Source organism: Phyllobates terribilis, unplaced genomic scaffold, assembly GCF_046119375.1.
Source record: "Phyllobates terribilis strain yellow unplaced genomic scaffold, ASM4611937v1 Scaffold_2__4_contigs__length_985480577, whole genome shotgun sequence".
Classification (NCBI taxonomy): domain Eukaryota; kingdom Metazoa; phylum Chordata; class Amphibia; order Anura; family Dendrobatidae; genus Phyllobates; species Phyllobates terribilis.
In genome coordinates, this window is record NW_027362762.1 from 744,679,623 (window position 1) to 744,967,980 (window position 288,358).

The following is a 288,358-nucleotide window of genomic DNA, read 5'->3' on the forward strand; positions in this document are numbered from 1 at the left end:
TTTTAATGGAAAAAAAATCTTGCTGTTTACCATAAAAAACATCAGGCAGTCCTACCTTGGGTTCCACAAAATGGGCTTCAGAACAGCTACTCACGTGTTGCTGGAACTTGGCTACCTCCAGAGACAATCCCTGCAGGTGTTGAGCCAAATCCTGGACGGAAACCATACTGATCCCCGAATTTCTTTCCTTTTAGTTTTTTTGGGCTGGACTAACTGTTATGATCTGCAACATGAACTAAGGAAAGATAAGGGAAAACTGTCTCTACAGTAAAACTAAGCTGAATCCCTACGATGTAGCGGGCTGCCTGTTCCTAGCGAACAGACCCGCCTTAGTCCTCGGCTAGTCTGAACAAAGACTTATAGCATAAGGGGAGGGGTCCCTAAAAGAACTAAGGACTGGGACAAAAATGGGACACCTCCTAAACAGAGAAGTTGTTGCAGAACACAAAAAGACAAAAAAGTACTAGAGGTCCCAGAAGGACAAATTGAACTGAGAAAGGCACAGAAGCACCTGGCTAGAGAAACAGTCAAACACTGATGTCCAGCACAGCCAAAAGGGCGGAGCAGGAATATAAAGGCAGATGGTCACTTGACCGCAAAACACAAGATGGAAAAAACAAACAGGAGGGTTCTAACATATATAATGCAATGCACAGCTTTTTTGTTCAATTTGTGCATCCTGTGTGTAAGCTTTAAAGGGAACCTGTCATATCCCCAAACACTATAATCCTGCAGAAACCATGGAAACCTTCAAAAGGATCCTGAAGACCCACCTCTTCCGACAAGCATACAACCTTAAGTAACCTCCACTCCACCATACCGTTGCACGACCAGCTCTACCCTCACCTACTGTATCCTCACTCACCCGTTGTAGATTGTAAGCCCTCGTGGGCAGGGTCCTCTCTCCTCCTGTACCAGTCACTGACTCGTTTTGTTCAAGATAATTATAAGTGTTTCTGCTATATTTCTTTTTTTTCACATGTAAATGGCACTATAATAATAAATAATAATAATATCAGGTCAGTCAGCAGGTTTATAGCATTCTGAAGTTTGAGGCCATTGAACTGAAAATCTAGCTACCAGGAGGAAATTAAATGAATTCCTACCGACAGCCTCGGGCTTTCAGTCATACAGGCATGGCCGGTCCTGCTTCAGTCACCGTTCAGTACATAGTGATCAGCAGCTCTAACCTCACCCCAGCACTGACTGACAGCTGGCTCTGCAGTGCATCAGTGCAGAGCAGACAATCAGTCAGCACCAGAAGCGTGGATACAGTCACCGCTCACTATGTACTTAACAGTGACAGAAATCCAAAGACTGCCGGAAGGAATAAAGGTAATTTTCTAATAGAGAGAAGATGATGAAAAGCTGTACTCACCGTTTATGTAAAAATAAGAGTCCTTTATTTCATATTCAGATAAAATTAATGGAAATAAAGGACTCTTATTTTTACATAAACGGTGAGTGCAGCTTTTCATCATCTTCTCTCTATTGGACTATTGTTTCTGCATTTTAAAGCTGGCACCGCAAGTTTATGTGATGTGTATTTGCCGTTAAGATTCAGGTGCGGTCATTATGCATTTAGAAGTTGGTGCAGGCTCATTCCCCATAAAGGTAATTTTCTGCCAGCATCCGGTCTGTCGTGCAGCAGCCACATGGCTATAGAACACTATTACCTGCAGATGAACTAAATATCTGCAAGTTAGTAGCGTTTTCTGACACGACAGGTTTACTTTAACCCCTTCATGACCTTTGACGTATGGGTACATCAATGGTCTTGTACTTGCCTTTGATGCGGGCTCCGATGCGGAGCCTTCATCTTTCCCCGTACATGACAGCTGATCTGATCAGCTGTTATGTGCCTCTAACAGCCGCAGGTGGATTTGAGATCCACCCACGGCTGTTAACCAATTAAATACTCTTGGTGACTGTGGTCCCAACTGCCCTGAAATCATTAACAAGTTCCCCCCTGTGTAGTTTTAGGCTGATCGCTCACCTTCCTCATGATCAAGGATACCCCACGAGGTGAGATTTTGCCTGGTGCCCCAGATCGATGTCGATTGACAGTCATTTTGTATTTCTTACATTTTCTTACTATTGCACCAACAATTGTCTCCTTCTCATCCAGCGTCTTACTTATGGTTTTGTAGCCCATTCCAGCTTTGTGCAGGTCTATGATCTTGTACCTGACATCCTTAGAAAGCTCTTTGGTTTTGCCCATGTTGTAGAGGTTAGAGTCTGACTGATTGAGTCTATGGACAGGAGTCTTTTATACAGGTGACTATGTAAGACAGCGGTCGTTAATGCAGGTAACGAGTTGATTAGGAGCGTCTAACTAGTCTGTAGGAGCCAGAACTCATAATGGTTTGTAGGGGATCAAATACATTTTTTTGGCATTTTGCAGTGAGAAATAAGTATCTAATTTATACAATGTGATTTTCTTGTTTTTTTTTTTTGGATATTCTAGCTCTCAATGTTAAAATTAACCTACCCTTAAAATTATAGACTGTTCATGTCTTTGTCAGTGGGCAAACTTACAAAAACAGCAAGGGATCAAATAATTATTTCCTTCACTGTATCTATGGATTCTCTGTATGCTGACCAGCAAACAACATATTAGGTCTCTGTTATTCAATACTACTGAGAAATATCTAGGTAAATTTTCGATTTCCATTTTTGTGTATTGCTACAGTGCTGGCCAAAAGTATTGGCACCTCTGCAATTCTGTCAGATAATACTCAGTTTCTTCCTGAAATGATTGCAATCACAATTTTTTTCGTATTATTATCTTCATTTAATTTGCTTGCAAGGAAAAAACACAAAAGAGAATGAAGCAAAAATCAAATCATTGATCATTTCACACAAAACTCAAAAAAAGGGCCGGACAAAAGTATTGGCACCCTCAGCTTAATACTTGGTTGCACAACCTTTAGCCAAAATAACTGCGAACAACCGCTTCCGGCAACCATCAATGAGTTTCTTACAATGCTCTGCTGGAATTGTAGACCATTCTTCTTTGGCAAACTGCTCCAGGTCCCTGATATTTGAAGGGTGCCTTCTCCAAACTGCCATTTTGAGATCTCTCCACAGGTGTTCTATGGGATTCAGGTCTGGACTCATTGATGGCCACCTTAGAAGTCTCCAGTGCTTTCACTCAAACCATTTTATAGTGCTTTTGGAAGTGTGTTTTGGGTCATTGTCCTGCTGGAAGACCCATGACCTCTGAGGGAGACCCAGCTTTCTCACACTGGGCCTTACATTATGCTGCAAAATTTGTTGGTAGTCTTCAGACTTCATAATGCCATGCACACGGTCAAGCAGTCCAGTGCCAGAGGCAGCAAAGCAACCCCAAAACATCAGGGAACCTCCGCCATGTTTGACTGTAGGGACCGTGTTCTTTTCTTTGAATGCCCCTTTTTTTTTCCTGTACACTCTATGTTGATGCTTTTTCCCAAAAAGCTCTACTTTTGTCTCATCTGACCAGAGAACATTCTTCCAAAACGTTTTAGGCTTTCTCAGGTAAGTTTTGGCAAACTCCAGCCTGGCTTTTTTATGTCTCGGGGTAAGAAGTGGGGTCTTCCTGGGTATCCTACCATACAGTCCCTTTTCATTCAGACGCCGACGGATAGTACGGGTTGACACTGTTGTACCCTCGGACTGCAGGGCTGCTTGAACTTGTTTGGATGTTAGTCGAGGTTCTTTATCCACCATCCGCACAATCTTACGTTGAAATCTCTCGTCAATATTTCTTTTCCATCCACATCTAGGGAGGTTAGCCACAGTGCCATGGGCTTTAAACTTCTTGATGACACTGCGCATGGAAGACACAGGAACATTCAGGTCTTTGGAGATGGACTTGTCGCCTTGAGATTGCTCATGGTTCCTCACAATTTGGTTTCTCAAGTCCTCAGACAGTTCTTTGGTCTTCTTTCTTTTCTCCATGCTCAATGTGGTACACACAAGGACACAGGACAGAGGTTGAGTCAACTTTAATCTATGTTAACTGGCTGCAAGTGTGATTTAGTTATTGCCAACACCTGTTAGGTGCCACAGGTAAGTTACATGTGCTGTTAATTACACGAATTAGAAAAGCATCACATGATTTTTCAAAGGGTGCCAATAATTTTGTCCACCCCCTTTTTTAGGTTTGGTGTGGAATTGTATCCAATTTGGCTTTAGGACAATTCATTTTGTGTTTTTTTCATTGAAGACAAATTAAATGAAGAGAATAATACCAAAGAATTTGTGATTGCAATCATTTTCAGGAAGAAACTGAGTATTATCTGACAGAATTGCAGGGGTGCCAATACTTTTGGCCAGCACTGTACATTGTAGTCAATAGATTGGTGCCATCCACCTGAACAGTTAGCATAGCTCCCAACCGTCCCGGATTCAGCAGGACTGTCCCGATTTGAGGGCTCAGTCCTGCATCCCGTCATGTCAGACCTTTTGTCCCGGCTTTTGTACTCACCTCTCTTTTCTCCCACGTATTCATCACTTCGTAGCTCCTCTTCCTCCTCAGGGGGTGGGGCTGCTCTCTGTTCAGTGCATAAATTAAATTATATTTTCACTGCTTCTTCTGTAATTGGGTCTCCCCAGGACTCGCATCTCCATGTTCGCAAGCTGCAGCTCTATCAATGACCCACAGCTTATACTGATACACAAAGGAGAATTTGGTAATCTTGACCTCTGTTACGGATCCGGGTGGTGGAACCTCTGTGCTGCGGTGCAAGGAGGGACCCAGAGGGGCGTAACTAGTTATCAACTCGGACCGACCAAGGTCGTACGGCGGCTCAATCGACTCCGTGACCAGGGAGGGACCGAGCAGATGGACCAGGTGCTACTCTGGGGACGACCTTGTAAGAGAGCAAGTGACTGCCACGGGTCAGATGGCAAGAACTGACCGGTACAGCAGATGAGCACGGCAAGCAGGCTGATGGGTGGTCCGAACAGACGGACAGGCAGACACGGCAGGAACAAGCAGGAGCCTCCAGGTAGGCTGACAGGTAGGCACGGCAAGTAACAGGCGGGAGCCTCTAGGTAGGCTGTCAGGCAGGCAAGGCAAATAACGAGCAGGAGCCTCTAGGTAGGCTGTCAGGCAGGCAAGACAAGTAACGAGCAGGAGCCTCTAGGTAGGCAGTCAGGTGGTCACGGCAAGTGACAGGCAGGAGCCTCTAGGTAGGCTGTCAGGTGGTCACGGCCAGTGACTTGCAGGAGCCTCTAGGTAGGCTGTCAGGCAGGCAAGACAAGTGACGGGCAGGGGCTTCCAGGTAAGCAGGCGGACAGAGCCCATAGACAGACTGGCGGACTGGACTGTAGACAGACTGGCGGGCTGGAGAGTAGACAAGCAGACGGACTGGACTTGTAGTCAGGCTGGCGGGCTGGACTAGTAGTCAGGGTAACAGCGGGACCTGAGGGCTGAAGCAGAGTATCAAACACAAAGCTACAACCTTACATGGGCACCTCCATATTGGAGGAGGTGCCATTTATAGGAGAAGTCCTCCGGCCATTGGCTGGGGACTTTTTATGACGGCGCGCAGCCCCTTTAAGAGGACGGGAGCGCGCGCGTGCCCTAAGCACAGGGCCAGAGAAGCTGCGTGCAACAGCAGCTGCAGGGAGTGAGCTATTTCAAGTGTTTATTTCTATTAATGTTAATGATTATGGCTTACAGCCAATGAAAACACAAAAGTCATTATCTCAGTAAATTAGAATAATCAACAAAAACACCTGCAAAGTGTTACGGATCCAGGGGGTAGAACCTCTGTGCTGTGATACAAAGAGGGACCAGAGGGGCGTAACTAAGTGCCTACCCGGACCGACCCTGGCCACACAGCGGCTTAGTCGACTCCGTGAACCAAGGAGGGACGGGGAAGGTGAACCAGGTGCCACTCTGGGACCGACCTTGTGTGAGAGCAGGCGACTCCCACTGGACTGATGGCCGAGGCCGACGGGCACAGCAGATGAGCACGGCTGGTAGACAGGCAGATGATGCGGGTAGACAAGCAGGCGGGCACGGCTGAAGACAGGCAGGGGGGCACGACTGATAGACAGGCAGGCAGGCACTGGAACCTGAGGACTGAGGAGAGTGTTAGCACAAACAACAATCTTGCACAGGTACCTCCATTTTGGAGGAGGTGCCTTATATAAGAGAAGTCCTCCAGAACGACGCGTGCGGCCCCTTTAAGAGGGAGGGAGCGCGCGCCCTAAGTACAGTGCCCGGGAAACTGCGCGCGGCGCGCGCACCCTGGGCAGACGCAGGAGGGTAGCCGGAGGACGCCGGACCGGGACCGCGGCGGTGAGGGGATCGACATCTCTGCCCGGCAGGAGGCAGAGATGCCAACGCTACACTACCCTTCCTCTAAGCCCCCTCTTAAGAAATCTTTCTAGAAGACGAGGAGCATGAATGTTCTCCCTGGGCTCCCAAGACCTCTCCTCAGGACCAAACCCCTTACAATCAACAAGAAAGCAAGAAAGAAAGTCTTTCCTCTTACCCTCTTGATGGCCAAAATATTCTCTACCTCAAAGAAGTCCTCAGCGGTGACTGGAGCTGGAGTGGTACCTGGATCATTAGGGAAAGGATTAAGGACAACAGGCTTGAGGAGAGACACATGAAAGTAATTTGGAATCCGTAAGGAGGCAGGGAGTTTCAGCTTGTACGCCACTGGATTTATTTGGTTCAAAATCTCGAAAGGACCGATGAACCGTGGGCCCAACTTGTATGATGGTATCTTGAGACGGACATATTTAGAGGAAAGCCAGACCTTGTCTCCTGGACTAAATAGAGACATCTCTTATCAGCATGATTCTTCATCTGCTCAGAGGACTGAAGAAGCGCAGATCTAGTGTCTTCCCAAATCACCAAAAAGTCACTGACGAGAGACTCCGCAGCAGGATTGTCCACTGAAGAAGAGACGGGAAATGGAATTCGGGGGTGTCGACCGTAAACAACAAAGAACAGGGACTTAGCAGAGGACTCACTCACATGGTTGTTATAAGAAAACTCGGCCCAAGGCAGAAGTTCTACCCAATCGCTATGGTGAGCGTTGACAAAGTGCCGAAGAAAACTGGTAAGGATCTGATTAATACGTTCCACCTGACCATGGGACTGAGAATGATACGCCAAAGAAAAGTCCAAAGTGACATCCAGCAACTTGAACGTGGCTCTCCAGAAGCGAGAAGTGAACTGAACTCCTCTGTCCGAGACAATGTGGAGGGGTAAGCCGTGGAGATGAAAGATGTGACGGATGAAGTCCTTAGCCAGCACAGGTGCGGACGGAAGACCAGGCAAAGGAATGAAGTGAGCCATCTTGGAGAAGCGGTCAGCGACCACACATATGATGGTAGAACCGGCAGATACCGGAAGATCAGTGATGAAGTCCATAGCAATGTGTTGCCAAGGAGCAGAAGGCACGGGGAGAGGAAGAAGACAACCAGCTGGAAGGTGCCTTGGTATCATGTTACGGGCACAGGAGGAACAAGCCACGCAAAATTCGCAACATCCTTGCGCAGGGTGGGCCACCAAAAATGTCGGGCAATGAGCAGAAGTGTCTTCCTCTGGCCAGCATGACCAGCCAGTTTTGACCTCAGAGTAAGACCCTCTTCCGATCCTGAGCTGCTACAAAGGTCTTACCAGGAGGTAGATGAGACAGGTCAAACGGAGCAACAGTCATTATTCTGGAGGGGTCAATGATGTGTAGAGGCTCCTCCTCTTGGTCGGTAGACAGGAAAGAGCGGGATAGAGCATCAGCTTTAATATTCTTGTCTGCCGGGTGGTAATGGAGAGTGAAACTGAAACGAGCAAAGAACAAAGACCACCTGGCCTGATGCAGATTTAGTCTTTGGGTGGTCTGCAAGTAAGCTAGGTTTTTATTGTCAGTGTAGATGACCACAGAGTGCAGAGCCCCCTCAAGCAAGTAGTGCCACTCCTCCAGCACTAATTTGATGGCCAGCAATTCTCGATCTCCTATGGAGTAATTGCGCTCGGACGGAGAAAAGAGTTTGGAAAAGAAGCCACAGGTCACCATTCGCCCTGACGAGGATTTCTGGGTGAGCACTGCTCCGGCCCCGGAGGAAGAGGCATCAACCTCCAGGAAGAACTGTTTATTGCAATCTGGACGATGTAGCACTGGAGCGGAAGAGAAGGCTTGTTTAAGAGAAACAAAGGCACTTTCCGCCTCGGAAGTCCATTCCCTGGGATTTTCTCCTTTACGGGTGAGAGCAGAGATGGGAGCAGTCCGGGAGGAGAAATGAGGAATGAAGAGGCGGTAATAGTTAGCGAATCCCAGAAACCGCTGAATAGCCTTCAACCCCTCAGGTCGGGGCCATTTTAAGACGGCAGACACCTTCTCGGGATCCATCCGCAGTCTGGTCTCAGAGATGATATACCCCAAAAATGGTAGGGAGGTCTGGTCAAAGAGGCATTTCTCGTACTTTGCATACAGGCGATTCTTCCGGAGCCTCAGCCGTACCTGACGAACATCCCTCCGGTGAGAGAACAGATCAGAGGAGAACACCAAGATATCGTCCAAGTACACCATCACGCAGGAATACAGGAGATCTCGGAAGATGTCGTTCACTAACTCCTGGAAGACGGTTGGAGCATTACAGAGACCGAAGGGCATCACGCGGTACTCGTAGTGACCATCCCGAGTGTTGAATGCTGTCTTCCACTCGTCTCCCTGGCGAATCCGGACCAGATTGTGCACCCCACGAAGATTGAGCATATTGAAAATTTTCGCGCCTTTTAGGTGGTCAAACAGCTCCGAGATGAGAGGCAGGGGGTATTTATTTTTGATGGTGATCTGGTTTAGGCCCCTATAGTCGATACATGGACGAAGTGAACCATCTTTCTTTTTGACAAAGAAGAATCCTGCTCTAGCCAGAGAGGTGGATTTCTGGATAAATCCCCTAGCAAGATTCTCTTCTATGTACTCAGACATAGCACGGGTCTCGGCCAGCGACAAGGGGTAGATTCGCCCTCGAGGAGGTGAAGCACCAGGTATTAGGTCGATGGGGCAATCATACAGCCTATGAGGTGGTAGTGTCTCAGCCTCCTTTTTATCGAAGATGTCCGCAAACGAACAGTAGGGTGCCGGCAGGCCAGGTAGGTTAGCTGGATTAGACAGAGGTCGAGCAGGACGAATCAGACAGAACTTATGACATTCCTGACCCCAACGGAGCACCTCACCCGAGCTCCAATTCAGGACGGGCTCATGTCTCCGTAACCAAGGCAGGCCAAGCAGAAGGGGGTGAGAGAGACCGGACAGCACGTAAAAGGAGATCCTCTCTGAATGTTGCATTCCCACCTGAAGAGTCACAGGCTCAGTGACAAACAAGATGGTCTCAGAGAGAAGCTTTCCATCCACAGAGGAAACCACTAAAGGATCAGCCAGACGTATGGTAGGAATCTGATATCGCACCACAACGGCCTGTTGAATGAGGTTCCCAGTGGCTCAAGAATCCAGATAGGCAGTCACGAAGAAGCGGGTCTCACCACTGGTAACCAAAATGGACAGAGTCAAGGGCGGAGAGGAAGAACTTTTGCCTAGGACGACCTCTCCGAGCGGTCCTAGACACTGGAGTTTCCCGGACTCACTGGACAGGAGCGGATAAGATGCTCTGTACTGCCACAGTAGAAGCAACTCCCCTCGGCGCGGCAGACCTCCTTGCGAGACTTGACCATCTTAACTTGGTCTATTTGCATTGACTCTGGAGAAGACACCGGAGGGGATGCTGGTTGTGAAAGGTTGGGGCGAAGCGCAGGGGTCTTCTCTCACAGGTTGCCTCCTTAGAACGCTCCTGAAAAAGGATGTCGATCCGTGTAGCTAATGACACCAGGTCGTCCAGAGAGGGAGTTATGTCATGACCGGCTAGCTCATCCTTGATCCACCCGGAATGGCCCTCCCAAAAGGTGGACACCAGAGCCTCATTGTTCCAGGCAAGTTCAGATGCGAGGGTGCGGAAGCGCATGGCTTACTGCCCCACAGAATATTTTCGTCCGGGCTCATCGAACACCTTCCGGAAAGCCGCGAGGGAGGTCCGGAGGTCGGACACCAGAGGATCCCCTCTCTTCCACAGAGGGTTAAGCCACGCCAACGCCTCTCCGGTGAGGTGAGCCATGATGAATGCCACCTTGCCCCGGTCGGAGGTGAACTGGTGTGCCAGGAGCTCAAAGTGCAGCGTGCACTGATTTATGAAGCCCCGACATAGGGCAGGGTTACCACCAAAACCAGGGCCAGCGAGGCGCAGAAAGCCGGGGTCCTAAGCCGGATGCCACAGCGCCACTGGGTTGAGGTGCGGCTGGAGCGCGTGCCGCTTGGTTAGAGGCGGACACAGTTGGGGTGGACAGCGCGTCCAGGCGGGAGTTGACTGTCCGCAGATAGGACAGGATAGTATCCTGTTGGGATCTCTGGTGAGAGACCTCTTGGTACAGGTCTGAGAGCGAAGGAGCCTGGGAGCCACCGGATTCCATGGCCTGTGCAAACTGTTACGGATCCAGGGGTGGAACCTCTGTGCTGTGATACAAAGAGGGACCAGAGGGGCATAACTAAGTGCCTACCCAGACCAACTCTGGCCACACGGCAGCTTAGTCGACTCTGTGAACCAAGGTGGGACCGGGAAGGTAAAGCAGGTGCAACTCTGGGACTGACCTTGTGTGAGAGCAGGCGACTCCCACGGGACTGATGGCCGAGGTGGCCGGGCACAGCAGATGAGCACGGCTGATAGACATGCAGGCAGGCATGGTTGATAGACAGGCTGGCGGGCACTGGAACCTGAGGACTGAGGAGAGTGTTAGCACACAAACAACAATCTTACACAGGCACCTCCATTTTGGAGGAGGTGCCTTATACAAGAGCAGTCCATCGGCCATTGGCCAGGGACTCTTTAGGACGGCGTGCGCGGCCCCTTTAAGAGGGAGGGAGCGCGCACGCGCGTGCACCCTACGTACAGTGCCCGGGGAACTGTGCGCGGTGCGCTCACCCCGGGCAGACGCTGGGGGGGGGAGCTGGAGGACACGGGACCGGGACCGCGGTGGGAGGCAGAGACGCCGACGCTACACAAAGGCTTCCTAAGCATCTAAAAAGGTCCCTTAGTCTGTTTCAGTAGGCTGCACAATCATGGGCAAGACTGATTTGACAGATGTCCAGAAAGCAGTCATTAACACGCTCCACAAGGTCCCACAGTTCCAATTTTCATTTGGAAATCAAGGTCCCAGAGTCTGGAGGAAGAGTGGAGAGGCACACAATCCAAGCTGCTTGAGGTCTAGTATGAAGTTTCCACAATCAGTGATGGTTTGGGGAGCCATGTTATCTGCTGGTGTAGGTCCACTGTGTTTTATCAAGTCCAAAGTCAGCGCAGCTGTCTATCAGGAAATTTTAGAGCACTTCATGCTTCCCTCTGCCGACAAACTTTTTGGAGATGGAAATGTCATTCTCCAGCAGGACTTGGCATCTGTCCACACTGCCAAAAGTACCAATACCTGGTTTAAAAACAACAGTATCACTGTGCTTGATTGGCCAGCAAACTCGCCTGACCTTAACCCCATAGAGAATCTATGGGGTATTGTCAAGAGGAAGATGAGAGACACCAGACCCAACAATGCAGACGAGCTGAAGGCTGCTATCAAAGCAACCTGGGCTTCCATAACACCTCAGCAATGTCACAGGTTGATCGCCTCCATGCCACGCCGCATTGATGCAGTAATTGATGCAAAAGGAGCCCCGACCAAGTATTGAGTGCATTTACTGAACATATGTTTCAGTAGGCCAACATTTCGGATTTTAAAAACATTTTTCAAGCTGTTGTTATAAACTATTCTAATTTACTGAGATAATGACTTTTGTGTTTTCATTGGCTGTAAGCCATAATCATCAACATTAACAGAAATAAACACTTGAAATAGATCACTCTGTTTCTAATGACTCTATATAATATATGAGTTTCATTTTTTGTATTGAAGAAATTAAATAAATTAACTTTTTGATTATATTCTAATTTAGTGAGATGCACCTGTATCTCTCTGATTTAAGGGCATGAAAATTCAAAGTTTGAAAATTGCGAAATTTTCGACAAATTTCCGATTTTTTCACAAATAAAAACAAGTCATATCAAATAAATTTCACTACTATCATGAAGTACAATATATCACGAAAAAACAATCTCAGAATCAGGGGAATCCGTTGAAGCATTCCAGAGTTATTACCTCATAAAGTGACACTGGTCAGAATTGTAAAAATTGGCCTGGTCATTAACGCGCAAACCACCTTCGCGGGTAAAGGAGTTAAAAACATATTAAAAACGCAGCTTCACATCTGCATTAGAAACGCATCAAATAAGGGGAAAAATATTGTAATTGTGGAATTTGGTGCGGACATCTGCAGAAAACAAAAAACACAGTATTTCTGCAACATGTGAACACGGCCTTACAGACATAAAAAAGCCAGATGTCGTATAGTGAAGCTGTATAAGGATGAGAAAGTTCTGGTGGTGAATAAACAAAAATTAAATCCATAAGTTCCAACTAAAGATGAGCAGGACGCACAGATGACGTTCCACCGGCCCTGACTAATCAAAAGCCGCGCTGGGGATGCCTGAAGGTAAAATATTCACAGCCACCTGTCCAGCCGCCGGAAGGTAAGAGATTCGTAGCCTCCTGTCCAGCCATCAAGTAACACTGACCTGGACGCTGGACCAGAGACCCGTGAATCGATCAACTCATCTCTAGTCCCAACTGCCCTATATACAACGGACAGTCCCGGATTTAGGTCTACGCCCTGCAGTCTCAGGCGTCTGCTGAATTTCCCTTACTACCACCACCCCTCTGACATCTCCTACTGACAGGGTAGAAAGAAATGGTAAATGGGCGAGGATTGGGGCGTGGCCACAAATTTGAGTGCACCGCATGATCTGTCCCTATTTCTGTTCTTCAAAATTTGGGAGGTGTGATGAACCCGTAGCCGCCATCTTGGTAATGATAAATCATATCCAGGGATGGCCACACTTCAGCAGCCCCCACCCTTGGGACCTTCTGTTAAAACGTCAACTAGATAGTTTCCCCCATCAGGCTCCTGTGAGATAAGAAGCCCCAGGGCCTACTTAACACTTGAATGCTAGGAGCTTCAAAGACTTCGAGAGGAAACACAGCCAGCAGGGGGGGGGTGCTTCGTCCATCTGTAACTGACCATTTGTCCCATAGGACTAGTTTCTTTGTCTGTCACAAGCATGGAGGCATAAGATATAGAAACATGAATAGTACAAGCATGTTGCGTGGGATGGGCCAATAAAAAAATATCACGGCGTCCCGGAGCCATTGCGCACACAAGCCTCCGCGGTAGACGTTGGTACGTGCTCTGGAAGCCAAGATATAGCGCTGAGCCATTCCTGAGGACCGTATGGTATCATAATTGATATCAAAAGGTCGGTTACGGCGGCCCGAATCCATGGGAACCCCTGGGGTATCCTGAGACCATCCCAGAAGAAGTTATTGGGTTCCTTAGAATTTGGGCTTCTGATCGAAGTTAGACCTGAGGGTGGAGACTGAGCCAGCTGACCTCACCAGCAGTGGGCGGGACGGGGCAGGTAAGATAGCAGGACAGACAAGAGATAAGTCAGTCTTGACCCAAGAGTGGTGTGCTGAACATCTGAGCACCAGCTGAGGCCACCAAGGGGAGGAGCAGTCTGACCATGCGGTGGTAGGCCTCAGCCTGTAACAAAGAACCGTGCCTGCGACCGCAGAATCCTCTCCCTGCGTCACAAGAAAATCAAGAAACCGGTAACTGATATGCTGTGGTGATTCTGTGTGTTGTATTCCATTGTTGTATAGTTTAGCCTGACCTTATACCTGTGTATATTTAGTTGTATATCGTGTATCTAGTGTATTATTATAATCAATTACCTCAAGTAATTGTGGGCCTGCCTTTTATTCTGCATAACGAACGCACGTCCATGTGAGCTCGGCTCAAGCCAAAAACGCTACCCAGGGTTGGTTCCTGACCCGATATAGGCCCATTCACGGACTGGGCGTATATCTAAAATAGGGACTGGTGGCAGCATACCAACTGGGGATTGGGGAAGGCTGGTAGTGACGGTCAGAGGTTCAGATATATATATTCCTGGCGCGGCCAAGGAAGATATATATACCGCCCTCACTACAGAGGGCCCCGATACCCAGTAGGTTACAGGACAGTCTCTCTGGCGACCGCTTATCCTAGGTGCAGTTCCTTGACTGACCTGAGGCTAAGAGGGCGCTAGCGAGTTGTGCTGTGTAGTGACGTTACGGTTTAGTGACGTTGAAGGGATAACACTCTACCGTGTTCCCTGCGCTGGTTGCAGCTACCTGGCACTACTTTCTCTAGGTGCAGTACCTTGACTGACCTGAGAGGTAAGGGGGCGCCAGAGAGCTGCACCCACCGGCCGGCTTTCATCACAGGAGGTATGAGTTGGGGTTAGACCCAAGTACTATAATAGACTAGTTCTGTGTTTTGTGCTTTGTATTATGGCCATTTATGGTCTTTTTAAATGTTTTTAATCATTGTTTGTGGCTTGTTGTATTGTATTGTATGAAGTTTTAATAAAATATGCTTAGGTAATCACCTTTGTATACATACTTCTTTTCCTCTCCCAAATTTATTATGGTTTTTGTATGTTTGGGTTGATCCCTACTTACGGGAGTTGTGCCCTCCAAAAACCTTGTTCTTTAACACAGCAGATGCTGTGGCCTTCAGTAGACCCCCAGCTGCTATGACAACTTAAAGAAGTTGTACACTACTTTATATTACCCCCCCCCCCCCAATGTATCCCCCCGGGGCCCCTAAGACTTTCTGTAAATACCTTATGTTGCTGATAATGCCTGTGAGCGGCGCTATCAGTGGCCGCTCACAGGCATCACGTGACCCCGCGCTGACGTCACGACAAGTGAGGTGTGACTCAGCGCTGGACTCCCCGCGGTGGCTGCTGGGTTGTGGGCGGGGTTACCCCTGCATCACACCCAGCATCCAACACGTGCTTTCCCAATGAATGGGGAGAAGCAGAGCGAGCGATGGATGCCGGGTGTGACGCGGGGGGTAACCACGCCCACAGCCTGGCATCCAACTGGAACACGGAAGACAAAGACCCCCGGCTGCTGCTAGTACTTGTCGTGACATCAGAGGATGTCAGAGCCGGTTGCAGCCGGGGGTCAAGTGATGCCTGTGAGCGGCCAGTGAGAGCGCAGCTCACAAGCATTATCTGCACCGTAAGGTATTTACAAAAAGTTTTAGGGGCCCTGGGGGGATACACTGGGGGGGGGGGGTAATCTAAAGTAGTGTACAACCCCTTTAATGTGATTGTCAGGGGGACTGGGTTGTCAATGGGTACTGAAAACAACTCCTCCCCCGTTCTTTAAGGGAATCTGTCACCAGATTTTTGCCCTCTAATCTGAGAGCAGCATAATGTAGACAGAGAATCTGATTCCAGTGATGTGTCACTTAGTGGCCTGTTTGCCGTAGTTTTAATATAATCACTGTTTTGTCAGCAGGAGACTATCACTATGGGTCTAGTAAACCTGCTGCCATGTAATCCAACCATGCCCCACTGATTGGCAACTTTGCCAGACATCTGTGTACACTGTGCATAGGCCAATCAGTGGTGTGGGTGGGGTTATACAGGGCTCAGCATTCAGAGAACTGGTAGATCTGCAGCAGATAAAACAGTGATTTTGTCAAAACTGCAGCAGTTGCTCAGTAAGTGATACTTAGCTGGAATCGGGCTCTGTGAAAAAAATGTGGCAAAACAGTCAAAAATAAAGTGAATTTTTGATTGCCACAAAATTTAAGAACCACACACTCCATTTTGATGAATTTGGTGCAAAAGACGCCAGCAAATACCACAAAACAAAAGAAGAAATGTGAATTTAAAAAAATCACAAATGATGAACAAGGCCCTAAATTACCTCCTCTCCCACAAGGGTCGTATTTTTTTTCTATTTTTCGGCAACTGGGAGAGGTTCTTGTCCTGAGATATGCCAGGCTTCAGATTTGTCAAATAAATGATAAATATGATGACTTCTCATTTCCTACCCTAATATATAATGATTTTGAATACAATCTGTATATCTCCTTGGAAATGTTTGTTCCTTTCTCACAGTTTATTGCTAAACCTTAATTTTGGAAAACATTCAATAAGAATCTACTTAGAAAACAAGAATTTCATTAGTAAAATTTAGGAATAATTTCTCCAAAAAATGTTTTCTTAACCATAAAGCTTAAAGAGGTTGTCAACTACTTTATCATTGCTGACCTATCCTCAGGATAAGTCATCAATGTCTGATCGGTCAGGGTCCGACACCCAGCACCCCTGTTGATCAGCTGTTACTGATGTTGGCGACGGCTGCCGCCAGCCGGGCATGCTCAATATCTTCTGATAGTGGCCGCAGCCAGGTACTGCATATCCGCCTCCTATTGATTTGAATACCCAAAAGTGACACCATTCTAAAAACTGCACCCCTCAAGGTGCTCAAAACCACATTCAAGAAGTTTATTAACCCTTTTGGTGCTTCACAGGAATTGATGGAATTTGGAAAAAAAATGAACATATAGCATTTCACAAAAATTTTAATTTAGATCCACATTTTTTTTTATTTTCACAAGAGTAACAGGAGAAAATGAACCTCAAAATTTCATGAGCAAATTCTCCTGAGTACACCGATACCCCATACGTGGGTGAAAACTGCTGTTTGGGCCGCATGGCAGGGCTCGGAAGGGTAGGAGCATCGTTTGACTTTTTGAACGCAAAAATGGCTGGAATAGAGAGTGGACGCCATGTCGCATTCGGAGAGCCTCTGATGTGCCTAAACACTGGTAGCCCCCACAAGTGACCCCATTTTGGAAACTAGACCCCTCAAGGAATGTATCTAAATGTGTGGTGAGCACCTTTAACCCCCAGATACTTCACAGAAGTTTATAACGTTGAGCCATGAAAACAAAAAAATCGAATTTTTCCCACAAAAATTTTCTTTTAACCCCAATTTTTTTATTTTCACAAGGGTAACAGGAGAAAATGGACCTCAATATTTGTTGTGCAATTTCTCCTGAGTATGCCGATACCCCATATGTGGTCGAAAACTACTTTTGAAGCACAATGCAAAGCTCAAAAGTGCCATATTGGAGTTCAGAGTTTGCTGGAATGGTTTGAGGGTGCCATTTCACATTGGCAGAGCCTTTGAGGTGCCAGAACAGCAGAAACTACCAGTAAGTGACCCCATTTTACAAACTACACCTCTCAATGAATTCCTCTAGGGGTGCAGTGAGCATGTTGACACCACATGTGCTTCACAAAAATATATATCATTGGGCGGTGAAGAAAAAATTACGTTTTACTAAAATATTGTTTTAGCCTAAAGTTTTTAATTTTTCTAAGAGCTAATAGTAAAAAAGGACCTCATAGTTTGTTGTGCAATTTCACCTGATTGCGCCAATGCCCTGCGTGTAATCGGGAACTACTTTTGAGGCACAGTGCAAAACTCAGAAGGGAAGGAGCACCATATTATAGTGCAAATTTTACTGTTATGGTTTGAGGGTGCCATGACCCCCATAAGTGACCTCATTTTACAAACTACACCTCTCAATGAATTCATCTAAGGGTGCAGTGATCATATTGACACCACAGGTGTGTCACAGAATTTTAAACCATTGGGTGGTGAAGAAAAAATAATTACATATTAACCACAAAAAATTTGTTTTACATTTTCACATGAGGAAATGAGTAGAAATGGCCCCAAAATGTGTCACACAGTTTCTGCGGAACGTGGAAATACCTCATATGTGGCTGTACAGTACGGCTTAGCCACACTGCGAGACTCGGGAGGGAATTAGCGCTATTTACCTCCTGGAGAGCAGATTTTCCTAGAATAGTTTGCGGACTCCATATACAGAACCCCTACGTGCTAGAAGAGCAGAATACCCCCTCAAGTGACCCCATTTTGAAAATTATACCCCTGCAAGACATGTGAACGCTAAATGTGGTTTAGGCACACTATGGAGCTCAGAAGGGAGGAGGGCATTTGGATTTGAGAGTTCAGAATTCGCTGGATTTCTTTTCAGGGTTGGGGGGGGGGTCATAGCGTTTTTCCAGAGCCTTTGTACTACAAGTAGCCTGGATGCCCCCTATATTTCCGTTAACAGATGACTGACCTGATTGGGAATTTGCTTTTTTGTGGATTGAGTTTGAGCTTTTATGGGGAACATTTTAGATAATGTTTGGGATCACATTTTTCCTGCGCTCTACTTTGAGCACTGACTTTGGGGTTTTCATCTAAATCTCCAAGTGATGTGATTCAGATGAAACCGAGGGATCCATTCACTATAATGAGGCAGCAGATTTACTCTGGACTTCATCTGGCCTCTGGTCAGCAGGGTCCTTCTTTTCAGAAGTGCACAAAACTATGGCTGACGGCACTTTTATGCACTCCTAAAAAGATGGACACCGCCGGATCATAGGCCAGGCAGCATCCACAGTGCCTCCATCTACTTCATTGTAGGCAATCTTCCACCGAGTGTTCGGTCTGAATCACGTATTTCTGAGATTTACATGGAAACCCAAATTTATGCGCTCAGCACAGAGCGCAGGATAAATTTGAGCGGGGCCTTACTGCGATCTTTTGGAGGCAGAATAAACAAATCAACAGCAGGTGAAGAATTGGTTTTATTTATTTTTTACGCTGCTCCTTGTGCGGTATAAGTGACTTTATTCTTTGGTCGGTGCAATTACAGGGATACCAGATTTATATTGTTTTTTTCTTGTTGGCTGCTATCACACACTAAGAGACCCTTTTTTTGCATTCCCATATTTTGATAGCAATAATTTTTCCTTATTTCTTCCGACAGTCATGTGACAGCTTGTTTTTAGCGGAACGAGTTGATGTTTTTATTGGTACCATTTTCAGGCACATGACATTTTTTGATCGCTTTCTATTCTAATTTTTGGGAGGCAGAATGAACAAAAAACAGCAAGTCAGAAATTATTTTTTTTTGTTTTTTTTTTATGCCGTTCCGTATGTGGTAAAATTGATAAGGCAGCTTTATTCTTCTGGTCAGTACGATTACAAAGATGTCACATTTATGTATTTTTTTTATGTTTTGGCGCTTTTACACAATAAAAACTTTTATAGAAAGAAAATTATTTTTGCATCGCTTTATCCTGAGAGCTATAACTTTTTTCATTTTTGCGCAGACGGAGCTGTGTGGTGGCTTGTTTTTTTGCAGGACAAAATAACGTTTTCAGTGACACCATTTTTTTACATTTGTCTTTTTTTCGAGTTTTCTTCCACTTTTTTCAGTGGCATGATGAAACTTTTTTTTTTTATGGCGATCACTAGTGTGACACTTTTACAGATTGGGTCGTTCCAGACGTGGTCATACGAAATGTGCACTTTTTTTATTTAATTTTTTTTACATAAAAATGTGCATTTATTAGTGTAATTTTTTTATTATTATTTTGTAAAAACATTTTTAATATTGTTACAATTTTTTTTTTACTTAGTGCCTTTATGGAACTTTCACTTTTTTTTTTTTCATGATGACCCCAGGTCACAATGACAACAATCGGGCCCCTGTGATGATGTCACAGAGTTACCGATCTGAGCTCCCTCCCTCTGCCTGCCTCCTAAATGTTGCGACCCCTCTCGATCATAGCATTTAGGGGCTTAACTCCTTTACGACCTTAGACTTATGCATACGTCCGGGTCGCCTGTTACTTACCGACCTTGGACGTATGGATATGTCTAGGCGATTTTGTGTGCACAGAGGCTGTGCGCGTGCGATTGCCACCGGGTGTCAGCTGATTCTGACAGCTGACACCCGGCTCTCAGTGCCAGGAGCGGTGCCCGCACTGCGCCCGGCACTTTAAACCCCTAAATGCTGTGATTGCAGCTTTTAGCGAACAGGCAGAGGGACAGAAGCTCCTCTGCTCTTGGATTGAAGACCCCGCGACATCATCACGGGGTCCTCATCATTGCTATGGCGACATCCGAGTCATCAGGCACTAGCAAGGTACTAAAATCATGCGCAGTGCATGATCTAACTAACTTGAGTCTGCAGGGCTGACAGCTATAAGGCATAGCAGTGATCCTGCATTGCTATGCCTTATAACAGTGATCAGACTGCAGAAAGTGAAAGTCCCATAGTGGGACAAAGTAAAAAAGTTTAAAAAAAAAAAAAAAAAAGTTGTCAAAATATTTTTTAATAAAATCACAAAATAATAAAAATATATATAGATATTGCACCCATAAATAAATATTATTCTGGAAAACAAACAAACAATAAAAGTACACATATTTGGTATCGCTGCATCCGGAACGACCTGACCTATAAAACTTTTCCAATAGTTAATCCCTTTAGTGAACATGGTAAGAAAGAAAAAAAAACAAGGCAAAATACAATGCTTTATCATTATACCGCCGAATAAAATAGTGGAATAAAACGCAAACAAAAAAACGAATGTAAATAAAAATGGTATCTCTGAAAACGTTATCTTGTCCAGCAAAAAAACAAGCCGCCATACAGCTCCCTCAGCTGAAAAATAAAAAAGTTATAGCTCTCAGAATAAACCGATGCAAAAATAATAATAATATTTTTTATTGTGTAAAAGCACCAAAACATAAAAAATACATAAACCCACAGTGTCCGTCTTTTTATTAGGTGTGCATAAAAGTGCCGTTGGCCACAGTTTTGTGCACCTCTGAAAAAAAAGGACACCTCTGAACAGAGGCCAGATGGAGTCCAGAGTAACTCTGCTGCTTTATTATAGTGAATGGATCCCTCGGGGGTTTCAACTTAATTACGTCACTCTGAGATTTAAATGGAAACCCCGATATCAGTGCTCAGCGTAGCGCACTGGATAAATGGGAACATTTTACATAACATTTTGGATCACAATAAAAGTTTTGACTCAATCCACACAAAAAAGCAAGTCCCCACTCAGGTCTGTCATCTGTTAATGGAAATATAGGGGGCTTCCACATTACTAGTAGCACAAAGGCTGTGGAAAAGCAAAATAGCCCTTGCCCCCCAAAAGGAATTCAGCCAATTCTGTGCTCCTAAATCCAAATGCCCTCCCCCCCTTCTGAGCCCCACAGTGTGCCTAAACCACAGTTATCGTTCACATGTTTGGCATTTCTGTAGCGATGAGAGTCCGCCTAATTTATGGGTGCATGTCTCCAAAAGCAAGAGCTAGGCAGAATGTACTGGTCACTACAACATACTGGTCACTACGGCAGTTTGCAATTTTCACTCAGAAACATCCACTGCAGCTTGATTCTGGACTACACCCATGTATTTAAAATCCTCACCACACCTGTAGATAAATTCACAAAGGCGTATGATTTCCAAAGTGGGGTCCTACTATTCTAGGAAAATCTGCGCTCCAGGAAGTCAAATAGCGCTCTGTCCCTCCTGAGTCTCACTATGTAGCTGGGGTATTTCTACATTCAGCAGAAATTGTGTGACAAATTTTGGTGCCATTTTTACCCATTTCCCAGTGTAAAAATGTAAAATCTGGGGCTAAAACAAAACTTTGGTGGTAAAAATGTAATTATTCTTTCTTCACCGCCCAATGGTGTAAAATTCTGTGAGGCACATGTGCCATCAACATGCTCACTGCACCCCTAGATGAATTCATGGAGAGGTGTAGTTTGTAAAATGGGAGTTCTGCTGTTCTGGCACCTCAGGGGCTCTACCAATGTGACATGGCACTGTCAAACCAGTCCAGCAAAATATGAACTCCAATATTGCGCTTCTTCCCTTCTGAGCTTTGCACTGTGCCTCTAAAGTAGTTTTCGACAAAATATGAGGTATCGGTGTACTCCGGAGAAATTGCACAACATTTTTGGGGTCCATTTTCTCCTGTTATCCTTGTGAAAATGAAAAAATTGGGGGCTAAAACAACATTTTTGTGGGAAAAATATTTTCTTTCATTTTCACAGATCAATGTTGTAAAATTCTGTGAAGCACCTGTGGGGTCAAGGTGCTCACCACACATCTAGAATTCCTTGAGGGGTGTAGTTTCCAAAATGGGGTCACTTGTGGGGGTTTCCACTGTTTAGGCACATTAGGTGCCCTCCAAATGCAACATGGCGTCCGCTAATTATTCCAGCAAATTTTGCATTCAAAAAGTCAAATGGCGCTCCTTCCCTTCCAAGCCCTGCTGTGCGCCCAAACAGTAGTTTTCCTCCACATATTGGGTATCAGCGTACTCAGGAGAAATTGCACAACAAATTGTACGGTGCAATTTTACCTTTATGAAAATGCAAAATTTGGGGCTAAAAAACATTTTTGTGGGAAATATGTGAAATTTTTATTTTCACGGCTCAATGTTATAAACTTCTGTGAAGCACTTGGGGGTTCAAGGTGCTCACCACACATCTAGATAAGTTACCTGAGGGGTCTAGATTCCAAAATGGTGTCAGTTGTGGGGGGGGTTCCACTGTTTAGGCACATCAGGGGTTCTCCAAACGCAGCATGGCAAACGCTAATTATTCCAGCAAATTTTGAGTTCAAAATTTCAAATGGCGCTCCTTCCCTTCTGAACCCCGCCTCCTGGTACCCTTGCGAAAATAAAAAAAATTGGGTCTAAAGTAACATTTTTGAGAAACAAAGTTAAATGTTCATTTTTTTTCTTCCACATTCCAAAAATTCCTGTGAAGCACCTGAAGGGTTAATAAACTTCTTGAACGTGGTTTTGAGCACCTTGAGGGGTTCAATTTTTAGAATGGTGTCACTTTGGGGTATTTTCTGTCGTATAGACCCCTCAAAGTGACTTCAAATGTGATGTGGTCCCTAAAAAAATGATTTTGTAAATTTTGTTGGAAAAATTAGAAATCGCTGGTCAACTTTTAACCCTTCTAACAAAAAAAATGTAGTTTCAAAAATGGTGCAGATGTAAAGTAGACATGTGGGAAATGTTATTTATTAATTATTTTGTGCAACATATCTCTCTGATTTAAGGGCAGAAGGATTCAAAGCTTGAAAATTGCAAAATTTTCTCCAAATTTCTGTTTTTTTTCCACAAATAAATGCAAGTCATATAGAAGAAATTGTATCACTATCATGAAGTACAATATGTCACGAAAAAAACAATCTCAAAATCAGTGGGATCCGTTGAAGCGTTCCAGAGTTATTTCCTCATAAAGTGACAGTGGCAAGAATTGTAAAATTTGGCCTGGTCATTAAAGGGAATCTGTCACCCCCTGGGAGATATGAGACCTCTAATATGGTCATACAGGTGATAGAAATGTAAATCTATTCCTACCTGTATACCTCATATTAGAGGTCTGGTTGCAGTGAAATGTCTTTTTATTCTTTCAAGTTTCTGACGCTTGCAGGCTGGGGAAAGGGAAGAAATCCCCGCCTCCTGTTTGAATTATCATTTCCCCCCCTCCCCTGCACGTTACAGTGCCCTGTGATGTGCAGTTCCATAGCCAAATGCCGCGCCTGCGCAATTTACCTTGTAAGCAAGGCGCACTTTATCCTCCCGTCTATGTTCAGGTATGTTGTGCGCAGGCGTCAGTGAGTCACTGTGACTTCCGCTCCAGTGACCTCTGACGTGCGCAACACTAAGGTGCTCTCCCCACTACCTCCCGGCATCGTCATTGCTAAGGAACCATATTGTATATATGTATACATATATATATGTATGGTCCTAACGATGACGATGTCGGGAGGAAGTGGGGTGCAAACCTTTGGTCACGGAACGGAAGTTTCTTCCGGTTCCTGTTCCCCTTCCTGCAAGCATCAAAAAGTTGAAAGAATAAAAAGACATTTCACTGCAACAAAACCTCTAATATGAGGCATACAGGTAAGTATAGATTCACATTTCTATCACCTGTATGCCCATATTAGAGGTCAGATAAGTGCCTGGGGGTGCCAGATTTCCTTTAACATACAAACAAAGTCCAAATAGTGTGCACTCCTTTCAAGGTGTGGTGCACTTAGGGAATCACTATGAATCGGAAAAAGAAAAGCATTTGAAAGAAGGGTTAATCAACACGTGAGTGCTGGGGCTTTTCTTTTTCTGATTAACGTGCAAACAGCCTTGCGGGGTAAAGGGGTTAAACAGCCAGGGGTGGTGCTGGCACCTTCTTTGGCTGTTAGTGCAGAAGCTTGGCCACTTTAAAGGGGTTGTCCAGTCTTACACTACAAGTCCGCAGTCATTCTCTGTGACTGCACAGAGCACATAGAGTGCTCGCTGTGAAGATTCTCTGGTGCAGGGAATGGCGGTTATGTGACCACAAGTATGTGCTCTACATACTCCGGGCACATTCAGACTAGATGGACGCAGCCTCGCTCAATACAAGTGTACTAAGCAAGACCGGAAAAAGTCTAGTGGGACTGTGGCCGGGAGTGCACATAGCGCCTACTTGTGGTCACATGAGCGCCACTCCCAGCACCAGTGAATCCTCACAGTGCTGGGCTCGCTGCCAGGTACTTCTGCTCTCATAGCTCTGTCACGTGGCACACAGTGGCCTCACTGAGATTCCTGGCCTTTTCATAACAATTCCATGCAGCATTGAAGGTAAAGGAAACCTGCACTGCCCCCATTAAAATTCACTAGGGTGCCACAGTGACGTGAGCTACGGTATTAGTGTGAACAACGCTTCACCAGACGCACTACATATCTGGCACTCGCTTTTCTATGTAACATGACGACAGTTCCTGAGTAACTCAGCGCCGGCCCCTTTATGGGCAAAACAGGAACCATGTGCACGTGACGGGGACTCCGCCCCGGACACCAGGAACCGAAACAAAGGCCCAGCGTCCTCCACGTCCCTACCACAAGCTGAATCCGAACTGCGTCACACAGGTCTCCAGGGCGCACGTCAACTCTGAAAGACAATGGGCGGAGTTTATTGCGGAAGTGTGACGTCCGGAACCCGGAAGCGTGCGTGACGTGATTACGTGAGCTACCAAAATATCAAGAGCAATCATGGCGGACAGGAGAGGTGGGAGACGAGCGGGTTATTCGGGTTGTGGTGTGAGATCGTTTACTGGTGACCGCATTCACGTCATGTTCAGTAGATGTCAGGTTATAACGCAGCTGTGTGAGCGGAGGCTCCAGTGCATAGGATGTGTACGGGGGGGGCAGTGGGCAGAGCTGCTGCTAATAGCTGTGTGCAGCACACATAGAGGTGGGGGTGAGGTGGTAGTAGGGGAACAGTCAGGGGGTGAGGAGCAGTTGGGAGGGGGTTGGTGTCAGGGGACCCCAGAAGACTTATCTCTTATTATAAATTGCTTTAGGAGGAGTACACATACAACAGGAAGATGCAAAATCTTAACTAAAAATGCAGGGATGATCTATAGAATATGATGCCACAGGGGGTCAAAAAACAGGGAGGGTGATTGTGACTGATTCGCCCTACCTCGATTCCCTTCCTGGCCGCGGAGGTCTGGTATAATGGGCAGCTGTCCCTATATGCCCCTTCCAGCCTAAGACACACATTCAACATATCAAATACTGTTGAAAAATTGTATAGGGGTGAAAAATTCCACTATCCACTCAAATAGGTGCAATATCAAGTTCTATCTAATATACCTAATTTGGACATCAGCAGCAGTATACAAGACAGACCCCCTATAGAGTATGACTAGAAAGATATTCTGTCATTATAACCTGCACCAATTATCCTTCATAGTGACTCTATGTATAGCCGACAATGTAGCTGTTTCAGTCATAAAGAGACCTATCAATAAGATGTTACTTGGCATTAGTAAATCTTCATCTTCCCTTTGTTTGCCCATCATCTTGACACGTGTGTGTCCCCCCCCCCCCCCCAGCTTATGGTCATACAGGGATTCATCAGAGGTCTCACTCAATGGGAATCACAGTATCCAGGCCAAGCCAGGATGATAGGCAAAGAAAGCCAAGATGAAGATGCTTTTTCCTAACTTATTTCTAATGGGGGAAAATATCACTGAGGTGTAGAGATAATGAGTAGTGTTCATTGAGCGTGTATTGTTAACCCTTTCGGTGAGCACGCTCTTGTGCACTGCAAAAATACTCGGCGAGCACCTGAGTGTACTCGCCGAAAGGGTTAACAATACACACTCTTTCAACCCTAATAATGGGATCTCACTTGTAAAACAAGCACCACGTCTCTTCCAACTCGGCTGTATAATAGGTGCATGTTTGGCCTGTCGCTGGCTGACCACACATCGCTGAAAATAAGCGCTGAGATAACTGGCATGTTGCTTTACTGTGCAGCTGCCACCTTGTTCTAGTCATCAGTTATTCATATAAGGCAGTGACCACTCATGTTTTGAGTTTTCCTCAGAGACATCTTTATTTTCCCACATAAGTAGCAACGCACATCAACATGACCGCTGCACCCAATTGCTGGTTAGCATGTATGGCATGTCGTTACTAATGGAAAAATCAAGAGGTTGTCAGAAATCAGTAGAGGATTAATTGGGTGTGTGTTGTGTGGGTTTTTATTTTCTCCTGGTACCCCTCTCACCTTCCAATGATCCCATTAAAATGAACACAATGTATGTTTTTGTTTGTTTGTTCCAAAGATCCCAGCAGTGATGATGATTCCTATGAAGTGTTGGACATTACAGAATACGCTAGACGTCACCATTGGTGGAGTCGAGTTTTTGGCCGAAATTCTGGACCCTTGACAGAAAAGTATTCTGTAGCAACACAGATTGTCATGGGTGGAGTGACCGGCTGGTAAGAAGTGTTCTGTGTGTAAATTGGTAATGAGTCAATGTTTTTACAGCCATAAAGGCTGGATCTAAAGATCGTTTGTGAGTGTGCACACAACACTAAGTATACTTCAGTATTAGTGATGAGTGCCAGTGCTCGTTACTCGGGTATGCACTGAGTAGCGCGGGTGCTCGAGTGACATGTTCAAGTCCCCGCGGCCGCATGTTTCACGGCTTTTGGCAACAAAGCATGCGGGGCATTGCCTGACAAACATGCGCCTACACTACTCAGTGCATACCCGAGCATCCTCAGGAAACTCGAGTAACAAGCACTTGCCCTCATCACTACTCGGCATATATTGATTTTTACAGTATTCAGATATTTTTATAGTTATGTACAGGATCCTCTGTGAATGTGCTCACCAATGGGGTTCATAGATAGAAAGGAAAAGCTTAAAGAGGTTGTGCAGTTCTTGGGGTGGGGGGCTGGTAGAAAATAACAGAAAAAAAAAACAAGTCACCTCTTCAGTCTCCCACCTAATCAAGTCCATTAGCTGAGCCACATCATAGCGAGGGCCATTGAACATAGTACAGCATGTCATAACGGGCAACTTGTTTCCAATGACTGGAGCATCTGTGGGGGATTGTCAGAAGGTGAAAGGTGGGGTGTAGTGTTTTCTTATCAAGAATATATTTTCTGCTGGGGCATATTTATACACAGCAGAATTGTTAGAGATTTGACTACTTAAAATAAGCTTCATTCACCTATACGAGATTTGGTGTTTGTTTCTGGTGCGAGCACATGACTTCTGCGATCAGATGAAAAGGACAATAACAGAACTTTAGCCAGTCTTTTCCATGTGAAGCTACTGTTACAGATTCTCCAGGTTTTTTATATTAGGATGATTTCTAGTTTCGCTGCTGCTTTTGTCCCCCTGATGCATGTAATTCACAATGTCTTTATGTTCATACTTCCAGATTCACCATGAGTGTTACTTTCTACCAGTAGCTTTTTATTGGTCCTTGTTTTTTTTTTACACTTGATAAAATGTACACTGATTTAAAGGGGTATTCCCATCTCCAAGATCCTATCCCATTATGTAGTAGGTGTAATAATAATAGTAATAGCAAATATCTCCAATTAGAAATGTAGTATAGTATTTTTGATTCGCTATGCCACTTACCTCATGTGTGCCTGCACATGACCTTGGGTATCCACGGTTACGACCACTAGCTGCTAGCTTTCACTTTATCAGTGGACGTAACCGTGGATACCTAATGTTCCTAAGGTCCTGTGATGCCTGCACATGAGGAAAGAGACATGGCGAATCAAAAATACTATACTGCATTTCTAATTGGAGGTATTTGCTAATATTATTATTTTTACACCTACCACACATTGGGAGAGGATTTTGGTGATGTCAATACTTCTTTAAGTTTTCTGTTGCTTTCTATGTTTATTAATATATATATTTTTTTTCTTTCTTGTATTCAGGTGTGCAGGGTTTTTGTTTCAGAAGGTTGGAAAGCTCGCAGCTACTGCAGTTGGTGGTGGCTTTCTTCTGCTTCAGGTAATACAGTAATTCTTTGGGTTTGGATGTCTAGAAAATCCTTCTAGTCCCTTCCGTCTACTCAAGTCTTTATTTACTATATATTAACTCGTATCAGAAGAAAATAACTTTATTTTTTGGAGAGGCGAGTCTACAGACAGCATATGCTTAGGAAACCTTTCTTCCTTTGGCACAACAAAGCTCATGATAATTGCATAAAATCATTTATAGGTCAATGAGAATATCATTGTATATAAGGTGGACAAGAAGGGGTTAATTAAACTTCCTTTTCACCAAGACGGTCTACATTAGCTGAGATCATTTAGATAAATTTGTCATGGAGTACTAAAGCATCAAAGAGTAGACAAGGTGGTAAAACACATGATCCTCTGTTGGAAGGAATGGTCATCTCCCAGCGCTTCAGGCCTTGAGGGGCCCTTATTTTATACCAATACAGTACAGACCAAAAGTTTGGACACACCTTCTTATTTAAAGATTTTTCTGTATTTTCATGACTATGAAAATTGTACATTCACACTGAAGGCATCAAAACTATGAATTAACACATGTGGAATTGTATACTTAACAAAAAAGTGTGAAACAACTGAAAATATGTCTCATATTCTAGGTTCTTCAAAGTAGTCACCTTTTGCTTTGATGACTGCTTTGCACACTTTTGGCATACTCTTGATGAGCTTCAAGAGGTAGTCACCGAAAATGGTCTTCCAACAATCTTGAAGGAGTTCCCAGAGATGCTTAGCACTTTTTGGCCCTTTTGCCTTCACTCTGCGGTCCATCTCACCCCAAACCATCTCTATTGGGTTCAGGTCTAGTAAGGTCTGTGGAGGCTAGGTCATCTGGCGTAGCACCCCATCACGCTCCTTCTTGGTCAAATAGCCCTTACACAGCCTGGAGGTGTGTTTGGGGTCATTGTCCTGTTGAAAAATAAATGATGGTCCAACTAAACGCAAACCGGATGGAATAGCATGCCGCTGCAAGATGCTGTGGTAGCTATGCTGGTTCAGTATGCCTGCAATTTTGAATAAATCCCCAACAGTGTCACCAGCAAAGCACCCCCACACCATCACACCTCCTCCTCCATGCTTCACGGTGGGAACCAGGCATGTAGAGTCCATCCGTTGACCTTTTCTGCGTCGCACACAGACACAGTGGTTGGAACGAAAGATCTCAAATTTGGACTCATCAGACCAAAGCACAGATTTCCACTGGTCTAATGTCCATTCCTTGTGTTCTTTAGCCCAAACAGGTCTCTTCTGCTTGTTGCCTGTCCTTAGCAGTCGTTTCCTAGCAGCTATTTTAAAATTAAGGCCTGCTGCACAAAGTCTCCTCTTAACAGTTGTTGTAGAGATGTGTCTGCTGCTAGAACTCTGTGTGGCATTGACCTGGTCTCTAATCTGAGCTGCTGTTAACCTGCGATTTTTGAGGCTGGTGACGCGGATAAACTTATCCTCAGAAGCAGAGGTGACTCTTGGTCTTCCTTTTCTAGGGCGGTCCTCATGTGAGACAGTTTCTTTGTAGCGCTTGATGGTTTTTGCAACTGCACTTGGGGACACTTTCAAAGTTTTCCCAGTTTTTCGGACTGACTGACCTTCATTTCTTAAAGTAATGATGGCCACTCTTTTTTCTTTACTTAGCTGCTTTTTTCTTGCCATAATACAAATTCTAACAGTCTATTCAGTAGGACTATCAGCTGTGTATCCACCTGACTTCTGCACAACACAACTGATGGTCCCAACCCCATTTATAAGGCAAGAAATCCCACTTATTAAACCTGACAGGGCACACATGTGAAGTGAAGACCATTTCCGGTGACTACCTCTTGAAGCTCATCAAGAGAATGCCAAGAGTGTGCAAAGCAGTCTTCAAAGCAAAAGGTGGCTACTTTGAAGAACCTAGAATATAAGACATATTTTCAGTTGTTTCACACTTATTTGTTAAGTATATAATTCCACATGTGTTAATTCATAGTTTTGATGCCTTCAGTGCGAATGTACAATTTTCATAGTTATGAAAATACAGAAAAAATCCTTTAAATGAGGTGTGTCCAAACTTTTGGTCTGTACTGTATGTGCTTGCTGTAGAATCACCTTAGAGGAACCTTTAGCACAAAACGTCTGTTCATACCAAGCACAGACAATTTGTGCTCTGCCATTACAGTAGATGGAGAAGGGTGGAAAAAGATCACTGCAATTGGTTTCAACAGGTTTTGAATTGTTTTTTTTTTGCTGGCAGATTCACAGAAAACAAACAACCAGCAGTAAAGATTTCTACATTGATATTCATTGGCCATATTTTGTGTTTTCTGCTTCTAGATTGCAAGTCATGGCGGGTACATACAAATAGATTGGAAAAGAGTTGAAAAGGATGTAAACAAGGCAAAGAGAAAGATAAAGAAGCAGGCTAATAAGTCTGTACCAGAAATTAACAATTTAATTGAGGAGGTAAGGAAATTTCTTTTAATCACTTGTTTTATGTATTTAATAACTAGTTGTGCATTTTTCCATCCACTGCTGCTGGTTTTGTCAAAAATAAAATTTTAATTGCCTTTTCGCATTTTCCCCTTTTTTTGGGGGGGCTGGGGAGTATAAGGCTACATGAATAGCAAAATGCTCTTTTTCATGCAGTTATTCTGTTTACAAATTTTTCAGTGATGGGCAGCTCAGAATGACCTCTTATTACCTCGCAGAATGTCTCAGCAGTGATTGCCGATTATGGTTATTTTCTATAAGGCTGGTTACAAAGCCTTAACAAGCTGCAGATTGCCACATGTGACAGCTAATCATTGAATGCATTTTTTTTTTCTCTTGCAGTCACAAGATTTTATCAAGCAGAACATTGTAGTGTCCGGGGGATTTGTTGGAGGGTTCTTGCTAGGCCTTGCCTCTTAGGAAGCTGCAAAGAAGAGTGCAATGAGAAGTGTGTTATAAAACTGAAAACTATGGAGGATGCCTGTCTGCTAACAGAGATGCCTAGTTCTGTTTGTTTTCTGTAGAGTGGTCTTCTTGTACATGCGCACCTATGGACTGCTTGCAAAAAAAGGCTCTGGCCTAGTCTGCACAAACATCTCCAGGCTGAACTTTGTATACGTTACACACGAACATTATTTCTGACATTACTACTCACTGACATTAGTTTGTTTCATGAGCAGTTTTTTTCTTTTGTGAATTTATAATGGATATCATTATGATAGGTTTTGAAAAGTTCATGTTAGCGTCTATAAATCTTTTTTTTTTATATATATATATTTATTTAACTGTATTTTTTTCTTTTCTTGACTAGTGCCAAAACTATGTACTGTAATGGCATTTGGAGCCCTATAGGTGAGTTAGTCTTGAAGGAAGAGGAAAAAAAAACTATACTGTGCAATAGATTACCAAGAATTAGACTAGAAGTCACCGAAATAAAGCTGAGTCTATCATTTAGTATTGTGTAGATTTTTCTCTAAAAAATTGATACTGTATACGGTTTATACAAGTAATAGAAAAAATAGATACCAGCTTCTTTAAAAGTCCAAGGTTTATTTATACAAAATTAAAAGCATGAATCCATGGTGTGATCACAGAGGAACGCATTTCAAACGCTCTCCGGCGTTCTGGCTCAGAGTTCCAGAAAGGACCTGTCATGCGTTTACCACAACATAGAGGGGCCAGAAGACCGCGGTGTCTGATTTCACATACTCCTGCACCGATTAGAAACACTTGACCATCACATTAAACAGTGCAGATTTCTGCTAGTAGTGCAGGGGTTCATCTGTTCAGTTGAGAGCTCCTGGAGCTTTTCTGCTTTGATGGTCTCAGCTGTTCAGTGTTGGCCACTCCCCTCTGCGCTATATATATATATATATATAATATCACATACACACACACACACACGCGCCTCTGGCAATCAGGAATTGCTAGTGTTAGGCCACGGCCCCACTATCAGTATTTTTTTTTTTACTCAGGAGTGGGAGCCAAAACCCGGTGAGGAACAATCAGAGAAATGGTATAATAGAAACAAGTCACCAATTCTGCATTTATCACCCAGTCCTGGTTTTGGCTCCCACTCCTGAGAAAAAATCCTGACCAAATACTGATAGTGGGGTTGTGGCCTCAGTTTCATACTACTAGGTTCTGGAGTTGGAGGTGTTGGTTGTTTGAAGGGGCTTTTGGAGTGTTGTTCTAAAGACTTATGCTTGGTGATTTGACTGTGTGCTTATCTTCATCTCTTATTTGGTTTTTCCTTTCCGGTGTTCCACTCTGTTGTTTATGAGTGCATATTTGTATGATTGGTATTTCCATTTATCCCTGTATGTCTTCCTTGTTTGTGTATTCTTATACACTACTACTGCCCACTTCCCTGGGTGGGGGAAGGGACAGATAAAGGCTGATTTAGGAGCTCAGCAAGGCAAAAAGCCACAGCGTCTTCACCATTAGAAGTAATCCATAGATAGCTAGGGTGCTCCTAACTTTAGGGATAGGGAAGGAGCCCCTAGGCCTGGGATATCTAACAGTGTCATGACACGACCCATGCCAATAATTTTAATTTGCTTGGAAGATGCTTAGGACAGAATGTGAAGGCTGCAGCCGATCAGTAGCTGCTGATTGGATGCAGCATTCATTTAATGCACCCACCAGCTGTTGATATCAGGATAAGGTGATTGTGGCAGACACTGCAACTGTGCCCATGAAATACTGGTGTGAAACTATAGTTATAATTAGTTTCACAGCTTTTGGCAATGAAGGGGTGGTCCTATAAACAACATAAATTACCGACCCACAGGATTGATGACACGTGTGAATGAGACTTTAGCCATCATGTAAACCCTTCTTCCCTGCTCCAATAGCTGTTAATAAAGCAGCAGTTGTACATGCTCACTCACACCGGAAGGACTTTGGTTCCCTCTTTCTCATTTTCAATGGAGGTCTCAGCAGTCCTTACCCTTAGCAATCAGACATTTCTAATGGATCCTGTGCAAAGGTGATTTGTGTTGTTTGAGAGAACTCCTTTCATGTAAAATGTTATTCATAAGTGTATACTGGCAACTTTACTAAGGCTACACACAATATGTACACTATGCTTACATTGTGCTTGCATCCTTCAGCAAAAAAGGTGTTTGCTCCATTAAACGGGTTTTATGGTGCTGCTCACTTCTGTATTGGGACGTGCAGAGACCGTGGTATCATGTCGTCAGGAACCTGCTGGAACGTGTGTTTGATTATTAGGGCTCATACTCGTCTGCGAGAAAAATGGACGAGTGCAATCCAATAAAAAAAATCGTATTGCACTCTGACTAATATTCTATGATTGCCTTCTGATCTGCGTTTTTTTTTTTTTTTCTCAGCTCAGATCAGACTAAGAAAAAAATTGCAGCATGCTGTGTTTTGCCGCTTATATCGGACGAGATGTGCCAATGCAAGTCAATGGGTGCAAGAAAAAAATCGCACGGCACACAGTCCATGCGTGTGCTCTCTGATTTTTATGCACCCATCTCCTACAAAACCCAACAATTCATCAGCCCATTGCATTAAAAAAATCTGTGTGACCCGTCAGAATAGAAAGAATAGATATGATATATACATACATAGAATAGATAGAAAGATGTCAATCACATAAAATGTGCAGTGCGTCTGTATACTTAACCAGTAAAAGCTATTAAAATGGGGGACCCCCCCAAAAAATGATGTGAGGTCCTCCTTATAATTAATAACCACAAAGGCTAGGCAGACAGCTGTGGGCTGATATTAATATGCTAGGAAGGTGCTATGGATATTGGCCCCTTCCCAGACCAAAAACATCAGCTTTCAGCCCCCCCCCAGAAATGACGCATCCATAAGATGCACCAAATATGGCGCTTAGCCTCTGCTCTTCCCACTTGCCTGTGGCGGTGGCAAGTGGGATAATAGTAATGGGGTTCATGTCAGTTTTGTATTGGCAGCTGTCATCAAGCCCAGGGGTTAGTAATGGAGAGGCGTCTATAAGATTCCCCCATTACTAACCCCATAGTCATATTGTAAAAAGAAAAACACATCCCGAATAAAGTCTGTTATTTAAAAGAAAGACAAATCCTCCACCCCATTTACTCATTTATTATGGAAAAAGGAAAAATAATAAACCTCCATATTCCTCACCTGTCCAACGAGAAGATAATCCATTTGTCACTTGACTAGTCTAGGTCTGCTACATCTAGATGTATTTCTGAATGGTGGCATGATGCAACCCGTTCACCCTGACATCCAGCAGAGACACTGAGTTACACGTGATAGCACAGCTTCAGTGACTCGCGGTGACATGAATAAGGTGAGCGGAGTTCATAGCCGATGAATGCCGTTCAGTTCACGGACATCAGCGCTAGTGTGGTTGAGTTGCTCACAATGCACAGTGTACACAGGAAACTGCAAGTCAGGGGAGTTGGCTGGGGTATACACAGTTTAACTCCTAGCTCTCCTACATCAGACAAAACAGGTATTCTATGGAAACTGCATCAGCAGCCCAGTAAGTGATACATCCCTGGAATCAGACTTTCTTGCTCTGTTACTCTGCTCTCAGATTATATAGAAAAAAACCTGCTGACAGATTCCCTTTGTTACATAGGTTGAAAAAAGACCTACGTCCATTAATTTCAACCTTTTTCACCAATTCTATATTTTTTTTGTTACTAATTTATCTGTCACGCTCGTGGACCCACTGTGCCATGGGGCTGGGCTTACCTAGGAGAGGCGTAGCTAAGTGGCTACCTGGTTTTCACTGGAGATTCTGATGGTGGAATCAGGTTTGAGCTGCAGGTAGCCGCCAGGTACCACTCCTAGGCAGTCCCCCGGTACTGCAGCTGCTGACCCCAAGGGTGAAGTTCACTGACACGAACTGGACTTGGAGTCACAGGCAGGACTGGCATCTGCCTGGCCTTTGCTGCACTCCTATTTCCCTCGTTCCTACAGTGGTCGGTCGTTTTCCTGGTTGTTAGGAGCAATGTCCTGCTGTAGTAATCCCAGTCCAGGGCTTGCAATCCTAATATCAGCCAAACTGGTATGTTTACTAGGTTGTGCCAGATCAGTACTGTGCTCCCTGAAACTTTTCCCCCTACCCCTTCTTCTGTTACCCAGCTACGTCCTTTTGCGTCCTGATCTTCCCCACCTCCACCCTCCTCCATATCACTGACCCCAGGCAGAGACCCTCAGTGAGCTCTAAACTCCTCTCCAGGTTTGTAGTGCTCCTGAATGTTACAATCTGCATATTTAGATCCGTGACCTGGGCTTCCAAACGTAACTCACTGACATCAAGTGCAGATATATTCACTCTCAAACGGCTGTTCAAAGCATGCATACATCTTTTCAGGTTACAAAGCTTTAGTTGATCAGTGTGTCTGTTGTCGCCATTTTTGCCAGCACTGATACGTATCAGTATGGGAATGTGCTGTTTTTTTAACCCCTTAACGACATGCGCCGTACACGTACGGCGCATGGCTTGTCTCCCGCTTTGATGTGGGCTCCAGTGCCATTTCTGGGGCCATGACAGCTGTTCTGATCATCTATCATGTGCCACTAACAGCTGCGGGTAGAATCGCCTGTTAACATGTTAAATGCCGCTGTCAATCTCTGACCGGCATTTAACATGGCCGCGGTGGAAGGACGCCACATGTCTCGCCCATCGGCGCAGGACCGCGGGTCGCCGATGGGTTGGCATGACAACCCGGTGTCTGCATGAGACCCCTGCGGTTGTCATTACCGGGAGGCTATGAGCAAGTGAGCAATTCTGCTACACACGGGCGATCAGAGCATCGCAGCTTCTAGTCTCCCATGGAGACTATTGAAGTATGTGAAAAGTAAAAATGTTTTTAAAAATATAAAAAAAATATAAAAGTTTAAATCACCTCCCTTTCGCCCCATTCAAAATAAAACAAAAAAAATCAAATGTATACATATTTGGTATCGCCAAGTTCAGAATCGCCTGATCAATATATTAAAAGACTTAATCCGATCGGTAAATGGCGTAATGTGAAAAAAAATCAAAACGTCAGAATTGCATTTTTTTGGTCGCCGCAACATTGCAATAAAATGCAATAACGGGCGATCAAAACATCGGCTCTACCCCAAATTGATATCAATAAAAACGTCAGCTTGGCGCGCAGAAAATAAGCCCTCACCCGGTCCCAGATCACGAAATATGGAGACGCTAGAGGTCTCGGAAAATGGTGACTTTTTTTTTTTTTTTACACCACTCACATAAAAAAAGAACCTATAAATGTTTGGTGTCTACGAACTTGTAATGACCTGGAGAATAATAATGGCAGGTAGTGGCAGTTTTACCATATAGTGAACGTGGTAAAAAAAAAAACCAAACAACTGGAATTGCACTTTTTTTGCAATTTTACCGCACTTGGATTTTTTTTCCTGTTTTCAAGTACACGATATGGTAAAACCAATGGTGTCGTTTAAAAGTACAACACATCCGGCAAAAAAAAAAGCCCTCACATGGCCATATTAACTAAAAAATAAAAAAGTTATAGCTCTGGGAAGAAGTGGAGCAAAAAACGTAAGTGCAAAAAACGGAAAATGGCCCGGGGTGAAGGGGTTAATAGGCAGTGTGACAATATGGAGGGAACTTATCAGGAAGGGAATTTTTGAAGTCCTTTTTGCTTGTTGCGGTGTTGCCTTTTGTAACGGTCTGGGAGGCGGAACGTCTGAGCAACTATACAAGGGGGCGGTCCTTGTAAGGAAGCGGGTGACTCCCAGGGAAGACGGGCAGGTAGTCACGGCAAGTGACAGGGACAGTCTCTGGGTAGAAGGGCAGGTAGTCACGGCAAGTGACGGGGACAGTCTCTGAGAAGAAGGACGGGTACTCACGGCAAGTGACAGGGACAGTCTCTGGGTAGAAGGACAGCAGGCAGGTGGCTGGTGAGCGCTCCCAGGTGAGCGGGCGAGAGTCTTTGGACCGGCAGGTGGTCACGGCAAGTGACGGCAGAGCCTCCAGGTAAGCTAGCAGGCAGGTAGCAGATGAGCGCTCCCAGGTGAGCGGGCAGGCTGGTCCATAGACCGACTGACAGGTGTCGGAAGGCAGACCGTCGGACCGCAGGCTTGCAAGCAGGTAAACGGATATCAGGCGGGTATCAAGCAGGAATCTGGCAGGAACAGGCAGGAATCTGGCAGGTAACTGGTAACGGGACCTGAGGGCTGAAGCAGAGTGAAGGCTTTGCAACAACATTGCTCGGGCACCTCCATTTTGGAGGAGGTGCCTTAAATATGGGAGGTCCTCCGGCAATTGGCCGGGGACTCCTTAGGACGGCGCGCGCGGTCCCCTTAAGAGAGGGGGAGCGCGCGCGCCCTAAGCACACTGCCGGGGAAGGAGCGCATGCCGGAAGCAGCGGGGAGAGAAGCGCTGGAGGACGCCGCGCCAGGAGCAGGGAGGTGAGAGGGACGGCGTCTCTGCCTAGTACCGGGCAGAGACGCCGATGCTACAGTACCCCCCCCTTTAGGCCCCCTCTTTTTTTTGGCCAGAAAGAAATATTTCAAGGAGAAGCGGGGCGTTGATGTTCTCCCTGGGTTCCCAAGTTCTCTCCTCAGGACCAAACCCCTTCCAATCTACCAGAAAAAAGGTCTTTCCTCTTACTCTCTGGGAGGCCAGAATACTCTCTACCTCAAAGACGTCGTCAGCGGAAACCGGAGCAGGAGGGGCACCTGGATTATTGAAAAAAGAGTTAAAGACAACGGGTCTGAGGAGAGATACGTGGAAGGAGTTGGGAATCCGTAGGGTGGCCGGGAGTTTTAATTTGTAGGCCACAGGGTTAATTTGCCTGAGGACTTCGAAGGGACTGATGAATCGAGGGCCCAACTTGAAGGAGGGTACTTTGAGCCGCACATGTTTGGACGAGAGCGAAACCTTGTCTCCCGGACGGAATTGAGGCGGATCCAGACGTCTCTTATCAGCCTATCTCTTCATCCGCTCAGAGGACAGAAGAAGAGCGGACCTGGTACTCTCCCAAATAGTAGAAAATTCGCTGACAAGAGACTCCGCAGCAGGGTTGTCCACAGAAACGGAGACAGGGAGCGGAATCCGGAGGTGCTGGCCATAGACAATAAAGAACGGGGACTTGGAAGAGGATTCGCTCTCGTGGTTATTATAAGAGAACTCGGCCCAAGGAAGGAGGCCCACCCAATCAGAATGGTGGGCATTAACAAAGTGCCGGAGATAGCTGGTAAGGATCTGATTGATCCGCTCCACTTGACCATTGGACTGAGGGTGGTAAGCGGAGGAGAAGTCCAGGGTGACGTCCAGCAGTTTACATGTGGCTCTCCAGAAGCGTGAGGTAAACTGAACCCCTCGATCCGACACGATGTGGAGGGGTAGGCCATGGAGACGGAAGATATGGCGAATAAAGTCCTTAGCCAGCTCAGGTGCAGACGGAAGACCAGGCAGGGGAATGAAGTGGGCCATTTTAGAGAAGCGGTCCGCGACCACCCAAATGACAGTACACCCGGCAGAGACAGGAAGATCGGTAATGAAGTCCATAGCGATGTGTTGCCACGGGGCAACAGGTATGGGAAGCGGCAGGAGATGACCAGCTGGTAAGTGTCTGGGAATTTTGTTGCGGCCACAAGATGAACAGGCAGAGACGAAGTCTACCACATCCTTACGCAGGGTAGACCACCAGTAATGCCGGGAAATGAGTAGGAAGGTCTTCTTTTGGCCGGCATGGCCAGCTAGTTTAGAAGAATGACCCCAGCGAAGAACCCTCTCACGGTCTGGAGGCGCCACGAACGTCTTGCCGAGTGGAAGACGAGTCAAATCCAAGGGGGCCACATTCATCACCTTGGAGGGGTCGATAATGTGCATAGGCTCCTCCTCTTGGTCGGAGGACAGGAAGGATCGGGACAAGGCATCAGCTTTGACATTTTTGTCCGCCGGGCGGAAATGAAGGATGAAATCGAAGCGGGCAAAGAACAAAGACCACAGGGCTTGACGTGGATTATGTCTCTGGGCATTTTGGAGATATGCCAGGTTCTTGTGATCCGTATAGATGATCACCGGGTATAGAGCCCCTTCAAGCAGGTAACGCCACTCCTCCAGCGCCAATTTAACGGCAAGCAGTTCTCGGTCTCCTATGGAGTAATTGCTCTCAGAGGAGGAGAAGATTTTAGAGAAAAAGCCGCAGGTTACCATTCTCCCGGAGGAAGACTTCTGGGTGAGCACCGCTCCGGCTCCAGAGGAGGAGGCATCAACCTCCAGGTAGAACTGTTTGTTGCAGTCCGGACGGTGCAGCACAGGGGCAGAGGAGAAGGCTTGTTTCAGGGAAAGGAAGGCCTCCTCAGCTTCGGATGATCATACCTTGGGATTTGCTCCCTTACTGGTGAGCGCAGATATGGGCGCAGTCCGTGACGAGAAGTGAGGAATGAAGAGACTATAGTAATTAGCGAAGCCCAGGAATCGCTGTATCGCCTTCAAGCCCTCCGGACGGGGCCACTTTAGGACAGCAGAGAGCTTCTCGGGATCCATTCGCAAGCCTGTCTGGTAGATAACATAGCCCAGGAAAGGAAGAGAGGTCTGCTCAAAAAGGCACTTCTCGTATTTAGCATAGAGGTGGTTCTGCCTGAGCCTAAGCAGGACCTGACGAACATCCCTCCTGTGTGTGGGAAGATCCGGAGAGAAGACCAAGATGTCGTCCAGGTATACCACCACGCAGGAGTAAAGAAGGTCACGGAAGATGTCGTTGACCAGTTCTTGGAAGACGGCGGGAGCATTGCAGAGACCGAAGGGCATCACACGGTACTCATAGTGTCCGTCCCAGGTATTAAATGCTGTTTTCCACTCGTCTCCCTGACGGATACGGACCAGGTTATACGCTCCACGTAGATCCAGCTTGGAGAAGATCCTGGCGCCTTTAAGATGATCAAATAACTCAGAGATGAGCGGAAGGGGGTATTTATTTTTAACCGTGATCTGATTGAGTCCTCTATAGTCAATACAGGGGCGTAGCGAGCCGTCTTTCTTTTTGACAAAGAAGAATCCGGCTCCAGCCGGGGAGGTAGATTTCCGGATAAATCCCCTAGCCAGATTCTCTTCAATGTACTCAGACATGGCCCTGGTCTCGGCTGCAGAAAACGGGTAGATACGCCCACGGGGAGGAGTGGTGCCAGGTACCAGGTCGATCGGGCAGTCATATGGCCTATGGGGTGGCAACATCTCTGCTTCCTTCTTACCGAAGACGTCCGCATAGGGCCAGTAAGGAGCCGGGAGACCTGGTAAATTAGCTGGAGTAGGCGGAGGGCGAGCTGGGCGGACCGGAACCAGGCAGGTCCTATGGCAGTCTGGACCCCATCGGAATACTTCACCGGATCGCCAGTTCAATACGGGTTCGTGTGTCTGGAGCCAAGGTAGACCTAGCAACAGGGAGTGAGAAAGTCCAGACAACACATGGAATGAGATTTCCTCAGAGTGCAGCATTCCCACCTGCAGGGTTATGGGTTCAGTGACGAGCAGGATGGTCTCCGAGAGAAGTCTTCCATCCACGGAGGCGACTGATAATGGTTCAGCCAGGGACTTGGTGGGAATACGGTATCTCTCTACCAGAGACTGGGAGATGAGGTTTCCAGCAGCTCCAGAATCCAGGTGGGCAAGTTCAAAGTGACGGTTTTCTCCCCAAGCAATAGAGACCGGTAAAGTCAGAGACGGAGAGGGCTTACTTTTGTCTAGGACGACCTCTCCGAGCGGTCCTAGACACTGGCGTTTCCCGGCTTCTCCGGGCAGGAACGGATGAAGTGCTCCATACTGCCACAATAGAAACAGCTTCCCTCGGCTCGGCAAGATTCTTGGCGAGATCTGACCATCTTGGTCTGGTCGATCTGCATAGGTTCAGGCGAGAGCGCCCGCGGAGTGACTGATAGGCAGGTCTCAGGGAAGTAGGAGCAGAGCAAGAAAAGTCTTTCTCCCAGGTAGTCTCTTTGGCACGTTCTTGGAACCGGATGCCAATCCGGGTAGCTAGTGACACCAGGTCATCCAGAGTGGTAGGAATGTCCCGACCAGCTAACTCGTCCTTAATCCGACCGGAAAGACCCTCCCAGAAGACGGACACCAGAGCCTCATTTTCCCAGGCAAGCTCAGAAGCGAGGGTGCGGAACCGTATGGCATATTGGCCCACGGTGAGACTCCCTTGGCGGAGACGTAGCAGAGAGGAGGCAGAAGAGGTTTTCCGTCCAGGTTCATCGAAGACTTTCCGGAAGGCAGCGAGGAAAGACGGCAGGTCGGACACCAGGGGATCCCCTCTCTCCCACTGGGGATTTAGCCATGCCAGTGCCTCCCCAGTAAGATGGGACATGATGAAGGCCACTTTGGCCCGGTCGGAGATGAACTGGTATGCCAATAGCTCAAAGTGCAGGGTGCACTGGTTTATGAAACCCCGAGCTAAAGTAGGTTCGCCGGCAAAGCGTGGAGGTGCCAGAAGCCGAGGTCCATAGTCGGGTACCATGAAGGGACTGGATTGCGGTACCGCAGGAATGGGCACGGCTGGACCAAAGGTAGACATAGACAAGTCACACAATGCGCCTAGACGAGAGTTAACGGACCGTAGATAGGACAGTACCACCTCCTGCTGAGTTTTCTGACGTAAGACTTCCTGGTGCAGATCGGAGATCTGGGGGCCACCGGGTTCCATGGCCCGAGCAAACTGTAACGGGTCTGGGAGGCGGAACCTCTGAGCAACTATACAAGGGGGCGGTCCTTGTAAGGAAGCGGGTGACTCCCAGGGAAGACGGGCAGGTAGTCACGGCAAGTCACAGGGACAGTCTCTGGGTAGAAGGGCAGGTAGTCACGGCAAGTGACAGGGACAGTCTCTGGGTAGAAGGGCAGGTAGTCACGGCAAGTGACAGGGACAGTCTCTGAGAAGAAGGACGGGTACTCACGGCAAGTGACAGGGACAGTCTCTGGGTAGAAGGACAGCAGGCAGGTGGCTGGTGAGCGCTCCCAGGTGAGCGGGCGAGAGTCTTTGGACAGGCAGGTGGTCACGGCAAGTGACGGCAGAGCCTCCAGGTAGGCTAGCAGGCAGGTAGCAGATGAGCGGGCAAGAGTCTCTGGACAGGCAGGTGGTCACAGCAAGTGACGGCAGGGCCTCCAGGTAGGCTAGCAGACAGGTAGCAGGTGAGCGCTCCCAGGTGAGCAGGCAAGAGTCTCTGGAAAGGCAGGTGGTCACGGCAAGTGACGGCGGAGCCTCCAGGTAGGCTAGCAGGCAGGTAGCAGATGAGCGCTCCCAGGTGAGCGGGCAGGCTGGTCCATAGACAGACTGACAGGTGTCGGAAGGCAGACCGTCGGACCGCAGGCTTGCAAGCAGGTAAATGGATATCAGGCGGGTATCAAGCAGGAATCTGGCAGGTGACTGGCAGGAAACAGGCAGGAATCTGGCAGGTAACTGGTAACGGGACCTGAGGGCTGAAGCAGAGTGAAGGCTTTGCAACAACATTGCTCGGGCACCTCCATTTTGGAGGAGGTGCCTTAAATATGGGAGGTCCTCCGGCAATTGGCCGGGGACTCCTTAGGACAGCGCGCGCGGTCCCTTTAAGAGAGGGGGAGCGCGCGCGCGCCCTAAGCACACTGCCGGGGAAGGAGCGCGTGCCGGAAGCAGCAGGGAGAGAAGCGCTGGAGGACGCCGCGCCAGGAGCGGGGAGGTGAGAGGGACGGCGTCTCTGCCTAGTACGGGGCAGAGACACCGATGCTACACCTTTTCTGTTCCATACTTGTCACCGTTACATAATGCTTAATAAATTTAGCACCCTTTACATATAAAGAAGCTAGAAAACAATCTCAAAATTCTTGATAAATTATCCTTTATGTATTTTTATTGACAAAGTTTTTAAAAAATGTTATAGATTGAACTAACAAAATCTGCTAACGTTACCCCTGATATTGGTATTTCTGTGCAGCTGAGCAGGACATTGTACACTGATCTTTCACAGGTGAATAAAGTTGCATAGCAAAAAAAAAAAAAACTAGAAAAAACTGAATAGATGGTCACTAGGTAACGAGCTAGGAAACAATGCCGTCTCCATGGTGGCAGCAGATCAGTGCCTTACACCGGAGGCTGATCAGTGTGACACCCAGCCTGCTGATAACCATGGCGCTGCCACTCTTACCAGGAAACTCCTTTAACCGGAATGTAAGTAAAAAGTGTTCTGATATGAAGCTGTCACATCACCAGGGAAGGAGATCACTGGTCATAAAGTGCAGGGAAAATATTCCTTGTTAGGTTGGGGTTCTATTTATCCGTGACATCAGGATCAGTTTATGTTTTGTCCCAGCTGATGGCATCAGTTGTCGTTTTTGCAGAAAAAAGCCCTTAAAAAAGAGGCTTCTTTAACATCTACACTATTTGCAAAAGGGTTAATCAACCAATATCCAACTTCTGTAGAGCAGGGCTGCGGGGACAAGCATTTACAAGAATACATTAGTTAGGCTTACAAATACTGATGGAAAATACTGATCGTGCAAACATGGCCAAAGACTGGGCGATTTTTAGTATCGTTGCTCTTTAGTTATTTTTGTCCCCTCCTTCCAAGAGCCATAACTTTTTTTTTTTTTTTGTTCTTCCGTAAACGTAGCCATATGAGGGCTTCTTGTTTTTTGTGGAACAAGCTGTAGTTTTGGATAACACCATTTTGCCATACAATACCACTACAGTTTTTTTTGTTTTTGTGTTTACCATTAATTTTGTGGTAAAAATGACTCTGAAACTTCTTTTTCCAGGTTAGTACTATCATAGGGATACAATTATAGTGATACTAAACTTCCATAGTGTTTGTTTCAAAAAATTGAGAAGTTTGCAAAAGAATTTCGCCATAGTATGTTTATTTTTCAGCGATTGAGCCTTTCGGAGGCTTCTTTTTTACCTAGTGACCTGACACATTTATAGATAACAAATTGAGGTACATACAATGATTTGATCACTTATATTGCATTTTTTTTAAAGAGGAATGGTGATAAAACAAAAAAAAAAAATCTTTTTTTATTTTATATTCTCCTCGAATACACTTTTACAGATGTGGTGATATCAAATGTTTATTTTTATTATTTCTTTATTGTTCTGGGGAAAAAGGCGGTGAGATGAATTTTAATTTTTTTAACACGTTACTGACATCCGGCATACATGTATGGCACAAGTTGGTAGCAGGTGTGGAGAGCTCTTGACGGGGTGAGCACAACCCATACCTGGCAGATAATGGCTGTGTGTCACAGCCAGGATCTGCCTCTGACATCATAGGGTGAAGCAGAGCTCTGCCCACAATAGCTAAGCTGTTAAATGCTGTTGTCACACTCTGTGCCGAGAAATGAGGGCGAATCCACCATCGGTGCCGATGGATTGCTATGACGGCCAGGGTTCTGTTCAAGACCCCATTGGCTGCCATCACGTAGCTCCTTTGGCTGGGCTTCAAAGTGGACCATGATTTTTACTATATGCAACAATACTGCAGTATTGCTGTATATACAAGCAATCAGATGATCGCAGCTTCAAGTCCCCTAAGGGGACTAATAAATAGAGTAAAAAAATATGAACCTTTTTTTTTTTTCATATTTTATATCAATCCCTTCCGATCTATCAAAAGATAAACAGAATTAACCCGATTGGTAAATAAACACGGTAAACAGATTTTTTATTTTGCTGCAATACTGCAAAAATGCTATAGGAAGTGATCAAAATGTCACATCTATCCCAAAACATTATCAATAAAAATGTCGTCTTACCCCTCAAAAAATAAGCCATCACACAGACCCATAGATCAAAAAATTAAAACGTTCGGGTCTCGGAAACCGGCGACACAATAAAAAAAATTTAAAAAAAAATAATTTCAAATTTTTTTTTACCACTAAAAAACCGAAAAGTTTGGAATCATTGTAATTGTATTGATGAGGAGAATCATATTGCCAAGTCATTTTTATGACGTATGCTGTGAAAACAATTCCCAAAAACAATGTTAGAATTGTGCTTTTTTCGCAATTTTATCACACTTTGGATTTTATTTTCCTGTTCTCCAGTCCACTATGTAATAAAATTAATTTAAAATTACATCTCGCCCTGGAAAAAACAAGCCCTCATACTTGTATGTGGACAGAAAAATAAAAATCTTATGGATCTTAGAAGAAGAGGAGGAAAAAACAAAAACGGAAATGTAAAACTTTTTTGTGTGCTTTTTTTTTTAGTCCCCTTAGGGACTTAACATGCGATCAGCCTATCACTTATACTATATACTGGAATGCCTCAGTATTGCAAAACATGCGATCAGCCGATCACTTATACTATATACTGGAATGCCTCAGTATTGCAAAACATGCGATCAGCCGATCACTTATACTATACTAGATGGTGGCCCTATTCTAACGCATCGGGTATTCTAGAATATGTATGCGTCCGACCGGGCGCGACTAATCAGCGAAGCAGTGTTTAAATGGGTTGTGCACTACTTTAAATTAACTGCCAAATGTATCCCTCCGGGGCCCCTAACGAATTTTGGAGGACCGGGGAGCGAGGCCGCCGGTTGGGGTACTTCTGCTGCGAGCAGCCGGGAGATGACCGGCTAGCACAGGGTGAGCGTGTGAGGGAGATGACCGGCTAGCACAGGGTGAGCGTGTGAGTGGGAGGGTGAGAATGTGAGGGTGAGCGTGGGAGCGTGAGAATGTGAGCGTGAGAAGGTGAGCGGGTGAGGGTGAGCGTCCGAGGGTGAGCATCCGAGGGTGAGCATCAAAGCATGAGCGTCAGAGCGTGAGCGTCTGAGCGTGAGTGTGAGTGTCAGAACGTGAGCGTCAGAGCGTGAGCATGAGCGTCTGAGCGTGAGATTCTGAGCGTGAGTTTCTGAGCGTGAGCGTCTGAGGGTGAGCGTCTGAGGGTGTGAGGGTGAGCGCCTGAGCTTGAGTGTCAGAGCATGAGCGTCAGCGTGAGCGTCAGAGCGTGAGCATGAGCGTCTGAGCGTGAGTTTCTGAGCGTGAGCGTCTGAGGGTGAGCGTCAGAGCGTAAGCGTGTGAGCGTCAGAGCGTCTGAGGGTGAGCGCCTGAGCGTGAGCGTCAGAGCGTGAGCGTGAGAGTCTGAGGGTGAGCGTGTGAGGGTGAGCCGCTAACGGCCGCCATCTTGTTCTGAAATCCCGCGTCGCTGATTGGCCGCGGCCTGACCAATCAGCGACGTGGGATTTCCTGGACAGACGGACGGGATAAGACAATTATATATATTAGATACTGGAATGCCTCAGTATATAAAAATCTTGGTCTCCTATGAAGCTCAGCCTGGAATTGGGAGCCGATAGATGTGAGCAAAAGTTACATTTAAACGCTATTTGAAATTGACAGCGGCATTTAACTTCTTAAAGAGAACCTGTCACCAATTTTTCCCAATATAAACTACAGCCGCCACCATTAATGCTGCCTCTTTTACAGCATTATAGTAACCTGTATATTAGTATAACCTACTGAGTTCAGAGCAAAGCACTGTAATGCCGGCTTTACTTCCGGTTCATTGGAGCTCTTTGGCGTCTCCCGGTGCATGTGCATTACAGTACTTTGCTCTGAATATCCCCTGTATTCCCCATATGTGTCATCAATCACATGACAACAGGTATACGATATAGATCTTTGCGGTCACTTGCCATCTAGACTCTCCTCCACTTACATACAGTTAGGTCCATATATATTTGGACAGAGACAACATTTTTCTAATTTTGGTTCTAGACATTACCACGATGAATTTTAACCAAAGCAATTCAGATGCAGTTGAAGTTCAGACTTTCAGCTTTCATTTGAGGGTATCCACATTAAAATTAGATGAAGGGTTTAGGAGTTTCAGTTCCTTAACATGTGCCACCCTGTTTGTAAAGGGACCAAAAGTAATTGGACAGATTAAATAATTGTAAATAAAATGTTCATTTCTAGTACTTGGTTGAAAACCCTTTGTTGGCAATGACTGCCTGAAGTCTTGAACTCATGGACATCACCAGACGCTGTGTTTGCTCCTTTTTGATGCTCTGCCAGGCCTTCACTGCGGTGGTTTTCAGTTGCTGTTTGTTTGTGGGCCTTTCTGTCTGAAGTTTAATCTTTAACAAGTGAAATGAATGCTCAATTGGGTTGAGATCAGGTGACAGACTTGGCCATTCAAGAATATTCCACTTCTTTGCTTTAATAAACTCCTGGGTTGCTTTGGCTTTATGTTTTGGGTGTTTGTCCATCTGTAGTATGAAACAACGACCAATCAGTTTGGCTGCATTTGGCTGGATCTGAGCACACAGTATGGCTCTGAATACATCAGAATTCATTCGGCTGCTTCTGTCCTGTGTCACATCATCAATAAACACTAGTGACCCAGTGCCACCGGCAGCCATGCATACCCAAGCCATCACACTGCCTCCGCCGTGTTTTACAGATGATGTGGTATGCTTTGGATCATGAGCTGTACCATTCCTTCGCCATACTTTTCTCTTTCCATCATTCTGGTAGAGGTTGATCTTGGTTTCATCTGTTCAAAGAATGTTCTTCCAGAACTGTGCTGGCTTTTTTAGATGTTTTTTTTAGCAAAGTCCAGTCTAGCCTTTTTCTTCTTGATGCTTATGAGTGGCTTGCACCGTGCAGTGAACCCTCTGTATTTACTTTCATGCAGTCTTCTCTTTATGGTAGATTTGGATATTGATACGCCTACCTCCTGGAGAGTGTTGTTCACTTGGTTGGCTGTTGTGAAGGGGTTTCTCTTCACCATGGAGATTATTCTGCGATCATCCACCGCTGTTGTCTTCTGTGGGCGCCCAGGTCTTTTTGCATTGATGAGTTCACCAGTGCTTTCTTTCTTTCTCAGGATGTACTAAACTAGATTTTGCCATCCTAATATTGTAGCTATTTCTCGGATGGTTTTTTTCTGTTTTTGCAGCTTAAGGATGGCTTGTTTCACCTGCATGGAGAGCTCCTTTGACCGCATGTTTACTTCACAGCAAAACCTTCCAAATGCAAGCACCACACCTCAAATCAACTCCAGGCCTTTTATCTGCTTAATTGAGAATGACATAATGAAGGGATTGCCCACACCTGTCCATGAAATAGCCTTGGAGTCAATTGTCCAATTACTTTTGGTCCCTTTAAAAACAGGGTGGCACATGTTAAGGAGCTGAAACTCCTAAACCCTTCATCCAATTTTAATGTGGATACCCTCAAATGAAAGCTGAAAGTCTGAACTTCAACTTCATCTGAATTGTTTTGTTTAAAATTCATTGTGGTAATGTCTAGAACCAAAATTAGAAAAATGTTGTCTCTGTCTGAATATATATGGACCTAACTGTAAGTTAATCAAACTGTTAAACCGCTTAGATTTCGATGTCAATTGTATACCATTTAAAAGGTTAGGAATGAGAGAGTGTAACATCCAAGGACCATCGCTTGGGGCCCACTGAAGGCTCTGTGGCCCCATTTAATCATTGCCTTTATGCCTGTTTTTCGTTTAGTTTTGTGTGTCTTGCACCTTTTTTTTTTTTTTTCACCCAATTCATTTTTCTATTTTTGCCTTTTTTATAGCTTATTTTATAGATACTCGCCTGTGTTTTATTTTCCGCTTTGTTGATGGAGTCAAGCAATTCTAAATGCTTAAGCCTGATTAATCAATTGATGCAAAATTTGGCACACCTCCACTCCAGTTTTTTTTTATTTTGTGTCAAACCCATGAATTGTGTGCTCCATTTTGATGAATTTGGTGCCAAAAATAGCAACAAGACAAAAAAGGAAAGAGACAAACATATACTCAAATGATGAATCGGGGCCTGTGTCAGTCAATGTTAGGCCATGTCTGGGTGTTGTAAGGAGACTGGTAATTGTACCAATAAACTGCAGTACATTATTATAGCAGTGTATTATTTAAGCGCTCAAGTGATCTGAAGTTCAGGTCTTTTAGGGGACTAATAAAAATGTAGAAAACTTTAAAATATATTTTGAAAAAATATTTAAAAGTTTAAATCTCCTTTTTTCCAAAATGCAAATAATGAAGTCTAAGAAATTAACACTTGCTATTGCTGTGTGCTTAATTGTCTGAAATAACAAAATGTCCCATCGAGTGAACGCAGAAATGGGAACAAAATGAACAAAATAGCAGGTTACCTCCTCCAAAAAAAATGGAATCAAAAGAGATTAAAAAGTAATTTAGACTCCAAAATGATAAAAATAAAAATGACTTCTTGTCACTCAAAAAAATAAGCACTTATACAACTCTGTCAACTGAAAAATAAAGAGCTACGGGAGCCTGAATATGGCCAAATAAGAAAAAAAAACTTCCCAGAAAGTGGCCTAAGTAGTAAAAACAAAAAAACAACTATAAATTGCTATTTTTCAATTGTACCCTACGTGGATTTTTTTTAACGTTTTAAAGGATAATATATGGTAAAATTAATGGTAACATTCAAAACTACAACTCATCCCTCAAAAAACAAGCCCCTTTTATGGGTATATTGGTGCAAAAATAAAAATGTTTTGGCTCTTGGCAAAGAGAAAAAAACAAAAGCACAATAAAAAAAACTAAAAATTGCTGCATCTCCAAGGGTAAAAGGAATTATCTGCTGGATATATCGGTCATCAGTTTGAGTTGGGTTGGGTTTTTGGGTATCAGACAACCACCAATCAGCTGGTGTCTGCTGCGACATTGGCTGGATGTAAGCAATCTTCTACTACTGATCTATTCCACCGATAGTTGATCAATAGGTGAGTCCCGGCTAACCCCTTTAATGAGCCTTGAAACATAACCTGGGATAAATGCCAAGCCACAAACACATCTGCAGAAAGCCTGTTTTAATGTTTTTTCTCCCCATCTAGAGACAGCCTTTTTCTGGATTCTTTCCCCTGAACAGTGTACAGCAGAGGCTGATAGGATAATGATGCCATACTTGAGGCAACGTAGGGGAAATGATCAGCTGAGTATGGAGTCTTACAGGCAATGATCCATGGGAGAATAATATGCAAATCGGCTATCTTATGACACCCCTTAAAGAGAACCTGTCAGCACAATTTAGCAAAGTAAAGGCAAAGCCGTGATGGCGCTTCTATACTGATTAAATCGATACCTTTGATGAAGAAATCCGCTCTGTGATTCTTGTTTAGTCAGCATTTGAAACTTTCTCCCATTGAGAATTCGGCGCACAAGGATGGGACTGTGGGTAGGATCTTCTCCGGCTCCGGCCCTGGCCCCACCGCCTGCCACTGGTGTTTTAATGACAGGTCACTGATTTTTCAGTGACCTGCCTCCTGTTTGAAATTTTGTGCACAGTTTGTTAAAAAAAAACATTTTTAACAAGGAAGTGACATATTAGCATATAGCTAAAAACAGAAAAATAGCAAGTGCATACAACTCATAGTAGATATGCAGATGTGAAAAATCCTCTTCTATAAGCTGGTTGTGGGGAATAGGTCTTATTTCATAATATGATCTATCTGTGTACAGTCATTTTGACATAACTCCAAAGATATTTACAGTCATGGCTGAAAGTGTTGGCACCTTTGAAATTGTTCCAGAAAATGAAGTATTTCTCCCAGAAAATTATTGCAATTACACATGTTTTGTTATACACATGTTGATTTCCTTTGTGTGTATTCTAACAACACAAAAAATAGAGAAAAAAAGGCAAATTAGAAATAATTTCACACGAAACCCCAAAAATGGGCCGGACAAAATTGTTGGCACTTTTCCAAAATTGTGGGTAAACGACTTTGTTTCAAGCACGTGATGCTCATTCAAATTCACTTGTGGAAAGAAACAGGTGTGGGCAATATGAAAATAACACCTGAAACTAAATAAAAAGGGGAGAAGTTGATTCAATCTTCGCATTTTGTGTCTGTGTGTGCCACACTAAGCATGGAGAACAGAAAGAGAAGAGAACTGTCTGAGGACTTGAGAAGCAAAATTGTTGAACAATATCAACACTCTCAAGGTTATAAGTCCATCTCCAGAGATTTTGATGTTCTTTTATCCACGGTGCGCCACATAATCAAGAAGTTTACAACCCATGGCACTGTAGCTAATCCTTGATGAAAGATTGCAACGCAGGATAGTCCGGATGGTGGATAAGCAGCCCCAATCAAGTCCCCAAAAAAATTAAAGCTGTCCTGCAAACTCAGAGTGCATCAGTATCAGCGCGAACTCTCAGTCAACATTTGACTGAAATGAACCACTATGGCAGGAGACCCAGGAGGACCCCACCGCTGATAGAGATTTAAAAAAAGCTAGACTGCAGTTTGCCAAAATGTACATGAGTAAGCCAAAATCATTTTGGGAAAGCGCCTTGTGGACAGATGAGACCAAGATAGAGCTTTCTGGTAAAGCACATCATTCTACTGTTTACCATAAAACGGAATGAGGCCTACAAAGAAAAAAACAAGAGTACCTACAGTCAAATATGGTGGAGGTTCAAAGATGTTTTGGGGTTGTTTTGCTGCCTCTGGCACTGGGTAACTTGACTGTGTGCAAGGCATCATGAAATCTGAAGATTACCAAAAGGATTTTGGTTTGCAATGTAGTGCCCAGTGTCAGAAAGCTGGGTTTGCGTCCTAGGTCATTCGTCTTCAAGCAGGACAATAACCCCAAACATACTTCAAGAAGCACACAGAATTGGATGGAAACAAAGCACTGGACAGTTCTAAAGGGGCCAGCAATGAGTCCGGATGTAAAACCCATTGAACACCTGTGGAGAGATCTTAAAATTGCTGGTAGGAGAAGGCACCCTTCAAATATCAGTGACCTGGAGCAGTTTGCAAAAGAAGAGTGGTCCAAAATTCCAGTTGAGAGGTGTAAGAAGCTTGTTGATAGTTCATAGGAATCGATTGATTGCAGTTATTTATTCCAAAAATATTAAGTTTGTCCGGCCCATTTTTTTTTGTGAAATTATGCCCAATTTGCCTTTTTTTCTCTGTTTTTTTGTGTTGTTCCAATACACACAAAGGAAATAAACGTGTAGAACAAAACATGTGTAATTGCAATAATTTTCTGGGAGAAATACTTCATTTTCTGGATCAATTTCAAGGGTGCCAACACTTTTGGCCATGACTGTATTCCTAAAAAATATGTAATGACACTGATCCCAGACAAAACTCAATGTCCTTGACGTCTGGTGTAATCTTTGGGGAAATGTATGCAGTGCGATTTATTTTACTGCAGCGGTTCTCTTTTTTTGTTACATTATAGTCCGTGTTGAATTTATTTTATTAGTTGTATAATAAATTTGATGGATTTGTGACTATTGGACATTTATTGTTTTTTTTGAGTAGTTTGATACTGTAGTAGGGTGCCCACAGTATTGGAAGAGGGGATTATTGTAGACCCTAGCTTTTGTCATTATACTCCTATACAGTACAGACCAAAAGTTTGGACACACCTTCTCATTTAAAGATTTTTCTGTATTTTCATGACTTTGAAAATTGTACATTCACATTGAAGGCATCAAAACTATGAATTAACACATGTGGAATTATATACTTAACAAAAAAGTGTTAAACAACTGAAAATATGTCTATTATTCTAGGTTCTTCAAAGTAGCCACCTTTTGCTTTGATGACTGCTTTGCACACTCTTGGCATTCTCTTGATGAGCTTCAAGAGGTAGTCACCGGAAATGGTTTTCACTTCACATGTGTGCCCTGTCAGGTTTAATAAGTGGGATTTCTTGCCTTATAAATGGGGTTGGGACCATCAGTTGTGTTGTGCAGAAGTCAGGTGGATACACAGCTGATAGTCCTACTGAATAGACTGTTAGAATTTGTATTATGGCAAGAAAAAAGCAGCTAAGTAAAGAAAAACGAGTGGCCATCATTACTTTAAGAAATGAAGGTCAGTCAGTCTGAAAAATTGGGCAAACTTTGAATGTGTCCCCAAGTGCAGTTGCAAAAACCATCAAGCGCTACAAAGAAACTGGCTCACATGAGGACCGTCCCAGGAAAGGAAGAGCAAGAGTCACCTCTGCTTCTGAGGATAAGTTTATCCGAGTCACCAGCCTCAGAAATCGCTGGTTAACAGCAGCTCAGATTAGAGACCAGGTCAATGCCACACAGAGTTCTAGCAGCAGACACATCTCTACAACAACTGTTAAGAGGAGACTTTGTGCAGCAGGCCTTCATGGTAAAATAGCTGTAGGAAACCACTGCTAAGGACAGGCAACAAGCAGAAGAGACTTGTTTGGGCTAAAGAACACAAGGAATGGACATTAGACCAGTGGAAATCTGTGCTTTGGTCTGATGAGTCCAAATTTGAGATCTTTGGTTCCAACCACCGTGTCTTTGTGTGATGCAGAAAAGGTGAACGGATGGACTCTACATGCCTGGTTCCCACCGTGAAGCATGGAGGAGGAGGTGTGATGGTGTGGGGGTGCTTTGCTGGTGACACTGATGGGGATTTATGCAAGATTGAAGGCATACTGAACCAGCATGGCTACCACAGCATCTTGCAGCGGCATGCTATTCCATCCGGTTTGCGTTTAGTTGGACCATCATTTATTTTTCAACAGGACAATGACCCCAAACACACCTCCAGGCTGTGTAAGGGCTATTTGACCAAGAAGGAGAGTGATGGGGTGCTATGCCAGATGACCTGGCCTCCACAGTCACCAGACCTGAACCTAATCGAGATGGTTTGGGGTGAACTGGACCGCAGAGTGAAGGCAAAAGGGCCAACAAGTGCTAAGCATCTCTGGGAACTCCTTCAAGATTGTTGGAAGACCATTTCCGGTGACTACCTCTTGAAGCTCATCAAGAGAATGCCAAGAGTGTGCAAAGCATTCATCAAAGCAAAAGGTGGCTACTTTGAAGAACCTAGAATATAAGACATATTTTCAGTTGTTTCACTTTTTTGTTAAGTATATAATTCCACATGTGTTAATTCATAGTTTTGATGCCTTCAGTGTGAATGTACAATTTTCAAAGTCATGAAAATACAGAAAAATCTTTAACCCCTTTCTGACCCCGGGCGTATTAGTACGTATCTGTGCCCTGGGCCTTATGGGCTTGATACGTATTAATACGCCCTGGCGATTTCGCCCGCACACAAGCGGTGCGGGCGAGATCACCGCCGGGTGTCAGCTGATTGTCACAGCTGACACCCTGTGCTATGTGCAGGGAACAGTCCCGCACTGTTCCTGGCACATTAACCCCCGAAATGCTGTGATCGAAATCGATCGCAGCATTCCGGTGGCAAGAGGAGGTAAGCTCGATACTTACCTTCTCTGCCGGCGTCCAGCTTCGTCTGAATTCGGTCCCGGATGTTGCCATGGTGACCCGATGTCATCATGACAACATCCGGGTCGCCGGAGGCAGGAAGTTGCTTTGGTCATGCGCAGTGCACGACCAAAGTAACTTCTCCCTTTGCAGCGCTGACAGGCTGCATGGCATAGGGAGCTGCTGCTCTCTATGCCATGCAGGCGATCAGGCTGCAAAAAGTGAAAGTCCCATAGTGGCACAATGTGAACAAGTAATAAAAATGTCAGAAAGAGAAAAAAAAAAAAAATTGTAAAAATATTTAAAAAATGAAAAAAAAATAATAAAAATATATATATATATTGTACCCATAAATAAATAATCTTATGAAAAAAAAAAAAAAAACAATAAAAGTACACATATTTGGTATCGCCGCTTCTGGAACGACCTGACCTATAAAACTGTCCCACTAGTTAACCCCTTTAGTGAACACGGAAAAAAAAAAACATAAAACGATGTTTTATCATCATACCGCCAAACAAAAAATGGAATAAAGCGCGATCAAAAAGACGAATGTAAATAAAAATGGTACCGCTGAAAGCGTCATCTTGTCCCGCAAAAAACAAGCCGCAATACAGCTCCAACAGCAGAAAAATAAAGTTATAGCTCTCAGAATAAAGCGATGCAAAAACAATTCTTTTTTCTATAAAATAGTTTTTGTGTAAAAGCGCCAAAATATATATATATATATAAAAAAAAAAAAATGTGGTACCCCTGTAAACGTACTGACCCGAAGAATAAAGCTACCTTATCAATTTTACCACACGCAGAACGGCATAAAAAAAAACCAAAAAAACAATTCCTGAATTGTTGACTTTTGTTTATTCTGCCTCCCAAAAATCGGAATAGAAAGCGATCAAAAAATGTAATTTGCCCGAAAATGATACCAATAAAAACGTCAACTTGTCCCGCAAAAAACAAGCCGCCACATGACTCTGTCTGCCGAAATATGGAAAAATTATAGCTCTCAAAATATGGCGATGCAAAAACTAGTCTTTGCAAAAAAATGCGTCTTTTAGTGTGTGACAGCTGTCAATCATAAAAACCCGATATGAATCTGGCATCGCTGTAATTGCACCGACCCGAAGATTGATGTCGTCTAATCACTTATACCACACGAGGAACGGCGTAAAAAATAAACTTTAGGGTTAGGGTTGTGCTAGGGTAAGGGTTGTGCTAGAGTTGTGCTAGGGTTTGGGTTAACGTTGGGCTAGGGTTAGGTTGGGGTTAGGGTTGGGGTTACGGTTGGGCTAGGGTTGGGGTTAGGGTTGGGCTAAGGTTAGGGTTGGGCTAGGGTTAGGGTTGGGCTACGGTTAGGGTTGGGCTAAGGTTAAGGTTGGGCTAGGGTTAGGGTTGGGCTAGGGTTAGGGTTGGGCTAGGGTTAGGGTTGGGCTAAGGTCCGGGTTGGGGTGGGGATTTTTTCAGAAGTAAAGAAAAAAAAATGACGACGATATGGTGACTAGTGAGCGCAAGTACTCGCTACTTGAGTTTGCATCGGGTGCTTGGGTATGCACCGAGTATGGCGGGTGCTCGAGTGACATGCTCGAGTCTCCTCCCCAAATGTTTTGCAGCTGTTATACAGCCAAAAAAACCTTGCGGGGATTGCCTGCCATGCACGAGCGATCCCCGCATGTTTTTTTTGGGTGTCAAATAAAAAAAACATGCGGGGCAGGGACTCGAGCATGTCACTTGAGCACCCGCGATACTTGGTGCATAACCTAGTACCTGATGCAAACTCAAATAGCGAGCACTTGCACTCAAGACTAATGACAACTTATTCAATATGATGACCTAATGTTATCAAATTCTGTGTCGTACCTCTGGGTTCAAAATGTTCACTATACCCCTTGATAAAATCCTTGAGTGGTGTAGCTTCCAAAATGGAGTCACTGGGGGGAGGGTGGGGTGGTTTCCACTATTTAGGCACATCAGGGACTCCTCAAACGCAACCTGTTACCCTTGTGAAAATGCAAAATTGGGTGCTGAAAAACATTTTTTTTGGAAAAATGTGAAAATGTTATTTTTACGGTTTAATGTTATAAACTTCTGTGAAGCACCTGGGGGTTCAGGGTGCTCACCACACATCTAGATAACTTCACTAAGGGGTCTAGTTTCCAAAATGGTGTCACTTGTAGGGGGTTTCCACTGTTTAGGCACATCAGGGGCACATCCGCTAATTATTCAAGCAAATTTTACATTCAAAAAGTCAATGGCGCTGCTTCCCTTCCGAACCCTGCCGTGCGCCCAAACAGTGGTTTTCCCCCACATATGGGGTAACGGCTTACTCAGGAGAAATTGCACAACAAATTACATGGTGCAATTTCTCCTGTTACCCTTATGAAAATGCAAAATTGGGGGCTGAAAAACATTTTTGTTGGAAAAATGTGAAAATTTTATTTTTACGGCTCAATGTTATAAACTTCTGTAAAGCACCTGGGGGTTCAAGGTGCTCACCATTCATCTAGATAAGTTCCCTAAGGGGTCTAGTTTCCTAAATGGGGTCACTTGTGGGGGGTTTCCACTGTTTAGGCACATTAGGGGCTCCCCAAAGGTAACATGGTGTCCCCTAATTATTCAAGCAAATTTACATTCAAAAAGTCAAATGGCGCTCCTTCCCTTCCAAACCCTGCCGTGCGCCAAACTGTTTTTTTCTCACATATGGGGTATCTGCGTGCTCAGGGGAAATTGCACAACAAATTTTGGGGTCCATTTTTTCCTGTTACCCCTGCGAAAATAAAAAAATTTGGGTCTAAAGTAACATTTTTTGTGAAAAAAGTTAAATGTTCATTTTTTTCTTCCACATTCCAAAAATTCCTGTGAAGCACCTGAAGGGTTAATAAACTTCTTGAATGTGGTTTTGAACACCTTGAGGGGTGCAGTTTTTAGAATGGTGTCACTTTTGGGTATTTCTGTCATAAAGGCCCCTCAAAGTGACTTCAAATGTGATGTGGTCCCTAAAAAATGGTTTTGTAAATTTTGTTGTTAAAATGAGAAATCGCTGGTCAACTTTTTACCCTTATAGCTCCCTACTAAAAAAAAATTTTGGTTCCAAAATTGTGCTGATGTAAAGTAGACATGTGGGAAATGTTATTTATTAACTATTTTGTGTGACATATTTCTTTGATTTAAGGGCATAAAAATTAAAATTTTGAAATTTGCAAAATTTGCAAAATTTTCACCAAATTTCCAATTTTTTCACAAATAAACGCAAGTGATATCGAAGAAATTTTACCACTATCATGAAGTACAATATGTCACGAAAAAACAGTCTCAGAATCAGGGGGATCCGTTGAAGCGTTCCAGAGTAATTACCTCATAAAGTGACAGTGGTCAAAATTGTAAAAATTGGCCTGGTCATTAACGTGCAAACCACCCTCTGGGGTAAAGCGGTTAAATGAGAAGGTGTGTCCAAACTTTTAGTCTGTACTGTATGTAGGAATTTACTCATTATTGGGTTTACACCTGCATTGTGAATCTCATTATTTAATTATTCTGTTGAAGAGTAGCAGATAATGTAAGTACAACAGAGATATGGGATGCCATTTAAAAGACGCACCCTATCTTACATAAAATAACAAAAATGTTGTTTGTGTGTCAAAAAACGTGGAAATCGAGGTTTCTCAATATGTGTTTCAAATAATTTTTTTTTTCATTACTCCCATTATGCCAAGACTTTATTTTTGACGCCCCTGTATTACTTGAGACCCTAATAGCCGTTGTCTGCTTATCCTGGGTTACTTAAAGTTTCATATGCACTTTTACAAATGCCTGGTTTATTCAAATTTACCCAGAGCTATTAAAAATAATAATTTTATGATTCTTTACTGATATGTATAGAAGTTGTATGTTGTCATTTTTAGTCTTTGTGACACTTTTAAATAAAGTTGTAGCGTTAAAAAAAGAGGAAGAGAGTAGACTTGCAGTTACCAGGTAACCAGAAAAGAAACCATGCCGTCTCCATGGTGGCAGCAGCTCAGTAACTTACACCCAGGACACTGCTGCTGATCAGTGTGACACCCAGCCTGCTGATAACCATGGCGCTGCCACTCTTACCAGGAAACTCCTTTAACCGGAATGTAAGTGTAAAGGGTTTCTCTTTAACATATAATACAGATTAACACATTTGCTTTTTTTCTATGTCTTTGTGAAAGGTCCTTTTATTGCATTGCTCCCCCTTTTTGGGCTGTGCATCTTGTCTATATAGCTTTCCATGGGCAGATGTGAAACAGGTCTGGCTCCTGCTCTGCCCCCGTCTATTTGAGGCTTGCTGGCACAAAGTGAGGTGGACTATATGAGTTATGGACCTTACTGATCAGGTGCGCCTTGTCGCGGTGGGATGACTTTTAGGCTCTGTTGATCAAAATATTGTCAACTAAGTACCCTATATTACGCACATGTACTATTGCTATTTATTTACTTACTGCAGGGTATTTGCTCATTTGTTTTATTGTAGGTTTTGTCTTTTAAATGGCCACAGTGTGAACATGCACCTACACATTACACTTATACCAACAGGTGTGCTGACACATTTCTTCGGTTTTGCAAAATCTATTAAAGAATTTGCCAGAAATGTTTTTCTTTTTAATTTAAATATGCTAATAAGGTGCTCAGTGCACCCTAGGTGTCGCCGAGCAGTTCACTGCATCTTCCCCACTACTTGTTTTCCTTCACCCTTGCTTCCTTGATTGACAGCTCTGGCATTATTAGGACATTTTGTTCTGACAGACTTCAGGTCAATGGGGTAGGTAGTCCACATGAGCCTTTTTAAACACGTACTGATTGTCCACATGTAAAAAATTACAGAATGCACTAATTTGATCCATTTTTTTAATCAGGCTCACCTATTAAACTCAATGGGTGTGTTAAGAAAACTGATGCTGTACAGACACCATCTGTATGGTATTCACATTTTATGGATCCTTTGCAATTAACTGGATTTGGTCACAGCACAAGGATGCAACTAGGAAGGTATGGGAGTACTGTGTTTTTCACGGACCCATAGGCTTCAGTTTTTCATCTTGCAGATTTTCTGTATAATTGCTGCACCTTTTAGGTAAATTGAGTTACTTGTGTTTTTTTCATTACATTTTTGAGTGTTATTTTGCATGCATTTTTATTGAGCTTTTGGCACCATGGTTTTTATCTTTTTCTTTTTCATGTTCTAAATAAAGCTGCTTTGTTTTTCATATTTGCCTTTGACAAAACTTTATTGATTGGATTACATGCATTTTTTGTGCCTTCCCGCAGTGGAAATGTAGTAAAAACACATATGTGTTTTTTTACCTGAAGATTTTCTGCCTTTAATGCAATTCTATGGGGAAAATCTGCACATAAAATTCAGCTCAACTTACCCACAAGAGAAATTGACATATTGAGGATATCCAACTCACGCACTGCAGGTCAGTTTATTCAGCGTAAAAAAAAGCACAGTTGGCATGAGATTTCTAGAAATCCCTTATATTTTGGTGGAACTATAAGATGCTGCATGTTTTTTGGCAGCAAAAGTACGCAGCATCAAACACTCGTCAAAAACTCGCTAGGCCTGTAGAAGATAGGGGGCCGACGACACCTGCACTGTTTTCAGTTCAATGTGCGTCGGAGTCACACGAGCTTTTAAAAACTCATCTCACTTTCGTTCAGAAAACTCTGATGACTTTTTTGTTACTTGTCATCCATATACAATCCGTTTTTATACAGCAGCATTCATTAAAAATTTACAATATTAAATACAGTTTCTTATGTCAAAGAATTGCAACATATACGTATGAATCAGATGCTATACGGATGATCCGTATGGGTTTTTTTTTGTGCACCTTGAATGACTTGAATGAGCGAGTCTAATCTCAACATATGCAAGAAACTAGTGCATGTTACAATTTCTTCTCACACAAGTTTGGTCCATGGAAAAAAAAAAGCTCATCAGTAGTGATGAGCGAGCATGCTCGCCACTGCTCAGTACTCGCCCGAGCATCTCAGTACTCGAGATGCTCGGAGCTCGCCGAGTACTTGCGCGATGCTCGGGTGGGAGCTCGGGTCCCCTGTCCTGCTTGTTTGGCGCTATTTAGAGCACCAATCATGCAGGGATTGTCTGCCACTCACTGTAATGTCACAGCCATGGTGGTTGTGGCATTACAGTGATTGCCCAAATCGATGGGAACAGTGCTCACAGTGAAACATGAAAAGCCGGCAATTCCTTAGCGGCATACACCGGTACCCGACAATTTAGAACAGAAAGAATAGAGCATCACACATAGATTAGATAGATAGAAACATGTCAATCACATATATAATAAGTACAGTGACAGTGTTGGTTACTGTACTTGTCATTTAGTGTTAAAATAAAGGATTTCTTAAAAAAAAATTGGCGTGGGGTTCCCTGTAATTTTAGTCTCTAGCGGAGGTTAAGCAGACGGCTGGGGCAGATGTTTGAAGCCTGGGAAGGGGGTAATACCCACGGAGCTTCCCAGGCTACTAATATCAGACCCCAGCTGAATACCTAGCCTTTACTAGCTATTAAAATGGGGGACCCAAACAAAAAATGACGTGGGGTCCCCCCTATTTTAATAGCTATCAAAGGCTAGGCAGACAGCTGGGGGCTGATATTAATAGCCCAGGAAGAGTGCCATGAATATTGGCAATATTGGCCCCCCAATTCTGGCACTTAGCCTCGCTCTTCTCACTCCCCTGTAGCGGTGGCAGTGGGGTAATAGGGCTGGGGTTGATGGTTTTTTTTGGGTCCCCCATTTTAATAGCTAGTAAAGGCTAGGTATTCAGCTGGGGGCTGATATTAGTAGATTGGGAAGCTCCATGGGTATTACCCCCTTCCCAGGCTTCAAACATCTGCCCCAGCCGTCTGCTTAACCTCCGCTAGAGACTAAAATTACAGGGAACCCCACGCCATTTTTTTTTTTTAATAAATCCTTTATTTTAACACTAAATGACAAGTACAGTAACCAACACTGTCGCTGTACTTATTATATATGTGACTGACATGTTTCTATCTATCTAATCTATGTGTGATGCTCTATTCTTTCTGTTCTAAATTGTCAGGTACCGATGTATGCCGCTGATGAATTGCCGGCAGGCTTTTTTAAAGAGACGGTTGCATGAAAATCGGAGGGCACTAGTGTGTTCCAAGTGCCCTGCTATGTTTTTCATGCACCCTCCTATATACCCTGTCTGCCTGTCTGCCTATATATTCTGCCTGCCTGACATTTAATTGAGCACTGTTCCCATCGATTTGGGCAATTTTTGACCTTCTGCAGACCGCCGGGGGGGGGACCGCCAGAAAAATGCTTGAGTTTCTCATAGACTTACTTTGGGCTCGTAGCTCGGGTCGAGCACCTGAGTATTCCAATGTGCTCGACCCGAGCTTCGAGCACCCGAGCATTTTAGTGCTCGCTCATCACTACTCATCAGCACTGGCCCATTGAATAACATTGATTTGACTGATGTCCGTGTGCTGTCTGTTCTTTAATGGACAGCACTTGGACCAAAAATATGGTTCTGTTAGCCTATCCTTAAGCAGAGAAAAAACCTAAGATAAAAACAAAATGAGCAAATACCTGCAGTAAATAAATACATAAATTGCAATAGTGCATGAACGTAAATAAGGTACTTAGTTAAGACAATTTAGAATAAAAAATGTAAAAGCCACCCCACTGCGTCAAGATGACCCTATTTGGGACGGTCATAACCTCTAGTATAAAAACCTTACCATATATCAAATTACGCAAATGTGAATAAGTGTCGAGCAGTGGAGAAAAAAGCAGACCTTTTTGAGCTGTGTTTGGTTTGAACATTCATGTTTTTGTGCTGATAGGTTTGCATTAATGGAGTCTATCACTAAAATTTTTATTATTTATTTTAAAAGCTGATGCAATATTATTAACAATGTCACAAAAACTCATAAGCAAAGCATACACCAAACCCGAGAAAAACTCATCTTTATGGCACAAGCCTCTCAGGCTGCGTGCCCACTATGCGTTTTGCCGCGGAATTTCCGCAGCGAAAACGCTTAAAAAACGCTTGGTAATACGTGCCCCATGGTCCCCAATGATAATCCGCATGTGCTGTGCACATGCTGCGGAAATTTCCGCTGCGGATTATCATTGCGGAAAAATATGCAGCATGTCCATTAATTTTGCGGACACGCAGCGTAATCGCCGCCTTTGGACCGCGTGACATCCGCATGACTACATCTGTACATGCGGATATCACACGGTTCAATGTGCGGATGGTACCCAGGTCTGGAGGAGAGGAGAGTCTCATCCAGACCTGGGTACCATAGAACCTGTTAAAAAAAGAATTTAAAATAAAAAAAAAAAGCTTATACTCACCTTCCGATGTCCTCCCGGTGTTTTCTCCCCTCCGTCTGGTCTGCTGTATGGGTTGCGGTGTTGTGAAGGACCTGCCATGACGTTATTGAGTCATGTGACCTGTCACATGACTCAATGACGTCACCGCAGGACCTTCACACCACCGCGAGCCGCCCAAAACACCGGACGCAGTGGAGAAAACACCGGGAGAACATCGGAAGGTGAGTATAATCTTTTTTTTTATTATTTTTTACCATTCTTACTCTTTTTTTTTTTAACTTGGTCACACTACTATAAATCCATGCCGATTGCATGGATTTATATAGTGTGACCAAGTTGTCAAGCACTTTTCCAAGTGATGCTAAAATCGCTTGGAAAAGCGCTTGATAACCCGCATGCAGAAATGCATGCAAATACGCTTCACAAACGCTTCTACCTGGGAGGAAAAACGCATGTAAAATCCGCATACGTTTTTCCTGCCAGGGAGATGGGGAAAAAATCTGCAGCATTTCTGCATTGTGGGCACTTAGAAGTCGCCTCCAGCCAGGGGAATTCCCACTGTGCCCTGCTCTGCTGATGCCTAGCATCAAGGAAACTGAGTTATGTGCTGAAATAGCTGCTTATCTCTACCCCAGTGCTGGCTGAGACTTTGAATCTCATCACCCAGTCCTGCTCTGTAAATGGAGAAAGAAGTGAAAATCAGCAGCCATCTGATTAGAAGTGTGGACACAAGTGGAACACAGGAGAGGTGATGACTTCTGCACAGGGCTGCTACATGCATTGTGTCTGTGTACAGCTGCCTCCCCCCCTCCTCCACTGAACTCATACAGCTACAGGGAGCAGGTATCTGGTGTAAGTGCAGAAGAGGGGATGTGTTGTATGGGTGCAGTATGTGTTATGTAGGAGCAGGACTTCTATGGAGGAGGGGCTGCAGTCCCTGCAAGATAGATGATGAATGAGTGGAGCAGAAGAACACAGAAGCTATCACCTCTGCTGTGAAAGCCCTACTGTGCTGCACTAGTTAGCAGCTGTGCACTTTCAGAATAGTATATACTGTACACAGACATGTATATAGATATTTATTGATTACATCTGCATTTGTTAATATATATAAACACATACAGTACAGACCAAAAGTTTGGACACACCTTCTCATTTAAAGATTTTTCTGTATTTTCATGACTATGAAAATTGTACATTCACACTGAAGGCATCAAAACTATGAATTAACACATGTGTGTTATGCACACGCCCGGGCTAAGCGGCGTGTGCGTGTGATTGGTAGTGATTCCACTGGACCGTGCCGGAGAGTGAATGCCTGGAGGGGCGTGACTAAGTATTCACCCGATCCGACCAGGGTCGCACGACGGCATACGACGCCAGTGCACCAAGGAGGAACCGAGCAGAGGGACCAGGTGCTACTCCAGGACAGACCCCAGACACGGCTGTTGACCCACACAGGGGAATACAGGAACAGGCTGGTAGGCTGGCACACAGACTGGTGGGTATAGGCAGGCACGACTGGTATGCAGGCAGGCGGGTATGCAGGCAGGGGGGTAAAGGCAAGCACAGCTAGAGTGCAGACAGGGAGGCACTAGCAGGTAGGAACACAGGCGGGATAGGACCCAGTACACACCGGGACTCAAGAACAATACAGGCAGAGGGTTACAGGCAAGCACAGCTAGAGTGCAGACAAGGCTGAGCAGGGAGGACAGGGCTCTGTTCACATGGAACAGACAGGAAGGGAAAGACAGAGCCAGATACTCACACAGTACTTGCAGAGACAACAAGCAGGAGTTAGGTACGAGTTCAGACTCTGCAGAAAAAGGAAGGGAACGGACATAGAGGCAAAACAGGTAAAGGACAGGAGAGAGTTCAGACTGGAACTGAGTGTACGGAGGAGACCGACACTGCAGAGGGATACAGGAGCGGGTCTGGGAATACGGCCCCCAGAGAGGCGGAACGAACAGGCAAGGAGCGTGTTCAGACAGGACAGACAAGAGAACACAGAAAGGACTCAGTTCAGACACGGGAACTAATACCGCAAAGCAGGAGACATACAGGACTTAGTTCAGACACGGGAACTAATACCGCAAAGCAGGAGACATACAGGACACAGTTCAGACACGGGAGCTGATACCGCAAAGCAGGAGACATACAGGACTCAGTTCAGACACGGGAACTGATACAAAAAGCAGGAGACATACAGGACTCAGTTCAGACACGGGAACTGATACAAAAAGCAGGAGACATACAGGACTCAGTTCAGACACGGGAACTGATACAAAAAGCAGGAGACATACAGGACTTAGTTCAGACACGGGAACTAATACCGCAAAGCAGGAGAAATACAGGACTCAGTTCAGACAGGCCTGGAAATACAGCCTCCAGGAAAGGCAGACAAGGAAACAAAGACGGGACCTGGCACCTTCAGAGTGCAAGCACACACTGAAGGAAACACTATGCTCAGGCAGGGATAGAAGGGAGCTGCTGAGCTATATACCAAGTGTCAGACAGCAATAGGCTGAGGGCGCACAAGGGGTGTGACCCACAGCAGGTACAAAAAGCAGGAAGTGATCGGGCGCCGCCCTTAAGCAGCAGAGACAGACACAAACAGACAGCATGGAGGGAAGCCAGAGAGACATTCTGGACAGGAGATCAAGTGCGCGCTCCTGCACAGTGGGAGATGGACCACTATGCAAGGACGCCGCCAGGTATGTTACAGTACCTCCCCCCTTACGCCCCCTCTTCTTCAGGCCTGCCAGAATCTTCCGCAGGGAATTCGAGGACCAGTCGTTCACTGGGTTGGAGGGGGACAGAGACTTGAGGGTAATCTCTGCTTCGAGGTACATCTTGTCAAGCTCACAGGAAAAAATAGACGGGTTATCAGGTACATAATGAGGAAAAGTCACTGTCTCTTTGTTATCTGGTGGTACCCCGGAGGATTCAGGAAACAACTGGAGGTCCTCCGCCGGGTCAGAAGAGTGCAGAGGCTCAGAGAAAACAACTGCTTCAGAGTACACTAGGTCGGACTCACTGGAGGAAGCAGGCGAGGTATCGGGTACCGAGTATAGGAAAGTCTCTGTCCATTCACCACCAGGTGGCACCCCGAAGGGTTCTGAACACAACTGGAGGTCCTCCGCCTGGTCGGAGGGGTGTAGAGACTCGGGAGTAACCTCTGCTTCGGAGTACACTAGGTTGGACTCACTGGACGAAGCGAGCGAGGTATCAGGTACAGGATATAGGAAAGTCTCTGTCCATTCACCACCAGGTGGCACCCCGAAGGATTCTGAACACAACTGGAGGTCCTCCGCCTGGTCGGAGGGGTGTAGAGACTCAGGAGTAACCTCTGCTTCGGAGTACACTAGGTTGGACTCACTGAACGAAGCGAGCGAGGTATCAGGTACAGAGTATAGGAGAGTCTCTGTCCTTTCGCTACCAGGTAGCACCCCGAAGGGTTCAGGAGACAACTGGAGATCCTCCGCCTGGTCGGAGGGGTGTAGAGACTCGGAGGTAACTACCACTTTGGGGTACCCATTGTCAGGCTCACAGGACGAAGCGGACAAAGTATTGAGTACCGGGTGTAGAGAAGTCTCTCTCCATTTGTCATCGAGTGGTATCCCGGAGGATTCAGGAGGCAACCGGGGATCCTCTGCCAGGTAGTAGAGGTGCACAGACTCAGAGGTAACCACAGCTTTGGAGCATCCTTGGACATGCACACCGGTTAAAGAGAGAGAAGCATCTGATGCCGGGTGCAGGAAGTTCTCCTGTGTGGAGTCTGGATGGGCAGAAGTCTCTTCGGGCAGGAGAACTGGTGCACTACCCACGCACATTACCCATTGGGGTTTCTCCGGGATACAGGGAGATGAAGCTTCAGTAGGGACTTCAAGGTTGGGGTCAGGAGGTCTCAGGGAGGACAGACCCTGGCGTGACGGCTTGCCTCTACGTCTAGCACGTCTGGACTGCCTCTTGAGGTTGAGAGAAGTATTCCGGAAAGCGTAGTCACCCTGTGAGGATTCTGGGTGGGCAGTAGTCTCATTGGGCTGGAGGACTATTGCGCTACCCACACACATTACCCATCGGGGCTGCTCCGGGATATTGGGAGGTGAAGCTTCAGCAGGAGCCTCCGGGTTAGGATCATCGAAGACCATTAGAAAGGCCACCAGGAAGGCCATTAGGTCCCGGAGGATCGGATCCTGTGTTTCATATAGGGGGTTGATCCATTCCAAGGCATCACCCGCCAGGTAAGACATCATAAAGGCCACTTTAGCCCAATCGGAAGGAAAGTAGAGAGGGTAGGCCTTAAAGTGTAGCATGCATTGCTCCACAAATGCACGACACTGTCTTGGATCCCCATAGTAACGTGGCGGATCCGCAGGAACGAGAGCTGATAGATCCATCTGGACGGTGCGTAATCTCGCCTGGAACTCAGCTAAGATAAAAAAAATTTATTTATTTATTTTAATGCATATATTCGCTGGAAAACTTCTCAGAGGGCGAAGGCCGTGGGGCTCAACGGGAACCATGGCCTGAGCATGCTGTTATGCACACGCCCGGGCTAAGCGGCGTGTGCGTGTGATTGGTAGTGATTCCACTGGACCGTGCCGGAGAGTGAATGCCTGGAGGGGCGTGACTAAGTATTCACCCGATCCGACCAGGGTCGCACGACGGCATACGACGCCAGTGCACCAAGGAGGAACCGAGCAGAGGGACCAGGTGCTACTCCAGGACAGACCCCGGACACGGCTGTTGACCCACACAGGGGAATACAGGAACAGGCTGGTAGGCTGGCACACAGACTGGTGGGTATAGGCAGGCACGACTGGTATGCAGGCAGGCGGGTATGCAGGCAGGGGGGTAAAGGCAAGCACAGCTAGAGTGCAGACAGGGAGGCACTAGCAGGTAGGAACACAGGCGGGATAGGACCCAGTACACACCGGGACTCAAGAACAATACAGGCAGAGGGTTACAGGCAAGCACAGCTAGAGTGCAGACAAGGCTGAGCAGGGAGGACAGGGCTCTGTTCACACGGAACAGACAGGAAGGGAAAGACAGAGCCAGATACTCACACAGTACTTGCAGAGACAACAAGCAGGAGTTAGGTACGAGTTCAGACTCTGCAGAAAAAGGAAGGGAACGGACATAGAGGCAAAACAGGTAAAGGACAGGAGAGAGTTCAGACTGGAACTGAGTGTACGGAGGAGACCGACACTGCAGAGGGATACAGGAGCGGGTCTGGGAATACGGCCCCCAGAGAGGCGGAACGAACAGGCAAGGAGCGTGTTCAGACAGGACAGACCAGACACAGGAGCGGGTCTAGGAAATCGGCCACTAGAAGGCGGAACGAACAGGCAAGGAGCGTGTTCAGACAGGACAGACCAGACACAGGAGCGGGTCTAGGAAATCGGCCACTAGAAGGCGGAACGAACAGGCAAGGAGCGTGTTCAGACAGGACAGACAAGAGAACACAGAAAGGACTCAGTTCAGACACGGGAACTAATACCGCAAAGCAGGAGACATACAGGACTTAGTTCAGACACGGGAACTAATACCGCAAAGCAGGAGACATACAGGACACAGTTCAGACACGGGAGCTGATACCGCAAAGCAGGAGACATACAGGACTCAGTTCAGACACGGGAACTGATACAAAAAGCAGGAGACATACAGGACTCAGTTCAGACACGGGAACTGATACAAAAAGCAGGAGACATACAGGACTCAGTTCAGACACGGGAACTGATACAAAAAGCAGGAGACATACAGGACTTAGTTCAGACACGGGAACTAATACCGCAAAGCAGGAGAAATACAGGACTCAGTTCAGACAGGCCTGGAAATACAGCCTCCAGGAAAGGCAGACAAGGAAACAAAGACGGGACCTGGCACCTTCAGAGTGCAAGCACACACTGAAGGAAACACTATGCTCAGGCAGGGATAGAAGGGAGCTGCTGAGCTATATACCAAGTGTCAGACAGCAATAGGCTGAGGACGCACAAGGGGTGTGACCCACAGCAGGTACAAAAAGCAGGAAGTGATCGGGCGCCGCCCTTAAGCAGCAGAGACAGACACAAACAGACAGCATGGAGGGAAGCCAGAGAGACATTCTGGACAGGAGATCAAGTGCGCGCTCCTGCACAGTGGGAGATGGACCACTATGCAAGGACGCCGCCAGGTATGTTACAATGTGGAATTATATGCTTAACAAAAAAGTGTGAAACAACTGAAAATATGTCTTATATTCTAGGTTCTTCAAAGTAGCCACCTTTTGCTTTGATGACTGCTTTGCACACTCTTGGCATTCTCTTGATGAGCTTCAAGAGGTAGTCACCTGAAATGGTTTTCACTTCACAGGTGTGCCCTGTCAGGTTTAATAAGTGGGATTTCTTGCCTTATAAATGGGGTTGGGACCATCAGTTGTGTTTTGCAGAAGTCTGGTGGATACACAGCTGATAGTCCTACTGAATAGACTGTTAGAATTTGCATTATGGCAAGAAAAAAGCAGCTAAGCAAAGAAAAACGAGTGGCCATCATTACTTTAAGAAATGAAGGTCAGTCAGTCCGAAAAATTGGGAAAACTTTGAAAGTGTCCCCAAGTGCAGTTGCAAAAACCATCAAGCGCTACAAAGAAACTGGCTCACATGAGGACTGCCCCAGGAAAGGAAGACCAAGAGTCACCTCTGCTTCTGAGGATAAGTTTATCCGAGTCACCAGCCTTAGAAATCGCAGGTTAACAGCAGCTCAGATTAGAGACCAGGTCAATGCCACACAGAATTCTCTTCAACAACTGTAAGGGTATGTGCACACGGTGCAGAAATGAAACAGAAAATTTCTGCATCATTTCTGCATCTCCCTGGCAGAAAAAACGCATGCAGATTGTGCATGCGTTTTTCCTGCGGAATACATGCGGATTCACATGCGTTTCCACATGCGTTTCCGCATGTGGATTGACAAGCGCTTTCCAGGCGATTTTAGCATCACCTGGAAAGTGCTTGACAACTAGGTCACAACCTAGCATGCAACCGGCATGGATTTATATAGTGTGACCCGAGAGAGTGGTAAAAATAAAAAATAAATGTATACTTTACCGTTCTCCCTTGCCGGCAACATTGAATTGAAAGACCTGCCGACGTCAGCGTCACGTGACCCGTCACATGACTCTGACGTCAGCGCAGGTCCTTCAACTCACTGCAAAGTGCCGGGACCCAAGCAGGAGCGGTGCGCGGGCCGACAGAAGGTAAGTATACATTTATTTTTTATTTTATTCTTTTTTTACAGCTTTTTTAATGGTACCTGGGTGTGGATGAGACTCTCCTCTCCTCCACACCCGCGTACCATCCGCACATTAGAACGCATGGATTACGCATCTACATATACAGTGATGCTTAATCCATGCTGTCTAATGAAAGTCATTGGCGCGTTTCCGCAAAATTAATGGACATGCTGCGGATTTTTGAGCGCAGCATAAACGCTGCGGAAAAATCCGCAGCATGGGCACAGCACATGTGGATTATCATTGGGGACCATTGCTACCCTTCTACCATGCGTTTTTAATGCGTTTTTAATGCGTTTTCGCAGCTGCAAAAACGCTGCATTAAAATCGCATCGTGTGCACACAGCCTTAAGAGGAGACTTTGAGCAGCAGGCCTTCATGGTAAAATAACTGCTAGAAAACCACTGCTAAGGACAGGCAACAAGCAGAAAACACTTGTTTGGGCTAAATAACACAAGGAATGGACATTAGACCAGTGGAAATCTGTGCTTTGGTCTGATAAGTCCAAATTTGAGATCTTTGGTTCCAACAACCGTGTCTTTGCGCAGCGCAGAAAAGGTGAATGGATGGACTCTACATGCCTGGTTCCCACCGTGAAGCATGGAGGAGGAGATGTGATGGTGTGGGGGTGCTTTGCTGGTGACACTGTTGGAGATTTATTCAAAATTGAAGGCATACTAAACCAGCATGGCTACAACAGCATCTTGCAGCGGCATGCTATTCCATCCGGTTTGCGTTTAGTTGGACCATCATTTATTTTTCAACAGGACAATGACCCCAAACACACCTCCAGGCAGTGTAAGGGCTATTTGACCAAAAAGGAGAGTGATGGGGTGCTACGCCAGATGACCTGGCCTCCACAGTCACCAGACCTGAACCCAATCGAGATGGTTTGGGGTGAGCTGGACCGCAGAGTGAAGGCAAAAGGGCCAACAAGTGCTAAGCATCTCCTTCAAGATTGTTGGAAGACCATTTCCGGTGACTACCTCTTGAAGCTCATCAAGAGAATGCCAAGAGTGTGCAAAGCAGTCATCAAAGCAAAGGGTGGCTACTTTGAAGAACCTAGAATATAAGACATATTTTCAGTTGTTTCACACTTTTTTGTTAAGTATATAATTCCACATGTGTTAATTCATAGTTTTGATGCCTTCAGTGTGAATGTACAATTTTCAAAGTCATGAAAATCTTTAAATGAGAAGGTGTGTCCAAACTTTTGGTCTGTACTGTATATACAGACATATATAATATGGATGTGCGTATTTCTCTCGATATGCAATCTCAATCTATAAATAAACATACACTTTACATTTATATCTATGTGTGCGTTGTTTGTGGTATTTATTAAAGAGGTTGCCCAGCATTTGTTAGCCCCCTTAGGGGACTTGAGGCTGCAATCATTCGATCACATGTACTATACATAGCAGTGCAAAATCACAGTCTCCTATAAATGCTGGCTTTCACAGGAGAATCGTCATGACAAACACGGAGGTCTTCAGCAGACCCCCAGCTGTCATGGCAATCCATCAGCACCCCGTGATCATGTCACGGACATGCCAATGGACGCGTGGAATGACGTGCTCCCCTGCCCGTGCATGTTAAATGCCGCTGTCAGAAATTGACAGCGGTATTTAACATGTTAACAGCCATGTTCAGAGCTCCACGCCACCCCTGGCTGGTAAAGGCAGATGATGGCAGATGATGCAAGCCTGCATCAAAGTCAAGAACCCGACCTATGAAGTAACTGTACATCATATGTTGGGAAGGCGTTAAAAACTAGTAGGAGGACAAGAAAAAATATAAAATAATTAAAAAAAAAAACCAATACTCACTTGGCAAATGCCTGCAATTTTTAGCATTGTTACTAGTTGTTATGAGTAGCGCTCAGCACTGGACTTGTAGACTGATTTCCATGGAGAAATCCCATTAAAAGCCCAGTGCCGAACGCTCATCATCAATGCAGCTGTCAGTCAGTCTGCACTCCGGCCGGCACTGTGATATTGATAATACTGTATATGCTGAGTGCTTCTGACGTTCAGGTAGGGATACATGATGTTTACTACATGGGGTAAGCTGTGCCACTCTCTAGGGCAGGGGTCTCAAACACGCGGCCCGCGGGCCGCATGCGGCCCCTGAGGCTGCTTTATGCGGCCCGCAGGCACAGACCCCTTGATGATCTTGACCAGGTCCAGGAGGAACCGTCTCCCAGCACAGCATTTCCAATGCCAGCCGCCGGCCAATCAGAGGCCAGCAGCTGATATCTGCGTGTCGGCGCAGCGAGTATGACGTCATTGCCATACGCAGATGTTAGCTGCTGGCCTCTGATTGGCGGGTGGCTGGCATTGGAAATGCTGTGCTGGGAGACAATCTCTGTGCGGCAATGCAGCGCTGCTGTCAGCGGCTCCTCCTGGACCAGGTCGGGATCGTCAAGGGGTCTGACTTTGTGGTGCCTGCGGGCCACATCTGCAGGAAGGCCGCCGAGGGAACGGAGGACAGGTGAGAATCATCTTTTTTTTTCTATTTTATGTGTGTGAAGAACAGCACAGGGGGCACATAGCCACAAGATGGGGACCTGGATGGGGCACATAGTCACAAGATGGGGACCTGGATGGGGCACATAGCCACAAGATGGGTACCTGGATGGGGCACAGAGCCACAAGATGGGCACCTGGATGGGGCACAGAGCCACAAGATGGGGACCTGGATGGGGCACAGAGCCACAAGATGGGGACCTGGATGGGGCACAGAGCTACAAGATGGGGACCTGGATGGGGCACATAGCCACAAGATGGGGACCTGGATGGGGCACAAAGCCACAAGATGGGGACCTGGATGGGGCAAATAGCCACAGGATGGGGACCTGGATGGGGTACATAGCCACAAGATGGGGACCTGAATGGGTCACATAGCCACAGGATGGGGACCTGGATGGGGCACATAGCCACAGGATGGGGAGCTGGATGGGGTACATAGGCACAAGATGGAGACCTGGATGGGGCACATAGCCACAAGATGGGGACCTGGATGGGGCACATAGCCACAGGATGGGGACCTGGATGGGGCACATTAGTACAAGATGGGGACTTGGATGGGGAACATTACTACAAGATGTTTGCCATTATTACTATATGACAATATTACTGTATGTGGCCAATTGGGGGAAACAAAATTGTAAAAATAAAAAAAATAAAAATAAAGCATGAAAAAATATTGGGCACTAAAAATGCTGTTTTATATGTAAACTAAAGTAAACACAAAAAAGTGCACGTTTATTATCGCCACATCCATAACGACCCAAGCTATAAAAAAATAAACACGGCAAAAATGTTCAAAAGGTGTATACAAAAAAAAATGGTATCACTAAAAATGTCACATTGAACAAAGAATGCGGCCCCCCAAATTCAAATTTTTTCCATGTGCGGCCCATATACCCAGCCGAGTTTGAGACCCCTGCTCTAGGGCAAGGGACATACTGACTAATGTATTGACTGCTGAGCACTAGTCAGAAGAATAAGCAATGCAGCTGTCAGTTCCTTGCACCAGGAGGCAGCGCCGCTTATAATTTGAAGATACCACTTATTCCTGTCAGAAGCACTTGGCATATACAGTTTTAGTGCTCTCACAGTGTCGACCAGGGTGCAGGCTGACTGCTGTGTCGATAAGCACTCAGCAGTGGACTGGTAGAGAGATTCGCTCAGGGAATCCCTCCACAAGCCCAGCACTGAGAAGTCTTTATTATTGCAGCAGTCAGTCAGTTTGCACCCTGACTAGCACTGTGTACCTATACTGCATATGCTGAGCAATGCTCAGTCCTTGTTACACTGGTCAAAGCTGGGCTGGTAGATGGATTCCACCTTTCAGTCCAGCACCGAGTGCTCATCAGAATTGCAGTAGTCAGTGCATAAGGCTGGAATCACACAAGAGTGCGAGCTTGAGCTGAGTGTCAGTGCTCTGTGCTCCAATTTTCTCGTATGAGCGAATCACAGCACAGGTGAGTAGGAGACGGAGAAAGTAATTTCTCCTCCTCCATGGCCTGTCTCAGTGTATATCGGGCTGCACTGGGATGACATGCGAGTGCAGTCTGATGGTTCACAGGCACCCATAGACTTGTATTGGTGCGTGTGGACCGAGTCACACTGCCAATCGCAGCAAGCTGCAATTGTTCATTTATGCCGAATCGGAATGAGAAAATCGCAGATGTGCACTGCCTCATAGTGTAACACTGGTCCGAGTGCTATGTGATGTTTTATCGCGCAGCACTCGGCTGTGTTATATGCTCGTGTGACCCCAGCCGTAGTCAGTCTCTAGCCCCATGGAATGGTACTGCTTATTCCATGCAGTAGACACCATTTATTCCTGTCAGCAGAGCTCCGCATATACAGTATTAGCACAGTTCTAGCCAGGGTGCAGACTAACCAAATCCCTATACAAGCCCAGCGCTGAGCAGTCAGTGTGCGTCCTGATCAACACTGTGATTGTGACTATACTCTATATGCTGAGAAATACTGACAATACTAACAATGGCACAATAAATTCTAGGGATATTAATATATATCTTTCCCTACAAATAACTGCTCAGTGTAAAGTATATGTGTGTAGAAGAATAAAAACAGAAAAATAGCAAAGCAGCACTAATCCACAAAATGCGGGTGACGATTGGATGTCAAAGTACAAAAATAAAAAAAGGCAGCACTTGTTTCACAGAAAAGTTGTTTATTCCAAGCCAAAGTATTAAATATATATATATGGGTAATACATGCTGTGCTGAGCTGCCAATCCCAAGATGGCCGCGTCGATGAACTGTGATTCTCTGAACATAATTTTTCTATTCACAGATATTATGCTTTCAAATGTGGTTTATTTATACATACAGTCTCCTTACTATGATATATGCTAATATGTGTGAAGGTGATAGGTCCTCTTTAAATGATGCATCCAGCAAAATAATAGTGTATGAAAATCTCAATAATCACCCAAATGAAGTAGGGCAAATGGTGGTTCTGTCACAGTACCTGTGCTTTTATCTGATTTACCTGTTTTCTGATTATGTACTCTAAGTTTCTGGGCCCTTGCAATCCAATAAGTAAGAACAATGCTTGCTGCTCATATCTCCTGCCCCAGGAGCCAGATCATGTTACAGCTCTTGGGAAAAGCCATCATTAAAATGTAATGTTATATGCGGTTGCATTATACCGAACAGAAACAAAAATGCCGAACTGTAGTCAAAATAACACATTAAATTGATATCAAATGTTGGTATATTGTTTATAAGAAATATTTAGAATCCAAAGTTGGAATGTAAGAAAAGACAAGCTTATAACTGTGTTTTTATAGTCACATAGAGAATAGGTAATAGTCTGTTGATTTTAATATATAATTTATGTTTTCAGCTTGGAAAAGAGAGGTTTCATAAATCACAACATTTTGGTTACTCCAATGATGTCTCCTTGTTGCTGGATGAAGACAAGCCAGGGATCGGAGGAGAACGGCTTCTTGGACAGAAGTTAAAGCCTAAGTTTAGTGTTTTCCCCAGAGGAATGGGCAGCGATGCTCCATCTTGGGTTGCTTTTGACAAACAGGTTTGTATAGGTTGTTCCCTTCTATGTATGATGAGAGCAACCTAAGAGTCAAATTTGCTTGTTTTGTGGTGTCCGACATTGCTTTTCTAGACTCACTGAAAAGGGGATTAATATTGTAAAACGTAACTTATTATAAACCATATTCATAGACAACAAAAATGACATGCTTCATACAGTGCACTCAAGTCATTTATAACCCGATAAACAAAGTATCTACATCAGGAAATGACTAGCAAAAAGGAAATAATTGAGAAGTCAAAATGAAACTCCAGTCTAAATAGATAAACTAAGGATAATATGACCCGCAAAAAAACCCAGATCACAACCCACCTTTACGTCCTAATGTCTGTACACGTATCATCATCCCTAGTATGTAACTCTTCAGGAAACAATATACTCTGATCAAGATTCCTAAAATCATACCTAAGAGACCCCTAATAAAAGACACATAACCATTGGTGTATATGTGTATTCTTATTTACAAAGGGTGATTGATACTGAACTTATATTGTACAAATTCTGGGTAACCACAAGAGCCTTCTATATGAACTCTTTCTGACTTTTTACTCCGTACTAAATGAATCGCGATGTTTAAAAAAAAATGTGTTTCCAGTTTTTCATCATTTGCATATCATTACCATGTCTATCAATTTTATGATTTCCATAATGCCATGAATTTTCCTTCTTGATATTGCAATTTCAATGTTGAGGTGTGTAGTCTTGATATCTTTATATTATGGTACTGAAAAGTGGAAAACCTCCTTAATAACTTATACATATTGTTAAGATTTGCTAACATGCTACATTCTACTAAACTTAATCATTAAATTCCTTTTTTAAATAATGTCATATTATTTTATTATTTCATTTTATTATTTTACTTTATTTCAGGTGTTATCATTTGAGTCATATTTTGAAGAGGACGTTCATCAGAGGAGAGAAGAAGTTTCCCGTGTCCGGAAGTGTAAAATATATTTCTACTTAGAGGATGACACAATTCAAGTAGTAGAACCTGAAATGAAAAACAGTGGAATTCCTCAGGGTTTGTACTGTTGTGCTTTTTTATTTTTTTGTAACTACTGGCATTTGAATTATTAGGTTCACATCTGCAGAGCAAAATTGTGAGCTACAAAATTGTACGGCTACACACTTATACCTTGTTTGCTATTGAGCAGTGTTTTATTCTCTAGATCAGGGGTCCCCTACCTGTGGCTTGGGAGCCACATGTGGCTCGTGAGTCCATCATGTGTGGCTCGTGGCTGCCTGCCAGCTTGGGCCATTAGCACCAGGTCTAGCAAACAACTACAAGAACAAACAACTGAAGAGCAGGTCTCCATATGGTGAATATTGTGAGTAGCCATACACAAAAGAGCAGATCTGAATGTGCAGATTCTGACCTGGGGGTTTGGAGATAATTTAAGTATGGTAAGCTGGAGACCTACCTGATGTTACCTGTCAGAGAAGGTGTTTGAATCTGGATGCATCAGTGTGGTGGGATTGATTAATGGAAAAATACTGAATGGAGATATTGTAGGAAGCTCTGGATCTTGGTGTAGTGCCTCAGTGTGATTTCTGTGGAACAGCTTTGGCTGTCATTATACCAGTAGTGGGGGCTCTGTCGCTACTGTGAGGGGGTGGGAGCTGTATGTAGTTCTATGAGTCTCTCTTAGACCGAAATGTGGCTCGCGACCCTCTCTCAAATGAATGTGGCTGTCAAGGTCAAAAAGGTTGGGGACCACTGTTCTAGATCAAGGGTGGGCAATTAATTTTGTTAAGGGGCCACATGAAAGACTATGACTGTTGTGGAGGGCCAAACCAATACGTTAATTAATAAAATTAATTCTTTTAAATATAAACATGACCATATTATTTTATATCACTATTAATTTTATTGCTTATTATTGAAAAGATAAAAATCATATAAATTGCTAATTTTTGTAAAGTTTAGAAAATGCAGTAAATAATACAGCTCCTGTTATTCAGCCTTTGTACTATGATCAACTGCTACACCAAAAACTGTGTGATGTCCCCACAGCCTCCACATCCAGTATGATGGTCCCACAGCTCCCCACACGGTATACTGGACCAAACTCCCCCCAACACAGTATGATGACCCCACGGCCTTGCATACTGTAATAGTTTCCATAGGCCCACCAAAGTATGTTTGTCCACATAGTTCCTCACACAGTATGATCCCCCACCAGTCTGATCCCTAACAGCCACCAACTGTCATGACTCTGTTGTCGGGTATTCCGGGACCAGGGGCTCCTTCTCTGTCCCTAACGCTCTGTCCCTAACGCTTCTGAAGGTGAAGACTCCGTGGCCACATACCTTGTCTTAGCTCCTCAATTCACCCTCAGTCTGTTTCCTCCCCCCCACTCAGGGAAGATGGGAGTAGTAGTGTATCGCAATACGCCAACCAGACTAACAAGGTAATACAAACAGGGATAAAGGAAAATAAAGATCATACAAATATTTGCACACAAACAACAGAGGATAACACCGGGCAGTGGAGGATGGGGAAAACCAAAGTAGTAGAAGGAGAGGATTAACACACAACAAAAACCACACAACAGTCTTAGCCAAATCCACCAAACGCCTTATCAAACAACAACAAACCACCAAACTCCTAACTATGCAGCAATGAAGCTAGCTCTGGCAATGACTATGTGCCAGAGCCCAGAATATATAGGAGAGGGGAGTGGCTAGCAGTGAACAGCTGCCTGCCTTAAGGCAGGTAAGTTTTCAGGAGCTCTCAGCTGAGCAGATTAACCTCTGCACTGCCAAAAGAAACCTGCACTGCTTAATATGAAGGTGAAGTGCTTCTAGTCAGTGCAGAAATAGGAGGAATCAGACGCTGTGGTCTTCTGGCTCCTCTCTGTCGCGGTAAACCTGTGACACCAGCAAAGTATGATCCCACACACAGAATGACATTTGTTTTTTTCACTTGAAAAAGATGCCGGTACGGCGTTGAAATGCGTTGTGAATAAAAAGCCTTTTCTTCATCATCATCTCTGAAGAATTGTTTTTTTCCAGCAGCACAGCCCACTTACGTGTTAATCCAACTGGATCTACACACGGAATGATGACATCCACGCAGTATGATGCCCTACAGCTCCCTACAGAATGATGACTCTCACAGTATCATCCCCCATAGCTTCTAACACCTTATGATGGGCACCACAACCACCAAATGGTATCATGGCCCCACAGCCCCTTAACACAGTATGATGGTCCCTAATGTTTCCTATGCAGTATGATCCTCCACAACACTCAAACACGGAATTATGACCCCCACAGTATGATCCCCCACAACCCACCATCACAATATGATTGCCCCACAGCACCCCCAACACAGTAAGACCTCCCACAGCCATCACGCGGAATGATGATCCCACAATATTGTCTCCCACAGACACCAAAAACAGAATGATGTCCCCCCGACAGCCCTCAAACATCAAATGATGATCCCCACACTGTCCCTCCACAGAGTATCATCACCCACAGCCCCGCAATACAGAATGATGACCCCCCACAGTATGATTCCCTCCAGCCCCCCCAACAAAAATGATAATCCCACAGTACCCCAACATGTTGATGACCCCCATAGTATGATTCCCCACAACCCACCATCACATTATTATGTTCCCCACAGTATGGTCACCCACAGTCCCCAAACACAGAATGATGGCCCCACATATTTCCCTCTCAAATGAATGACAAAAAAACAAACACTACTCACCTCACCCCCATACTTCCGGCGCGCTGCTGTTGTCTTTGTTCTGCACGCTGTTCCGGCCCTTTTGCTGTCCTAGTCCGTGGGCTTTTTAGGAACAGCCATGGAGCTGGATGTGGCCCGTGGGCTGTAGTTTGCCCAGGTCTGCTTTATAGAACCATCACTCCATAATATGGCATGCGATTGTTCTTAATTCATTGGGCTTAAAGTGAACTTATAAGCCTTATTTACCCCTATAATGTGTTACCAGTGCTATATCATGCTCTTAGTAACGTTTGCCATCATCAGCTTATGGTTGCTGCAATTAGCAAAATAATAAAATTAAATATTGCTGAACTCCATTTTTAAATAGTCTAGTCACAGATGCAACCGGTCGTTTAGGGCCGGCCAATCCAAATCGACTGTTAGAAGCGTGACTGGAGCGTAAGTGCGAATGGAAGTAAGTTTGTGATTTGTGATTCAGTGACTATGGATTCACGGAGTTTGGAAGGGAGGAATTTGGACTGAATTGCTGTCTGTATTTTATTAATTCTTTACATTTCTTTTTACTTAACATTTCTGTCTAGTGCAATCCCCATTAGGAAATGAGCTCCATTATTGACAATGCTATCCAGTGTACATCTTGCCACATATATGCAATCCTTGAACAGCCGGTCGTGGGTGCATACTGCTGTGCGAGATGTGTGCACGTTGTGCGTTTGGAAGCCCAGGTACTGGATCTAAATGAGCAGCTGGCAACACTGAGATCCATAGACAATATGGAAAGGAGTCTGCTGCTCACTGAGGTAGATGTGGGGGAGGGTGGTAGTGTGGAGCTGCAGGACAGTCATGCAGCTAGCTGGGTGACAGTTAGAAGGGGGGTAGAAGGAAGAGTGCCAGGGAGGCTAGTCCTGATCTGGCACACCCCAATAAGTAAGCAAAGTTGGCAGATGAGGGGGGTGTCAGTACATGGGTAGCACTGCTGCAGCAAGGCATGTCCTCTGAAAGCCGGAGGAGTGTCAGCTCCAGTAAGGGGGGTAATAGGAGAGCAGGGCAGGCCAGGCATGTGCTGGTAGTGGGGGACTTAATTATTAGGGGAACAGATAGGGCCATCTGTCACAAAGACAGGGATCGTCGAACAGTGTGCTTCCTACCTGGCGCTCGAGTCCGGCACATTGCTGATCGGGTTGACAGATTACTGGGAGGGGCTGGTGAGGACCCAGCGGTCATGGTGCACATTGGCACAAATGACAAAGTTAGAGGTAGGTGGAAGGTCCTTAAAGATGATTTCAGGGAATTAGGCTGCAAGCTTAAAGCAAGGACCTCCAAGGTGGTATTCTCTGAAATACTGCCTGTACCACGTGCCACGCCAGAGAGGCGACGGGAGATTAGGGAGATAAATAAGTGGCTCAGGAATTGGTGTAGGAAGGAGGGGTTTGGGTTCCTGGAGAACTGGGCTGACTTCTCAGTTGGCTACAGGTTCTACCCTAGGGACGGGCTGCACCTCAATGAGGAGGGTGCAGCTGTGCTGGGGGAGAAAATGGCTAGAAGGTTGTAGGAGTGTTTAAACTAGGGATTGGGGGGGGGTATTCATTTTATAGGTGGGGATGATAGTGACCTGGGCACAAATAAAGAAATTGGGGGTGGGGTTAGAACAGACAATATAGTAAGAAGGAATAGAGGTACAGAGAGATACATAAAATGCATGTACACTAATGCCAGAAGCCTCACCAACAAAATGGAGGAATTAGAATTAATTTTGTTGGAAAATAATTATGACATGGTGTGGATATCTGAGACATGGCTGGACGAGAGCCATGACTGGGCAGTTAATTTACAGGGCTATAGTCTGTTCAGAAATGACCGTACAAACAAGCGAGGGGGTGGTGTGTGTTTATATGTAAAATCATCCTTAACCCCTTTACAGCCTGTGACGTATTAGAACGCACAGGCTGTAATCCCCCAGTTCAGTGACGGCTCCGGCGGTGAGCCCGCACTGAACCGAGCACATGTCAGCTGATTATTACAGCTGACTTGTGCCCGCAACAGCCGCGGGTGGAATCGTGATCCACCCGCGGCTGTTAACATGTTAAATGCCGCTGTCAATCTCCGACAGCGGCATTCAATGCGCGCTTCCGGGAAGCGCGTCCTAAGCCCCGCCCATCGGCGACCCCCGTCACGTGATCGCGGGTCACCGATGGGCAGGCATGACTACCCAGGGTCTGCAGCAGACGCCTGCTGTTGTCATGAGCTGGTCGCTATGAGCGCCACCTAGTGGTCGGCGCTCATAGCACAGGACCATTTCTGCTGCATACAGGGGATCTGCTGATCCCCTGTATGTAGCAGAGGCGATCGGACAGTTGCTGCTTCTAGTCTCCTATGGAGACTATAGAAGCAAGCAAAAACTGAAAAAAAAAAGTTTTTAAAAATATAAAAAAATGAAAAAAATATAAAAGTTTAAATCACCCCCCTTTCGCCCCATTCAAAATAAAATAATTTTAAAAAAACCCTACATAGACATATTTGGTATCGCCGCGTTCAGAATCGCCCGATCTATCAATATAAAAAAAGAATTAATCTGATCGGTAAACGGCGTAACGAGAAAAAAATTCTAAACGCCAGAATTACGTTTTTTGGTCGCCGCAAAATTGCAATAATAGGCGATCAAAGCATCGGATATACCCCAAAATGTTATCAATAAAAACATCAGCCCGGCACGCAAACATAAGCCCTTACCCAGCCCCAGATCCTGAAAAATGGAGACGCTACGGGTCTCGGAAAATGGCGCTATTTTTTTTTTTTTTTTTACCAAATTTTGAAAATTTTTTTCACCACTTAAATAAAAAAGAGCCTATACATGTTTGGTATCTACGAACTCGAAATGGCCAGGAGAATAAGAATGGCAGGTCAGTTTTAGCATTCAGTGAACATGGTAAAAAAAATATATAAAAACAACTGTGGTATTGCACTTTTTTTGCAATTTCACCGCACTTGGAATTTTTTTCCCGTTTTCCCGTACACGATATGGTAAAACTAGTAATGGCGTTGAAAAGTACAACTCGTCCCGCAAAAAATAAGCCATCACATGGCCATGTTGACCAAAAAATAAAAACGCTATGGCTCTGGGAACAAGGGGAGCAAAAAATGAAAATGCAAAAACGGCAAATCCCAAGGTTGCGAAAGGGTTAAAACCCATCTTGCGTGAGAATATATGTGAATCTAATGAAAATGTAGAGTCCCTGTGGGTGGAGATAAGGGGAGGGGGGAAAATAATAAATTACTGATAGGGGTTTGTTACAAGTCTCCAAAAATAATGGAAGCAGTGGAGAATATCCTCATAAAGCGAATAGATGAAGCAGCGACTCAAGGAGAAGTCATTATTATGGGGGACTTCAACTACCCTGAAATACATTGGGGAACAGAAGCCTGTAGTTCCAGCAAAGGTAATAGGTTTTTGACAACTATGAGAGACAATTACCTTTCACAACTGGTTCAGGACCCAACAAGAAGGGGGGCACTGCTAGACCTAATATTAACCAACAGGCCAGACCGCATATCAAATATACGAGTTGGGGGTCACTTGGGTAATAGGGATCACAAAATAATAAGTTTTCATGTATCCTTTAATAAGATGTGTAGTAGAGGGGTTAAAAGGACACTAAACTTCAGGAAGGCAAATTTCCAGCGGTTGAGAGATGATCTTAGTGCAATAAACTGGGACGATATCCTGAGACATAAAGCTACACAAAGCAAATGGGAGACATTTATCAGCATCCTGAATAGGACCTGTGCACAATATATACCCTATGGGAATAAACATGCTAGAAATAGGAGGAAACCACTATGGCTAAATAGAGCTGTAAGGGCCGCAATAAGTGACAAAAACAAAGCATTTAGAGAACTAAAGCAAGTAGGTAGTGATGAGGCATTAAATAAATACAGAAAATTAAATAAATTCTGTAAAAACCAAATCAAGGCAGCAAAGATTGAGACAGAGAGACTCATTGCCAGAGAAAGTAAAAATAAACCCAAAATATTCTTTAACTACATAAATAGTAAGAAACTAAAAAATGATAGTGTTGGCCCCCTTAAAAATAGTCTGGGTGAAATAGTGGATGAGGATGTGGAAAAAGCCAATATGCTAAATGATTTTTTTTCAACAGTATTTACACAAGAAAATCGCATGACAGAATACATGATCAGTGATAACAAAAATTCTCCATTAAATGTCACTTGCTTAACCCAGCAGGAAGTACGGCGGCGTCTAAAAATCACTAAAGTTGACAAATCCCTGGGCCCGGATGGTATACACCCGCGAGTACTGCAGGAATTAAGTAACGTCATAGATAGACTATTATTTTTAATCTTTAAAGATTCCATAATAACAGGGTCTGTACCACAGGACTGGCGTATAGCAAATGTGGCGCCAATATTCAAAAAGGGGACAAAAACTGAACTTGGAAATTATAGGCCGGTAAGCTTAACCTCTACTGTGGGTAAAATCCTGGAGGGTTTCCTAAAAGATGCTATACTAGAGTATCTGAAGAAGAATAACCTCATAACCCAATATCAACATGGGTTTACGAGGGACCGTTCCTGTCAAACTAATCTGATCAGCTGTTATGAAGAGGTAAGTTCTGGACTAGACCAAGGAAATGCAGTGGATGTTGTGTATATGGACTTTTCAAAAGCTCTTGATATAGTTCCACACAAAAGGTTGATACATAAAATGAGAACAATGGGGATAAGGGAAAATATATGTATGTGGGTTAAGAACTGGCTCAGTGTTAGGAAACAAAGGGTGGTTATTAATGGAACACACTCAGACTGGGTCTCAGTTAACAGTGGGGTACCACAGGGATCATAAATGGGGGTCGCTTCTTTTAAACATATTTATTAATGACCTTGTAGGGGACACATAGAGTAGTATTTCAATATTTGCAGATGACACTAAACTCTGCAGGGTAATCAATACAGAGGAGGACAATTTTATATTACAGGAGGATCTACGTAAACTAGAAGCTTGGGCTGATAAATGGTAAATGAGCTTTAATGGGGATAAATGTAAGGTAATGCACTTGGGCAGAGGAAATAAAATGTATTATTATATGCTTAATCCTAAAACACTGGGCAAAACTGTCAATGAAAAAGACCTGGATTGGTGGAGGACAGGCTCACGTTTGGTGGCCAGTGTCAGGCAGCTGCTGCAAAGGCAAATAAAATATTGGGATGCATTAGATGAGGCATAGATGCTCATGAGAAGAACATAATTTTACCTTTATACAAGTCACTAGTGCAACCACACTTAGAATACTGTGTACAGTTCTGGTCTCCAGTGTATAAGAAAGACATAGCTGAACTAGAGCGGGTGCAGAGCTGAGCGACCAAGGTTATTAAAGGACTGGGGGGTCTGCAATACCAAGACAGGTTATTACACTTGGGGTTATTTAGTTTGGAAAAACGAAGGCTTAGGGGTGATCTTATTACTATGTACAAGTATATGAGGGAACAGTACAAAGACCTTTCTACTGATCTTTTTACTCTGAGGCCTGAGACTGGGACAAGGGGGCATCTTCTATGTCTGGAGGAAAGAAGGTTTAATCATAATCACAGACGGGGATTCTTTACTGTAAGAGCAGTGAGACTATGGAACTTTCTGCCGCATGATGTTGTAATGAGTGATTCACTATTAAAATTTAAGAAGGGCATGGATGCCTTTCTTGAAAAGTATAATATTACAGGTTATATATACTAGATTCCTTGATAGGGCGTTGATCCAGGGAACTAGTCTGATTGTTGTATGGAGTTGGGAAGGAATTTTTTTCCCCAATGTGGAGCATAGTGTTTGCCACATGTTTTTTTTTTGCCTTCCTCTGGATCAACATGTTAGGCTATGGGTTGAACTAGATGGACTTAGTCTTCCTTCAACCTTAAAAACTATGTTACTATGTTATCACCCCCACAGTCTGCGTTCAGTCTCATGGTATCTTTCTACTTCACAGTGTTAGAAAAATCCTAACAATGGCTTTTTTTTTTAAATGAAGGAACGATAATCAGACGTCATCGTATTCCACTTCCACCCCCTAACGATGACCAGTTTTACACTGTGGATCATTTCAACATCAACAAAGACATCGTGTTTTACTCCAAAACTTTCAAGATTGTAAACTGTGATGAATTTACTAGAAACTTCCTACGAAAACTCGGAGTCAGAATAAATCCACCAGGATCAGTTGCTGCAGATGCATATTCTACTATTCGCAAACAGGTAAAAACAATTGCCAGTATGGATCCTGATTCCACAGGAAGGTTTTACCATTGTTAGATTTGTGTAGTATAATATGGGTAAAACAGAAGCATTGTCACACCATTCAGACTTTTTTCTTAAATATACTAATTTGGAAATGCTTGTCTCCAACTACAGATTGTCATAATCCACCTATTCATGAGACCAAACAAACATTTTAGGAACACATTGCAGTACTGTCACATCTACTTTGGGACCTGCTCCTGTTATGTCTACTCCTGTCACCAGACGCCACCATATTCATTGTATAATCAGTGCTAGGGAAGACATTGGAGACTAGGGTGGCTGGGACTTGTAGTTTTATTTATTTATTATGCTCACTTATACAGCGCCATTTATTCCACTCCATAGCGCTTTACAAATATCATCATCACTGTCCCCATTGGATCTCACACTCTATTAGTATGTCTTTGGAGTAAACTCACACAAACACTGGGAGAGCATACAAACTCCTTGCAGATGTTGTCCTTAGTGTGATTTGAACTAAGGAGAGAGCGCAGCAAAGCAACAGGGCTTAACCATTGAGCCACCATGCTGCATGGTGCTGTTCAGTCTGGCAGTATGGGTGTGTGCGCTGTCTTGCTGGATTAATCATCTGCATGCTTTGGCCAATAGGAAAGTATCAACCTTCTTATATTCTCAGAATACTGCTGGGAGCTGCCAGATATAGTTTCTCTTTCCTGGTTTTTATCCATACATTCCAGCTGCTGTTGTTCTTGAGGTTTTTCCTATTAAAGACCTAGGCCCGTTCCATGAATACTCTTCCATTTTCTGATTTTGTACCTTGACTGCTCTGCTGTTTCTGACCTGGCTACCTGACCACTCCTGGCAGCCTGCATCATTGGCCAGCAGCTGACTCCGTGGCTTTAACCCATGGGTCCCTGTAGAAGTCCAGATCTCTGTACAGGAGTACTAGGGTGAAGGCCATGGAAATTGGAAATGGAGTGGCTTGTGGTAAGCCTGTCTGTCATAGCTATTGTATTTTTAGAGCTGACAGACCCATGTTGTAAGCCTCCCATTGGCAGATACAGTATGTGTTCCCTCTAATATACAGTTATATGAAAAAGTTTGGGCACCCCTATTAATCTTAAGCTTAATGTTTTATAAAAATTGGTGTTTTTGCAACAGCTATTTCAGTTTGATATATGTAATAACTGTTGGACACAGTAATGTTTCTGCCTTGAAATGAGGTTTATTGTACTAACAGAAAATGTGCAATCTGCATTCAAACAAAATTTGACAGGTGCATAAGTATGGGCCCCTCACCAGAAAAGTGACATTAATATTTAGTAGATCCTCCTTTTGCAAAAATAACAGCCTCTAGTCACTTCCTGTAGCTTTTAATGATTTCCTGGATCCTGGATGAAGGTATTTTTGACCATTCCTCTTTACAAAACAATTCCAGTTCAGTTAAGTTTGATGGTCGCCGAGCATGGACAGCCCTCTTCAAATGATCCCACAGATGTTCAATGGTATTCAGGTCTGGGGACTGGGATGGCCATTCCAGAACATTGTAATTGTTCTTCTGCATGAATACCTGAGTAGATTTGGAGCGGTGTTTTGGATCATTGTCTTGCTGAAAGATCCATCCCCTGCGTAACTTCAACTTTATCACTGATTCTTGAACATTATTGTCAAGAATCTGCTGATACTGAGTGGAATCCATGTGTCCCTCAACTTTAACAAGATTCCCGGTGCCGGCATTGGCCACACAGCCCCAAAGCATGATGGAACCTCCACCAAATTTTACTGTGGGTAGCAAGTGTTTTTCTTGGAATGCTGTGTTTTTTTGCCGCCATGCATAACGCCTTTTTGTATGACCAAACAACTCAATCTTGGTTTCATCAGTCCACAGGACCTTCTTCCAAAAAGAAATTGGCTTCTCCAAATGTGCTTTTGCATATCTCAGCCGACTCTGTTTGTGGCGTGCTTGCAGAAACGGCTTCTTTCGCATCACTCTCCCATACAGCTTCTCCTTGTGCAAAGTGCGTTGTATAGTTGACCTATGCACAGTGACACCATCTGCAGCAAGTTGATGCTGCAGCTCTCTGGAGGTGGTCTGAGGATTGTCCTTGACTGATCTCACCATTCTTCTTCTCTGCCTTTCTGATGTTTTTCTTGGCCTGCCACTTCTGGTCTTAACAAGAACTGTCCCTGTGTTCTTCCATTTCCTTACTATGTTCCTCACAGTGGAAACTGACAGGTTAAATCTCTGAGACAGCTTTTTGTATCCTTCCCCTGAACAACTATGCTGAATAATCTTTGTTTTCAGATCATTTGACAGTTGTTTTGAGGAGCCCATGATGCCACTCTTCAGAGTAGATTCAAACAGGAGAACAACTTGCAAGTGGCCACTTTAAGTAGCTTTTCTCATGATTGCATACACCTGGCTATGAAGTTCAAAGCTCAATGAGGTTACAAAACCAAAAAAAGTGCTTTAGTAAGTCAGTAAAAAGGAGGTAGGAGTATTTAAAACAAGAAAATAATAAGGTTGCCCATACTTATGCACCTGTCAAATTTTGTTTGAATGCAGATTGCACATTTTCTGTTAGTACAATAAACCTCATTTCAAGGCAGAAACATTACTGTGTCCAACAGTTATTACATATATCAAACTGAAATAGCTGTTGCAAAAACACCAATTTTTATAAAACATTAAGCTTAAGATTAATAGGGGTGCCCAAACTTTTTCATATAACTGTATATATAGATATATATATATATCTATATATACAGTACGTATATATATATATATATATATATATATATATATATATATATATATATATATATATATATATATATATATAAGCACATTGTTCTTGCATTTCTTTTTGGTGAGCATTTTGATGACTAGTGTCCCTCCTTCCTCTTTGTAGATTGAAGATGACATGAAGCCGCTACGCCCATATGAACGTATGGATACCCTGAAACAATTCCTAGATCATGATAGACAAGTTTTGCGGTTTTACTGTCTATGGGATGATACAACTTCAGCTTTTGGAGATGCAAGAGATCTTATATTACATTATTACCTTGCTGATGACACAGTGGAAATTATAGAGGTCATTCCACCAAATTCCGGACGGGATACTGTTCCAGTCTTTCTCCATAGAGGAAAATTACCTAAGGTAAAAAAAGATGCTGGCAGAAAAAATGGCCCTGACTTGTTCCGCCTGCAGTTTACTTATGGGCCGCTGGCTGGAATTTTCTTTACCTCTTCTACAATGCACACGTGGTCTTCTGCGGGTAAAGGAACGTGTGTGTAACCTGGTTGTAAGACATACTGTATGTTATATGTGATATGATTCTGAGTTATCTCTGTATCCTTTCCAGCAAGATTCAGCAAGAATGTATAAGCCTGGAGAGATCACGTCTCGAACTGTCCTCAATGTTTTTGGCCCGATGGGACATGGAGGTCGTTATATTTTGGATAATCTTAAAGTAAGATTTTCGCATCCTTTTATACCTAATAATACTTTCATTGTCTTTGAAAATAACTATATATTCATTTAACTGGTTAACGGTCTGCGATGTACATTTTCGTCATTAAGCAATGTATGAAGCCGGCTCAGGAGCTGAGCATTCTACATACGCGGCAGATGATGGTTGTATTACCTAGCCAGCATCTGCCTGTAACTACATCTACCAAAGTGCTTTCCGATTGCTGTAGTTTAACCACTTAAATGCCACGGTCAGTCTCTGACAGCAGCATTTAAATGGTTTTGAATACCTCAGTAGGTATGCCGTGCCGTATGTCACTATATACACTCGTTTTAAGAATGACCCAACTTTTGATTTTCACAGAGGTTGCTGCTTCAGTAATTCTAGATCTTTTGGTTCATTTTCTTTGTTCTGCTTCATGACAAGAGCAGAACAACAAAAAATGACAGCAGTGCCAGATCTCATGACGAAGATCAACTGTCCTCGATGAACCCTGTTGACTAAATGGGGTCCATTGACGGGGCCCATTGACTTTAATGTGAGCTGTCTGGGTTCTGTTATGATGTGTATGATGGGGTTCTAAACACAATCTCATCACAGATGTGATGAGCCACGGAAAAGAAGTATCAATTTCTCTCGAATACGGGGGTGTGTTGGAAACATTAGTTTTCCACTGTAGATTTTTTGGTGGATTATATGTATTACATGCAGATTTGTCTGCAGATTTACTGTGGTTTTCACCTATTTCATTGTCATGGACAGGGTAATAGACATGCTGTAGATTAAAAAATCCTGAGGATACCCTGAGGGCCATAGTTATTTTTTTGCTTCATTAGAGAACCTCAGTTACATATATTATATGGTGACTTGTCGTGGATAGTGATGAGAGTTTAATTTAGAACATTAAAGGAATGTGTGATTATTTCAATTAAAGAACTTTATTCTGGGTGTTGGTGTTTTTTTTTAACTTTCACTATGGGGTTAGTAATGGGGGTGTCTTATAGACGCCTCCCCATTACTAGCCTGGTCTTGATGTCAGCTGGCATTATAAGCTGACATCAACCCCAGCCCTATTACCCCACTGCCACCACTACAGGGTAGTGGGAAGAGCGAGGCCAAGTGCCAGAATTCGTACATCCTATGGATGCGCCATTTCTGGGGCGGCTGAGGGCTGGTGTTTCTAGCCTGGGAGGGGGCCAATATTCATGGCACCCTTCCTGGGCTATTAATATCAGCCCCCAGCTGTCTGCCTAGCCTTTGCTAGCTATTAAAATAGGGGGACCCCACGTCATTTTTTTTTTGGGTCCCCCATTTTAATAGCTAGTAAAGGCTAGGTATTCAGCTGGGGGCTGATATTTGTAGCCTGGGAAGCTCCGTGGGTCCCCCTTCCCAGGCTTCAAACATCTGCCCCAGCCGTCTGCTTAACCTCCGCTAGAGACTAAAATTACGGGGAACCCCACGCCAATTTTTTTTTTTTTTTTATAAATCCTTTATTTTAACGCTAAATGATAAGTGCAGTAACCAACACTGTCACTGTACTTATTATATATGTGACTGACATGTTTCTATCTATCTAATCTATGTGTAATGCTCTATTCTTTCTGTTCTAAATTGTCGGGTACCGGTGTATTCCGCTGATGAATTGCCGGCTTTTCATGTTTCACTGTGAGCACTGTTCCCATCGATTTGGGCAATCACTGTAACGCCACAACCACCATGGCTGTGGCATTACAGTGAGTGGCACACAATCGCTGCATGATTGGCGCTCTAAAGAGCGCCATACATGCAGGACAGGGACCCGAGCTCCCGCCCGAGCATCGCGCAAGTACTCGGCGAGCTCCAAGCATCTCGAGTACTGAGATGCTCGGGCGAGTACCGAGCAGTGGCGAGCATTCTCGCTCATCACTAGTCGTGGATTTTTGCCAGGTAATGTGCACTATAAATCTGCATGAAATTCTCTATATCGTAGAGTACCCTTAAAGGGGTGTGACAAAGTCACTGGCAGAGTGTCGGAGGGGAGATATGTTTTGGAGAGGTGGGGGACAGTATGGAGAGGTGGGGGACAGTATGTAGAGGTGGGAGCATTGGGAACAATATGGAGAAATGGGGGGTCAGTGTATGGAGGAGTTGGATTCATGTGGTGACCGTGGTTCTGATCGTGTACAAATGTAGCAATCCATAACTAGTCAAAGGTCATCAACCGGCTGAGGTGGTCACCTTTCTGCCACTGTCTCCCTACTGGGACCATCACCCTGCTGAGTACATCACTTGCTAGCACAATCACTCTGCTGCCTCCGTCACCCTGCTGCCAAAGTGGGAAAGGTAAGCGCCTTATAGAACTGAGGATTATAGGGACTTTTATTGTTTATGAGGGACGTTAATGTGAAGTCACAGTATCATGTGGGCAGTATGCAGAGGAGGGAAAGTGTGATTCCAGTGCTGTTTTTATCTACTGACGGTGGTTCTGGCGCTGCATTCATTTACCAATAGTAGTTCTTTTGCTGCATTCATGTACTGATGGTGGTTCTGGTGCTGCATTCATGTACTGACAGTGGTTCTGGTGCTGCATTCATGTGCTGATGATGGTTCTCATGCTGCATTCATGTACTGACAGTGGTTCAGGTGAGGTATTCATGTACAGACAGTGGTTCTAGTGCTACAATCATGTACTGATAGTGGTTCTGGCACCGCACTCATGTGCTGATAGTGGTTTTCATCTTACACACATGCAGCAATCCATAATGTGCTTCATGTTAAAACTTAAAAATCCTCAAAATTTACACATTTGAGATTATGAGGAGGATTTGGCGAGTTTCTGCTCCAAAAACTCATTTTAAGTTAGCTTGTGTTCACTCTGATTTATTTTTAGCAGAAACTGAGCTCTCGAAATTCTCCTCAAATACTCAACACTTGGTTCTGGTAATATATTAATGTACTGATGGTGATTCTGGTTCTCTTTTTTTTTTATTTATATAGCCCCACCATATTCCACAGCGCTTTATAATTCAGACAACTTACAGACATTATTGGCGCTGTCCCCATTGGGGCTCACAATCTACATTCCCTATCAGTATGTCTTTGGAGTGTGGGAGGAAACTGGAGGAAAACCAGGCAAACACGGGGAGAACGTACAAATTCCTTGCAGATGTTGTCCTTGGTGGGAATTGAACCCACACTGCAAGTCTGCAGTGCTAACTGCTGAGCCACCATGCTGCCCATAATGAGAACAGACAGGGTGGAGGTGTTGGTTTGCGCCTTTCATCGCAATGTGCTTTCCAGGTCATCCCCCGGTTCCCTCTTTTATGTTTCCTTCCTTTGAAGTGCACACCGTCAGACTCTTCAAACCCTTCTCCCTGCGAGTGGCGGTTGTGTATTGCCCTCCAGGCTCCTTCCACCAGTTCCTGGATCACTTTGACACCTGGCTTCCTCACTTTCTATCCTGTGACATCCTCACCCTCATCATGGGAGACGTTAACATCCCCATTGATGATCCCCTCTCCCAATCTGCCGCTCATCTACTTTCTCTAACCTCCTCATTCGGCCTTTCACAGTTTACTAACTCTCCTACCCATGAAGACGGGGATATTCTGGACCTGGTCTTCTCCCGTCTCTGCTCGCTGCATGACTTTACTAACTCCCCTCTCCGGCTCTCGGACCACAACCTTCTTTCCCTCTCTGTCAAGAACTGTCTCCTCACCCGGGACACCCCAACTTACCACACTTATAGGAATACACGTACCATTAATACCCAGCAGCTTATGGGCAATCTACACACATCTTTAGCTTCCATCTCCTCCCTCTCCTGTCCAGACTTAGCATTGTCACACTACAATAATACACTGAAGAGTGCCCTAGATGAAGCAGCACCTTCTACCCACAGAAAGACCCCAAACAGACAACGGCAGCCCTGGCACATGATGCAAACACGTTTTCTTCAGTGTTGCTCAAGGTGTGCTGAGCGTCAGTGGAGAAAATCACTTTTAGCAGAAGACTTCATTCACAATAAATTCATGCTCAAAACCTATAACTCTGCCCTTCATCTGGCCAAACAATCACTTCACTATCCAACAATCCAAAACAACTTTTTGAATCCTTAAACTCCCTCCTGAAACCTAAAGCACAGGCCCCCATCACCAACCTCAGTGGTGAGGATCTGGCCACTTATTTCCTAGAAAAAATCAACCACATCCATCAGGACATCTCAGCCCAGTCTCCCCAGGGCCTGGATCCCCTTCCCTGCCACACTTCAAGCTCACTTGCCTTATTTGAGCCTGCCACAGAAGAAGAAGAAGTTACCCTGCTCCTCGCTTCTTCTTGGCCTACGACCTGCAACAGTGACCCCATTCCCTCACATCTCCTGCAGTCTCTCTCACCGGTGGTCACCATTCACCTGACTAAAATATTTAACCTCTCCCTTTCTTCAGGTATCTTTCCCTCCTCATTTAAACATGCCATCATAACCTCTTTACTTAAAAAGCCATCCCTGGACCACAACTGCACTGCTAACTATGGACCTGTCTCTAATCTTCCATTTATCTTTAAACTCCTGGAAGGTTTGGTCCACTCCCGTCTAATCCATTATCTCTCAGATAACTCTCTTCTAGACCCTCTACAATCTGGTTTCCGCTCTTTACACTCCACTGAAACTGCCCTCACTAAAGTCTCTAATGATCTACTAATAGCTAAATCCAAAGGTCATTGCTCCTTGCTGATTCTCTTGGATCTCTCTGCCACATTTGACACTGTGGATCACCAGCTCCTCCTCACTATGCTTCGCGCTATAGGCCTCAAGGAAACCGTTCTCTCCTGGTTCTCCTCCTATCTCTCTGACCGCTCCTTCACTGTATCTTTTGCCGGCTCCTCTTACTCTTCTCTTCCCCTTACTATCGGGGTTCCGCATGACTCAGTCCTAGGTTCCCTCCTCTTCTCTCTATACACTGCCCCTATTGGACAAACAATCAGCAGATTTGGGTTCCAGTATCATCTCTATGCTGACGACACCCAATTATACACTTATTCTCCTGACATCACCCCTACCCTGATACAAAATACCAAGGATTGTCTGTCTGCTGTCTCTAATATCATGTCCTCCCTCTATCTTAAACTGAATCTCTCCAAAACTGAACTTCTTGTGTTTCTCCCCTCTACTAACCTAACTCTATCTGACATTGAAATTGCCTTGGAGGGTTTAACCATAACTCTCAAGCAGCATGCCCACTGCCTTGGGGTCATATTCTACACTAATTTTCCTTTACTCCCTAAATCCGATCACTCACCCGCTCTTGTCACCTGCATCTTAAAACCATCTCCAGAATCCGACCTTTTCTCACCTTTGAAACTGCTAAAACTCTTAGGCTGTGTGCCCACGATGCATTTTTTAAGCGTTTCCGCAGCGGCAATTCCGCTGCAGAAACGCTTAAAAAACGCTTGGTAGAAGATCTGCCATGTTCCCCAATGATAATCCGCATGTGCTGTGCACATGCTGCGGAAATTTCCGCTGCGGATTATCATTGCGGAAAAAAAAGCAGCACTACCAATTATTTTGTGGAAGCGGTGCGTTTTCGCCACCATTGACTTGCATTGGAGCGCATGGATTACTCATCACTGCATTTGTACATGCGGAATCCATGCGTTTCAATGTGCGGATGGTACCCGGGTCTGGAGGAGAGGAGACTCTCCTCTGGACCCGGGTACCATAGAGCCTGTAAAAAAAAGAATAAAATAAAAAATAAATATGATACTTACCTTCTGATGGCCCGCGATGTGCTTGTCTTCGCTTGCTGGCAGATCGTGGTGGACTGAAGGACCTGCGCTGACGCCATTTAGTCATGTGACGGCAGGTCCTTCAGTGTACCGTGAGCTGCCGGCAAGCCGAGACGCTTCGAATCAAGACTCCAGGGGCCATCAGAAGGTAAGTATATATTTATTTTTTTATTTTTTGCGATTCTTTACGGTCACACTATATAAATCCGTGCCGTTTGCATGGATTTATATAGTGTGACCAAGTTGTCAAGCACTTTCCAAGTGATGCTAAAATCGCTTGGAAAGTGCTTGTAAACCCACATGCGGAAATGCATGTGAAGAACGCTTCACATCCGCTTGTCTCTGGCAGGAAAAACGCATGTACAATCCGCATGTACAATCCGCATGCGTTTTTTCTGCCAGGGAGATGCAGAAACGCTCAGGAAAAAATCCGGAGCATTTCTGCATCGTGGGCACATAGCCTTACTGTTGCTCTTATTCACTCTCGTCTGGACTACTGCAACTCTCTTCTGATCGGTCTCCCTCTTACCAAACTTTTTCCTCAAAAAATCCGTCCTGAATGCGGCAGCCAGGGTCGTATTTCTGTCCAGCCGCTTCACCGATGCCTCCATCTTGTGCCAGTCATTACACTAGTTACCCATACACTAAAGGGTCCAATTTAAACTCATCGCTCTCACCCACAAAGCTCTCCACAGTTCTGCACCACCTTATATCTCCTCTCTTATCTCTGTCTATCGCCCTACATGTGCCCTCCGTTCTACAAATGACCTAAGACTAACATCCCCCATAATCCAAACCTCGCACCTCCATCTCCAAGACTTCTCTCGTGCTTCGCCAGTTCTCCTGAATGCACTACCCCAGACGATCTGACTGATGCCTAGCCCCCACATCTTCGAGGGCGCTATAAAACCCTATTTCTTTAAACAAGCCTACCACCTCAACTCAGTAAACTAACTTTCCCCTGTTCCCTCCTTCTAAATATTATTCAGAATCTGTTCCACACTATTCATTTGTCTCCACACCCTCCATGCACAAGATAACTGTACTCGATATTTGATTATTGCATTTAAACATATGGGCTGATGACCGGATCATGCAGCCTTATATGAAAATCCTTATTTATTATAATTGCTAGACCTGAAATAAAAAGCACTTCTCACCTATTGTGTCCCCCTATTCCCTTGTAGATTGTAAGCTTGCGAGCATCGACCTCATTCCTAATGTAACTGTTTAAACTGTCTTACCTCGTATTGAATTTATTGTCTGTACATGTCCCCTCTTAATTGTAAAGTGCTGCGGAATATGTTGGCGCTATATAAATAAAAATGACTATTATTATTATTATGTATTCATGTAAGAATCACTTTAAATTGTTCTGCTGTCCTTGGGATTGGTTCAGTATGGAAATGTGGCCCTTGTTCCAAAAAAATGTTGTGCACCCCTAAGCTAAGCTGTGCGATAGAGCAGGGAGACACCATAGTTAAATCAAGGTTACCAGTTAGGAGCCCACCCCGGTTTTGCCCCCCTGAGATGGAACCCTAGCGGTGCCTCTGACATGCGCGCCTCTTTTCCGTCCGAATCCTGTGGGCGAATCGGACATAACAGACAGGAAACATTGTCTGCATGTTAACAAAAGTTTATATGTGTTCATAGAAGAAGTAAAGTAATTAAAGTATATTAGAAAAATTATTGCTGTGAAGAGTAAGGACATATAAAAGGGGTTAAATAATTGTGGAAAATCCCTTGAAAGGATATGGACAGTTATGTTGAGCATTTTTTTTATTTAAAAGCATGTATTTTTGGCAAATTTTTAAATTGGGTTTCTTTAACATTTTTCCACTATTTGCATTCTATAGTCTTTGTGTTGGACTATTACTGCCTGTTGAATGAGTTAACAGAAAATCCATCAGGGAATTCATTCTGACTCATTAGAACTCTTATCTTCCTTTTTCAGAGCTCCTCTCCAGCTGCTTTATGACCACAAAGTTCAGCTCAACTTTCATGTGGTCATAAGTCAGCTGAGTGAAACTTAGAAGAAAAAGGATTACAGTTATAAACTCTCCTGTCAGAACAAGCTCACTGATGGACTCTCAGTTAACTTATTGTGCAGCCAGCAGCAGACAGAGTATTATATAGTGTAACAAAGAAGCTATAGAACTCAAATGGTGCAAAATGTTTAATAAACCCAACTGCAAATATGATTTTTAGCCAAAGATACATTCATTAAGGTAAAAACATGCCCCTGAAGGTGGTCATATTGTTTAATCATAGAAAAAAAAATAGTATCTTCAATATGTTCAACTATGAAAATTTTTTCCTTTGTTTTTGACAAAAAAATAAAAGTTTCATATCATCAATATTACTGCATACACATTAAATGGAAACATACTAGTGAAATACAAGAGAAATACACTAGGAATTATAGAATAGGAGAAGGATTTGGGTATTCTGCTTACAAGTAAGCTGAACATCAGTACTCAGTGTCAGGCAGCAGCTGCAAAAGCAAACAAGATATTAAGGTGTATAAAAAGAGAGATAAGATCCTGTGATTCAAATGTATTATTACCCCTCTGTAAATCACTTGTAAGGCCACATCTAGAATTTGGGATCCAGTTTTGTGCTCTACATTTTAAGGGCTCACACTCATCAGCGTAAATAAAATCGGTCTGATGTTGTTCCTGAAAAGTAGGACGAGTGTCATGTGAGTGTTATGCGAGTACAATGCTATTTTTCTCACCTAGCATTCTTATGACATCCGTATGACATGCAGTCCATATGCCATGCATTTTTAACCTCAGCTTTTACATACAGTAATGTAATTTCAAGCTTGTTTTCTAACTAAGAAAACAATCTTTTATACAGATAGATAGAAAGAAAGATGTCATTGATATATAATTAGTGCAGTGTGTGTGTAGCTTACTGCACATGTATTTAGCTAATAAATAAATTAAAAAATTGGTGTGGGGTCCCCCTTAATTTTCTTAACCAGCTGAGGGAAATCCAACAGCTGGGGGCTGATGTTTACAGCCTGGGAAGGGGGTAGTAAACATGGATCTTCCCAGGCTATTAATATCAGCTCACAACTGTCTGCGTAGGTTTTACTGGTTATTACAAGGGTGGACCCACCAAAAAAACGATGTGGGGTCCCCCCTATATTTAATAACCAGCAAAGGCTAAACTGACAGATGTGGGCTGACATTAATAGCCTAAGAAAGGGTCATGGATATTGCTTCTTTCCCAGACTAATAAGATCAGCCCTCAGCTGCCCCAGGAATGATGCATCCATTAGATGTGCCAATTCTGGCGCTTAGCCTCGTCTCTTTCTACTTGCCCTGGTGCGGTGCCAAGTAGGGTAATAGTGTTAGAGTTGATGTCAGCTTTGTAATGTCAGCTGACATCAAACCCAGGACACCCCCTTAACTATCCCCGTACGTTTAAGTTAAAACACACACACACAGAGAAAAATCCTTTATTTGGAAAATACACTCCCCGACCCTCTTTTACCCATTTATTAATATACAAAGAAAAATAAAAAACTAAAGATATCCTCACCTGTCCACAGATAATCCATTTGTTCCGCGAGGAGCCCAATTCAGCTACATCTGGATGCATTGCTGAGTGGTGGCATGATGCAACCACTCAGACCAGCATCCGGGAGCTGCGCATGAGATCACAACTTCAGTGCCAAGCTCTGATGTCAGCAAGGTGTCTGGAGTTCATAGCCGATGAACTCCGGTCACCTCACTGACGTCACCGCTCTCTGCTTTAGAACGTTCTCACTAATTATATATCTCAATGACATCTTTCTATCTATTCTATCTATATATCTATTCTATTTTGACGATTGAGGTTGTGATTTTACTGTACTCAACTGATGAAATGTCGGGTTTCCTATGAAATGGGTGCGTAAAAATCGCACGTTAAACGGACCATCTCTATTTTCTCGCACCTATTGACTTGCATTGGCGAGTCTAGTCCAATATAGACGGCCACTCACAGAATGCTGCGATTTTTTTCTTAGTCCGGTCCAAGCTGAAAAAGAAATTGTAGATGAACACAAAATCATTGACTAACATTAGTTAGAGTGCAATTAGATTTTTTATTGGATTGAACTTGTCCGCTTTAAATGCAGATGAGTGTGAGCTCTTAAAAGGATATTGAGTGTTAGAGTCAGTTCAAAGGTGGGCAACTTGATTATTACAAGGGATGGAAGGCCTCTCCTATTATGAGAGGTTGAAAAAGTTGGGCTTGTTTAGCTTAGAAAAAAGATGTCTCAGAAGAGATCTCATTTATATGTATGGTCAGTACAAAGGACTAGCACATGACTTATTCCTTCCAAAGACAATACTAAGGACCAGGGGGCACGGGTGGAAGAAAGGCGATTCCAGCACCTAAACAGGAAAGGGTTCTTTACAGTCAGAGCAGTCAGACTGTGGAATGCCCGAACGCAAGAGGTAGTAATGGCAAAAACTATAATAGCATTTAAAAAAGGGCTGGATGCTTTTCTCACAGCAAATGGCATTGTGGGTTACAAATAATCTAGCAATAGAGAATGTATAACCGGTGAAGAAAGGTTGAAATTGATGGAACTGTGTCTTTTTTTCCACCTATATAATTATATAACTATGTATTATGCCACTTGTCCTATAACAGACTGGATCTGTGCATCAAGAATTTTACAACGACAATGATCTGACGATTGGTGCTGCAATCAATGCTTGGGGAAGAAAAATAATCTTATGTGACTGTGATGAATTTACCAAGAACTATTACAAAACAAAATATGGAATTGGTAAGAATAATATAGAATATAATTTAGAAGGGATACTTTATTGCCTATACAAATTCCTGTATTATTTTCTAGAAATCCAGCTGATAAAAAGTCAGTTGTGCATATGAATCCTTTATATAATTGAGGTTTAAATACACAATTTATAATATTTTACACTCCTTTAATCAAGAATATAATAATCAAGATAATCTGGAACTTGTTGCAAGCACTAAACTGCAGTAAAAGATCAAATGTAAAACATTTAACCCCTTCCCGACATTTGACGTAACTGTACTTCATTATCGGGAAAGGCTTCCCGCAAATTAACGTACAGTTACACCATGGTGATCATGCGGGTACATAAGCTGTGCCCGCACTTGACTTTTAACCCCCCTAAGTGCCATGATCAATAGCTACTGTAGCATTTAGAAGGATGGGAGAGGGAGAGGGCTCCCTCTCCCACCCGATAGTCACACCCACAACGTAATCGCGGGCTGCCGATGTTAGTCATGGCAACTGGAGGTAAAATAATTATCTCTGGGTCTGCCAACTATGGTGGCCTCTTAGACCATGCTAGGAGCATGATCTAAAAGGCGTTTGGTCATTGTAACACTGACCGCTATAATGCATTGCAATACATGAGCAGTACGTGAGCATTGCAATGGGTTAATTCAATGATCAGAGAATTAAAAATTGAAGTCCCATAGAAGGACTAAGTAAAAAAGTACAAAGTAATTATTTTTTTAGAAAAAAACACAAAATAAATAAAATATTTGGTATCACTCAGTTTTGAACAATCTGATCTATAAAACTGTCATAAATCTGTTGCATTATTTAACCCCTTTCATGAATAACGTAAATAAATAAATAAAAAACGTAGCAAAAACTACGTTTTTTTCATCATACAGCCAATAAAAACATAGAATAAAACGCCATCAAAAAGTCTTATGTACAGTCCGGCTCATCTTTATTGGCACCCATGAAGTTTAAGTACATAACGTGGAATATCTCCTTAAAAAAAATGAATCAAGTGAAACAGTTTTTTGTATAGAGCACTCGTGTTCAATACAAAAGAGCAAATGATAAACAATAATTATAACAAAAAACAATGGGAGGGGAAAATAGAAAAGCCTAAAGCTTGCTGTGATACTGGTATTGGCACCCTTTACATTAATTTAGTATGGAAACCCATTTTGACTCGCCTGTAGTAAATCACAAAAGAGATTCACCTGTGATTAATTGTCGGTGCCCATGTGACATGAATTTGCCAATGAATGATGACTTCACGGTTTTAAAAAGCCACATGGTAGGCCCTGTTCCTTTGTCACAATGGTGAAGATAAAGGAGCAGTCAGAGGACATCTGAACTGCTATTATTAGCAAACACAAGACTTCCAAAGGGTATAAGGACATCAACAAAGACCTTGGTATCCCAGTATCAACAGTTTTCAATGTTATTAAGAAGTTTTCCAATCATGGAACCGTCAAGAACCTCCCTGGACGTGGGGGAAAGAGGAAAATTGACAAGAGATGTCTTCGAAGGTTGGTGAAAATGGTGGAAAAAACACCATGTCAAACATCCAAAGACCTGAAGGCCAGCCTGGAACAGTCTGGGGTCATGGTTTCAACAAGAACCCTACGCCACACACTAAACCAAGTAGAGCTTTATGAGCGAAGGCCAAGGAAGAAACCATTGCTGAAGAAAAGACATAAAAAGGAATGACTAATCTTTGGCAAAGAGTACCTTGACAAACCACAATCCTTGTGGGGAAAATGTTCTGTGGATAGATGAAACAAAAATAGAGCTTTTTGGCAATGCAAAGCAACAGTTTGACGGCGCAATGAAGTGTATAAGGAAATTAACACCTTACCAACAGTTAAGCATCGTGGAGGATCCATAATGCTGTGGGGTTGCTTTGCTGCCCCTGGAACTGGAGGCCTTGACCGTATCACAAGAATCAAGAAATCAGAGAATTATCAAGAGATTTTAGAGCAAAATGTCCTACCCAGTGTACGAAAGCTTGGTTTGAGTTGAAGATCATGGGCCTCAAGAAAAAATTGACTGTTTTAAAATGGCCAGCAATGAGTCATGACCTCAATCCCATTGAAAATCTTTGGGGTGAGCTGAAAAATTGGGAAAAAGAATGCCATTGCCATTGGGAAAAAGAACCCTGCAAACATTCACGAGCTTGAGCAAACTGCAAAGGAAGAGTGGGAGAAAATTCCAGCTGAGAAGTTCGAAAAGGTTATAGATGACTACAAGAAATGTTTGGAGGCTCTCATTAATGCCAAAGAGTGGGCAACTAAGTATTAATTAGGGGTACCTTTATTGCTGCACATGCTGTTTATTCTGTTTCTTCTTTGAAATTGCAGCATGGAATTGAAAAACAATGTTTTATTGTTGTATTACTTTGGACCACTAATTAAAAAGTCCTGAGGATATAACTTACTTTGGTACATTTCCATTTATTTCTGATGATATTGTACAGTCTATGAAAAAATGAATGGGTGCCAATAATGGTAAGCAGAACTGTAAGTACGACTGGTATCCCTGGAAATATCATACTGTCCTGCAAAAACAAGTCCTCATTCAGCTCTGTCAGTGTGAAAATAAAAAAGTTATAGATCTCCGAATATAGTCATGCAAAAGCACTGTTTTTATTGTGTAAAAGGGTCAAAACCTTAAAAAAGCTGTATAAATGTGGCATCGCTGTAATCTTACTGACCCGAAGAATATAGTTGTCTTATGAGTTTTACCACACGAAGAACAACATAAAAAAACTACAACAATATATTCCTAAATTGCTGTTTTTTGCTAATTCTCTCTTCCAAAAATCAGAATAGAAAGTGATACAAAAATGTTATGTGCCAAAAAATAGTACCAATAAAAACTCCAACTCATCCCACAAAAAACAAGCCCCCACATGACTCTGTCTAAAGAAAAATAGAAAATGATATCTCTCAAAATATGGTGGTCATACTGACCTGAGGAATAAAGCCATTTTATCATTTATACCTAAAGGTGAACAGTGTAAAAAAAATAGAGAAATAAAACCAATTCTACACCTGCTGTTGATTTGTTCATTCTGCCTCCCAAAGATCGCAGTATAGCTTGGCTCACATTTATCCTGCGCTCTACGCCAAGCTGTTACACCAGTGTTTCCATGTAAATCTCTGAAATACGTTATTCACACAATATCCCCAAGCGAACATTCCCTATAATGAGGCAGATGGAGTTATATTGGACTCTTTCTGGCCTATGATGTGACGGTCTTCGTCTTTTTAGGAGTGCACACCTCTGAACAGAGGACAAATGAAGCCTGGAGTAACTCTGCCTGCCTTATTAGTGAATGGATCATTCGGGGGTTTCATCTGAATCACATATTTCAAAGATTTAGCATAGAGCACAGGATAAATGTGAACTGATCCAGAATGTTCTGTAACCCAAAATGTTGTTAACATATAATCCCCTTAAAACAATAACTTTATTGAATATACATTAAGAAATACCCTGTGTGAACACACAACATTAAATATAAACATTACGAATGACGCTGGTAAAAGGCTCAACAACCGCTTGTCGTCTTTGGAGATCTGAAGTGGGTAAAAGAAGCTCAAAAGCCAGAACATGTGAACAGCAAGGTGTTTTTCCATGAGATGAATATGTTCATTCATTTGACCATTCAGCACCTTTTCAGTGCAAAAACAGCCTGAGAAATACGTTGTCTGCACATACCCTAAAAATGTGCTTTTTATGTAAGACAATGGACAGAATTTAACTCTGCTCCAAAAGAAGCATTTTATGTATTGGTGCCTTTAGTAAACTGATCTCCTATTGATCCCGAGCTTTCTGTACCAGAGGCTGAGCTTTTATTACATTAATATTGATTACATACACATCAACACAACCTAAATCAATTATATTTGTGAAATGTAAGGTTATTCTGGTACAACCAAATTACCGCTCTGCTAGGGTCAAATTTATGATTTTGTTTTCCTTGTCCTTGTAAAACCCTTTGGTAATATACAGAAAGTGGTTTTATTTTAGGTTATGTGCTCAGTTATTATGGTTCATTCTGTTTTAAACATTATTTCTCACTATAATAACAATAACAGAATTATAAAATTATAATTTGTTTTGGGCTTCGTTCACATCAAGTTTGGTGTACATGGATTGTATAGATTTTTGGTGTCGGGAGTTAGACTATTGAACAATCACTCATTTAATTGTCCCTTCATACAACTTTTTGCATTGTTTTCTTGCATTCTTACGTATACAAGGAGATGTTTTTTTTTAATCCTAAATTGCCCTTTCCCATGTTATCCGAAATGGCTACCTACCCCTTATCCTGCTCATGACTGACTAGATGTATGCCAGAGGCCTCACTAGGTACAACATGTACCCATTCTAGTCTGTGGGGCTGTTCACATGTCCGTGTTTTTCTACAGACCGTGTGTCCATGCAATACTCACTGGGACATGTCCATTATTTTCCCATATCATGGGTGAAAAGTACCAGCACAAGTCTATTGGTCCGTGATAAATACGTACAGCACAAAAATGGCATCTGTGTACTGTCCGTGTTTATTGCAAAGTATAGGAGAAGCTTTGTAATTTAGATATTTCTTTATCCATCCGTGAAAAACACTGCAGTGATGGTAAAAACGGACACACTGATGGCACACTGATGGTAAAAACAGACACACTTATGACACACCGATGGGAAAGACGGATGACACACTGATGGTAAAAATGGACACACTGACGACACTGATGGTGAAAACGGACACACTGATGGTAAAAACAGACACACAGATGACACACTGATGGTAAAGACAGACACACAGGTGACACACTCATGGTAAAAACGGACACACTGATGGTAAAAATGGACACACTGATGACACACTGATGATAAAAACGGACACACAGATGACACACTGATGGTAGAAACAAACACACTGATGACACACCTGATGGTAAAAACGGGCACACTAATGACACACTGATGGTAAAACCGGACACACTGATGGTAAAAACGGACACACTAATGACACACTGATGGTAAAAACGGACACACTGATGACACACTGATGGTAAAAATGGACACACTGATGACACACTGATGGTAAAAACGGGCACACTAATGACACACTGATGGTAAAAACGGACACACTAATAACACACTAATGGTAAAAACGGACACACTGATGACACACTGATGGTAAAACCGGACACACTGATGACACACTGATGGTAAAACCGGACACACTAATGACACACTGATGGTAAAACCGGACACACTGATGACACACTGATGGTAAAAACGGACACACTGATGGTAAAAACAGACACACTGATGACACACCGATGGTAAAAATGGACACACTGACGACACACTGATGGTAAAAATGGACACACTGACGACACACTGATGGTAAAAATGGACACACTGATAACACACTGGTGGTAAAAACGGACACACTGATGGCACACTGATGGTAAAAACAGACACACTTATGACACACTGATGGGAAAGACGGATGACACACTGATGGTAAAAATGGACACACTGACGACACTGATGGTGAAAACGGACACACTGATGGTAAAAACAGACACACAGATGACACACTGATGGTAAAAATGGACACACTTATGACACTGATGGTAAAAACGGACACACTGATGACACACTGACGGTAAAAACGGACACACTGATGATAAAAACGGACAGAGATGACACACTGGTAAAAACGGACACACTAATGACATACTGATGGTAAAAATGGACACACTGATGACACACTGATGGTAAAAACGGGCACACTAATGACACACTGATGGTAAAAACGGACACACTAATAACACACTGATGGTAAAAACGGACACACTGATGACACACTGATGGTAAAACTGGACACACTGATGACACACTGATGGTAAAAACTGACACACTGATGGTAAAAACAGACACACTGATGGTAAAAATGGACACACTGACGACACACTGATGGTAAAAATGGACACACTGACGACACATTGATGGTAAAAATGGACACACTGATAACACACTGATGGTAAAAACGGACACACTGATGACACACTGATGGTAAAATGGACACACTGATGACACAATGATGGTAAAAACGGACACACTAATGACAAACTGATGATGAAAACGGACACACAGATGACACACTGATGGTAAAACCGGACACACTGATGACACACTGATGGTAAAAACGGACACACTGATGACACACTGATGGTAAAAACGGACACACTGATGACACACTGATGGTAAAAACGGACACACTGATGACACACTGATGGTAAAAACGGATGACACACCGATGGTAAAAATGGACACACTGACGACACACTGATGGTAAAAATGGACACACTGATGGTAAAAATGGACACATTGATAACACACAGATGGTAAAAATGGACACACTGATGGTAAAAATGGATAACACACTGATGGTAAAAACGGACACACTGATGACACACTGATGGTAAAATGGACACACTGATGACACAATGATGGTAAAAACGGACACACTAATGACACACTGATGATGAAAACGGACACACAGATGACACACTGATGGTAAAAACGGACACACTGATGACACACTGATGGTAAAAACGGACACACTGATGACACACTGATGGTAAAAACGGACACACTGATGGTAAAAACGGATGACACACCGATGGTAAAAATGGACACACTGACGACACACTGATGGTAAAAATGGACACACTGATGACACACTGATGGTAAAAACGGACACACTGATGGTAAAAATGGACACATTGATAACACACAGATGGTAAAAATGGACACACTGATGGTAAAAATGGATAACACACTGATGGTAAAAACGGACACACTAATGACACTGATGGTAAAAACGGACACACTAATGACACACTGATGATGAAAACGGACACACAGATAACAGACTGATGGTAAAACCGGACACACTGATGGTAAAAACGGCACACTAATGACACACTGATGATAAAAACGGACACACTGATGACACACTGATGGTAAAAACGGACACACTGATGACACACTGATGGTAAAAACGGACACACGGATCATACACTGATGGTAAGAAAGGACACAATGATGGTAAAAACGGACACACTTATGACACACCGATGGTAAAAACGTACACACGGTTCATACACTAAGGGCAAATTGATGGTAAAAACGGCCACACCGATCATGCACTGATGACACACTGATAGTAAAAAAGAACACGCAGATGACACAGTGATGGTAAACACTGATCCAAAACACTGATGATACCAGTACCATTTTTTCATGTATGTGTTTAAACACAGTACTTGTGAATGAGACTATTTGTTTGGCATACTTTTTACTTGTATATCTGTTTTTTTTCAACTTTATTAAAATGCACAGTTTACTACCACTTAAGTGTGTTGTGAATATAACTTTATGCAATTTGATTGTTAAATGGAATCTGCCACCAGGTTTTTGATCCATCTAAATATTGAAGACATACTGTCCCTTCTAAACATATGCAAGGTGTGAACAGGTGCATACTAAGAGTAGCCACCTCCATATAAAACTATCAAATAAAGTTGCATTCTATAACGCTTTAGCATGCAAACAAAAAATATATGAAATTGGAATTGCATAACTGCTCTCGGCTCTTCCCATTTGCCCTGATGAGGTGACAAGTGGGGTAATAGAATTGGGGTTGATGTCAGCTTTGTATTGGCAGCTGACATCAAGCCCAGGGGTTAGTAATGGAGAGGTGTCTATAAGATGCCAACATTACTAATCCCATAGTCAAATTGTAAATAATATACAGACACTGACTCCTTTATTTGAAATAAACACTCCCCCCTCTTTTCCCCATTTATTATTGTAAAATTAAAAGTAAAAAAACACCATATTCCTCATCTGTCTGATGATAAGATAATTAATCCATTTGTCCCGCAACGAGTCTAGCTCTGCTACATCTAGATGCCTTGCTGAACCTTGGCATGATGCGACTGTTCAGCTTGGCATCCAGAAAAGACATTGAGCTGTGCGTGATAGCGCAGCATCAGTGCCTCACGGTACCGTGAATAAGGTGTGCGGAGTTCATAGCTAATGAACTCCATTCAACTCACTGACGTTAGCACTAGCGCCGTGAGAAAGTTCACTGGCTATGGGGTTAGTAATGGGGGCGTCCTATAGACACCTCTCCATTGCTAACCCCTTTCCTTGATGTCAGCTGCCAATACAAAGCTGACATCAACCCCAATACTATTACCCCACTTGCCACCGCACCAGGGCAATTGGGAAGAGCGGAGACTAAGCGCCAGAATTGGTGCATTCTATGGAAGCGCCATTTCTGCGGTGGTTGATAGCTGATGTTCTTAGTCTGGGAGGGAGCCTATATCCATGGTCCCTTTTTATCCTATTAATATCAGCCCACAGCTGTCTGAATAGCCTTTGCTGGTTATCAATTATAGGGGGAACCTCACGTCATTTTTTTTGGGAGGCATGTCCCCCATTTTAATAACCAGTAAAGGCTAAGTATACTACTGTGAGATGATTTTAATAGCCTGGGAAGTTCCATGTTTATTACCCCTTTTTCAGGCTATAAATAGTGTTGAGCGAGGTCACCGTGATACTCGGGTGCTCGACCTGAGCAACGAGCCCAATGTTAGTCTATGGGAGACCCGAGCATTTTTGCGACGGCACCTCCGGCAGTCTGTAGAAAGCCTAAAAAGTGCCCAAAACGATAGTGACAGTGCTCAAAAGACATGGGGACAGCATGGGCATCGCCTCAGGAAGCATTTCTGACCCCCAGGTCACTGCTGTCAACAGCGTGGTCAGAGGTATTAAGCCACTTTTATGGGCTCACAAGAAAACGTTCAAAAACAAAACTGAAAGTGCTTTCCTGTGAAATATGTTAAGGAACTTCCTTTCCAGGGTAAAGACTTGTGTATAAGGTAAAATAAATAACTAAAAACAAAAATACTCCTCCACAGCTTAGGCTATGTTCACAAGTAGCATTTTTTATGCGTTTTTGCACTTTTCTATTGCTTTCAACCGTGACAAATGCATTCACCGAGAAATGTCATTTTAACATTTTACAATCTTATCTGGCCATGTGCTGTGTGACACATGCATACAGTGCTGAAAAGACATAGGAACAGCATGGGGAAGACCCCTGGAAGCATCCCAGGTCACGGCCTAAAAGTGTGCCCATCAGAAGTGATCCTTGCCGCATCAGATGATGCAGACTTGCAACTATCCCCATGCAAGTCCTTGTCCCAGGGCAGTGCTCAATTGTACCTCCCCCATTCCTTGCAATGCAAGCGCAAGTATGCAGCCTGCCACCCACCCACCCCCAGGCTGCAATACCTTACTGCTAGCTTGCTTGCACTTCAAATTGGGCCTTTTAGGCATGTGGAGGCAGACGCCGGCCACCATGTCATGGCTGCGTCGGCGGCCTGTTATCCATACTCAGTCCCCAGCCGCCCGGCGGCCGGGTGTCCACGCTCGGTCCCCAGCCGCCAGGGGGCAGCCGGGTGTCCATAAACAGTCCCCAGCCGCCCCTATTTCTCCGCTGAACTTCCCCCACACTTTTCTTAGCCTGGCCTGCTTTGGGGCAGCATTGGACGAGCCCATCAGAGAACCAGACTCCTCCGGTGGGCCCTGGCTTCTCCATCAGGGGAGTTGAGAGTGCCAAGGTGAGGAGCATGATGATGATGATAGAAGTTAGCATCTGCGTTGTTTTCTTGGAATGCAAGCGTAAGTGTGCAACCTGCCACCCACCCACCCCCAGGCTGCAATACCATACTGCTAGCTTGCACTTGAAATGGGGCCTTTTAGTTTGGAGGAGGCCGAAGCTGGCCACTACCTCATGGCTGCTTCGGCAGCGAGGTATCCATACTCAGTCCCCAGCCGCCCGGCGGCCGGGTGTCCACGCTCGGTCCCCAGCCGCCTGGGGGCGGCTGGGTGTCCATAAACGGTCCCCAGCCGCCCCTATTTCTCCGGTGAACTTCCCCCACACTTTTCTTAGCCTGGCCTGCTTTAGGGCAGCATTGGACGAGCCCACCAGACAACCAGACTCCTCCGGTGGGCCCTGGCTTCTCCATCAGGGGAGTTGAGAGTGCCAAGGTAAGGAGCATGATGATGATGATAGAAGTTAGCGTCTGTTTTGTTTTCTTGGAATGCAAGCGCATATATGTAGTAGCGGCTAGGCCTGAGGTGGTCAGCGTTTTGGCGCATATCCTACCTCCTCCGAGGATTGCTGGATGTTTTCCTGCTACTATCCCAGTTCTATGACTCCCGTTAAAACAAAGCTTCAGGTGATGAATGATGGATGAGGTGGTGGCAAGGGAGAAAGAGGAGGAGGAACAGGGACCATTCACATCAATATCAGGCCAGTCAACCACACATGTCTTGTAGGATATGTTTCTGTACCAAAAGGAGCGGTTCGGCTACACAGTTATAGGGCATACAGTGAGTGCAATGCCTACCAAAAATTTCGAGGCACTCCAATGCCCCTTGGAAGTGACATGGAGGTCAGAGGGCTTTAACTAAACCGTTTTTTCCATTTATAGCAACTGGGTCTCCTGTGCACTGTTGGCCTAAGCCGTGAATGGAAGGCTTTTCAAAAATTATGAGGTGGATTACAGCATACTAAAAACCTACCCATTATTGGGGAGTGGGTCTCCCTTAGTGTTCGCCTATGTATTGAAAAGCAAAAGCTGACTAAAATTAGGAGGAAATGCAATGCCCGTTGGAAGAATGGTGGAGGTCGCAGTGGAATAAAAAGACAATATCAATGCCCCTTGGAAAAGTGGTGGAGGTCGCAGTAGCTTAACAAGACGGTTTTAATGCCCCTTGGAAGAGACGTGGAGGTCGCAGTGGAATAAAAAGACAATATCAATGCCCCTGAGAAAAGTGGTGGAGGTCGCAGTAGCTTAACAAGACGGTTATAATGCCCCTTGGAAGAGACATGGAGGTTGCAGTGGAATAAAAAGACAATATCAATGCCCCTGGGAAAAGTGGTGTAGGTCGCAGTAGCTTAACAAGACGGTTTTAATGCCCCTTGGAAGTGACGTGGAGGTTGCAGTAGCTTAACAAGACGGTTTTAATGCCCCTTGGAAGAGACGTGGAGGTTGCAGTAGCTTAACAAGACGGTTTAAATGCCCCTTGGAAGAGCCATGCAGTACAGCATATTAAAAACATTATTCCCATTATTGGGGAGTGGGTCTCCCATAGTCTTTGCCTATGCCTTCCAAGCAAAAGCTGACAAAAATTAGGACGGAGGAACTTGCAATGCTGGCTAACAAGAGCCATGCAGTACAGCATCTTAAAAACATTATTCCCATTATTGGGGAGTGGGTCTCCCATAGTCTTTGCCTATGCCTTCCAAGCAAAAGCTGCCAAAAATTACGACAGAGGAACTTGCAATGCTGGCAACACGGACCAAGGTCACCCTGGTGGTATAGTGGTGGTGGAGGCTGAGGATAAGGAGAAGAGCAAAATACAGCCGAAATGTGGAAGCGTGTACCCATGTGTGGGTGTGAAGCGGTGCATGGGAATACACCTCCCGAAAAAACACAGTGGATTTGACTTTATGTTTATGAGAAGTCTGGCCCAATCCAGCCCTTGTTCATTTTGATAAGGGTCAGCTTGTCAGCATTGTCAGTTGACAGGCGAGTGTGCTTATCTGTTATAATTCCCCCAACGGCACTAAAAGCACGCTCCGAAAACACGCTAGCGGCAGGGCAGGCCAGGACCTCCAAGGCGTACAGAGCGAGTTCATTCCAAGTGTCCAGCTTGGATACCCAAAAATTAAAAGGACAGAGGAATCACGGAGGACGCTGGTATGCGTCTCTCTCGCCTGTACGCCTTGGTTGGGCAATGAACTGTGACCTCTGCCACTAGCGTGTTCAGATGGGAATTTTTTTAACAGTTCTGCAGCAAGCGCCTTCTGGTACTGCCCCATTTTTGTAGACCTCTCCACCTCAGGAATAAGAAAGTGAAAGTTCTCCTTGTAGCGGGGGTCTAAAAGTGTCACCAACCTGTAATGACTGTCACCCAACATTTTGACAACGTAAGGGTCACGGTTAAGGCAGTGTAACATAAAGTCAGCCATGTGTGCCAGACTGGTAACGGGCAAGACTTCCGTGTCCTCACCAAGATGACAACTGACCATGCGCTCCTCCTCCTCCCCCCTGTCCTCAGGCCACCCACGCTGAACCGACGGTATGACAGTTGTACAGGTACTACTGTCTACAGCGCATGATACCAGCTCCTGTTCTTCCTCCTCCTCCTCTCCCTCATTGTCCCCCAATGCACATTGGGATGAGATGAGGCTGGGCTGTGTGTAATCGCCCGCTACGGTTTCTTGATCCATCTCATCATACTCTGGCTGCAATGCCTCCTCTTTAATTCTCTGCAGAGAGCGTTGCAAAAGACAGACAAGTGGGATGCTGACACTAATGATGGCGTCATCGCCACTCACCATCTTGGTGGACTCCTCAAAGTTTGTCAGGATGGTACATATGTCAGACATCCAGGTCCACTCCTGAGGTCTTATGTGTGGAGTCTGACCTGAATATCGACGGCCTTGTTGCAGCTGGTACTCCACAACTGCTCTCTTCTGCTCACAAATCCTTTGCAACATGTGGAGGGTAGAGTTCCAATGTGTGGGGACATCACACACCAGTCGGTGTGCCGGAAGCTGCAAACGCTGCTGCAACACAGCAAGGGCGATGAGCTGACAGGCGGCGTACTTTGACGAGCAGATCTGGCAACTCGGGGTACGATTTAAGAAACCGCTGAACCATGAGGTTAAGCACATGAGCCAGGCATGGTACGTGTGTGATCTCGCCTCGCCTCAGAGTCGCCACCAGGTTACTGCCATTGTCACACACGACCATGCCTGGATGTAGGTTCAGCGGTCTCAGCCACAGATCTGCCTGCTCTTTCACAGCTGTCCACATCTCTCAAGCAGTGTGAGGTTTATCACCTAAGCTTATGAGTTTCAGCACAGCCTGTTGCCGCTTGGCTGAGGCAGTACTGCAGTGCTTCCAGCTTGTAACTGATGTGGTGATATCTGAGATGGAGGCTGAACATGAGGAGGAGGAGGAGGATGATGTGCAGGAGCTGTACACTGTGGGGTCAACTGACTGACATAGGGCCCACAATCCTTGGTGTGGGGAGTATGTGTTCCGTCCCAAGGTCCGACTGGGTCCCGGCTTCCACTATGTTTACCCAGTGTGCCGTCAGGGAGATGTACCATCCCTGGCCACAAGCACTTGTCCACGTGTCCGTTGTCAGGTGGACTCTCCCAGTAACTGCATTGTTGAGGGCACGGCAGATGTTTTGGGACACGTGCTTGTTTAGTGCGGGGATGGCACACCGGGCAAAATAGAGTCGGCTGGGGACCAAGTACCGAGGGACGGCCACCGCCATAAGGTTGCGGAAGGATTCCGTCTCCACCAGCCTAAAAGGCAGCATTTCCAACGCAAGCAGTCGTGAAATGTGCAAATTTAGGACTGTGGCCTGTGGTGCGTTGGCTGCGAATTTGCACTTTCGTTCAAAGCTCTGGGATATGGACAACTGAACGCTCCGGTGGGACGTGGACGTGGACGTTGATGCTGTTTCTTGAGAAACTGCCATAACAAGTGAAGACTGAGAGGAGGGGGCATCTTTGCATGCAGTATGGACAGGGGATTGCCTTGCACGCACAACAGGGGATTCTATCACACGCACAACAGCGGAAGATGCAGTGGTGACACCCGCTGACACTGGTCGTGGACCCTGGGTTTCACCCCACAAAGTCGGGTGCTTTTCTGCCATGTTCCTGATCATGCTGGTGGTGGTCAGGCTGGTAGTTTTGTCACCCTTGCTGATGCTGACATGGCAGGTGGTACAAATGGCCTTTTTGGGGTTATCAGCAGAGTCTTTAAAAAAATTCCAGACTCTGGAAGACCTACCAGTTGTACTGGCAACGTCCCTCGTGTTGGTGTTACGGGGAACTGTTGCCCGCCTTCTGTGTGCGGCCACCACACTGCTTCTTCCTGCCTGTTGGGGTGCTCTGCCTCCCTCCCCCTGTGTGCTGCTGGCCTCGCTCTGCGTGTCCTCCTGCCACATTGGGTCAGTTACTAGATCATCCACCACCTCCTTCTCTTCCACTTGCACACCACGATCCTCCTCCTCACTTCGTGGCAATTGTGTCTCGTCATCGTCCACCTCTTGTGACAAATTGCCAGCATCGACTTCCTGTGGCCATGGCTGTTCAAATATTTGGGCATCGCTACATGGGATCTCCTCTTCCACCACTTCAAGCGGAGCAGGCGAGGGGCACAAATATGGAAATAGACCAGTGAACAGCTCTTCAGGGTGTCCAACTGTGGGATCAGTTGCTGTCTGACGACACTCGGCATGGTGGGAGGAAGGAGCATCAGGGTGAGGAGGAGTATGCGGTCGAGACTCACGGCTACTAAGACTTGACCGTGTGGAAGAGAGACTGGAGGTGGTGGTGCCCAAGTGACAGGAAGTATTATCTGCTATCCAATTAATAACCTGTTCACACTGATCAGTTCGCAATACCGGTGTTGTAGTGTGGTTCCCTAGTAATTTGGTCAAGAAGTGGGAGCAAGAAGATGTGGCTGTTGGTTGTGGCACATTTTCACCTTGGCCACGGCCCCGTCCTCTACACGCACCATCACCAGAATATCCAGTTCCACGTCCCTTGCCACGCGCCTTGCCCATTGTAAATGAAGTAAAATAGCTTACACTCGCACTATCAATGGAAAAAGGGTAATAAAAAGGAGGAACCGTGGAAGAGGAAAACCACAGTTCTATTTGTCTGGCCTACACCCGACTCTTTTAAACAGATATATTTGTGACTGAACAGACAGGGAGACACTATTACTGTTTTTTTTTACGTAAAACAGCTGGATAATACAGAGATTTGAACCGTGGAACTGCAAAACCACAGTTCTAATTTACTGGCGTATACCAGACTTTTTTAAATAGATATATTTGGAGCTGAACAGTCAGTGACACATTCAAACTGTTTTTTTTTATGTAAAGAAGACCCAAAAGTGGATAATACAGAGATTTGACCCGTGGAACTGCAAAACCACAGTTATAGTTATGTGGCGTACACCAGACTCTTTTAAACAGATATATTGGTGTCTGACCAGTCAGGGAGACACTATTAATACAGTTTTTTTTTACGGCAAAAAATGCCAAAAACAGGATAATACAGAGATTTGACCCGTGGAACTGCAAAACCACAGTTATAGTTATGTGGCGTACACCAGACTCTTTTAAACAGATATATTGGTGTCTGAACAGTCACAGACACACTCATTTTTTTTTGGGGGGGGGGGGGATACCAAAAGGTTAATAAGACGCTTATTTGTACAGTCTGACTGAGGAAAAAAAAATACAGGATTTAGATGAAAAAAAAGGATTTTTCCTGGCCCCTGAGATCGGGGGATAAGTCTAGCGATTTGACCAACAGGAGCACACAGGACTGTAATGCAGCGTTTGCTGGTATAACCACTGCGTCTCCTATACAGCCTGCCTGCCTGCCTGATATCGGGGATGGATATTAGTCCTGAGAAGGACTGTTTGTTTGATTTGGCAGGCTTTAGAGACCCTACACTACCTATTTCGCACTATACAGTCATATGAAAAAGTTTGGGCACCCCTATTAATCTTAAGCTTAATGTTCTATAAAAATTGGTGTTTTTGCAACAGCTATTTCAGTTTGATATATGTAATAACTGTTGGATGCAGTAATGTTTCTGCCTTGAAATGAGGTTCATTGTACTAACAGAAAATGTGCAATCTGCATTCAAACAAAATTTGACAGGTGCATAAGTATGGGCACCTCACCAGAAAAGTGACATTAATAGTTAGTAGATCCTCCTTTTGCAAAAATAACAGCCTCTAGTCGCTTCTTGTAGCTTTTAATGAGTTCCTGGATCCTGGATGAAGGTATTTTTGACCATTCCTCTTTACAAAACAATTCCAGTTCAGTTAAGTTTGATGGTCGCCGAGCATGGACAGCCCTCTTCAAATGATCCCACAGATGTTCAATGATATTCAGGTCTGGGGACTGGGATGGCCATTCCAGAACATTGTAGTTGTTCCTCTGCATGAATGCCTGAGTAGATTTGGAGCGGTGTTTTGGATCATTGTCTTGCTGAAAGATCCATCCACTTTGTAACTTCATATTTATCACTGATTCTTGAACACTATTGTCAAGAATCTGCTGATACTGAGTGGAATCCATGCGTCCCTCAACTTTAACAAGATTCCCAGTGCCAGCATTGACCACACAGCCCCAAAGCATGATGGAACCTCCACCAAATTTTACTGTGGGTAGCAAGTGTTTTTCTTGGAATGCTGTGTTTTTTTGCCTCCATGCATAACGCCTTTTTGTATGACCAAATAACTCAATCTTGATTTCATCAGTCCACAGGACCTTCTTCCAAAAAGAAATTGGCTTCTCCAAATGTGCTTTTGCATACCTCAGCCAACTCTGTTTGTGGCGTGCTTGCAGAAACGGCTTCTTTCGCATCACTCTCCCATACAGCTTCTCCTTGTGCAAAGTGCCTTGTATAGTTGACCGATGCACAGTGACACCATCTGCAGCAAGTTGATGCTGCAGCTCTCTGGAGGTGGTCTGAGGATTGTCCTTGACTGATCTCACCATTCTTCTTCTCTGCCTTTCTGATGTTTTTCTTGGCCTGCCACTTCTGGCCTTAACAAGAACTGTCCCTGTGTTCTTCCATTTCCTTACTATGTTCCTCACAGTGGAAACTGACAGGTTAAATCTCTGAGACAGCTTTTTGTATGCTTCCCCTGAACAACTATGTTGAATAATCTTTGTTTTCAGATCATTTGACAGTTGTTTTGAGGAGCACATGATGCCACTCTTCAGAGGAGATTCAAACAGGAGAACAACTTGCAAGTGGCCACTTTAAGTAGCTTTTCTCATGATTGCATACACCTGGCTATAAAGTTCAAAGCTCCATGAGGTTACAAAACCAAAAAAAGTGCTTTAGTAAGTCAGTAAAAAGTAGGTAGGAGTATTTAAAACAAGAAAATGATAAGGGTGCCCATACTTATGCACCTTTCAAATTTTGTTTGAATGCAGATTGCACATTTTCTGTTAGTACAATAAACCTCATTTCAAGGCAGAAACATTACTGTGTCCAACAGTTATTACATATATCAAACTGAAATAGCCGTTGCAAAAACACCAATTTTTATAAAACATTAAGCTTAAGATTAATAGGGGTGCCCAAACTTTTTCATATGACTGTATATCTCTCCCTAACTCAGCAACACTGACTCTACACTGTCTGATCCCGGGCGACTGTGTCCAAGATGGCGGTGCCCGGTTTTAAATACTCGAGGTGAAGCTGTGCGGCCAGCCAATCACTGTAATGCCCACAAACAACATGGCTGCGGCATTACAGTGACTGGCTGGCAATCCCTGCATGTTCATTGGCTCTGTAAAGAGCTCCAAACGTGCAGGGCGGAGACCCGAGCTCCCGCCCGAGTAACCCGGAAATGCTCGGTGCTCGCCGAGCATCCCGAGTAGCGTGATGCTCGGGCGAGTACCGAGCAGTGTCGAGCATGCTCACTCAACACTAGCTATAAACATCAGTTCCCAGCTGTTGGCTTTTCCTCAGCTGTTTTTTTCTTTAATTAAGTGAATTATTAGCTATATACATGAACATTAAACTACACATGCACTCCACAAATTTTATATGTCACTGATTTCTTTCTATCTATCTATTCTATATACTGTATGTATCTATTTTATCTATTCTATTCTGACCGGTCATTCTGTGAATTTACTGTACTCGGCTGATGAAATGTCGCATTTTCTAGGGGAAGGATGCGAAAAAAATCGGACAGCACACATATTGTCCGATATACGCGGCATGCTGCAATTTTTTTCTCAGTCCGATCTGAGAAAAAAATCGCAGATGAGCAGGGAATCATGAAATAACATTAGTCAGAGTGCAATCCGTTTTTTATGCAGATGAGTATGAGATCTTAGTTTGATACTCCATCTGACAGCAGCATGATGTAGGAACAGAGACACTGATTCTAGCGATGTGTTACTTACTGGGCTGCTTGCTGTAGTTTTGATAAAATCAATATTTTATATGCTGCAGAGCTATGTAACCTCTGCTGATGCCCCGCATGGTTCCCCTCCTCCCTCTAGCGGGGCCGCCAGCTTATTCACCACCCCAGCCGCAGCAGTGTCCTCGTGAGCTTCCCCCTCCTCAGTGCACGCCACACTCCCGGCGGCGCGCCTAGTGCGCGTGCTCCCCTGCTCTTAGAGCGGCAGGGCGCACATGGTAAATGCCCCCAGCTAACAACTGGGAGGCATTTAGTTTAGTTAGCTGGGAGGCATCTTGTATAAAAGGCACTCTCCCCAATTGGGAGGTGCCTGAGCAACTCTTATAGTTTAGTGTTAGGTGGTTTAGTGTGTGCAACTGTATGTTGCCAGGTCCCCTGTCCCTAGTCTGTTAAAGTTATTCCCTTATCCTGTGTCCCCATTAGTCTATTATAATGATACCCTATCCTGTTCTGTCTCTGTAGTCCTGAGTAGGTTGTATGTTACCCTGAAGCCTCATCTGCGGTATCTGTACCCCGGCGCCGCATCGGTGGTACCAGAATAGTTTCCTGAGACCTGTGTGTCTGTACCTGTCCCAAGTGACTGTCCAGTTTGCCATCCAGAAACTGCACAGTCTGAACCTGTCCCAGTGGCCGTCCTTTCTTCTATCCAGAAACTGCACAGTCTGAACCTGTCCCAGTGGCTGTCCTGTCTTCTGTCCAGAAACTGCACAGTCTGAACCTGTCCCAGTAGCCGTCCTGTCTGCTATCCAGAAACTACACAGTCAGAACCTGTCCCAGTACCCGTCCTGTCTGCTATCCAGAAACTACACAGTCAGAACCGGTCCCAGTGGACGTCCTGTGTGCTATCCACAGCCGCAGTCTGTTCCTGTCCCAAGTGGCCATCCTGTCCTGTCTAGGACTTTCTATCCAAATTAACGTCTCTGACCCTTGGGGTCAGCTGCTACTGCCGGACACTGCCCTGGAGTTGCACCTGGCAGCTTCCGGCCGCACAAGCCTGACCTCACCACTAGAGGCTCCAGTGAACACCAAGGTAGCTTCTTAGTTATGCCCCTCCAGAGTAAGTCCGGTCCGTGGCACAGTGGGTCCACAAACCACGTGCTCCACCTTTGTGCGTGACAAGCTACCAGTTCTCTGAAAGCTGAGCTCTGTATAACCCCGTTCTCCCACACCACTGATTGGCAGTTTTCTGCATATGCACAGTAAACACAGAAAGCTGCCAATCAGTGGTGGGGGAGGGATTATATAGAGCTCACGAATATGGATGACTACATGACAGCAGGTTTACTAAAATAGTGATTTAATCAAAACTACAGCAGCAGCCTAGTAAGTAACACATTGCTGGAATCAGGGTCTCTGTCTCTGCATTATGCTGCTCTCAAAAACCGGATAACAAAGTCCCTTTAACCCCTTAACAACATCTGACGTACTAATACGCGTCTGTGCCCTGGGACTTAAGAGCCAGACCCGTATTAGTACGTCATGGCGATCGCGCGCGCACACAGGCTGTGCGGGCGCGATCGCCGCCGGGTGTCAGCTGATTGTCACAGCTGACACCCGATACTATGTGCAGGGAGCAGTCCTGCACTGCTCCCAGCACATTAACCCCCGCGATGCTGCAATCGAAGTCGATCGCAGCATTGCGGGGGCAAGGGGAGGTGATCGCAGATACTCACCTCCTCTTCCGGCTTCCAGCACTGTCTGCAAAGGCTTCCCGGGTGTTGCCATGACGACCCGATGTCGTCATGACAACATCCGGGTCACCAGACAGCAGGAAGATTGTTTCGACATGCGCAGTGCATCTCCAAACAATCTTCTCCCTGTCCAGCGCTGACAGCCTGCTTGACACAGGGATGGTGCTGCATTCCTGTGCCATGCAGGCGATCAGAGAAAAAAAGTGAAAGTCCCAGAGTGGGACAAAGTAATAAAGTATATAAACTTTCAGAAAGTGAAAAAAAATAAATAAAAAAAATTGCAAAAATATAAAAAAATATATAAAAAAAATAATCCACCAAAAATAAAAATATAATGTACCCATCAATAAATATTATTATAAAAAAAACAATAAAAGTACACATATTTGGTATCGCCGCGTCCGGAACAACCTGACCTATAAAACTGTCCCACTAGTTAACCCCTTCAGTGAACACGGTAAAAAAAAAAAAAAAAAAAAAACGAAGCAAAAAACAATGCTTTATCACCATACTGCCAAACAAAAAATGGAATAACACGCGATCAAAAAGACAAATATAAATAAAAATGGTACCGCTGAAAACGTCATCTCGTCCCGCAAAAAACAAGCCAACATACAGCTCCATCAGCCGAAAAATAAAAAAGTTATAGCTCTCAGAATAAAGCTATGCTAAAAAATATTTTTTTCTATAAAATTGCTTTTATTATGTAAAAGTGCAAAACATAGAAAAACGATATAAATGTGGTACCGCTGTAAACGTACTGACCCGAAGAATAAAGCTGCCTTATCAATTTTACCACACGCGGAACAGAATAAAAAAAAATGAAAAAAACAATTCCTGAATTGTTGGTTTTTGTTTATTCTGCCTCCCAAAAATCGGAATAGAAAGCGATCAAAAAATGTCACGTGCCTGAAAATGGCACCAATAACAACGTCAACTCATCCCGCAAAAAACGAGCCGTCACATGACTATCTGCCAAAATCTGGAAAAATTATAGCTCTCAAAATATGGCGATGCAAAAACTAGATTTTACAAACAATGCGTCTTTTAGTGTGTGACAGCAGTCAGTCATAAAAACCCCATATGATTCTGGTATTGCTGTAATCACACCGACCCGAAGAATAAAGTCGTCTAATCACTTATACCGCACGAGGAACGGCGTCAAAAATAAACTCTTGGGTTAGGATTGGGCTAGGGTTAGGGCTGGGTTTGGGGTTAGGGTTAGGGCTGGGTTTGGGGTTAGGGTTAGGGTTGTGCTAGGATTAGGGTTGTACTAGGGTTAGGGTTGTGCTAGGGTTAGGGTTGTGCTAGGGTTAGGGTTGTGCTAGGGTTAGGGCTGGGGTTGGGGTTAGGGTTGGGGTTAGGGTTGTGATGGGGTTGGGATTTTTTTCAAAAGAAAAAAAGATGACGATATGGCGACTAGTGTTGAGCGCAAGTGCTCGCTTCTTGAGTTTGCATCGGGTGCTCTGGTATGCATTGAGTATCGTGGGTATTTGAGTGACATGCTCGAGTCTCTGCCCCATATGCTTCACGGCCAAAAAAACTTTACGGGGATTGCCTGCCATGCACGAGCGATCCCCGCATGTTTTTTTTTGGGTGTCTAATAACCGTGAAACATGCGGAGCAGGGACTCGAGCATGTCACTCGAGCACACGCTGTACATGGTGCATACCTGAGTACCTGATGCAAACTCAAGTAGCGAGCACTTGCACTCAAGACTAATGACAACTTATTCAATATGATGACCTAATGTAAACAAATTCTGTGTCGTACCTCTGGGTTCAAAATGTTCACTATACACCTTAATAAAATCCTTCAGGGGTATAGTTTCCAAAATGGGGTCACTTGTGGGGGAGCTCCACTGTTTAGGCACATCACGGGCTCTCCAAACGCGACATGGTGTCCGCTAACAAATTGAATGGAAAATCGGCTCAAATTGTTAGCGGACGCCATGTTGCGTTTGGAGAGCTACTGCGTGCCCAAACATTGGAGCTCCCCCACAAGTGACCCCATTTTGGAAACTAGACCCCCCAAGGCACCTATCTAGATGCATAGTGAGCACTTGGAACCCCCAGGTGCTTCACAAATTGATTCATAAAAATGAAAAAATGAAAAAAAAAACACTTTTTCATTTTTACGAATCAATTTGTGAAGCACCTGGGGGTTCCAAGTGCTCACTATGCATCTAGATAGGTGCCTTGGGGGGTCTAGTTTCCAAAATGGGGTCACTTGTGGGGGAGCTCCAATGTTTGGGCACACAGGGGCTCTCCAAACACAACATGGTGTCCGCTAATTATTCAAGCAAATTTTACAATCAAAAAGTCAAATGGCGCTCCTTCCCTTCCGAGCCCTGCCGTGCGCCCAAACAGTGTTTTTTCCCCACATATTGGGTATCTGCGTGCCCAGGGGAAATTGCACAACAAATTTTGGGGTCCATTTTTTCTTCTTACCCCTGTGAAAATAAAAAAAATTGGGTCTAAAGTAACATTTTTGTGAAAAAAGTTAAATGTTCATTTTTTTCTTCCACATTCAAAAAATTCCTGTGAAGCACCTGAAGGGTTAATAAAGTTCTTGAATGTGGTTTTGAGCACCTTGAGGGGTGCAGTTTTTAGAATGGTGTCACTTTTGGGTATTTTCTGTCATAAAGACCTCTCAAAGTGACTTCAAATGTGATGTGGTCCCTAAAAAAATGGTTTTGTAAATTTTGTTGGAAAAATGAGAAATCGCTGGTCAACTTTTAACCCTTATAGCTCCCTAACAAAAAAAAATTTTGGTTCCAAAATTGTGCTGATGTAAAGTAGACATGTGGGAAATGTTATTTATTAACTCTTTTGTATGACATATCGCTCTGATTTAAGGGCATAAAAATTCAAATTTTGAAAATTGCAAAATTTTCACCAAATTTCCGTTTTTTTCACAAATAAACGCAAGTGATATCGAAGAAATTTTACCACAATCATGAAGTACAATATGTCACGAAAAAAACAATCTCAGAATCAGGGGGATCCGTTGAAGCGTTCCAGAGTAATTACCTCATAAAGTGACAGTGGTCAGAATTGTAAAAATTGGCCTGGTCATTAACGTGCAAACCACCCTCGGGGCTTAAGGGGTTAAATGGTTTCTCTGGAAAATTTGAATATTGAGGCCGTGTCCAGATGGCTGTTGTAATACTCTGGCCATTCATATCTCCAAATATGAGACGTGTCTCAGTCTGTATGCCGCTCCCTACACTCTTCTGCGTGAAGAACGGGTGCAGGAGCTACCTGCCATTACATACACTGTTCTGGTGTGTAAAACAGGCCATTGGCAGCTCGAGGACCATAAATAGATGCTTCCTTCGAATATAGCCCTAGTTTACAAGAAAGCACTGTGATACAGATTGTAGAAGATAACACTCCACTAGGGGGCATTATATCACCATTTATTCCTATCTACCATTTTTTACACATACAGATGTTTTCCATCCCCTGTTGTGGCGTTTTTACATTACGGAAACTAATTTCCATAAATCTAGTCTTATACATTCATTTCTCATACCCTGCAGCTTGGATTAGAGAATGGCACGACGGCTGTAAATCATAGACTACAGACTTCCTCTGGCTTTTGGATGAGATTTTTTTTTTCAAAGACATTAACACTTCATACTTTTTTCTCAAAATGTTCAATATTGGCTTGGTGATTTAAAACAAATTTTAAAAACATTCACCGGTTCGCAAAGAAGGCCTGTTTCTTCTAAATCTGGTAGTCATTTTATAATAGGTTCATGATGCTACGTACATTACTTCCTACGAGATACCGTCCTAATCTCAGATATATCTTCAGAAATGTAAATTAGAATTCATGTTTATTTATTTTTTGTCTTTTAGAGGATTTTACACCTGTTCAGTACAAAGTTTCTCAACCTGTAAAGATTGTGAAGAAGACTCCACCTTACAATGGCTTTGGTTCTGAGGAAGACTCTCTTTGTTCTTGTTTGGGACTCCTACCAAAACCACCACAGCGAGATTTCAAGAAATTTATGGAAAAAGACAGGTAATTTTTAAAAAAGTTTTAATGACATTAGTGTAGTCCCAGCTTAAACTTCGCAGGACTTTCATTATGTGTGGAGACTAGGAGAATCCGTCAGCTAGATAGGAAAGGGTTCTTTACAGTTAGAGCAGCTTGAGTGTGAAATGCCCGACCACTAGAGGTTGTGATGATAAATACTATAATCTGCATTTAAAAATAAAGGGCTGGATGATTTTCTCACAACAAATGGCATTGTGGGTTGAGGATGTAAAAATCCTATGGCAATTATTCCATCATTTATGCTCCCTACAAGACCCAGAGTATGGCACATGTGGATCCCCTGGTGTATATCAGATGTGTTATGTATATGCCAATGGGTGAATGCCAAGATACCTTTGATATGTATGACAATTTGGGCCTCATGTATAGAATCATGCTGAGGGCAATCGTTATCAGTCATTTTGGAGCCATAGAGCTCTTTCCACCCGTCTGAGACGGACACATACATAGCACCTGTTGGGCGTAAAAAAAGGGGCTCGGCTGTATTTTTTATAATTAGGGCATCGCTGAGAACTGCAGACTTTCATTATCCGACAGCCTAGAGGCATGCATACAGTGATGCGGTAGACATCAGTATACACTTTGTACATGATGACATCTTCTCTCTGTTTTAGGAATGGTTTGGACAGCAATGTTCTAAGGTTTGTTGCAAAACTTATCACTGACAATCCGATTGAAAAAGAACGAACTTTCATCGTCTCCTACTTCTTAAGTGATGACACCATATCTGTGTTTGAGCCGGTGCAAAGAAATTCAGGTACTGAAACCAGACTGTCATATAAGTTTGTGTATATAAAATGTATTTCTAGATGAAAGCTTTAAAGGGAACATGTCATCAGAAAATGGCCTACTGTTGAAATCAGGCTTTATTGTTAAAGGAGTTTGTCCGGAACTTTTTTCATTGATGGTCTATCCCTAGGATAGGTCATTGTCAGGGATAACAGCAGGGAGAATCACGCAGATCCCACAGCTGTCACCAATTTGTCAGGGGAAACTGCTTCCAATCGTCAGGACAATTACACAATTAACTGACGAGTGCTTATCGAGGCCACAGCTGCTTCCACTATTAGACCAGTTATTGGGGAACTCACAATGAGCGTATGGTTTATACACCTCAACCATCGATCAGCTATTTGCAGCTGGGTACTGCACATCTGCCCCAATTGATTTGAATAGGGACGGATGTGCAGTATCCGGCCGCAGCCACTATACCATTAACAGAGCTGTGGTTTGCAGCTCTGCAAATGAGCACTCCAAGTCGGCATCGGTAACCGCTAATCAGAGGAGGTGCCAGGTGGTGCAACCCCAACGATCGGATATCAATGGCCTATCCTAAGGATGGGCAATCAATGTAAAAGACCCCTGTAAATGTATTTTTAAACATTTATTTTTCATATCACAAACTGTATGAAAAAAAAATAGAAATCTAGCAAGTTTCACACTGTCCACTGAGCATCTTATGGATTCTAACTTCCTGTTCTTTCAAGAAATCCACACTTATATTAGCTGCAATGGACTGACTCAGACCCTATCTTCTGTAACGAAGCATCTAATGAGTGTGTGTAAAGGTCATTTTGAAGGGAGAGGGCGCTGTGAAGGTCCCCTTTCTGATTGAAAGACGTTTTTTCAGAGCTGACAGAGGTCATACAACATGATAAAATACAAGTCAGGGCAAACAATGATCCAAAGGCTGAAAATAATCTTCGTCAAATAAAAATAGCAAGCAATAAATACTTTTTCAAAGGTGAATATGCCATAAATGCCTGAGATGGGACAGATTATTTAGAAGGGAAATCCTATTGGGAGTCATCCTGTTATGATAACATAAAATTATATATGTGCAAATTCATTGCTCCATCTTTATGTAAAACTTCGAATTACTATATTTTTGAACCGACATTTTTTTTGCTTAACCCCCTCCCAACATATGACTTACTGGTATGTCATATTACTCAGGAAATTTGCATAAATCGATGTACTGGTACGTCATAATGATTATGCGGGCACAGGAGCTGCGCCTGCACAATCACGGCTGGGAGTGCGGCTTAACTGTTAGCCGAGTTCCTGCTGTAACTCAAGCACCGACCCTGGCTGTTTAACCCTCTCAGTGCCATAGTCAATAATGAATGCGGGATTTAGAAATTACATATACCTAAATTTAGCACTAACATGAAGTACAATGTGTATCGAAATCACTGATATTTGTAGAAGCATTACAGAGTTATTACAACATTAATTGACACTGTTCAGATTTGAAAACTTTGGCCTTGTCGGGAAGGTGACAATAAGCTTTGGTGTTAAGTGGTTAAAGAAAAGCTATTATTCTGTTTGCTGCCGGACAGCTCATAGCCGAGTGGGATTTTCTTTTGGACCCAATTTATCTCTTATGTGTGTGTGATTGTGTTTTTAGGAATCACAGGTGGCAAGTTTTTGGAAAGATGTCGAGTTAAGAAACCTGGACAGGAGTTATTTAAGTCTGAGATGTCAGAATATTTCAAAGCAGAAGACCTCTTTGTTGGTGCCCGGGTTAACTTCAATGGACACAAGTTTATCTTGGTGGATGCAGATGAGTATGTCTTCTGCTACATGGAGAAGAACTCTCAGGAGGTGATTACAACATTTAGATTTTCTGTAATATAATTTGCTGTGTAAATGGGAGTGTAAGACTATATTCACACTTCTGTATTTATGGTCTGAGTGCTCTCCACAGAAAAAACTGACGTTATATAGTCAGCACTATGGCCAATGTTATTCGATTGGGTTGTTCGGTTGACATTTTTTTTTTTACGAGGACCTGATGTCCGTGTGGAAAAAAATTATAGCATGCACTAGTCTTCTCCGGCTATTCAAGTCTGTTTGTGATCAAAGAAAAATCGGATCCCATAGGGATCAACCACATAGCAGCCGATTGTCACAGATACACTGACATTAACCCCTTCACAACATATGACGTACATGTACGTCATATGTTGTGTCCCTGCCTTTGATGCGGGCTCGCACGTCGAACCCGCATCTTTCCCGGTAGAAAACGCAAAAGACAACGGAAAACAGAGGATAAAGACTTTACAGCACGAGACCCTAAATAATTCTTTCTTTGAGGTAAAACATTTTTTGAAAACAGGCAGGGAAATACTTTATCTCACAAAAGATCCCCTGCTGTCCTGTCTGTATACTCTCTTTTGCTTCCTCCCTTATACCATGTCAGGGGCACATTTATAAGATTATTTCAGCACAGGAACATTTTTTTAAAACACATCCAATTGTGGAAATTATTATTATTCCAAGATCTATTGATGAAAATCAGCTTTAAAATTAACCTTGTTTGTGAGAAAAACCTTTACATTTCCTGGAAGAGAGACAGAAAAAACAATTTTTGAGATCTGATGAAAGATGCTTCAGGATTGTTATTTCATGAGGTTTTGCTAAAATAGACATATGAAGGTATTGGACAGGTCCTCTTCAAATGAGCTTCATCTGTGATCAGTGCAGGTCTTGCACCTAATACCCCAGGGATAAGCTGTTATGTCTGGATACATCTGTGGGCTGCCATCCATTTCCAGATGATACTAGGGAAATGTTGTATTCCACGGTGCCCATTATAACGAACAGCTCCATCAGAGTGGGTGGCATTGTTTACAGTGTAGTTGCTCTTCGTTGTGGCTAATAGAGAGGAGTGTTTAGTGCCCCCTTTATAATGCTCATATTCCTTTAAAGGAGCCAGGGAGCACAGTTGGCTTAAAGGGAATGTGTCAGAACAATCCAACCCCTTAAACTGTTTTTATGGTCTGAAATATAATGTCTTAATGCGATTTGTTACTCTCTGACTGAACAAAAATCTATATTTTAATTAATATGCAAATGAGGCTATGGTGCTCTGGGGGTGATCAGAGCACTTCCCAAGCTTTTGGTTCTATTCCCCACACAGCCGGGGTTGGGCATAGAGCCAGGGAGGCACAGGCTCAGGGAATTCTTTGATCACAGCCAGAACACTTATGCTTCATTTGTATGTGAATTAAAACAGTGATTTTTTTTCTATCAGAGAGCAACATTAGTATCAGTAAAGATGTGGATGACATTATCTTTCAGAGAGCAGCCTGACCATATACTGAAGAGAAAAGGGGTGAATCATTCTGACATTCTCTTTAATCCCCCTAAGGTAATCAACATTCCGGTGTTTAGGCTACACCAGGTGATCCTCTAAGCTTTTGGTCCGGGTGGGCATATGGACCCCGGGCATCGATCCAGCAAGTACAAACACAAAACACAAAATCACAGATGGTGGAGCACACCAAATATAGGATTAGGATTCTTAAAGAAGTTGTCCACTACTTTATATGAACTCCCCAATGTATCCAACTGGGGCCCAGAAGTGTTTTTGTATATACCTTGCGGTACCTTTTCTGCCTCAGAGCGGCGCTATCGCTGGCCGCTCAGAGGCATCACGTGACCCGTCAAGTGAGGCGTGACACCAGTGATGTGCTCCCCGCGGTGGATGCTGGGCTGTGGACCCTGTGTGTCACACCCAGAATTCATCTCGCGCTTTCCCAGTGAATGAGGAGAGGGAGAGCGCATAGGGGATGCCGGGTGTGAGGGGACCCTTGGCTGCAGCCTGGACTTGTCGTGACGTCAGTGGATGTCAGAGCCGGCTGCAGCTGGGGTCACATGATGCCTGTGAGCGGCCAGTGATAGCGCCGCTCCCAGGCAGAAAAGGCACCTCAAGGTATTTAGAGAAACACTTATGGGCCCTGGGGTAATACATTGGGGGATCATATAAAGTAGTGGACAACCCCTTTATTCTCAAGACACAGTAGTGTGTCAATGGTCCTTAAATAGATCTAGAGAGATGATGTCACTCATCTTGGCAACTTTCAAAACCCAATGTGGAGCACAACAGAAGGCAGCAGACTCAGGAGAAGTGAGCAGAGCCCGGAATACCTGGGACAGGTGTGTAATATCCTGTAACAAATTATTTCTCTGATTGTTGACTACAAGAATGTTTATCGGTGACTACTTTAGACACTTGTACTTAAACACATATAATAAGGAAAAATGTAGAATATCAAGTCATATTTACCAGCATACAAACAGTATGCACCAGCACACTATGATTATTTCATACATAAATTCTACCATTACTATACGTCAAAAAACATTACTTAGTTTTAACATTATTTGATCAAACGGTGAATAAGCCCATCTACCATTAACAAGGTGAACCTCATTGATGGTCTCTATCTGTAGTGACTTGGAAGGTTCTTAGTTACAATTTATTGACCAAAAAGTAAGTTCTCATGGATGTGCCTTATGGATGGTCCCTAACTAGTGACTCACCTCTCTAGGGGGTGGCCACAATCCCAATGCACAATACAGAAAACATACAGACAAGTCCAGTCCTATAGTATTAGATTAATGTGCACAATCAGCATCATATATAGCAATAGGGTTTTATGCACAAGTAAAATGTGCCTATATATCAAGCTGTCGTGTGAGTAAATATATTTAATTGGGTTTCAGGACGAAAAAAATGTGTTCATAAAGAAGAAAATTAATTCTGAATGGAAACAATTTTAGGAACTGTAAAGCTATATATATTTGAGAAACAATTTTAGGATATCATGTAGCGGAGACAGGGTAACATGAGAGCCCAATACACCTCATAACCCAGGCATTCCACATCAACTCTTACCCAAGGCATTGACATTGGCTCAAATGTGACAGTTAAAAATAACCCCTCAAAAATCTGAACCATCATTTAGAAGTTGAGCTTGGCTGGGATGGGAACAAGATCAGAGAAGTTTAGATGCTTTATCTTAAAATATTCACAATCTATAAAAACAACACCGGGCAGTGACATTCCATGGTTTATTAATGCATTTTTCTGGCCAGAAACAGCTCATTTCGTCCCTGAGATATACACATTTGGCATTTGTGTTTCTGTTTGGTATTTTGACATGTAGACAATTTCTTATTTTACTGTTGTTGTTATATTTTTGCTTTTCCAATATTTTTTGGAACATTATTTCTTCAGATGTTTTATATACTTGCCCATCAGTCTTTATCGTACTAGTCACCTGAGAAGGAATGAAATTGGTGACGCTTAATGGCTGGTTATCAGGAGGATTTTTCTTATCAATTCCATATGCTAATTTTGAAAACAGGAAATATTAGAAAATGTGAATTTTTTTGTATTTCTAAAAAGTGAAAATATAATTTACTTTAACCAGTTCGCGCTGGAGTTAATTACCATTTTATGCTATTGTTTCTCTCTTCTTCTTTTTTATTTTTTTTCTAGACATAGCCATAGGAGGGCATGTTTTTATAATGGGGACAGTGCTGATAATGTCTGTAAATTGTCTGAATTGTAAAGCGCTGCGGAATATGTTGGCGCTATACAAATAAAAAGATTAATATTATTATTATGCAGGATAAGTTGAAACTTGGAGTGACACCATTAAGGCTGCGTGCCCACTATGCGTTTTTCAAACGTTTTTGCCGCGGAATTTCCGCAGCGAAAACGCTTAAAAAACGCTTGGTAATACGTGCCCCATGATCCACAATGATAATCCGCATGTGCTGTGCACATGCTGTGGAAATTTCTGCTACGGATAATCATTGCGGAAAAATACACAGCATGTCCATTATTTTTGCGGACACGCAGCGTAATTGCCACCATTGACTTGCATTGAATCGCTTAATATCCGCATGACTACATGTGCACATGCGGATATGAAGCGATTCAATGTGCGGATGGTCCCCGGGTCTGGAGAAGAGGAGACTCTCATCTAGACCCGTGAACCATAGTACCTGTTAAAAAAAATGTAAAATATAAAATAAACTTACCTTCTAATGTCCCCCGGTCTCCTCTGTTGTGCGTCCTTGCTGCCCGGTGGCTCGCGATGGTCTAAAAGGACCTTCCATGACGTAATTTAGTCATATGATTGGTCACGCGATTGCTGACGTCGGCGGTCGCGTGACCTGTCCCATGACTAAATGATGTCATGAAAGGTCCTTTTACACCACCACGAGCCGTACAGGAGACCGGGGGCAATCGGAAGGTGAATATAATGTTTTATTTTTTATTTTTTTTACCATTTTTATTCTTTTTTTTTAACTGTTAACTTGGTCACACTATATAAATCCATGCCGGTTGCATGGATTTATATAGTGTGACCAAGTTGTCAAGCACTTTACCAAGTGATGCTAAAATCGCTTGGAAAAGCGCTTGATAACCCGCATGCAGAAATGCATGCAAAAATGCTTGACAAACGCTTCTACCTGGCGGGAAAAACGCATGTAAAATCCGCATGCGTTTTTCCTGCCAGGGAGATGGGGAAAAAATCTGCAGCATTTCTGCATTGTGGGCACTTAGCCTAACTTTACCATATAATGTCCTGAAAAATAGGAAAAAATATAATTTAAGTGAAATAGTGAATAGTGATGAACCTAAGTGCTCGTTACTGGAGTTTGTCTAGGGTGCTCGGGTATGCTCAGGGAATCGCGGGTGCTTGAGTGACATGTTCAAGTCCCCGCGGCTGCATGTTTCGCTGCTGTTAGACAGTCACAAAACCTGCGGGGATTGCCCATGTATGTCAGGCAATCCCTGCATGTTTTGTGGCTGTCTAAAACATGCTGGTTAGGAACCTCGAACATCTCAATCGAGCTCTCGCGATACTAGGCGCATACCCGAACACCCTAGACAAACTCGAGTAACGAGCACTTGCGCTCATCACTATCAGTGAAGAAAGTGCAATTCCACTATTGTTTTTTTTTGGGGGGGTTCATTTTCACATTCCATATTTTGGGTTTAATATGTGGTAAAAATGACCTGCCAATATGATGCTATGGGTCAATATGATTATGATTATGGAGATGCCAAACTTGGTTAGGTGCGGTTATGGATACGCAATATCAAATATGCTTCTTCTTTTCTTTTTTTTTGATTGGGAGAGAGGGGGATTTAAACTTTTATATGTTGTTCAATTTTTTATTTATTGTAAGTTTAACATTTTGATTATATTGTGATATGTAATAAAAATTGATAATCTTACTCGTAGTAGTACAAAGATGATGATTTCAAACTGGACCTTAACCCGTTTTTGCTGTTTAGTTTTTTCCTCCACTTCTTCCTAGAGCCATAACTTTATTTTTTTGTCCACATAGACATATGTGGGCTTGTTTTTTGCAAGATGAGTTGTACTTTTCAATTACACAATTCATTTTACCACATAGTGTAATGGAAAACAAGGAAAAAAAATTCCAAATGGGGAGAAGAAACTCAATTCTGGCATTGTTTCTTGGGAATTGTTTTTATGGCGTACATTTTTGTGGTAAAAATTACCGAGCAGCATGATTCTCCTCATCAGTTCAGTTATGATAATACCAAATGTGAGGAGCTGCCCACTTACTAAAGACTATGAGGGTATGTGCCCACATAGCGTTTTACAAGCGTATATGCTGCGGAATTTCCGCAGCGTAAACGCTTGGTTTTTATTGATAGCATTTTGGGATAGATATGACAGCATTTTTTGTGGTCTTGCAGAGAGCAAAAAATGTAATTTTGACGTTCTTGAATTTTTCTTGTTTACAGTGTTTACCGATTGGGTTAATTATTTTGATATTTTCTGAATGCGAACTTTTCTGAATGTGGCGATACCAAATATGTGTATTTTTTATGTTTATTTTTAATGGGGGAAAGAGGGTGGTGATTTGAACTTATGCATTTTTAATTTTTTTCATATTTTTTTAAAACTTTTTTTTACTTTTCACTGTTTTTGTTAGTCCCCTTAGGAGACTTGAAGCTGCGATTGCCTGATCGCTTGTGCTACAGTGATGCCACAGCATTATATAGTAATATTCACGGTCTACTTTGAAGCCCAGAAACAGGCAGGGTTTCAAGTGAGCTCCGTAATGACAAGCATGGAGGTCTTCAACATACCACCGGCTGTCATAGTAACCCAACGGTGACCCGCGATCATGTCAAGGGTGTGACGATGGGCGCATTGAATGACGCAACCCCATGCCAGCACGTGTTAAATGCTGCTGTTCGAGTTTCATAAGTTGTGGATGCAAGAAAGTGACAATGATTCCCCACTCCTCCGGGTCAAAAGAAGGGATGCAATACCCAGTGCTTAGTTAAGAGTCCATTTATTTAGAAGCTAAAATCTAGAAGCTAAAATCAGACGAGTTTCGTGGACGTCCTGTCCACCTCATCAGTGCATAGCTTGTGTCAGGTATAGCAAGAAGTGGACATATATATACAAAAAATGTGAAAAAAACTGGCGCCAAAGCAAAGTGGCCATTAAGGCAGCAGAAAAGTGTAATCCATAAAAAGGCATAAATTTGAGTATCCATCAATGTATATATGCGGCGGGAATAAAATATTGTTAGCATGATTAAAAAATAATTAAGAACCGATATAGTTCAATGCAAAAAAAATAAATTATTTAAAAAAATATATATATGTATAATTCCTGAAGTGGGAATTGAATTTGTTGTATTGCGATTAACTGGACCTTTTTTAGATCCTATTCATGGTACAACCCTCTAAGCCACGGGTGCTCATGTATATTGAGACTGATCTTGTTCTGATAGGAAGTAATAAACGAATATTAAAAGATATATCTAACTTATATGTACATACTAAACAAAATAAAAATGTATGTCAAGATCTAAAAGACAGAAGAGAATGTGTCTTATGGATGATACGTATTAAGAAATGTACCAGTTACCCTTGTCTGTATTATACAGCCCAAATGCATGAAATGTGTACTCACATACAATCAATTGTTTCCCAAATTTTTTTTTTTTTTAAATTCTTCTTATAATAGAATATGTGATCGTATCTGCAACCAGAATTATTTGCAGAACATGAATGACTTCTTTAGGAGTGTGTCCATAGGCGGATTATAATGAGGGCAATCTGGGCTACCGCCCAGGGCCTCGTGCCTCCAGGGGGCCCGGGGCTCCGGGGTGTCTATGGCCAGATTGCCCTCATTATATGTGCGGCGCTGCGGCACATACTGGCAGACAGTGGCGGGGGGGCCCCCGGACCGCTACCCCTGCAGCGGCGCACGGACGCTGCATCTTCTGCAGCAGTTAACTTCCCTGTGCTGGCACGGCCGCGTCCCTGCTAGGAAACACGGCCCTGTGCGCGGCAGTGTCTCCTAGCTGTGACGTCACGCAGTGTGCGCCCGACCTGCTGTGCTACTTACCACCGTAGAGGAGCAGTAGGAAGACTGGAGCCGAGCCAGGGGATGGTGAGTCTGTGTGTGAGAGTGTGTGTATGAGAGAGAGTGTGTATGAGAGAGCGTGTGTATGAGAGAGAGTGTGTTTGAGAGAGAGTGTGTATGAGTGAGAGTGTGTGTGTGTGTGTGTGTGAGTGTGTATGTGTGATTGAGTGAGTGTGTGTGTGTCTGCAGGGAGATATCATTGTGTGATGTCTGTTTATATGTATTTTTGTGTTTCAAATGTGTTTATGCGTGTATGTATATGTCTGTGTACGCTGTGTATAGATGGCGCCGTGCGGCCTCTCGCTGTGTATAGATGGCGCCGTGCGGCCTCCCGCTGTGTATAGATGGCGCCGTGCGGCCTCCCGCTGTGTATAGATGGATACGTGCGGCCTCCCGCTGTGTATAGATGGCTACGTGCGGCCTCCCGCTGTGTATAGATGGCTACGTGCGGCCTCCCGCTGTGTATAGATGGCTATGTGCGGCCTCCCGCTGTGTATAGATGGCACCGTGTGGCCTCCTGCTGTGTATAGATGGCTACGTGTGGCCTCCTGCTGTGTATAGATGGCGCCGTGCGTCCTCCTGCTGTGTGCTGAGATATCATTGTGTGATGTCTGTTTATATGTATTTTTGTGTTTCAAATGTGTTTATGCGTGTATGTATATGTCTGTATATGTTTGTGTGTGCGTGACTGTGTGCGGCCTCCTGCTGTCTCTGGGGGGGGCGCCGTGCGGCCTCCCGCTGTGTATAGATGGCTACGTGCGGCCTCCTGCTGTGTATAGATGGCGCTGTGCGGCCTCCTGCTGTGTATAGATGGCTACGTGCGGCCCCCCGCTGTGCATAGATGGCGCCATGTGGTCTCCCGCTGTGTGTAGATGGCGCCGTGCGGCCTCCCGCTGTGTATAGATGGCTCCGTGCGGCCTCCCGCTGTGTACAGGTGGCACTGTGCGGCCTCCTGCTGTGTATAGATGGCTACTTGCGGCCTCCCGCTGTGTATAGATGGCACCGTGTGGCCTCCTGCTGTGTATAGATGGCTACGTGCGGCCTCCTGCTGTGTATAGATGGCGCCGTGCGGCCTCCTGCTGTGTATAGATGGCGCCGTGCGGCCTCCTGCTGTGTATAGATGGCTACGTGCGGCCTCCTGCTGTGTATAGATGGCTACGTGCGGCCTCCCGCTGTGTATAGATGGCTACGTGCGGCCTCCCGCTGTGTATAGATGGCTATGTGCGGCCTCCCGCTGTGTATAGATGGCACCGTGTGGCCTCCTGCTGTGTATAGATGGCTACGTGCGGCCTCCTGCTGTGTATAGATGGCGCCGTGCGTCCTCCTGCTGTGTGCTGAGATATCATTGTGTGATGTCTGTTTATATGTATTTTTGTGTTTCAAATGTGTTTATGCGTGTATGTATATGTCTGTATATGTTTGTGTGTGCGTGACTGTGTGCGGCCTCCTGCTGTCTCTGGGGGGGGCGCCGTGCGGCCTCCCGCTGTGTATAGATGGCTACGTGCGGCCTCCTGCTGTGTATAGATGGCGCTGTGCGGCCTCCTGCTGTGTATAGATGGCTACGTGCGGCCTCCCGCTGTGCATAGATGGCGCCATGTGGTCTCCCGCTGTGTGTAGATGGCGCCGTGCGGCCTCCCGCTGTGTATAGATGGCTCCGTGCGGCCTCCCGCTGTGTACAGGTGGCACTGTGCGGCCTCCTGCTGTGTATAGATGGCTACTTGCGGCCTCCCGCTGTGTATAGATGGCACCGTGTGGCCTCCTGCTGTGTATAGATGGCTACGTGCGGCCTCCTGCTGTGTATAGATGGCGCCGTGCGGCCTCCTGCTGTGTATAGATGGCGCCGTGTGGCCTCCTCCTGTGTATAGATGGCTACGTGCGGCCTCCTGCTGTGTATAGATGGCTACGTGCGGCCTCCTGCTGTGTATAGATGGCTACGTGCGGCCTCCTGCTGTGTATAGATGGCTACGTGCGGCCTCCAGCTGTGTATAGATGGGGCCGTGCGGCCTCCAGCTGTGTATAGATGGCTATGTGCGGCCTCCCGCTGTGTATAGATGGCACCGTGTGGCCTCCTGCTGTGTATAGATGGCTATGTGCGGCCTCCCGCTGTGTATAGATGGCTACGTGCGGCCTCCCGCTGTGTATAGATGGCTACGTGCGGCCTCCCGCTGTGTATAGATGGCTACTTGCGGCCTCCCGCTGTGTATAGATGGCTACGTGCGGCCTCCTGCTGTGTATAGATGGCTATGTGCGGCCTCCCGCTGTGTATAGATGGCTATGTGCGGCCTCCCGCTGTGTATAGATGTCTATGTGTGGCCTCCTGCTGTGTATAGATGGCGCCGTGCGGCCTCCCGCTGTGTATAGATGGCTATGTGCGGCCTCCCGCTGTGTATAGATGGCGCCGTGCGGCCTCCCGCTGTGTATAGATGGCGCCGTGCGGCCTCCCGCTGTGTATAGATGGCGCCGTGCGGCCTCCTGCTGTGTATAGATGGCTGCGTGCGGCCTCCCGCTGTGTATAGATGGCGCCGTGCGGCCTCCCGCTGTGTATAAATGGCGCCGTGCGGCCTCCCGCTGTGTATAGATGGCTACGTGCGGCCTCCCGCTGTGTATAGATGGCGCCGTGCAGCCTCCCGCTGTGTATAGATGGCGCCGTGCGGCCTCTCGCTGTGTATAGATGGCGCCGTGCGGCCTCCCGCTGTGTATAGATGGCGCTGTGCGGCCTCCCGCTTTGTATAGATGGCTACGTGCGACCTCCCGCTGTGTATAGATGGCTACGTGCGGCCTCCCGCTGTGTATAGATGGCTTCGTGCGGCCTCCCGCTGTGTATAGATGGCTAGGTGCGGCCTCCCGCTGTGTATAGATGGCTACGTGCGGCCTCCCGCTGTGTATAGATGGCTACGTGCGGCCTCCTGCTGTGTATAGATGGCTACGTGCGGCCTCCCGCTGTGTATAGATGGCGCCGTGCGGCCTCCCGCTGTGTATAGATGGCTACGTGCGGCCTCCCGCTGTGTATAGATGGCTACGTGCGGCCTCCCGCTGTGTATAGATGGCTACGTGCGGCCTCCCGCTGTGTATAGATGGCTACGTGCGGCCTCCTGCTGTGTATAGATGGCGCTGTGCGGCCTCCCGCTGTGTATAGATGGCTACGTGCGGCCTCCCGCTGTGTATAGATGGCGCTGTGCGGCCTCCTCCTGTGTATAGATGGCTACGTGCGACCTTCCGCTGTGTATAGATGGCTACGTGCGGCCTCCCGCTGTGTATAGATGGTTACGTGCGGCCTCCCGCTGTGTATAGATGGCTACGTGTGGCCTCCCGCTCTGTATAGATGGCTACGTGCGGCCTCCCGCTGTGTATAGATGGCGCCGTGCGGCCTCCCGCTGTGTATAGATGGCGCCGTGCGGCCTCCCGCTGTGTATAGATGGCTATGTTTGGCCTCCCGCTGTGTATAGATGGCTACGTGCGGCCTCCCGCTGTGTATAGATGGCTACGTGCGGCCTCCTGCTGTGTATAGATGGCGCTGTGCGGCCTCCCGCTGTGTATAGATGGCTACGTGCGGCCTCCCGCTGTGTATAGATGGCGCTGTGCGGCCTCCTGCTGTGTATAGATGGCTACGTGCGACCTTCCGCTGTGTATAGATGGCTACGTGCGGCCTCCCGCTGTGTATAGATGGTTACGTGCGGCCTCCCGCTGTGTATAGATGGCTACGTGCGGCCTCCCGCTGTGTATAGATGGCTACGTGCGGCCTCCCGCTGTGTATAAATGGCGCCGTGCGGCCTCCCGCTGTGTATAGATGGCGCCGTGCGGCCTCCCGCTGTGTATAGATGGCGCCGTGCGGCCTCCCGCTGTGTATAGATGGCTACGTGCGGCCTTCCGCTGTGTATAGATGGCTATGTGCGGCCTCCCGCTGTGTATAGATTGCTACGTGCGGCCTCCTGCTGTGTATAGATGGCTACGTGCGGCCTCCTGCTGTGTATAGATGGCGCTGTGCGGCCTCCCGCTGTGTATAGATGGCTACGTGCAGCCTCCTGCTGTGTATAGATGGCGCTGTGCGGCCTCCTGCTGTGTATAGATGGCTACGTGCGACCTTCCGCTGTGTATAGATGGCTACGTGCGGCCTCCCGCTGTGTATAGATGGCTACGTGCGGCCTCCCGCTGTGTATAGATGGCTACGTGCGGCCTCTCGCTGTGTATAGATGGCACCGTGCGGCCTCCTGCTGTGTAAAGATGGCGCCGTGCGGCCGTCCGCTGTGTATAAATGGCGCCGTGTGGCCTCCTGCTGTGTATAGATGGCTACGTGCTGCCTCCCGCTGTGTATAGATGGCTATGTGCGGCCTCCCGCTGTGTATAGATGGCTACGTGCGGCCTCCCGCTGTGTATAGATGGCTACGTGCGGCCTCCTGCTGTGTATAGATGGCTATGTGTGGCCTCCCGCTGTGTATAGATGGCTACGTGCGGCCTCCCGCTGTGTATAGATGGCTACGTGCGGCCTCCTGCTGTGTATAGATGGCTACGTGCGGCCTCCCGCTGTGTATAGATGGCGCCGTGCGGCCTCCCGCTGTGTATAGATGGCGCCGTGCGGCCTCCTGCTGTGTATAGATGGCTATTTGCGGCCTCCCGCTGTGTATAGATGGCTATGTGCGGCCTCCCGCTGTGTATAGATGGCTACATGCGGCCTCCCGCTGTGTATAGATGGCTACGTGCAGCCTCCCGCTGTGTATAGATGGCTACGTGCGGCCTCCCGCTGTGTATAGATGGCTACGTGAGGCCTCCCGCTGTGTATAGATGGCGCCGTGTGGCCTCCCGCTGTGTATAGATGGCTACGTGCGGCCTCCTGCTGTGTATAGATGGCTACGTGCGGCCTCCTGCTGTGTATAGATGGCGCCGTGCGGCCTCCCGCTGTGTATAGATGGTGCTGTGCGGCCTCCTGCTTTGTATAGATGGCTACGTGCGGCCTCCTGCTGTGTATAGATGGCTACGTGCGGCCTCCTGCTGTGTATAGATGGCGCTGTGCAGGCTCCTGCTGTGTATAGATGGCTACGTGCGGCCTCCTGCTGTGTATAGATGGCGCTGTGCGGCCTCCTGCTGTGTATAGATGGCTACGTGCGGCCTCCCGCTGTGTATAGATGGCTACGTATGGCCTCTCGCTGTGTATAGATGGCGCCGTGCGGCCTCCTGCTGTGTATAGATGGCGCCGTGCGGCCTCCCGCTGTGTATAGATGGTGCCATGCGGCCTCCCGCCGTGTATAGATGGCTACGTGTGCTCAATATTAAGTCATACAATTAATGTAAGGCTATGTGCCCACGATGCCGAAATGCTCCGGATTTTTTTTGAGCGTTTCTGCATCTCCCTGGCAGAAAAAAAGCATGCGGATTGTACATGCTTATTTTACATGCGTTTTTCCTGCCAGGGACAGGCGGAAGTGAAGTTTTCTTCACATGCATTTCCGCGGGTTATCAAGCACTTTTTCAAGCGATTTTAGCATCACTTGGAAAGTGCTTGACAACTTGGTCACACTATATAAATCCATGCAACCGGCATGGATTTATATAGTGTGACTGTAAAAGAAAGGTAAAAAATAAATATATAATTACCTTCTGATGGCCTGCCGACGTCAGCGGTCGAGTGACCCGTCACATGACTAAATGACGTCACGGCAGGTCCTTTTCAGACCATTGTGAGCTGCCGGCAAGCCAGGACGCATCGGATAAAGACACCGGTGGCCATGAGAAGGTAAGTATAATATTTATTTTTTATTTTATTCTTTTTTTTTTTACAGGTACTATGGTACCTGGGTGTGGAGGAGAGTCTCCTCTCCTCTAGACCCGGGTACCATCCGCACATTGAAACGCATGTGATACATCAGGTGTGTGTGTGTGGGGGGGCTCGCCTTCTAAACTGCCCGGGGCCCTTGCTACTCTTAATCCACCCCTGAGTGTGTCCGTATTACCAGTGTAGTACTAGAGAATAGTCGTGTGCATTAATGTCCACTAGGTGGTATGATGAGCACTGAAAGTATCCTGGGGAATGGTGCAGACTACTGGGAACAGAAAGCAATGATCATAAGAAGAAAAGGAAACTTAACTCGGTCAAAACCTGGATCGTGACAGTGGATCAAGACCAAGCCAAGACATTTGTTCAAAATATTTAGTTGATATATCCAGTATATCTCTTTCCTATTGAGACACTGAATTCTATTGGGAGTGGTGCACGAAATGTGCTCTATGGGCATGATTTTAAGACACCCAAAGTCTTTATTGTGATGGATTGCCATATGACGGGATAAACCTTATTGCTGTTAGAGTTTGACATCGGCTTTTAATAAGTTAAATCACCACCTGCGATTGTTAGAAGCAGGACCTAGCTGTACCACACGGCCATCACTTGCCGGGTATGGGTCAGACTCACCACGTGAGCCTGCTCCATACACCCGCTTCTGACTTGTGTCGCACATGTACGGTGGATGTTGTGAAGGGGTTAATGGATCCTCCCAGGAACAAATCACTTAAATGACAGAAATTGACAGCGGCATCTATGTGGATGAACAGCAGCATCAGTACGTAGTGAGCGGCGGCTGTAACCACGTCCATGCACTGACTGACAGCTGGCTCTGTACCAATGGAAGAGCTGGACTTTTAGTTCAGTGGCGGCATAGCTTCAGAATGCTACTAACTTGCAGATTAACCCCATATCTGCAGATTAATATCGTTTGGCAACAGGTTGCAGGTCACGGCTATGTTCACACACGTTGTGTTTTTTTCTGCTGCAAATCTGCTGCTAATTTTTCTCTGGCAGGAAAACAGCTGTGTTAAAAACGCAGGTTTTTTTGCGTTTTTTTGTTGCGTTTTTTGCTGCGTGTTTGCTGCATTTTTTTGACCACCCATTACTTCCTATGGGTGAAAAAATGCTGCAAATACACAGCAAAAACGCAGGCGCTGAAAGAAATGACTTGTTCTATTTTCCAAATACACAAGCAAGGCAGAAAATATGCAGCAAACAAAAAGCAGCATGTGTGAACAGAGAATTCTGGTTTCTCATACACTGCTGGTACTGCAAGACGCAGCTGAAAATTTGCATAAAAATCTGCAGCATAACACAACGTGTGTGAACATAGCCTAATAGGGTTTTTTCACATGACTGCTTCCCTTTAAGTAAAACTATGGTTAAAAAAAATCACAATTAACGATCACAGTTTTTACGCATGCATGACATTTGAACACTATGTTCGACGTATACGCCGGAATGCTACAGACTTAACTCTGAACATATCCATAAGGCCCTGTTAAACCCGATGTATGCCAAATGAATGTCCTCACATCGAGGAAGTGTCATGACATTTTTTTTTATATGGAACTGCATAGAAGACAGAAGCATCCAGTAAAAGAGCAAAAAATAAATAAATATTTGTTTTCATTATGATACAGTGAAAATATTGGAGTCTTCCTCCAGAAGTATAAAAAGTGAAACACTCCTACCATATGAAGGGTCAGATATAATGTGCACAGAGCCTTACCTGTGCATTGTAAAGAATTTTCCCAAACTTTTATGGCAAATGTTAAAGGGGTGGGCTCTTCATGACATCTCCTTCTACAAGGGCAGCCGTCCCGGTGATTAGCTGGTGCCGCTGGCTAGACATTTTTAATGTGTATGTATATATACACTGCTGCTCAAAGGGAACACTTAAACAACACAATGTAACTCCAAGTCAATAACACTTCTGTGAAATCTACGTGTCCAGTTATGAAGCAACACTGATTGTGAATCAATTTCTCCTGCTGTTGTGCAAATGGAACAGACAACTGGTAGAAATGATCGGCAATTAGCAAGATACCCCCTATAAAGGAGTGTTTCTGCAGGTGGTGACCACGGACCATTTCTCTCTTCTCTTCCTTTTTGGCTGTTGTTTTTTTCTACAGTACAACCCACAGAAGTTGCTCAGGTAGTGCAGTTCATCCACGATGGCACATCAGTGCGAGCTGTGTCAAGAAGGGTAGCTGTGTCTGTCAGCACAGTGTCCAGAGCAAGGAGCAGATACCAGGAGATGTGGAGGGAGACATAGGAGGGCAACAACCCAGCAGCAGGACCGTTACCTCCTCCATTGTGCAAGGAGGAACAGGAGGAGCACTGCCAGAGCCCTGCAAAATGACCTCCAGCAGGCCACAAATGTGCATGTGTCTGCACAAACAGTTAGAAACCGACTCCATGAGGGTGGTATGAGGGCCCGACGTCCACAGATGGGGATTGTGCTCACAGCCCAACGCCATGCAGGACGCTTGGCATTTGCCACAGAACACCTGGATTGGCAAAGTTGCCACTGGCTCCCTGTGCTCTTTGTGATGTTGTTACTACATCTGTGATTGGTTGGCTGTTATCCTTGTTTCAGTTTCTGCCTAGTAACGATGATGTAATGGGGAGGAGGGGACAAGGCAGGAGAAGGGAACGGAAGGAAAAGAATAAAAGTATGGCTGTTTAAGCTTACCATCCAGCATCTCTGTGTGGCCTTCTGGAGTTCCTTTCGTCTGCATAACAACACCACAACTGGCGACGAGGAAGCGTTCATCATCAACTAAAGGTATTTCAGCTCTACAACAATGGCCTGTTTACCTGCCTTCCCTGCTTTCGATGTACATCAGTCCCCAGCTAACCTAGCAGCATGTTGGGAGAAATGGCTGAAGCGTTTTGATATATTCCTACAAGCCATGAACATATCAGATGATACCAGGAAGAAAGCCATGCTATTACATTATGCAGGGGAACAAGTCTATGATATCTTCACTACTCTGCCTAATACCGGAGAAGACAAAGACTATGAGCTCAGCAAGGCAGCATTAAGCAAATACTTCTCCCCACACAGAAATGCGGCATTTGAAATCTTCAAGTTTAGACAATTAAAGCAGTCAGCAACAGAAAATATTGATGAATATCATGTCCGACTACGGCACCTTGCAGCTTACTGTGAATTTGCAGATGTCGACAAAGAGATCCAAATGCAGATTTTACAAGGCTGCATCTCCTCTAAATTACGGAGACAAGCACTCAGAGATCCCACCATGACTTTAGCAAAATTGCTTGAAACAGCACGTGTAAATGATACCACCGAAAAACAAGCTAAACTCATAGAGAACATTGAGTGCGAGGCAGAAGCACCATCTTGTATAGCAAAGCTAACACAGAGACCGCCTGTGCCTCGTACGCAGGGGGCAACTTGCTACAACTGCGGAGGGTCGTATCCTCACCAGAATATCTGCCCAGCAAAAGGGGGGACCTGCCATAATTGTGGAAAACAAAACCATTTTGCAAAAGTGTGTAGATCCAAACCACAATCCCCTCATCCCACAGTACAACCCAGGTCACAAAAAGTCCAAACGCTGCAGCTTACTGACGAGCCTCACAGTACTTATCTATTCTCAGTAACTGCAGAGGGATCTCAAACACTGCACGCACTTACCAGTCCAAGGCGACTTATCCTGATAAATGGCAGTCCGGTGGAAGCCCTAGTAGACACGGGGGCGTCAGTAAACGTCATCAGCCGTGCAGTCTATAGCCGACTCCCGAACAGACCTGCTCTACAAAGCACTAGCCTAAAGATTTTTCCTTATGGTTCAGCATCGGCACTACCCCTGTGCGGCAAATTTCAGTCAGAACTTGCAGCTGATGGGAAGTCCATCACCGACACTGTATAAGTAGTAGAGTGCTCCGCAGACACGCTTCTCAGCTGCAGTACTGCTATATCTCTGGGTCTGGTCAACCTGGTCAATAGCGTCACGGGTCCTTCGGCCCAACACATCATGCAGAGGTACCCCAATCTCTTTAAAGGTCTCGGTAAGCTAAAAGACGTTCAGATAAAATTGCATATTGACCAGTCAATATAGCCGTCTGTTCAACCTCACAGGCGCATCCCATTTCATGTTCGCAAACTTGTGGAGCAAGAACTGCAAGATCTGGAAGCGTCTGATGTTGTTGAACGAGTTGAAGGCCCGACCCCTTGGGTATCGCCCATTGTTGTTGCACCAAAACCAAAGCAGCCTGGTAAAATCCGGCTATGTGTGGATGTGCGGCATGCCAATCTGGCTATTCAAAGAGAAAGGCACATCACGCCCACTATTGATGACATTCTCGCAGACCTGAATGGTGCAAAAGTATTCTCTAAAATTGATTTAAAATCAGGTTATCATCAACTTGAGTTGCATCCAGATTCCAGATACATTACAACTTTTAGTACCCACGTGGGTTTACGACGATTCAAGAGGTTGAACTTTGGTATCTCATCTGCGGCAGAAATATTTCAGAACGTTATCAGTCAGGTTCCATCTGGAATAGCAGGAGTCCTAAACGTCAGTGATGACATTCTTATATATGGTACAACCCAAGAGGAGCATGACAGTCACTTAGAGCAAGTGTTTCAGAGACTGCAAGCCTGCAATCTAACTGTCAATCCGTCAAAATGTGAGTTTAACCAAAAGTCATTAAGTTTCTTTGGATATATCTTTTCTGAGCAAGGAGTTTCAGTAGATCCTCAGAAAATTTCTGCCATAAAGTCAGCTAGCCAACCTCAAAATGTGTCAGAGGTTCGCAGTTTTCTAGGACTAGTCACGTACTGTGGACGATTTATACCTGATCTGGCCACGGTCTCCGAACCCCTGCGACTACTCACGAAAAAAGACACTCCTTGGACATGGACTACTGAACACCAAGCAGCATTCGACTCCATGAAGTCCAGTCTAACTGGCGACACCGTCATGGCCTATTTTGACCCTCTAAAGTCCACCGAGCTGATCGTGGACGCAAGTCCGGTGGGCCTGGGTGCAATTCTCACACAAGTGTCCAAAGCAGGCAACGTCTCTACCATTTCCTATGCAAGCAAAGCCTTAACAGAGACAGAACAACGCTATTCACAAACTGAAAGGGAAGCTCTTGCGGTTGTATGGGGATGCCTTCATTTTCATCTGTACCTTATGGGACATAAATTCACAGTGATAAGTGACCACAAACCGCTCATTCCGCTTTTCAACAAACATTCTTCAAAGCCTCCCCCAGGACTTGAACGCTGGTTGCTCCGCCTACAGAACTACCAGTTTCGGTTGAGATACGAGGCAGGAGCTGGTAATCCGGCAGACTACTTCTCGAGACACCCAACACCACAAACTACCAAGGACGACATCCCAGCAACTATCCTTGCAGAGGAACATATCAATTTTATTGTTGCACATTCTGTGCCAAAAGCCATGACTATGGAGGAAATACAACAAACGGTGGATTCCGATCACCAACTTCAGTTAGTTATAGAGACTGTTCGATCTAAAAATTGGAGCAATTTTCTTGCTGAAGCCCACCTCCAAACACCAGATCAAACAACCTACTTGACAGCTTTCTTTAATGCACGACATGCTCTCTCCGTGTCTGATTCAAATCTACTGTTGCGTAACAATCGGCTGGTGATACCCCAGAAGCTTCAAAGCAGAGTACTGGATCTGGCCCACGAGGCTCATCAAGGGGTGGTGAAAACAAAGCAATTACTGAGAGAGAAAGTCTGGTTTCCAGGACTAGACAAAAAAGTAGAGACACTTATTGAAACTTGCATACCTTGCCAAGCAACTACAATTGACCATAGACGCGCACCCTTACAAATGACACCCCTGCCAGAGGGCCCGTGGACTGCTGTTAGTGTTGACTTCTGTGTTTTACCGGATCACTCCTATCTGCTGGTTGTCATGGATGACTATTCGAGGTTCCCAGTCATTGAACATGTTTCGACAACCTCTGCCAGGGCTGTTATACCAAAATTAGACAAGATCTTCTCGGCATATGGCATACCGGAAACCGTGAAATCCGACAATGGACCACCTTTTAATAGCACAGACTATTGATCATTCGCAACCTATCTGGGTTTCACTCACAGGAAAATAACTCCTTACTGGCCTCAGGCCAATGGTGAAGTGGAACGGTTCATGCAATCAATCAACAAAACTTTGAGGATCGCTACCATGGAGCACAAGGATTTACAGCAAGAGCTACACAGATTTCTTAGACAGTACAGAGCTACACCCCATTCTACTACCGGGGTACCACCCGCCACTGCGCTGTTCAACAGGCCTATGCGTGTCAAACTCCCGAGCGTTCCGCTGAGTCCTGTTCAAACACCAATTGCTACTAAGGATGCCATATCCAAACAGAAGATGAAGAGGTATGCAGATAAGAGCAGTCATCGTTGCAAGCCGCCGGAAGTTTTGGTGGGAGATTGGGTCCTTGTAAAAAGACTAAGACCTAGTGACAAGTTTGCATCACGATACTATCCTGAACCCTTTCAGGTCACACAAGTCAAAGGCACCATGGTCACTGCTCAAGATCACGGTCGCCAGGTCACAAGGAACGTGTCACATTTTAAAAAACTTTGTGACTATGTCCCAGAAACAGACGAGGCAGATGGCGATGACGTCCTGCCGGGTCCCCAGAGCTCAGAAGTTCCAAGGGAGGATACCTCAGAGGACTCGGAAAGTTCATCTGGGACTGAGATGTCTCACCGCTATCCAGCGAGGGCAAATTGAAGACCGCCAGCCCACCTCTTGGACTATGTTCTGCAGTAAAAAAAAAAAAAAAAACCCTTTGTACTAATGTGAATTTTTGAACCGTTATCCAGTTCTATTGTTGTTTTGTTTTGTGAGAAGAGGAGAGATGTGATGTTGTTACTACATCTGTGATTGGTTGGCTGTTATCCTTGTTTCAGTTTCTGCCTAGTAACGATGATGTAATGGGGAGGAGGGGACAAGGCAGGAGGAGGGGAACGGAAGGAAAAGAATAAAAGTATGGCTGTTTAAACCTACCATCCAGCATCTCTGTGTGGCCTTCTGGAGTTCCTTTCGTCTGCATAACAACACCACACTCTTCACAGATGAAAGTTGGTTCACACTGAGAACATGTGACAGACGTGACAGAGTCTGGAGACACCATGGAGAGCGATCTGCTGCCTGCAACATCCTTCAGCATGACCGGTTTGGCAGTGGGTCAGTAATGGTGTGGGGTGGCATTTCTTTGGAGGGCCGCACAGCCCTCCATGTGCTCGCCAGAGGTAGTCTGGCTGCCATTAGGTACCGAGATGAGATCCTCAGACCCCTTGTGAGACCATATACTGGTGCTGTTGGCCCTGTGTTCGTCCTAATGCAGGACAATGCCAGACCTCATGTGGCTGGAGTGTGTCAGCAGTTCCTGCAAGATGAAGGCATTGAAGCTATGGACTGGCCCGCCCGTTCCCAAGACCTGAATCCGATTGAGCACATCTGGGACATCATGTCTCGCTCCATCCACCAACGTCATGTTGCACCACAGACTGTCCAGGAGTTGGCAGATGCTTTAGTCCAGGTCTGGGAGGAGATCCCACAGGAGACCATCCGCAACCTCATCAGGAGCATGCCCAGGCGTTGTATGGAGGTCATACAGGCACATGGAGGCCACACACAATACTGAGCCTCATTTTGACTTGTTTTAAGGACATTACATCAAAGTTGGATCAGTCTGCAGTGTGTTTTTCCACTTTAATTTTAGGGGTGACTCCAAATCCAGGCCTCCATTGGTTAATAAATTTGATTTCCATTGATGATTTTTGTGTGATTTTGTTGTCAGCACATTCAACTTTGTACAGAACAAAGTATTCAATGAGAATATTTCATTCATTCAGATCTAGGATGTGTTATTTGAGTGTTCCCTTTATTTTTTTGTGCAGTGTATATAATGCAGAGTGGTAATCACTCTTAGGCCACGGCCCCACTATCAGTATTAGGTCAGTATTCGGTCAGTATTTTTTCTCAGGAGTGGGAGTCAAACCCAGGTGAGGAACAATCAGAGAGAAGGTATAATAGAAACAAGTCACCAATTCTGCATTTATCACCCACTTCTGGTTTTGGCTCCCACTCCTGAGAAAAAATACTGACCGAATACTGATAGTGGGGCCTTGGCCTTACTCAGCAGCACTTTGGCAGGAAAACCCCTCTGACATTTAAGTGAATTCTTTCTTGAGCAACGAGTGGATGTGAATGAATATACGTATAAGATGGAAGCTATATGAATTATTTAGTTTTTAATATTGTCGTAAACCTTTATAAAAGAGGATCTGCTTCTTGCAGTGTAATTTACAATGACTATAATAAACCACCAGGTGGAGCACTAGCGCAAGTTATGATAGGACACGTAGCTCCGTACTGGCTTCATCTATAGACTAATGTGCTCATAAATACTGTTACTGGCAAACCGTAAATTCATTGAAATGAGTTCAGATAATGAATGAATGTAAATCTGTTTATGGTTCTGTTTTCTGCGCTTGTTCTATGAATTAGATTGCTCAGCACATGCTACAATCTCAGCAAAACAAAAGCCCTTATAGGAGACCTAAGGCTTATCAGAGCATTGTGAGCACCAGGGGAGGTCTGTGTGCACTATGCATCAGATATGTTAGGTCTTGTTTAAAAGGTTATTTTATCTCGTTAAATGGGTAAAAACAAGCAATTATGCAATTTAGCTGCTACTAAAAATCGTCTCCATTCTCTAGAAAAGGTTACTTTTTAATTCTATAGTTTACGGCTCATTGTGCAAATTACTGGCTGCCGCTGCAGTCTGTCTGAAGGGGCCAGTTTCCTGCGCAAGAAGCGTGTTTTGCAAGTGCTTTGATTTGGAACGTGTAAGCGCTGGACTGGAATGGACAGACTGCTGGATCCGGCCAGCTTCAGTGTTCATGTTGCTCCTCCAATGGTGAAGAAGCAATGCTGCCTCTCCTTGCTCAGCTTCCACCATCGGCTTGAACTGTCAATCTTCTGGCCCTCTCAAGCAGGAAGTTGGGAGGGAAGAGAATGATGCACTGATGAAAGCAGTAAATGCTAAGAAACCCATTTAATAAATATGATGAGGGCTAAAAATGACACTCATACCACTATATTCTTACTGCAGGACTTTGTTCAGTATTTTGCATCAGTATTTGAGTAGGTTTCACAGAAACAATCAGCTGTGATCCTGTGCTGCCCTGTCTGTGTACGTCCCCCCCTGCCCAGGAGATGTGGTATGATCAGACCATGTTCCTGTACAGTCAGACACAACCATTACACAGTACACAGCAGGGGCACATTTATAAGATTATCTCAGCATAGGAACATTTATTTTAACTTTTTATTATTTCAAGATCTATTTATTAAAATGTACTTTGTTCTTGGGACAGCCCCTTCGAGTCAGTCCGATAGTGGCTAGGGACATGTTCTAAATATGCATCAAGATCTTTTCCAGGGTATATAGCAAGCATGTGCCGTCATCCACCAGTAGAAGTGTTGGGCTGGTCAGGCTCATGATGGCTACCAACATTCATATTGGTAATTTAGGGACATATTAGTCATGCTCCTCATCCTCCCCAACCCAACCACAACTGCCCATTTATCATTGGGATTTGTGTAAAATACACCCCTTTGGACTGTGATCCTCGGATTGACCAGGTTCTCTAAAAATTGTGAGTTTTGGCGAATTTAGGGCAGTTTGCAAATATGTGATTGGGCCACTGAACTACAGATCAATATAATGTAAACAGATCTGCATTCAAGGGTCTATATGACCCCACAATCCACCCACAATGGTCAAAATAGCTAGATTATAGGTAAGTCACATTGTTTACAACTACAGGTGCATCTCACTAAATTAGAATATCATCAAAAAGTTAATTTATTTTAGTTCTTCAATACAAAAAGTGAAACTCATATTATATAGAGTCATTACAAACAGAGTGATCTATTTCAATTGTTTATTTCTGTTAATGTTGATGATAATGGCTTACAGCCAATGAAAACACATAAGTCATTACCTCAGTAAATTAGAATAATTAACAAAAAACACCTGCAAAGGCTTCCTAAGCTTTTAAAAAGGTCCCTTAGTCTGTTTCAGTAGACTCCACAATCATGGGGAAGACTGCTGACTTGACAGATGTCCAGAAGGCAGTCATTGACACACTCCACAAGGTCCCAGAGTTCAAATTTTCATTTGGAAATCAAGGTCCCAGAGTCTGGAGGAAGAGTGGAGAGGCCACAATCCAAGCTGCTTGAGGTCCAGTGTGAAGTTTCCACAATCAGTGATGGTTTGGGGAGCCATGTCATCTGCTGGTGTAGGTCCACTGTGTTATATCAAGACCAAAGTCATCGCAGCCATCTACCAGGAAATTTTAGAGCACTTCATGCTTCCCTCTGCCGACAAGCTTTTTGGAGATGGAAATTTCATTCTCCAGCAGGACTTGGCACCTGTCCACACTGCCAAAAGTACCAATACCTGGTTTAAAAACAACAGTATCACTGTGCTTGATTGGGCAGCAAACTCGTCTGACCTCAACCCCATTGAGAATCTATGGGGTATTGTCAAGAGGAGGATGAGAGACACCAGACCCAACAATGCAGACGAGCTGAAGGCTGCTATCAAAGCAACCTGTGCTCCCATAACACCTCAGCAGTGCCACAGGCTGATCGCCTCCATGCCACGCCGCATTGATGCAGTAATTGATACAAAAGGAGCCCCGACCAAGTATTGAGTGCATTTACTGAACATACATTTCAGTAGGCCAACATTTTGGATTTTTAAAACATTTTTCAAGCTGTTGTTATAAAGTATTCTAATTTACTGAGATAATGACTTTTGTGTTTTCATTGGCTGTAAGCCATAATCATCAACATTACCAGAAATAAACACTTGAAATAGATCACTCTGTGTGTAATGACTCTATATAATATAGGAGCTTCACTTTTTGTATTGAAGAACAGAAATAAATTAACTTTTTGATGATATTCTAATTTAGTGAGATGCACCTGTATATGAAGTTCCCGTCCTTGTGTTGTACTTTACATAACTGCTGCTGGGGATTCTAGTGCTTTTTCCTCATAGCAGCCCACAAAATGAGTCTGGTATATGGAAAGCGTTAATTTAATAAATGCAGTTCTTGTCCTAATGCATAACGTACATTAAGGCATCAGGCAGTGGAGCTGTGGTTCAGTCTTTTTTTCATTTTTAGGTGAAATTGCAATTTTGGTCCAATCCCAAGGAACCCCTTTCCTCTCCTCTCTTGCTCATTCTAGATTTTTTGCATCTGCAGTTATTCCCAGTAATATAATAATAAAAGACAATTCAAGGCGTTGCTAAAAAGTGAACCCTGTATGTTAATTTAATCTGGTAGATGGCCTAAAATAAACGGTCTGTCCTTCATGGTAATCCAAAATCTGGTTACACATGCCTCGATTCATTAGTATTTGCATTAATAGGGGCGTGCAGGATAACGATGCAATGAATTCAATAAGAGACGAAAATCACTTAATGAATTCGATGCATTTTCTCAGTGCGTCTCCATGCGCTTAGCCAGAAATGTAAGGGCCTGTGCACACGTTGCAGATTGGTCACAAATTTGACGCTTTTTTTTCTGCTCAAATTTGTCACAAAATCTGAAGGGTTTCCTTATGCCAGCAAAGTGAATGAGAATCCTGAAGTCTCATGCACATGCTGCTTATTTTTGACTTGCAAATTTGGTGCAGATTTCATCTTTTAGTGTTTTTGATGCAAATTTCACTCATACTAATGAGTGGGAAAAAATATTCACCCAAAATGCATGTAAAAAACGCGGCAAAAATGCACGTATTTTATGCGGCATTTTTCCTGTCAAGAGATGCAGAAATGGTGCAGAAACTTTTACATCAAATACCTGACATGTGCGCATACCCTTACTCCAGTCAGGGATGGAGTAACATTGTTAGTGTAATGTAATGATGAATTTGTTGCGTGGGCGTTACCACACCATCCTACCCTGGCTTCTCCACAGTCCTGTTCACTTTGGCGGAGTTGGTCGAAAATGGCGTGAAAAGGCCAAAAGGCGCAATTTTTCAAACTGTTTTACTCCAGAATTCTGGCATAAACACTTTGATGAATCTGGGGTATAGTGTCTCAACTAATAAACTTCATACTAAAGGAACCCATACACATTAGACTTACCAAGGCTGAACCCTCCGATACCATTGGGCATGGCCGACAGTCTGATTTGTATGGGGGTTTCGCTACTCTTCCTGACAAATGATGTCGGTGAAGATAATTGTTACGCATCCGGGTGGTGGAACCTCTGTGCTGCGGTGCAAGGAGGGACCAGAGGGGTGTGACTAAGTATCTACTTGGCCCGACCAAGGTCGCACGGCGGCTCAGTCGACTCCGTGAACCAGGGAGGGACCGAGCAGAGGGACCAGGTGCCACTCTGGGACCAACCTTGTATGAGAGCAGATGACTCCCACGGGTCAGAAGGCAGGAACTGACCGGTACAGCGGGTGAGCACGGCAGGCAGGCTGACAGGTGGTCTGGGTAGACAAGCAGGCTGATTCGGCTGATAGCCAGACGTGTGCTCCGGGTAAGCAGGCAGCCGGGTAAAACAGGTAACTGGCAGGTGCTTCCAGGTAAGCGGGCTGGCAGGCACGGCAGGTAACAGGCAGGTGCTTCCAGGTAAGCGGGCTGGCGGGCACGGCAGGTAACAGGCAGGTGCTTCCAGGTAAGCAGGCAGGCAGACATGGCAGGTAAAAGGCAGGTGCTTCCAGGTAAGCAGGCGGGCAGACACAGCAGGTAAAAGGCAGGTGCTTCCAGGTAAGCAGGCAGGCTGACACGGCAGGTAACAGGCAGGTGCTTCCAGGTAGGCGGGCAGAGTCCATAGACAGACTGGCGGTCTGGACTGTAGACAGACTGTCGGGCTGGAAAGTAGTCAGAATGGTGGACTGGACTGAAGATCAGACTGGCGGACAGGACTGACTTGCAGAGGACCCGAGGGCTGAAGCAAAGTAAGTATCATAGAGCAACAACCTTGCACGGCACCTCCATATTGGAGGAGGTGCCTTTTATAAGGAAAGTCCTCCGGCCATTGGCCGGGGACTTTTTAGGATGGCGCACGTGGCCCCTTTAAGAGGGAGGGAGCGCGCGCGCCCTAAGCACAGTGCCAGGGAAGCTGCGTGCACCAGCACCAGCTGCAGGGAGGCCGGAAGACGCTGGAGCAGGACCGCGGTGGTAAGGGGGACGGCGTCTCTGCCTGGCAGGGGGCAGAGACGCCGATGCTACAATAATGATCTGACATGTGTGATTTCGGACCGCTGAACCTGTTTGTTCTATCAATCTATCATAAAGATACTGTCAGCTTAAAACAGACTTCTACAGGCAGTCATTTCAATCTCCACTTTGGTTTGCAGAACCTACTGAGCTTGCTCCTAAACTCTAATGCAGAAATCTGGTGTTTGCTGCAGTCTCCAACATTTTGTCTGCAGAGTAGTCCCCTAATGGTGGAGCAAGCTTAAAAATGCCACCGTACAAACCGGTATCAGAATGAGAGAATAGCTAGACTATGACAGGCCTGGTCTAAGTCTAAGGGCATAGTCTAAGGGCTCATACTCATTTGTGAGAAAAACGGACGAGTGCAATCCGATAAAAAATCGGATTGCACTCTGTCCAATGGTGTTCTATGAGTGACAGCTCATCTGTGATTTTTTTCTCAGCAGAAATCGGGCAGAAAAAAAAATCACAGCATGCTGCACATTGCCGCGTATCTCGGACGAGACTCGCCAATGCAAGTCAATGGGTGTGACAAAAAAAAATGGACGGCATACGGACCATCCGTATGCCCTCCGATTTTTACGGATGCATTACCATTCTGTAACATAGAACACTGTAAATGGTCCTGAAAATGATAGCAGAATAATAGTTGCAGAGTAAAAAAAACGCATTGCATACGGATGCTATTTGTGAAAAATTGCATTGTCCTCTCATGAAAATCGCATGACACTTGCATGACACTCATCCGATTTTTCGGTCCAGATATCAGAACATTTTTTTTCACACATATGGGTATGAGCCCTTAATCAAAATGTAGGAGAAAGGCAACACAATCAAGCCAACAAAGGGTCATGCAGTCCGAGGTCAGAATTACAGTGGGAGTCCCAATTTCCTTGGGTCAAAGCACAAAATAGCAACCCAGTTTTGTGTACCAGTGATATCCCAACAATACAATAACAACTGGCACTAGGTATAGAATACAGAAAAGCTAAATGGGGCAATGGAACCTCTGAGTGACGATCATTCTGGTAGGGCGGATGAGCACAATGTGCACTCGCCACTCAGCATCTCCACCATTGTCACTGAGAAGACTGGAGCAGCGGCTAATGGCACAGAACGCCATAGGTGCGCAGCGCAGTCTCTATCAGTCCATCTATTATCATTCTTTCTGTTTTTGTTCAGCTATTCCTCATTTTTTTTTAGTTCCCTATGGCGGACATTGCTTCAATCATGAGTAAACTAAGAAGTATCAGCGAATCCAACTCCAGAGAGATAAAACAACATTTTGTATCTAATGATCCAAGAAACAGGAATGAGATGACGTATGAAACCTTCAGGTATGGAATGTGAATGTAAAATATGGCTGTGTGATCCTAGGGTGGGCTATATTTATCATGTTTTAAGGGAGTCTATCACAGAAATGCTTTTACTGTGTGTGTGATGACTTCATGGTGACCAGAGAGGTGTCAGAGGTTACACTTGCCTCTCTGGTTTCCCCAATCTCTCTATTTAGAATACAGTGCTGAGTGGTCTGATCTATCAGCATGATTTAGGAAGTCATGGGATGAATTAATCGACCTCCATACACCACCGGCGTGTTCTTGAGTGTATTCACAGCTGCACTAAGTACATAACTATAACTCTTGTAGTTTGCGGACACGTAGCACTTGGCATTCCATCTATGTATCCAAGATGTCAACACGTGGAAATGTTTGACCAACTACTGACACTTGTTGCTACATCGCACTATTGCACCACCAACAAACTGCATGTTACTGTTTGTACAAAACCCATAATAGACTATTTGTTTTGTTAATGTTTTTGATTATTAGTGTTTATTTTCCATTGACTATATATTAAATCCTGTTTACTATGTACAAAACATGCATTAATAAGTGTAAGGACAGAGTGACAGGTCTCTCCTCATACATCCACTCAGGGAGAGACATGTCTGCGGCTATTAAACTATGTTTTTCTCTGAAACGCTGCCGTGTTTCAGAGTTAAACATATACGGCTGAAATCCTGCAGCCACTGTTAGGTTTCCTTTAAATGTTTTACTTGGGACATACATCAGCCATTGTATTTCTCATCTCAACATGGAGAATTACAGGAAAAACTAGGCAAAAACAAACCAGACAAGTCATACAATATAGTTAGGAACACTGCACAATCTACTGTCTGCTAAGGCTAATCCCTCCGTAGCATAAGCCTGCAGTTGTTGTATACTCCAACATCCTTTCTCAACAATAAAGGGTTAGTTCATTAGATCCAGCCCCTTGATCAGCCCAAAACATCTCTCTCTGCAGTCAGTAACTGTGCAGAAATATCCATCATTGCTTGTCTAAATTGTCTAATCTTCACCTAAACCGCATTCTTTTCGATGATAATTATATCTATTTCCTTCTCTATTTCTTCTGTAGCCTGCACAAGCTTTTAATACTTCCCTTTTCAAGAGAGTCCTTTCTTCTTTGTATACAGTGCCACCTTTTGCTGCAATTACTGCTGCAAGTCTTTTGTGGTATGTCTCTACCAGCTTTCCACATCTAGAGGCCTCTCACCCAGCCAAACCAGAACTCACACTTTGCACTGACAAGGGGCAGTACCCCGAAACACAGTGTCTGCAAATTGAGTTTCTGGTTCTGGCTTATATTCTAAGTCATGTGATAAGTCTCTTTAAAGGATCACTATTGACTTTTAGGATTGTTTCTTCCTGTAGGTGGCACTAGAGTTCTGGTCTTCTTCCTCTCTGAAGACACAATTTGCATATTTCCCAGAGGTGCATTGCGGCTTTAAAAGTCTCCTCACCGTGACATGCTTAACATGTCGCTGAAATCTTTACCCATTCTTCTTTGCATACTCGCTTTAGCTCAGTGAGATTGGATGGAGGCGTCTATGAACAGCAATCTCAAGTCTTGCCACAGATTCTCAATGGGATTTAGCTCTGGACTGTGACAGGGCCATTTAAACACATGAATATGCTTTGAGTTTAAGGCCGTTGTCCTGCTGTATGGTGTTTTCTGGGTGATGTACAGTGTTAGTTTTCCCCCAAACACAGCGTTTTGCATTTAGCCAAAAAAAATTCTACTTTGGTCTCATCTGACTAGAACACCTTTTTACACATGCTTGTTATGTCCCCTGCATGACATGTGGATGAAGGTACTCTGGTGAGATGACACCAAAGTAGAACTTTTTGGGCTAAATGCAAATTGCTATGTGTGGTAGAAAACTAATACTGCACATCACCATGAAGACATCATCCACACCATGAAACATGGTGGTGGTAGTATCATGGAGTGGGGATGCTTTTCTTCAACAGGTACAGGATAGCTGGTCAGAGTTGATGAAAAGATGGATTGTGCTAAATATCAGGAAGTCCTGGAGGAAAACCCGTTAGGCCATGTGCACACGTTGAGTATTTGGTGAGTTTTTTACCTCAGTATCTGCAAGCCAAAATCAAGAGTGGAACATTTAGAGGAAAGTATAATAGAAACATGTGCACCACTGCATTTGTTACCCACTCCTGGTTCTGGCTCACAAATACTGATGTAAAAAACTCATCAAATACTCAGCATGTGCTCGTGCCCTTAGAGGCTGCAAAAGACTTGAGACTGGGGTGTAGGTTCACCTTCCAGCAGGACAACGACCCTAAACATATTACCAGAGCTACAATAGAATGGTTTAGATGAAAGCATAGTCATATGTGTGAATGGCCCAGTCACAGTCCAGACCTAAATCCCATTGAGAATATGCAGCAAGACTTGAAATTGCTGCTCACAGGCGCCTCCATCCAATCTCACTGAGCTAGAGCTAGTTACAAAGAAGAATGGTCTATAATTTCAGCCTCTAGATGTGCAACACTGTTAGAGACATACCCCAAAAGACTTGCAGCTGTAATTGCAGCGAAAGATGGCCCTACAAAGTATTGACTCAGGAGAGATGAATACAAATGCACATCACAATTTTCAGATTTCTATTTTTAAAATATTTTTTAGAAAACCATGAATCATTTCCTTTACACTTCACAAACACTTGCTACTTAGTGATGGCATATCAAATATAATCCCCCAAAATATATTCAAGTTTGTGAGTGAAAAAACGTGAAAAAATTTAGAAAATTCATGGAGTATGAATACTTTTTCAAGGCACTGTATCTCGGTCTCTTGCTGTTTACATACCAACTTTTGTCTCGGGTTTTATATGTTCCTTCAGAAGTTTCATCTGCCTTTCCATGTCTTTTGATTTTCCCTTCATCTTTGAGGGATCTTTCAATAGCTGGAATTCTTTATTTTTCATTGTAGCATTGTTTTCCTCATCAGGTATTATCCATTTGTTGGCATCCCCTTCTGAGCACTGAGAAATGTATTTTGTTTTCTCTTATTAAATGCATTGGTTATGTATCTGGATTCGATTGTATCTCCTTTCTTGTAGTAGTTGGGGGTCACAATGAATTTTTCTTCTGTTCTTATTTTCAGTGATGACACTGTCTTTCTGTCAGGTTCCATTTTGCTGTTTCTTAATGCTTTTTGGATGTCTGTTACCCAGACCTCAATGCCATGTGTGGCTATAGTCATTGCATCCATGTGTGCAGGGTCTCACCTCTTCCTTTAACTGTGTTAAGTAAATAGAAATACTTATCCACTTTGGCAAAAAATATCACCTGCTTTCCATCACGGATAGCACACTCATCAACTTAGAATTTTACATTGAGTCCTTTAGCTTTCATTCACTTTACAAACAACAGTTCACCTTCTAGACTGGGAACATGCAACACGTCTTTTACTGTTATGGCTATGTTCTGTTAATTTTTGATGGGGCACACGAGGACTCTTTATCCAGTTCCTATTGCATGTTATTCTGCTTCATTTATCAAGATAGATTGTTTCCTGGTTATTTAAATCAAGTTCTGTGAAAATAATTCTATAATTTGTCCGGAATCAATCCACCAACTTCATAATGTCTTGATTATTTTTGTTACTCCGGCTGCCATGATAAATCATCGGCTCTTCGTGATCGCACACCGGTAATGGTGTCATTTAAATGCTGCTGTTCAGTGATTGAAAGCAGCATTGAAATGGTTAAATTGCAGCGATCAGAGCTAACTTTGGTTGCTGCAGTTACAAGCAGATGATGGCTATGTAGCACAGCAGGCATCTACTTAGTATAAAGCAGGTTCAGTTATTTTGAATTGTATTTTCATAGTAAATACATCAGTACATTCAGATGTAAGAGATCTATTTAATAAGGTATATGTGTTAAGCACGGCATTGGAACATTGCAACAGATAAATATGCAATTGACACGTCTACATAAGAGTCTGTATTGATGCTGGTGGTCCAGCCAATCTCTGACGTTATGTCTGCCCTCATTTGAATGGTTGAAAACTGATTTCATGATTAGTTACAGCTGCTGCTATGCTGTGAGCCATGATACAGATGGCAACATCTGCCAAGCTAGATGGTTTTAAAAGTTATCATTAATGCATTGAAGTAGTTGCAGCTTGGTAATCCGCCTCTAATTGTATAAATGATTCCAATGTACACAAGGCTCACCTAAGGGACTATACAGCATATATAAATATACATGTGAATATATATATATATATATGTATTTACATATCTAATATATATCTATTTCTATAAATAGATATCTGTACATACAGTATACACCATGTGTAGATATAAAAGTCAATGAAGGGTAGTCGCACTGTCAGTTAAATGTGGTAATATTTGTAATTTACTATTCCGATGTTTTTGACTTTGCTGATAAAACAAATAAGGAAAAGAGAGAAAATACCACATGCGTTGTCAGCTGTGGATATGATGTCATGCAACAATAGTTTCTGTGTTAAATATGGTATGGGCAGCAAATATTTGGCTGGGTCACTTCTCGTCTTCTGGGTGGTAGTGCAGCGCTTTTGAATAGCTCTCACATTCTTCTTCAACGGAGCATTGTACTTGTACAGTGGTTCTATATTCATCTTGGCTCAGATGCAAAGACAGCTTCCTCTTTTAAGTAACCAGCTTTCTTTTTCTGACCTTCCCTGGCATCCTGAGGACGTTGTGAGACACACATTGGCACTGCTCAAGTGTCACCGTGAAAAGATGGACTAGAACATTGTGTTCCATGTACGGTCCGATTTCTCGCATGCAGTACTTTTTTTATTTTGTAAAGAAGGCATAATCGATAGGGTAGGATGTGTGTTTTTGTATGCCACTTGCTCTCATTTTATACAAGTACACTTGCAGGTCTGATGAAATTAGGTCATTTGTTAGAATTATTGAGCAGTTGAACACTTTTGATGCTAAGTAGAAATACATACAGTATGAAGTCTTAAGGAGGCCCTGTAATATTTTTTACCTGGTGTAAATGTCGCTCTCCTAAATATGGCATTTTTTATCTTTTCTTCCTGCGCTTTTCCATTCTTGAGAATATGACCCCTTCTTCCCTGCTCCTCAAGAAAACTCCCAACCCTTAGTTGAAAAGAATAGATTTACCTACAAGGAAGAGGTGGCTATTTCTCAGGAATGGAGAGACATGAAAATAAAAGGAAAACACACCAGATTCAGGAGGATATCAGCTTTTACACCCAGTAAAAAAATACAAGTGATAGGGCTTCCTTAACCCCTTAGTGACCAAGACAATTTTGACCTTAATGACTAGGCCAAATTTTTTAAATAAGACCAGTGTCACTTTATGTGGTAATAACTTTAGAACGTTTCAACGGATCCCACTGATTCTGAGACTGTTTTCTCGAGACATATTGTACTTCATGATAGCGGTAAAATTTGTTCTATATGACTTGCGTTTATTTGTGAAAATATCAGAAATTTGGCGAAAATTTTGCAATTTTCAAACTTTTAATTCTTATGCCCTTAAACCAGAGAGTTATGTCACACAAAATTGTTAATAAATAACATTTACCATATATCAACTTTACATCTGCATCAATTTTGAAACATAATTTTTTGTTAGGAAGTTAGAAGGGATAAAAGTTGATCAGCAATTTCTCATTTTTCCAGCAAAATTTACAAAACCATTTTTTTAGTGGCCACATCACATTGGAAGTGATTTTGGGTGGCCGATATAATAGAAAATACCCCAAAGTGACACCGTTCTACAAGCTGCACCCCTCAAAACCACATTCAGGAAGTTTATTAACCCTTCAGATGCTTCACAGGAATTAAAGCAATGCGGAAGGAAAAAATGAACATTTTACTTTTTTTCACAAAAATTTTACTTTAGCACCAATTTTTTTATTTTCACAAGGGTAACAGAAGAAAATGGACCCAAAATTTGTTGTGCAATTTCTCTTGAGTACACCAATACTCCCATATGTGGGGAAAACTACTGTTTGGACACACGGCAGGGCTCGGAAGGAAAGTAGCACCGCTTGACTTTTTGAAAGCAAAAATGGCTGGAATAGAGAGCAGATACCATGTCGCTTTTGGAGAACCCCTGATGTGCTTATATAGTGGAAACCTCCCATAAGTGACATTTTGGAAACTAGCCTCCTCAAGCAAATAATCTAGATGTGTGATCAGCATATCAAACCCCCAGGTGCTTCACAGAAGTTTATAACGTAAAAATAAAAAAACACACTTTTCCCTCAAAAATGTTCTTTTAGCCCCCAATTTTTTATTTTCACAAGGGTAATAGGAGAAAATGGACCCCAAAATTTGTTGTGCAAGCTCTCCTGAGTACGCCAATACCCCATTTATGGGGGAAAACTACTGCTTGGGCTCATGGCAGTGCTCGGAAGAGAAGGAGCACTGTTTGACTTTTTGAATATAAAAATGTCTGAAATTGAGAGCAGACGCCATATTGCGTTTGCAGAGCCCAAGACGTGCCTAAACAGTGGAAACCCCTGACAAGTGACCCCATTTATAAAACTATAACCCTCAAGGATTTTATCCAGGGGTATAGTGAGCATTTTGAACCTACAGGTACTACACAGAATTTGACAACATTAGGTAAACATATTTAAATTTTTCATTTTTTTCACAAAAATTTTGTTTTAGCCCCAAATTTGTAATTTTCACAGTGGGTAATAGGAGAAAACAATTTGGGCACATAACAGAGCTAGGAAAGGAAAGAACACTCTTTGTCTGGAATAGATTGTGAATGCCATGTCACATTTGTAGGGCCCCTGACATACGAAAACAGCAGAAATCCCCACAAATGACCCCATTTTGGAAACTAGACTCCTTAAGGAATTCATCTAGGGGTGCATTTTTAGCGTACAGGTGATTCACAAAACTTTATAACATTTAGATGTGAGAACAAAAAATTATTTTTTTCCCACTAAAATACTGTTTAAGCATCAAATTTACAATTCACACAAGGGGTAATGTGAGAAATTGGACCCTACAATTTGTTATGCAATTTCTCCACAATGTGGCAGTATCCCATATGTGGTTGCACACTACTGTTTGAGCACATGGTGGGGAACGGATGGGAAGGTGTGCTACTTGGCTTTTAGAACGCAGATTTGGTTTGAATAGACTATGGGCTCCATTAACTGAGCCCCTGAGGTGCCAAAACAGCAGAAAACCCTGAGGTGAGCCCCAGGTACATTACTTAATTTAATAACATTGAGACGTGGAAATATGAAATTTTAGTGGTAAAAATGAAATTTTTGTATTTGCTGCAAATTTGTCATGTACACAAGGGTTAATAGGTGAAACTGGACCCCATAATTTATTTCTCCTGAACGTGGTGATGCCCCATATGTCGTCAAAAATTACTGTTAGGCCTCACATCAGAGCTGAGAAGGAAGGAGCGCTATTTGGCTTTTGGAGCACAGATTTTGCTAGAATATTTTGCGGGCGACATTTGCAGAGCCCCTAAGGTGCCAGAACAGCAGGAAAAAAAACAAAAGTGACCCCATTGTAGAAATTGCACCTCTCAATGAATTCATCTATGGCTGCAGTCACTATTTTGTAACATCCACGACGTGCTTTATTCTGGAAAATTGCAAATATGCCAGTTTAGTGCCCATATATTGTGCCCCTATACAGTGTAGTGCTTCTGGCATCACAGACCCCGTAAATTGTTAAGTGCGCTCTCGCTACTACAATATTGCCAAACATGTGGCACAATGGGGCTCAGACGGAGGGGGTATTTGGATTTGGGAGCGCAGAATTCGCTGGATTTTATTTGAGGGGATGGGAGCCGTAGCTTTTCCAGAGTCTTTGTTCTACCAGTAGCGTGGGAACCCTCTATAGTTCCAGTGACAGATGACGGACCTGAGTGGGGGCTGGTTTTGTGCGGGATAAATTATGGTTTTTATTGGTAACATTTTGGCGTACATAACATTTTTTGACCGCTGTCAGTATAAGGCTGGATCACAATCTTGTGTTCTACGCTGTGCACGTACATTGGGGTTTCTGTGTAAATCCCACAAAAATGTGATTTAAACGAAACCAGCAATTTAGTTATTTTTTTTATTTTTTTGATCTGTTCATCGTGCGGTAAAAGTGATAAGACTGATTTGTCCGTGGGGTTGGTATGATTACAGCGATACCAGATTTATATAATTTTTTTATGCTTTGCTCTTTTTACAGGCTAAAATCTATATTTTACAAAAATGTATTTGTTTTTGCATCGCCATATTCTAAGATCTGTAACTTTTTTATTTTTTTGCCGAATGAGCCATATTAGAGCTTGTTTTTTGCAAGACGGTTTGGCGTTTTCATTCATAGCATTTTATTCTACATATGACTTTTTGAGAGATTTTTATCCACTTTTTTTGTGAGTCAGTATTATGAAAAAGTGAAACTTTTGGCGTGTTTCTTATTATTTTGTTTTACAGCGTTCGTCATATGGAATAAATAACATACCAGTTTTATAGATGTGGTCATTCCAAACACGGCAATACCAATCATGTGTACTTTTTTGGTTTATTTTTGTTTTAACACAATGGCTGCGTTTTGAGTGTCGAAACGGTGATTTTTGTTGCTTTTTTGTGTTTTTTTATTTTTTCACGTGTTTTATTTATTTTTTTTTACTTTTTCACTTAGTCCCGCTGTGGGACTTGTATATGTTTTACTTTGATTACTGGTCTCATACACTGTAGTTCTCGTGTACGGCAGTGCATGAGACTGTCGGTGAGCTTATGTAACATACCTGGCGGCGTCCTTGCATAGTGGTCCATCTCCCACTGTGCAAGAGCGCGCACTTGATCTCCAGTCCAGTCTGCTAGCCTGGCTTCTCTCCATGCTGTCTGCTTGCCTCTGCTTCTGCTGCTTAAGGGCGGCGCCCGATCACTTCCTGTTTCTTGTACCTGCTGCGGGCACACCCCTTGTGCGTCCTCAGCCTATTGCTGTCTGTCACCTGGTATTTAACCCAGCTGCTCCAATGAATCCCTGCCTGAGCATTGTGTTTCATTCAGTGTGCTCTTTTTCTCTGAATGTGCCAGGTCCCTTTCTGTGTTTGCTTGCCTGCCTTTCCTGGAGGCTGTATTTCCTGGCCTGTCTGAACACGCTCCTAGCCTGTTCCTCCCGCCTTCTAGGGGCTGCATACCTAGACCCGCTCCTGTATCTTGCTACTGTGTCTGTTCTTGTCTGTATACTCTTCTAGCCTGTTTCCTGTGTTTCTCTATGTCCGTACCTTTCCTTTTTCTGCAGAGTCTGAACTTGTACCTAACTCCTGCTCGTTGTCACTGTACTTCCGTTTGTGAGTTTGTGGTCCACTCGCTACTTCACTGCAAGTACCCTGTGGGTATCTGGTTCTGCCTTTCCCTTCCTGCCTGTTCCGTGTGTACAAAGCCCTGTCCCCCCTGCTCTGCCTTGCTCACCGCTCCGGCAGTTCTAGCCTGCTCTGCCTTTGCTCACCGCTCCGGCGGTTCTGGCCTGCTCTGACCCTTTGCTCACTGCTCCAGCAGTCTCGCTCCGCTCTGACCCTTTGCTCACTGCTCCGGCAGTCTTGCACAGCTCTGACCCTTTGCTCACTGCTCTGGCAGTCTTGCTCTGCTCTGACCCTTTGCTCACTGCTCCGGCAGTCTCGCTCCGCTCTGACCCTTTGCTCACTGCTCCGGCAGTCTTGCTCCGCTCTGACCCTTTGCTCACTGCTCCGGCAGTCTTTCTCTGCTCTGACCCTTTGCTCACTGCACCGGCAGTCTCGCTCCGCTCTGACCCTTTGCTCACTGCTCCGACAGTCTCGCTCCGCTCTGACTCCTTTGCTCACTGCCCCGGCAGTCTCGCTCTGCTCTGACCCTTTGCTCACTGCTCCGGCAGTCTCGCTCTGCTCTGACTACTCTTGCTCACCGCTCCAGGCGGCCTCGTCCTGCTCTACTCTTGCTCACCGCTCCAGGCGGCCTCGTCCTGCTCTACTCACGCTCACCGCTCTAGGCGGTCTCGTCTTGCCCTTCTCTCGCTCACCACTCTGGGCGGCCTTACTCTGCTGTGTTTGTCCGCCACATCTGTGGTTCTGATCCTGAGTCCCAGTGTGTACTGGGTCCTATCCCGCCTGTGTTCCAACCTGCTAGTGCCTCCCTGTCTGCACTCTAGCCGTGCTTGCCTGTACCCCCCTGCCTGCATACCCGCCTGCCTGCATACCAGTTGTGCCTGCCTATACCCACCAGTCTGTGCCAGCCTAACCTGTCTGTTCCTGTATTCCCCTGTGTGGGTCAACAGCCGTGTCCGGGGTCTGTCCTGGAGTAGCACCTGGTCCCTCTGCTCGGTTCCTCCTTGGTGCACTGGCGTCGTATGCCATCGTGCGACCCTGGTCAGATCGGGTGAATACCTAGTTACACCCCTCCAGGCATTCACTCTCCGACACGGTCTAGTGGAATCACACGCACACGCCGCTCAGCCCGGGCGTGTGCATTACAGCTTATTGCTGAATCTCGCAACCCACTGTACCCTGGGGTCCTCACATTACCTCAGGGTACCATGGTAACCATCGGCACCTACGATTCTAACTGCGGGGGTCCAGTGGTTACAAAGGGGGTCTTTTAACCCCTTTTTAACCCCTTAAATACCGCTGTCACGATTGACAGCGGTATTTAAGGGGTTAATCAGCCGAAATCAGTTACAAAACCGGTCGGAGCTGATACCGCAGGATGTCAGCTGTCTTATACAGCTGTCACCCCTGGATATTTCGGCCGCGGGGCAGTGCTAAACACCTATTCCTCAGCGCCCTTAAAAAGCAGTGCTGAGGTCCCTTAACGGCCGCCATTAAAAGGCGTATCGGCATTCGTTAAGGAGTTAAAGGGAGCCTGTCATGTCCCCAAACACTGTTAACCTGCATATACGGGGTTAATCTGCAGGCTAATATCTTTCTAGAGCTCCCTGGTGGCTGCACTAACAGTCAAGCTACCGGGAGGAAATTAACTTTATTTTTCCCGGCAGCCTCTGGTTTTCAGCCACCGCTCAGTACATAGTTAACAGCATCTGTAAGGATGCCCTGGCACATTGACTGACAGCCATCTCTGCAGCATATTCATGCAGAGCCAGTGTGCCAGGGCATTCTTACAGCTGTATTCTGAGCAGTGACTGAAGAACGTGCCGGTATCGCCTCTATAACTGAAAGCTGGAGGCAGCCTTGAGGAAGAAAGTTCATTTCCTCCCAGTAGCCAGGCTTTCAGCTTTAGAATGTTGTTAACCTTCAGATTAACCCCACATCTGCAGGTTAATATCGTTTGGAGACACAGACGGTTCCCTTTAAAATAGAGATGGATTTTTTTTAATAAAGACATACAGTTAAAAAGGCAACCATTCACCTGTGATGGGACCACCCCAATTCAGGTGATCTTATTCTTCTCTAAAGTCAGTGAGTTCCATCTTTCCATAATACATTTTAAAAATAGAAAAGGAGAATTACAATCAGTCTTGGCAGTTTATCTCTCATTTAAGGGAAGAGGTAAAAAAGAACTGGTTTCTTCTGGACCATGGCTACTTGGACTAGTTTTTGCTTCCTACAGAATGAAATTCCTATCTTCGGTTGATCCCATCCAGACCATATAATCTGTGCAGTTATTCCTAATTCTGCAAGCACTGAATTATTAGCATCCAAGGATGAAATAAAGTGATCTTAGGTCTCTGTCACCTATGTCTTACAAAAATGGATTGCAGGTGAATAAGCCTCGAGTTGTTCTTTATCATGACTGCTGGGACTAATATTGGTTTCATGGAGGGTGAACTTCCAAATTCAGATGGGTCTTGTCCTGAAAGATAATGTTAATCCAATTCACACTTCTGTGTTTCTGGTAAGCGTGGCATCCATTTTTTTTCACGGATCATACATGTACTCATTATAACCTATGGGACTGCTCACATGTCTGTGTTTTTACACAGACCGTGTGTCCGAGTAAACCAAATGGAGACATGAATTAACACATGTGGAATTATATACTTAACAAAAAAGTGTGAAACAACTGAAAATATGTATTATAATCTAGGTTCTTCAAAGTAGCCACCTTTTGCTTTGATGACTGCTTTGCACACTCTTGCCATTCTCTTGATGAGCTTCAAGAGGTAGTCACCGGAAATGGTTTTCACTTCACAGGTGTGCCCTGTCAGGTTTAATAAGTGGGATTTCTTGCCTTATAAATGGGGTTGGGACCATCCGTTGTGTTGTGCAGAAGTCTGGTGGATACACAGCTGATAGTCCTACTGAATAGACTGTTAGAATTTGTATTATGGCAAGAAAAAAGCAGCTAAGTAAAGAAAAACGAGTGGCCATCATTACTTTAAGAAATGAAGGTCAGTCAGTCCGAAAAATTGGGAAAACTTTGAAAGTGTCCCCAAGTGCAGTTGCAAAAACCATCAAGCGCTACAAAGAAACTGGCTCACATGAGGACCGCCCCAGGAAAGGAAGACCAAGAGTCACCTCTGCTTCTGAGGATAAGTTTATCCGAGTCACCAGCCTCAGAAATCGCAGGTTAACAGCAGCTCAGATTAGAGACCAGGTCAATGCCACACAGAGTTCTAGCAGCAGACACATCTCTACAACAACTGTTAAGAGGAGACTTTGTGCAGCAGGCCTTCATGGTAAAATAGCTGCTAGGAAACCACTGCTAAGGACTGGCAACAAGCAGAAGAGACTTGTTTGGGCTAAAGAACACAAGGAATGGACATTAGACCAGTGGAAATCTGTGCTTTGGTCTGATGAGTCCAAATTTTGGATCTTTGGTTCCAACCACCGTGTCTTTGTGCGACGCAGAAAAGGTTAACGGATGGACTCTACATGCCTGGTTCCCACCGTGAAGCATGGAGGAGGAGGTGTGATGGTGTGGGGGTGCTTTGCTGGTGACACTGTTGGGGATTTATTCAAAATTGAAGGCATACCGAACCAGCATGGCTACCACAGCATCTTGCAGTGGCATGCTATTCCATCCGGTTTGCGTTTAGTTGGACCATCATTTATTTTTCAACAGGACAATGACCCCAAACACACCTCCAGGCTGTGTAAGGGCTATTTGACCAAGAAGGAGAGTGATGGGGTGCTAAGCCAGATGACCTGGTCTCCACAGTCACCAGACCTGAACCCAATCGAGATGGTTTGGGGTGAGCTGGACCGCAGAGTGAAGGCAAAAGGGCCAACAAGTGCTAAGCATCTCTGAGAACTCCTTCAAGATTGTTGGAAGACCATTTCTGATGACTACCTCTTGAAGCTCATCAAGAGAATGCCAAGAGTGTGCAAAGCAGTCATCAAAGCAAAAAGTGGCTACTTTGAAGAACCTAGAATATAAGACATATTTTCAGTTGTTTCACACTTTTTTGTTAAGTATATAATTCCACATGTGTTAATTCATAGTTTTGATGCCTTCAGTGTGAATGTACAATTTTCATAGTCATGAAAATACAGAAAAATCTTTAAATGAGAAGGTGTGTCCAAACTTTTGGTCTGTACTGTACACCAATCACCATTTTATGGATCAAGGAAGTGCATGTCAATAGCAAACAGTTCTTGAACCTGTGCGATGTAAGGGCAAGCACATAGATCTGTACATGGAGCCAGTCATGGTATCAATTTGCACATACTGTAAGATTAGACCAAGCTTTAGCATTAGTAAACCTAGGTCTAATTAGCAGTTTAAGGTGAGGGAAACAATCACCGGCAAGACTCGTACCATCCAACTCTTATACAAGGAATTGGGGACTAATAAGCACTGACTGATAAACTGAGCCCAGTTTTTACCTTTTAGTATGTTAGATGGCCTTTTAATTTATGTTTTATATTTTACATTTTAGCATGGTAGCTTATTCTGATTTTATTCAGAATAGTTTCCTTTAGCCAATGATTTTTTTTATCCCACAATTTAATTACAAAATGTATTTCCAGCAATGAATCATGTGCTTTGCATCTTTGAATTAATTATTAATATGCTAACAGCCATTTTTATGGAATTACCAGATTTTTTTCATTGTTGAGAAGTGTGTATGTGTGTGTTTTCCTGTGTATGTGATTTCCTCTGCTGAAACCAATGATTTATTGTTACGTTTACTTAATCTTCGACCACACGGACCTCCCTCACTTACCTTCTTCTTAAAAGATAAATTATTTTGTTGGGAGAAAATATGTTAGCGGTCTTGTTAATCAGCTAGATTTGCTTACATCCCAAGTGGGTCATTCATTATGCCATACATGAGTATTTCCAGCTTGTGATGGGTAAACATGGGCGACATGTTCTGCTTAGTGATTACTCTATGCACCGTGCATTCACACATTTTTTCACTTCCTTGATAATTGGTGAAACATGCTTGTAAAGTGTGCATGAAGAACAATATATATTGTGTGAGCAGGATGAAAATGACAGATGTTTCTACAGTCAGATTTTATGCCTTTGGTTTCATTGTTGTAGTCCATATTATAAATATCTGTTGGTTATTAAAAAGATGATGCCATCAGAGATAATCATGCTTAGAATATGGCCCCGGGCAAGTAGAACACTGACAACTGAATTTAAAGGGGGAAACTGCGGCTAGCCCGGCATTACTCCTTTAATGGCTGCTTCAGGGAAATGTAGTGTTAGATGGCTGCGTTTCCAATGATTCGCCTTCCTTCTTGTACAAGAATGATTTGAGTCTGCCAGATATGAAGTCTCGTTTGTAGAGCGGCTTTCCATTCTGGCTCATAGAGGCGGCATCAATGTGCCCTACCTTTATTTATATTAGAAGTGACTTTCTAATGTATGATGTGGGTATACAAGTTTTATAAATTATATTACAGGTTACATTCTCCTGCATATTGTTTTTTTCATATTAATAAATATATAATCATGATTTTATTTCTAGGAATGTCATGGTGGAAATCGGTGACAGAAAGCTCACAGAACATGAAATAATGACCATTGGACGCCATTACAGCGCACAAGAAAACTTAGAAGTTGACCTAGGTCTTCTGATGGCTGTAGCCCAGGAACATCTAAAGAAAAAGTCATTTGAAAACTTCAGTAAACTTAATGATGCCTTTGTGTACAATGATCGTGAAAGGTAAAAGCAAAATCACTCTCCAAGAATGTTAAAGATCCAATCTAATCTATCTGTCTATCTGTTAAAGGAGTTGTCCGGTCTAAAATGACAAGTCTGCAGTCACTCTATGTGACTGCAGACTTGTGCGTACACTGTGAAGACTTCTTGATGTCAGCACCGGGAACAGCAGTCACTTGACCGCAAGTATGCGAAATGCATACTCTCAACCAGAATCCGACTAGTCTGTTTCCAGCGCGCTCAATACAAGTGTATTGCACGAGGAGAATAGTCACATAGAAGGACGGCAGACTTGTTGTTTTAGACCGAACAACCCCCTTTAAAACGATATGGACAAACCTATTGGGATACACCCCTTGATCATTTAATTCAGGTTTTTTTTTCAGTCTCATTGCCACAAGTGTATAAAATCCTGCCCCTAGCCATGATGTCTGCCTTTACAAACATTAGTGAAATCTAAGAAGCAAAGTTTCTCTTTGCTGAGAGCGACATGCAAAGCACGTCAAGGTGAGGAGACTTTTCGAGCCGCAATGCTCCTCTGTGAAATATGCAAAATGTCTCTTCAGAGAGGAAAAGAAATAGAACTCTAGTGCCACCTATTGGAAGTAGCAATCCTAAAAGTCAATATTGACCCTTTAACGAGCCTTGTCACATGACTTAGGATAAAAGCCAAGACGAGAAACTCAATTTGCAGACACTGTGTTTCGGGGTACTGCCCCTCGTCAGTGCAAAGTGTGAGTTCTGCTTTGGCTGGGTGAGAGGCTTCAGACCGATATCTAAGAAGTAATGTTTCTCTTTGCGGAGAGCGACATGCTAAGCACGTCAAGATGAGGAGACTTTTTGAGCTGCAATGCTCCTCTGGGAAATATGCATATTGTCTCTTCTAGAACTCTAGCACCACCTATTGGAAGTAGCAGTCCTAAAAGTCAATGTTGACCCTTTAACAAGCCTTGTCACATGACTTAGGATAAAAGCCAAGACAAACATTAGTGAAAGAATGGGCCGTTCTAAACAGTTCACCGAATTCAAGCATGGTACAGTAAATGTCTTACCTCCTAAACATTTCATGATCAATTGTGAGTCCTATTATTGAAAAGTGGAAGCATTTAGGAACTACAACAACTTAGCAATGAAGTGAAGACACTGTTAAGTTACTGAGCGGGGCCACCGAGTACTGAGGCAGGTAGTGCATAAAAGTAGCCAAAGCTGACTCAACTGCAGATCTCGTGACCTCCTCTGATATTAACTTTAACTTTTAACGAGAAACTGCATGCAAGCCTGACATCACCAAGTGCGATGCCAAATGCCAGATAGAGTGGCATAAAGCAGCTATCACTGGAGTCTGTAGCAGAGGAGACGTCTTCTGTGGAGTGCCGAATCACGCTTCTCCATCTGGTAGTCTACTGCCTATTGTTAAGTTTAGTGGAAGAAGGATAATGCTATGGGGTTGTTTTTCAAGCTTGAGAGAGGTTCTATCATAGGATTGAAACGTTGCCACATTGGCCAATTAAAAGTCTACCTTTTTGCACACTTTTTTTACAACTTTTTTTTTTGAGTTCTGCCCCTTATTTCTCAACTCTAATCTAATCTATCTATCTATCTATCTATCCATCTATCTATCTGAGAAAGCTCACTTGCGAAAGGCTCACACCTTGAGCTGAAACGTTGTGTACCTTTAACATGGAATACATTTTTTCCTCATTTTTTGCTGTTTGGAGTGGAACCTCTTTTTTTCTCCTATATATTATTATTATTATCCATTTGCCAGTGGATCTGGAAAACTGCCCCCACTTCACTTACGTTATTTATCTATCTATCTATCTATCTGTCTGTCTGTCTGTCTGTCTGTCTGTCTGTCTATTTATCTATCTAATGGTGTTCATGCTTTGCAGGAAAGGATTGCTCCCACTCCAAGAAGCCAGAACAATTTTGAAAGCTTTTAAAGTACCTCTGGCAGACGACCTTCTTCGAGTTATTCTAGAACAGTAAGTAATTAAATTTAGGCTCAAGGCATAGCTAAAGTCAAGGCATATTTCATATATTGAAGATGAAGTGAAGATAGTAAGATTATGGTTTCTCAAAAATCTATATATCAGGGTATAAATAACATAATGAAGTACATGAAATAAGACAAAAGCTTGTGATGTAAAAACAGATTTGGAGTATAGGAACTTTTCACATGTCATAGAAAGTGTCCAAAGTGATAGAAGGCCATTTGTTGTAACTCACTGACCTTTAAATCAAAATAACCCTTTAATCCTTTGCTGTCTTTCTTAGCATTACTCGTTCATGTTTTTGAGCCAAATTCTTTGAAATGGTTAATGTGTTTCATGATTTTTTGCAAAATCAGTAATGCTCTTTGTTTTTGTCTTTGACATGTTTTGTGACTGTTAGTGCAAAAAGTTGAACGTTTCGTTAAATGGTGCAAAATTTGCTCCAGAATAACTGACGTATATAACATCTCTCCAGGGAGACTGAATTACATTTTGCAACTTTTTAAAAAGTCGCCGTTGAGGAATCAGTCGAGTACTTCTGGAAAATAAAAATCCCACCCATAATATTGAACATAAGGGTGCAAATTAAAAGATGAATTTGCCGCAAAGCACCAAAAACTAGACAAAAAAGGCACAAATTGGGCCCAATATTTTTATTTTTGATTGGGGTTTTTTGGAAACATTTTGGAAACCCATTGTTTTTTTTATTGGTGAGAAAGGCAATTGCAAATTGCATTTTCTATTGTATTTTTTATTTTTATTAACTATATAAAAGGCTAATTTTTAAATCAATATATATTATTCATGATTTGAAAGATTGGCCACAAGGATAATAATAGAAATATCTCCTTATTAAACATGTGAATGTAAAATTTATATTAACAACCCAGCGTCTTTTGTAGGCTTTAGTTGAAAAAATCTTGGTAGCCAAATGACTTTCTTGTTATAGAAAAGCATGAAATATTACAATTCATGGCTCGATAGGACACAGACAAGAAGTGATGATAGAAAGGAAACAGTACAAAGGCACACTAGACTCCCAACAGTGTAACAAACTCACCATGTCAACAAATGTAACTAAATATGTGTAGTAAGCAACAACTGCTCTGTGCTCACATGTGTTTCTAGTTTGGGACGTTTTTTGGGATTCGTACTAAATCAGATAGCAAAAAAAGTTATGAAACTGTAACCTCGGCCTCTGTGATATTCATTGGTCTCAATGCTGGATAGGAGACAATGTCCACAGTCAAACATTTAATTACTTACACGCGGCTGCAGTCAATTCATTGGAGTCTTACACAATCATATAATATCTCTTGTTTACTCCTTCCAGACATAAAGAAAATGATGGTCAAATTAATTATATGAAGCTGGTGTCGGGCCTTAACTGGAGAGAAAATCCAAATCTGGCACAGCAGAGCACACCAATTAAGGTAAACTGGATGAGCAATATGTTTGGGTATTGTTTGTAATAATAGTAAGTACGTTTTTTGGCTCCCACTCCTGAGAAAAAATACTGACCGAATACTGACCAAATACTGATAGTGGGGCCATTACTTGACATTGATAATCTCGTTACAATGATACTGAGGGTTGAGATCTGTGAAGTGACATATTAAACAGCAAGTGAGCAGCCAGTTCCTGAAGTTGATGTGTCGGAAGTGGTAAAGGAAGGTATATTTTGTTGGGACCAAATTTGATGGCTGCAAGATTAATTCAGATCACCTCCAATTTAGTAGATCTTACTGTTAGCTATATGCAGTGATTAGAATATACCAAAAGTGCAATGAAGGATAGATGGTGACCCAGCAGCAGAGTCAGGGACACCCAAGGCTAATTGATTTTCATGGTAAGGAAAGACTGACTCATCTGGTTCTATCACATAGAAGAAATGCTTTAGCAAAAATTGTTGATAAACTTACTGCTGGCTATAGTGGAAAGACAGAATCAGAATGCTTTGCAGTTTGCTGCGTCTATGACTGCTTAGCCACACATCGAGTGCCCATGCTGACCTCTGTCTACTACTTGGACCATGGAACAATGGAAGGTATCTTAGTCTGATAATTCACTGTATTTTTTACATCATGTGGATGGCCATGTGTGTCACTTTTCTGAGAAGATATGGCTGCAGGATGTGCTACAGGATGAAAGCAAACTGGTGAAAGTAATGTGATGCTCAGGACAGTGTTCTGCGAGGAGGCCTTGAGTTCTGGCATCCATATGGATGTTACTTTGACATAAATGATCTACCTGAACAGTAGTACAGACCTAATAGACCCCATCATAGCAGTAATATTCCCTAATAGCAGTGGCCTTTTCCAGCAGGATAATACACCCTGCCACACTACAAAAATTGTTCAGGACTGGTTTGAGGAACATGAGTTCAGTCTTTAAACTTGGCCTTAAGAATCCTACATTTCGGTCGGATTGAGCATCTGTGGGATGTATTAGGAAAACAAGGCTAATCCATGAAGACCCCACCTCACAATTTACAGAAGTTAAAGAGTAACTGTTATTTTAATATTTTCTTTCATTAATCAATAGTACAAATGAATATAAAAAATGTAATATATCTTATCAGTAAAATCAGCTTCTTTCTCCTCCTGGACAGATCACTCTCAATTCATGAGTACAATTTCCCATTACTGAGGTAGATGATAGTTGCTGCTTATAAATGTCTATGGAGAGGGGAGGAGCTAGAGGCAGACACAGACATTCTGCTGCAAGTTCTCCTGAAACGACAAGTACAATTTACGACCTATGAAGTATAGGTACATCATAGATCGCCACCCCCTTTTTGGTGTTCTTTTCAGGCACATGCCAGCTGATTTAATTAGCTGACATGTGCATCTGACAGCTGCGGGTGGGATTGCGACCCTCCCGTGGCTGTTAACATGTTAAATGTTGCTCTCAATCTCTTGACAGCGGCATTTAACATGATCGCGCCGGAAACGCGTCATTAGCTCCACCCATCAGCGTGCCCGTCACATGATCACAGGCCATCAATGAGTTAGAATGACAACCCGGGGTCTGCAGGAGACCCTTGTGGTTGTCATTGTGGAACTGCTGTGAGCGCCGCCCAGTGACCCGCGCTCATAGCAGATGAGCATTTTTGTTACATATAGTAGGGCCGAAGCCCTGCTAGGTGTAACACAAGCGATCGGATAATCGCAACTTCAAGTCTCCCATGGAGACTATTGAAGCATGCAAGAGTTTAAAAAAAAAAAAGTTTTTAAAAATATGAAAAAAATGTAAAAAAATATAAAAGTTCAAATCACCCCCCCCTTCAACCCATTCAAAATAAAACAATAAAAAAAAATAAAAAATGCACATATTTTGTATTGCCACTTTCAGAATCGCCCGATCTATCAATATATAAAAAGAATTAATCCGATCGGCAAATGGCGTAGCAAGAAAAAAATCAAAATGCCAAAATTAAGTTTTTTTGGTCATCGCAACATTGAAATAAAATGCAATAATGGGCGATCAAAACATCAGATCTACCCTAAAATGGTATCAATAAAAATGTCACCTCGGCACGCAAAAAATAAGCCCTCACCCGGCCCCATATCCCGAAAAATGAAAGCGCTACGGGTCTCGGAAAATGGAGCCATTTTTGTTTTTACAAACTTTGGATTTTTTTTTCACCACATAAATAAAAAAGGACCTATACATGTTTGGTATCTAAGAACTCATAATGACCTGGAGAATCATAATGGCAGGTCAAGTTTTAGCATTTAGTGAACATGGTAAAAAAAAAATCGTTGTGGAACTTTTTTTTGCAATTTCACCACAATTTTTTTGCAATTTTTTTCCCGATTTCCAGTACACTGTATGATAAAATCAATGGTGTCATTCAAAAGTACAACTCATCCCGCAAAAAACAAGCCCTCACAAGATGGCCATATTGACCGTAAAATAAAAAAGTTATGGCTCTGGGAACAAGGGGAGGAAAAAACTAAAACGCAAATAACGGAAAAACGCAAGGTGGTAAAGGGGTTAAACAATAGCTGTTAACTCCTTGGTGCCAGACGCAGGACACCTTTGCAAGTATTGTGAAGTCTGCGTCACAGCTGTTTTGGCAGAATATTTGGCTGGTTTTAATATTTTAATGATGGCTGACTGGGATACTTAGCAACATAACAGCAAAACAAATATATGATATTTAACATGAAATCATGAAAACATGAGCAGCATGAAGAGATTAACAACTGATATTGTTGGGAGTTCACACGGAGTGCTGCAATTCTCTGTTTATACCATTGACAGAACACGCTTACACGTTCACAATTAGTATACAATAATAAATATAGTAAATTTCCGTCACTACAACATTCTGATGGTCCAGCAAATGTTTCTGGCAAAAATTGTAAAATAATCTGATATCTCATAAACCAGAAGCAAAAGGCTAACCATGGAGAAAGAGCTGGAGCCATTTCTACACGACCTGTCCTCTGAGGATGGGGGTCCTTGACCCCTAAGCATTGACCTTTATAAGGTACTGTTCACATTGGCATCAGAGACCCTGTTAGGTGCAAATGACAAAAAATCATCAACAATAAAAAGTGGCCAAATGATATAACAAAAAACAATGTGAACCCAGCCCAAAAGTTTGGAAGCATCGTCAGCCACTTCAGCATTTGCAATGATGTCGAATCCAGCATCATTTACCCATTTCATACAGGAACTTTTATGTTTGTAGTTAAACTTGAATTCACATGAAGTTAAGATTCACTGTCAGTCAATTAGTGTGAGGCCATTTGTATAATGACTAAAGAAAGGTAGTCTGCTACTTGTGGTTCTATAGCTGTTGTAAATTTATGTTTATATGCTCAGATTTTACACTAGGCAGAAATCCAATGTTAAAATTGTGATTTCTGCCGTAAATTAGCCTCAGAATAATTCAATGGAGCTAATCCAGAGCTTTTCATTTGTCATTCTGCACATTTTTTTAAGAAGAAAGTGAATAGTCAATGTTGCAGCTTCTGTCCAAAGTTAGGAAAGTTTGGCCTGAGAATATACAGTACCATCTAATTTTTTCTAATCTTTGGCTGTCAGAGCCACCTAAAATAGGAAAATGTAGAGTCACAAAATACATAGTTGTTCAGCACTTTCATTTTTTTAATTGCTAAAGTTTCCGCAATATTTCACACATTAATGTTAGACCACTTTCACATGTTCAGTATTTGATGAGTTTTTTACCTCAGTATCTGTAAGCCAAAACCAAAAGTGGGTGAAAAATGCAGAAGTGTGACGTGTTTCTATTATACTTTTCATCTGTGAAAAGCTGTCTCATGGATCGTGGATCCACTGTGCCGTGGATCGAGGAGAGCCTGGGAGGCGTGACTAGGCCAACACCTGACTCTCCACTAGAGCCACTGATTGTGTGGTTAGACTTGACTCCAGATGGACGCCAGGTGCTACTCCAGGACAGACCTCAGACACACAGCAGCTGATCCCCAGGGAGGTACACAGGCTAGGAGCCGTAGTGACCAGCCGGACAGGAACCGTTTAAAAGGGGAAATGGATGCTTTACGACTGGTAGACAGAAAGACATGGCAGATGCTGGCAGGCACTGGCAGATACAGGCAAGTATAGACAGGACAAGTCTAGCAACAGGTACAGCAGAATTGATAGGACCCAGTTCAGACTGGACAGACAGGAACAGCTTCAGGAAGAACTAGATCACTGGCAGGAGAGGTACTGGATCACCGGTGCGGACAGACAGGGAACCGCAGGTGAGGACATGGAACCTCAAGAGTGGACAGGCACAGAACCACAGGTATGGACAGGTACGGAACCTCAGGAGCGGACAGGTATGGAACCACTGGTGCGGACAGATACGGAACTGCAGGAGCAGGCAGGCACGGAACTGCAGGAGCAGGCAGGTATGGAACTGCAGGTGCGGACAGGTACGGAACCGCAAGAGCAGACAGGTATGGACCTGCAGGTGCAGACAGACAGGGAACTGCAGGTGCGGACAGACAGGGAACCACAGGGGTGGACAGACAGGGAACCGCAGGTGCGGACAGGTAGGGAAGGTTCAGGATCAGACAGAGGGAGCTCAGACTAAGGTTGCAAGTTAAAGGTACTTGTTCAGACACAGCAGGTTAGAAAGTTGAGACAGATTCAGACACAGCAGGTTTGGAAGAAGGTACAGATTCAAACACAGCAGGTTTAGGAAAGGGTACTGCTTCTGACACAGAAGGTGTGGAAGCAGATACTGATTCAGACACTGATAGATTCAGAGACAGGTCCAGATTCAGACATGACAGGTTCAGGAATAAGTCCAGGTTCAGACACAAACAGATTCAGAGATAGGTCCTGATTCAGACATAACAGGTTCAGGAAAAGATCCAGATTCAGATACAACAGGTTCATGTTTCGGGCCCAGGCCATACAGGCCTAGGGAAAGCAGGTTCAGGCAAGATCAGATACAAAGCACAGGTTAAGAGTTCAGGCACAGACCAGACAGGCTCAGGGAGGGATACAGGTCCAGACAGAACCTGACAACGGATTTAGCAGCTTAAAGACAAGCTAGACACTAAAGTCCTAAATGTTGAATAGGCACTTCCCTATAGGGGTGGGGGCCTTACATAACAGATGCCTCCCAGTTATTGGCTGGGGACATTTCAGAAGTGTACCCGCTACTCCTTTAAGAAGCAGTAAGTGCGTGCACGAAGACCTGTGAGGTGTGCGCAGGCTTGGGGACCTTGGAGCTATGGCTGATGCAACAGCAGTGCAGTCGGGCTGGTGAGCATGTTGGCGTCCCTGCTGTGGGGAGGAGAAGGCATGATGGGTCACGGGTGTTGCACTCTGATTGTTCCATTCCTGGTTTTGGCTTACAAATACTGAGGTATCTAAGGGGTAAGGTTTCTCCTTGTGGAGAGTGACAAACCAAGTCTAGCATGCCAGTATGAGGAGACTTAAACGCCTTGCATGCTCGTCTGGGAAATTAAATATGCAAATTGTCTCTTCAAAGAGGAAGAGGACTAAAACTCTAGTGCCACCTATTGGAAGTAAGAATTCCACAAGTTAATATTGACCCTTTAACCAGCCTTGCAATATGACGTGGGATAAAAGCCAAACCGGAATCTCAGTTTGCAGACATGGTGTTTCTGGGTATTGCCCCTCGTCAGTGTAAATAATGAGATCTGATTTAGCTGGGTGAGAGGCTTAGACTGGGATCTAATGGGTAACGTTTCTCCTTGTGAAAAGTGACAAGCCAGGTCTGGCATGCCAGTATGAGGAGACTTAAAAGCCTTGCATGCTCTTCTGGAAAATTTAAATATGCAAATTGTCTCTTCAGAGAAGAAGAGGACTTGAATATTGAGGTAAAACCTCACCAAATATTCAATGTGTGTACATGGCCTTAAGGTGCACAAATAGATCTACAAATATATATTTATCAAAAAAACACTGTTTGTAGATGTATATGTGCACCTGTACATTAATTTAATACTAAAGGTGTGCTGGCCGTATTTTTAATTTTTTTTAGTATACATTGGGGGGTGGTGGGAGGGTCCCTCCAGGTATCTGCACTTCCTTCCCAGACAAGGTCTTACTTGTGAGTTATGCTTGGTTTTCTTTCACTTCCCCATTCAGATGAGGCTGGTTTGGCACATGGAGAGGCCCTAGCATTAGTGATAGGGACCATCCATATGTAGGTATACCTTGGCAAAGGATAAAAGAGTACCTTAAGTTTTTAACTAACTAGCAATGTTGGAGTTAATGTATTCATTAGTCTCAGTGTGCTGACGCATCGTGTATATATGTGTTTGTATATTGACAACATAGCGTATTTGTGCACTTGTACATTAATTTTATGCTAAAGGTGTGTGGGCTATTTTTTTGTGTTTTTGTAATGTACTGTACAGAGTGAGACATTATTCAACAAATACCAAGAGGAGGGAGGGCCATGCTGGAAAGCTTATGATCTATGAGGAAGTAGAACACATGTCAAAAGTAAAAAGTTAGATATTTTTCCATTTCAATTGAAAAAAAAAACTTATTTAGAAATTGATGGCAGCAACTCATCTAAAAAAAGTTGGTACAGGACCATGTCTGCTATTGTGTAGCATCAAATCTTCTTTTACAACAGTCTGTAACAGTGAGGAGACCAATTGCTGGAGTTTTGGAAGATACATTTTGTCCCATTCTTGCCTGATGTAGGATTCTGGCTGCTCAGAAGTCCAGGCTTGTCTTTGCTGAATTTTTTGTTTCATAATTCGCCAAATGTTTTCAATTGGTGAATTGTCTGGACAGCCATGCTGTTGTGAAGGATGCATTGTGTGGTTTAGCATTGCCTTGCTGAATTATGCTAGGACTTCCCTGAAATAAATATAGTCTGGATGAGAGCATATGTTGTTCTAAAACCTCTGTGTAATGCTCAGAATTGCTAGTGCCTTTCATGATGTGTCAGCTACCCATGCCGTAGGCACTAATGCAACCACAAATCATCAGAGATGTACGCTTTTGACTTGTGCGCTGATAACAAGCTACATGTTCCCTCTCCTCTTGAGTCCAAAGGACATGGCGTTTGTGGTTTCCTTAAAGAATTTAAAATTTTGATTCATCTGACCATAGAACAGTTTTCCATTTTATATTAGCTTTGGCCCAGAGAAGACGGCAACGTTTCTGGATTGTGCTGATCTACGGCTTTTTCTTTGCATGACAGAACTTTCACATGTATTGGTGGATTGCACGGCAAACTGTTTTCACAGACAAAGATTTCTGGAAGTATTCCTCAGCCAATGTAGTTATTTACACAACCGAATCATGCTTGTTTTTAATGCAGTGCCTCCAAATAGACCGTAGATCAGTTGCATCCAGTATTAACTATTGGCGTTAGACCCTGTGGATTTCTCCAGTATCTCTGAATCTTTTGATGATATTATGTATTGTAAGTTGTGGGATATTAAAAGTTCTTGCAATTTAAAGTTGAAAAACATTTTTCTGAAATTGCTTCACAATTTTTAGATGTGATTGTTCACAGTTTGGTGAACTTCTGACCATCTTTGCTTCTGAGAGACTCTGCCTCTGTAACATGCTCTTTTTATACAGTCATAGGACTGATCCTCTAGCTGTTATTATTAGTATGACTTAGTTTTCCAGCCCTTTGTTAACCCTGTCCCAACATTTTTTACATGTGTTGCAGCTCTCAATTTCTAAATGAATTGTTTTTTTTTACAAATTAAATGAAACACTGTCTAACTTTTACCATCTAATCTGTGCTATGTTCTGTTGTGAATAAAATATGGCCATAATAGATTTCCAAATCATTGCATTCTTGTTTTCTTTACATTATACACATTTTTTTAAATTTAGTTTGTATATTGTGAACCCCAAATGGGGACAGTGATGACAATGTCCATAAAGCGCTGTGTAATGGTGCTATATGAGCAACACATAATAAATATCTGAATCCCTCAGACTTTCTGCAGACACCATAGTCAAGCTACAGATGCTCTGCCTTCAAACCCAGCCAAACACCTAACATTAACAAAGTAAAACCTGTGTACTGACTAATGCAGTATATTCTAATGCAAAAATAAGAAAGTTCTGTAGGTTACCCATATCCCCGTGCATCCATGTCATTTGCCGTCTCCAGTTGAACTTGATGGACATACTGTATGCTTTTTATCAAGACTAGTAACTATGTAACCATTCGTTTTTTAAAAGATTTTGACACATTCGATGACGTAAAAGGGGAACCGTCAGTTTTTTTTTATTTTAATAGAACAGCACAGCTTGTTAGTTTATTTTAATTGTCAAAAATCACTGGGAACCTGATGGAAAAGTACTAATAGAAGTGTGAACAGAGCAACAGATTATCACTTGAGGGACAGTGGGACATTCAGTACTACATTAACCATTTACTGAATTTGATCATACTTCAGCCATTAGTGCAGTGATGTAAATATATTGTCCAAGAGTAGCAAGGAATGAATGTAACTTGTCCTCTTCTATTCCCGGGCACAATTGTGACAATTGATATCAGAAGTTTTGGGATTCCCTGAGCTAAATTTGGTCCAAACATAAGATCAAGTATGAAACTGAATTTCAGTGGTATAAAATCATAGTGCAAATATATTTTGCTGTGGCTTCACATACATGGCTGCATGCTGTTGTTATGCTCATGGCTAGCCAATAGATCATGCCTTTATTAATTACATAATTGGCTTTGAAAATTTTAATTCCTTTAAGAGAACCTTTCCTATTCCAAATTTCCAAAACTTTGCCTTGTCTGCCAACTATTTCATTATTTCAACTCTGTCACCTTTAAAGTCCAATACATTAAAATATGTTTTGGGGTTTTTTTTTTTGCATTTTTTTTAGCAGTTGCTTAAAGGGTTATTCTTATCTTAGCAAGTTATGACAGGATCATTCATAGGATATGTGATAACTTGATGATTGCTGGAGTTCTGACTCCTACTAAGTATAATGAATTATTGAAGATGTTTCAATGCATTCATTGGCTATAAAACTTTGGGAGATGGCCGAGTACCGAGCTCACTTATCTTACACAGACTATAGACAATGAATGGAACCACTTATAATTTTAATGAACCATTACAGAGCCCTGTTCTCAGAATCTGTGGGATCCCAGCAGCCAGACTTCCAGCGATCATCAAGTTATCACCTGCAAGTAACTAAAGTATCTTGCTAAGATGGAAATAACCCTAGACCTTTCACCAGATTGTGCATGTTAAACTGGCCACATCATGCAATAGTGGCTGCAGAGCAGGGTAAAATGTAGTTTTTATTTTTTGATTTCTCCTTTCCATTATGGAGATATTAACTTGTAAAGCTTACAATAGAATTTATGTTTTAGTTCAACTGTTACCAGAGATTTTTCTCAGGTGGTTTGTACTTCTTCCCCTGCATGAGGTTGACCAATCATAAGCAGGCAACGTCATGCAGGGGAGAAAAAAAATATGCCCTCTCTCCTAACTGATCTCTGCAGCTACTGTGTAGAAATACGGCAAAGTTGAGTTATATGTCATTACAAATACTTCTAGATATCATCTCAGATTGCTGTCAGCTCTGCAGCCACCATTCCTTGATGTGGCTAGTTAAACATGCTCATATTCATTCAAGGGCCTCCATAAGAGCAGGGAATTTGTATTTGCTGAGTTATTAGATTATTTATCTTTTTATGGGGACAAAGTTAAAGAAATAATACCTCCATAAAAATATGGGAGTTATACGGTGACTTTGGCCATGGCATAGGTCATGCGGCCGAAGATCGCCATGTGCATGTGTAGCTGCTCTATTTCTATACAAATGAAAGGGGACACATTGCGTCCCCTGTTGTCCGATGTGTTTGAATTTTTTATATGACTGTCTTGTTGCGGTATTCTAGGAGTTGTAGTGTGATCCCATTCACTTGTGTTGTGCTGCGATGTAACAGCTACTCATAGTAAACTTTGGTTGCCCAACCCGTTTTTCTGCAAAAGCTGCCATGTAGCCCCAGCCTTATGGATGTAATTATCCATAGACTTTGTTCTCTTAGGAGTGAGATTAGGTTGAGGAACCCAAGACCCCACACGATCTTCAATAACTGTTACATATAAAAGATGTGATAATGCACATGGTCGATTTCTCAAGTAAGTCACCTCTGCATCTCCAATCTTTCTTGGCTTGATAAAATTGCTTAACAGCCATCAGGAATTGCCATTTTCCTGAAAGGTGGAGGTCTGCGGGGTGAGAAATCTATGCTTTAGAAATAATAACACCTCTAGGAAATGCTAGGCCTTGTAAAACACCTTAAAAGGCCATTGCCTTTTAAATTTTGGGACCCATAAAAATTTTGCTACAAATCTTCCCTAAGTGTGAGTCCTAGTCCTTAAAGTGTAATTGAATACACTAGATGTATGAGAAAATTAAATGAAAGACGTGGACAGAGAAATATAAATGGCTTGGGCAATTGCCCTCTCTTTAAAACAAAAAACAACAAATGAATATACACTCAAGCTCTTGGTTATTCCACATGATATTAGATATAAAATTAAAGTATAAGATTACAAAGATGCATTTTTTTCGGTTGATCAAAATAGGAGGGCATGAAGATGATAAAGAGAAAGGGAGCTATCCATCTGAAGAGATCTTCCCCTCTTTTACATATTCCATTTCTGATCATGATGAAAGGTTTACATTTTTATTTCTATAATTGCTGCCAAATCATTTACATATTGTATCTTTTTTTTTTACAGTTTGATGCTGATTGGAGTGGACAGACAACATCAAATACAGTGAAGATTGTGAACTATCTTCTCTTTCTTGAGGATTTGTTTGGTGTACAAGAATGAGACATTTTCCTATTCTTTAACACATAATGTACACATTTCTGTAGTCCCAATGTGCTGCATATGATTAAAAAATGAAACATGAATATATTTGTAGTTATGTCTGTGCGTGGTTTGGTTTCCATAGGAGGAAATACAATGTCCATCGCTTAGGTGATAACCAGAGTTCTCTCTGCATTTAGTTTGCTGACTGATACCTTTGTTTTTTCCCTTGTCTGTGTCCATTAATAAGAAAATGGACTAATGTTTTACTTACTATTTTCCAAATGTTTTAGATCTAATTGGATACTCTTGACAACCTCAGGGCAAATTTCCCATTTGTAGTCTATTCATGAATCCAAGACATAACAAAATTCACTGCGTAGATTATGTACTAGGTTTTTATTTGTTTTGTTTTTTAATATCGTAAGAAAACCATCCAAACGTTTTATCATTGTTCTAAATCTGCTCCAAAATCTGGATTCAGTTTCCATCTTAACTTTTACACTATTCATCATGTTTTATGTGCAAATGTTGGACACATGGCATTAAAGGACTGGGTAGAAAGCTTTATCATTATCAGTTTTTCTACTTACCCTGCCTGTACATATTGTGATTAGCAATATGAACTAGATGAAAGCAAAACATTATAACGTTTTGGGGAGAAATCTTTCTTGCTTCAACCAATGGTCGGCATTGCAGTGAGAACACCAGTAAAGTTCTGTTATATTTTTGTTGGTATTGTGGGGGGTTTCAGCTCTCTGGTCTTCACTTGGACATGCACAGGCACTGGGTTTTAATCAAAACAAAGTAAAGTTTATTGTCCTTCATAAACTTTTCTGCTCAAAAAAAGGAAAACAGCTTTATTCAGCACAAATGAATGACAATACAGTTCTTTCTTTTGAGTAAGGCAAAACAAATCAAACTGTCTCACCAACTTACTGTCACAGGCACTTATCAGACTCTAACAACGACTGTACACCATGATCTGTTTTTCTCCAGCCTCAGCACAACACCATCTATGGAGCTAACCCAGCTGTCTGTTATTAAGCTTGTAAGACCCAAACTGGAGTATTGGAGCAACCTTTCCCACCCATGCTCTTTTGATCACTCCTAAATCCTGGACCCAAAATCCAGTCAAAATAAAACAATCTCAATAACCTATCTTTACTGGTGCACTTTCTACTGGGACTTACATCACTTAGGTCAGCCACCTCAGTGACACATACTTGCCATCCAGGAGCTTAACTCCTGCTTTCTTACACTATATATTACTTGTAATTCACGCATTGCTCTTGTTATATGCTGACATTGGAAATTCTACCCTGTGTTGAGCACTGGATCAGAAGATCGGAACGGAGGATGGAGTGACAACCAGTGGATCAGCTAGTATATTGCTTACTATTTAAAGCTGTTTTAACTAGTTGTTTCCTCAACAAAATATCTATAATAAAGGGGTTCATTTTTCAGGACACTGCTAGTTAGAGAACAGAGTGGCTACAAATTTCAACTCTTGGTCTTAGGGGCCCAGAATCATAGAGATTTTACACTTAATGGACAACCTATTGATTTCAGTAGCCACTATGTAATACCTTTTATTCCCTGCGGTAACACTGCAGGGAAATGATACACTTGGTGACATGTTACCCCACAAAGTCCAATTTATTGGCTTAGCAGCTTATTATCTGGTGACCCTTCTAACAAAGTGATTTCAATCCCCCTTTCATTAAGTTCTCATATTAGAGCAATGTTTCTCCAAGTTCTCTATATCTGGCTGACCGAACACAAAGAATTAAGAAAACTGTGTATGGAATCTCATTTATTTTATCTTGCTGCTTTCATTGTATAATGTTCTTCCTTTTATAAAACTCGAATTACAGTGTGTAACAATTTCGCTAACATTGGTGGATATTTTATCTGACCATCTCAATTTGCATAGAAGCAGTAACTTAGGGCTTAGAGCTTCAGTCAAGTAGTCCTCATGCAATGTTTCCATCAAGTAGAGTCCTCGTGCAGTACTCAAATGCCTTCCATACTTAGGCTGGTGTAGCAGTCCACCCTGACCACAAGACTTACAAGTGTATAACAGAATCCAGACCCTAGAGATACCATTAAGCTCAACTTTTATTCATTTCTTTATAAGAAATAAGGCACTTCATATTTTGGCCATATAAAGCCTTTTAAGACATCCAATAATAACAGTTGGATACAAATGAGCCAAAAATGATTGAATTTGCAATAATTTTAGGCTGACACACTATACTTAAGTAGAGTCAGAAGTGTTTTTCAGTAGTCCACATAAGAGTCCATGCAAGCACAGCCCCTCTGGAGTCCCTATATTCTATATTATGGCTGTGTAGCTCATACAAGAGAACAGAGTAGAAAAAAAGCAATATTTTTATGTGTGAGATTCTTAGAAATGAGTCCGTGTGGCCACAGTTAATTTGCATGTTTTTGATTTAAGGATTTATTTTGTACTTTCTTCAAAACAGAGAAACACAGGAAGATTGTATAAAATTTGTCTCCAGTTGATGAAACCCATCTGTAAAGTAAAGGTTCTGCTTTATAACAGTGTGGTAGCTCTGAAGTCATGCCAAATCAGCAACATTGGGAAAATTAGAAAGGTTACTTCATGTTTCCCCTGCCGTTATTGCTTATTTGTCTAGTATGTATACAGCCCTGATCTTATCTAAGCTTGCGTTACATTTCCCCAACACCTCCTAATTTTCCATACATAGCTGGGCCTTGTTACTATTTATGGAGTAACCAAAGGTGACCTCTCCCATTCCGCTGATGAATTTGAAATCTGTGGCTGGTCTGATTAGAAACTAGAATGTAAGCATATTTTATGGAAAATACTGACATTTGTCTAAAATAGAACATCAGAATAATCAAAACAACTACGAAGATTACCAATAACACCTTGCATATAATAAACAGAGCTTTATTTCCCATCAGTCTGGAGATATCATTCGCCCAACAAGTCAGTTGTTTCTCTTAAGATGCTTAGCTGCACCATAGAGGGATACTCCTCTTCAGTCCATTAGCAAGAAATTCAGCAACTACCCTCTACCATCAGTGTTTCCGAAACTCCAGTCCTCACCGTTCCCCAACAGAACATGTTTTCGGGATTTCCTTAGCATTACACAGGTGATGGAATTATTATCAAGGCATCAGAAATTGGCACCAGTTATCTCACCTGTGCAATACTAAAGAAATCCTTAAAATATCATATGTTGGGGGAGGTGGCTGTGAGGACTGGAGTTTGGGAAACACTGCTCTAAATCAGTAGTCCACAATTTTTTTTTGCCTTTGTGCCAAATTTTGTGATTGTACCACTCCCAATGGCCACATATAATTTGAAGGGGTACTCTTATCTAAGGTACAGTTGAAACCAGAAGTTTACATACACTATATAAAAAGACACATATGCTTGTTTTTCTCAATATCTGACATGAAATCAGAATAAACCTTTCCTGTTTTAGGACAATTAGGATTACCATAATGTTTAATATTTGCCAAATGCCAGAATAATGAGAGAGAGAGAATGTTTTAAGGCATTTTTATTACTTACTGCAAAGTCAAAAGTTTACATACACTAATATTACTATGCCTTTAAACAATTCTGGACTGCCCATATGATGATGTCATGTGTTTAGAAGCTTCTGGTAGTTTTTTGCCAACATCTGAGTTAATTAGAGACACACCTGTGGATGTATTTTAATGCACACCTGAAACACACTGCTTCTTTGTGTAGCATTATGGGAAAGTCTAAAGAAATCAGCCAAGATATCAGGAAGAGAATTGTAGACATACACAAGTCTGGCTCATCCTTGGGTACAATTTCAAGATACCTGAAGGTGCCTCATTCATCTGTACAAACAATTATACGAAAGTGCAAACAAGATGGGAATGTCCAGCCATCGTACCACTCAGGAAGGAGATGGGTTCTGTGTCCTAGAGATGAACGTGCTTTGGTCCTACATGTGCATTTCAAAGCAAGAACAAAAGTAGAAGACCTTGTGAAGATGATGGCAGAAGCTGGTAAGATTGTGTCAATTTGCACAGTAAACGAGTACTGTATCAACATGCGCTGAAAGGCCACTCTGCCAGAAAGAAGCCATTACTCCAAAAGAAACATAAAAAAGCCAGATTGTTTGCAAATGCACACAGGAACAAAGACCTTAATTTTTGGAGACATGTGGTCTGATGAAACTAAAATTGAACTTTTTGGGCATAATGACCATCGTTACATTTGGAGGAAAAAGGGAGAAGCTTGGAAGCCTAAAGACACCATCCTAACTGTGAAACACGGGGGTGGCAGCATCAAAATAGATGGCGTCATGAGAAAAGAAGATTATGTAACAATACTTAAGCAACATCTCGACATCAGCCAGGAAATTAAAGCTTGGGTGGAAATGGGTCTTCCAAATGGACAATGACCCGAAGCATACTGCCAAAATGGTAACAAAGTAGCTTAAGGATAACACAGTCAATGTTTTGGAGTGGCCATCACAAAGCCCTGATCTCAATCCTATTGAAAATTTATGGGCAAAGCTGAAAAGGCAGGTGGGAGCAAGGCGACCTACAAACTTGGATCAGTTACGCCAGTTTTGTCAGGAGGAAATGGGCCCAATTTCCGACCAACTATTGTGAGAAGCTTGAGGAAGGATATCTCAAATGTTTGACCCAAGTCATTGAGTTTAAGGGCAATGGTACCAAATACTAATGAAATGAATGAAACTTTTGACTTTGCAGTAAGTAATAAAAATGCCTTAAAACATTCTCTCTCATTATTCTGGCATTTGGCAAATATTAAAAATTATGGTAATCCTAACTGACCTAAAATGGAAAAGGTTTATTCTGATTTCATGTCAGATATTCAGAAAAACATGCATATGTGTCTTTTTATATAGTGTATGTAAACTTCTGGTTTCAACTGTATATATGAACAGTAGTATTTATGGCATCTAATGAAGGTGGGTTCTATTTTTGAAACTTCCACTATTGTAGACAAAGAGTGTCCTCTGCTCCCCTATTTAGAATTTCAGAAAACAAGAGTCATGATTACCATGAGTGCAGCTATCCCCATAGTTTGAGAGTTACTGAACACAGGAGTCAGAGATGGCTGCGGACCACACAGAATGGCATCATTGGCTGCATGTGGCCCCCAGGCTGCAGGTTGTGCCCCACTTTTCTAATTGTATATTCCTGATTTGTTGGTTGAGTTGTAGGAAAGCAAAATATGCCATGTCCCTTATATTCTTCAGTAATTGAATACTGTTCATTTTGTAAGAAGCATTCTATTGTTTAAAGGGTATTCCCATCTCCGAGAGCCTATCTCAATATATGGTAGGTGTAATAATAATGATATTAGCAAATACCTCCAATTAGAAATGTAATATAGTTCTTGTGATAAGCTATGTCGCTTACCCCATGTGCAGGGCATTGCAGTAGCTTAGCTATCCATGGTTATGCCACTCATAAATTGACAGTTAGTTAGTTGTTAATGGTTGTAACCATGGATACCTAAGCTACTGTAATGCTCTGCACATGGGGTAAGTGACATAGCAAATCAGAAGAATTATACTACTGTCCTTTCTGTGTGTCTGTATGCAGTGAATTACTCTCTGCCGTCCAATCTAGAGCAGAGGCATGCTGAGCCGTTAGTATTTGATGGACAGCTCAGCTGCCCAATCGGATGCTGGGACATGCTTAGCTGTCAGTGTCTTGAATGACAGTTTAGCCGTCCAATCGGAGTTAGGGTGTTGCCTGAGCTTCATCCATGTATCTGCTGTTTGGATAATTACTTGGCTATTCAGCCAGCTCTCTGCCACAGACTAGTGCCAACTATAGCTTCTTGCTCACTGGTGTATGCTTTCCTTGTTTCTCTGTGCTCTGATCTACTACTTCCTGACCTAGGACCACGCTCTGACAATCCGTTTGCTTCGACCCTTTGCTTGATCCGCTATCTTCCAAGTATTTTAACCACTGGATGAGTAGATTAGTAATGCTATTAACTTGCAGATTAACCACATATCTGCAGGTTAATGACGTTTTTTTTCTGGTGAAAAATTCCCTTTAACCCCTTCACGACATATGACGTATAGGTACGTCATAGGTCGTGTATACCCCTTGATGCAGGCTCTGGTGCTAAGTCTGTATCTTTTGCAGGACATGACAGCTGATTTGATCAGCTGTCATGTGCCCCTAACAGCCACAGGTGGAATTGCGATTCCCCCTCGGTCTTTAACATGTTAAATGCCGCTGTCAATCTCTTACAGCAGCATTTAACATGGTCACCCTGGAAGCGCATCACAAACCCAGCCCAACAGCACCCCTGTCACATGATTGCGGGGCACCGATGAATTGACATCTGCTATAATGATTTATTGGCTAGCGTTCATAGCTGATCAGCAATGACAAGCACGGTGGTCTCCTGCAGTCCCCCGGTTGTCATGTCAATTCATCAGCGCACCACGATCGTGTGACAAGGGCACCGATGAATTGACTTGACAACCGGGGGACTGCAGAAGACACCCGTGCTTGTCATTGCTGATCGGCTATGAACGATAGCCGATAAATCATTATATCAGATAATGATTTTTGCTACACATAGCAGGATTGAGCCCTGCTGTGTGTAGTACAAGCGGTCAGATGATTGCAGCTTTAATTCTCAAAAGGGGTCTATTGAAGCAAGTAAAACGTAGAAATTTTTTTTTTTAAAAATATAAAAAAAATTAAAATATAAAAGTTCAAATCACCCCCTTTTTGCTCCATTCAAAATAAAACAATAATAAAAAAAATACACATATTTGGTATCGCTGCTTTCAGAAACACCCGATCTATCAAAATATAAAAATAATTAATCCAATTGGTAAAAGGCAAGCCCTCACATGGCCATATTGACAGAAAAATAGAAAAGATATGGATTTGGGAAGAAGGGGAGCAAAAAATGAAAACGCAAAAACGGAAAATCCCAAGGTCGTGAGTGGGTTAATCTCAGTCATTGTAAATTGGTGATCCAACATCTTCTGCTTTACGGGTGCAACAAACTTCCAATTTATGACTGTGAGAAACTGTTGGATCAAGTCCTTAGAGGCGTGTACATCTCTTTCAAATTGCCTTTGATGCATGCAGCCTTTCCTTTAACTCCAATATACAGGTGCCTCTCACTAAATTAGAATATCATCAAAAAGTTAATTTATTTCAGTTCTTCAATACAAAAAGAGAAACTCATATTATATAGAGTCATTACAAACAGAGTGATTTATTTCAACTGTTTATTTCTGTTAATGTTGATGATTATGGCTTACATCCAATGAAAACACAAAAGTCATCATCTCAGTAAATTAGAATAATTAACAAAAAACAAATGCAAAGCGTTTAAAAGGGACCCTTAGTCTGTTTCAGCTCCACAATCATGGGGAAGACTGCTGACTAGACAGATGTACAGAAGGCAGTCATTGACACACTCCACAAGGTCCCAGAGTTCCAATTTTCATTTGGAAATCAAGGTCCCAGAGTCTGGAGGAAGAGTGGAGAGGCCACAATCCAAGCTGCTTGAGGTCTAGTCTGAAGTTTCCACAATCAGTGATGGTTTGGGGAGCCATGTCATCTGCTGGTGTAGGTCCACTGTGTTTTATCAAGACCAAAGTCAGCGCAGCCGTCTACTAGTAAATTTTAGAGCACTTTATGCTTCTCTCTGCTGACAAGCTTTTTGGAGATGGAAATTTCATTCTCCAACAGGACTTGGCACCTGTCCACACTGCCAAAAGTACCAATACCTGGTTTAAAAACAACAGTATCACTGTGCTTGATTGGCGGCCAGCAAACTCGCCTGACCTTTGCCCCATAAGGAATCTGTGGGGTATTATCAAGAGGAAGATGAGAGACCCAAGACCCAACAATACAGACGAGCTGAAGACTGCTATCAAAGCAACCTGGGCTTCCTTAGCACCTCAGCAGTGTCACAGGCTGATCGCCTCCATTCCACGCCACATTGGTGCAGTAATTGATGGAAAAGGCGCCCCAACCAAGTATTGAGTGCATTTACTGAACATACATTTCATCAATAGGCCAACATTTTGGATTTTAAAAACATTTTTCAAGTTGTTGTTATAAAGTATTCTAATTTACTGAGACTTTTGTGTTTTCATTGGATGTAAGCCATAATCATCAACATTAAAGGAAATAAACACTTGAAATAGATCACTCTGTTTGTAATGACTCTATATAATATATGAGTTTCAATTTTTGTATTGAAGAACTGAAATAAATTTAACTTTTTGATGATATTCTAATTTATTGAGATGCACGTGTACAGATAGGTCCAGAAATATTTGGACAGTAATCAAATCTTTGTGATTTGGGCTCTGCATGCCACTATTTTTTATTTAAAATGAAATGACTGAGATGCACTTGAAGTGTGGACTTTTGGGTTTAAATAATGGAGTTAAACAAAAATATCCTGTGAAATGTTTGGGAATTGCAACCATTTTTCTACAAAGCCTCCTCATTTCAGGGGCTCAAAAATAAAATGTTCATTTTTAATACTTTGCTGGAAATGACTGCCTATAGTCTGGAAGCCATGGACGTCACCAAACGCTGGGTTTCCTCCTTTGTGATGCTTTGTCAAGACTTTACTGCAGCTGACTTCGATTGTTGCTTGTTTGTGGGTCTTTCTGCCTTACGTTTTGTCTTAAGCATGTGAAATGCTGCTCGATGGGGTTGAGATCTGGTGATTGACTCAGCCATTACAGAATATTCCACTTCTTTGCCTTAAAAAACTTGTGGGTTGCTTTCACAGTATGATTTGGGTCATTGACCATCTGTGCTGTGAAGCACTGCCTTCTAGAGGGAATGGTGAGACCTGTAGGTTCTTGCAGTACCATAGTATTCAACAATATCCGCCCTCTGAGGTCAAGGCTACAATTTAAGGCAGTGACTGCCTTGGTATCTGGATATTATGTTGAAAGGAGTTGTTCATTTCTTGGCCAATCCCTTTTAAATACCTATGTTTGCCCCCCAGGAATATGATAACACTTATGCTCACCTCCGGTGCCAGCGCCGTTCCAGCAGTGCCGACACTTTCTTTCCCAGGGCTTGCATCACTTTGTTCTGTCATGCGATCCCTGCTGCCAATTAATACTGATTTCACGCTCCTCCCCTATGGGCAAATAAAGACATTCGGAGGAAGTAAGAGCAGCTGCTGCCCTCTCACTTCCTCCTCGTCCATAAGAGAGGAGAGTGAAGTCACCGTTGATTGGCAGCAGGGATCACATGACATAAAAATATGATGCCAGTGCCGACACTGCTGGAATGGTGCTGGCACTGGAGGTGAGTTTAACTTATTATTTTGCTGGGGGCAAACATGGGCATTTAGAAGGAGTTCTCAGAGTATTGGACAACCATTTAAAAATTCAAATTCGAATTTCTAGAATTGGTATTAACACCAAGAATAGATTGAAGTTTCTTTTTTGAGGAACCCGTGAAACAGTGTTGCTATCTTTATATAAAATATTAGAGCTTGTACAAATTTCCGACTAGTGATTTGTACCATCACTTTGCTGTACAATCTGTATTCTGGGGTCAGGGGAGGGTCACATTTTATAATGAAAGATTATTGCCATTTTAAGCCATGCTGCTTTCCAAGATATTTAGCACTGACAACCCGTCATTAGCCAAAATGCCCATGCCAACAATGATTGGCAAATGAACAGCTGTTTTACTTACAGAGATGCCTGTTCTGATGTGGAGAGATGTATTCCCAGAAATATTTGCTGCTATGTGAGGTGACAGTGAGAACTGAAAAGTTGGGTAATAGAGTCCTAACCATGAGATCAGTCAAAGGTTAAGCTGCACTCACACAAATATGTCCCATCTGACAGTCGTGCTAGACCACACCAGTAAAAATAAAGATGTTTCAAGATAAGTTGCTTGCAAATAAACATATTACATGTCAGAGCACCTGATTTGCTAATGGATTTGGCACTTGTAGACAGACAGTATAGTCTAGAGGCAATGACAGCAATCTGCTGAGGCTCTCCCATTAATTAGTAAAAGCTCAAATAAATAAACATGGTGGGCAGAATTTATAGGGGCAAGACTTCTCACTAGATAATGTATCCTTAAATTAATGGAGTCTGCCAATATGATTTGTACTGAGATCCCGAGGCCACGACCATTCAGTTTTCTTCTATAAAACATTAATCTGAGGCTTCCAAGCACTTATCATATCCATGTAAAAAAAATTCAATCTGATTTTTATAAACATTTTACATTCACATAAAAAAACTGATTTATTTATTTTGACAAATTAACAAAGTTCAGTGTCTAGTGTGGCCCTATATAATGTTTTCACTGAATAGGTTTAAATGGGAAATTAGTGTATCTTACAGCTACAGAAACACATTGTGTAATGGAGGTGTCAATTAAAAAGAAATGTATATAATTTTGTACTTATCCAAAGTAAAAAATGCTTAACTCTGGAAACACTTTGATGCATTTGACTCTTCTTAGAAAGTTAAAATATTGTGATCACATTGTATCCAGCTCTTGGATCTCAACGGATCAGCTGTAATCTGTAACCACACAAGTGCTGAAATAGAATGGCTATTACTTTTTTATTGATGGTCATTTGAATAGTGGTTGGATTTGCAATACCCAGCCATGGCCACCATAGAAATGATGGAGGAGCAGCTGTGTTCCGGCTTCTGGCTGTCGCCGGTCACATTGTGGGACCTCCTTATTATGGCAGCCAGGTGAGAATTACTTTGATTTCTTATTTTTATTTTTCAGTTAAAAATGGGCGAAGAGCACAGGGAGCCAATGTGGAATCTGCCAATCTTGTGTTCTCTGGCAAATGCCAATCGGCCTGTACGGTGTTGGGCTGTAAGCAAAACACCCATTTATGGATGTTGGACCCTCATACCACCCTCATGGACAGTTTGAGCAGACACATTGATGTTAGTGGTCTCCTGGAGCTCATTTTGCAGGGCTCTGTCACTGCTCCTCCTGCTCCTCCTTGCACAAAGGAGAATACACCACGTGCAGAATTATTAGGCAAATGCGTATTTTGATCACTTCGATACTTTTTATACATGTTGTCTGTAACGGGTCTGGGAGGTGGAACCTCTGAGCTACTATACAAAGGGGCAGTCCTTGTAAGGAAGCGGGTGGCTCCCAGCGAAGGCGGGCAGGTAGTCACGGCAAGTGACAGGGACAGTCTCTGGATAGAAGGGCAGGAGGTCACGGCAAGTGACGGGAACAGTCTCTTGACAGGCAGGTGGTCACGGCAAGTGACCGCAGGGTAAGAGTCTCTAGACAGGCAGGTGGTCACGGCAAGTGACGGCAGAGCCTCCAGGTAGGCTAGCAGGCGGGTAGCAGGTGAGCGCTCCCAGGTGAGCGGGAAAGAGTCTCTCGGCTGACTGGCAGGTGATCACGGCAAGTGACGGCAGGTACCAGGCAAGTATCAGGCAGGTATCAGGCAGGTATCAGGCAGGTGCTTCCTGATCCGCAGGCAGACTGGTCCATAGACAGACTGGCGGATGCTGGTAGACAGACTGGCGGACCGCAGGGGATGCAAGCAGGTAGACAGAGCTGGAAAACAGACTGGCAACGGGACCTGAGGGCTGAAGCAGAGGTGAAAGACTTTGCAACAACTTTGCTCGGGCACCTCCATTTTGCAGGAGGTGCCTTATATATGGGAGCTCCACCGGCAATTGGCCGGGGACTCCATAGGACGGCGCGCGCGGCCCCTTTAAGAGAGAGGGAGCGCGCGCCCTAAGCACAGTCCCCGGGAAGCGGCGAGCGCTGCCAGCAGTGCGGGAAGAGGACGCCGGGGACGGAGCAGGGAGGTGAGAGGAACGGCGTCTCTGCCTAGCAGGAGGCAGGGACGCCGACGCTACATTGTCCTACTCCAAGCTGCATAGGCTTGAGAGCCATCTACCAATTAAGTAAATCTGGTGATGTGCATCTCTTTAATGAGGAGGGGTGTTGACTAATGACATCAACACCCTATATAAGGTGTGCTTAATTATTAGGCAACTTCCTTTCCTTTGGCAAAATGGATCAGAAGTGAGATTTGATGGTCTTGCAGAGGGATGCAGCAGTCTTGAAATTTCTAAACTTTTGAAGCGTGATCACCGAACAATCAAGCGTTTCATGGCAAATAGCCAACAGGGTTGCAAGAAGCGTGTTGGCCAAAAAAGGCGCAAAATTACTGAATTGAGGAAAATCAAGCTTGAAGCTGCCAAGATGCCATTCGCCACCAGTTTTGCCATATTTCAGAGCTGCAACGTTACTGGAGTATCAAAAAGCACAAGGTGTGCGATACTCAAGAACATGGCCAAGGTAAGGAAGGCTGAAAAACGTCCACCTTTGAACAAGAAACATAAGATAAAACGTCAAGAATGGGTCAAGAAATATCTTAAGACTGATTTTTCAAAGGTTTTATGGACTGATAAAATGAGCGTGACTCTTGATGGGCCAGATGGATGGGCCAGAGGCTAGATCAATAAAGGGCATAGAGCTCCACTCCAACTCAGACGCCAGCAAGGTGGAGGTGGGGTACTGGTATGGGCTGGTATCATCAAAGATGAACTTATGGGACCTTTTCGGGTTGAGGATGGAGTGAAGCTCAACTCCCAGACCTACTGCCAGTTTCTGGAAGACAACTTCTTCAAGCAGTGGTACAGGAAGAAGTCGGTATCGTTCAAGAAAAACATGATTTTCATGCAGGACAATGCTCCATCACATGCATCCAACTACTCCACAGCGTGGCTGGCCAGTAAAGGTCTAAAAGAAGAAAAAATAATGGCATGGCCCCCTTGTTCACCTGATCTGAACCCCATAGAGAACCTGTGGTCCATCATAAAATGTGAGATCTACAGGGAGGGAAAATAGTACACCTCTCGGAACAGTGTCTGGGAGGCTGTGGTGGCTGCTGCACGCAATGTTGATGGAAAACAGATCAAGCAACTGACAGAATTTATGGATGGAATGCTGTTGAGTGTCATCATAAAGAAAGGTGGTTATATTGATCACTAATTTTTTTGGTTTTTGTTTTTGCATGTCAGAAATGTGCACTGATATTGGTTTACCTAGTGAAAATAAACAAGTGAGATGGGATTATATTTGGTTTTTATTAAGTTACCTAATAATTCTGCACAGTAATAGTTACCTGCACAAACAGATATCCTCCTAAGATAGCCAAATCTAAAAAAAAAAACACTCCAACTTCCAAAAATATTAAGCTTGTATATTTATGAGTCTTTTGGGTTGATTGAGAACATAGTTGTTGATCAATAATAAAAATAATCCTCTAAAATACAACTTGCCTAATAATTCTGCACACAGTGTATAGCAGTCCTGATACTGGGTTATTGACCTCCTACGGCCCCCTCCATGTCTCCTGGCATACTGGCCTGTCTCCTGGTACGGTATCTGCTCTATGCTCTGGACGCTGTACTAACAGACACAGCTTCTCTTCTAGCATAGTGACCAATACAACAGCCAAAAAGGATGAGAACAGAGAAATGTTCTGTGGTCACCACCTGCAGAACCACTACTTTATAGTGGATGTCTTGCTAATTGCCTATCATTTCTACCTGTTGTCTGTTCCATTTGCACAACAGCAGGAGACATTGATTCACAATTAGTGTTACTTCATAACTGGACAGGTTGATTTCACAGAAATGTGATTGACTTGGAGTTACATTGTGTTGCTTAAGTATTCTCTTTATTTTTTTGAGCAGTGTATATCAAGGATGGGTGTTACCTCTTTTCTTGGTCTGACTCCATCGACATCTGTTTTTGTCTCCAGACACTTCAGAATTCAACTTGCAGGTCCTACTGATGATGGAGGAGATGTCATGGTGTGACATGCAGAAGTAGTGCTGTTGCTTCAAAAGCATCCAGCAACTATTACAAATAACACAAGCACAGGAGACAGAAAGTGTTGTGCTTCAGAAGCATCCAGCAGCTAGAGAGGTTAACACAGTCACAGGAGATAGGGAGTGTTTTAGCAGAGCCCCAGGGGGATTGTGGGGAACTTGTTATTGTAGTCTGGCTGAAGCCGAAGAGAAAGGTGGTGTGTTATCTGTATCTGACAGAAGACAACTGAACAGGATTCAGGAGAGAAACTAAACACAGGTCAGATAAACTCCCTGAATTAACAGTGCAGAGGATTATTGAGCAGGAAGATAAGGAATGGAAGGAATTGTGTCACAGGGATCGTCTCCCTCATCAAACCCTCCCCCCTTCTATCTCCATACAGGATAAAGAATGTTGTGTACTGTTGTGTCCTTGTGAAGGAAAAGCCTGTGGTTGTGTATGCATAAAAGTGTGCTGCTAAGAGATCTAAATATATGCTGAATTATGCTACTGAAGAGACTGTAATACTGTGCCTTGTGAAGAAACTACTGTATTGTTACTGGAGCCGGTTGCTCAAGAAACTCAGACTGTACTGTAATGAAGATTGTTGCTGTAATATCCCTGAATTGCACTGCCCATGCTTCAGATTAAATTCCACTGTTAAACTGTTGAAAAAGACTCTTGTCAAATGTGTCTGGTCAACAATTGAATCTATCGTGTGTCTGAGAGAAGCTGCAGCCTATGGTCGCCCTGAGTAACGGTTCACCCAGGATTCCAAAGAATTCATGAAACCCTTCTCGGCCTATCTGAACCTAGCGGCATGCGTGTTATAATGGCTAATATCGCTGGGCAGCACAGGCTCTGTCCGGCCAGATGGTTATGTGGCTGGGACCTGTGGGGCTGCCCAGTCAAGCAGAATTGGGGTGAATGCTGTCCAGGTGCTCAGAAGAAGTAATCAGCTGTGGCCAATGGGGCTGTACCACACCCTATTTAAACTCCCAATATATTGTTGGGAGATGCCAGTTACTGCTTGGTTTCCTCTTTGTACTCTAGTATTACTCCTATTGTTCTTATCCTGACTTGGCTTGTGACCCTGACTTCATTTGTTCTCTAACACCTGACTCTGACACCGGCTAGCCCGATTTTGCTTTTTATGACCACCTGGCTGTTTCTGACTCTGTTTCCCTTCCTATGATGTTATCTGATTCTGTCCTTTGATTTTTCCCTCCTAATAATCACTAGGCTTTGTTTGACCATCCCTGCCTTATTCTAACTCCAGCAGCCAGCAGCTACTCTGTGGACACAACCCAGTGGGCCCCTTAGTAAATCCAAATCCCTGTATAGTGGTTAAAAAAATAAAGGCCTGGGCTCTTGCTAGACAGAGTGGCTAGTGGCAAATCAACACAAGGTAGCTGTCACACAAGGTGAGGGAAAGACTAAGTGCAACACGAAGGGAAGAGGGTAAGGAAGCCCAAACACTAGGGAAAGGAGGAGTGGAGACCCCTAGGCAGATCTAATATCACCCTGCCTACCCTACCATCCCTATATAGATTCCACAACTATTGCTGAGAAGGAACCTAAGCCCTGAATGTCCCTAGAGCTTGGCCCGAGGGACAGGGTGAGCACTAGTCAAGCCCCACTACAAACTAAAGACAACAAGGTAGACAAACAAAGGGGATACACTTAGCTTGAGCAGACAGCAGAGAGATAATGCCAACTGTCCTACAAGGTCACCAGAAGAGAAACTAGTCCTCCAAGGTCACCAGAGAAGAAACTAGTGCTCCAAGCCAACACAGAGGTACATAGAACTATCACCGGCGCATCTCTGGAGAAACTGAGAGTTTTTAACTACCAAGCAAGGGTGTGTAAATCAGCAGCAGAAAGTGGAGGTAGCTGCTGGGTCCTAAAGGAGGAAGGATACAACAATACCAAAGAGATGAGAGGATCAAGAAGGTGTCTGCAATGTCGAGCGCAGTGACCTTCTGAAGCCGGCTCCAGAGCGTCTGTCTGTCATACCTGACACACCTGTGACACTAGCCTTTTTAATCCGATTGCCTTTGACAGACTTTAGCCTGGAATTTCCACTCAGGGTTTGCACCAATCCAATTAATAATTGTGTCCAAAGATGCAGAGATTCGTGAGTAGCCTGCAAGAGGAAGTGGACCTACTTGTTTGCTATCACACAGGTTAATGGCAAAGTAAAAGTCCAATAAAATCTAAAGAGGAAAACTGATCTTCCAATCTGTGCAATACATTTTACCTTGACTAATTATCTCTTTTTGTCTTGAATTTGGCTATGATGGACACTTGTTTCCAGTCTTGTGATTTCACAGGATTTTTCACAGTTGTGTTGTTTGGGTGTCCATGGTAATAGTGCATGGATGTGTGCATAATGCTAAGCTGTAATAATAGAAGCTGTATGTGACTAATATTTTTCTGTGTTCATTATGAAATATCAATTTGTTTTGGTAAAATAAATCTTTCCACAGCGAGTCTATGTCCATAATTCTAGTATGTCTGGAGATGGTAACAGCTGCTGTAAACACTCATTCCCTGTCAAGGCGACAACGCAAACAATTGAACCTGATGACCATTTGTCTGCTGCCTAAACCAAAGTCTTATTTCTTTATCTGAGATAGTATTTGTCCTATGGTAGCACAAAATAGAAATACATCAGTATAAAACATCATTAATAATTTGACACTGTAATTGCTATTATAATGCTACATTATAACATATTGGGTTCACATGGCTGAAAATAGATGTAATCATATTTGGATCGCTAAAGGGTTTTTCTAATGTTTTTGTATTAAAAAAAATCGCAAAGTGCTTTTTAAAAAGAAGCAACTTTCAATTTACTTGGAATTAAAAAGTCTCTCCATTCTCAAGAAAGGAGCAATTTTTATTTTATTGTTTATTACTCTTTGCTTAGCTACCAACTACTACCACAGTCTTTCAGCGATGGTTGACCACACCAAGTGATCTGTTCGGTACCGTGTTGCACTGAAACTGACCTGGAGCGCATTGTTATCTTCCAAATGGGTCAGTCGATGAGACAGGGCAAAGCTGTCTCACATAGCAGCATCAGATAGTACACAGTTCAGGCCAGTGGTGAAATGATGCTGCTGGTCTGAACTGTCAATCAAGCAGGGGCACATCGCCCCTAGCAAGCAGGAAGCTTGGAGTCTGGGCAGAGGTGTACTCCTACCTATGAAGATGGGAATAACCATTTAAAGAGAATCTGTCAATAGGATCAACCCTCCTAAGCCGTTTATATGAGCATACAGGTCATAGAAATGTGAATAAAATGATACCTTGATATCTGTGATCCAATATCTTACTCAAAAGAAACCCACATTTTTCTTCATATGTAAATGAGCTGTTAAGATCTATCTGCCAAAAATAGATCTCCCTGAGAATCTGCCTCCAGAGTTTATTTTATAAGGAAAGAGGCGTTACCAGTGTGCGACATGTAATGACTGACAGTCTGCTCTCCTGATCTACATGTCTTCAATAAAAGACACAATACGATTTACAGATATGAGGCACTTATTAGAACACAACACCCACTGTTATTTAAAGGGTAAATTGTATATAATAAAAACTTTAGAACTGGTAGTAAGAGTTTAGTTTTAACACACTTCTCTACCTAAGAACACGTAATTAACTTTGCCTATAAATTAAAAAAAAGGCATAAAGTTATTGAATTCACTATTCCCGTAATTATGTATTAGAGGCAGGACACGAGTGAAATGCAGCATTTTCCACATAAATCTGATAGCCGCTTTCATTAATGTTCAGATTTGCTGTATAGTCTCCTAATGATAGAACTGACAGATTTATTCTATTTTTTCCACATTAATATCGTTTTGTTGATTTTCCAGCACTGTTTATCTGCTGACATTTACAAGCCAGTGTTCTGATATTAGATAGACCATATTGTTCCACTAGGGATATTATTGGCTCCTGCACAATTTTCTAGATTTGACTCAATCCAGTCCTCATTGCCAGCTAGTCCAAAAAGCAAAAAACAAACCAGATTTACTTTTTTAATTCAAAGACAATGGATTTCAACATCACTACATAATACTGTACCAGTCCGGGCATAAATCCAAGCAGCTTGGTTTGTAGTGAGACAGTAAGACTTTACTTGTATTTTACGGATAAGAAAACACATGTTGAGGCAGATTTATTATGTGTTTACGCCAGTATTCTGGAGCAAATACATTTAGAAAATATGGTATTTGAGGGATTACCATATTTATGAAGCCCCTTGCATATTGGTTGAGAAATAGTTGATGCCGTACATAGAAGAGAGGGGGCCCCAGAAGAAAAAATAAAAATGGGGCTCCTATTTTGATGCTGGGTTTTGCTAACCAGGAAAGGAGGATTGCTGTTTGTTTTAATGTCTTTTGGTTCAATTACTTAATGTTAGATTAAGACTGTAGAGTCGAAACGCGTCAACATTCATTGCTGTTCTGCTATGAAGATTTTTTAGATGGAATATAAATAAAGTAATTAATTTTTAAACAAAGATAACCGCTCTTTTTATCATTTTGGACTATATTTTGCCTGCTCTGGCTGACGGGCTTTCTGGATCTCTGTGCATTGGTGGAAATGTTAATTCGGTGAGTTATCACTTCAGGTTTTTTTCAATTCCTTACTCCCTGTTTGCTAGTGACGCGCCCCCTGAGCCGTGGGGTACTCGGTAGCCGGGCTGGTCGATGCTGGGGGATGTCACGGTGGCAGTGACCCTGTCCGTGACCCAGGGCGGTCAATTAAAGGGGAAAAGAAAAAGGGGAATAAAGTTTTTATAGAGATAATGTTCGTGACGCCACCTCTGGTATCCGGCTATATGGGGCCGATGCTGTGGTGCAGATCCACTGGAGCTGATGGTGATGCAGCAGAGTTGGTTCAGCTCTCCACAGGCAGAGCTTAGTTCCAGGGCAGGAAATAGTAATGTTATGAGGTAGATGTTGCTGGTGCTGTATAGTGCAGGGCTGGTGATGGCGTAGCAATAATTCCAGGACACAGTGGGGTGCAGTCTTCAAGGTTTACTCACAGTTGTTCAAGACACCAGGTTACCAGGGCCAGTGTGTAACCTCCCACGTCATCCTGTGTTCACCAGGGAAGGGGTTCAGCAACTCTCAAGTCTCTCAGGAGTACTTAAACGGGACTCCGCTCTATGTTCCTTTCTCGGTCGTCGTCCCTGCACTGGCTCTCGCCCTCCTGCCCTGCGCCTCACAATCAGTGTCCTAAGCCGGTAGCCTCGGGTCTTGTCGGGTGACTTGCAATCCCCTGGACCCTACGCGGCCACCTTTTCGGAAATGTAATTGTGGTGGTTGGCCGCTGCACCTTGCAAGTACAGCAGCCTCCGGTTATCTAGCTGAGCCTGGTTGTTCTCCACTAGTTTAGGGGCCGGTCCTCTCTGCGTCCTGATCCCTCAGCATCCGTGTAGATTCGGGCGCACGGGTGGCTTCCTGCACTCACCATGCCCGTGGGATCCCCTCTGTCTCAGGAGCCTTCCCTCTGCTCCCATCCTCTCTCACTCTCTCTCCTGGGCTTCTTAGACTAGTCCCACTCTCCTCTCTCCTCTCAACTCCTGCTCCAAGCACTGGAGCCAGGAGCTTGGACCTCCTACACTGCTCTCCTGAGCAGGACTGGCTGTTTTAAGATGGTTCCCTTTCTTCTTATGCTCTTCCTGTCTGTGTTCCCCTGATCTACTTCCTCCACCCACACCCACTACATGGTTCCACCTCTCTTGGTTCCCCCCCTTCCAACCAGGGACAGGGCTCAGCAGTGGATCAGTGCATCTTGCCCTTCCTGCTGTTCTTGAATGGTGTAGTATTGGATGTAGGTAGGTGGTCCCGTGTAGTACTCCCTCCTTACCTGGGAGTGGGGTACCACACCTCTGGGTGAGATGCAGTACCTCTGTGGCGACTGAACCCGCAGAAGCGCCACATTAGCAATGCGATTTCTTTGTAGAGGGAAGTTCTGCACAATTTCTCAAATGGACATAAATCCTGTAAAAGGATCTGTCACATTTGGATAACCTACATTTTTTAGCACAATGGGCACCTGTTAACTTCCTAATCAGTACTTTTGTTGAGGTTTCATAGAAAACTGAGCCTTAGGCTATCCAATCCCCACTTAACATTTTTACACAAAAACTTAAAAATGCAAAACTACCTTCCATGTGAAGAGGGGGATAGTATGGAGTGGCAGCAGCATGATGAGACAATGTGAAGAGGTGGTAGCATGGAGAGGGACAGTGTGGAGATCATAGTTCATTAATGAGGAAGATGTGGATATAATTAATAAGGGAGGACAGTGTGTCAGCTGTAGTATATAAGGGGGCGATTTGTTGGTCAAAGTTCACGAGGGCGGACAGTGTGGTCGTCATAGTATACTAGAGAGATGGTGTGGTGGCTATAGTATATAAGGGAAGATGTGTGGTGATATTTTATAGCAAAGAATAGTTTGGAGACCATGTACACAGTGAGGAGCTATTATTTGTTCAGGTGCACAATATAGGAGTTATTTAGGGCACAGCATAGGTTCTATGTTTTTTCAAGTGTCATTAAAATGACACTTTTATTTGTAAAGGCGCCATGTCGGAATGTGCTGTAGAAGTCCGGAGAAAAGGGAAGTCTGCAGAGACGAGCTCTAGCTATGAAAAGTCATCATGGCGTTAAGACTGGATGAACATAAAATGGATAAGATAGATTTTATGACTCTAGAGGGCACTATACACTTATTCCCGATCACCATTTTAAATCTGCGAACAGGGAGTAAGGCCCCTTAGCAGCTAAACGACCACCGACTGGCTATATGAAGCCAATATAATTTCACCCAATGAACTAATGTTTTGCTCGTGCAACGGTTGATTGACAACCTGTTAGGCCGATGTTTGGTTCTCGATTATCAGTCTGTGTAAATGCACATTATTCAGTAACTGTATTTTTGGGAGCTTTTCTTTTATATGTTTTAGAGCCTTTAATTCTAAGCAGATAGGTGGGGGAGCTGGTCATAAGACCCTCACCAATCACTCAAAAGACTTATTAGAAGTACGAATCTCCTTTTTAATTTTCTGACAGATGTAAGTGTATCATAATACGAGGAATAGGTGAGCTCTACTATTGCCCCAGAGGAATTAGAAAAATATCCACACACATTATACATGTCCTTCTGAATGACACAAGACAGGGGGGATAAGTACAACTACAATCAGAGAAGATGTGACATATAAGGTACCTGGATCTAATGATGCATTTATATTGGATAAATATGGGGTAACCCCTTAGTGACCGAGCTAATTTTGACCTTAATGACCAAGCCAAATTCTAGAAATCTGGCCAGTGCTACGTTATGTGGTAATGACTCTGGAATGTTTCAAAGTGTCACAGTAAGGCCACGGCCCCACTATTAGTATTTGGTCAGTATCCGGTCAGTATTTTTTCTCAGGAGTGGGAGCCAAAACCAGGTGAGGAACAATCAGAGAAAATGTATAATAGAAACAAGTCACCAATTCTGCATTTATCACCCACTCCTGGTTTTGGCTCCCACTCCTGAGAAAAAATATTGACTGAATACTGACCAAATACTGATAGTGGGGCCGTGGCCTTAATCTGAGAATATTTTTTCTTGTCACATTGTACTTTATGTTAATAGTAAATTTTAGGTCGATATTTTTGGCTTTTATATGTGAAAATATTGCATTTTTTGTCAAAATTTTTTGAAAAAAATCGCAATTTAAAAACTTTCAATTTTTATCTCCTTAGTCCAGTTAGTCATGCTGTACAGAATATTTAATAAATAAAATTTTCCATATGTCTAGTTTACATCTTCATTATTTTTCAAACGTTATTTTAATTTGTTAGGTTGTTAGAGGAGTTAAAGGTTTAGCAGTAATTTCTCATTTTTTCAAGAAATTTACAAAACTTGTTTCCTTAGGGGACCTCTTCAGATTTAAATGGATATATTAGAAACTCCCAAAAAGTGATACGATTTAAAAAAACAGCACCCCTCAAATACTTCAAAACTGCTGTCAGAATTTTTTTTTAACCCTTCAGGTGCTACACTAGAATTAAATAGATATACATTTAAATTGTACCTCTAAAATGTTGCTTTAGCCCCAATTTTTTCACTTTTACAAGAGATAGTACGGCAAAAAAATGGACTGCAAAATTTGTTACCCAGTTTCTTATGAATGTGCTGATATCCTACATGTGGTCAGAAACCTCTGCTTGGACTAACGGCAGGGCTCGCTTGGACGGAATGAATTGGTAGAATGACAGAAGGCCCTTGAAACTCATCAAGGACTCGTCCACTGCACCATTTTGCTCAGGGGTACAGACATTCAGACATTTAAAAATTAATCTTTTAGGAGGGAAATGAGGGGGTCTCAATTTATTAAGGCGATGATCTCATTTCTTGGGGGACTTGGGAATTATCACTAAAATGAAGAAATCTTATCAGGGCTTCATAACGGGCTTGGGACACGACAGCTGTAAATACAGGGGTGTGGTGAACAGATTTTGTTACCTAGTAGGAGTGGAGTGTGTTTTTTTTTTTTTAACTAAACCCATGTTCATGGTAATACCTGACATTTTTGTTATTTCAGGGACATTTGTGGGGATCCATGAAGGGGGAATGAAAAGCACTGGGTTTTTGGGAAATGTATTGTCGGTTATATAACTTTGTTTGTTGGGCAATTAATTTTAAGACTTTTTGGATGACAAAAAATTTGAAAACAAATCAAAGGGGATAAAATTAGTTACATCAACTTTTATACCAGCGGTTGCTGAAAAAAGGGGAATTTTTGGGGAAAAGGAATTGTAGGAATACCACAATGGAGGGAAGACTGCAGAACGTGGCCCTGCCTCTGACATTTCAGCAGTGACAACTGACTGCTACGATAAGGTTGTCAGATCCTATCGAGGAAGAGGAGTCATCACTGACTGAAAACAGTTCTGCTTCAGAAGCAGATTTGGTTTCACTCCGGAACTGCCAGAGCAAAGCATGGTGTATCCTTTCTCCACAGTAAACATTCTGCAGGCGATTATTGTATTTTATGCCTGCCTAACAAAAAAAACCTCTCCTATATCTAATTTGACACTAGTATTTTTTATTTTATTATTTTTATTAAATTATAAAATTAAAAAATAATTAAATTATTTAATCTGACTAGGGAAATGATACGTGTGGAAGGGTGTGATGATCAAGGGGGTGATTAGGATATTGGGGAACAATTTATTGAAATTTATCTAGAAATTTGATTATTTTTTAGCTGACAGGACAACATTTTGGGCGTAGTGTATCTCTCTTCTCTCCCAGAACAACTACAAGTCGAGAAGAGAGAGGCACATCCCAAGTGCTGTCATATTTACTAAATATTTGGGGTTTTAATCACTGTGATGGCATTACCAGTACTGAGAGGGTTTGGCGACACCATTTCCCTGTTGTCTGACATGTAAGATCATGTCAGAGGAGAGAAAAATGATTTTTACAGCGGATTTCACTTTTTTTTCGTGATCACCATTGATCACTCAATAACAGCGATCACTTGATCAGGGACTGTAAAAACCAGCCCTGATTATGTTCTTCAGGGTCTCAGCTACCCCTGGTAGCTGAAACCACGGAGATTTTGTGACTCTGGGGGGCACTATACACTTATTCCCGATCTCCATTTTAAATCTGTGAAGACGGAGTAAAGGCCCCTTAGCAGCCACCGTTTTAATGGGTATCGTGGTCGTTAAGCAGTTAAACGACCACCGACTGGCTATATGAAGCCAATATTATTTCACCCAATGAACTAATGTTTTGCTCGTGCAACAGATGATTGACAGTCTGTTAGGCTGATGTTTGGTTCTCGATTATCAGTCTATGTAAATGCACATTATTGAGTAACTGTATTTTTGGGGGCTTTTCTTTTATATGTTTTAGGGCCTTTAATTCTGAGCAGATCGGTGGGAGAGCTGGTCATAAGACCCCCACCAATCACTCAAAAGACCTCTTAAAAGTGCGAATCTCCTTTTTAATTTGCTGCCAGATTTAAGTGGATCATAATACGAGGAATAGGTGAGCTCTACTATTGCCCCAGAGGAATTAGAAAAATATCCACACACAATATACATGTCCTTCTGAATGACACAAGACAGGGGTGCACAATAAATTAAAGGTTTGACTATGTTACCTCAAAATTGGCAAATCCTAATGAAAAATACAGCCAAATCATATCTGGATTTCACGTGCTGATGAAATTATACTGGTAATTGGTACCATACATTATAGAAATTCTGTCCATTTCAAGCCCTGTTATTTGTTTCCTGGGAGTCTGTTGGCACAAATATAAATGATTGATCCATATTTTATGTACATGTAAAATGAAAACACCCTGACTTTAATACGCATCCAGCGCTTATCATTTGATTATATTCCAAAAGTCTCAATGTTCTCACATTTCTTAGTCTTGCCAGGACAATCTATTTTTTCCCAGTTGAACTAGAACAGTGAAGTTTATTTTCCCAGATGCCGGATTATTTATACAAAAGAATATTATAGGTTGATGGACAATTGGATGGCTTTTTCTGGCTGGGTTTACAGACTAGCGTCTTCACCTCCTTGTCTTCTGATTGATTGAAGGACTGATTTAAAGGGGTTTTCCCACAACCAAAGTTAATTTTAAAGTTGATTTGAATCAATACATCTTGGAATAATAATAATTTACACAATAGGATGTTTTCCCGTGCTGTGTACTGTGTAATGGCTGTGTCTGACCGTACAAGGTCTGATCATACTACAGCTCCTGGGCAGGGGAGGATGAAAAAGAAAGTATACAGACATTACAGCATGGGATCACAGCTGATTATTTCTTTGAGGTAAAACATTTCCCTGCCTGTTTTTAAAAAATGTTTTACCTCAAAGAAAGATTTATTTGTGATCCCATGCTGTAATGCCTGTATATACTTTTTTTCTCCCACCTCCCATGCCCAGGAGATGTGGTATGATCAGACCATGTTCCTGTACGGTCAGACACAGCCATTACACAGTACACAGCGGGTGCACATTTATAAGATTATCTCAGCACAGGAATGTTTTATTTAAACACATCCAGTTGAGGAAATTATTATTATTCCAAGATCTATTGATAAAAATTAACTTTGTTTGTGGGAAAACCCTTTTAAGGAGAGGGAGCACATGTACTATTCTTGCACAAGGGCCCTTTGTTCCGTGTCGCCCCCTGTTCTGTATACGAAATTCATATTCACAATCCCTAATGTTAAAATACTTTTCTTGGCTTGGGGTAAATCTCTACAGCTGCGCATTGGTGAATCCTGACTGTGTGTATTACTCCTAAACCCATTTAGTCTTCTGTTATATGCTACAGCCTGTACACTACTAGACAACTCTAGTTTAATTAATTCAGGACGTCATATAAAATAAAAACAATTTGTACTAACCTCCCGCAGAGGCCATTGATGTCGGCATTGCTATTCGTGCCCCTGCATCTAATGGTCAGCAACTATTTAGCTGCAAGTCATCAATATTCAAACATGGCGGACATGATCTCTGGCAAAATAATAAATGCTACAGCTAAACCGCAGACACTTATTGGCTGCAGATGACATGACACAACAAGTTAGGTCACTCTCCAGGAACAGCAGTGCGGAGGTGAGCATAGATTGTTTTTATTTTATATGGGGCCCTCATTTGATTAAATCTGGGTTGTCCAGTAGTTCACAAACCACTTTAATCTAAAACTCACACTGTAGTTGTGATGTTGCTACTACAGCCTGTCAACAAAATGGGAGAAGCATTGGAGAGGAAGCACTGGACCTGGGGAGGATTAGTATTGTTGTGTTTGTTATTATCTATATCTGCAAATTTATGGGCAAAAAAAATTGCTGTTTAATTGAGTGGTGCAGAAAATGACAAAATAAAGCAAAATTAGCTGAACCTTGCATTACATGCTGCTATTTTCCCTTGATGTGGTAGAAAGTTTGTTACAGTATGTGGGCTGGTAGGATTTGTGTGCCAGGAGTGCGTTTTTATCCGAGTCAGGCCCTAGTGTACTTAGTTATTCTCATGACTGTATGTACTTCTTATACACTATAGCAAAAAAATGTACATGGTATTCCAAAAGTGCCTGCAAAAGTGACTTGTATACGGTAGAGGCAAAGTGTGCTCTGGTCATGAGCATAATATTAATTGCCTTGGCAGCAGCTGCCTGGCACTGGTCACTAAAGTCGAGTTTGCTGTTCACCCGTACACCAATACATTCAAGTCTTTTCTTGCTTGCAGTTTTATCCAGTGTTTTATTATTCAATACATAATTATATATTTTGTTTCCTTGGGGCCAAGTGCATGACCTTACATTAATGTGTTAAACTTTAGTTGTCATTTCTCAGCCCAAGCCTAAAGCATTTTCCAAATCCCTCTGTAGTACTAAATAATCCTTCTCTGTGTTTATTGCCCTCCAACTAGGGACTGAAAAGTGACATTTCTAATATATAGTCACCCTACCTAGTGCCTTCAGTTTGCTTCCTGCTTCCTCCTCCGCTCAGATCGGCATTCCCGTCTCCTGTTTCCAAGATTTTTTTTTAATTTGAATGGGGTTAGAAATAGCAATTTCAACTAGAAGTGACCCATTTTTTTTGTTTTGTTTTAATTATTTTTTTTTGCTTGTTTATATTTATTTTTTTATTTATTTCACACATAATGACTCCCATCAAGTCTTAAAAGACATTTGTGGGGCATTTTAACATATTCATTCATGTTTTAATTGCTTATTTCTCTGCAGCTGGGGTTGGTATATTAGCCGTAATTATAAGGGAAATTCAACTTCCTTCCTGCATAGCAGAGTTGACTGGGTCTCTTAGGATCCAGCAGCTTCTGCTCTCTACCTAAACCCAACATAATCAGTGGGTCCTGGGTGGGCAGCGTTGACAGTGCTTCCTAGCTTGTATGTACAGCACTTATTCAGCACTATGCATCAGCAATCAAAGGCAGAGATGGTAATAAACCATATATGCCTTCTCAATGAGGAGTCAGGTTATGTCTGACAACTGACTACCAGTTGCAAGAGCTTGAGCAAGCAGTTTACGCTGCACTAACATTTTTAAAGGGAAGCTATCACCAGAAAAAAACACTATTAACCTGCAGATATAGGGTTAATCTGCAGGTTAATAGCAATACTAACCTGCCCAACGCAGAACTTTTAGGCTCTAGACTAAAAGAAAAGAACCTGCTAGCTTCTGGTACCTGTTTTTCATGATACAGAAGCAGAGAAAAATAATTTATTTTCTCAAGATGGTGCTCTAGTGTATTCCAGTGATATTCTTGGGCTATTGAAAAAATGTAACATTGAGTGCAATGTGAGCGAGTGGAGACTCTTTATTGATTCATTAAAAAAAAGTCTGAAAGCTGTGCTGCACTACTGCACAATGGCAGCAAGTATGCTTCAGTGCCTGTAGAACATTCCGTGCACTTGAAGGAAAGCTATGAGAATTTAGACTTAACTCTCAAGAAACTTAGTTATGAGCAGGGCTGCCACCAGGAATTTCAGGGCCCCAGGCTGGAAAAATTTTCGGGCCCTTGTGAGACTCCACCCCAGCTCCAGCACTACCCCTCGAATCTTCAACAGTCCCACCGCCCACTCTTGGAAAAACTCCACTTCTGCACCACGTCCTCACTAATCCCACATTTCACATCTTCAACAATCACAGTTTCCATCGAACACCATATCACATACATAGCCATCAGCTTTTGTTTTCGCCGAAAAAAAAATGTAAGCCTCCACCACGACAAGGTAGACTCTTTTGGCCAGGCCCTTCTCTACTCTAACCCATTAAACATTTCTTAAAATATCCAGTACCCTTTTTAAGTATATTTTTATTTATTTTTCTTTAAGGGAATGTGTCACATACATTTTTTAAACTGACTAATAATATCACATACAAGGGACAAATACCCACACACTATGACGAAACCACCTATTACCACCAAATAGTGATTGAATTATACCACATACAAGGAAAAAATACCCCCTCACCATGAATAGACCACATATTACCACCACATAGTGACCAAATACTACAATACTGATCATTAATAATAATAAAAAAAACCAATACTAATATTACCATAAGTGCCATTATACACAGGAGCTCTGTATATAGTGTATAGGTAACACACTGACTCACCAGTAACATCTCTAGTTGAGGTCCTTCATCTTCGCTTTTCTTCTTCATCCAGCACAGACCACCATAACTTCTTCCAGCCAGGACTCGTCTCTGCAGAAAATAACACAGTTATCTAGAGCACCGCTTCTAGAGCACATTCCCCAATTTTCCCACGTGTTTTACACAAAACCAGATGAAGAAAAAAAGCGATATAGCGCTGCCCTGCACAGTAACAGGACCCCCCATTGAAAACAGTATCCTCAAAAATAAAATACATCACAGCAGTAATAATCCATAATTAGGTACTATAGTAATAATACCCCCCCATCCTGGCCCTCTTGTGTTTCATTCCTAGCCCCTTGTGTCTCATTCCTGGACCCATCCATGTGTTCTCCCATCCTGGCCCCATATGTTCTCCCATCCTGCCCCATATGATCTCCCATCCTGCCCCATCTGTCTCCATCCTGCCCCATATGATCTCCCATCCTGCCCCATATGATCTCCCATCCTGCCCCATCTGTCTCCATCCTGCCCCATCAGTCTCCATCCTCTCCATCCTGTCCCATCTGTCTCCATCCTGCCCCACCTGTCTCCATTCTGCCCCACCTGTCTCCATCCTGCCCCACCTGTCTCAATCCTGCCCCCTGATCCTGTCCCATTTGTCCCCATCCTGCCCCCTTATCCTGCCCCATCTGTCTCCATATTGCTGCTAGCTGCTTTCAGTATAAAAAAAAGTAAAAAAAAAAAGAAAAAAGTTTCTTCTTACCTGGCCGCGGTCCAGTGGCGCCTGGCTCTCCCTCATCCATTTGAGGCGTGGACGCATCGGCGTATGACAGTGATGTCATATGCCGTCGACGTGCACGCGACATCAGCTGCTGGCAACTTTTAACTATACCGCACGTTCAGTACTATACCTCCAGGATCCTGCCACTGAGTCCTAGTGAGCAGAGGGGGGCCCGGTCCGTATGCCAGTAAGGGCAGTAATGCCCTGATGGCAGCCCTGGCTACGAGTATCAAGGATGGTCATCTGAAAGTTCTCTCTTTGCTCCTTGGATAGCAAGAAGAATCCCATGCTTTTTGAGTGAATGGGACAGCCTTAATAGGACTCACCACTAGAGATGAGCGTTGTTCTACTCGAACTGTTCGCCAATCTCAAATTCGAGCTGTTTTGGGCGGTGTTCGAGCCGTTCGGCGAACACGAACAATTTGAGAAAAATTCGGCTGTTCGAGGTTATGTTCGATAACTGTTCGTGCACCAAAATCATAACTGGATTTTTTCTCAGTAATGATGAAAATTAATGTTAATACGCAGTTTGAGTGTACAGCGGGGTGGGGGGAGGGGCAGGGGATGGATCTCTGCAGGAACAATGAAGATCTCCATTTTTTTTTCTCTTTCCCGCATTTACAGTGGGGAGGTGCAATCTGTCAGCCTATCAGCAGCGCACACACGGAGCGAAGTGCTTTTTTTCACACAAGCAAGGGCATGTGTCATTGGCTGTGTATGTCACATGTCCTTGCCCTATAAGACCAAGCCATTTTCCCTGTCGCCACCATTTTCTCACTGCTGCAGCTGCGTGTTAGACGGCACCGCTGTTGCTGTGTGCGCTATACCTTGTTAATTTCAAGCCAATTTTCGCACAAATATACAGATAGCTTGGGAGTAGGGAATAGTTGTGATTGCAGTCCTTTTAAGGACTAGGTTACAGCATTTCCTACGACTTTTATCAGGCAGGTCTGTGCTCTTAAATAGATAGGTTGTGGGAGTAAAGACTAATTGTAATTGGAGTCCTTTTCAGGACTAGGTTACATCAGTTCCTATCAGTTTTTGCCAGGCAGGTCTGTGCCAGTGCTGTGCAAGTTTTTTTCACAGCATTTGGCTGAATCTAGCAAAGCTAATCCTTTTTGGCCTATTGCAGAGTGTGTTAGTCAGTGGAGTAGCCTATCTGTGTTGCAAGATATACCACCTGTGTATAGAATACCAATTTTTTTACTGCACCTAGTGAAGTAAAATCTTTTGGGCATAGCATCATTCTATTAGTCCATCTATACTGACCTCCATCAGGTTGCAAACTGAATGTAATTTTTTTCTGCATCTAGCTCTGAAAAAATATTTGGCCTTCTAGCAGTGTGTGGGACTTGTTCTATTAGTCCACCTATACTGACCTCCATCAGGTTGCAAACTGAATATATTTTTTTCTGCATCTACCTCTGAAAAAATATTGGGCTTCTAGCTGTGTGTGGGACTTGTTGTATTAGTCCATCTATACTGACCTCCATCAGGTTGCAAACTGAATATATTTTTTTCTGCATCTACCTCTGAAAAAATATTGGGCTTCTAGCTGTGTGTGGGTCTTGTTCTATTAATCCATCTATACTGACCTCCATCAGGTTGCAAACTGAATATAATTTTTTTCTGCATCTAGCTCTGAAAAAATATTTGGCCTTCTAGTAGTGTGTGGGACTTTCTCTGTTAGTCCATCTATACTGACCTCCATCAGGTTGCAAACTGAATATATTTTTTTCTGCATCTACCTCTGAAAAAATATTGGGCTTCTAGCTGTGTGTCGGACTTTCTCTATTAGTCCATCTATACTGACCTCCATCAGGTTGCAAATGAAAAATAATTTTTATCTGCATCTACAGTACCTCTGAAAAAATATTTGGGCTTCTAGCTGTGTGTGGGACTTGTTGTATTAGTCCATCTATACTGACCTCCATCAGGTTGCAAACTGAATATAATTTTTTTCTGCATCTAGCTCTGAAAAAATATTTGGCCTTCTAGTAGTGTGTGGGACTTTCTCTGTTAGTCCATCTATACTGACCTCCATCAGGTTGCAAACTGAATATATTTTTTTCTGCATCTACCTCTGAAAAAATATTGGGCTTCTAGCTGTGTGTGGGACTTGTTGTATTAGTCCATCTATACTGACCTCCATCAGGTTGCAAACTGAATATAATTTTTTTCTGCATCTATCTCTGAAAAAATATTGGGCTTCTAGCTGTGTGTGGGACTTGTTGTATTAGTCCATCTATACTGACCTCCATCAGGTTGCAAATTGAATATAATTTTTTTCTGCATCTAACCCAGCCAATAGTTTTGGCCTAATACCACAGTTTGGCCACTCAGCTCTGCTCGGTTACCATCCATTGTTTTTTTGTGCAAACAACTCCAGAGTTGTGAATTAGTTAACCACCAAAATGAGTGGAAAAAGGCCTGCTGCTGGTGGAAAGGGGAATAGGCATGTTGGGAAGGGGAAAAAAGGTTGTGTCCGTGGGGTAGGTGTTAAAGCAACAGTAACATCTGCAGAAGAAAGACCATCTTCCAGCCAAACTAAAATGTCTACTTCTTTTAGCGGACAATGTGATAAGATCCCTTTCTTACGGCCACGCCAATCAGTACAAATTCCAGATGAGGCACAAAAACAGCAGGTGCTTCAACGGATATCAAGTGCTCCTTTAAGTGGGCTCTCCTCCACATCAACTTCAACATCACAAATACTCCAGTCCTCAAAGGTGTCACCCAAATCGCACTTGCTTCCTCACAGCTCCCAAATCTCCAGCTGCCCGTCTGAGTATGAGGTAGAACAGATGGTTGAGTCTGCAGAGCTGTTTACTCATACTATAGCCTGGGAATCAGAGGTCGACTCCAGCGCTTCTGTGAATCCAGACGAGGAAATGATCTGCACTGATGCCCAGAATCTTTATGAGTCGGATCCAGGACCAGACGCAGAAGGTTCTGACCATAATGTAGACCCTCATTCCCAAACTGTAACTCCTGTTGGTGGAGACAATGAGGAAGACGATGATAAGACTCAAATACCTGATTGGAGCGACAACTTTAGTTTTTTGTCAGGGCAGGAACAGGTTGGCTCTGAGGACGACGGGTGTGATAACACACAGGGTGATGATGATGAGGTTGGAGATCCCACTTACTGTCAACCCACAGTCAGCCAAGAGATGAGGTCAGCAGAGGAGGTGGAGGAAGATGCTAGTGACGATGAGGTCAGGTTGCGCCTTCCTAGACAGAAACGTAGTACTGGAAGCACGTCAACAACTGCATCCTCAAACACAACTCTGCCTCTCACCACAAGTCGTGGTGGCTCTTCAGGTCGCATGGGTGCTAAGCCTTGCATAGCCTGGGCATTTTTTCAGATCGATAAAGATGACCCAACTCGTGTTATCTGTAACATTTGTCAGCAAAAGCTAAGTAGAGGTCAAAAAATACATAGTTTGAGTACTTCATGCATGAACCGGCACATGGACATGAAGCATAAGTTGCAGTGGGAAGCTCAGTGTGCTACAATGCGGCCTAGCCGGCCGGGCCAACCACCGTCTGCCATATCTTGTGCATCCGCGGCCTCTTCATCCTCTGTGACTGGGGGGACAGCAGTCACACCTGTTTTGGGGCGCAGACCTGCCACCTCTTTACCCGCAACAGCCAGCGTGATTGGCAGGTCATCATTTTCTTTGGAGGTGGTAACACCAGCTGGTGTTGAGCGCTGTCCGACATCGATAGCACCACCTTTGGATCAAGGCAACCTAACATGTCCGCCTGCATCTTCCTCACAGACCGGCAGTTTGCCGGGGACACCCTTATCAACCCCGTCTAAGCACAATAGCCAGCCCTCGGTCCCTCAGATGTGGACAAGTAAAAGACCATTTCCTCCTAGCCATGAGAAAGCTAAGAGGTTGAATTTCACCATCTGCAAGCTCTTGGCTACAGAAATGCTGCCTTTCCGCCTGGTGGACACAGAGGATTTTCGAGACCTTATGTCCGTCGCAGTGCCCCAGTACCAGATGCCCAGTCGGCACTACTTCTCAAAGAAAGGTGAGCCTGCGCTCCACCAGCATGTCGCACACAACATCACTGCTTCTTTGAGAAACTCTGTGTGTGACAGGGTGCATTTCACCACAGACACTTGGACGAGTAGGCATGGACAGGGGCGTTACATGTCGCTGACTGGGCACTGGGTAACTATGGTGACAGCAGGACAAGGGGCTGCTGTCCAAGTCTTGCCGTCCCCACGAGTTGTGCGTCAATCCTCTTTATGTCAAAGTTCCTCCACTGCTTCTGCCTCCTCAACCTCCTCTCGGTCTTCCACCTGCACCCAAAGCCTGTCTGGTCATGCCACAAGCTTTCTAACTGCGCAGAAGGGATCCTGCACACCTCCTTACTATGCTGGCAGTAGGGCTCAACGTCATCAGGCGCTTTTTACTTTGAAATGTCTGGGAAATGTGAGTCACACAGCTGAGGAGTTGTGGTCAGCTCTGGAGAACCAATTTCATGAATGGCTGTCTCCACTGGACCTGAAACCAGGGAAGGCCGTGTGCGACAATGCTGCAAACCTGGGTGCGGCCCTTCGCCGGGGCAATGTCACACACGTGCCTTGTATGGCTCACGTGTTGAACCTGGTTGTCCAGCAATTTTTAGCCCACTATCCCAGACTAGATGGCCTTCTGCAGAGGGCACGGTCGCTGTGTGCTCACTTCCGCCGTTCGCATCCCGCAGCTCAGCGACTTACATCTCTACAGAAGTCGTTGGGCCTGCCACTTCACCGGCTAAAATGCGATGTGCCTACCCGGTGGAATTCAACTCTGCACATGTTGCAGCGACTGTGGCAGCACCGACAAGCCCTGGTGCAATACGTTCTGACGTATAGCCTGGGCCAACGAGATCCAGAGGTGGGGCAAATCACGCTGGAGGAGTGGTCTCAGATCAGGGACCTATGCACCCTTCTGCACAGTTTTGAAATGGCGATGAAGATGTTTAGTGCTGATGATGCCATTATCAGCATGACTATTCCGGTGATTTACATGCTGGAGCACATGTTAAACAGAATTCGGAGTCAGGTGGTGGCACAAGAGGAGGTGGAGGAAGTAGAGGAGGAGGAGTTGTATGCGGAAGGGCTAACATCTGCAAGGTCCAGACGGTCGGCAGCACCAAGGCGGCAGGCATGTGAGGGTGGGGGAGATGGTTTTACCAGGGCGCATGGTAGCAGCCAAACTAGTGAGGAAGGTGCAGGAGCCCAGGAAGAAGTGGAGGACGAACTGATGGAAGACTCATCAGATGAGGGAGACCTTGATCACATTTCTGTTGTGCGAGGTTGGGGGGAGAGGACAGAGGAAGGAAGCATGATTGTTACCTCGCCACCAACACAACAGGGACTTGGTGCTCCTGGATGCGCAACACACATGAGTGCCTTCTTGCTGCACTACCTGCAACATGACCCTCGAATTGTGAGAATTAGAAATAATCCTGACTACTGGGTTGCCACACTGTTAGATCCCCGGTACAAAAGTAAATTTGCCGAAATTATTCCTGCCATAGAAAGGGATGCACGCATGCAGGAGTATCAGCAGAGACTGTTGCAGAATCTTACATGTGCTTTTCCACAAAACACCAGTGGTGCACGTAGTGAATCTCACAGTTCCAACTTGCCAACCGTGGGACCGTCAAGTGTTCAGCACTCAAACCGTAACAGAACCACAGTATCTGCTGGTAACATCAATTTTGCGGAATCATTTCACCACTTTTTTAGCCCATCCTTTGCAAGGCCACAGGAGACAAGAAGTCTGACACATAGTCAACGCCTAGAGACGATGGTACAGGAGTATCTCCAAGTAAACATTGAAGCCACGACTGTGTCACTGGACCCTTGCTCTTTTTGGGCTTCCAATCTGGATAAATGGCCGGAGCTAGCCACTTACGCCTTGGAGATCTTGTCATGCCCCGCAGCCAGCGTTCTGTCTGAACGTGTGTTCAGCGCTGCTGGTGGTGTGCTGACAGATAAGCGCACGCGGCTCTCCACTGATAATGTAGACAGACTCACGTTCATAAAGATGAACAAATCATGGATCCGAAACGACTTTTCTACCCCTGTGTCATCCTGGGGAGAGTAAAAGCTTGATGATTGGTTAAAATCACCCTACCAACCGTTTTAAGCTTTCAAATTACTAATCATGTTTATCTGTATCTTGACTGGAAATAATTTGGGCTTTGTAGCAGTGTGCAGCACTGATCCTATTAGGCCATCTATAATAAGCTCCACCAGATTTAAAATTAAAAATAATTTTTAGCTGCATCTAGCCCGGAAAATAATTTTGGGGCTCCGAGATGCGCAAGACACATAAGTGCCTTCTTGCTGCACTACCTGCAGCATGACCCTCATATTGTCAGAATTCGAAGTAATCATGACTACTGGGTTGCCACACTCTTAGATCCCCCAAACTTTTCGATCAACCTTTTCATTTTAATAAAGACCAAAAAAATTGTCATTTTTGAAATTATAAGCATTAGCAGGTTGTTAGAAACTGAAATCAAACAGTTTTCAACTCAAAACTTTATTCTAGGTGATGTTACATTTTCACATAGGACCCCTTTTTCGAAAGGAGCTTCTGAACTCTCTCGTCCATTGAATTTGTCAGGTTTTGGATGGTTTCTGCTTCAATTGTTTTGCATGAGGACAGAATACCCTCCCAGAGCTGTTGCTTAGATGTGAACTGCCTCCCGCCATCATAGACACTCCTTTTAATGATGCTCCAAAGGTTCTGAATGGGGTAGAGGTCAGGGGAGCATGGGGGTCACACCATAAGTTTGTCCCCTTTTATGCCCATATCAGCCAGAGATGCAGATGTTTTATGTGCAGCATGAGATGGTGCATTATCATGCAGAAAAATGATCTTGCTGTGAAATACACGGTTCTTCTTCTTGAACCATGGCAGGAAGTGCTGTTTGAGAAAATCCACATACATTATGGAGTTCATCTTTAGCGCCTTCAGGGATCCTAAAGGGGCCGACAATCTCTCTCCCCATGATTCCAGCCCAAAACATTACTCCACCTCCTCCTTGTTGGCGCTGTAGCTGTGTTTGCGTGGGGTGTCCATCAACCAGCCATCCTCCACTCCATCCATCTGGACCATCGAGCGCTGCACGGCACTCATCCGTGAACAAAACAGTTTTGAAATCAGTCTTCATGTAATGTTTGGCCCACTGGAGCCGTTTCTGCTTGTGTGAAGTGGATAGAGGAGGTCGACAGGATGGCGTATGCACAGCTGCAAACCTCTGAAGGACCCTGCATCTTGTTGTTCGGGGGACGTTGGAGGCACAAGCAGCTTCAAAAACTTGTCTGCTGCTATGACAAGGCTTTTTTGCCGCTGCTCTTTCAACCTGACGTAATTGCCTGTAGGAAAGAGTCCTCAATTTGCCCTTATCAGCACGCACACGTGTGTACTGTGAATCAGCTACATACTTCTTGATTGCCAAGACACTTCATCCTGATCATCGCACAATGTTGATTGTAGTCATGCCTTGACCTAAACACTCCACAATTTGTTGCTTCTCAGCAGCCGACACATCCTTTTTCTTTCCCATTTTGGCAGAAAATGTAGGCTGCTTAATAATGTGAGAGAGCCTTCTTAAGTAGTCTTGCCTTTCATTGGACACACCTGCCAAACTAATTAGCACAGGTGTCTGCAATTGCTTACAGTGATATAAAGAGCCCTGACACACATCACCATCAATGAGTTTAACTGACAAACAAACAAATTCTTCCCTTATCACTCCTAAACACTTTTTGCATAATAATTTGGAACGCAGTGTACATGTGCTTTTCCACAAAACACCAGTGGTTCACGTAGTGAATCTTACAGTTCTAACTTGCCAACCGTGGTCTGTATGGAATTGTTCAATAAAGGGCCCAAAATTAAGATAACATAGATGGGAGAGGTCTCTATGAATAGGAATTCCTAAGTATTTGATACCCTGTGAGGGCCAGGCAAAGGGAAAGTTGGACTGGATGGAATCCTATATGGATTTGGGGAGGGAGACATCGAGGGCCTCAGACTTCGCTGCATTGATTTTAAAATTTGACCATGTAACAAAGTGATCTATTTCAGCCATAACAGCATGGATGGATATATGTGATTGAGTGATATATACTAGGACATCATCAGCAAATAGAGAGCACTTGTACTCGGTGCCTCCCACCTCAATCCACCTAATATTGGGGTTATGGCGAATTGATGAGAGCAGGTGCTCCGTCACTAGGATGTATAAGAGAGGGGACAGAGGACATCCCTGCCTTGTCCCATTGGTGATTGTGAAAGGTGATGAAAATGTTCTGATGCACCCCCTGGGCCTTGGGACACCCGGAGCCGGACCCTTTTTGGTGGATGCTGGTGGTTGTAGTCTTCGTGGCGGCGACCCGGTTCCGTGGCTCAGGGCGGTCAAACCAGTGGCGGAACTATTTATGTGGTTTTGATGTTTAAATGTCCGACTACGCCACCCGTGGATTGCGGTCAGAGTGAACCGCCGCTACAGGGCAGACCGCTGAGGCTGGTGTTGTGGGTGCAGCAGAGCGTAGCATAACTCCCCACGGGAGGAGTATAGCCTCAGGGCAGTGTATGCGGAGGATGGGGGTGATGGTGCAGGGCAGCAGCAGTAACGACACGGAGTCAGTGATGCAGTCCAGGGCCTTTACTCACAGTTCTTATTATCCAGACCACGTCTGCAGGTAACGGCTGCCCACGTCGTACTGTGCTCACCAGGTGAGGGGCTCAGACAACTCCCAGATAACTTTGGAGCACTTCACAGGACCCCCTTTGTGTGTCCTTTGTCTGGCCTTTCTTACCAACACTTCTGTCCGGCTGCCTCGGGCCTCCTCTTGGTAAACTTGGCGCCAGTTTCCCTGACCCTATGTGGTGCCTTCCTAGCGGGTGTAGCGAGGGGCTGCGCCACATAAAATGTCAGAGCCTCCGGTTTCTAGCTGAGGGTCGTTTCCTGCCTCCACTAGTTCGGGGACCGGTCTCCCCCTTTGGCCTGACCCCTCCACGCAGGTGGATTCGGGCGTGCGGTGGCGACTCGCCCGTCCGCACCCCTGGGATCCCTTCATTCCTCGTTCCTGGAGCCTTCTCCGCTCCTCTACCTTCCTTCTCCCTCTTCCAGGCCTTGGCCTCTGTTACTAGGCCCGCCTCCGGAGCAGAGCTCATGCAGAGCCCCTGCTCCCTGCCACTTCTGCTCAGACTTCTCTGCACTGAACTAAGATGGTGCCCACCTTTTATACTCCCTTCTCAATGCACCCAGGAACTGCTTCCTCCCTGCTCCTGCACTACAGGGTTCCCCTTCCTCAGTGTTCCCTCCCCCCACTCCAGCCAGGGACAGGGACTGTCGTGCCCATCTCAGGGGCATATTGGTCGCCCTGCCCCACGGCAATGTGGTGTAATGCATGCAGGTGTCGGGTCCTGATCCACACTCCATCCTTACCTGAGAGTGAGATATCACACCTCTGGGTGAGGTGCAATACGTCTGTAGCAACCGAGCCCTCAGGGTGCTACAGTTCCATTTATCTTCAGCCTAGGTGACGTATTGCGATACAGGGCCGTGATTTTGGCTATAAAAGGGTCCCCTAGACCCCTACCCCAAGCTTTTTAAGAGAATCATATATGGCGTGCCAGGAGACTCTATGGAATGCTTTCTCAGCATCCAACGAGAGTATCTAATTACAAATTTTTAACTGCATCTAGCCCAGGAAATACTTTGTGCCTAGTAGCAGTGTCTGCTAGTCAGCGGATTATCCCGGCTGTTAAGCAAGCTACACCACCTGTAGTTTAGACACTTAATTTTTTCAAAGGAAATGCTTCGGGACCATGGGATACTTAGTGAAGAGCATCAGGAGGCACCCCAAGGCATAGGGGCTGGGACTGGCAGTAGGATGCCTTGCGTGGACAGCCGAGCTCGATCCTTATAAAAGCTTTTTAACTGCAGCAGCTTTAGTGGACGCTACTGGAGCTGGAATTACCGAGGCTGCTGGCATGAGACTTGCCCTCCAATAGATCCTTGTAAATGGATTTAAAGTGTATTCATTCAAATTAGAGAGACAATTTAAATTAAAAAGCTTAGAGCTGCCTCCACCACAGGGGGGCTCGCTCGACCCACCAGCGGACAGGCACCAGTATTGGGAGAGGGGGGCTGGCCGTCAGGGTTCACCGCGGCTCTGGCACAAACCCGGCGACACGGAGGTGGCACGGGCAGGAGCGGACTGGCCGTGTCGGCTTCTCACTTTTTGGATTTTAGAAGGGCATGACATGCCTATATCTGTGTCTCCCCCTCCTTTTACTCCTCCACCTCTTTTATTTTCGCATGACTATATGTACTTGTCACTTTTCCATGTGTTAGTTATGTCTTCTGAGCAGTTTGTCAGCTTTTGGACACCTTTGAAGGTGTTTTCTATGTGTTTCTATGTGTTTTTGTTTGCCTGCCATTGGTTTTAACGGTGTTCGAAAGTGTTCGACGAACAGTTCGACGAACAGTTCGGCGAACACACGGGTGTTCGACGAACCGAACCGAACTCAAACACTACGGGGGTGGCTCAACACTACTCATCACTGGAGCCAAAAAGTTGTCCATCGAGAACATCTTTGTAACCTGGACTGAACAACATACTGTAGTTGCGGAAAGTTTAGTTGATGCCACAAGAGTTCTCCTGTCACCACTCCACATTCAGCTTCGACTGAGGAAGCAGTTTGTGAAAGCTCTACTGAAAGAAGGAGAGACTTTTAAGTGCTTGTGTACCAAGTTTCAGGGACTGTCCGAAGAAAAACTGAAGGAAGGCATTTTTGTAGGTCTGGATATTCGGAAACTCATGAAAAACAACATGTTTGAAAAAAGAAAAATGAGAGCTGTTGAGAAAAGGGCTTGGGATTCTTTTAAAAAAGTTGTGAAGAAATTTCTAGGTAACAACAAAGATCCAAAATTTAACTCCATCGTGGAGAACATGCTGAAACGTTTCAAAGACTTGGGTTGTCTGATGAATTTGACATTACATTTTTTACATTCCCATTTGGACTACTTTCCTGAAAACCTTGGTGCTGTTAGCGAAGAGCAATGAGAGAGATTTCATCAGGATATCAAGGAGATGGAACGATGATACCAATGTAGATGAACGTGAACTTGATGGGGGACTACTGCTGGATGCTACACAGAGAAGATCTGCAGGCCTTCTATTAGAGAAAAGGTATCAAAAGAAGCTTTGAAGAGAAAAGGAAAAGGCGCAAGAATTAATTTCCAATAAATTTGCAGAATGAATGCTCAATACATTTTTATATATAATATTGTGTACATTTTTGGCTACAAAAAGATTTTTCTTGTTCATCTCGCTTGTACGTAATTTCACACGTATTTTATGCCAAATCCATACGTGGTGGTTAAAAATAGAAGTGGTGAAAAGAGGGCATAAGGAAACATAGGAATCAGTCATTGCATTTGAAAAATTTTTCATAAACCCAAATTTTGCATTCCTGTTATCAATAATTGAACTTAGTTGTAGTCCATGACCCATTCCTTATTCACCATGGGCAGAGCCTGTCATGTATATGCTGCAATTCATGTTGTCATAGTTCAGAAATCACCAAGTGCAACAGATATCTGATGAGCTTCATAAATAAATAAAAAAAATAAACTGCAAATTAATGTTAATAAAGCAAAATAACATTATACATATCAGTGACATTTTAAGTAGAAGCTGCCTTTGAGAAATATGTATTTTTCATTTTGCATTACCCATAAGTGCTGTGAAAAAAATATATAAACTCCAACTAACTCTTCATGAAGGTGATAGACTAAAGGAGATTTCAGCATTTCCTCTCCTGTCATTGAGAAGACCATCTAATCTAAACCAGCTGACTATGAGGTGTCTCCTGAACAAAGTAGCATAAAAAGACACATATTGCTGAGATGAATGACCTTGCACAGATATAACATTAACCTTTTAAAAATGCACATATTTTTCTACTGACGGACACTGTATTGTGATTTTCAGTGCACTAGTTAAATGGTTATAATCTTTAGCTTTATTAGCCTCTGCCTTCACCATGTTCCACATTAACAATCACCATTTATGTTGGGCATATACTGTATCTCGGCATATGTTACTGTATGTTGTACAATGGTATGTTTCTCCCATACGCCACAATATTAAACTAAAGATATATTCCTTTTTTTTGCTGTGACCCCTTGCATAGAATAGGGCAACAGACTACAATTCCTATACAGTAAAGTAAAATATATTTATATATACCAGTTCCACCATCTCCTTCAGGGGATGTAACAGGTTTGTCATATATCGTAATGTGCTGTGCAGAGAAGGGGGTCCACTGTCTTAAAGATGATATTGTTATTATAGATAGGTGGTACTTCCTAGCCATGTCTCATAATTGCTTATGAATTAGTACAGGTTTTGAGGGGTTGTCTGGTTCCACAAATAAAAAGACAAGTGGTCTGGACTGGCACCAAGCTATCATAGTATCAGATGGAAATACTGTATCCAGTTATTGCAATTATAATTGTGTTTTTATCAGGTTAGCTATAGGGACATCACAATTGGGTTACAGCTAGGTAATCTGCTGAGACATTGCAACTATGGGTAAAAAGATACTGTCTGACAATCTACTATGACATCACATACATTGGGGAAAATAAGTATTTGATACACTGCCGATTTTGCAAGTTTTCCCACCTACAAAGAATGAAGAGGTCTGTAATTTTTATTGTAGGTACACTTCACCTGTGAGACAATCTAAAAATAAAAACCAGAAAATCACATTGTATGATTTTTAAATAATCAAATTGTATTTTATTGCATGAAATAAGTATTTGATCAACTACCAACCAGCAAGAATTCTGGCTCTCATTGACCTGTTCGTTTTTATTTAAGAAACCCTCCTACTCTGCACTCATTATCTGTATTAATTGCACCTGTTTGACCTCATTGTACCTGTATAAAAGACACCTGTCTCACAATCAATCACACTCCAACCTATCCACCATGGCCAAGACCAAAGAGCTGTCTAAAGACATCAGGGACAAAACTGTAGACCTGCATAAGGCTGGGATGGGCTACAAGACAATAGGCAAGCAGCTTGATGAGAAGGCAACAACTGTTGGCAAAATTATTAGAAAATGGAACAAACACAAGATGGCGGTCAATCTTCCTCGGTCTGGGGCTCCATGCAAGTTCTTGCTTCATGGGGTAAGGATGATTCTGAGAAAGGTCTGGAATCAGCCCTGAACTACACGGGAGGACCTAGTCAATGACCTGGTCAATGACCTGAACAAAACTGGAACCACAGTTTCAAACTTTACCGTTAGTAACACACTACACCGTGATGGATTAAAATCCTGCAGGGCACGCAAGGTCCCCCTGCTCAAGCCAGCACATGTCCAGGCCCATTTGAAGTTCACCAATGACAATTTGGATTATCTAGAGGAGGCATGGGAGAAGGTCATGTGGTCTGTGTAGCATCGGCGTCTCTGCCTCCTGCCGGGCAGAGACTCCGTTCCCCTCACCGCCGCGGCCCCGGTCCGGCGTCTTCCTGTTCTCCTGCTGCTGAGGCGCGCACTGTGCACAGCTTCCCGAGCACTGTGCTTGGGGCGCGCGAGCGCTCCCTCTTAAAGGAGCCGCGCGCACCATCCTAAAGAGTCAACGGCCACTGGCCGGAGGACTGCCCCTATATTAAGCACCTCCTCCAAAATGGAGGTGCCTGTGCAAGGTTGTTGTTTGTGTGCTAACACTCTCCTCAGCCTTCAGGTCCCTTGCCTGCCAGTCTGTCTAACAGTCCTGCCCGCCAGTCTGTCTAACAGTCCTGCCCGCCAGTCTGTCTAACAGCCGAGCCCGCCAGCCTGCCTACCCGGAGCACCTGCCAGTTACCTGCCGTGCCTGCCAGCCTGCCTACCCGGAGCACCTGCCAGTTACCTGCTGTGATCGCCAGCCTGCCTACCTGGAGCACCTGCCAGTTACCTGCCGTGGCTGCCAGCCTGCCTACCCGGAGCACCTGCCAGTTGCCTGCCGTGCCTGTCAGCCTGCCTACCTGGAGCACCTGCCAAGTTACCTGCCATACCCGCCTGTTCATTTACCTGGAGTACCCGTCTGGCTATACGCTGTACCCGCCTGCTTGTCTACCCGGATCACCCGCCAGCCTACCTGCCGTGCTCATCCACTGTACCGATCAGCTCCTGTCATCTGACCCGTGGGAGTCACCTGCTCTCACACAAGGTCGGTCCCAGAATGGCACCTGGTTCACCTGCCCGGTCCCTCCCTGGTTCACGGAGTCGACTAAGCCGCCGTGTGACCTGGGCCAGTCCGAGTAGGCACTTAGTTACGCCCCTCTGGTCCCTCCTTGCATCAAAGCACAGAGGTTCCACCACCCGGATCTGTAACAGTCTGATGAGACCAAAATAGAACTTTTTGGTATCAACTTCACTCGCCATGTTTGGAAGAAGAAGGATGAGTACAACCCCAAGAACACTCAACCGTGAATCATGGTGGGGGAAACATCATACTTTGGGTGTGATTTTCTGAAAAAGGGACAGGATGACTGCACCGTATTGAAGGGAAGATGGATGGGGTGATATATCGCAAGATTTTGGCCAACAACCTCCTTCCCTCAGTAAGAGCATTGAACATGGGTCATGGCTGGGTCTTCCAGCATGATAATGACCAGAAACTTATAGCAACTAAGGAGTGGCTCCGTAAGAAGCATTTCAAGGTCCTGGAGTGGCCTAGTCAGTCTCCAGACCTGAACTCAATAGAAAATCTTTGGAGGAAGCTGAAACTCAATGTTGCCCAGCGACAGCCCCAAAACCTGAAAGATCTGGAGAAGATCTGTATGGAGGAGTAGGCCAAAATCCCTGCTGCAGTGTGTGCAAACTTGGTCACGAACTGCAGGAAATGTCTGACCTCTGTAATTGCAAACATAGGTTTCTGTACCAAATATTAAGTTCTGTTTTTCTATTGTATCAAATACTTATTTCATGCAATAAAATGCAAATTAATAATGTAAAAATCATGGATTTTTTTAAGATTCTGTCTCTCACAGTTGAAGTGTACCTATGATAAAAATTACAGACTTCTCCATTCTTTGTAGGTGGAAAAACTTACAAAATCAGCAGTGTATGAAATACTTATTTTCCCCAATGTATGGGTTTCAGTCACATAGGATGATGTGACGTCACTACAATTTTTCCACCAGGTAAGCTGCTGTGACATCACAAGTAGGTTACACTCAGTGGATACAGTCAGGGATCATCATGCCATATGTACCATCAAATTGGCATTTGGAAAACAAGGAGGCTATATACCATTCATGCACTGGGCTCCTCTAATGTTGATGTTTGCACTTGGTTTGTCAGTCATTTACATATTTTAGTGACAATGGGAATTTATCAATAGCATTAACTGAAAAAAGCTGTGTTTAATAGCACCAGATATAATAGTGGAATTGTAGCTTTTCTGCTGTCTAATGCAGAATCTCACATGTATTCATCCCACCTAACTGAACTTCAATATAAACAACGTGAAAATTATTACATGGCACTCCTATAAACGTGCACGGATAGGATTCCACTCCCAATAAGTCAAAGAAGAATATTGCACTCCAATGATTGATGCAAAAAATGAAAGAAAATCATTATAGCATAAAGTAGCCTCTGGTTTGCATTGTTAACGTTTCGACCTACACTAGTCTTTTTCAGAACAGAATACTGCTCAATACAGGAAAGTTTGTAGAAATAAGGGAACCTCAGAGCAGAATGTGTCAAAGGTAACTGCTCTGTCATGAAAAGCACAACCGTGCAGGAGGAATGGCGATGTAATAGTGGAATTATAGCTTTTCTGCTGTCTAATGCAGAATCTCACATGTATTCATCCCACATAATTGAACTTTAATATAAACAACGTCACCTACATACCTATGTTACCCTCATCCATAACGGTAATCTGCACACTCTAGAATGTCTGCCCATTCCAAACAAACTTGGTCATATTTATGCACTCTTTTTTGCCACTCCTTGACCTGGCGCAAATATTTTTCTATTTGCTCCAGCCCTGTATCACCCTGACTGAGATAGAGCAGCAACTCCTTTTACCACTCCTGTAATCCTTCTTCTCACAGCTACTAAAATCTGGTTGCTTTCCTTATTTCTAATACTCATTTTAAAACCTTGATCCTATCCTTTCTCATCTCATCTTCTAACCCCTCTTCTGTTTTCATTCCAGCCCTTTTTTACCTTTACCTAATTATCTTTTTACCACTTAGCCCTCTCCAACTATCATCCCATATTGCTTCTTGCATTCTCATTCAAGCTACTTGAAAACACTCTGGCCTCAATTCATCAAGACCGGCACAGTTTGGGTACTTGAGTAACATTTGTGGTGTAAGACACACCAGAATTCATCATAAATTAGATGAATGGCCATTGCCGTGCCCCAATCCTCCCCCATCACGTCCCAGCTATGCTCATTTTACCAGAGCTGGATAAAACTGGCGTGAAAATGCCAAAAGTTGAAAACATTTTTGCATAACCCCTCGTTGTTCAAATATTCTTAAGAATTTTCAAAGAGGTTTTCACCAGAATTTAAAGGTAAACACTTTGATGAATCAGAACTTTTCTACTCCTCTCTTTGATAATTTATATATGATCACCCTCAAACTGGATGGTGGTCTAACCATTTAACATAAACTGCCATCATCAAAGTAACCAATGACCTAATCGTCTAGTCCTTTTTTTACTCTATAGGTCCTTCTTAATCTATTCTCTGCCATAAACATGGACATGAACACATCTCTCATCTTTCTGTTGTTACAATCAGCATCTACAGTCAATACATCCTTATCTTTTAACAACAGGCCACCGTCCCCTTCTCCACAAGTATGTTGTCTAGGGGTAACATATGCTCTCGTTTTCATATTAAGTCTCACATCCATACTTTCTCTACCTTCTAAAGTCTACATACCAAAAATATTTCCAGTAGTCATCCTTTATTTTCACACAGGATCTTATTAAAATGCTAGTACAGACTAGACAACAGTAAATGAATGTATTTCCCAGTATATCTTTCAATTTATGCATATAAGCTACACATCACACCAATTATTGAATTTTAAATTATTACCCTTACCTACAAAACCCTATCCAGACCTGTTCCATTCTACATTTGTTCTTTGATTAACCAGTACCTACCCATCTGCAGTCACTGCTTAGCCAATACCAAACATCTCGCGATCTTAGATACAATATTTAACTGATCCCCCGCCGATATCTAATTGATACACTTGCACATCCCTAATTGATCCCCGTCCATACACCTATATATAAATAATTGTGTTTTGTACTTGTATATATATACTGACTGTATCCCCATATTTAGAATGACGTCCATGTTGGCCGGAGCCGTGCAGTGTACATCTTGCGCAATGTATGCATTCAGTGAGCAACCGCTCGAGGATCCATACTGCTGCGAGAGATGTGAGCATATCGTGCACTTGGAAGCCCAAATTCTGGATCTAAGTGCTCAGATAGCGATACTGAGGAGCATCGACAACATGGAACGGAGTTTACTGCTCACCGAGCAGACACTCAATGGGTCAATACTGGGGGTGGAGCATAGAGGGGAAGTGCAGGCTGAACAGGCAGGGAGCTGGATAACAGTTAGGAGGGATAGAGTGTCACACTGTCACAGAATACTGGAGGTAGGGGGCCTAAGCTGACCCTAAGCTGGGGCCCTGACTAATCCCTCATCCTGGAGGTACTGTTAAAGGTACAGAGGTCCAGGCCGCCAGCGTAACCCCTACCTCCTGAGGATCCCTGCACCACAGTAATCTAGTCCTGAGAAGGACCCCGATCACAACAATAGGGAACCAGCAATAATATGCCCACACACAGTATTTAGACGAACGAGACAGTACAAGGGAAAAACCAAAACCACCTTGCATACAACTTCAACAAAACTACAACAGAGGGAACACCAACGGGAAAGGAGATAAATGATAAAGCGAGGAAAGGGAAATAACACTTTCAAATACACTTATCTCAGCAACTCCAAACACCACGATCCGCTCTGTAAGTCAGAATGAAAAGCTTTCACCGACACCTCACAAACAGACCTGCAGGAATATAAAGGAGTCTCACTAACGAAGCATTGATTGCAGCTGGGCGAGGCTGGACCTCAGCTAGCCCAGAGAGAGAGAGAATTAACTCCTTCACTGCCGAGAAAACACAAAGCACCAACAAGTCAGCTGCGAGAAGTCAGGCTGTGTACTCGTGACGATCTTCGTGGCAACACACCCGTGACAGTACCCCCCCTTCTACGAGGGGCCTCCGGACCCTCAGGGCCAGGTTTATCCGGGTGAGTCGTGTGGAAGGCCCGAACTAATCGGTCTGCGTTAATATCCGACGCAGGAACCCACATCCTCTCCTCAGGACCATACCCCTTCCAATGAACCAAGTACTGAAGGGACCGGCGATTAAAGCGTGAATCAATGACCCTCGATACCTGGAACTCCAAGTTACCATTGACAACCACAGGAGGGGGAGGTAAAGGTGACGGTACCACCGGCGCCACATACCTCTTAAGCAAATGTCACACTGTCACAGAATACTGGAGGTAGGGGGCCTAAGCTGACCCTAAGCTGGGGCCCTGACTAATCCCTCATCCTGGAGGTACTGTTAAAGGTACAGAGGTCCAGGCCGCCAGCGTAACCCCTACCTCCTGAGGATCCCTGCACCACAGTAATCTAGTCCTGAGAAGGACCCCGATCACAACAATAGGGAACCAGCAATAATATGCCCACACACAGTATTTAGACGAACGAGACAGTACAAGGGAAAAACCAAAACCACCTTGCATACAACTTCAACAAAACTACAACAGAGGGAACACCAACGGGAAAGGAGATAAATGATAAAGCGAGGAAAGGGAAATAACACTTTCAAATACACTTATCTCAGCAACTCCAAACACCACGATCCGCTCTGTAAGTCAGAATGAAAAGCTTTCACCGACACCTCACAAACAGACCTGCAGGAATATAAAGGAGTCTCACTAACGAAGCATTGATTGCAGCTGGGCGAGGCTGGACCTCAGCTAGCCCAGAGAGAGAGAGAATTAACTCCTTCACTGCCGAGAAAACACAAAGCACCAACAAGTCAGCTGCGAGAAGTCAGGCTGTGTACTCGTGACGATCTTCGTGGCAACACACCCGTGACATAGAGGGAAGAAGTATAGGAAGGCTGGTTCAGAACCGGCATTATTGGAGCACGACAGATCCTCTGACCGCCGGGGGAGTGTATGCTTCAGTAATGAGGGGGAGGGGGGAAGTGTAGGGCAGGCAAGACAGGTTCTGGTAGTGGGTGACTCTATTATTAGGGGGACAGACAGGGCAATCTGTCACAAAGACCGGGATCGCCGAACGGTGTGCTGCCTCCCTGGCGCTCGAGTCCGGCACATCGCGGATCGGGTTGACAGGTTACTGGGTGGGGCTGGCGAAGACCCAGCGGTCTTGGTCCACATCGGCACCAATGACAAAGTGAGTGGTAGATGGAGGGTCCTTAAAAATGATTTCAGGGATCTAGGTAGGAAGCTTAGGGCAAGGACCTCCAAGGTAGTTTTCTCAGAAATACTACCAATCCCGCGAGCCACACAGGAGCGCCAACGGGAAGTTAGGGAGGTGAATAAGTGGCTAAAGAGTTGGTGCAAGGCAGAAGGGTTTGTGTTCATGGAGAACGGGGCCGACTTCGCGGTCGGCTACAGGCTCTACCGTAGGGACGGGCTGCACCTCAATGGGGAGGGTGCAGCGGTGCTGGGGAAGAAGATGGCTAATAGGTTGGAGGAGTTTTTAAACTAGAGACGGGGGGGAAACCAAGGAAATAGGTGGGATGTGAGGCAAGCAAGGGGGAAGGGGAGAAGTGAATATAATGAGGGTGGAGAGGGGGGTGGGGATAGTACAGTTAGATCGTTAGAGAAGAATAGGATGCTAAATAACCCCAAGGTTTTATCTTGCATGCTGACCAACGCAAGAAGCCTGACCAATAAGGCGGATGAGCTGCGGGCGCTTATATCGGAGGAGAGGTATGACATCGTAGGTATAACAGAGACTTGGCTAAACGATAGCTACGACTGGGCGGTAAATTTATTAGATTATAGTTTATTTAGAAGGGACCGGAAACAGGGGAAAGGCGGAGGAGTCTGCTTATATGTAAAGTCATGTCTAAAACCCAGACTAAGGGAAGATATAGGAGAGGGAGAAGAGGGGGTCGAGTCCATGTGGGTAGAGATAGAGGGGGCAAAAAATAATAATAAAATATTACTGGGGGTCTGCTATAAGCCACCAAATATAACAGAGGAGAATGAGAATCTGCTATTAGGACAAATAGACAAAGTAGCAAAACATAATGAAGTGATTGTAATGGGGGATTTCAACTACCCGGATATTGACTGGGAAACAGAAACCTGTAGATCTCAGAAAGGAAAAAGATTCTTGACAAATATTAAGGATAATTATCTCTCCCAACTAATGCAGGAACCGAGAGGGAAGGCCGTGTTGGACTTAATATTGACTAATAGGCCTGATAGAATAACAGAGGTACAGATAGGGGGGCACCTAGGTAATAGCGATCATAATATTATCGACTTCAAAATGCCCTTCAGTAGGGTTATCAATAAGGGAACAACAAAAACATTAAACTTTAAGAGGGCGAAGTTTGATCAGCTGATAGAAAACCTTCAACTTATTGACTGGGACAAACTTCTTAATCAAAGGGATACGAATAGTAAATGGGAAACCTTCAAAAGAATTCTGAATACTCAGTGCGAGAGATATATACCGTATGGGAATAAAAGGGCCAGAAATAAGAGGAAACCAATATGGTTGAACAAGAACGTAAAAGGGGCGTTAAAAAGCAAAAAAGAGGCATTCAAGAGATTAAAACAGGAAAACAGTAAGGAGGCACTAATGTGTTACAAGGAAAAAACGAGAACCTGCAAAAAACAAATAAAAATGGCGAAGGAGGAAACAGAGAAACGTATTGCTAGGGAAAGTAGATCAAATCCCAAACTGTTCTTTACGTATATAAATAGTAAAGGGATTAAATCGGATAATATTGGACCGATAAAAAGTGAGGAAGGCAAAATCATAGAGAAAGATGAGGATAAAGCTAATCTATTAAATAATTTTTTTTCGACAACTTTCACAAAGGAAATAGAACTAACAGGAGAAATGAGAAGTGACAAGCTTAATCCTCCACTAAGTATGACAAATCTAACCCAAGCTGGGGTACAGAAACGCCTCAGTAACATTAAAATAAACAAATCACCAGGACCTGATGGCATACACCCACGGGTACTAAGGGAACTAAGTAATGTGATAGACAGACCGTTATATCTTATATTTAAGGACTCTGTTGAGACTGGGTCTGTACCACTTGATTGGCAACAGGCGAATGTAGTGGCAATATTCAAAAAGGGAGCGAAAAGTGACGCCGGAAACTATCGGCCGGTGAGTCTGACGTCCGTTGTGGGCAAAATTTTTGAAAGCTTCATTAAAGAGGCAATTACGGAGCATCTTGATGCTAATAATCTTTTAATCCCGAACCAACATGGATTCATGAGGAATCGCTCCTGCCAAACAAACCTGATTGACTTCTACGAGGAGGTTAGCTCTCGATTAGATCAGGGGGAACCAGTGGATGTCGTATATCTCGACTTCTCAAAAGCGTTCGATAGTGTGCCACATAATAGGTTGGTATACAAAATGAGAATGATGGGGCTGGGGGAAAATGTCTGCAAGTGGGTAGCTAACTGGCTAAAGGATAGAAGGCAGAGGGTGGTTATAAATGGAATATTCTCAGATTGCGTAAGCGTCACTAGTGGGGTACCACAGGGGTCTGTACTAGGCCCAATGTTATTTAATATCTTTATTAACGACATAGTCAACGGGATAAATAGTAAAATATCAATATTTGCAGATGACACAAAGTTATGTAAAACAATTAATACAAAAGAGGACAGTGCAGACCTACAGAGGGATTTGGATAAGCTGGGTAGGTGGAGCATTAAATGGCAAATGAGGTTTAACGAGGAGAAATGTAAGGTCCTACATATGGGAAGGAAAAATGGAAGTCACCAGTACTCACTGAATGGGAAATCATTGGGGAATTCAGAGATGGAGAAGGACTTGGGCATCTTGATTGATAGCAAACTAAATTGGAGTGCCCAAAGTCAGGCCGCTGCTGTAAGGGCAAACAGGGTAATGGGATGTATCAGAAGAGGTATAGCTGCAAAGGATGAGAACATTGTTCTTCCACTGTACAAAGCACTGGTCAGACCAAACTTGGAATACTGTGCTCAGTTATGGGCCCCAATATATAGAAAGGATATAAATGAGCTTGAAAAGGTACAAAGGAGGGCAACAAAATTAATAAAGGGAATGGAGGGACTGCAATACCCAGAGAGGTTGGCAAAACTAGGACTATTCAGCCTGGAAAAGAGAAGGTTGAGGGGGGACATAATAAATGTGTACAAATATGTTAGGGGACAGTATAGAGATCTTGCCCGGGATTTGTTCAAAAGGAGGGATATTACGGTAACAAGAGGGCATTCACTAAGACTGGAAGAGAAAAGGTTTCAGCACCAGCATAGGAAGGGGTTCTTTACGGTAAGAGCAGTGAGAATATGGAATTCACTGAGTGAGGAGACGGTGATGTCAGATTCACTAAACCAGTTCAAGCGGGGACTGGATGCATTTCTAGATACCAGGCAGATTTCAGCATATACTTAAAAATAAAATAAAATAGTAGGTTGATACAGGGATTTATTCTGACTGCTGGTTTCAGAGTCGGGAGGGAATTTTTCCTCAGGTGAAGATTGGCTAAATCATTTGGGGTTTTTGCCCTCCTCTGGATCAACTTTAGCAATTACAGAACTAACAGGTCGAACTTGATGGACGCAAGTCTTTATTCGGCTTTACAAACTATGTTACTATGTAATACTTCTCCAATACTTTTCTTCTGAAATTTTGACCCTCATGCCATCCTAATTCCAACCTTGCATACCTTGAAAACTCACTGAAAACTTACCTGCTTAATCAAGCATATCACCTAGCCTAAATAGTTCCCCAGCCAATATTCCAATCTTGCCTCCACATGTCAAGAGCATTGCTTATGGGCATCAGAGGAGGTAATATAAAAAAGAAATTACTCCAGAGAGAGACTCGTTGGATCATTACACTAGATACCATTTCCCCTAAAGGATTAAACGATATGGTCAGTTTCAAGTCTTTTCTATAATAAATGTTGCGCTGTTTTTTAACTGGACACCCTTTCTCTCTTTTTTAATCTTCCCGTGGTGCGATTTATCCCTTAGCCTTATAATTTTATCTCACTTTTCCTTTTCTTTCTTTTTGTGACTATTTACTCTATTCAGATCTGCTTTGCTGTTATTGCATTGAAACACGCTGGCATGCTCATTTAGCGGGATCCATGATCCGGGGAGAAATCACGCTCAACAACCAATTCGGCCTATCTACTCCTTCAAAATAAGCCTAGAACCCGTCCAGTCCATGGATGACTTTCAGCACTTCGAGACGCTTGATTGAAACTACTGACTGTGAAGGCGTACTTATCATTATGTACTTTTATTGGTTCCTTTTCGGCACCCTGCAAGTGTTATAATGTTAAAAATCTTATATATATTTTGCAATTGTACACTAGCTTTATTCGGTTGGTGTGACCCCCCTCCTCTCCCCCCCCCGTCTCCCCGCCCCCCCCTCCTTCCCTACCCCCCCTCCTTCTATCCCTTCTTCTCTTCCCCCCTCCCCCCTCCCTTTCTTTTTCCTTTTCCTTCTTTTCCTCTCTTCTTTTCCCTCTTTTCTTCCCCCCCCCCTCCCGACCCCCTTCCTCTATTCCCATTCCCCCTCTTCTTTCCCCTCCCCCCCCTTTTATTCTTTATTTCTCTGGCCACTTATCTGTGGCCCTGCTCGGTATACATGCATGCATGCATTGTTTATATAACTGGCCATTATGGGCACCCATGTATATATAATACTGGATACCTTTGTGTGTCTTTAATATGACACTTAGAACTCACACAATTATCTTGTTTATGTAAGATGCATACTTACACATATTATATGGTATATATCCTTAACTTCTCTTTCCCATTTTTTCACCTCATGTCTTCCACACCTAGTCATCCATTAGAATCATGCTTCCCTGCTTTTTGTACCTGCAGCGCCCCATGGCACAGTGAGATGGCCACTCCATGTGTCCATGTAGCGCTGCACTATACATAGCAGCCTCAGATCTTCACATTATTCTTTCTTTTACACACCTCTATTTATCATCATCTATCACTCCTGCGTGAGCTTCCACCCCAACGGCGTTCAGTGCAGGGCGCGCTACCACAGCAACAGAGAGGATTTCCTCTCATCAGCTGTGCACAGCAAACATGCCCGATTGCGTCATCACTAGGGGCGGAGCTTACATTACACGAGCGATCCTGATTGGCTACTCGTTATATAAAGGGTGTCCCCTTACCACATGACAGCCACGCCTCCTGACGAAGCCACTCCCAGGGCGAAACGCGCGTCGAGGCTGCCATACATCCCCCCAGTATTCCAGGATACGCTGCCTTTACCGTTCCTTATATGGCACAAGGTAAACTATATACTACGGAGCAACTGCTTATGACCAAACAGTAATGCTACCTACTTAGCGCTACCAACTTAGTAAGATTTGTGCATCATTGTCATGTACCCTGGTGTTATCAGCATTATGCTACCTGTTTAGCGCTATCTATTCATTTGTGCATTCATGCGTCTCTGCTATATGCTCTGATGTCTTATATTCTGTCATGTTATTATGTGTTCACATACTGAGATTGCTATCTTGATTGTTGTACTTCATACTTTGTATTCTGACATGAAGGCTATTATCAGTGAAGACATAGATTGATATTATTTATGTTTGCCTTTACTTTAATTATTTATTGACTGGCAGCTCATACGTACACCTGGTTTACCTTTAATGCTGGCCCAGGGATGTTTGTCTCCTTGCAGGGTTTGACCCTGTTTCTATAGTTGTCCTACCACCTCTTTTCCTTCCCTTTGATATATTGCTATGTAACTTTTATATTTTCTAATAAAATTTGATATATTTTGGATTAAAATCCCTCTCATGTCATTTTGGGGTCTACTAATATGTGGATTGAGATATAACTTATAGGGGAGACGCGTCCCCTTTTATTTAAAGTTTCTCCCCCCCACTTTAGGCTATTAATCAGTTTAACTCACTGAAAACTTACCTGCTTAATCAAGCATATCACCTAGCCTAAATAGTTCCCCAGCCAATATTCCAATCTTGCCTCCACATGTCAAGAGCAGTATACTCACTCCTTTCCCTGACCTCTGAATTGCTTATACTGTAGAATGGCTTTGCCAAATGTATCTTTTAAACAATTGTTTCTTTGTCTATACCACAACATCTTTTTTAAACTGTAACCCCAATGTAATACCGTATAAAGGATTGCAAAAATAGAGGCGCTATAATATGGTGTTCTAAATGAATAATAAAAATAACACACTGTTATTTTTTTATTTAATTAATGGTGGTCTATGCCCTGTTTGTAAACCACTGTAAGGCTGTGTGCCCACGTAGCATTTTTCAAGCGTTTTTGATGCGGAATTTCCGCAGCGTAAACGCTTGAAAAACGCTTGGTAACACGCACCCCATGGTCCCCAATGGGATTCCGCAAGTTCTATGCACATGCTGCGGATTTTTCCGCAGCGTTTATGCTGCGTTCAAAAATCCGCAGCATGTCATTTAATTTTGCGTTTCCGCAAGCAGAATTGCCTTTGTTCAATGCATAAAAAACGCAAGGCAATTCCGCATGTGGAAAACGCGTGATAAACGCGCGAAAAACGCGCGATAAACGCGTGCGGAATTCCGCATGCGTTTTTCCGGGAGAGGACTTGCATTTATGCAGCAGAAATTTTCTGCTTCATAAATGCAACGTGGGCACATAGCCTAAGTCTAAGTCAAGTAATCAGTATTGCTGCATAGAAGATGCTGCATTGACCTTGATGTATATGAGTCTTCAAGGTTACAAAACTTAATTCTTATAATTATTGACCCTTAAGGTAAATTTGATCTTTCATTCTTTTATGTTGTAAACTGTAATCCTAACTTATGACATTCCATAGTTCATTGTATGAACTTCTAATGTTATAAATTTTAAGTTCTATATAATTCTTTTCAAATTTAAGCTATAACCTGAAAAATACGATCTTGGAAATATCACCCATTGAGTTTAGATCACATCCAGGGTATTGGAGATTAGGTAAAGTAAACACTCTCGAGTCATGCTGTAGAAAAGCTCCATAAATTAAACACAAACAGTCTGACGGAACAGCATTTGGCCTCCAACATCCAGATTTATTTGAGCTCCACTTACAAAAGTGAAGTGATAAATGGTCTCAGGTAGATGTGCTGTTTGCGAAATTGGATGTGATGAATAGTCACCAGTTGGCATTCCTCACTATATTGTATGCTTCTTTTTCCCCAATGGGACCTTCAACATCAACATTAAAAGAGATAAACAGCTGCTCAGGAATGTCTTTCATTAAACTTAAATGTTGTATCGAGGAAGTAAACTGTTTCTGGTATTTACCTTATTATATTACGTTAACTAGATCTAAAATAGGAAATAACACTTACAATATTAACAATGTGACCTTTAGATCACTTAGCGGCGCAGAAAAATCTGGAAAAAATATCTGCTCTAATAAATAACATACTGTGTTCTTATACATGTTGAAAAATAGGTTGGTTGAAAAAGTCATATATGGCTAGATGTATTTTAGACACCATTAAACAGCAAGACAAGTTCCCTTTCTGGTCAGGAATAGTGTTGAGCCACCCCCGTAGTGTTCGGGTTCGGTTCGGTTCGTCGAACACCGGGATGTTCGAGGAACTGTTCGTCGAACTGTTCGTCGAACACCTTAGAACACCGTCGAACACCGTTAAAACCAATGGCAGGCAAACAAAAACACATAGAAACACATAGAAAACACCTGCAAAGGTGTCCAAAAGCTGACAAACTGCTCAGAAGACACTCTCTTTAAAAAAGCCGGCCGGCAAATTCAGCAGCGGCATACACCGGTACCCGACAATTTAGACAAGAAGGAATAGAGCATCACACATAGATTAGATAGATAGAAACATGTCAGTCACACATATAAGAAGCACAGTGACAGTGTTGGTTACTGCACTTGTCATTTAGTGTAAAGGATTTATTAAAAAAAATATTAGTGTTTTCGTGCACCGTCTCTTTAAAAAAGCCGGCCGGCAATTCAGCATCTGTACCCGACAATTTAGAACAGAAAGAATAGAGCTTCACACATAGATTAGATAGATAGAAACATGTCAGTCACATATATAATAAGTACAGTGATAGTGTTGCTTACTGTACTTGTCATTTAGTGTAAAGGATTTATTTAAAAAAATAATAGTGTTTTCATGCACTGTCTCTTTAAAAAAGCCGGCCGGCAATTCAGCATCTGTACCCGACAATTTATAACAGACAGAATAGAGCTTCACACATAGATTAGATAGATAGGAACATGTCAGTCACATATATATGAAGTACAGTGATAGTGTTGGTTACTGTACTTGTCATTTAGTATTAAAATAAAGGATTTATTATTAAAAAAATTGGCGTGGGGTTCCCCTTAATTTTAGGCTCTAGCGGAGGTTAAGCAGACGGCTGGGGCAGATGTTTGAAGCCTGGGAAGGGGGTAATACCCACGGAGCTTCCCAGGCTACTAATATCAGCCCCCAGCTGAATACATAGCCTTTACTAGCTATTAAAATGGGGGACCCCCCAAAAAAAATGACGTGGGGTCCCCCCTAATTTAATAGCTAGCAAAGGCTAGGCAGACAGCTGGGGGCTGATATTAATAGCCCAGGAAGGGAGCCATGAATATTGGCCCCCTCCCAGGCTAGAAACACCAGCCGTCAGCCGCCCCAGAAATGGCGCATTCATAGGATGCGCCAATTCTGGCACTTAGCCTCGCTCTTCCACGCTGCCCTGGTGCGGTGGCAGGGGGTAATAGGGTTGGGGTTGATGTCAGCTTATAATGCCAGCTGACATCAAGCCCAGGTTAGTAATGGAGAGGCGTCTATAAGACACCCCCATTACTAACCCCATAGTCAAAGTTAAAAAAAACACAAACACCCAGAATAAAGTCCTTTAATTGAAATAAAGACACAGTCCTTTATTGTTCTAAATTAAACCATACTTACCGTCACGCCCATTCCAGCTGAAGCCAACGATCTCCTGCAATAAAAGTAAAATAATAAAGCAACATCATCCTTACCTTTCCATGGTTCCCACGACAGCTTCAGCTCTGCTACATCGAGATGACAGGCTGGACCGCAGCAGAACGCTGCCATCCAGCCTGTCATCCCGCAGACACTGAGAAGCGCAGGCTTGCTTGCGCTGCTCAGCGTCTCTCTGTGACGACATCCAGATGAGCCGAGTTCATGTCCAATGAACTCGGCTCACCTCATTCACGTCACTGACAGCGTGGGAAAATTCTCACGCTGAAGCGCTGATTGCAGGAGAATTTTCCCACGCTGTCAGTGACGTGCAGGAGGTGAGCTGAGTTCATTGGACATGAGCTCACCTCATGCACATCACTGACAGCGTGGGAGAATTCTCCTGCACTCAGCACTTCAGCGTGAGAATTTTCCCACGCTGTCAGTGACGTGCATGAGGTGAGCCGAGTTCATTGGACATGACCTCGGCTCATCTGGATGCCGTCACAGCGAGACACTGAGGAGCGCAAGCATGCCTGCGCTTCTCAGTGTCTGCGGGATGACAGACTGGATGGCAGCGTTCTGCTGCGGTCCAGCCAGTCATCTCGATGTAGCAGAGCTGAAGCTGTCGTGGGAACCATGGAAAGGTAAGGATGAGGTTGGTTTATTATTTTTCTTTTATTGCAGGAGATCGTTGGCTTCAGCTGGAATGGGTGTGATGGTAAGTATGGTTTAATTTAGAACAATAAAGAATTGTGTCTTTATTTCAATTAAAGGACTTTATTCTGGGTGTTGTGTTTTTTTTAAATACTTTACTAGAAATTCATGGCGGTCATGTCTAATACTGGCGTGACCCCATGAATTTTGGGCTTGGGGCCAGCTGATAATACCAAGCTGGCCCTAACCCCTTTATTACCCAGTGAGCCACCGCACCAGGGCCCTGGATGAGTTGGGTACAGCGCCAGAAGATGGCGCTTCTATGAACGCGCCATTTTCCGGGGTGGCTGCGGACTGCAATTTGTAGCGGGGGGGGGCCCAGAAAGCTTGGGCCTCCCTGCGCTGCAGATTCCAGCCCCCAGCTGCCTAGTTGTACCTGGCTGGACACAAAAATAGGGCGAAGCCCCACGTACTTTTTTTTTAATTATTTCATGAAATTCATGAAATAATTAAGAAAAAAAGGCCTTCCCTATATTGTTGTGTCCGGCCAGGTACAAATAGGCAGCTGGTGGTTGGGGGCAGCCCGTTCCTGCCTGCTGTACCTGGCTGGACACAAATATTGTGCGAAGCCCCACTTCAATTTTTTTTAATTATTTCATGAAATTCATGAAATAATTAAGAAAAAAAGGGCTTCCCTATATTGTTGTGTCCGGCCAGGTACAAATAGGCAGCTGGTGGATGGGGGCAGCCCGTTCCTGCCTGCTGTACCTGGCTGGACACAAATATAGTGCGAAGCCCCACTTAAATTTTTTTAAATTATTTCAGGAAATTCATGAAATAATTTTAAAAAAATTGACGTGGGGCTTCGCACTATATTTGTGTCCAGCCAGGTACAGCAGGCAGGAACGGGCTGCCCCCAACCACCAGCTGCCTATTTGTACCTGGCCGGACACAACAATATAGGGAAGCCCTTTTTTCTTAATTATTTCATGAAATAATTTAAAGAAAATTGACGTGGGGCTTCGCCCTGTTTTTGTGTCCAGCCAGGTACAACTAGGCAGCTGGGGGCTGGAATCCGCAGCGCAGGGAGGCCCAAGCTTTCTGGGCCACCCCCGCTGCAAATTGCAGTCCGCAGCCACCCTGGAAAATGGCGCGTTCATAGAAGCGCCATCTTCTGGCGCTGTACCCAACTCATCCAGGGCCCTGATGCGGTGGCTCACTGGGTAATAAAGGGGTTAGGGCCAGCTTGGCATTATCAGCTGGCCCTAAGCCCGAAATTCATGGGGTCACGCCAATATTAGACATGACCACCATGAATTTCTAGTAAAGAATTTAAAAAAAACACAACACCCAGAAAAAAGTCCTTTAATTGAAATAAACACACAATTCTTTATTGTTCTAAATTAAACCATACTTACCATCACGCCCATTCCAGCTGAAGCCAACGATCTCCTGAAATAAAAGAAAAATAATAAAGCAACATCATCCTTACCTTTCCATGGTTCCCATGACAGCTTCAGCTCTGCTACATCGAGATGACAGGCTGTACCGCAGCAGAACGCTGCCATCCAGTCTGTCATCCCGCAGACACTGAGAAGCGCAGGCTTGCTTGCGCTCCACAGTGTCTCTCTGTGAGGGCATCCAGATGAGCCGAGTTAATGTCCAATGAACTCGGCTCACTTCATGCACGTCACTGACAGCGTGGGAAAATTCTCCTGCACTCAGCGCTTCAGCGTGGGAGAATTCTCGCACTGAAGCGCTGAGTGCAGGAGAATTCTCCCACGCTGTCAGTGACGTGCAGGAGGTGAGCTGAGTTCATTGGACATGAGCTCACCTTATGCACGTCACTGACAGCGTGGGAAAATTCTCCTGCAATCAGCGCTTCAGCTTGAGAATTTTCCCACGCTGTCAGTGACGTGCATGAGGTGAGCCGAGTTCATTGGACATGAACTCGGCTCATCTGGATGTCGTCACAGAGAGACGCTGAGCAGCGCAAGCAAGCCTGCACTTCTCAGTGTCTGCGGGATGAGAGGCTGGATGGCAGCGTTCTGCTGCGGTCCAGCCTGTCATCTCGATGTAGCAGAGCTGAAGCTGTCGTGGGAACCATGGAAAGGTAAGGATGAGGTTGCTTTATTATTTTTCTTTTATTGCAGGAGATCGTTGGCTTCAGCTGGAATGGGCGTGACGGTAAGTATGGTTTAATTTAGAACAATAAAGGACTGTGTCTTTATTTCAATTAAAGGACTTTATTCTGGGTGTTTGTGTTTTTTTAACTTTGACTATGGGGTTAGTAATGGGGGTGTCTTATAGACGCCTCTCCATTACTAACCTGGGCTTGATGTCAGCTGGCATTATAAGCTGACATCAACCCCAACCCTATTACCCCCTGCCACCGCACCAGGGCAGCGTGGAAGAGCGAGGCTAAGTGCCAGAATTGGCGCATCCTATGAATGCGCCATTTCTGGGGCGGCTGACGGCTGGTGTTTCTAGCCTGGGAGGGGGCCAATATTCATGGCTCCCTTCCTGGGCTATTAATATCAGCCCCCAGCTGTCTGCCTAGCCTTTGCTAGCTATTAAATTAGGGGGGACCCCACGTCATTTTTTTGGGGGGGTCCCCCATTTTAATAGCTAGTAAAGGCTATGTATTCAGCTGGGGGCTGATATTAGTAGCCTGGGAAGCTCCGTGGGTATTACCCCCTTCCCAGGCTTCAAACATCTGCCCCAGCCGTCTGCTTAACCTCCGCTAGAGCCTAAAATTAAGGGGAACCCCACGCCAATTTTTTTAATAATAAATCCTTTATTTTAATACTAAATGACAAGTACAGTAACCAACACTATCACTGTACTTCATATATATGTGACTGACATGTTTCTATCTATCTAATCTATGTGTGAAGCTCTATTCTGTCTGTTATAAATTGTCGGGTACCGCTGCTGAATTGCCGGCCGGCTTTTTTAAAGAGACGGTGCATGAAAACACTATTATTTTTTTTGATAAATCCTTTACGCTAAATGACAAGTACAGTAAGCAACACTGTCACTGTACTTCGTATATATGTGGCTGACATGTTTATATCTATCTAATCTGTGTGTGAAGCTCTATTCTTTCGGTTCTAAATTGTCGGGTACAGGTGTATGCCGCTGCTGAATTGCCGGCTTTTCATGTTTCACTGTTGGCACTGTTCCCATCGATTTGGGCAATCACTGTAATGCCACAACCACCATGGCTGTGGCATTACAGTGAGTGGCAGACAATCCATGCAGGACACGCTTTTGGTGCACGAACAGTTATCGAACATAACCTCGAACAGCCGAATTTTTTGCAAATCGTTCGGGTTCGTCGAAGAACTCGAACACCGCCCAAAACAGCTCGAATTTGAGATTGGCGAACAGTTCTAGTCGAACACCGCTCATCTCTAGTCAGGAAAAGGGAAGAATTATCATTATTAGTGATGAGTAGTGTTGAGCATTCCGATACTGAAATATCGGGTATCGACCGATATTCGCTGTATTGGAGTTCAGATACTGAGTACCGATACTTTTAGAATATCGAATACCGGAATCGGAAGTTCCCATAATGCAATGAGCCAGTTTGATTTTATTCAGCCAATGAGGATCCTATGAAGTGTGGGCACATCCTGTTAGGCATGTTAGGCATGTTAACTAATGGCATGGCTGTGATTGGCTGCTGAAATGATGTCATGATGCACTATAAAAGCCGCCGCCGCCATTTTGGGTTCACTCTGCTGTGAATTCAGTTAGGGACAGGACACTGTTGTTCTGAGGGACAGTTTGAGCTAGCGATTTGCTTTATTGTGCTTTACCCAGGCTACTTTATAAACCGCTGTGCGAGAAGCTTTCTTTTGCCTTGCAGCGCTAGTGCACAGTTCTCTGCACTGTTCACGGCTGTCTGTGAGGTCTCTGTGTGTGAGTGCAGCTCATGCTGTAGTGTGTTCTGCCGCCACGTCCGGTTGTAGTCCGCTCAGCTTGCGTCACTGCCTCATACATTGTCCTTTTTTGCATTAGTGCTGCTCATTTTTCCTGATTTCTCCTACTAGTGTGGTTCCATCCGTATCCAGCTAGATTGCTTCCAAACACACTATATAGGAGTAGATAGAGAAGCTTTCTTTTGCCTTGCAGCGCTAGTGCACAGTTCTCTGCACTGTTCACGGCTGTCTGCGAGGTCTCTGTGTGTGAGTTCAGCTCACCCTGTAGTGTGTTCTGCAGCCACGTCCGGTTGTAGTCCGCTCAGCGTGCGTCACTGCCTCATACATTGTCCTTTTTTGCATTAGTGCTGCTCATTTTTCCTGATTTCTCCTATTAGTGTGGTTTCATCCGTTTCCAGCTAGATTGCTTGCAAACAAACTATATAGGAGTAGATAGAGGCCTTTCTGCAGCCTTGTGCCCTGCAGCCCCAGCCAGATTAGTATTAGCCTATTTTTTGTAGCCTCATCTATTGCATTGTAGGTTACCTTCCTGAATTGTAATAGCTACAAAAAGTTTGTGATACTATCGGTTTTACATCTTTGGGTACATCCAGTGTCTTTTTGTGAAAGAAAAAAACATAAATAAAGTTCACCAAACACTCCACTTTACAGTTGTGTAGGCCACATTAGCTCATATTAAAGTCTAGTCCACACTTTATAAAATTAGTGTTTCTTATACCTGCTAGCAGCTGTTCAGGAATAAGCACACTAAGCCCTTAGTACTTTTCTGCCTATCTTTATCAGTCTACCAAGATGAAGAAGGCAGGGAGTAAGGCATGTGGTTGTGGGCGTGGAGTTTCTGCAGGGAGAGGACGTGGGGATTCTGTGCCTGCTGCGGGCACCAGTGACTCAGCATCCCCCAGTTTTACCAGGGAACAGTCCTTTATGCGCAGCTTTGTAGGAGCTCGCTGTACCCCACTGCGGCGGGAGGACCAAATTGAAGCCGTTGTCGGATGGATGGCAGCTAACGCATCAACTTCAATTAGTTCCAGATCCTCTCAGGTCCTGAGCACTGAAGAGCACCCATCTGTCTCTTCACCACCTGCCAAATTGCCCAGGCAGTCAGAGAGCCCTGGACAGGAGCCATCTCTACTTCTGTTCTCTGAATCTCTTGGCTTGGAAAGAGGGGGCGAGCAAAGCAGAATTCTAGAATTTGAAGAAGAGGTAGTATGCAGTGATGCGCAACCGCTTTGTCTCTCTGAATCTGAAGAGGCGGGTGGGCCAGTGCCTATGGTCAGCACACCTCAGTACGCATCTGATGATGAGACTCAGGTGCCACTTTCTGGTGCATACTGTGCTCTCGAGACTACCCAGGAGAAGCAGTTGTTTGAAGAGGGTAGTGTAGATGATGAGGTCCTTGACCCATCATGGCGTGAGGTACAGGAAGGTGGTGGGAGCAGCTCTGAGGAAGAGATTCCCCGAACGGCCCAAAAAGGAGGGAGAGGGAGGGGGCAGACTTGGTTGCCTGTAGCCTCCACTTCGGCACCCATTAGGAGCATGCATATTCCAAAACCCAAAACGGGCGCTCCCAAGACTTGCAGTGCCTGGTCCTTTTTTGACACAGTTGCAGATGACATTTGTTTTGTCAAATGCAAGCTGTGTCATCAGAAAATGAAAAGAGGGAAAAGTGTCAGCAACCTCAATACCACAAATATGTGTAAACATGTGCGGACCAAGCATGTGGTGGAGTTACAAAGACACACTGAAGATCTAGGCCAACCTACAGCGCCACCTACCACCTCTTCAGCTCGTGTTGTAGCCTCTTCCTCCAGCTCACACACAGCTGGTTCGGCTTCCTCACAGGATCGCCATGGAAGAACCTCTGGCACTGTTGTACAGAGACACAGTGTCATTCCACCCACAGCACCACATTCCCTGTCATCCTCACTAGAGATGAGCGGTGTTCGACTAGAACTGTTCGCCAATCTCAAATTCGAGCTGCTTTGGGCGGTGTTCGAGTTGTTCGACGAACCCGAACGATTTGCAAAAAATTCGGCTGTTCGAGGTTATGTTCGATAACTGTTCGTGCACCAAAAGCGTATCCTGCATGTCTGGTGCTATTTAGAGCACCAATCATGCAGGGATTGTCTGCCACTCACTGTAATGCCACAGCCATGGTGGTTGTGCCATTACAGTGATTGCCCAAATCGATGGGAACAGTGCCAACAGTGAAACATGAAAAGCCGGCAATTCAGCAGCGGCATACACCGGTACCCGACAATTTAGAACCGAAAGAATAGAGCTTCACACATAGATTAGATAGATATAAACATGTCAGCCACATATATACGAAGTACAGTGAAAGTGCTGCTTACTGTACTTGTCATTTAGCGTAAAGGATTTATCAAAAAAAATAATAGTGTTTTCATGCACTGTCTCTTTAAAAAAGCCGGCCGGCAATTCAGCAGCGGTACCCGACAATTTAGAATAGAAGGAATAGAGAATCACACATAGATTAGATAGATAGAAACATGTCAGTCACATATATATGAAGTACAGTGACAGTGTTGCTTACTGTACTTGTCATTTAGTGTAAAGGATTTATTAAAAAAAATAATAGTGTTTTCATGCACCGTCTCTTTAACAAAGCCGGCCGGCAATTCAGCATCTGTACCCGACAATTTATAACAGACAGAATAGAGCTTCACACATAGATTAGATAGATAGAAACATGTCAGTCACATATATATGAAGTACAGTGATAGTGTTGGTTACTGTACTTGTCATTTAGTATTAAAATAAAGGATTTATTATTAAAAAAATTGGCGTGGGGTTCCCCTTAATTTTAGGCTCTAGCGGAGGTTAAGCAGACAGCTGGGGCAGATGTTTGAAGCCTGGGAAGGGGGTAATACCCACGGAGCTTCCCAGGCTACTAATATCAGCCCCCAGCTGAATACCTAGCCTTTACTAGCTATTAAAATGGGGGACCCCCCCAAAAAAATGACGTGGGGTCCCCCCTAATTTAATAGCTAGCAAAGGCTAGGCAGACAGCTGGGGGCTGATATTAATAGCCCAGGAAGGGAGCCATGAATATTGGCCCCCTCCCAGGCTAGAAACACCAGCCGTCAGCCGCCCCAGAAATGGCGCATTCATAGGATGCGCCATTTCTGGCACTTAGCCTCGCTCTTCCCACTGCCCTGTAGCGGTGGCAGTGGGGTAATAGGGCTGGGGTTGATGTCAGCTTATAATACCAGCTGACATCAAGCCCAGGTTAGTAATGGAGAGGCGTCTATAAGACACCCCCATTACTAACCCCATAGTCAAAGTTAAAAGAAAACACAAACACCCAGAATAAAGTCCTTTAATTGAAATAAAGACACAATCCTTTATTGTCCTAAATTAAACCATACTTACCATCACGCCCATTCCAGCTGAAGCCAACGATCTCCTGTAATAAAAATAAAATAATAAAGCAACCTCATCCTTACCTTTCCATGGTTCCCACGACAGCTTCAGCTCTGCTACATCGAGATGACAGGCTGGACCGCAGCAGAACGCCGCCATCCAGCCTGTCATCCCGCAGACACTGAGAAGAGCAGGCATGCTTGCGCTCCACATTGTCTCTCTGTGACGGCATAAAGATGAGCCGAGGTCATGTCCAATGAACTCGGCTCACCTCATGCACGTCACTTACAGCGTGGGAGAATTCTCACGCTGAAGCGCTGAGTGCAGGAGAATTTTCCCACGCTGTCAGTGACGTGCATGAGGTGAGCCGAGTTCATTGGACATGACCTCGGCTCATCTGGATGCCGTCACAGAGAGACAATGTGGAGCGCAAGCATGCCTGCTCTTCTCAGTGTCTGCGGGATGACAGGCTGGATGGCGGCGTTCTGCTGCGGTCCAGCCTGTTATCTCGATGTAGCAGAGCTGAAGCTGTCGTGGGAACCATGGAAAGGTAAGGATGAGGTTGCTTTATTATTTTATTTTTATTACAGGAGATCGTTGGCTTCAGCTGGAATGGGCGTGATGGTAAGTATGGTTTAATTTAGAACAATAAAGGATTGTGTCTTTATTTCAATTAAAGGACTTTATTCTGGGTGTTGTGTTTTTTTTAAATACTTTACTAGAAATTCATGGCGGTCATGTCTAATACTGGCGTGACCCCATGAATTTTGGGCTTGGGGCCAGCTGATAATACCAAGCTGGCCCTAACCCCTTTATTACCCAGTGAGCCACCGCACCAGGGCCCTGGATGAGTTGGGTACAGCGCCAGAAGATGGCGCTTCTATGAACGCGCCATTTTCCGGGGTGGCTGCGGACTGCAATTTGCAGCGGGGGGGGGCCCAGAAAGCTTGGGCCTCCCTGCGCTGCAGATTCCAGCCCCCAGCTGCCTAGTTGTACCTGGCTGGACACAAAAATAGGGCGAAGCCCCACGTATTTTTTTTTTAATTATTTCATGAAATTCATGAAATAATTAAGAAAAAAAGGCCTTCCCTATATTGTTGTGTCTGGCCAGGTACAAATAGTCAGCTGGTGGTTGGGGGCAGCCAGTTCCTGCCTGCTGTACCTGGCTGGACACAAATATAGTGCGAAGCCCCACGTCAATTTTTTTAAATTATTTCAGGAAATTCATGAAATAATTAAAAAAAAATTGACGTGGGGCTTCGCACTATATTTGTGTCCAGTCAGGTGCAGCAGGCAGGAACGGGCTGCCCCCAACCACCAGCTGCCTATTTGTACCTGGCCGGACACAACAATATAGGGAAGCCCTTTTTTTCTTAATTATTTCATGAAATAATTTAAAGAAAATTGACGTGGGGCTTCGCCCTGTTTTTGTGTCCAGCCAGGTACAACTAGGCAGCTGGGGGCTGGAATCCGCAGTGCAGGGAGGCCCAAGTTTTCTGGGCCACCCCCGCTGCAAATTGCAGTCTGCAGCCACCCCGGAAAATGGCGCGTTCATAGAAGCGCTATCTTCTGGCGCTGTACCCAACTCATCCAGGGCCCTGGTGCGGTGGCTCACTAGGTAATAAAGGGGTTAGGGCCAGCTTGGCATTATCAGCTGGCCCTAAGCCCAAAATTCATGGGGTCACGCCAATATTAGACATGACCACCATGAATTTCTAGTAAAGTATTTAAAAAAAACACAACACCCAGAAAAAAGTCCTTTAATTGAAATAAACACACAATTCTTTATTGTTCTAAATTAAACCATACTTACCGTCACGCCCATTCCAGCTGAAGCAAACGATCTCCTGAAATAAAAGAAAAATAATAAAGCAACATCATCCTTACCTTTCCATGGTTCCCATGACAGCTTCAGCTCTGCTACATCGAGATGACAGGCTGGACCGCAGCAGAACGCTGCCATCCAGCCTGTCATCCCGCAGACACTGAGAAGCGCAGGCTTGCTTGCGCTCCACAGTGTCTCTCTGTGAGGGCATCCAGATGAGCCGAGTTAATGTCCAATGAACTCGGCTCACCTCATGCACGTCACTGACAGCGTGGGAAAATTCTCCTGCACTCAGCGCTTCAGCGTGGGAGAATTCTCACACTGAAGCGCTGAGTGCAGGAGAATTCTCCCACGCTGTCAGTGACGTGCAGGAGGTGAGCTGAGTTCATTGGACATGAGCTCACCTTATGCACGTCACTGACAGCGTGGGAAAATTCTCCTGCACTCAGCGCTTCAGCGTGGGAGAATTCTCACGCTGAAGCGCTGAGTGCAGGAGAATTCTCCCACGCTGTCAGTGACGTGCAGGAGGTGAGCTGAGTTCATTGGACATGAGCTCACCTTATGCACGTCACTGACAGCGTGGGAGAATTCTCCTGCACTCAGCGCTTCAGCGTGAGAATTTTCCCACGCTGTCAGTGACGTGCATGAGGTGCGCCGAGTTCATTGGACATGAACTCGTCTCATCTTTATGCCGTCACAGCCAGACACTGCAGAGCGCAAGCATGCCTGCGCTTCTCAGTGTCTGCGGGATGACAGGCTGGATGGCAGCGTTCTGCTGCAGTCCAGCCTGTCATCTCGATGTAGCAGAGCTGAAGCTGTCGTGGGAACCATGGAAAGGTAAGGATGATGTTGCTTTATTATTTTTCTTTTATTGCAGGAGATCGTTGGCTTCAGCTGGAATGGGCGTGATGGTAAGTATGGTTTAATTTAGAACAATAAAGGATTGTGTCTTTATTTCAATTAAAGGACTTTATTCTGGGTGTTTGTGTTTTCTTTTAACTTTGACTATGGGGTTAGTAATGGGGGTGTCTTATAGACGCCTCTCCATTACTAACCTGGGCTTGATGTCAGCTGGCATTATAAGCTGACATCTACCCCAGCCCTATTACCCCCTGCCACCGCTACAGGGCAGCGTGGAAGAGCGAGGCTAAGTGCCAGAATTGGCGCATCCTATGAATGCGCCATTTCTGGGGCGGCTGACGGCTGGTGTTTCTAGCCTGGGAGGGGGCCAATATTCATGGCTCCCTTCCTGGGCTATTAATATCAGCCCCCAGCTGTCTGCCTAGCCTTTGCTAGCTATTAAATTAGGGGGGACCCCACGTCATTTTTTTGGGAGGGTTCCCCCATTTTAATAGCTAGTAAAGGCTATGTATTCAGCTGGGGGCTCAAATTAGTAGCCTGGGAAGCTCCGTGGGTATTACCCCCTTCCCAGGCTTCAAACATCTGCCCCAGCTGTCTGCTTAACCTCCGCTAGAGACTAAAATTAAGGGGAACCCCACGCCAATTTTTTTTAATAATAAATCCTTTATTTTAATACTAAATGACAAGTACAGTAACCAACACTATCACTGTACTTCATATATATGTGACTGACATGTTTCTATCTATCTAATCTATGTGTGAAGCTCTATTCTGTCTGTTATAAATTGTCGGGTACAGATGCTGAATTGCCGGCCGGCTTTTTTAAAGAGACGGTGCATGAAAACACTATTATTTTTTTTAATAAATCCTTTACACTAAATGACAAGTACAGTAAGCAACATTGTCACTGTACTTCATATATATGTGACTGACATGTTTCTATCTATCTAATCTATGTGTGAAGCTCTATTCTGTCTGTTATAAATTGTCGGGTACAGATGCTGAATTGCCGGCCGGCTTTTTTAAAGAGACAGTGCATGAAAACACTATTATATTTTTTAATAAATCCTTTACACTAAATGACAAGTACAGTAAGCAACACTGTCACTGTACTTCATATATATGTGACTGACATGTTTCTATCTATCTAATCTATGTGTGAGGCTCTATTCCTTCTTGTCTAAATTGTCGGGTACCGGTGTATGCCGCTGCTGAATTGCCGGCCGGCTTTTTTAAAGAAAGCGTCTTCTGAGCAGTTTGTCAGCTTTTGGACACCTTTGAAGGTGTTTTCTATGTGTTTCTATGTGTTTTTGTTTGCCTGCCATTGGTTTTAACGGTGTTCGACGGTGTTCTAAGGTGTTCGACGAACAGTTCGACGAACAGTTCCTCGAACATCCCGGTGTTCGACGAACCGAACCGAACCCGAACACTACGGGGGTGGCTCAACACTAATCCTCACACTCCCAGGCCAGTCTACAGCCATCGTTAGCACAGGCATGGGAGAAAAGGTGCCCATACTCAGCAAACCACCCCCAAGCACAGGCTCTGAATTCTGGCATTGCAAAACTACGTCCCTTTAAATGCTATCATTCAGGCTGGTGGAGACTGACACCTTCCGTAACTTGATGGCATTGGCAGTCCCACAATACAACGTGCCCAGCCGCTTTTATTTCAGCAGGCAAGCCGTCCCTGCCCTGCAACAGCATGTGGAGGGAAAAATTAAACATACGCTACAAAACACCGTCAGTAGCAAGGTCCACCTGACCACCGATGCGTGGACTAGTAAGCATGGACAGGGACGATACCTTTCCCTCACTGCCCATTGGGTAAATGTTGTGGAGCCGGGTACAGATCTTGAGAGTGGCGCTGTACGTGTTCTGCCAACTCCAAGGATTGCAGGAATCCAGTCTGTACACATTGACTCCTCCTCATACTCCAGTTCCTCTGAATCAGTGCTGCAGGAGCCGTCACGGTCTACCTCCACATCGACCTGTGAACGGTTACCTGTTACGACCGATATGAGCACAGCCGTGGCCAAACGTAAACAGGCCGTATTGAAATTAATTTCTTTGGGGAATCGAAGACACACAGCCCAGGAGCTCTGGAATGCCATCAAGCAGCAGAGCGACGTGTGGTTTGTGCCTGCGAATCTCCAGCCAGGCGTGGTAGTGTGTGACAATGGCCGAAATCTGGTGGCAGCTCTGGGCCTAGGCAACCTCACTCACATCCCATGTCTGGCACATGTGCTCAACATGGTCGTGCCGAGTTTTTTGAGGGACTATCCGGATGTTGATGCACTGCTGCACAAGGTCCGCATAGAGTGCGCTCACTTTCGGCGTTCCAGCATCGCAAGATCGCACATTGCAGATCTGCAGCACCGATTACGCCTTCCGGAACATCGCATCATATGTGACCTACCCACCAGGTGGAATTCAACGTTACATATGTTGGAGAGGTTGTGTGAGCAGCAGGCAGCAGTAATGGAGTACCAGCTGCGCGCCGTTCACACTTCACCACCACTGAGTGGGCCACTATGAAGGACATCTGCCACGTTTTGCATGCCTTCGATTATTCCATGCGGATGGCGAGTGCAGATGATGCACTAGTCAGCATGACTATCCCCCTTATCTGCCTGCTTGAAAAAATACTGCAAGCACTAAGGGAGGAGGTTTTGGAAGAGGTGGAGGATGAGGAGTCACAAATGCCATCTGCTTCTGTACAGTCTGCGCAACGTGGTTCCTCACAAAGGCCTAGGCAGGGGACACTTTGTGAGGAGGATGAGGAGGAGTCAATGGAGGAGGAAGACATCTGTCCAGAGGAGGGAGGTACACAATGCTCTAGTAGTCAGTATCTAGAGCGAGGGTGGGGTGATGCAGAGCAGGCAGAGATCACGCCTCAAGCAGGGGACAGCGTTTCTTGGCCAATTGTCAGTCTGCAGCACATGGTTGATTTCATGCTGCAGTGCCTGAGAAACGACCGCCGCATCGCCCACATTCTCAACACGGCTGATTATTGGGTGTCCACCCTCTTAGATACCCGCTACCGGGACAACTTACAAAGCCTCATAACACCGTTGAACCGGGAGCGTAAAATGCGGGAGTACCAAGACACACTGGTGCATTCCATCATGTTCTCCATTCCACCCGAGAGCAGTGCTGCTAGTGCTTTACAAAGCAGCTCAGTGCGTCGAGGCAGTGGAGGAAGCTCTGCACAAAGAGGGAGCAGAAGCAGCGCCTCAGCACAAGGCAAGACCAGTATGGCCCAAATGTGGCAACTTTTTGTGTCCCCGCCACAAATGTCTACACCATCACAGACGGCTCCAGTCAGCAGGAGGCAACGTTTCCGTCAGATGGTGACAGACCACATGTCTTGCCCTCTCAGTGTACTCCCAGACGGCTCTTCTCCCTTCAAGTTTTGGGTCTGTAAGCTGGATACATGGCCAGAGCTTAGTCAGTATGCATTGGAGGTGCTGGCTTGCCCTGCTGCTAGTGTATTATCGGAACCCGTCTTTAGTGCCGCAGGTGGTGTACTAACAGACCGTCGCATGCGACTATCCTCCGATAACGTTGACCGGCTTACTTTTCTGAAAATGAGCAAGGCCTGGATCTCGCATGAATTTGCCAGTCCTATTCTAGATTAAATAATTGGTTGTCAACAGTATCCAGGTCTCCTGAACTGAAATCCCTGGGCTCCAACACCGCCAGCTGCTGCTCAGAAGTGCCGTCTGCACAGTCAACACTTGCTCCAGTGTTATTGGGGTTCAGTAACTTCAGCTGATCCCCGGCTGTGTGTCGGCAATTTCTCCTGCTCTGTCCACATTCACACTACTACTGATTTTAAACTTGCTCCAATTAGGCCTCTGGCTCCTCTCTGTTTTCAGTATTTACCCTGGGCTCCAACACCGCCAGTTGCTGCTCAGAAGTGCCGTCTGCACAGTCAACACTTGCTCCAGTGTTATTGGGGTTCAGTAACGTCAGCAGATCCCCTGCTGTGTGTCCGACAATTTCTCCTGCTCTGTCCACATTCACACTACTACTGATTCTACACTTGCTCCAATTAGGCCTCTGGCTCCTCTCTGTTTTCAGTATTTATCCTGGGCTCCAACATCGCCAGTTGCTGCTCAGAAGTGCCGTCTGCACAGTCAACACTTGCTCCAGTGTTATTGGGGTTCAGTAGCGTCAGCTGATCCCCTGCTGTGTGTCCGGCAATTTCTCCTGCTCTGTCCACATTCACACTACTACTGATTTTAAACTTGCTCCAATTAGGCCTCTGGCTCCTCTCTGTTTTCAGTATATACCCTGGGCTCCAACACCGCCAGTTGCTGCTCAGAAATGCCGTCTGCACAGTCAACACTTGCTCCAGTGTTATTGGGGTTCAGTAATGTCAGCTGATCCCCTGCTGTGTGTCCGACAATTTCTCCTGCTCTGTCCACATTCACACTACTACTGATTCTACACTTGCTCCAATTAGGCCTTTGGCTCCTCTCTGTTTTCAGTATTTACCCTGGGCTCCAACCCTGCCAGTTGCTGCTCAGAAGTGCCGTCTGCACAGTCAACACTTGCTCCAGTGTTATTGGGGTTCAGTAACGTCAGCTGATCCCCTGCTGTGTGTCCGGCAATTTCTCCTGCTCTGTCCACATTCACACTACTACTGATTTTAAACTTGCTCCAATTAGGCCTCTGGCTCCTCTCTGTTTTCAATATTTACCCTGGGCTCCAACACTGCCAGTTTCTGCTCAGAAGTGCCGTCTGCACAGTCAACACTTGCTCCAGTGCTATTGGGGTTCAGTAACGTCAGCTGATCCCCTGCTGTGTGTCCGACAATTTCTCCTGCTCTGTCCACATTCACACTACTACTGATTTTACACTTGCTCCAATTAGGCCTCTGGCTCCTCTCTGTTTTCAGTATTTACCCTGGGCTCCGACACCGCCAGTTGCTGCTCTGAAGTGCCGTCTGCACAGTCAACACTTGCTCCAGTGTTATTGGGGTTCAGTAACGTCAGCTGATCCCCGGCTGTGTGTCCGGCAATTTCTCCTGTTAAGTCCACATTCACACTACTACTGATTTTAAACTTGCTCCAATTAGGCCTCTGGCTCCTCTCTGTTTTCAGTATTTACCCTGGGCTCCAACACCGCCTGTTGCTGCTCAGAAGTGCCGTCTGCACAGTCAACACTTGCTCCAGTGTTATTGGGGTTCAGTAACGTCAGCTGATCCCCTGCTTTGTGTCCGGCAATTTCTCCTGCTCTGTCCACATTCACACTACTACTGATTTTAAACTGGCTCCAATTAGGCCTCTGTTTTTAGTATTTACCCTGGGTTCCAGCACCGCCAGCTGTTTCCCAGCAATGTCTTTGGCATGGGTACTTCCTCCTGCCCTGCCTGGTTCCAGCACGCCAGCTGTTTCCGGGTAGTGTCAACATCACTTTGCCTCCAATATGTTGTCCTGTCGTGTTGCGGTCGGGTTAGCCGACTCTATGGTGCCTGCAGTTTAGGTGACTCCTATGTGGGCTGCGGGATCTGGCAATGAAGGCTGCTTCCATAGTGCCAATAGGACAAGCACTCCCTGTAGGACTGTGGGTTTCGGTAACTCCGGCCGGCTCGCGTCCTTGCAACTTTTTTTTTCATGTGTACCTTCTGCTGCCTATCTGAGTTCCAGTACCATTAGCTGGTTCTTTGGAAGTCAATCTTGAATATGTCCCCCTGGGTTCCAGTAACATCAGCTGGTTCCAGGCAGTGCCTTTGGCTTAGGTGCCTCCTTCTCGGTATCCGAGTTCCACCAACGTCTGCTGGTCCTTGGTAGTGCTTTCTGGCACAGGTACCTCCTGCTTAGTAACCGGGTTCCAGTACCATCAGCTGGTCCTCGGTAGTTCCATTGGCTCTTGTATCTTCTGCTACCCATCCGGGTTCCAGTAACGTTAGATGGTTCTCGGCAGTTCCTCAGCCTTCTTGTACCTTCTGCTACATTTCCAAGTTCAAGCTTTTTGAAATGGTTTTTGGTAATCACTCTGGATCTCCCTGACGACGACCCTGAAGACGACGACCCTGAAGACCACCCCGAAGAAGATGAGGACTCCGAAGACGATGACCCTGAAGATGACGACCCTGAAGACCACCCCGAAGAAGACGAGGACCCCGAAGACGATGACCCTGAAGACGACGACACTGAAGACCACCCCGAAGAAGACGACGACCCTGAAGACGATGACCCTGAAGATGACGACCCTGAAGACCACCCCAAAGAAGACCAAGAAGATGACCCTGAAGAAGATGACCAAGAGGACAAAGAACAAGAAGACAACCACCAAGATACAGAAGAACAAGAGACAGAAGACCAAGAAGCAGAAGAACAAGAAGCTGCAGAACAAAAAGCAGAAGAACATTAAGCATAAGAGTAAAAATCAGAGCAAAAGATATTATCTAAATTATAAGCAGAAGAAGACTAAGCAGTGTATCGGGGTGAGTCCGTTCCTCCTCGTGGTGACCCTGGAAAATACCTGTTGCTGCAGGACAAACTGAACGCGGACAAATCCTGTTTTAAATCTTTTGTGACAGGCAGAACGGAAGGTGTAATCTTCAAACTTTTATAGATAACAACTACAGGAATGCCTGTCACAAATAAGAATATGATGAAGAAAAAGAATATGAAGAAGATGAAGAAGTAGAATATGAAGAAGAATAATAGTTGAATAAGAAGAATATGAAGAATGTAAAAAAAAGAATAATAGGAAGAAGGTGAAGAAGAAGAAGATGAATAAGTTGAAGAAGAAGTTGATGAAAAAGATGCTGCTGCTGAGGATGATGAAGGAGAAAGTGTGGGAGAAGTAAAAAAGAAGGTGAAGAGCATGGAAGTAGTGAAACATAAATATCTGACAAAATATAAAAAAGCTTAACATAGTCAATATCTTTGTAACTCCGAACGTCTTAAAAAAAATATGAATTCCTGCTATTCCATTTGATTGGGCTAAACCTCTATGCCTTTAATGTCTCCTCCACCTCCCCCAATACATTCTACATTATTCTTAGTTGTTTTCCTTCATGTAGAATTAACCTACAAGGAAAGAAAGGGTTTATTTTCATTCCGATATTTGTGTCCCATTGACTTGCATTGTTTTCCGGTATCGGAATCGGCGATATCCGATATTTTTTGGGTATCAGTCCGATCCAATCCGATCCGATATTTCCCGATATGGGAAGGTATCGCTCAACACTAGTGATGAGCGAGCAAGCTCGCTACTGCTCTGTGCTTGCCCGAGCATCTCACTGCTCGAGATGCTCAGTGTTCGCCGAGTATTATCGGGGTTGCTCGGCGGGAGCTCGGTTCCCCTCCCTGCATGCTTGGCGTTCTTTACAGAGCCAATGAACATGCAGGGATTGCCTGCCACTCACTGTAATGCCGCAGCCATGTTGGCTGCGGCATTATAGTGATTGGCTGGCCGCACAGCGTCATCAGGTCTATATCAGACCTGGCGCCGCCATGCTCGTCACAGTCACTCTGGAATCAGACAGTGTAGGGAGAGCTGCTGCTGAGCTAGGGAGAAATTTGCTTGTTTCTAGTTAGTGTAGGTGTACCAAACTATATTAGAGACACATATCCATCTCAGCAAACAATCCTTCTGAGGACTAATCCATCTACAGAGATATCAGGCAGGCAGTGTATATAGGCAGGCAGGGTATATAGCAGACTGCAGTGCACATAGCTCAAGAGGCACCATTCCAGTTTTGTCTGTTGCTGCTGCTAGATATTTCTAGAAATAGGCCCAGGTCTCAGGGGCCAGGAATAATTTTTTTTTGGATCTTAATCCTCATTATTTGCTTAAAAAGCAATCCAGAGAACACAGTTTTTCTGCGCCATTTGATTGTTGGCACTGCAGAATCCAGCCAGGTCCTTTCCATATTAGAGCGCTAAAAATCCAGCTATTTAAAACTGTGGTTTGTCCGTCACACGGTTCACATATAGTTGCGCTGAAAATACTGCCATTTCTGGCCTCCATTAAAAATTTGTGTCAGTGAAGCAATTGACACCAGTTTTCTGTTCAAAATAGTTACCTACAGGCCAGGTATTTAAAACTGTGTTTTCTCCTTCACACGGATCACATATACGTTTTCAAAAAATACTGCCATTTCTGGCCTCCATTAAAAATTTGTTTCAGTGTGTCAGTGAAGCAATTGACACCAGTTTGCTGTTCAAAATAGTTACCTACAGGCCAGGTATTTAAAACTGTGGTTTGTCCATCACATGGATCGCATATAAGTTCGCTCCAAATTCAGTTATTTGTAGTGAGCGTGGAAGATATTGTCCTCCATTTAAAATGGGCAAGGCATGTGGCAAGGGACAAGGAACTGGATGTGATGATGATGGTGCATGCAGAGTCCAAGGCCGTGGGCAAGCTGAAATTGTGCCCCAACAAACACCCACATCTTCTCGCTCGACCTTCCTGTCACAATTAATAGGGAACCGCAGAACACCACTAATGAACACAGAGGAGTGTTAAAAGGTTATTGGTTGGATAGCAGATAATGCTTCCAGTCACTTAGCCACCACCACCACCACCTTGTCTTTCACACGGTCAAGTCTCAGTAGTTGTGAGTCTGGACTGCATATTCCTCAACCTTAGCCTCCTTCCTCCCACCATGCCGAGAGACAACTGATCCCACACTTGGACACTACGAAGAGCTGTTCACTTTTCCATTTATAGATTCAGGCCTCTCGCCCGGTCCACTTGAAGTGGGGCAAGAGGAGATCGCATGTAGCAATACCCAAATATTTGAGCAGCCACGGTCACACAAAGGCGACGGTAGGAAAGTGTCACAAGAGGTGGAGATGATGAGACAAAATTGCCAGAAAGTCAGGAGGAGGACCAGAGTGTGGAAATGGAAGACGAGGTGGTGGATGATATAGTAACTGACCTAACCTGGCAGGAGGACATGCAGGGGGAGGGAGGCAGAGCACCCCAAAAGGCAGGAAGAAGCAGTCTGGTGGCCACAGAAAGAAGGCAGGCAACCGTTCCCCGTAACACCAACACGAAGGAAGTTGCCAGTACAACTGTTAGGTCTTTCCGAGTCTGGTTGTTTTTTAAAGACTCTGCCGATAACCCCAAAAAGGCCATTTGCACCACCTGCCAGTCCAGCATCAGCAGGTGTGGCAAAACGACTAGCCTGACCACCACCAGCATGATCAGGCACATGGCAGTAAAGCACCCAACTTTGTGGGCCGAACCCCAGGGCCCAGGAACAGTGTCTGCGGTGGCACCACTGCTTCTTTCGCTGTTGTGCATGCAAGGCAATCCCCTGTCTATGTTGCATGCGAAGATGCCTTCTGCCCTGCACCTGTCATTGCACACTCTCAAGTAGCAGCATCAGGAAGCACGTCGACGTCCTTGTCCCAGCGCAGCGTTCAGTTGTCCATACCCCAGTTGTTGGAACGCAAGCGCAAATACGCAGCCAACGCCCCACAGGCCACACTACTAAATTCCCACATTTCACGACTGCTTGCGCTAGAAATGTTGCCTTTTGGGCTCGTGGAGATGGAAGCATTAGGAAACCGGATGGCGGCGGCTGTTCCTCGGTACTCGGTCCCCAGCATATTTCTCCCGGTGTGCCGTCCCCGCATTACACAAGCACGTGTCCCAAAACATTAGCCGTGCCCTCAAGAACGCATTCACCGGGAAAGTCCACCTAACCACGGACACGTGGACAAGTGCTTGTGGGCAGGGACAGTACATCTCGCTGACGGCACACTGGATTAACATAGTGGAAGCTGGGACCCAGTCGGACCTTGGGACGGAACACGTCCTCCCGTCGCCAAGGATTGCAGGCCCTAGGTCAATCAGGGTTGCCCCACAGTCTACAGCTCCTGCACCTCATCCTCCTCAGCCTCCCCTTATTCTTCAGCCTCCATGGCCACATCAGTCACAAGCTGGAAGCACTGCAGCACTGCCTCGGCCAGGCAGCAACAGGCTGTGTTGAAGCTAATATGCTTAGGTGACAAACCGCACAATGCTGAAGAGTTGTGGACAGCTCTGAAAGAGCAGGCAGATCTGTGGCTCACACCGCTGAACCTACAGCCAAGCATGGTCATGTGTGACAATGGCCGGAACCTGGTGGCGGCTCTGAGGCGAGGCAAGCTCACACACGTACCATGCCTGGCCCATGTGCTTAACCTCGTGGTTCAGCAATTTCTCAAATCCTACCAGAAGCTGCCGGACCTGCTTGTTAAAGCACGCTGCCTGTGTGCCCATTTTAGAAAGTCACCTACAGATTCCGTAGCCCTTGCCGTTTTTCAGCAGCATTTGCAGCTTCCGGCTCACAGACTGGTGTGTGATGTCCCCACGCATTGGAACTCTACACTGCAGATGTTGGGAAGGATTTGTGAGCAGAAGAGGGCAGTTGTTGAGTACCAACATCAACAAGGCCGTCGGTATTCAGTTCAGACTCCACACAGAACACCTCCGGAGTGGACATGGATGTCAGACATATGTACCAACCTCCAAAACTTTGAAGACTCCACCAAGATGGTGAGCGGCGATGACGCCATAATTATTATCACCATCCCGCTTCTCTGTCTTCTGAAATGCTCTCTGCTCACAATTAAATAGGATGCATTGCAGGTGGAGCACGATGAGATGGAGCAAGGAGCCATACAGGGTGTAGCATCGGCGTCTCTGCCCCCTGCCAGGCAGAGACGCCGTCCCCCTTACCACCGCGGTCCTGCTCCAGCGTCGTCTTCTGACCTCCCTGCAGCTGCTGCTGGTGCACGCAGCCTCCCTGGCTCTGTGCTTAGGGCACGCGCTCCCTCCCTCTTAAAGGGGCCACACGCGCCGTCCTAAAAAGTCCCCGGCCAATCATCGGAGGGCTTTCCTTATAAAATGCACCTCCTCCAATATGGAGGAACCCGTGCAAGGTTTTTGATTTGTGATTCTTGCTTTGCTTCAGCCCCCAGGTCCTTTGCAAGTCAGTCCCGTTCGCCAGCCTGATCTTCTGCTCAGTGCACTAGCCTGACTTCTCTTCTGCCCGACAGTCTGTCTACAGTCCAGTCTGCCAGGCTGTCTATGGGCTCTGCCCGCCTGCTTACCTGGAAGCACCTGCCTGTTACCTACCGTGCCTGCCAGCCCGCTTACCTGGAAGCACCTGCCTGTTACCTGCCGTGCCTGCCTGCCCGCTTTCCTGGAAGCACCCGCCTTTTACCTGCCGTGCTTGCCAGCCCGCTTACCTGGAAGCACCTGCCTGTTACCTGCCGTGCCTGCCAGCCCGCTTACCTGGAAGCACCTGCCTGTTACCTGCCGTGTCTGCCTGCTCGCTTACCTGGAATCACCAGCCAGCTACCTGTTGTGCCGCCAGCTTGCCTACCCGGAACACTCGCCTGACTATCTGCCTAATCAGCCTGCTTGTCTACCCAGACCACCCGTCAGCCTGCCAGCCGAAGCTCATCCGCTGTACCGGTCAGTTCCTGCCTTCTGACCCGTGGGAGTCACCTGCTCTCATACAAGGTCGGTCCCAGAGTGGCACCTGGTTGGTTCCTCCCTGGTTCACGGTCCTTCTGGCCCCTCCTTGCACCGCAGCACAGAGGTTCCACCACCCGGATCCGTAACAGAGGGTGATTACACGCAGCCCAGCCTCATCTCATCCCATCGTGGATTGGGTCACAATAAGGAAGAGGAGGAGGAAGAACAGGAGCTAGTTTCATGTGCTATAGGCGATACTACCTGAACAACTGTTATACTGTCTGTTCAGCGTGGATGGCCTGAGGACAGAGAGAAGGAGGAGGTGGAGAGCATGATCACTCGTCCTCTTGCTGAGGACACGAAAGTCTTGCCTGTTAGCAGTCTGGCACGCATGGCTGAGTTTATGTTACGCTGCCTTTAACATGACCCTCAAAATTTTGGGTGACAGTCATTAATGGTTGGTGACACTTCTAGACCCACGCTACAAGGAGAACTTTGTATCTCTTATTCCTGAGGTGGACAGGTCTACAAAAATGGGGCAGTACCAGAAGGCCCTTGTTGCGGAACTATTAAAAAAATTCCCATCTGAAAACGCTGGCGGCAGAGGTCATAGTTCGTTGGACAACCAAGGACTACAGGCGAGAAAGACACAACTCCAATCCAGCTGAGGCAGGGGAACACTGTCAAAGTTCTGGGAGAATTTTCTCATCCCCTCCCATCGCACAAGTCCTGAGGCACGGGGAACTCTCACAAGGAGTGCAAAATTTGGAAAGATGCTGAGGGAGTACCTTGCCGACCGTACCAACGTCCTCCGTGATTCCTCCGTGTGCCTTATAATTATTGGGTATCCAAGGTGGATACGTGGAATGAACTGGCTCTCTACACCTTGGAGGTCCTGGCCTTCCCTGCCGCCAGCGTTTTATCAGAGCTGGTTTTTAGTGCCTCTGGTGGAATTATAACTGATAAGCGCATCCGCCTGTCAACTGAAAATGCTGACAGGCTGAGTCTTATAAAAATGAACAAGGGCTGGATTGGGCCAGACTTCTCAACACCACCGAATGATAGTAGCATAACATAAACTCAAATCCAGTGTCTTTTTTTGGGAGATGTATTTCCATGCACCTTTTCACACCCACACATGGGTATACGCTTCCTGATTTTGGCTATTTGCTCTTGTCCTCCTCCTTCTCCTCATCCTCCACCACCATATCACCAGGGTGACCGTGGTCCGTGATGCAACACCCACATAATTTTTTAAAGGGTGTTTATGATGCCCATAAAAAATTTTTTTTATACAGTATGTTCATGTATACCCCCCAGGGGTACATGTTTGTCAGCCCATACACTTAGCGCATGGGCATTACAAGTATAGGAACATTTTTTTATGAGGCCCTCTAAGCCTCTTCCAAGGGTCATTGGAGTGCCTCACAATTTTTTTTTCAGCCCTTGCATTCACTGAATAGGCCAACACTATGGGAGACCCACTTCCTAATAATGGGAAAATTTTGTCATGAGGCCCTCTAAGTCTCTTCCAAGAGGCATTGGTGTGCCTCCCAATTTTTGGCAGCCCTTGCATTCACTGCATAGGCCAACACTATGGGAGACCCTCTCCTTTCTAATGGGAATTTGTCATTACTGTGGCCCTGCTCTACGTGTCTTTAAATTCTTAGTGGAGTTTTTCCTAAATTTGGTCAGCCTTTGGACTCACTGCGTACCCTATAACTGTATAGCAGACCCTTTCCTTTCTAATGGGAACATGTCGTATCCATTACTGTGGCCCTGCTCTACGTGTCTTTAAATTCTTAGTGGGGTTTTTCCTAAATTTGGCCAGCCGTTGGACTCACTGCATACCCTATAACTGTATAGCAGACCCTCTCCTTTCTAATGGGAACATGTCGTATCCGTTACTGTGGCCCTGCTCTATGTGTCTTTAACCCCTTTACAACAAATGACGTCTTAGTACGCACATTTGCGTTCCCCCCGTTCAGTGAGGGCTGCTGCGCTGAGCCCTCACTGAACCGAGCACATGTCAGCTGATTCTTACAGCTGACATGTGCCCGCAACAGCCGCGGGTGGAATCGCGATCCACCCGCGGCTGTTAACATGTTAAATGCCGCTGTCAATCTCCGACAGCGGCATTTAACGCGCGCTTCCGGGTTGCGCGTCATAAGCCCCGCCTATCGGCGACCCCGTCACGTGATCGTGGGTCACCGATGGGTGGGCATGACAACCCAGGGTCTGCAGCAGACGCCTGTGGTTGTCATGATCTGGTCGCTATGAGCGCCACCTAGTGGTCGGCGCTCATAGCACAGGAAAATTTCTGCTGCATGCAGGGGATCTGCTGGTCCCCTGTATGTAGCAGAGCTGATCAGACAACTGCTGCTTATAGTCTCCTATGGAGACTATTGAAGCATGCAGTAAGTGAAAAAAAAAAGTTTTTAAAAATATTAAAAAAATTAAAAAAAATATAAAAGTTTAAATCACCCCCCTTTCACCCCATTCAAAATAAAATATATATAAAAAAACCCGTACACAGACATATTTGGTATCGCCGCGTTCAGAATCGCCCCATCTATCAATATAAAAAAAGAATTAATCCGATCGGTAAACGGTGTAATGAGAAAAAAATTCTAAACGCCAGAATTACGTTTTTTGGTCGCCGCAAAATTGCAATAAAATGCAATAACGGGCGATCAAAACATCGGATCTATCCCAAAATGTTATCAATAAAAATGTCAGCCTGGCGCACAAAAAATAAGCCCTCACCCAGCTCCAGATCACGAAAAATGGAGACGCTACAGGTCTCGGAAAATGGCGCTATTTGTTTTTTTTTTTTTTACCAAATTTTGGATTTTTTTTCCACCACTTTAATATAAAAGAATCTACACATGTTTGGTGTCTACGAACTCTTAATGACCTGGAGAATAAGAATGGCTGCTCAGTTTTAGCATTCAGTGAACGTGGTAAAAAAATAAATAAAAAACAACTGTGGTATTGCACTTTTTTTGCAATTTTACCGCACTTGGAATTTTTTTCCCGTTTTCCCATACACTATATGGTAAAACTAGTAATGGCGTTGAAAAGTACAACTCGTTCTGCAAAAAATAAGCCCTCACACGGCCATATTGACCAAAAAATAAAAACGCTATGGCTCTGGGAACAAGGGGAGCAAAAAACTAAAAAGCAAAAACGACAAAACCCAAGGTTGCGAAAGGGTTAAATTCTTAGTGGGGTTTTTCCTAAACTTGGTCAGCCATTGGACTCACTGCATACCCTATAACTGTATAGCAGACCCTTTCCTTTCTTGTCTTTAAATTGTTAGTGGGGTTTTTCCCAAACAATCAAGGCAGCCCTTGCAGTCACAGCATGGGCATCACAACTTTAGGAGATCCGCTCCTTTATAATGGGAACATTTTTTTTATTGAGACCCTCCTCTACGTCTCTTTAAAGGGGTATTGAGTTGTGTCTGAATTTTTGGCAGCCCTTGCAGTCACTGCATACGCAATAACAGTATAGGAGACCCACTCGATAATAATGGGAACAACAAAGCATAGCCGGCTGATGGCTCTCTAACAATAGCGATGGCCAAATGCTGGCCTTTTAAGAATAGTAAGGGCCGCCTGATGGCCCTATAAAAATAGGTTTTGTGACTTTCAGAATCCCTCCATCATAAATGAAACAGCATGTGTCTGATGATGTGTCACACACCGCATTGCCTGATAAGGTTGTAAAATGTTAAAATGACATTTCCCGGTGAATGCATTTGTCTTAAAAAATAACTAAAAAAAACAAAAACAGTAGGATTTTTCTGTATAAAAAACAGAGTCTCCAATGTAACCTCAATGTAATCACATTGTTCAGCTCCTGCACCTCCTCCTCCATCTCCGAAATGACCACATTAGTCACAAGCTGAAAGCACTGCAGCACTGCCTTGGCCAAGAGGCAACAGGCTGTGTTGAAGATAACATGCTTAATGCTTAGGTGACGAAGCGCCAAGCGCTGCAGAGTTGTTGAAAGCTGTAACACAGCAGCGTGATCTGTGGCTCTCACCGCTGAACATACATAAATAACACAGGGTACTTTGTAAATACCGTTTTTGATTTAAAAAAAAGCGTAAAAACCATCCCACCAGCGTCAAAGTGTACCCAAATCAAAATGGTCCTTACTTCTAGTTTTAAAACCTTACCTTATTATTATTAAAATCTTAAAACCTTTGCTCGGCCCTTATTCACCCTAGCTTAACTATGACGCATGGTAAGGTTTTAATACTAGAGGTTAGGACTAGTGTTGAGCATTCCGATACTGTAATATCGGGTATCGGCCGATATTCGCGGTATCGGAATTCCGATACTTAATTCCGATACTTTTACAATATCGGATACCGGAATCGGAAGTTCCCATAATGCCTGCGCTCTGCAGTGTCTGTGAAGGATGACAAGTTGGATGGCAGCGCGATCCAGCCTGTCATCAGAATGCCATCCCAGCGGTATAAAGCCGCCGGCTTTTAAACAATCACACAGCCCCATACTGCTTCCCCGCAGCCTCCCACCCCGATCCTCCGCTCCCCTCGCCACCTCCCATCCCGATCGTAAGTTAGGACCGGGCGGGGAGCGCAGCTCCAAGGAGCGGGGAGTGAAGGACCCGGGCGGGGAAGCCGGCAGTGAAAAGACTTCACCGCCGGCTTTCCCGTTCTGTGCTGCGCTTTCCCGCCGGTTATTTCAAATGAACAGCTGAGGTATCAGGTGATGCCGATCAGCTGTTCATTTGAAGTCGCCGCGTTGCCCTCAGAGGGTTCATGTGAGTTCATGCTTGACTGCATGAACTCACATGAACTTTCCCACGGCCGCACAGGTCAGCCTCACCTCCCAGACCCGTCATGATTAGTGTGTGTGCGGGGTGTGTGTGCGGGTGTGTGTGCGATGTGTGCGGGGTGTGTGCGCGATGTTTGTGCGGGTGTGCGCGGTGTCTGTGCGATGTGTGCGGGGTGTGTGCGCGATGTTTGTGCGGGTGTGCGCGGTGTCTGTGCGATGTGTGCGGGTTTGTGCGGTGTGTGTGCGTGCAGGCAGACATAGGCCGATGTGACACTACTACTCCCATCGGCCTATGTCTGTCCCCCGTCCACTCCTGCCAGCAGGATCAGCTCGATGGGAGCAGTAGTTCCCATCAGACTGATCCTGCTATTTAAATTGCCCTACTGTGTCCCCAATAAATGTTAAATACATGTCATTGGTGGCCAGTGGTTACCTAAAAGAAATTAGTTCATATATTACCTGTCCCCGCCGATCGCCACCTAAAATAAAGTAAAAAATAAAAAACTACACCTATACTCACCAAGACACCTAATTCCCCGAAGCCATCGATCTCCTGTAATAAAATATAAAATAATAAACCACAACCTTATCCTTACCCCTCCGTAGCAGTCCACGAGTGTCCCACGAAGATCTCCAGTTCAGAGCAGCCACATAGAATGTGACCGCTCTGAACCGCTGCCGCCGCTAGAATGACGGGGCCGTAAGGGTTCACCGGAGTTCAGGCAGCGCTGCTCCGGTTAGCTCCTTTACGGCCCTGCTGTATCGTGAGAAATTCCCACGGTACAGCAGTGCCGTAAAGGCGGTCTCCGGAGCTGCGCTGCCTGAATGCACTCCGGTGACCTCAGTCAGTGGCTCCCGCTGCCGGGAACGGACGTGTTCCCGGCAGCGTGAGCTTACAGCAGCCATGCACAGCTGTCACCATCTCCAGATGTGACAGCTGTGCATGGGAGATCAGCGCAGGAACGTGGACAGGTAACTATTATTTTTAGTAAACTAAGAATTAAATAAAATTGTGTGTTTTATTTCAAATAAATTATTTTTTTCTGGGTGTAGTGTGTTTTTTCTTTTTAACACTTTGTAGGTTAGTAATGGGGGTGTCTTATAGACGCCCATCATTACTAACCTGGGCTTCATGGCAGCTGGCGCTGACATGAACCCCACCACTATTACCCCCTGCCACCGCACCAGGGCAGCGTGGAAGAGCGAGGCTAAGTGCCAGAGTTGGCGCATCCTATGGATGCGCCATTTCTGGGGCAGCTGACGACTGGTGTTTCTAGCCTGGGAGGGGGCCAATATTCATGGCACCCTTCCTGGGCTATTAATATCAGCCCCCAGCTGTCTGCCTAGCCTTTGCTAGCTATTAAAATAGGGGGGACCCCACGTCATTTTTTTTGGGGGCGTCCCCCATTTTAATAGCTAGTAAAGGCTAGGTATTCAGCTGGGGGCTGATATTAGTAGCCTGGGAAGCTCCGTGGGTTTTACCCCCTTCCCAGGCTTCAAACATCTGCCCCAGCCGTCTGCTTAACCTCCGCTAGAGACTAAAATTATGGGGGATCCCACGTCATTTTTTTTTTAAATAAATCCATTATTTTAACACTAAATGAAATTTGAGGAGTTAATAAAGATGCAGTCCCTAAATTATTATTTATTTTTTAATTAATTTTTCCCAAAACTTTTGACGTGGGCTTCGCCATATTTTTGTATGCCAGCCAGGTACAGCATCCAGCTTCTATGAACGCGCCATTTTCCGGGGCGGCTGCGGACTGCAATTTTCAGCGGGGGGCAGAAAGCTTGGGCCTCCCTGCGCTGCAGATTCCATCCCCCAGCTGCCTAGTTGTACCTGGCTGGACACAAAAATAGGGAGAAGCTCCACGTTTTTTTTTTTTTAATTATTTCATGAAATTCATGGAATAATTAAGAAAAAAAGGGCTTCGCTATATTGTTGTGTCCAACCAGGTACAAATAGGCAGCTGGTGGTTGGGGGCAGCCCGTTCCTGCCTGCTGTACCTGGCTGGACCCAAATATAGTGCAAAGCCCCACGTCAATTTTTTTTTAATTATTTCAGGAAATTCATGAAATAATTAAAAAAAAATTATGTGGGGCTTCGCCCTATATTTGTGTCCAGTCAGGTACAGCAGGCAGGAACGGGCTGCCCCCAACCACCAGCTGCCTATTTGTACCTAGCCGGACACAACAATATAGGGAAGCCCTTTTTTTCTTAATTATTCCATGAATTTCATGAAATAATTAAAAAAAAAAATACGTGGGGCTTCGCCCTATTTTTGTGTCCAGCCAGGTACAACAAGGCAGCTGGGGGCTGGAATCCGCAGCGCAGGGAGGCCCAAGCTTTCTGGGCCCCACCCGCTGCAAATTGCAGTCCGCAGCCGCCCCGGAAAATGGCGCGTTCATAGAAGCGCCATCTTCTGGCGCTGTACCCAACTCATCCAGGGCCCTGGTGCGGTGGCTCACTGGGTAATAAAGGGGTTAAGGCCAGCTTGGCATTATCAGCTGGCCCTAAGCCCGAAATTCATGGGGTCACGCCAATATTAGACATGACCACCATGAATTTCTAGGAAAGTATTTAAAAAAAACACAAACACCCAGAAAAAAGTCCTTTAATTGAAATAAAGACACAATTCTTTATTGTTCTAAATTAAACCATACTTACAGTCACGCCCATTCCAGCTGAAGCCAACGATCTCCTGCAATAAAAGTAAAATAATAAAGCAACCTCATCCTTACCTTTCCATGGTTCCCAGGACAGCTTCAGCTCTGCTACATCGAGATGACAGGCTGGACCGCAGCAGAACGCTGCCATCCAGCCTGTCATCCCGCAGACACTGAGAAGCGCAGGCATGCTTGCGCTCCTCAGTGTCTCGCTGTGACGGCATCCAGATGAGCGGAGGTCATGTCCAATTAACTCAGCTCACCTCATGCACGTCACTGACAGCGTGGGAAAATTCTCCTGCACTCAGCGCTTCAGCGTGAGAATTTTCCCACGCTGTCAGTGACGTGCATGAGGTGCGCCGAGTTCATTGGACATGACCTCACCTCATGCACGTCACTGACAGCGTGGGAAAATTCTCACGCTGAAGCGCTGAGTGCAGGAGAATTCTCCCACGCTGTCAGTGACGTACATGAGGTGAGCCGAGTTCATTGTCGGCTCATCTGGATGCCGTCACAGCCAGACACTGAGGAGTGGAAGTATGCCTGCGCTTCTCAGTGTCTGCGGGATGACAGGATGGATGGCAGCGTTCTGCTGCGGTCCAGCCTGTCATCTCGATGTAGCAGAGCTGGAGCCGTCGTGGGAGCCATGGAAAGGTAAGGATGAGGTTGCTTTATTATTTTTCTTTTATTGCAGGAGATCGTTGGCTTCAGCTGGAATGGGCGTGATGGTAAGTATGGTTTAATTTAGAACAATAAAGAATTGTGTGTTTATTTCAATTAAAGGACTTTTTTCTGGGTGTTTGTGTTTTTTTTAAATACTTTACTAGAAATTCATGGTGGTCATGTCTAATATTGGCGTGACCCCATGAATTTCGGGCTTAGGGCCAGCTGATAATGCCAAGCTGGCCTTAACCCCTTTATTACCCAGTGAGCCACCGCACCAGGGCCCTGGATGAGTTGGGTACAGCGCCAGAAGATGGCGCTTCTATGAACGCGCCATTTTCCGGGGCGGCTGCGGACTGCAATTTGCAGCGGGTGGGGCCCAGAAAGCTTGGGCCTCCCTGCGCTGCAGATTCCAGCCCCCAGCTGCCTAGTTGTACCTGGCTGGACACAAAAATAGGGCGAAGCTCCACGTTTTTTTTTTTAAATTCATGAAATTCATGGAATAATTAAGAAAAAAAGGGCTTCCCTATATTGTTGTGTCCGGCTAGGTACAAATAGGCAGCTGGTGGTTGGGGGCAGCCCGTTCCTGCCTGCTGTACCTGACTGGACACAAATATAGGGCGAAGCCCCACATCAATTTTTTTTAATTATTTCATGAATTTCCTGAAATGATTTAAAAAAAATTGACGTAGGGCTTCGCACTATATTTGTGTCCAGCCAGGTACAGCAGGCAGGAACGGGCTGCCCCCAACCACCAGCTGCCTATTTGTACCTGGTTGGACACAACAATATAGGGAAGCCCTTTTTTTCTTAATTATTTCATGAATTTCATGAAATAATTAAAAAAAAAAAATACGTGAAGCTTCTCCCTATTTTTGTGTCCAGCCAGGTACAACTAGGCAGCTGGGGGATGGAATCTGCAGCGCAGGGAGGCCCAAGCTTTCTGCCCCCCGCCCCCGCTGAAAATTGCAGTCCGCAGCCACCCCGGAAAATGGCGCGTTCATAGAAGCTGGATGCTGTACCTGGCTGGCATACAAAAATATGGCGAAGCCCACGTCAAAAGTTTTGGGAAAAATTAATTAAAAAATAAATAATAATTTAGGGACTGCATCTTTATTAACTCCTCAAATGTCATTTAGTGTTAAAATAAAGGATTTATTTTAAAAAAAATTGACGTGGGGCTTCGCCCTATATTTGTGTCCAGCCAGGTACAGCAGGCAGGAACAGGCTGCCCCCAACCACCAGCTGCCTATTTGTACCTGGCCGGACACAACAATATAGGGAAGCCCTTTTTTAAAAAAATTATTTCATGAAATAATTAAAAAAAAATTGACGTGGGGCTTCGCACTATATTTGTGCCCAGCCAGGTACAGCAGGCAGGAATGGGCTGCCCCCAACCACCAGCTGCCTATTTGTACCTGGTTGGACACAACAATATAGGGAAGCCCTTTTTTTCTTAATTATTCCATGAATTTCATGAAATAATTTAAAAAAAAAATGCGTGGGGCTTCGCCCTATTTTTGTGCCCAGCCAGATACAACTAGGCAGCTGGGGGCTGGAATCCGCAGCGCAGGGAGACCCAAGCTTTCTGGGCCACCCCCGCTGCAAATTGCAGTCCGCAGCCGCCCCAGAAAATGGCGCGTTCATTGAAGCGCCATCTTCTGGCGCTGTACCCAACTCATCCAGGGCCCTGGTGCGGTGGCTCACTGGGTAATAAAGGGGTTAAGGCCAGCTTGGCATTATCAGCTGGCCCTAAGCCCGAAATTCATGGGGTCACGCCAATATTAGACATGACCACCATGAATTTCTAGTAAAATATTTAAAAAAACACAACACCCAGAAAAAAGTCCTTTAATTGAAATAAACACACAATTCTTTATTGTTCTAAATTAAACCATACTTACCATCACGCCCATTCCAGCTGAAGCCAACGATCTCCTGCAATAAAAGTAAAATAATAAAGCAACATCATCCTTACCTTTCCATGGCTCCCACGACAGCTTCAGCTCTGCTACATCGAGATGACAGGCTGGACCGCAGCAGAACGCTGCCATCCATCCTGTCATCCCGCAGACACTGAGAAGCGCAGGCATACTTCCACTCCTCAGTGTCTGGCTGTGACGGCATCCAGGTGAGCCGAGGTCATGTCCAATGAACTCAGCTCACCTCATGTACGTCACTGACAGCGTGGGAAAATTCTCCTGCACTCAGCACTTCAGCGTGAGAATTTTCCCACGCTGTCAGTGACGTGCATGAGGTGAGCTGAGTTCATTGGACATGAACTCGGCTCATCTGGATGACGTCACAGAGAGACACTGAGGAGCGCAAGCATGCCTGCGCTTCTCAGTGTCTGCGGGATGACAGGCTGGATGGCAGCGTTCTGCTGCGGTCCAGCCTGTCATCTCGATGTAGCAGAGCTGAAGCTGTCGTGGGAACCATGGAAAGGTAAGGATGAGGTTGCTTTATTATTTTACTTTTATTGCAGGAGATCGTTGGCTTCAGCTGGAATGGGCGTGATGGTAAGTATGGTTTAATTTAGAACAATAAAGAATTGTGTCTTTATTTCAATTAAAGGACTTTATTCTGGGTGTTTGTGTTTTCTTTTAACTTTGACTATGGGGTTAGTAATGGGGGTGTCTTATAGACGCCTCTCCATTACTAACCTGGGCTTGATGTCAGCTGGCATTATAAGCTGACATCAACCCCAGCCCTATTACCCCCTGCCACCGCACCAGGGCAGCGTGGAAGAGCGAGGCTAAGTGCCAGAATTGGCGCATCCTATGGATGCGCCATTTTTGGGGCGGCTGACGGCTGGTGTTTCTAGCCTGGGAGGGGGCCAATATTCATGGCACCCTTCCTGGGCTATTAATATCAGCCCCCAGCTGTCTGCCTAGCCTGTGCTAGCTATTAAATTAGGGGGGACCCCACGTTATTTTTTTTGGGGGGTTCCCCCATTTTAATAGCTAGTAAAGGCTAGGTATTCAGCTGGGGGCTGGTATTAGTAGCCTGGGAAGCTCCGTGGGTATTACCCCCTTCCCAGGCTTCAAACATTTGTCCCAGCTGTCTGCTTAACCTCCGCTAGAGCCTAAAATTAAGGGGAACCCCACGCCAATTTTTTTTTAAATAAATCCTTTATTTTAACACTAAATGACAAGTACAGTAATCAACACTGTCACTGTACTTCATATATATGTGACTGACATGTTTCTATCTATCTAATCTATGTGTGATTCTCTATTCTTTCTATTCTAAATTGTCGGGTACAGATGCTGAATTGCCGGCCGGCTTTCTTAAAGAGACGGTGCATGAAAACACTATTATTTTTTTAAATAAATCCTTTACACTAAATGACAAGTACAGTAAGCAACACTGTCACTGTACTTCTTATATATGTGGCTGACATGTTTCTATCTATCTAATCTATGTGTGAAGCTCTATTCTGTCTGTTATAAATTGTCGGGTACCGCTGCTGAATTGCCGGCCGTCTTTTTTAAAGAGACGGTGCACGAAAACACTAATATTTTTTTTAATAAATCCTTTACACTAAATGACAAGTACAGTAAGCAACACTGTCACTGTACTTCATATATATGTGACTGACATGTTTCTATCTATCTAATCTATGTGTGATGCTCTATTCTTTCTGTTGTAAATTGTCGGGTACCGGTGTATGCCGCTGATGAATTGCCGGCTTTTCATGTCATTCTACATTATTCTTAGTTGTTTTACTTCATGTAGAATTAACCTACAAGGAAAGAAAGGGTTTATTTTCATTCCGATATTTGTGTCCCATTGACTTGCATTGGTTTCCGGTATCGGAATCGGCGATATCCGATACTTTTTGGGTATCGGCCCGATCTAATCCGATACGATATTTCCTGATATCGGAAGGTATCGCTCAACACTAGTTAGGACCATCTCGATATGGGTACAGCTTGACACTGGTAGGTTGGCTTTTACACTTTTTTTCAATCAAAAACAATGTTTACAAAGTACCCTATGTTATTTAAATGCACTTTTGCTTTTATTTATTTACTTACAGCAGGGTATATGTTCATTTTGTCTCTGTCTTAGGTTATGTCTGTTAAATGGCAAGTGTGAACATGTTCCTCTTTTGCATGCATACTAACTAATACTCCAGTTCATTTTTTTGGTTAAGTTTCAAGTTTCTGCATTTAGTGCAGGTAAGGGTGTGTCTTCCCTTCCCTTGAGCTGGACATTACCTTTATATAGCTTCCCATTTACTGGGTATCCATGTTTGGGACTCGGTCCTGCTCTGCCCCTATTCACACTAACATCACTATGATTCATGGTAAGGTTTTAAAACTAGAGGTTAGGAATATATTTAGGTACACCTTGACGCTGGTGGGATGGTTTTACACTTTTTTGATCAAAAAAAGTGTTTATGAAGTACCATGTGTTATGTAAATGAACTTTTGCTTTTATTTATTTACTTACAACAGGGTATATGTTCATTTTGTCTCTGCCTTGGGTTTTGTCTGTTTAATGGCCAATGTGAAAATGTTCCTATTTTGCATGCATATCAACTTATACTCCAGTTAATTTTTTCGGTCCTGTATATATTCTGTTCCCACGTCATCCTATTCCCAATTCTGCCCAATAGATTAGGCAGACCTAAACACAGGTGTAAAAGAGAGAAACATTGAATAGATAGAATAAGATCATACTGATAGGGAATTTAGATTGTGAGCCCTAGTGGGGACAGTGATGATAATGAATGTAAAGCACTGTGGAATTAATGTCGCTATGTAAGCAAGTAAAATAAAGATAAAAAAGTCTTTATTTCTGTTTAGAGGAGATTTTTTTTCCTCCAGAGATAAGGAGCACTGTCTGCTTCAAGGAGTCATGTGTCTAGGTGTATTTCTCTCAGTAGAAGTATCTAGTGAAATTGGTGTAAAGCTGTCACATAAAAGTGACAGTTTCCATTGGCCTCTATGGGATGTAGTTGTCACATATCAGTATTACATAGTGCAAATCTTGAAATCAACAACAGCATTTCTAATCCAATTCTTTATGACCCCTTTGGATGGTACACACTCAGAGGCTCAATGATTGACTGAAGGCTGGTTCTGTACTAGTGCACCACAAAAGCCGACAGTCAGTGCTAGGGTGTGGATACAGCCGCCACTCACTGTGTATTGAGCGGTGACTGAAGCGCCTCTGAGACTGGAAGCTGGTAGCTCACGGGAGGAATAAACTTCATTTCCACCCAGAAGCCGGGCTTTCAGTGCGCACAGCATTAGAGCGATATTAACCTGCAGATTAACCCCATATCTGAAGGTTTATAGCATTTTTTAATAGGTTCCCTTTAAATGGTTTCTACTGTTTTAGCAAACTCTTAGTAAATTAATAGTACAAGTGAATATTAGAACCTTGTACTTTTTTAAAATATATCTCATCTGATAAATGGGCTTCTTTCTCTACTTGTGAGTCACTTCTTCCCCCTACCTCATCACTGACTCACGAATATAGCTGAAATCCATCTTGTTCAAGACAAGACAAACTGCCAGGTCACTGAAGTATCAGATTACAGCTGCCTATTAATATTTATGGGGAGGAAAAGAGTGAGAGAGAAGTAGAGATATATACAGAGACTGTGCTGCTGCTTTCTATTAAGTGTTTCTCTCTCCCTAGTGCTGCATTCACAGTTATACTGCTCAATACTGCTGCACAATGTCTTCCATGCTGCTACTGCTTATATAAGTGTGCTAAAGAGAGGCAAGAGAGCAGAAAAGGCTCTTTGTACTATGCATGGGAGACATTATGGACAGTAGCCTTTACCCACTTGTTCTGAGAAAACAGAAAATTAGGCATAGACCATGCAGAGGGAAAAATTTGAGAAAAAATTCAGTTTTTCTTTGTTCATAAATTTGCAAAAATTTCTACATTTCTGTTTTTTTCAGTCAAGATGGGGTGCAGTGTGTACATTAATGAGAAAAAAATGAACTTTTTAGAATTTATCAAATGGCTGCAATGAAACAAAGAGTGAAAAATTTAAAGGGGTCTGAATACTTTCCGTACCCACTGTAAATCGGAGTAATCTATTGCTGCATATACATTGAATGGAAGTATACTAGGGACTGGAAAACAGGAGAAGGACTTCTAGTTACAAGTAAGTCAAGCAGCAGTACTCAATGTCAGGCAGCAGCTGCAAAAGCAAACAAGAATTTAGGATGTATAAAAAGAGAGAGAGAATCCCATAACCCCAATGTATTATTACCCCTCTATAATTCACGTGTAAGGCCACATCTAAAATATGAGATCCAGTTTTGAGCACCACGTTTTAAAGAGGATATTCAGAAGTTAGGATCAGTTCTAAGGTGGGCAACTAGATTATTAAATGGGATGAAAGGCCTCTCCCATGATGAAATGTTGGAAAAGTTGGGCTTGTTCAGCTTAGAACACAGCTCATTCCTTAGCTTGGCACATGACTTATTTCTTCCAAATACCTTACAATTGACCAGGCGGCATTCATTATGAGTGAAGGAAAGGTGATTCTAGCTAAATAGGAAAGGATTCTTTACAGTTAGAGCACTCAGAATGTGGAATGCCCTACCGCAAGATGTTGTAATAGCACATACTATAACAGCATTTAAAAAGGGCTGGATGCTTTTCTCACAACAAATGGCATTGTGGGTTATAAATAATCTAGAGATAGAGAATGTATAACTGATGGAAAAAGGTTGAACTTGATGGACCTATGTCTTTTTTCCACTTATGTAACTATGTAGCACTGAGATGCATATCCTAATAGGTTTTACAAAAGTTAACTGGAGATCTGCGTTAATTATAGTGTGAGTATTGCACATCTGATATTATTTATAAATGATTAAAAGTATATTTTAAAACAGTGAGCATGAATCAATAAGGTACTGTTGTCCTGAGATGTAGGCTCAGGAATGTGAGTCTGCACCACCATGCAATGATCCTGCAACCAGACTTGCCTAATCTATGTGCACTAGCTACTTACAATGTGATGATAGATTGCTAAGAAAACATGTTATATGATATTCATGAACATGTCTGTCTTTCTAAGGAAGAGGAAATCTGGCTTGACACTGTGCACAGCAGGTGCAAAGCTAAAGAATACTTTACAAGTTTAACTGGCTTTGGTACATAAATCAATTTAGCACAGGTAATAAGGGTAACATGTACTATTTGCCTTGGTTCATAAATAGTCTTCGCTGTCAGAAACTCAGCTTATGAAAATGTGAAGTTGCAGACCTGGAATACAATCATCACTAGTAGAAAAAAAAGGAAAAATAAACATAATAAATTATTTTTTGTTAAAACATTTATCTCATTTATTTATTTATGTTCCACAAATAGCCCGATTTATCCACAGGAGATGCAAATGAATCTGACAAAGGGTAATATAAGTAATATATTAACTTAAACACAGTATGCTCACTATCAGAGGCCCCACTGATCATCTGTAGTCTTTGGTGTACAAGGGTTTAATTCTTCCATGACACCACTATAGGTGAAGTGAGGGATTGACATCAATGGGCTGTTCATGTAAAACAATGTAATTAAACTAGTGAAGACTCCCAATGCAAAATAATATGGCCCTAGCACTGATCCATGTTTTACAGATTATTAAGACAGTGTCCAATTCCATTCTGTATCTCCATATACCATAACTTTATTCAGAATTTGAAAAAAATACTTTTGCATGTATGTCAGGAATGGTTGCTCTGGACCTGAGCTGGCCCCTCGCGCTCTCTGGCGGGTCACCCATCGCCCTTCACTGGCCACTCCTAGCATAGCTGGGAGGCGGGACAACGCTGCTCCCAGTGACTATGTTGTGGGAACGCCGAGTCCCTTGGTGTTAGCTGCTGCCAGCAGGTGCAGGACGCTGTGCCTGATGGGGTAGTCAGATGGTGGGAGGTTCCCTCCAATCTTCTCTCCCCTCCTCAGGTGTCTCTGTGGTCTGGGGGTGCAGATTGGACGTTGCTCCAACTTGGTCAGGTGACTGGTGGGAGGCAGATTTAAACCTGCCATTTCCTCCTTTTTGTTGCTGATTATTTCAGTTCTGGTGGGTGGTTAAGGTCAGTGTTTCTGTGCTTCTGAGGTAACATAACTACATGCGGACTCCTAGAAGACACCAATGCACATAAAACACACAACAGTCTCTCTTCCGAAGGTTCTGGCCAACACGGATCCCGGTCCCGCTAAGTTGGGCCCCCGTAAACAAGATTCCAAGTTCTTTTAACTTTAGGCCTGCAGGCCAACACAACAGTGGCCCAACAGTCCATGGGCCCAGTCCAACCGTCTTTGATCCGGTTGAGACTTTGGGTCATCCACCCCCCCCAAAATATGGGTCCATGTGATAAGGACCATCCCCATGGTCGTCCATCGATCCCCTATCAGTCCACAGGGTGGGGGCACAGTACTTTTGGGGCAAAGTCCATGGTAAAGGGTGTAGAACACTCTCACAACTCAGAGTCCCTCATACCAGCATGGGGGTAAACAAGGGGGCAAACCTTTCGCTGTCCACAGACAACAAGGAGTCCCGGGTAAATGAGTCCTAGACCCGCTGAATCTTTTGGGACCTTTTAGCACACAGGTGTAACCAGCATAACACGGTCCTCTCAAATTCATTGGTCCTCTGCTGACCTTGCTCAGACCCCAGTTTTAATCTTTGTCCTGGCCTCTGGCTCTCCTCTAGTGGACCCAATTACCTTCTCTGCCAGGCCACCCGGTCACATTTCACCATCAGGCTGCAGGCCTCTAATTCTCCTGTCCCCAGCGTAGTCCGGGACAGTAACTGACACCTCTTGGGATGACACCTTCTCACTCCGCACCCGTTGGGGAAGCGATCATTCCCTCCATGGGGCCTTGGGCTGTCCCTCAGCCCCTGCCTTACAAGGGCCATCAACTTCCACAGCTGACCACGGCCTCTTCCTCCATCGGGGCTTTCCAGTTGGGCCCGGACCCACTGCTCCCCTTCCTTTTTGGCCCAGACCACCCTCGCAATACACTTCGCCTCAGTGGCAAGAAGTGTGCACTCGGATCTCCGGCATCTGGGCTTGCAGGGTCTTCAGATGCTTGGCCCTATTGCTGACCACAAACCAGGCTGCCATCCATGGCTCTGGCTCCTTCTCGGCCTTGACCCTCTCCAACCGGCAGACTGGCCTCACCTTCTTGTCTGCCATTTCCATCAGCTGGCGCAACCATCGGCCAGCCTTCTCCTCAGACGACTTTCTCTGCGCTGATAGAATTGGCCATGCAGCCATTATCTTACACTGCAGCTCTCTTGACAACTTACAGCCCTCATATGGCATTGTCTCTTCTGGCTCCTAAGGCGCATCATGGGCCTGCCTTTCACTGGGTGGAGTCCGCCCTGGCTCATCATCCCATTTCTAAAATATCCCTGCCTGTTTCCTCGGGCCACACTTTAACTGAGAGGATCTTCTCTTTCCACCTTACTCTGCAATGATGGTCACTCCTTGCTGTGGGCTGGCGCTTTTGGCTGCAGCATTACTATTATAGGCATACCTGATGAAGGGCTGTATTCCACTTCATGCCCTTTTGCCTCTGTTACACCCACGATGGGTGGGTCCATTTCGCTGTGTCGCGCCACTGATCGCCATATTGCAGTCCTTATTGCGCCATCTTAGACAACATGGTCGCCATTTTCCCAGTCACTCGAGCCTTCTTTGCACTTCGTTGCTTTTTCAAAAGCAAGACTCCATCCTGCTGATACGCCAAGTGTAACGCGGTAGCAGCGGGTGAGGTACTCATCTCCCTTTATGCCCCAGTGTGCAACATGAAAGTGTGGGTCCTTGCTGGGTGCGTGGGCTTCGGCTAAGAGTACATCACTCCCATGCAGACTGCATGTAGTCGGTGGTGTGTGCTGGGCAGGACCATAGGTTCCACAGTTTAATAAAGTAGACCATCGTTCAAACACAAATTCTTTACTGAACGATAACGCAATAACAGTTATGTACATGGGATAGTGGGTTCAAAGTCTTATGGACGTTTACTCTAAATCATACATCATTCTCTTTCACACAGTATCCTTCCTCTGTAGTCTACTCCAGGGCTAATTAGGCACATCGCCACAACCCAGCTTCAATGCCACAGTCCTGTCAGCAAGCCTCTACTTGCTCAATGGTTCTGCATCCTGTTTCTTCCACTACTGGCACCCTGGATCTACTCCTCAGGACTCCCACTACTCCAACGAAACTCAATCCTGTTTAGGTGCTTTAACTTTGGCGTTGCAAGCTCTAGGGTTTCTTGACTTGGCATACTATCCATTGACCTTTCTACGGAAGGCAACTATGACTAGTCAGTCACTTCTCCTCAGGGTTTAGCTATCCCTGGCCTTAAGTCTCCCTTTACTGTAGATCACCCCATGGCAGTACTGCTGTCTTCACTCTCCAAACTCTATCTAACTAACTACAGGAAGCACTTGTATTGAAAAACCTTCAGCACTAAATCAAAGTAGATTTGCAAGAAGTTTTATTTATTATGTCAGCCTTAAGAGACAGATAAATGTTTCACCAAGGTTTCGGCCTTTCTGTTCTTTTTAAAGGTTATCTGTACAAATAATATTGAAATACAAAAAATATCACAAATACGGAAAATAAACATGTCCCAAGGCATTCAAAACCAGGGGAGGAGTCCTGAGGAGATAATTTGCATATTCCCACTGCATTTTGGGGTAAGTGAAGAGTCTCCGCGAGCTCAAAGAACACTGGATTTTGGCTGTTGGAGCTGAAAAGAGGACATCGGTAAACCGCGCGCCTATTGGCGAGCGCATTTTTAAGCTTTTTTTTAAGCTTTTTTCACTGTTTTCAGAACATTAACAATAAGAACATGGAAGAGTCCAGGAGCCATTTGGTGAGCTGCATATCCTGCTACATGTTCACAGACTTGCCAGTGGAAAAGCCAAACTTCACATGCCAGAAATGCAAGCTTGTGTCCCTGTTGGAGGAAAAGTTGCGAAATCTAGAAGAGAGGTTAACTACCTTGAAAATCATTAAGGAAGGTGAAGAGTTCTTAGACAGAGCAGAATTATCTCTTCATGATTCAGAAAGAGAAGAAATTCGAACTGCACCTGACGAAACAGAGGAATGGAAGCATGTGACCCACAGAAGCAGGAGGATCGAGAGGCAGTCAGCACCCATACTGCTCAGGAACCAGTACCAGGCTCTCACGCAGGAGAACCATGAAGAAATACAGCAAAATAAGACTTTGCCAGCAATGAATAACCTTGTAAGCCCTCAGAATCCTCCTGGATGGAGAAAGAAGAATGTTGTGAAGAAAAAACGGAGAGTGGTGGTCATGGGGGATTCCCTGTTAAGAGGAACAGAGGCCGCTATCTGCAGACCAGACATAACCTCAAGAGAAATGTGCTGTCTTCCAGGAGCAAAAATTAAAGATGTGTCTGACAGGATATCAAGACTCTTCAGACCTACAGATCACTACCCATTCCTGCTAATACATGTGGGGACAAATGACACCGCAAGAAAGGACCTGGAAACCATCTGCAGTGACTTTGAAGACTTAGGCAAGAAAGTGAAAGAATTGGGAGCGCAGGTGGTCTTCTCATCCATCCTCCCAGTGGATGGCCATGGAACAATGAGGTGGAATAAGATTCTACAGGTGAACAACTGGCTACGTCGATGGTGCCGTCAACAAGGATTTGGATTTCTGGATCACGGAATGAATTACCTATACGATGGACTACTTGCTAGAGATGGGGTGCACCTTACGAAGACTGGAAAACATGTATTTGGAAGTCGCCTTGCTACACTCATCAGAAGAGCTTTAAACTAGAACAATGTGGGAAGGGAAGCAAAAGGCCAGAAAAAGCCATACAGCTGACAAATACTATTGAGATCTCTGCTACTGGAAGTGGAAAGGAAGAACAAAGACAAAACAATTTAAATAATAAAAATATGGGAGGAAGAGAAACCAATCACAAACTAAAATGTTTTTATACAAATGCACAAAGCATGGGCAACAAACAAGGAGAATTGGAACTACTAATGCAGGAAAAGGAATATGATGTCATTGGAATCACTGAAACTTGGTGGGACGATACACATGATTGGAATAAAAGGCTAAAAGGATACAACTTATTTGCAAGAAACAGACTTGATAAACGAGGAGGAGGTGTTGCATTGTATGTTAGAAAAGCGTATATCTGCACAGAGATTGAAGCTTCAGAGACTGGGAGTTCTGTGGAAACTGTTTGGGTAAGAATACAAGGAGAGAACAACGGAAAGGACACCATTGTAGGCATTTACTACAGGCCACCTGGGCAAGCTGAAGATATGGATGAACTCTTTATGTATCAAATGACCAAGTTCTCCAAAAAATATGACATAGTGGTCATGGGAGATTTCAACTATCCAGACATTTGTTGGGAATCTCTCTCAAGTAAAACTAACAGGTCAAGCAAATTCTTATCCTCTCTTGCTGACAACTTTATCTTCCAAAAGGTAGGGGAGAAAACAAGGGGATCTGCTACTTTGGATCTAATCCTTATAAACAGGGAGGAAATGGTTGAGGAGGTAAAGGTGGCTGGGACCCTAGGAGGCAGCGATCATGCTATTATAGAATTTTGGATAACTAGAGGAGGAAGACATGTGAAGACTCAGACTTCAAGGTTAGATTTTAGAAAGGCAGATTTTAAGAGACTCAGAAAGAGAATAGGAGGGATCCAATGGCTGGATGTCCTTAAGGACAAAAATGTCCAGGAAGGATGGGAAATTTTTAAAAATGAGATTCTCAAAGCACAGTCGTTAACAATCCCGAAAAGTAGGAAGAATGGGAAGCATTTAAGGAAACCAGGATGGATGAACACAGAACTTAAACACATGCTAAAAAGAAAGAAAGAAATGTTTATTAAATGGAAAGAGGGAGGCATATCTAAAGAAGATTATAATGCAGTCTGCAGATCCTGTAGGGCACGTATCAGGTTAGCTAAAGCTGACAATGAATTAAGGCTTGCAAGAGATGTCAAAAGCAATAAAAAAGGATTTTGGGGGTATGTCAAAAGTAAAAGAAAAGTCAAAGATGCTATAGGATTTTTACAGGATGAAAATGGAGAAATGGTAAGAGAGGATGTTGAGAAGGCCGAACTTTTTAATTCCTATTTTGCATCTGTTTTCTCTCAGAAAGAAAATGTAACATCAACTGATCTTCATTGTCCTTTTAAAGGAATAGAGGAATCCAAGTTATCTGTAAACAGAAAGATTGTGAGGGAATATTTAGCTAACATAAATGAGTTCAAGTCTCCAGGTCCAGATGAATTACACCCCAGAGTACTGAAGGAGATCGTAGAAGAAATTTTAGAACCACTCTCCATAATCTTTGAAAATTCTTGGAGAACAGGAGAAGTCCCAGAAGACTGGAGAAGAGCAAATGTTGTTCCTATCTTCAAAAAGGGGAAGAAGGTGGACCCAGGGAACTATAGGCCGGTGAGTCTGACTTCTATACCAGGAAAGATCTTTGAACAAATTATTAAACAACATGTATGTAAGTACATGGATAAGAATGAAGTGATTAACCAGAGTCAGCATGGGTTTGTAACTAACAAGTCATGTCAGACTAACTTAATTTCCTTCTATGACAGAATCACTGACTGGGTGGATCAGGGAAATGCTGTAGATATAGTATATCTTGACTTCAGCAAAGCATTTGACAAAGTATCTCACACCATCCTTATTGAAAAAATGACCAAGTATGCAATGGACCAGGCAACTGTTAGGTGGATTCATAACTGGCTTAGTGATCGGACTCAAAGGGTGGTTGTAAATGGCTTCACATCCAGCTGGATGAATGTCTCAAGTGGGGTACCACAGGGCTCCGTCCTGGGACCTGTATTGTTCAACATCTTTATCAATGATTTAGATGAAGGAATTGAGGGTAAACTGATTAAATTTGCTGATGACACAAAGCTAGGAGGGATAGCTAATACTAGAGAAGAGAGAGAGAGGATTCAAAAAGACCTAAATAAACTGGAGCAGTGGGCAGCAACCAACAGAATGGTTTTTAACAGGGAAAAATGCAAAGTACTACATCTGGGCAATAAAAATGAAAAAAGCATATACAGAATGGGAGGAATAGAGCTAAGCAACAGTACATGTGAAAAAGACTTAGGTATACTAATAGATCATAGACTGAACATGAGTCAACAGTGTGATGCAGCAGCAAAAAAGGCAAATACAATTCTGGGATGTATTAACAGAAGCATACAGTCTAGATCACGTGAAGTCATTATCGGTCTTTACTCCTCTTTGGTCAGACCTCATCTGGAATACTGTGTACAGTTTTGGGCACCACATTTTAAAAAAGACATAGACAAACTGGAGCAAGTTCAGAGAAGAGCGACCAGAATGGTGACTGGTCTGCAAACCATGTCCTATGAGGAACGGTTGCAGGATTTGGGAATGTTTAGCTTGCAAAAAAGAAGACTGAGAGGAGACTTAATAGCTGTCTACAAATATGTCAAGGGCTGTCACATTGTAGAAGGATCATCTTTATTCTCATTTGCACAAGGAAAGACTAGAAGCAATGCGATGAAACTAAATGGGAGGAGACACAGATTAGATATTAGAAAAAACTTTTTGACAGTTAGGGTGATTAATGAGTGGAACAGGCTGCCATGAGAGGTGGTGAGTTCCCCTTCAATGGACGTCTTCAAACAGAGGCTGGACAGACATCTGTCTGAGATGATCTAGTGAATCCTGCTTTGAGCAGGGGGTTGGACCAGATGACCCAGGAGGTCCCTTCCAACTCTACCATTCTATGATTCTATGATTCTATGATTCTAAGGCTAAGAAAATCAAATTATAAATATATGACATCTAAACATGAGTAAGTCACTGTATTTCTTTCATAGAAAATTCGGATCAGATTTCAAAATTAGCTGTGTCAAGTCAAGAAAATATTCCTGCAATATAAGAAGAAAAGACCAGGGGCATTATACTCAGCATCTCAAATGCAAAGGTGTGTTTAGATCAATAAGAGAATATTGCAGGTCAGGTGTACCACAGGTATCAAAAGAGCAGCTCACACTAATAAGAAAGAAAATGAAAAAGTAAATGAAAAATGTGTGAAGAAGTATCAAGGGGCACAAGCAATTCATGTTAAGAGAGATTTGAATGTGATTACCTGTACTAGTCCTCTTCAAAGGGAGAGGAGATATCTGTGAAAATGTATTTAACAGGATTAAGTAAAGGAAAAGGAAAAGACACAGGGGTAGAGTGATATACAGTGGGTACGGAAAGTATTCAGACCCCTTTAAATTTTTCACTCTTTGTTTCATTGCAGCCATTTGGTAAATTCTAAAGTATTTTTTTTCTCATTAATGTACACTCTGCACCCCATCTTGACTGAAAAAAAACAGAAATGCAGAAATTTTTGCAAATTTATTAAAAAGGAAAAAATGAAATATCACATGGTCATAAGTATTCAGACCCTTTGTTCAGACACTTATATTTAAGTCACATGCTGTCCATTTGCTTTTGATCCTCCTTGAGATTGTTCTACTCCTTCATTGGAGTCCAGCTGTGTTTAATTAAACTGATACGACTTGATTTGGAATGGCACACACCTGTCTATATAAGACCTCACAGCTCACAGTGCATGTCAGATCAAATGAGACTCATGAGCTCAAAGGAACTGCCCAAGGAGTTTAGAGACAGAATTGTGGCAAGGCACAGATCTGGCCAAGGTTACAAAAGAATTTCTGCATTACTCAAGGCTCCTAAGAGCACAGTGGCCTCCATAATCCTTAAATGGAAGAAGTTTGGGACAACCAGAAGTCTTCCTAGACCTGGCCGTCCAGCCAAACTGAGCAATTGTGGGAGAAGAGCCTTGGTGAGAGAGGTAAAGCAGAACCCCAAGATCACTGTGGCTGAGCTCCAGACATGCAGTAAGGAGATGGGAGAAAGTTCCACAAAGTCAACTATCACTGCAGCCCTTCACCAGTCGGGCCTTTATGGCAGAGTGGCCCGACGGAAGCCTCTCCTCAGTGCAATCAAGAAAGAAGGAATTCTGCGGTGTTAGTGAAGCGCTAGAACAACTAGACAGTGGATTAGGTTATAACACACAAACCTTTTATTGTTTAGAACGCTCTCTAACGCCACGACGCGTTTCGATAGCAGACGCTATCTTCCTCAGGTAGATCTACCTGAGGATCTGCCTGAGGAAGATAGCGTCTGCTATCTGGGGTGCAGAGTGTACATTAATGAGAAAAAAATGAACTTTTTAGAATTTACCAAATGGCTGCAATGAAACAAAGAGTGAAAAATTTAACGGGGTCTGAATACTTTCCGTACCCACTGTACATAATATGAGTGCAAGCAGCAACCACTTCTATAATGACCAGTTACCCGTCTCCTTGTGCGCTAAAATATGTAGGTTAACAGTGTGTCAGCGTGTGCAGCAGGAGGCATAACGTGGGAGTTAAATAGGAAGAGGAGGCAGGGAATTAGTGCCTCAATTATTGGCATCAGCTGAGCAGTGGTGACGCTGGCTGTGTCCACCGCGCATGCGTGCGTTCTAACCGCCAGCCGGAAAAGGCCAAGGGCAGCCGAAGGAAAAAATGTGCCATCTTATTACCTACCCTGTCTTTTTTTTTTTATCATGCAGCTTCTGCTGCTGTGACTGTTGATAGATGCCCACACACATCTCCTTCACTTCTCTGGTGTGCTGTATTAACTATATTATACTGCTGCTGTGAAGGATCCCCTTCTTTGCGTATAAAATAAGGATAATATTTTAAGTGCTTGTTGACAAGCCATTGCTTCTTCTCTTTGAAAACAGTTAACCTGTTCCTGTTCTCGAAATAAAAAGATAACTTTTAGACTGCTTGATAAAAAGCCATTATAATTATTTAGTTATTTTGAGAATAGCAAACTGTTGCAGATCCCAAAAAGGAAAATTTATTTCACTCCTAGTTGATACTGCTTTCTAACAGCAGACCTATTTCTACTGCCTAAATAAAGGTAAAATTGGGGGTGGCTTGAAAATAGCTATTGCGCCTTCATTTAACAAAGTCTTGATACTCCCCAAATTGTGATCATTTTTGTACCACCTTTTGCAAAAAGGCCAAGGCTTCTTCCTTTTGCCGTGTATAAACACCAGCAAGGTAAGCAATTTAAGAAGTTGTCCTTGTTCATAAAAAAATATTATATTAGTTCCCTTGTTGGTAAAAAACAAAAAAACAAATTATGCCTTTGCTTATTCTGGCTGGGTCCAGAGCTGAGCCATGGTGACTGCTCCTGGCGTCTGTTGTCTGTAGCATTGATATCATGTCAACTGAGTTCAGCAACTCTGCCAATGTAAATGG

The 288,358-nt window shown here is 44.0% G+C and overlaps 2 protein-coding genes across 3 annotated transcripts; both read left to right on the plus strand.

Annotated features, from left to right (window-relative positions):
• Positions 1-24,818: 24,818 nt before the first annotated feature.
• On the plus strand, positions 24,819-31,483 carry FUNDC1 (FUN14 domain containing 1). Its single transcript, XM_073667241.1, has 5 exons — positions 24,819-24,970; positions 26,541-26,697; positions 28,168-28,243; positions 30,556-30,684; positions 31,054-31,483. Exons 1-5 carry the CDS (start codon positions 24,955-24,957, stop codon positions 31,129-31,131), a joined length of 456 nt encoding a protein of 151 aa, XP_073523342.1. The 5' UTR covers positions 24,819-24,954; the 3' UTR covers positions 31,132-31,483.
• Positions 31,484-43,211: 11,728 nt separating this feature from the next.
• On the plus strand, positions 43,212-183,675 carry EFHC2 (EF-hand domain containing 2). 2 transcript variants are annotated; one of them, XM_073667242.1, is made up of 15 exons: positions 43,212-43,361; positions 75,423-75,611; positions 76,503-76,653; positions 85,371-85,594; positions 88,513-88,764; positions 88,970-89,077; positions 99,494-99,632; positions 123,352-123,517; positions 124,168-124,310; positions 125,964-126,160; positions 154,055-154,188; positions 169,091-169,288; positions 171,178-171,270; positions 172,613-172,712; positions 183,495-183,675. In XM_073667242.1, exons 1-15 carry the CDS (start codon positions 43,242-43,244, stop codon positions 183,588-183,590), a joined length of 2,310 nt encoding a protein of 769 aa, XP_073523343.1. In that variant the 5' UTR covers positions 43,212-43,241; the 3' UTR covers positions 183,591-183,675. The 2 variants fall into 2 exon arrangements, with proteins under 2 accessions (XP_073523343.1, XP_073523344.1); XM_073667243.1 differs by lacking the exon at positions 43,212-43,361 and adding an exon at positions 58,367-58,520.
• The last annotated feature ends 104,683 nt before the right edge of the window (positions 183,676-288,358 follow it).

What these genes read in the sequence shown, in the direction of transcription:
- FUNDC1 (XM_073667241.1), top strand. An exon ending in ATGGGTGGAGTGACCGGCTG is followed by an intron (nt 26,698 to 28,167) that starts GTAAGAAGTGTT and finishes TCTTGTATTCAG; the next exon opens with GTGTGCAGGGTTTTTGTTTC. An exon ending in GTGGCTTTCTTCTGCTTCAG is followed by an intron (nt 28,244 to 30,555) that starts GTAATACAGTAA and finishes TTCTGCTTCTAG; the next exon opens with ATTGCAAGTCATGGCGGGTA.
- EFHC2 (XM_073667242.1), top strand. Translation starts at nt 43,242, where the DNA reads ATGCCGTCTCCATGGTGGCAGCAGATCAGTGCCTTACACCGGAGGCTG. An exon ending in GAAACTCCTTTAACCGGAAT is followed by an intron (nt 43,362 to 75,422) that starts GTAAGTAAAAAG and finishes TTATGTTTTCAG; the next exon opens with CTTGGAAAAGAGAGGTTTCA. An exon ending in TGGAGAAGAACTCTCAGGAG is followed by an intron (nt 126,161 to 154,054) that starts GTGATTACAACA and finishes ATTTTTTTTTAG; the next exon opens with TTCCCTATGGCGGACATTGC.